Source organism: Hyperoodon ampullatus (genome assembly GCF_949752795.1).
Source record: "Hyperoodon ampullatus genome assembly, chromosome: 7".
NCBI lineage: Eukaryota > Metazoa > Chordata > Mammalia > Artiodactyla > Ziphiidae > Hyperoodon > Hyperoodon ampullatus.
This window is the reverse complement of record NC_136920.1, coordinates 76399710-76688067: the sequence shown is the minus strand read 5'-3', so window position 1 is coordinate 76688067 and position 288358 is coordinate 76399710. Positions and strand designations below refer to the sequence as shown.

Below are 288358 nucleotides of genomic sequence, written 5' to 3'. Positions count from 1 at the left end.
GTATAGGGTGACATTATTGCCTATTTGTAGTGTACTGGGTAATTGTGGTTCTATTTGGGACTTGTGGAGAGTTGTGTGTTAAATGAGTTTGTGTGTGTATTCAAGGGGCATGGCCACTTGGAGGAATATTTGCTGAGGCTGTGCATTTGTAATTTTCAGTAGGAGCCTCTTAGGCTTATGTATTTTGGGAAGTGAGTATATGTGTATCTGATAGAGAGGTGGGGTTCTATGTTTCTACAGGGAAGATGGACAATTGCATTTGTATGTATTAGAAATATGTGATACGGGTATTTGTTAGTACTTGCATATGTGTGAGCTGGCTCCTGATAGCTAGGGATAATTTGATATATGGAAGTTGTTTCATAAATGGTTTGCTGGAGATATTTCCATGTATCTTACTTGTGTATTCTAATCCGTGTGCGTGTCCATCATCAGGTGCATGCATTATCAAAGTTTGTTCATAAGGTATGGAGTTGTTAGGAGTATCCAAAGTGTATTTCTTTGGAGAACGCTAGGGTGTTTATACATGTGTTTGGAAGGAGTAAGAGGTGGTCTGTCTATATATTCAGGGTGAGGGTAGAAATATATATACATACACACACACACATATACAGTTTGTATGTTGGAGTAGTGGTGGGGAGCTTGTATTCTGGAGAGGTAGCATAATGTATAGTGTTTGGGAGGGGATCCATATGTTCAGGGGTTAGGAATATTTGCATGTGTGTGTCCATAGGTGTGTGAGAATTGTGTATGTATATTAGTAAGACTGCACAGGTTGTCGGTGTTTTTCTGTTTTGAGTGTGTCTGAGCATTTGGGGTGTATACTCATGAGTAGTTTGTGGATGTGTGTATTTGTGATTTGTGAGTGTAGCAGGAGGCTTCGAGTCCTCTATGTGTCTATTTCAAAATGTAATGCCTGAAGAATTTAGTGGTGTTGCTTGTATGTGTGTTCTCAGTATTAGTGAGGTGGACTTATATGTACAGTTGACCTTTGAACAACATGGGTTTGAACCACACGGGTCCACTTATAGTGGATTTATTTTTCAGTAAATACTACAGGACTACTACAGGATCCATGGATGCAGAGCCACTGCATGGAGGGTTGGCGCCCTAACCCCCAAGTTGTTCAAGGGTCAGCTGTATTTGATAAGTATAGATTATTTGTGTCTGTGTGTGTTTTTGAGTTCCTGGGGCTTCTGGGGTATGTATTCTGTGGGATGTGAGAGTTTAGTTTGTGTGTTTGGAAACCAGTAGACTGTGTAGGCTATGTGTGTGTGCAGGAATCCTGCAGTATATGTATTTTAGGGCTGTGGGATTGCATATGGGTCTTTTTTGGGGTTGCACATGAGACAGTTGTGTACTTGGTGACCCTGTGTGTTTAGGTACTCAGTGTGTACATCTGGATGGCATATTCGTTGCACATGTTTGTTTTCACGCCCATGTTGTGTGTGTATATATAGTTGTGAGAGTGGAATGTGAATATTCAGGGTGAGTAAGGTTTCATCTGTAAAAATTTAGGTAGTAAGAGGTGGTCTGTTTGTGTATTTATTCAGGGTGACGGTGTGTGTTCAGGATATATATATATATATATACATATATATATATATATATGTACAAACACAAATGTATATGTGGTATCCTTTTGGTTATATATCTGTGGTGGGAGTTGAGAGTTCTACTTGGGGTGTAAGTGGATTCTGTGCACATATTCACAGGAAAAGTTATGGGATGTGCTGGAACTGGTTCATACTGTCTTGGGAGAGTCAATGGTGCATATCTCTTCCCAGCTGTGTGTTTAGTGATGTCAGGTGGGTAGCTTGAAATTGTTCATGCTGGGAATATTTATACCATGTAGATACCATAAGTGAAGTCTTTCCCGCCTTTCTCGGAGAGCTTTTTATCAAGCACTTACCAGCGTACCACTGATGTGCGTGTTTGGATTGTGTATGTATGAAGCAAGAATATTTGGGCATCGGTGGGTACGTATGGGACACTCATGTGAATTGTGAGTGGGGCATCTGGGGCTATGGGCCCTTGTATATGTGCATTGACCCTGGTAATTGTGAATCATTGCATTGCTCCTATCAGGTTGGTCTGTTCTTTAGGGCCAGAGAATCCCCATAAATGTTGTTGATTCCCAGTAGAAATCATGCAGATGGATACAGGGGTGTCTGTACCTTAGGCAGGTGGACACTCCTTCAGCATTTGTGTGGTCCTAGCATCTGGGTCCCTAGAAGGGGGCGCCTGGTGGACAGATGGCCATGCAGAGCAGAACCTCACAGGTGTGTTGTTGGCATGACAGGCAGCAATCAGAAAGTCATGGGGCTTCCTGGATAGGAGGTCAAATGACCAAGGGCTCTCCCAGGAAAACCCCCTGAGAATCAGTTGGACAACTACAGGCGTTCCTGGCTCTTCTGTGGCACAGCTGATGTGCAAGGACACCCTCCACATGGGGTCCAGAGCCATGTGTCCCTGAGCCCAACTGCCCCAGGGTGGTGGGAACTGTTGCATATCAGGCTGGTCAACTGTATCACTAGGTCTCAACCAACCTGTCTCTTGGAAACCTAAGTCCTCACGGATAGGCAGGACCTCTAGGGATCACTGAGCTGACAAGGACAGAGGTAAGGAGGCTTTGTCACTGAGGGAGAGTTGGGGACTGAGACCTGGAGAGCCTGGGGAGTCCCACTCTGAGGAGATACGGCTCTGATGTTCCCAAACCCTTTAGACATGTTCTCTGTTCTTTTCTGAAGGCTCAAGATGCTTCTAGCAGTGGGAAGGTTATCTCAGTTTCATGTTTCTCTGATAGGATGAACTGACCCTTTTATTCACTCTTCCACATCGAGCTGCAAACCCATCAGAGGGAACCATGTGATCATTGTAGCCACCAGCTGACCCCACAGCCACCTTGTGCCTCCCTTGGACCCACCCAAGCATTTCTGAGCCTTCTTTATGGTGAGTCTTGTGGCCTTTTCTCCCTCATTGTGACTCCTCCTGCCAATAAAACATGCTGTGAATGTTAACAAAAGGAAACCTGCACTAGAATTGGAGTCTGGAAGGCCCGTAGAGGGAGCTCTCATGTCGTGCCACTCATCATCAATTACCCCAACAGGAAGAGGTCATTTACTGACCCCAAAGAGGAAGTGCAACCACTTTACTACCCCAGCTGGAGGAGGGAAGACTTCCTTCCTGGCCAGCAACAAGAAATAGAAAATAGAAATAGCTAATAGAAAATTCTGCAGTTTAGCCAATGAGACGCCGTTGTCACCTGAAGTTTTACTTTCCTCCAGTGAACTTTCATTTTTTCCCTTGATGATGACTTTCTTTCCTTGTCCCACCCTCCTTACTATACAAGTCTTCTGGGACTTCCCTGGTGGTCCAGCAGCCAAGACTCCGCGCTTCCAATGCACGGGGCATGGGTTTGATCCCTGGTCGGGGAACTAAGATTTCCACATGCCATGTGGCCTGGCCAAAAAAAAAGAAAGCCTTCCATGTTGTGTAACCCGTTGGAGTATCTCCCTTTCTATCAGATGAGATGCTGCCTGATTCATGAATCGTTTAATAAGGCCAATTTATTCAAAATTCAAAGTAAATCTTCCAATTTACTCCGTTAAATTTTGTTTTTTAATACATTGGGGGCATGCAGAGGTGGCCACTAACAGTTTAATATGTATCCCTCCAGAAATGTTCTGTATAAAAATATGTATGTGCACTTTTCTAAAATCCACTCTTATGACTGCTACTGCTAACAAGATGATTTTATGATTAAATGCTTATCTTTTTTAAAAGAAAAAGGTAAATATATTGGTGGCAGTGATGGGATCTGAAGCAAATTTCTGATAACATTTGGGACAAGGAGAAACAGATGTGGTGCCCACAACTCCTTGGAGTTCACTGTCTTTCTTGCCATTCCTGAAGGTTGTTGGTAAGCTCCTCTTGGTTTGAGCTCCATTCTCTTTGCGTTTGTGCTCCCAATCTAATTGGCTTTCCTTTACAGGGCAGGTCAGTTTGGCTGGTAGAGGATTCTCCTTGAGGCCAAACCCCTAGCCTTTCAGATGGAAATTCCCAGGACACAGTAACATCTCTTGGTTATTGCCAGTATATTTTTGAGTGGTAAACCATAGCCCCTAATTTTGTTCCCTGGATTCCACACTGGGCACTGCTGACAGTGTAGTCTGCACTTGCCCATCTGTTTGGAATCAGCCCCCAGTTTCCATGCTTGGAGCTGTTGGTGGTGGCTATAGTTCTCCATTTTGTTTGGAATCAGTCTGCAGTCCCCATTCCTTGGGATTTGCCATTTGGATCTTTTTCCTCAGTCCAAGGATCCCTGGGAATCGGTGGTGGTGCATACCAGGCCTTCTTTTGTCCAGGACATAGTAACATCTCTTTGTTACTGCTGATATATTAAGGCGCAGGTTTTTTGTGTGTTCTTTTGGGTTGACAAAGGCTAGCTAAGGAAATGAGATCCTTTATCGCCAAAGAGTTGAGAATGCCAGCTTCTGGCACACCTGCTTATTTTATATTTAAGAACTATGGTCCTGGAGGTTGTAGATATTTAGAAAGATGGAAAAATTATACTAATATTGGTCTAGAATTACAGTGGTCATTGTGGGGCATGTTCCAGTTAGACAAGATTGTACATTTAAGGAAAACACTAGAGAGCAAGGGTTCACAGATTGCACAGGGAGAATGAGATGCCTGCTTTACTTGGTATGTAAAAGTTTACAGACGGTTTCAAGATTCCAAAATAGCTTTGTTTAGAGACTTAGAACAAAAAGCTAGTGAAAAATGAAAGAGACAAAAGGTACCTGAAACAAAAGACCATAGGACGGATGTGACTGCAGACTTAACTCCTACTGTCCCCACCTTTCCTTTTTCACCTGAGTACTCTTGTTTTACTCATTTTCTGTCTGAAATACTTTTCTATTCCAAAAAGAATATTTAACAATTGCCATTTAAAGTAAAACTACCTGAGGTTGCAGGTGAGCCCCCTCAGGTGTCCTTTACCCCTTGGTCAAAGACTAAACTGAGAGCTGGAGTCAAAGAATTCTCTAAACCTTGGAGGAACCCCCAACATTTTTTAAAGAATTTAGAGTCACTGTCAGGGCGTATGTCCCCAAACTGCTAGATCTTTATCCACTTGTACACATGTTGGTAGGACTGCGGGAAGCCCCAGAATGGATGTGGGAAGCAAAATGACATAATCCCTAGGATGATATTCAAGATCCTCAACCTAAAAAGGCTTGCAGAATAACAACTAACCTTTTATAAGCTATTCCTAAAATCTTCCCTGCTCACACTTGGTCTATTATTAATTGGCCTAATAATGATTGCTGTATTATTCACTCGTACAAACAAAAGAGGGGTGAATCTGTGGAAGACTTTAGAGCCAGTTTGGAAGCTCTCTTTTTACAGCAGTTGGTGTTCCAAGGAATAAAAAGGCCACTCAGCCTGCTTTAACTGCCCTCTTTGTAAGTGGATTATCTTCTGAGACTAGTGGATTGATAAAAGGGCAGAAAAGAGGGTGGGAGGCTATAGGCCTGACTGAACTCGTGACTATAGCTGAGCATTTTGAAAGGACCTTGGAGCAAGATCACAAACAGAAATCCACCAAGCTCATAGCCTTACAGTTACAACAGCTCTAAGGCAAGGGACACAAAATGACACCTGGGCCTCCCCCATTACAACCTCCTAGGGGTCCATGATCAATTTGATGACCCAAAGTTGATGTTTCATTTGTAATCAGTGAGGACACTGGAAAAAGAGGTGTCCTCAAAGGTCCTATGCAAACTCTTCACAAATGCTCTCATATCTGTCTCAAAGGGAGGGCCCCCCATGACCCTCTCCCCTAGTTGGCAGAACTCCAGAGGTTCTCTGGTCAACTATTAGCAGCAATGACCTTAAACAGCCCGGAGGAAAATATAATGAAAAGCGGCCAAAGTTTAGTTGATACTGGAGCTATGCTTTCTACTTTAAACCCCACTCTCATATTTTACTTTGAAATCTACATTAAACTCTAACCCTAACTGTAAACATAATTACCTAACCCTTTAACACCCTACCCCTAGCCCTAACCAGAGCTGTGCTTTCTACTCTAAATCCCACCCTCAAAGAACAACAGGTCCCTCTGAGTAAAGAGGATGTTTCCATAGTGGGAGTACCTAATACAGTTCAGAGAGAATTTTTATCTCAACCAAGAGTCCTTTCTGCTATGCAGTATAGCCCCAGTTAATCTATTCAGTAGAGATCTCTTTTCTAACTTAAAAGGGCCAGTACATTTTGCCTCCAGTGGAGATCTCACCTTAAAATTTCCTGATGAACGTGAACGTGATCAGTTATGTTCCTTATAATCTGTCCTGGACATAAAAGCGGAAGTTCAACAAAAGTTCCCTAATTGGATGGAGATGCCTGCAAATTTGGGGGCTACTTCTGACAGTGTTAACATGAGAAGAATAAAAAAATGCAAACCTATAAAGATTCAGATAGATGTAGCTAAACCTCTCCCTAGGTTTCCTCAACAGCTATTAAAGCCTGCGGTCATACAAGGTCCCATAGCTATTGTAGAAGACTTAATTGCCCAGGAGGTAATCATTCCTGTACTCGTCCCTGCAGCATGCCAATCTTGCCTGGTTGGAAACCTGGCAGGATGGCGATTTGTCCAGCACTTGGGAGCTGTTAATAAAAATAGTTTTCCCCTGTTTTCCTGTTGTTCCAAACCTAGCCACCCTTGTGTCACAAGCTTCAACTGACTTGAAATGGTTTACAGTTGGAGACCTTTGTTCACCTTTCTTCAGCATCCCGGAGACCCAACAGCCAATATCTACATGCCTTTACTTGGAACAATCAACAATATACCTGCACTTTTATGCCTCAAGGGTTCACTGGGACTCCTTCTTTTTTCCTCCCAAGTACTTCACCAAGATTTAAGTACCCTCTAGTTCCCTGGGAAATCAGCCTTTTTACCATATGGAGATAACCTCCTGCTGTACTCAGCTACTGTAAAGATTCCATAAGGCATTCATAAAAGATTCCATTTATTTGCTGCAACAGTTAGCTGAAAAAGAACACAAAGGAAAAATTACAATTATCTGTGGACGCTGTTCATTACCTAGGACGTAATCTAAGCACTGAAGGAATTCAGCTATCTCCAGAGAGAATTAGGCTGATACAGGAACTTCCTAGACTCACAACTAAGTGCTAGCATTGTGGATTTCTAGGTTTAGCTGGTTATTGCAAGCTCTAGGTTCCACATTTTTCTGTTTCCTCTTCCACTCTATGAACTTATTAAAGATTTAGTTCCTGAATCCTTTGCTTGGGAAGATAAACATGAGCAGGTTTTTATAAGGCTAAAACAAGCACTGCAAGAGCTGCCTGCCTTAGGGTTACCCAATGATCAGGTTGATCCGGAAACTTTTTTTTTTTTTGCGGTACGCGGGCCTCTCACTGTTGTGGCCTCTCCCGTTGCGGAGCACAGGCTCCGGACACGCAGGCTCAGTGGCCATGGCTCACGGGCCCAGCCGCTCTGCGGCATGTGGGATCTTCCGGGACCGGGGCACGAACCCGTGTCCCCTGCATCGGCAGGTGAACTGTCAACCACTGCGCCACCAGGGAAGCCTGATCCGGATACTTTAAGGTGAGATCTCCACTGGAGGCAAAGTATATTAGCCCTTTTAAGTTCGAAAAGAGATCTCTACTTAATAGATTAACTTTAGGTTATTCAAAACCTTTTACTTTATTTGTGCATGAAAGGCATAATCAGGCCGCGCAGAACTGTGTGAGCATGGTAGTAAACATAGGCCTATTGCCTGTTATAGCATACAACTTGATTCAGTTGCTTTTACCTGTCTCAGTTGTCTTAAGGTTATAGCCACAACTGCAAATTTAGTGGAAGCCTTGGCAGATTTGACTCTAGAAAATGAAGTTTATTTGCAAACTCCACACCTTGTCCACAGTCTTCTTAACGCTGAATTGACAACATTTCTCTGCAAGTATCACTAGATTAACTTCCTGTGAAATCCTGCTTTCACCACCTAATCTTTAAACGTTACAACGTTCTCAATCCTGCTACACTACTACCTCTGTCTCACAAAGGTGAGGGCCATGACTGCAAGGTAACAGTGTCCCATGGGAATTCCCTGGTAGTCCATTGGTTAGGACTCCGAGCTTCCACTGCAAGGAGCGCGGGTTGGATCTCTGGTCGAGGAACTAAGATCCCACCAGCCACATGGCGTGGCCCAAAACAAAAACAAAACAAACAAACAGAAAACAGTGTCCCATTTTGTGACACCGTGTCCTGAGTAAAGACGTTACCAAGTCCAAGGTTGCTCTGCTTGCCGCACGACAGGCCATAAATCGGAGATGAGGTGTTGAGGCAAGGAATATGACTTTATTCAGAAAGCCAGCAGACCGAGAAGATGGCAGAGTAAAGTCTCAAAATAACCATCTTATCGGGGTTTGGGTGCCAGTTTCTTTTATAATACAGAGATGGGGAGGAGATGAGGAGGTAAAGTAAGAAGGCCATAAGTTTTGCGAATAGCCCCTGGAATGGCCAGTCTCGGGGAAGAGATGTGTTAATTTCTTCTTAATTGTAGCCATCCACAGGTGGAAGGAGTCCATATGTTTCCCTGAACAAAGGCACTTTGGTTTAACATTCAGACAGAGGGACAGGGTTCCCCGAGGCAGGCCATTATGTACAGGTACAGACAGTATCCTTTCAGTGAACAAAAGCAGCAGAAGGCAAAGGTTAAAGTAAAAGGGACAGATCCCATGTGTAGTCCGATTTGGCTCTTCCCTGTTACAATTCCCTACTGTCAATGTCCATTCCACAGTCTTGTGGATAAAAGGGGGTGACGGCCCTTCTAATTGCTTCATCACATGGATCTTTCCGGGAGTGTCCACCATTGGTGCCAGTGTTCCAAACGTTGGGTTTTTGTTTTTTTTGTTCCTCTCTGGAAAGTGTCTCCTTTACACCTGTAGCCTTAAAAAAATATTCTCAGCCTAAAAGTTGAGAGTTACGATCTCTTTGATGGGAATTTTGAGGGCTTCAAGCCTGGGAGGCAGCATCTCAAGTTAAGGAATTTAGCACTTTTCTATGTATGGGAAGATGCAAGAGTCTGGGCTCACTGAAATCATTCATTTGATATGTACCTCAGCTATCCGGGGCCTGTATCCTATATTCTCATATCCTGAGTTTCGTCAGGGCTCACCGGCTCACGTTGGGGGGCTGCAGTCGCTAATGACTGATGTGTCAGGAAATATTCCATTTCTCAGATCCTCTCCTCTTGGTCAGGATTTTGACCAATATTTGGGAGACGTTTCAGGATCAAATTTTGTCCCATGGCGCTGGGAGGCTCATCCCAGGTCAGGAGAGAATTCTTGATATGCCACTTCAGGTGCTAGTTTTTGGATTAGGCCCTATTGATAATTAAAGATCTTCTGGATCCTCTATCTAATTATGATCCAGGAGACATTTTCCCTTGTTGCTTCCTCCTGTACCTAGAATCACACTATTACAATTATTTCATGTTATAAATGTGGTCTATTTCCTCAAGATGTTTAGCCATTGAAGTATTGTTGGAGGCCTGGTTACATACTGGGTACTGTAAGAGACACCAATCTTATAAAGTAGACAGGATATAAGTAATGCTGCTAGTAACGTTAACAAAGACACAGTACAGCAGGGAGACACAAAGAGCAAACAATCTGGAAGCAAAGAACAATGATCAGTATAACTATTTGTAATCCAATTGCAATAGCGAGCGACCAGAGGTACCATAACTGATTTAGTGAGCCATCCGCTGTTTCAGTGTACCAGCAGTGCGTACTTAGACATGCATGGCTTAATCTTTGAGACAAGCATATGCTACTGGCAGGATCACCCAGGTAGAGAGAAAAAGATAAATGTTTCAATTCTGCTTACAAGGGTATAATTTAACAAATGACTGTAAATCATAATTAGTTTAAGGGGAGCGTTTTGCTTACACCTGGAAAACACAGATTTAAAACAGTAATTTTTCAGATAGAAACCATAAAAATTATAACCATAATTATAACCAAAATTATAACCATAATTATAACCCTTTTACCCAGGCATGTGCAACTAATCGTTTTTGTTAACAGCTTTATGAAGCCATCAGGTTTCCCATTAGAATTCTTCAAGTTCTTACCCAGTTCACCTTTATGGTTTGAAAATCAGAAACTTGTATTTATCCAAAGGTCCTTTCTATAAATCTTCTTGAAGAGGAAGCATTTCTCCAAAGGCATCAGAGTGAAACCATGACTGTGTACAATGGTGAAAGACTTAAGAAGGCACGTTTAAATCTGATTACAGTGCAATTGAGAAAGTAACGTGGTTACTGCGGTGACATGCAACACTTTCAGATAATAAAGAGAATTCTGACTGGTAGCATTTTACCAGGACATACCAAATTTTAGGAACTCCATATAATCTGTAGAATACCTGTGTCATTTGGCATACAATAGAACCTAAGAAGATTTATTGCTTATTTGACAACACTTCCCGTGTCATTCAACCTAATTAGTTAATATCTCTCTTTGGGGTGTTTCAGGGGCCCTTTGAAGCACCCCAAAGTTAGCTCGAGGTCAAAGGAACTTCATTATAATTTGATTTGGGAAGTTTTGTCAAAAAAATAAGAAAAGGGTTTAAAACAGATAGGATCCCATGTCACTGTGAAACAATAGTTATTCACTTAGCCAAAGTAACAATAAAAGATTTCAAAGGCAAGTACAGAACAGATCTCTTAAAAGGTAGAGAAACTTAAAATCTGGTATCAAAGGCAGTCCAAAATCTTAAGAAACCTTGTCTTCTTAACAGAAAAGCGAAATTCAAGTTGTGCACCAGCTTACTTTTAAAATGTATTTACTCAATTAAACTTATTTTAAACTTAGTCCTGACCACGTACAGAACTCTTTTTTTCAGGGTCCACTTTCCATAAACCTTCTGTCACTTACTTTAGCACAATTCTGACTTTCAAGTGGTCAAATATCTGGAGAGATTAATTTTAGATAGACCTTCCTAAAAGATAAGTATTTTAAAAAGTTCACCTAAAGCTCTTACCTCATTTGCATTTTCTTTCCTTAAAAGTTTCTTCACATCAAGTTATTTCCTTGCTGACAAATTTGCAACAGATATAACAAGATTTTATTTAACTTATATTAAACCTAGGCACAATAAAAGTATTATACTTAATGTTGATGACTCTAACAGCATGTCTATATTAATTAGATCAACAAACGAATGTTAATACCAGGTCTTAATTAATACTGAATATTTCCCAGTTCACATGAACCTGAAGCTCATTTAGCTCAGTTTCTCTTGTATTTAGAATAGTTTGGTGTGTAAGTGCTTACTTTTCTTTAAGCCAATTAAATAGAGCTCATCCACAAATCAACCTCAGCAATGTTATCCAAAGACAAAGACACATACAAGGACACAAACATACAGAGACGTCATGGTTGTCATTTCAGAATTTCAGCACTGAGTCAGGTACAGCCATGTGAAGCCCATCAGTTTACAAAAAGAGGTTGGATTCAAATTAGGTTTCTGGCAGATGGAACAAATCAAACTCGCTTGTCTAGATGGCTGAATTTTTACAGAAAAGACACTTAGGTCTTTTATTTATCCTTAATAAGTCAGTTTCTAAATTACTTTACCCTCTTTCAAAAAGGTGCATTTTAAAAAGATGGCAGAGATGAGAGTTCCTGAGAAGACCAGAAAGGACATTTGCATCTCAAAGATACAGGCAAGTTTTTCCTAGGATGACTTTGTTTCCCCTTTGTTTAATATTTACAAGCCTCTTAAGATAAACAGGGAGGGTTTGGGGAGTGGTATCTATTGGAGAGTCAATCAACTCGTTCCCCACTGTCCAAGTTCCCTGGGGCTCCTGTGGGGAAATTAGAATCGGACGCCTCAAGTCCAAGGGAGTCCCCTGGCCTCTTATAGGATGTCCGCACAAGGGAACTTGCCCTGCTGTGGATGTGGCTCCCAGTCCAAATTGGGTGGCTTGTGGAGTCTTAGATGGTGATACTAAATCAGGCTCCTGTCCTCTGGGGGTTAACACAGAAACTTCTATTTGATCCCCGTGGGTAGGGGAAACAGGAGGTGGGGAATATGATGGCGGCATGGGGAGAGGGTGGGCAGGTGGAACAACTGCCGGTGCAGCTTGCTGTTTTGCAAAACACTTCTAACTGCGAGATCCTATAAAAATTGAGTGAGCCATTTAGGGGCTACCGCCCTTCTGATCCTATATTTTGGGTCCACACCCTATTACAATAGTATACATGTCTTTCTTAGTCATAGGCTCAGGGCTATGTTACACCCATTTATCTACTATAGGCCCCACCCAAAGGGCTCTCCTTCAGGGTTGATGGAGTATTTCCCATTTTGTACACCCAAACGCAAAAGACGCAAACAAATTCTGGCATCAGTGCACACAAAACCAAGACCAAAACCAACGAACCAGTTCCCAAATCGGTTCTGAGGGGGTGTAGTGGTGTAGAGAGCAGCCGTCTGGTGCAGAAGCCCACAGGCAGCTAGGAGGAGCTGTGTTAGTCCAAAGGCTCCGGGACACGTAGTCCATTCTCAGCCCAGAAGGAGCAGCCAGGGGGAACCAGTGGGAGGGCTTGACTAATTGAGCTTTGTGCCCGCTAGAAAGCTTATTGTTTAGCTCTTCGCCAGTAAACTATGGAGGGTTTGTACGTGGCTGCATAAATGGGTCTAAGAATGATGGACAAGTGTGGTATTCGTTGCCTCCAAAGTGTGGAGAGACCTAAGTAAGATGTGTTGGGCTTGCTATAGTGTGTTGGGGGGCTGAATAGTTAACAGCTGACGTTTAGCTGCAAAAGGAATTTCCTGGCTTTTAGAGGATCAGTTAATGCCCAGAAATTTAATAGTTGTGGACAGCCCTTGAATTTTATGTGGGGCAATAAATAGCCCACCTGTATGTTATAGATGGGTCACCAACCATGTTAGGGCCTTGTGCACCAGTCTCCTGAGGGGCTGTGGATTAGAACATCAGTATAGTGCCAGATGGTGCAAGGGGACACCAGGTCTTGCCAGCGACTGTGGGCAATAGCTGGGCTGTTAAGATAGCCAGTAGGCAGACAGGTTAAAACATACTGGGTGCCTTCTGAAGTAAAAGTAGACTGCAGCTGGGACTCCTTAATAACTGGTACTGAATAGAACATAATAGCTAGATTGTCACAGCAAAGTAATTCCCTGGAGCCCTTTGGATATCCTTAATGAACTGGACAATGTTGGAAATGGGAGCCTTAATAGTGGGGATCAGCATTTATATTTCAGTACTTGATTATAAGTCACCACTCATTAATAGCAGGCTTTATTAATAGCAGCCAAATGGGGAAATTGAAAAGGAGAAATGGTGTGTTTAATGACTTCTTCTTTTCATAAATTCTGAATTATGGGCTGCAATCCCACAGCCCCCTGTCATACATGTTATTGGGGGATATTTACTGTCTTAGGTGGCAGTCTTATGGGCTCCCAGTTTCAGCTTCCACCAGGAAGGCCAGGAATTTGGGTTTGTTCCAAATGGCGTTGCAGTACATCAAGGCATCCATAGCTGTAACGGGAAAGGGTAGGGCCAAAGGGGCTACCACCACTAAAAGATTTTTAATAAAGATTGTTTCAATAGTGACATTCAATGGAAGTTGAATGCTTTCTACTCCCCTGACTACTATGCCTTGTAATCTAAAGTGTGGCCCTTGCTTATAATTGGAGCGGTTCCCAGGAGGCACTGTAATTTGAGCTCCCGTTGTCAATGAGAGCCATAAGAAAATTTGTTTATGTGTGTCCCAAGGAAAATTAGAGAAGTATATGGGCAAGTGTCCCAGAGGAGGGCCACACTCCAGGGATCTGCCAGGTCCCTAAGGCAGAGGCGTTGGCAGAGGTCAGGGTACAGGATTCGGAGAGGTGACAGCTACCCATCACTCCAGTCTCCTGAAGAGTCTGCAGCACCTGAGCAAAAATTTCTAACTTGTGCTTGGGCGGTCTCAAGTTGACATCATTAGGGACCCCCGATCTCCAGAGCTGCCAATACAGGGAGGACTGTTAGTCATCTCATGAAGGATGGAGCTGTGTGATGGCACCACCCCTTGGTGGAGATCAGTAAGGGTCCCAGAAGTCCCTATATCCCTTAAGGGTCCTCTGCTGGGTTCCTGGCCAATGGGGCAGCAGGGCCCATGTGCCTTTACTGGCAAGCGAGATTTGGGGCTTCCGAAAACTTATCTTTTTCGTATCCAGCTACAACATGGATGCAGTCCCACGCCTGTTGGACTGTATCTGACGTTTCTTTGAATCGTAACAGCGTGGCTTTATAATTAGGGGGAGCACCCTTCTCCCCCTTCCCTTGGACAAATGTTTTCTAGAAAAATTTGCCTTTCAATCATGGTATAGTTACATGTCTCTGTTTCTTGTTCATGCTGGTCATCTGATGTTTTGGTGCAATGGATGGTGACAGGGAACACCTGGAATGGAGTTTCCTCTTCCTGACTCATATGCTGCCACTTCCTGTTTCGGGTGTCCCAGTCAGCCTGGGTGGGGTCAAGGGATGATTTGCAACAGCAGCAAGAAATGCAGCAACATAGGAGGCACTTACCTCAGCGGCATTTGCCCGTTCAGGGTACCATGATGCCCCTGGTACAGCTGCCTCTATCATCGGTTAGGGCTGTGTGGGGAACTCTTGGATGTATGTTTAGGGTATAGGATGGTTTGGGGTAATAGTAAAGCTGTGTAGAGACTGTTTATGTGTGATCTGGGGAGAGATGAGGGGCATGAGTGCCTTTGTGAGTGTACGGTTGGTGTAGCATGGTGTGGCTGGGTGGTGGGCTGCTTCTGGGTGTTTTGAGGCTATGTGTGCAGGCATTTGAGAAGAGGTAGGGGTATGCATTTTGATGCTTTGTGTGTTGGATCTGTGTGTATTCAGAGTGCAGGGGTTATACACATGCTCATCCTGTAGGGTAAGAGTTCAGGGAGTGTATTTTTGATGTGGAGGAATTTGCAGAGATTGGGGTTGTCAGTGTAAATTGGGGCTGCTAGCTGTGTGTGTATAATCAGGGGATGTGACAGAGGCTGTTTATAGTATCTCAAGAGGGACATGGGTGTATGTATCGGGGGTGTGAGGTCATGATGTGTTCTGGGGGGAGTATTTAGGAGAAGGTTGGAAACATTGTGTCTCTCTGATGGTATTTTGTGTTTGTCTCAGCTTCTGAGGCATTGTACATATGTGGATGTTGACAGCTGTTTGCAGACTCTATGTGTTCTATTTGGATTTGGGGAGTTGTGTCTTCTATTAAGAAGTATGTGAGTTTGGTTTGAATATATTTGGCTATTGTTGAAGGGTTTGTGTGTTTGCATTGAGGGGTTATATGGGGTTGGGTGTATTTTTGTGGGGTATGAGGATTTAGGTGTTTGATTATCAGGGGCCGTTGGGGTGTGTTTTTGTATTCAGGGCTGTGGCTGTGATTTTATTGGGGTTTGTAGTGCATGTATATTGGAGCAGGAGGGTTCTGGGCACACAGTCAGGCATCTGCTTATAAGTAGGGAGTTTGTGTGTTTGAGGATGTTTGGAGCTCTGTGGGGCTCTGTGATGGTGGCACAGGTGACTGTGGGCAGGTGGAGTGTGTGTTGGGCTGGAAGGGAAACTCGAGGGCCTGTTGGGGACTGTGAGGCACCCATGTGAACTCCCACGTGGACTGACCTTTGTTCCTTCTGATCTTCTATGGCTTGTCCGCATCCTGATCTTCTGTGGCAGCTACTCCCCTGGAATGGTCAGCGATACTCTGCTCATTCTTAGCCAGATGAGTCAGGAAATGTCACTTCCTCTGGCAGCTGGATGTGCCTCTTGCAAGTGAGTGGTCCTGGAGTCCAGGGTGCAGGACTGGTGGACAGATGCAGAGTGAAGCTGATTCCCCCATGAGCCCTCTCCTCAGTGAGGTGGCCAGGAGGTCAGGGCTGTATCTCCAGAAGGTCAGACATGGCCAGTCCTCTCTAGAATGTTCTGGAGAGGCCAACTCGTTGAACGCACCCTGCCAGGAGATAAACAGACCCTGAGGACAATTCTTAAGGGAGAAGTCTATACCTACCCATCTTCCACTTTCTCCTTTGGATGGCCTCTACCACAAGGTAAAAGCTAAGCCCCCTCACACGGCCTTTCTTGGCCTGGTCTTACTGAGCGGCCAGTCTCTCCCCACATCCTGGCTCACTATGGGCCCTCTGGTGATACCAGCAAGAGGGCTCCCTGCATGTCAGTTCTCACCTCCTTCCCTTGGCCCATGCTGCCCTTGCTGTTTGTCCTGCTCTTACTCTCCCAAGGCTGTTAAGTCACCCTGTCCAGGTGGGAAGGATCCACTGAAAATGCACATTTGAGTAATTACTGCATCACCTGAGTCTCTAGCATGTGCCAGGCACTATGACGCTTGCCAAATCCATAAAAACCCCACAAAGCGGATATGCTATTAGTTGAACTTTGCAGGTGATGAAGCTGAGGTTCAGAGGTGAGCAACCATGACCAAGTACCCTGTATGTACCAGAATATCAATCAGACTGGTCAACGTATCCAATAAAGCCAAACGTTAGTCTGATCAGTACGCTTAGATGCAAGGCTGTAAAGGCGCAAAATATGTCCCAGCATGAGAAAGAACAGTGCCAAGTACCCCAGCAAAGAAGCAGTGTTCATATCTTGCTTTCTTAATCGAAATAACTGCACATCAACCCACAATTTCCTACTCTGTTAATAGGAGAAAAATACCAATGTGCGTTGTCCTGTAAAACTACCTTAAAAAAATATATATGATCCCGAGTGCTTTAGTAATGACCCGAAATCATCATCATGAAGTTGGGATACTTCTTAAAACACTGCAAGTCTTACACACTGGCATATAGAATCTGTAAAGTCAGTTCTTTGGGTAATGATGGTAGATAGAAGTGGCCCAGAAGGACAGAAGACAGAAAATAGAGCAGAAATTATTTGTCCAGAGGTGACAATGGGTCATAGCCAAGGTTCAAGCATTACGAGGGAGGTGGTGAAAATAGTAATGGACATAGAGTGTAATAAGTCAAGGATATCTAATGTAGTTTCTAATGAATGTTTGTGAAAGACATATAACTAAAAAGATAATAGGCTGGGAGGTGAAATAATACAAAACATTTGATATATTTTTTACAAGGATAAAAGAAGATAGAAATGAACATTAAAGAAGTAGGTCTTTAGAAATAGAAATAGAATATAGAAAAACTATAAGATGGTTAATAACCTCACAACATGATGAGGCAACTTAGATCTAGTTTGTTTAAATACATTGGTGGACTATATTTACAGTAGTTTTACATTTAAAGAGAAGTTTTGAGCAGAGGATTGAGTTCCCATACACCCCCTCACATCTATTCCCCAAACCACACTCTCCCCTATTATTAACGTCTTGCATTACTGTGGGGCATGTTTTTACAATTGATGAGCCAATGTTCATACATTATTATTAACTAATATCCATAGTTTACATTACAGTTTACTCTGTTGTATATCCTATGGGTTTTGACGAATGTATGACAAGCATTGACCATTACAGTATCATACAGAATAGGTTAAGTGCCCTCCGTTTTCCAGGATGTCATATAGCTGAAATCATACAGCATGTATCCATTTCAGTTTGGCATCTTTCATTTAGCAATATGCGTTTAGGGTTCCTCCATGTCTCTTCCATTTAGTACTCTTATAGCTCAAGCTGCCATAACATAATACTATAGGCTTAGTGACTTTAACAACTCACAGTTCTAGAGGCTTGGAAGTCTAAGATCACGGTGCTGGCCAATTCAGTGCCTGGTGAGGGCTCTCTTGCTGGCTTGCAGACAACTGTCTTTTCACTGTGTCCTCACATGTTGGAGAGAGACAGAAAAAATTCTCTGGTTTCTTCTTATAGGGGCACTAATAGAGCCTAATCCTCATGACATCATTTAATCTAATTACCTGCCAAAGGCCCCATCTCCAAATACCATCACTTTCTTAGAGCTTGAATATATGAATTTTGGGGGAACAGAATTCAGTTGACAGTCTCATTCTTCTAACAGTATAAAATATGACTAATAAAGAAAGCTCATCATTAAATTATCTCTTTTCTAGCAATACATAGATATTTACGTGCTGTTTTAAACCATTTATATTTTTTATTTTTACATCTTTATTGGAATATAATTGCTTTACAATGGTGTGTTAGTTTCTGATTTATAACAAAGCGAATCAGTCATACATATACATATGTTCCCATATCTCTTCCCTCTTGCGTCTCCCACCCTCCCACCCTCCCTATCCCACCCCTCTAGGTGGTCACAGAGCACCGAGCTAATCTCTCTGTGCCACGTGGCTGCTTCCCACTAGCTATGTATTTTACGTTTGGTAGTGTATATATGTCCATGCCACTTTCTCACTTTGTCACAGCTTCCCCTTCCCCATATCCTCAAGTCCATTCTCGAGTAGGTCTGTGTCTTTTTTTTTTTGCGGTACGCGGGACTCTCACTGTTGTGGCCTCTCCCGTTGCGGAGCACAGGCTCCGGACGCGCAGGCTCAGCTGCCATGGCTCACGGGCCCAGCCGCTCCGCGGCATGTGGGATCTTCCTAGACCGGGGCACGAACCCGTGTCCCCTGCATCGGCAGGCAGACTCTCAACCACTGCGCCACCAGGGAAGCCCCAGGTCTGTGTCTTTATTCCTTTCTTACCCCTAGGTTCTTCATCACATTTTTTTTCTTAAATTCCATATATATGTGTTAGCATATGGTATTTGTCTTTCTCTTTCTGACTTACTTCACTCTGTATGACAGACTCTAGGTCCATCCACCTCACTACAAATAACTCAATTTCATTTCTTTTTATGGCTGAGTAATATTCCATTGTATATATGTGCCACATCTTCTTTATCCATTCATCTGATGATGGACACTTAGGTTGTTTCCATCTCCGGGCTATTGTAAGTAGAGCTGCAATGAACATTTTGGTACATGTCTCTTTTTGAATTATGGTTTTCTCAGGGTATATACCCAGTAGTGGGATTGCTGGGTCATATGGTAGTTCTATTTTTAGTTTTTTAAGGAACCTCCATATTGTACTCCATAGTGGCTGTACCAATTCATATTCCCACTAGCAGTGCAAGAGTGTTCCCTTTTCTCCACACCCTCTCCAGCATTTATTGTTTCTAGATTTCTTGACGATGGCCATTCTGACTGGTGTGAGATGATATCTCATTGTAGTTTTGAGTTGCATTTCTCTAATGATTAATGATGTTGAGCATTCTTTCATGTGTTTGTTGGCAGTCTGTATATCTTCTTTGGAGAAATGTCTATTTAGGTCTTCTGCCCATTTTTGGATTGGGTTGTTTGTTTTTTTGTTATTGAACTGCATGAGCTGCTTATAAATTTTGGAGATTAATCCTTTGTCCGTTGCTTCATTTGCAAATATTTTCTCCCATTCTGTGGGATGTCTTTTGGTCTTGTTTATGGTTTCCTTTGCTGTGCAAAAGCTTTGAAGTTTCATTAGGTCCCATTTGTTTATCTTTGTTTTTAGTTCCATTTCTCTAGGAGGTGGGTCCAAAAGGATCTTGCTGTGATTTATGTCATAGAGTGTTCTGCCTGTGTTTTCCTCTAAGAGTTTGATAGTTTCTGGCCTTACATTTAGATCTTTAATCCATTTTGAGCTTATTATTGTGTATGGTGTTAGGGAGTGATCAAATCTCATGCTTTTACATGTCCCTGTCCAGTTTTCCCAGCACCACTTATTGAAGAGGCTGTCCTTTCTCCACTGTACATTCCTGCCTCCTTTATCAAAGATAAGGTGACCATATGTGCGTAGGTTTATCTCTGGGCTTTCTATCCTGTTCCATTGATCTATATTTCTGTTTTTGTGCCAGTACCATACTGTCTTGATTACTGTAGCTTTGTAGTATAGTCTGAAGTCAGGGAGCCTGATTCCTCCAGCTCCGTTTTACGTTCTCAAGATTGCTTTGGCTATTCGGGGTCTTTTGTGTTTCCATACAAATTGTGATATTTGTTGCTCTAGTTCTGTGGAAAATGCCAGTGGTAGTTTGATAGGGATTGCATTGAATCTGTAGATTGCTTTGGGTAGTAGAGTCATTTTCACAATGTTGATTCTTGCCATCCAAGAACATGGTATATCTCTCCATCTATTTGTATCATCTTTAATTTCTTTCATCAGTGTCTTATAATTTTCTGCATACAGGTCTTTTGTCTCCTTAGGTAGGTTTATTCCTAGAAATTTTATTCTTTTTGTTGCAGTGGTAAATGGGAGTGTTTTCTTGATTTCACTTTCAGATTTTTCATCATTAGTATATAGGAATGCCAGAGATTTCTGTGCATTAATTTTGTATCCTGCTACTTTACCAAATTCATTGATTAGCTCTAGTAGTTTTCTGGTAGCATCTTTAGGATTCTCTATGTATAGTATCATGTCATCTGCAAACAGTGACAGCTTTACTTCCTCTTTTCCAATTTGGATTCCTTTTATTTCCTTTTCTTCCCTGATTACTGTGGCTAAAACTTTCAAAGCTATGTTGAATAAGATTGGTGAGAGTGGGCAACCTTGTTTTGTTCCTGATTTTATTGGAAATGCTTTCAGTTTTTCACCATTGAGGACGATGTTGGCTGTGGGTTTGTCATATATGGCCTTTATTATGTTGAGGAAAGTTCCCTCTATGCCTACTTTCTGCAGGTTTTTTATCATAAATGGTTGTTGAATTTTGTCAAAAGCTTTCTCTGCATCTATTGAGATGATCATATGGTTTTTCTCCTTCCATTTGTTAATAGTTGGTGTATCACGTTGATTGATTTGCGTATATTGAAGAACGCTTGCATTCCTGGAATAAACCCCACTTGATCATGGTGTATGATAGTTTTAATGTGCTGTTGGATTCTGTTTGCTTGTATTTTGTTGAGGATTTTTGCATCTATGTTCATCAGTGATATTGGCCTGTAGTTTTCTTTCTTTGTGACATCCTTGTCTGGTTTTGTTATCAGGGTGATGGTGGCCTTGTAGAATGAGTTTGGGAGTGTTCCTCCTTCTGCTATATTTTGGAAGAGTTTGAGAAGGATAGGTGTTACTTCTTCTCTAAATGTTTGATAGAATTCACCTGTGAAGCCATCTGGTCCTGGGTTTTTGTTTGTTGGAAGATTTTTAATCACAGTTTCAATTTCAGTACTTGTGATTGGTCTGTTCATATTTTCTATTTCTTCCTGATTCAGTCTTGGCAGGTTGTGCATTTCTAAGAATTTGTCCATTTCTTCCAGGTTGTCCATTTTATTGGCATAGAGTTGCTTGTAGTAATCTCTCCTGATCTTTTGTATTTCTGCAGTGTCAGTGGTTACTTTTCCTTTTTCATTTCTAATTCTATTGATTTGAGTCTTCTCCCTTTTTTTCTTGATGAGTCTGGCTAATGGTTTATCAATTTTGTTTATCTTCTCAAAGAACCAGCTTTTAGTTTTATTGATCTTTGCTATCGTTTCCTTCATTTCTTTTTCATTTATTTCTGATCTGATGTTTATGATTTCTTTCCTTCTGCTAACTTTGGGGTTTTCTTTGTTGTTGTTCTTGTTCTTTCTCTAATTGCTTTAGGTGCAAGTTTAGGTTGTTTATTTGACATGTTTCCTGTTTCTTAAGGTAGGATTGTATTGCTATAAACTTCCCTCTTAGAACTGCTTTTGCTGCCTCTCCTAGGTGTTGGGTTGTGGTGTCTCCATTGTCATTTGTTTCTAGGTATTTTTTGATTTCCTCTTTGATTTCTTCAGTGATCACTTCGTTATTAAGTAGTGTATTGTTTAGCCTCCATGTGTTTGTATTTTTTACAGATCTTTTCCTGTAATTGATATCTAGTCTCATAGTGTTGTGGTCAGAAAAGATACTTGATACAATTTCAATTTTTTAAAGTTTACCAAGGCTTGATTTGTGACCCAAGATATGATCTATCCTGGAGAATGTTCCATGAGCACTTGAGAAAAATGTGTATTCTGTTGTTTTTGGATGGAATGTCCTATAAATATCAGTTAAGTCCATCTTGTTTAATGTATCATTTAAAGCTTGTGTTTCCTTATTTATTTTCATTTTGGATGATCTGTCCATTGGTGAAAGTGGGGTGTTAAAGTTCCCTACTATGAATGTGCTACTGTCGATTTCCCCTTTTATCGCTGTTAGTATTTGCCTTATGTATTGAGGTGCTCCTATGTTGGGTGCCTAAATATTTACAATTGTTATATCTTCTTCTTGGATCGATCCCTTGATCATTAGGTAGTGTCCTTCTTTGTGTCTTCTAATAGTCTTTACTTTAAAGTCTATTTTGACTGACATGAGAACTGCTACTCCAGCTTTCTTTTGGTTTCCATTTGCATGGAATATCTTTTTCCATCCCCTTACTTTCAGTCTGTATGTGTCTCTAGGTCTGAAGTGGGTCTCTTGTAGACATCATATATATGGGTCTTGTTTTTGTATCCATTCAGCCAATCTGTGTCTTTTGGTGGGAGCATTTAGTCCATTTACATTTAAGGTAATTATCGATATGTGTGTTCCTATGCCCATTTTCTTAATTGTTTTGGGTTCGTTATTGTAGTTCTTTTCCTTCTCTTGTGTTTCTTGCCTAGAGAAATTCCTTTAGCATTTGTTGTAAAGCTGGTTTGGTGGTGCTGAACCCTCTCAGCTTTTGCTTGTCTGTAAAGGTTTTAATTTCTCCATCAAATCTGAATGAGCTCCTTGCTGGGTAGAGTAATCTTGGTTGTAGGTTTTTCTCCTTCATCATTTTAAATATGTCCTGCCAGTCCCCTGTTGCTTGCAGAGTTTCTGCTGAAAGATCAGCTGTTAACGTTATGGGGATTCCCTTGTGTGTTATTTGTTGTTTTTCCCTTGCTGCTTTTAATATGTTTTCTTTGTATTTAATTTTTGACAGTTTGATTAATATGTGTCTTGACGTGTTTCTCCTTAGATTTTTCCTGTATGGGACGCTCTGTGCTTCCTGGACTTGATTAACTATTTCCTTTCCCATATTAGGGAAGTTTTCAACTATAATCTCTTCAAATATTTTCTCAGTCCCTTTCTTTTTCTCTGCTTCTTCTGGAACCCCTATAATTTGAATGTTGGTGCGTTTAATGTTGTCCCAGGGGTCTCTGAGACTGTCCTCAGTTCTTTTCATTCTTTTTTCTTTCTTCTGCTCTGCAGTAGTTATTTCCACTATTTTATCTTCCAGGTCACTTATCTGTTCTTCTGCCTCAGTTCTTCTGCTATTGATCCAATCTAGAGTATTTTTAATTTCACTTATTGTGTTGTTCAAAAAGAGGAAAAGAGGAGAAAATCATAAATCTTGCTCTCAAAGTCCACCTCCTCAAGTTGGGATGATTCCTTGTCTCTTCATGTATTCCACAGATGCAGGGTACAAGTTGATTGTGGAGCTTTAATCCGCTGCTTCTGAGGCTGCTGGTAGGGATTTTCCTTTCTCTTCTTTGTTCGCACAGCTCCCGGGGCTCAGCTTTGGATTTGGCCCCGCCTCTGCACGTAGGTCGCCGGAGGGCGTCTGTTCTTTGCTCAGACAGGACGGGGTTAAAGGAACAGCTGCTTCGGGGACTCTGACTCACTCAGGCCTGGGGGAGGGAGGGGTACGGAGTGCGGGGCGAGCCTGCGGCGGCCGAGGCCGGCGTGATGTTGCAGCAGCCCGAGGTGTGCCGTGCACTCTCCCGGGGAAGCCGTCCCTGGATCCCGGGACCCCGGCAGTGGCGGGCTGCACAGGCTCCCCGGAAAGGGGGCATGGACAGTGACCTGCGCTCGCACACAGGCCTCTTGGCGGTGGCAGCAGCAGCCCCAGCATCCCACGCCCGCCTCTGGGGTCCGCGCTTTTAGCCGCGGCTCGCGCCCGTCTCTGGAGCTCCTTTAAGCAGCACTCTTAATCCCCTCTCCTCGTGCACCAGGAAACAAAGAGGGAAGAAAAAGTCTCTTGCCTCTTCGGCAGGTCCAGACTTTTTCCCGGACTCCCTCCCAGCCAGCCGTGGTGCACTAACCCCTTCAGGCTGTGTTCAGGCCGCCAACCCCAGTCCTCTCCCTGTGCTCCCGACAGAAACCCGAAACCCGAGCCTCAGCTCACAGCCCCGCCCGCGCCGGTGGCCGAGCAGACAAGCCTCCCAGGCTGGTGAGTGCCGGTCGGCACCCATCCTCTGTGCGGGAATCTCTCCGCTTTGCCCTCCGCACCCCTGTTGCTGTGCTCTCCTCCGCTACTCCCAAGCTTTCCCCCTCCGCCACCCACAGTCTCTGCCCTCGAAGGGGCTTCCTAGTGTGTGGAAACCTTTCCTCCTTCACGGCTCCCTCCCACTGGTGCAGGTCCCGTCCCTATCCTTTTGTCTCTGTTTATTCTTTTTTCTTTTGCCCTACCCAGAGTGCGTGGGGAGTTTCTTGCCTTTTGGGGGGTCTGAGGTCTTCTGCCAGCGTTCAGTATGTGTTCTGTAGGAGTTGTTCCACGTGTAGATGAATTTCTGGTGTATCTGTGGGGAAGAAGGTGATCTCCGCGTCTTACTCTTCCGCCATCTTCCCCCAGGCCCCTAAGGAGTTTTATTAGCAACTAATCAAGATGTTTTTTCACCTGGCTCCCGATTAGCTGTTGGTATACTAAGAGTGAATCAGAGTTAGCGTAGTTTCTGATTTCTTTTACATTGTCAGTGTGGATGATCCTATTTTTACTGCTGGGAGTGGTGGTGGTGGGGAGTGAGGGAATGTTCCTTTCCTGCTCCTGATGTTTCAGTCCTGTCAAGAGAGCTCGTAGGGTCCTATCAGCGCTGCTTCTTTACTGACTCTGCCCCAGGGTGATCAAGTGACTTATATAGAAGGCTTGAAAAGAATTAAGTGAGCATGCTTGCCTTGACTAATTCTGTTCTCTCCCTTGAGAGTGTGAGTGAGTGTCTTCTGTTTCTCTCATTCTGTGTATTACTAGTTAGTAAATCTGCCCAATTCTGCGGTTCAGTTATGTGATCATTTCATTCAAACTGGATTCTCAAGCCAGGCTTATCAACAGTAACAGGAATATTCGGCCCTCCATCTTTTCTCTTTTATCTTATTTCCTAATTTATTCCAAACCAAATGGAATTAAGGCATTGTACTTGCTGAAAGGTAATTAGAAGTCCCTGACACTTGGTGCATTACCTGGGAACACTGAGAAATAAAAAGAAAGGAGCAGACATTTTGGAGAGGAAAATGTCCATGTGGAAAATCTTTTGTTACTGCCAAGGAAGGTAGTCTACTGCCTTGGTCTTTAATGTATGGTGGGATGTTGAGACCTTTGACTGTTTGAAAATATTTAGGTTTGTGCAGTAAAGTGCTGAAGCTTAGAAAACGTTTAATGCATGCTGTATAAATGTGCCGTGCTTGCTGGGAGACTAATAAACTTGGAGGCTGAACACAATAGAAATTTACTATCTCACAGTTGTAGAGGCCAGAAGTGTGCTGTCAAGGTGTCAGCAAGGCTGCTCTCCTTACTGATGCTCTAGGGAAGATTCTATCCCTTGCCTCTTTCAGCTTCTGGTGGTTGCCAGCTTCCTTGGCTTGAGGGCATGTCACTCAGTTTTGGTCTGTGTCTTCACATCACCCCCTTTCTGTGTCTGTATCTTCTCTTTTGTGTGTCTCAAATATCCCTCTGCCCTTCTTGTATATTAAGGACAATTGTCATTGTATTTAGGACCCATCCAGCTAATATAGGATGGAAATCCCATCTCAAGATCTTTAATGATATTTGCAAAACCTTTTTTTTTCAAATGAGGTAACAGTCAAGGATTAGGACATGGATATATCCTTTTGGGGGCCACCATCCAACCCACTATACCAGCCATAAGATACTTTGATTTTGGCTGATGGCTGCAGCTTACGGTGTGGGAGAGTGGCTGTTTCTTTCGAGCCACTTAAGTAAAGGTCTGATATAAAGAAAAGGGGCATTAGGGAGTTGCAGGTGACTGAGCAATACCTGGAGCGGAATGAATAAGGCACCTGGAGGGTCTTTAGTATACAGAGACCTTTACCTGGCACTTGACTTGAGAGTGTGCAGGAGTTTACAGGGCAGGAAAGTCTCAGGCAGCCGTCCACCTTGCCTTACTCTTCAGGTACAGTTTTTCCCAAGCAGGCTTGACTGAGACAAAGACTCAATTATAAGGAAAACATGTTTTATAGAACTTGTCGGCATTGACACATATGGTCTACCGTAGGCTCAAGTGACGCCCTTTACATGTGGACCCAAGCTGACACTGGATTTGTCAATTATATTGGAGAAAGAAATGTTGTCCTAAAGGCAGCCGCCTTTGGTCTATGTAGTTCCATAGCAGGAGGCAGTGAAAATGGCCATGGCGGCATAGGACTGTCAAATCTACGCCTCAGACCTGGAGGTGTAATGTCACTCGACAGAACCCATAAACAGTTCAGTACTGCAGTGTAAACAACAAGGTCATCAAAGAGGAAGGATAACTCAAGAGTCCATGTGTGACAGATGCTCAGGGCTGTGCACTGCCCATGGCAAATTCATAGTGACAAATCAATGTCAAGCTAAAAGTTTCCTCCTGGTTCAAAGTTCGCAGGTCAGAAATTTCAGTTAAATGGCATAGACTAATGGACATTCTAGTGAGGCTAAAACCAAAGAGACTTTCTCTTTCTCTCAAATGCCATTGAGTTTCTGCTATGTTCTTTGGTCAAAGTCTTTACTGGATTCCAGGAACAAAAATGTGCCTAGTTTCACTCTTCTAAGAGTGGGGGATTGGCTTGCTTTTGAGATTGTTTTTAAATTTTGGGGATAGTGCTGTAAAATCAAATTGTATCTTAGTAACTCTTTAGACTCTTTAAAAGCATGGTTCATGAGAGGGTTGATAAACTGATAAAACAGCCAAGGCCCTGAGAGACACACACCCGTGTCAGTGACAGAAGTCCAAGCTACAGATACTGAAGGAGCCCTCAGTCCCATTCAGGCAATGAAAGCCCTGTCACTGAGAATGAACCAAATGTACATTTGGGAGGATTGTTTATGGACATTTAGGACTTTGGATTTTTAACCCACAGTAACAAGGAAACTTGATTTCAAAATTGGGATTTAATACTTTGGAACCTTAATTCATAAGAGCGTGTAATGTGTGCCCTTTTAATTTGTCTGTGAAGAATTTGATACTGGCAAAGGTGTACTTACAAATTTGCAACATTTCTATGATTTCTGAATTGTATTACTGGATGCTTTTATGTATTTAATCTTAGTTTGTCATTTGACCTCATCAAACGTCTATGGTTAGCTATGTTGTGGATGGCTGGTAGAACAAAAAGTTGTTTCTGATCATTGGATATGAGTAGCCTTGGAGTTCATTTGAATTAATGCAGTTTGTCACCCATATCAGAGACTTCTGGGATGAAACTCTAAGGCACCCACCAGCAGTTCCTGGAGGCCACTCAAACGAGTAGCCCCATAAAAGTGTGAGCAGGACTGTCCTGATAAAGGTCTATTCTTTTTCCTGAAGGGAGAGCCATAGTCCATTAATTATAGGCTTAAAAGCATCGTTGAGTGGGTTAAGAGATTGAAAACACCAGGGGAGCATTAGTGACAGTTTCCCTTCTCATTCCTACGGGTACCAGCATGTGAAGGGAATTTGATTAGTATAACTTTTAACCTCCCTGCTCTTATGTTCACTGACACTGGCTAGGTGAGGTGACCTACCTGACGGGCAAAGTTGGGAAGAATAACTGGCCATGCTTTGCTAAGCTCTTCTTTCCTTCATCTTGGGAGTGAGTCTGGTGATAGAGAGACAGAAGTTCTCTGCTCCACTGTGGACATGCCCCTCTCACCTGGGTTTGCCTGGAACCAACTTGCTGCAACAAAGTGGGTAAGTGTGGATAATTCTAGAATTCAGTTGACAGACTCACTTGGCTATGTCATGAAGCCCCATTTTCCAACATGGGCTCTAACAGTAACAAGTGACATAAGGTGTGGGCTCCAGTGCAAAATGAAAATATAGTGCCTCTTGTTCAAACTGCAAAGAAAAAGTCTTGTTGAAAGTATTTGCACTGGGGTGCATAGTGTTTTCCCCAAATTCATGTTCACCTGGAACCTGTGAATGTGCCCAAGTAAATTCTTTTTTCAGATAGAATCGAGATAAGATGACATCATACTAGATTAGGATGAGTCTTAAATGGGTTCTGTGGGTTGTTCTCTCTTCTCTTTTTCATACATGTCATCTTTTTCAGCAGACTGTTTGGCTAATGTTGGGAAGTAACACGAGTAAGAAAGGATATGATAAGATTCCTTGGACATTCTTGTTTCTTAAAAAACAACGCTTTCTTTCTGTGTTAGAAGTAAGTTCAGATTCAAATGGAAAGCATGGCCTCCGCATCTGTTAACACCTTCACTTAGTCTTGGATGTGACCAGTAGCACAGAATTCTGGTGGAACACAGTAAGACTCCAAATGGGTACCAAATAAGCATGTCATGGAAAGCACACCATAAGCAGGGTGAAAACTAGATGCGAATGGGGCAGCAGGAATGGTGGCAGACACACATATTGCACACGTCTCCTCTACTCATGCGTATATTTTATTGTCCCATAAACTTTACTTACAGAACGTAAGTTCAAAGATAAAATCATTAAGAATATTAAGACAGCAATATCAGAGCATGAAACCAAGCAAGTGTGGGGCCCTTCTGAGCATGGTTCATCTGGGACTTGATAAACTGGTAAAACAGCCAAGGCTGTGAGATACCCACACCATGTCAGTGACAGGAGTCCAAGCTACAGATATTGAAGGGGCCCTCAATACCACTCAGGCACTGAAAGCCCTGTCACTGAGAATGAACCAAAATATAAATTTAGGAGGATAATTTATGGACACTTAGGACTTTGGATTTTTAACCCACAATAACAAGAAAACTTCATTTCAAAAGAAAGTGTGAGGTCTTCAAGTTTGCTTTCATTATTGAGGGTCCTTTGTGGTTACATATCAATTTTGGAGTGGTTTCTTCTATTTCTGCAAAAACGGGATTTTGATAGGCATTGCATTAAATCTGTAGATAGCTTTGTGTAACATGGACATTTTAACAATAGTTCATGAACAAGGGATGTCTTTCCATTTATTTATGTCTTCCTTAATTTCTTTCAATACTGCTGTAGTTTTCAGTGTACAAGTGTTTCATGTCTTTGGTTAAGCTTATTGCTAAGTATTTTATCCTTTTAGATGGTATTGTAAATGGAATTGTTCTCCTAATTTCTTTTTCAGATTGTTCATTGTTAATGTACAGAAATGCAAGTGATGTGTGTATGTTGATTTCATATTCTGCAAACAAACTTTGCTAAGTTTATTCTAATACATTTTTTGTTCTAATAATTTTTTTGTGAAATATTTAGCACTTTCTCCATCTTTTTCAATAGTTTCCCTTTCAGCCTAAATGTATCCTTAAATCTAGGGGACATTTTGATCTCCATCTTAGGCTTTCATCTTATTTCTCAACTTATTCAGTCTTAGTTATTTAGTGTTCTCCTTACTGTTTGCCACTTTGGAGAATCCAACAAAATGTTCTACTACATTAGAGACGTCTTTTCTCTTCCGCCTCTGAACCTGAATATCACTTATTACCTACTTCATTCTCTTAGCACTTAGCATTCGAAGTTTAACGGGTGATCTTTCTTAAAGGAGGCCAATATGCTCACCGAATTCAAGACCTCTGGTGAGTTGTGTCAAGTGTATAGGAATCATATTAACTTGTTGGCTGTTAGCACCCCTGGAAACATTTCTAAAGTGGCCTTTGACATTGATATTCAGGTATATTGAGCACCACATTAAAGAGTTTAACAGAATAAGAGTAGGCTGGTCTTTCCTAAAGCAGAGTTTATTCAAGGGTGACCTTTTAGTAACCTGCATCAGGCTCATCCGCATTGAGTCATTGAGTGCCCTCAACCCCCCTAAACTGTAAACTTTTTTTTTTTTTTTTTTTTTTTTGGTGGTACGCGGGCCTCTCACTGTTGTGGCCTCTCCTGTTGCGGAGCACAGGCTCCAGACACACAGCACAGGCTCCAGACATGCAGGCTCAGCGGCCATGGCTCGCGGGCCCAGCTGCTCCACGGCATGTGGGATCCTCCCGGACCGGGGCACAAACCCGTGTCCCCTGCATCAGCAGGCAGACTCTCAACCACCGTGCCACCAGGGAAGCCCCTGTAAACTTCTTATACACAAGAATTATGTTTTATAGCTCTTGTTCCCCTTCCCTATACCTAAACATACCTGGAATAGAAGGTGCCTCTACGAACAGGTGTTGCTTTAGTTTAAACTACATTAAGTACATGTATATGTTCATTTCCCTCTGGGAAAGGAGGCTACTTTCCACAGGATTCAAATATCAAGCCTTTAAACTTCCTTGAACCCATAGATATATAAATAGTTGCATAACTATCCTCCCTCTATACAACTCTAAGATGATCATATCAAAGTATGGTCATTAATTGTTTTTAATTGCAAACAGATAATAAGCAAAGTGTAAGGAATTTCTTCCACCAAAGTAAAGGCCAAAGTTCAAAAAGTCAAATTAATATGGGATTTGTTACTATTCTAAATAGTAAAGAACACTGACAAGAAATAGCACAGTGCTGGTTGCTATTATCATCTTTTCATTTTCCATTACTGTTGTTTAAATTATCTTCATGGGATTTCACTGAAATTATCAAGGTTTTTTAATAGTCAATAAAAAGCAAAATGCCTTGAAATGCCAATACAAAGAAAAATGAGTCAGAACATGAAAAAATGTTTTAGACAAGTTGACGACATATATTCTTTGCTCATTTCTCTTTTTGAGACAACTTCCATCTTATTCACACCCACATGTACAATACACTGAATAAAATACAACCCCATCACTCGATGGTGATAAAAAAAGGAAAGATAAGCCGGTTCCAGAAAATCCCTCTATTCCTAGTATCTTGTTGCATCTGGCAAAAAAGAGCATTTTGAAATATTCTCTAAAGTTTTGTATTTTATTTTATAATAGTTTACTTATTTATCTCAATGTAAATATTAAAAACGCATGAGAAATATGTTAACATTCGGCATTTGACTATTCTTATCTATTTCCTTAATGTTTCCTTTGCCTCCTATGATGATCTTTTGGGATAGACAGCACATACCACTCTCATACTCCCCAGACTCTACAGCCCCATACACATGCAAAATAGCTTGTGTGGGGATGTGTTAACATACACTTGGTTGAGGCAGGAAGGCTGTAGAGTACATCGTTTTTACACCTCAACATTTTAAGAGTTTTTGGAAAGTAACCCTAGTTTGAGTGCAAGTTCCATCGATTTATCAAATGCATTTCAGGTATACCTAGGTATGTCCAGTCAAATGGTAAGGCTATATTACTGGGAGACTATTTACATGAGCAAGTGAAAAGAAATCAGTGAAAGAATATATTATAACCAAGAGTCAGATATAATAGGTCAATCAAATAGAATGCAGATCCCAGGAACATATCCACACATATAAGGACAATTGATTTTTCAACAGAGGTGCAAAGCCAATTTTGAGGAGAAAGGATAGTCTTCTTGACAAATGGTGCTGGAAGCATGTAGTACATGGATATAGTGCCTAGGTAGCCATATGCAAAAGTATGACCTTTGATCCCTACTTCGCACCATATAAAGAATTAACTAAATGTAGATCAGAACATAAATCTCTAAAACTTGGACAAAATCTTTTTGACCTTGGGTTAAGCAAAGATTTCCTAGAGATGACACCAAAAACAAGATCCATAAAAGAAAAAAAGTAATAAATTGGGTTTCATCTTTGGAAGCCATTATTAATAAAAAGAAAAGCCACAGGTTGGAAGAAAATATTTACAAATTATATACCTGAAAAGACTTGTGTCTCTAACACATATAGAACTCTCAAAACTCAGTAATTAGAAAAAAAAATTTAAATTAACCATATGGGTAAGAATATTTAAAAAGAGATCCTGCCAAGGAGGTGTACGGATGCAAATAAGCACATGAAGTTGCTCAATGTAATCCATTATTAGCTATATGGAAATGAAAGCCCCAGGAGATACCACTACACACCTATTGAATGGCTAAAATTAGAAAAGTCCAACCACACCAAGTATTGGTGAGGCAGTGTAGGAACTGTAAGTCTTTTACACTGCTAGTGGGAAGGAAAATAGTACAGTCACTTCAGTCAACAGTTTGGCTGTTTCTTTATAAGTTGAACGTACACCTACCGTATGATCCAGCCTTTCTGCACCTGGATATTTATGCAAGAAAAATGAAAGCATATGTTCATACAAAGACTTGTACATGGATCATCATAGCATCTTTATTTTTATTTATTTATTTTTTTACTTGTATCAACTCAAAGCTTTATTTTTAAAAGCCCCCTCCAGTTTCCTTCCTGGAGTAAAATAAGTAATTAAGCCTGAACTAGTTGGAATAGCAGATGTTTATTTCATTATTAATACTTGTGCAATCGTTTGGGGTTGATAGAAACAGTTCTTTTTTTTTTTTATTATTAGTTTCTGCTTTATAACAAAGTGAATCAGTCATACATATATATCTGTTCCCACATCCCTTCCCTCATGCATCTCCCTCCCTCCCATCCTCCCCATCCCACCCCTCCAGGCGGTCACAAAGCACCGAGCTGATCTCCCTGTGTTCTGCGGCTGCTTCCCTCTATCTATCTACCTTACGTTTGGTAGTGTATATATGTCCATGCCTCTCTTTCGCTTTCTCACAGCTTACCCTTCCCCCTCCCCATATCCTCAAGTCCATTCTCAAGTAGGTCTGTGTCTTTATTCCTGTTTTACCCCTAGGTTCTTCATGACATTTTTTTTTTAATTCCATATATATGTGTTAGCATACGGTATTTGTCTTTCTCTTTCTGACTTACTTCACTCTGTATGACAGACTCTAGGTCTATCCACCTCATTACAAATAGCTCAGTTTCGTTTCTTTTTATGGCTGAGTAATATTCCATTGTATATATGTGCCACATCTTCTTTATCCATTCATCCGATGATGGACACTTAGGTTGTTTCCAATTCCGGGCTATTGTGATTAGAGCTGCAATGAACATTTTGGTACATGTCTCTTTTTGAATTATGGTTTTCTCAGGGTATATGCCCAGTAGTGGGATTGCTGGGTCATATGGTAGTTCTATTTTTAGTTTTTTAAGGAACCTCCATACTGTTCTCCATAGTGGCTGTACCAATTCACATTCCCACCAGCAGTGCAAGAGTGTTCCCTTTTCTCCACACCCTCTCCAGCATTTATTGTTTCTAGATTTCTTGATGATGGCCATTCTGACTGGTGTGAGATGATATCTCATTGTAGTTTTGATTTGCATTTCTCTAATGATTAATGATGTTGAGCATTCTTTCATGTGTTTGTTGGCAGTCTGTATATCTTCTTTGGAGAAATGCCTATTTAAGTCTTCTGCCCATTTTTGGATTGGGTTGTTTGTTTTTTTGCTATTGAGCTGCATGAGCTGTTTATAAATTTTGGAGATTAATCCTTTGTCAGTTGCTTCATTTGCAAATATTTTCTCCCATTCTGTGGGTTGTCTTTTGGTCTTGTTTATGGTTTCCTTTGCTGTGCAAAAGCTTTGAAGTTTCATTAGGTCCCATTTGTTTATCTTTGTTTTTAGTTCCATTTCTCTAGGAGGTGGGTCCAAAAGGATCTTGCTGTGATTTATGTCATAGAGTGTTCTACCTATGTTTTCCTCTAAGAGTTTGATAGTTTCTGGCCTTACGTTTAGGTCTTTAATCCATTTTGAGCTTATTTTTGTGTATGGTGTTAGGGAATGATCTAGTCTCAAACTTTTACATGTCCCTGTCCAGTTTTCCCAGCACCACTTATTGAAGAGGCTGTCCTTTCTCCACTGTACATTCCTGCCTCCTTTATCAAAGATAAGTTGGCCATATGTGCGTGGGTTTATCTCTGGGCTTTCTATCCTGATCCACTGATCTTTCTATTTTTATGCCAGTACCATACTGTCTTAATTACTGTAGCTTTGTAGTATAGTCTGAAGTCAGGGAGCCTGATTCCTCCAGCTCCGTTTTTCGTTCTCAAGATTGCTTTGGCTATTCGGGGTCTTTTGTTTTTCCAAACAAATTTTGAAATTTTTTGTTCTAGTTCTGTGAAAAATGCCAGTGGTAGTTTGATAGGGATTGCATTGAACCTGTAGATTGCTTTGGGTAGTAGAGTCATTTTCACAATATTGATTCTTCCAATCCAGGAGCATGGTATATCTCTCCATCTATTTGTATCATCTTTAATTTCTTTCATCAGCGTCTTATAATTTTCTGCATACAGGTCTTTTGTCTCCTTAGGTAGGTTTATTCCTAGATATTTTATTCTTTTTGTTGCAATGGTAAATGGGAGTGTTTTCTTGATTTCATTTTCAGATTTTTCATCATTAGTGTACAGGAATGCCAGAGATTTCTGTACATTAATTTTGTATCCTGCTACTTTACCAAATTCATTGATCAGCTCTAGTAGTTTTCTGGTAGCATCTTTAGGATTCTCTATGTATAGTATCATGTCATCTGCAAACAGTGACAGCTTTACTTCTTCTTTTCCAATTTGGATTCCTTTTATTTCCTTTTCTTCTCTGATTGCTGTGGCTAAAACTTCCAAAACTATGTTGAATAAGAGTGGTGAGAGTGGGCAGCCTTGTCTTGTTCCTGATCTTAGTGGAAATGGTTTCAGTTTTTCACCATTGAGGACAATGTTGGCTGTGTGTTTGGCATATATGGCCTTTATTATGTTGAGGAAAGTTCCCTCTATGCCTACTTTCTGCAGAGTTTTTATCATAAATGGGTGTTGAATTTTGTCGAAAGCTTTCTCTGCATCTATTGAGATGATCATATGGTTTTTCTCCTTCAACTTGTTAATATGGTGTATCACATTGATTGATTTGCGTATATTGAAGAATGCTTGCATTCCTGGAATAAACCCCACTTGATCATGGTGTATGATCCTTTTAATGTGCTGTTGGATTCTGTTTGCTAGTATTTTGTTGAGGATTTTTGCATCTATGTTCATCAGTGATATTGGCCTGTAGTTTTCTTTCTTTGTGACATCCTTGTCTGGTTTTGGTATCAAGGTGATGGTGGCCTCGTAGAATGAGTTTGGGAGTGTTCCTTCCTCTGATATTGTTTGGAAGAGTTTGAGAAGGATGGGTGTTAGCTCTTCTCTAAATGTTTGATAGAATTCGCCTGTGAAGCCATCTGGTCCTGGGCTTTTGTTTGATGGAAGATTTTTAATCACAGTTTCAATTTCAGTGCTTGTGATTGGTCTATTCATATTTTCTATTTCTTCCTGAGTCAGTCTTGGTAGGTTGTGCATTTCTAAGAATTTGTCCATTTCTTCCAGGTTGTCCATTTTACTGGCATAGAGTTGCTTATAGTAATCTCTCATGATCTTTTGTATTTCTGCAGTGTCAGTTGTTACTTCTCGTTTTTTATTTCTAATTCTATTGATTTGAGTCTTCTCCCTTCTTTTCTTGATGAGTCTGGCTAATGGTTTGTCAATTTTGTTTATCTTCTCAAAGAACCAGCTTTTAGTTTGGTTGATCTTTGCTATCGTTTTCTTCATTTCTTTTTCATTTATTTCTGATCTGATCTTTATGATTTCTTTCCTTCTGCTAACTTTGGGGTTTTTTTGTTCTTCTTTCTCTAATTGCTTTAGGTGCAGGGTCAGGTTGTTTACTCGAAATGTTTCCTGTTTCTTAAGGTGGGATTGTATTGCTATCAACTTCCCCCTTAGAACTGCTTTTGCTGCGTCCCATAGGTTTTGGGTCGTCGTGTCTCCATTGTCATTTGTTTCTAGGTATTTTTTAATTTCCTCTTTGATTTCTTCAGTGATCACTTCGTTATTGAGTAGTGTATTGTTTAGCCTCCATGTGTTTGTATTTTTTACAGATCTTTTCCTGTAATTGATGTCTAGTCTCATAGCATTGTGGTCGGAAAAGATACTTGATACAATTTCAATTTTCTTAAATTTACCAAGGCTTGATTTGTGACCCAAGATATGATCTATCCTGGAGAATGTTCCATGAGCACTTGAGAAAAATGTGTATTCTGTTGTTTTTGGATGGAATGTCCTATAAATATCAACTAAGTCCATCTTGTTTAATGTATCATTTAAAGCTTGTGTTTCCTTATTTATTTTCATTTTGGATGATCTGTCCATTGGTGAAAGTGGGGTGTTAAAGTCCCCTACTATGATTGTGTTACTGTCGATTTCCCCTTTTATGGCTGTTAGTATTTGCCTTATGTATTGAGGTGAGCATCTTTATTTTTAATAGACAGAATTGAAACAACCTCGAGCACCCATCAACAAGAGAATGAATAAATATACTGTGGTATACCCATACAGTGAAACACTATTCAGCAAAACAAAGTGATAAACTATTGACGCCCACCAAAATATGAATTACTCTCAAAATAATTACATTGAGTGAAAGAAGCCAGATAAAAGAGTCCTCAGTGTGTGAATCCCTTTATATAAATTTCTAGAAAAATGCAAACACGTCTATAATGAAAGAAAGCATATCAGTGCTCACTTGGGGATGTGGAGGGCTGGAATGTGAGGGGAAAAAAGGGGCTTTATGAATGAGGCATAAACACTTGCAAGTGATGGATATGTTCCTTTTCTTGATTGTGTTGGCAGTTCCATGGGTATATGCATATTTCAGAATTTAAATTGTGTTTTTAAGTATGTGCAGTGTACTGTGTCCGTTCTATTTAACAGAGCCATTAAAAAAAGGCTAAGAACAGACGTTTGTCTCAACGAATAAATGTAACAAAGAACAGAAAAGTCAACTACAGTATGATCTCTGTCAGTTGAATTTTCCTGTAGTTTATTTCCTCAAAAAATATATCCCAGTTCTTAAAAGAGATGGGACTCTTAATAAATGGTTAAAAAAACCCAGCAAAGCCATCAGCAGGGTGAGCTCTGGCTACTTTTCAATTGTGAGACACTAGGTGCACGGTGCAGACATGCTAGGATGTTTGTTCTTCCTGCCCAATATTTTAGAGAGGATATGAAACACCCCCGTTAAATGCCTGCAAGTGATGCCCAGAGTGGAGTTTGGAGAATGATGGCTGTGATCTTTAATATGGTTGTGCCTTTGTAAAGAATCTCACTCAGAATTTCCAGGGTAATTTTGGAGTCAATTTTTTTTTGTTTTTTGGATGATATATATGTAACTCACCTGAAGAATATACCCACGTAGACTTGAAGTTAGGGACCAGCTGGTGTAAATCTGTGTGGTTATCTCCTGACCTAACCTTTTAGCTTCTTTTTGTTCTTTGATTGTAGTTAAGCTTCATCTTGCCTCAGGGACTTTGTATTCGCTATTCCCATGTTTTGGAAATATTATTTCCAGAAAAATTTTCCATAACTGATTCCTTTCTATTCTTTGGCACTCATCTCTTAAAGATATTTTTTCCTTGATTGTCCTACTAGCCTAACTCAGTCCCAATTTAACAGATTACCTTACTTCTTTCACAGAATAATAATCAAACCAAATATTATCTTTGGTGTCTCTTTGTATTTAGATGAACTTCTTCCCAAAGAACTCAAGCCCCACAGTGACAGAGGTTGTTACCTTTCTTATCCCTTATTCTGGGTCTTAGAACTGTGTCTGGCATGTAGTAATCACTCGAGGTCTGTTGACTGTGTAAAGAATATGTGAGTAGATGAACAGATTTGGAGTTACTTGAGGTCGCTCTTAATGATGGCTGGTGTTGGTGATTAAATTAAAGTTGTAGGTTTTAGAGTTGGAAGTGATCTTGCTGAGTCTCACAGTTACGGCAAAACTCTCCCTACTGTAGCATCCCTGACAGATGATCAAGTCTGAGCTTGAATAACTGTATATGAAAGACCCTAACCAGGGCACCCTCCTAGCTCTGCCAGGTCAGATAGAATTTTGGACTATCTCTTTCTCTCTCTTGTAGACAGCCACTGTCATTTGGTAAGCCATAAGCCTTCCTTTGCTTTGACTGTGGTTAGTGTGTTTGCTGGATTTCTAAAATATATTTTTAGTGTTTACTTGTTTAGATTGAAAAGATTGGGCTATATTTTTTAAAGTTTATCCCTCCATTTTGGAAGGCCTTTTAAGTTGTGATATTGCATGCAAGAGAGCTAACGGAATTCTGGACTGCATATTTTCATTTTTACCTTTTTTTTTTTTTTCTCAGACTTTGAACTAACAATGGCTAAGAATGAGAGGCACTCAGACCCAAATATTTTTTCCCTTGTCAAGCACAGAGAATATGGGAAAGAATGAAATTGGGAAATTGTTTTGCTCCTCTTCCTTTCCTCCTTTTTGGTCAGTTACCTTAGTCGTTCACCTCACTTTGTATTTCTAGCCTGGCTTCAGAAGACCTGAATTTGATGAACTACACACTGTTGGAGTAGTAGATTGCTAGAAGGAATGGCGGCTTCACAGAATTATTTTCAAGAAGGATGGTGCAGCCAATTTCCTCACTTCCATTTTGAAAGGAGTTCCCTATTCCTAAGAAAATGGACCTATGTCCGACTGACACAGAAGATGGAGATTTATCCCAGTGCATGTATATATGTATATCTATTAAATTTATGTATATATATATAATGCCTAATGGAAACATCTCAGATGTTCTCTTTGGTATTTTTCTTTAATTTTACTTATAAAATTGTGACCATTTTTTAACTCAAAAGAGGAGAACCTTAAAAATTAATTAAGAAGACATCCTCAGTAGTCTAAGGTTCAGAGTGACTTGGCAGAGAAAATTGCTGAATGGTTAGATAATAGTGCTGGTATGCTTGGCTATTGTAACACTTTACATTTGAGTTTCTCTTCCTTGAAATTACAAGAACTATATGACTCAAGACAAAGATTGATAATTAGGAATATTCTGCTTGCTTTATTTTATTTATTTATTTATTTTGTTGTTGCGGTACGCGGGCCTCTCACTGCTGCGGCCTCTCCCGTTGCGGAGCACAGGCTCCGGACTCGCAGGCCCAGCGGCCATGGCCCACGGGCCCAGCCGCTCCACGGCATGTGGGATCCTCCCGGACCGGGACATGAACCCGTGTCCCCTGCATCGGCAGGCGGACTCCCAACCACTGTGCCACCAGGGAAGCCCCTCTGCTTGCTTTTTATATAGCCTATTGAAGAACATTTTAATTATTTGGAGGTCATAGGAAGGAACCTTCATGATCTAAGTTTTGAACAAGTAGTGTTGCAACACAAAGCTATGACTTAAAAAGGAAATTTGAAATGACCTATTTCTTCTGGCATCTCAATCCAGATATCTGTCAGTAAAATGAGTCACTTTTCAGTCAAATGGGTGGTCAGCAATATAAGTTTTTATTGGGAAGCTGAAAGACACCATTGCCAAGCAGAGCACCTGCAGTGTTCACATCTATATTTGAGCATCTTTCGTTTTCCCAAGGGGTGCAAGTGAAGAGAAGGAAGGCAGAGAAATGCACTTGAATAAAGCTTTTCAAGATGGATAGAACAGAGAGCATTCCCAGAGGCAGGTCAAGTTCAACCCAAGAAAAACTTTCTCAGTGCTTTCACAACTAGGTAAAATACAAGACCAGCAGTAACTCAGCTCTCAAATGAGTGCTGAAATCCAGCAGAAGGTTGTTAATATTGATACGGTTAACATACATCAAATAGGATTACTGAATTTTCTGAATCCAACTGAACTCCCAGGATTGTTTGGTTTCAAAGGCTGTTGGGCTCAAGACGCGTTTGGTTTTAAATAATCCTTCCTAAAATGTTCAGCTTTCAGTCTAATATGATTGAAACCCAGCTTGAGTGTGTCTTATAATACACTGGACTGGAAAGACTATGGGCATTGAATTATTCAAAACATGGCAGGCGAAGGAGTGATATGTGGGGAGGATGTGATCATAGAAATGAGTGAGACTTGATATGTCTTGTTATCTCATTTGATTTACCTGTTAGAACTCTTCCAAATATTAGAGGAAAGAAATCAATATCAATTTTCACCTGTCACGTTCCACACTTCAATGATTAATGAATGTCAAATTTGACCACAGTTTTCTGTACCACCTGCTCTGAAATAATATTTCTGGGCCTTTATTAAAAAGGTAAAATTTTCATTGAATTTCCAAATATGATTCTGCAGTGGCTAATTCAGCTTGTTTTATTAGTAAGCAAGTTCTGATGAGTAATACTAATTTAATAAGCCTGCATGTGAGGTTAAAGTGTAAACTATTCCTGCCGAAGGTGATGAGATATGACTGTGATGTGGTGGTAGGGCACTCACCTTCCTGAACGAACCCTGCGAGCACACAGGTCTTGGGAGAAACCAGTACTGCATATAGTAGCAAATCTGAAATCATTTTGCATGTCTCCTGTAGCAGTGGAATGCACACACATACAAACATGATCATGGGTGAAAAAACACACATGCGCACCTTAGAGGCTTACATTAATTTCTGAATATAGTTCTCCGGAAAGAAAAAGCTTTACTGATGATTTGTATTTTTATAGTTTATTGTTTTATCCATACTAAAACACTTCATGAAATCACTTCCTGTTTTGTTGTCCATGGAATCCTTTCCATTTTGAGATGCTAAATATAAATCGAAATAATGATTATAGTCCTTGGCCATGAAAGACTAAGTTACAGAGAACCCGGTGACTGGAGGTCAGAGCTGCCACGGAATTATTCTCTGCTCCAGAGACCATCAGAATATCACTGTGTACCCACTTAAGGATAGAATGCTGCTATTGAGAAACGAGCTCTCTTTTATTTCTACTAAAAGGAGAGAACAGTAGGGGACCTTGGCTGCGCGAGTGTATGAGACTTTCTCTGTTTTGGACAATAAGCCAAAAACAATACATGAAATAGCCTCACGCCTTTTGTCTTTTGTACCCAGCTCCTTCCTGTATTGCTCCTGATCAATTACACTTACATCAACAAGAGTTGCTTGAACATTTTGACAGTTATGTTCCCCATACCCTGAAGCATTTTTAAAGGGTTACTGAGACAAAGCTATTTCAAAAATAGTCCCTCCAAATTTTTTCAGGGTGGCATCAATGAAAGTAACTTAGAGGAAAAAAACTTGAGTTCCTGGCCTACCACTCTAAGGCCAGGCAAGCATAAATCTTCAGAGCAAAACCTAAGTTTGCTCCCAGTTGAGAATTTGGTTTCCACGGTCTTATATAAAAAGTATATGGAGACTTTAATTCCCTATCAGCCCTTTCCAAAGAGTGAATACAGTTCATCATTCGTAAGAGATGATGAAAGTTACAATTTTGTTGAATAGGTGGAATATATATTACATATAATATACATATTTATTTTTAATATATATAATATATATATAAAGTTACTATTCAGAGTCCTAAAACGTGGATTTTTCTTACTTACCAAGAATGAACAGTAACTTGATCTCTAAACAATAAAGCACCTGGTCATAACAGAATCATAACAAAATTTGATATCAGAATGAATTCACTGTTCAGGTGTAGAGGGAATAGCTTCAGTTTTCCTCTTTCGTGCACCCTATTATTGCATCCTGGACAGAGGGGATTTTCTTGATTTTAATCTAAAGGGGAAATGGTCACTTTTGTTGAGATGGAAATTGACCACCTCAGTAGGCAGAGGCACTGTTTTTATTTGGCTGACTTCATGTTTCTAGTGATAATTCAAGGTGTAATAGGGTTTTCTCAGCCACTCCAAAATCTGAAAATGATAAGCATCTCACCAGAGTTTCAGGATGGCCCATTACCTATTCTGTGGAAAGGATATTCAAAATACCATGCTTCATCAATGTCTTCTTTGACTTATTAATGAATGGACAACTACTGAGTTAAGACAGTGTCTTATCCTTGCTTCAAAAAAATAAAAACAGAAAACCCCCACAAACACAAAAAAACTGTTAACAATGAAAACTTATTATGCCAGGCCTTAGTATGGCCTGAATTGGAAATTTAGTTTCAGAGGCTTCTGTGAATATACCAAGGAACGAGGACCTAGGTGTATCTTATTCCCACAGGCCGCCAATAAATATTTGCTTAATGGACAAAAAATTAATATATAGTATAGGAGAGGACCTGACAGATGCTTAACATTATTGAGTGATCGCAATGCCCAAACTCATCTGTGATCAAACACTATGAAAGTATCCTCCTAAGGATAAACTTATTACAAATAAGAAGTGAAAATTCAATTATGCAGATACTTTCAGTGTCAGCTCTGATATGCAAAAAGCATGGAAGTTGTCACTGTATCTTGTCCTTACAAGATAATGCTATACAAAATGAAAATCAGTGACTTTTCTCAGACGTGATTAATAAAACATGTAACTATGAAAGAATTTTCAAACGGTAATTATGTATGTGTATATATGTGTCTCTGAAAAATCTGTGTCAAAGAAAACTGAGGCTATCAGTATAAACTTCTTTAACTTCTATCTCTTCTTACCTTTATTTCCTCCCAAACTTACCAGTATCCATCCAGCTCGAAGGATACAAGTGATTTTTATATACTGTGCAAGGTTTTTTTTCTTATTCATATGTCCATGTTTCCCCAATTCTCTAAATTATTATCTACATCTTCAGGATCTCCTTTATTGGTTCCTTCATTTCAACATATAAAATATAAGTCCTTCTCATTCTAAAAAATTCTTTTTTGCTAATTATTTTCTCTTTTCATCCAAACTCCTTGAGAGTAGCCTATTCCCACTGTCCTCACTAGCCCCGCCTGGCCCCGACAGGCAGCCCTACACCCTCAGTTTATTGCCATCTGGCTTTTTGTCCACCACTTCACTGAACTGCTCTAAGGTCACTGGGGACCTAACTGCCCAAATCCAATGGACACTCACATTCTCTGAAGGATGACACTGTCATCTACTTCCTCCTTCTTGAAACTCTATCACCTCTCTCCTTCCCAGAATTCTTCCTCTGCTTATTACTTAAACGTTGTCAGTACTCACAATTCTCTGAAATCTCATCCATTTTCATGATTTTAATGACTGCTGATATGTGCTGATGACATTCAAATTTTTATCTTTCCATGTCTTCACGTGCATGTCCAGTTATCTACCAGTTTGTCTTCTGAATTCTACAGGTGCTTTAAAATTCTACATGTCCAGAACTAAAGTCTTTTCCCCACTTCAGTTCTTTATCCCCTATTTCCAAACTCAATGATACCACCACCCAACCTTAGTCACACAGATGGGGGTTCAGCCTCCGCCTCCTACTTCTTCCTTACTTCCTAAGGTCAAGTCTTGCTGGTAATCTCCTAAATACAATTAGAACTTATTTCCTCCCTTCATCTATACCTTATTTCAGACCCCTTTCTTCTTGCTATTACCTGGTCTAGAAGTTACGAAATTGCTGTTTGGTGGAACCACTTGTTAGACATTCTATTAGAAAAGGACTCTAGGGTCAAATAGCTTTGAGGATGGCTGTGTACCATACGCCTGCTGTGACGATCCAGAATGAACATTAGCCTACAGCAGCCCCGAGAAGCTGTACCGTAAAGGAACCTGGTTAACTTTACTTAAGCCAGGTTCTCCCTTCTGCCGGCCTATAAACCTTTCAGTAGGGACAGGAGAGGAGGTGGCAGCGTGAAAATCCCACTTGAAAATATAAAGCACTGTTCCTCAGAAGAGTGGGGCATAATTATCTCCAGGCTTCTTCAGATTCCTCATCCATACTGACGTCAGTGGTCTAAAATGCCACCTGAACTTGTCCTTTCCATTCTTAGCTATTTTCTGAGGAAACCAGCTCCACGCACATGGATGGTTAAGACCTGCTCTCCTCCTCCTCGCTGCCTCCTTTAGGGGCACTTGCCGCTGCCTGGGGACACTGCACTGATCCTCCAGAGCTTGTGCCTGTGGCTCTGTGACACACCCCTCGCACACTCATGGCTCTGGACTTCCGTTGTCCACTCTGCCTTGAGTATCCTTGCCTTTCACCGGCTGACTCACCAGTTTCTCACGAGTCCTTTAAGACTTAGCTTAGGGACTGCCTCTTTTGATGACTTTTCTTTGCCTCACGGCTCCCCCTCTTCTTCCACAAACACTGACTAAACGCCCTGAATATGCCCGTCACAGCATGTCACGTGCAGGATGAGACATCTGCTGTGCGTCTTCCCCTCTCACTCCACTGCTAAAGGGCCAACACTACATCTTGCTCGTTGTTTCACTCCTCTAACACTCAACCCATGACTAAGGAACTAACTAGTACTGTAGTAGCCCTCTTAGTAACAATCAGGCAGGACCTTCTACAAGAAATCTGACACTCCAGCTTTTCTCTGATCTCACCTTTCACTCTGATTGAACTAAAGACTTATCTGTACATGTTTTACCAGGGAGACATCATTTAATCCAGAGATGTGTCATCACATACTCTTACATACTCTGCCATTTAAAAATTCTGCTCACGATGGGGGAAGGAGACAGGTGTGCTTTCTGACAGCCCCACTGTTTTTGCACTTCTAGTGGTCACTGGCTTCTCTCTCAGTGCCTTCCTTAAACCCTTCTTCTCTTAACAAGGAAACAGGATAACAAAGTAATTAAGAGCCTGGTTACAGCCTATGTGTGAACAGAAACATAACCAAGGACATAGAGAATAGACTGGGGGTTGCCAAGGAGGAGGGGGTGGGAGAGGGTTGGATTGGGAGTTTGGGATTAGCAGATGCAAAGTGGTGTATATACAGGATGGATAAACAAAAAGGTCCTACATGGGACTTCCCTGGTGGCGCAGTGGTTAAGAATACGCCTGCCAATGCAGGGGACATGGGTTCAAGCCCTGGTCCGGGAAGATCCCACATGCCAGAGAGCAACTAAGCCGGATGTCACAACTACTGAAGTCCACGCACCTAGAGCCCGTGCTCTGCAACAAGAGAAGCCACCACAATGAGAAGCATGTGCACCTCAACTAGAGGAAGCCGGCGTGCAGCAACAAAGGCCAAACACAGCCAAAAATACATACATACATACATACATACATTTATTTTAAGAAAGTGCATGTATTTAAAAAAAACCCAAAAAGGTCCTACTGTAGAGCACAGGGAACTATATTCTATATCCTGTGATAAACCGTAATGGAAAAGAATATGAAAAAGAATGTACATAAATGTGTAACTGAGTCACTTTCCTGTACAGCAGTAATTAACACAACACTGTAATTCAAGTGTATGTCAATAAAAAATAAAATTAAAAAAAATTGCCAGAAAAATAGTCACGTAAGGGGAACTTCCCTGGTGGTCCAGTGGTTAAGACTTTGCCTTCCAATGGAGGGGGTGAGGGTTCAATCCCTGTTCGGGGAGCTAAGATCCCACATGCCTTGAGGCCAAAACACCAAAATATAAAACAGAAGCAATACTGTAACAAATGCAATAAACACTTTAAAAATGGTTGACAGCAGAAAAAATCTTTAAAGAAAAAATTCACATAAATCAGAAACAAATGAAAGATAATAAAGTCCATACATTAAAAAAAAAAAAAGAGCATGGGTTCGGGTCACACTGCAACTTCCCACTTACTTATAGCTGTGCAATTCTGGGCAACTCACATAATGTCTCCTCAGACTGTTCATCTATAAAATGGGGATGGTAAGAGTTCCCTACCTCAGAGCGTTGCTGTAATCCATAAACACGGTTAAGTGCCTTGGTAAATGTTTGAGGCTCTCTGGTTATTATGAATTAAAATATGTCAATGGCTTCTGGCCGTGTGATTCATATAATAGTTTGATGTTTAACCAAATGGTAAAACTATTCCATTTATTATTCCCATCTCTTTTTAACCCTTAGCCTGCTTTGTTGTTTATGTTTTCTCCCACCACAGAGTGCTAGTTCCAGGAGAGTAAAGGCTTTATTTTGTTCACTGCTGAAAGCAACAGCACCCAGAAAAGTACTGTACATATGAAGCCCTCAGTAAACACTAGCTGAATGAATGGTGCAAAGTGTTACAAGGAAAAGTACACCAAAAACTTTCATTATAATAAAAAAGTATAGATAAAAAAATCTTTCTCTAATGGCTTCCAGTCAAGTGACTGAAAACACCATATGCTATAATAAAAACATAAGTAATTTATTAAAATTTGAAGGCAAAAACATAATTTTAAAAGATTTAGACCTATGTTAGGCATGATAGAGTATGGATGCTTTCTTGAAATTCACAATCAGATCCAAGAGTATCATTTTCAGACTGTTCTAGTAGACTGAGTTTACTTTTAGTTGTCTTTGATGAAACAGTCACTATTCTACTCTCTTTCTTAACAGAAATGTGTTTTTTCGAAGATTCACTTTTAATTGGTTTATTAACCAAAGATTTATTTTGCCCAATTCCTTTGCTTTTCTGCTTTACAGGTGAGTCAGAGCAGGAATGCAGGTCCTTCCCAGGTTGTTTCTTAGCAGAGTAGTTTTTGGTCTATTCACCTGCTTTGCTCATTTTCTCTGAAGAAGACCTGCTATTTCTAGATAATTCCTCTTCTTTTCTTTGACTTCCAGTTCCAGAAATGACGTCTGCTGAAGGAGAACATGTTCTAGCAATGAAATATTCAAAAGACTCCTGCCGCTGCTCTGTGACTGGGACCCCGAGGTTGTCTTTGGAAGTTTCTAAGGCCTCCTGAGTAGACGCTGGGACACGGAAGGAGTCGAGAGGCAAAGGAATCCTAGCATCACCTGTAATTTTCGGAAAGTGGAGGGGAAGACAAAAGACAAGACAAAAATTCAGTGATGAACAAAGCCAACCATTAAAAAGTAGAGTTCAAAACTTCAATGTTACTCTGTAATCTTATTATTAACACAGTCAATTGATTAATCAGAAGATTTCAGAGCCAGTTTTTTTTGTAATTATATCTTGCCAAGTGATTCTCAGCTTAACCTAGCTATAACCAAGGCTATGTCCGCTACGTTTTCAGACTTTGGTGATTGGGGTAGTTATTACCCATTTCCTTTCCCTCACTAAAAATAAAACCCTATTCTGTAAGATAATTAATTTCTTTTCTATCCTCCAGGCACATGTAAACCGTATATAGTTTGTGACCAGACTGTGTTCTCAAGCTGTCAGTTCCCAAGGCCACTCTGAGATTGGCTGATGGGGGCTCCAAGTAAGGCTAGAGGAAAAGCTGACAGGTTTTCCCCTCCCATTCCCATAACCAGGTGATTCACTCTAATATGTTACCTATTAGCTATGTCTGGATTACTTATTTTAAAAATTATATCAGTATGTGTACCTTCATTAGTGTTCCTTCATTGTAAGCTGACTGCATACAAATAGAAACCTAGATAAAAGATGAACAGAATAGACATTTATACAATTTAAAATCTGGAATATTTTCTCTAATGTCTTCTTTCTTCATCAAGGATAGTTTGCTTTAACTCATAAATTTTCTAAAGAACTTCCAGTCTCCTTATTTACAAAAGTACAGTATCATGAAATGGGCACACATTTACTAATCTCAGATTTGGAAAGGACTCCAGAGTCTTCTAGCTCCCGAGCATGTGAACTATTAGAGACTGATCATTATTGTTTTCTCCCTGACTTGGTCATTTCCTTTTTGCTAATCACTCTTAGAAACATTAAGTGCTGTTCTGTCCATTTACTTGGCTATTTTGCATTTGTTATGGGGCACCCTGTTTTGATTCTGATTTTCCTTCTTCAAGTGCCTTTTCTTCTTTAGGTGGACTACTAACAGTAGAATTCATCTGGGGACGACCTAGTAAATGAAAATCTGACTGATCTATACCAGCCATTGTGGCCAACTGCCCAAGCCTAGACGAGAGGAGGAAAGGAGAAAAGACAAAGGTTATTATAATCACAGAAGAGCAGTTTAGATTTCCCCAGACATACAATCATGAAATACTACTAAAATCTTTTTTTTTTTTTTTTGGGGGGGGTACGCGGGCCTCTCACTCCTGTGGCCTCTCCCGTTGCGGAGCACAGGCTCTGGATGCGCAGGCTCAGCGGCCATGGCTCACGGGCCCAGCCGCTCCTCGCCATGCGGGATCCTCCCAGACCAGGGCACGAACCCGTAGCCCCTGCATCGGCAGGCGGACTCTCAACCACCCCGCCACCAGGGAAGCCCTACTTCTAAAATCTTAAAAGCCAACATCCTACTCCAGACTACAAGCCTCTCTCTCCCCCAAATCCTCAGCCCTTTCCAGATTCATCCTCTAGGAGACATCCCACTGTCTCACTAGCAGCTTCAATATGTACCATGAACCCTGTCCACTGCCTGTCACACCTCCATTCCCACACTTCTTTGTTTTTTCTTGACCTTTTTTTTTTTTTATTAGTTTCTGCTTTATAACAAAAGTGAATCAGTCATACATATACATCTGTTCCCACATCCCTTCCCTCATGCATCTCCCTCCCTCCCACCCTCCCCATCCCACCCCTCCAGGCGGTCACAAAGCACCGAGCTGATCTCCCTGTCCCACACTTCTTTACCATCTTTCCTCCAGTTTCCAAGAATGTGTTTGTTCCTTCCTTCCCAACACCAACACCAATTCATTCACTGACAAAACACCACTCCATCAACTATCAATCTCCACTTCCCTCTTTCAGCAAAATTGCTCCCGGTTGAGAACCACTGACCTATATCTCCCCTGCAGATTAATAATCATTTTTATGTCTAAGGCAAAGATAACTTTAATTCAAACTTATCAAACAAGCAAAAGAAGTGAAAGATAGGAAAATTCTTATGCATTCCCGAATATTTTCAATGAAAACTGCCTTTAATTTAGTCTTTACAAAACAACTATACCTACTAATTACTCTGTCTACAGGTTACTCTTTTATAATGGGCTCCCCACTCTACCAAAGCAGGCTTCCCTATTTGCATTTCTTAAAAAATTTAATTCCTCATTTTAAAACGTCAACGATATTACCTATAATTACACTAAATTTGGCTAAATATGGCCACGTAAGTGATGAATATTGCTCCAGTTCCTCAGCAAACTACCATTAGAGTCGCAAAGAGAAGAATGCCATGAAGAGAAATGAACTAACCCAGCATCTTTAAGGAGAACCAGGAAAGCATGGAACTTCTGAAAAGAATTCTCAGTGCTGCCCAAAACACCTTCATCATCCAGGATCATGCTTGTCAATGAGTGGGCATGAAGGGCTTCAGACAAAGAGAAAGTTGTGTTTCTTAACTGGGCATTTTCATGTTCCAGCTATACAAGAAGACTGAAAACGTCTGACATGATTTTTTCTCATTGTCATCAAAAGTAGTCTTGCCTTGGGCTTCCCTGGTGGCGCAGTGGTTGCGAGTCCGCCTGCCGATGCAGGGGACACGGGTTCGTGCCCCAGTCCGGGAAGATCCCACATGCTGCGTAGCGGCTGGGCCCGTGAGCCATGGCTGCTGAGCCTGTGCGTCCGGAGCCTGTGCTCCGCAACGGGAGAGGCCACAACAGTGAGAGGTTCACATACCGCACAAAAAACCCAAAAAAACAAAAAACAAAAAGTAGTCTTGCCTAGTTTCAAGGAACAAAACTAAAACACTCAAAATGTAATTAATTTATAATTAGTGTAACCCTCCGCCAGTAAAGACAGAGACCATATCACATAATAACCAAAACCCACAGGCACCCAACAAAGTTTCCTATATAACACTTAGGTGGTATATAAATAAACCGAAGTTACCGTTTTATTAATGATCTTTCACAAAAGATCACATTTCTAACTGGTTCAATTCATAATGGAGCCTCATTCCACATTAGAAAATGACCTGCTTTAAGTTTCCCTTAAATTAGAAAGTGAATTATAGAATCTGATTTGAACAAAACATATTACAACTCTGCTGAATGTTAAGAATTAACTTTAGTGAGTAAAATATCTAATGCTTACGTTTAAAAGTCCTAAATCATACCCAACCCAATTTATTAAATGTACGATCACCAATATTTTCTTTGGCTTCTTGAACATATTCACCCCCGTGCACTCTTCCCCTTCTGCTCGTCATCTACACACTTAAAACCCCCTGTAAGCTCAACTCTCGTATTTCTCAGAAAGGCCGTTAATGTTCATGATGCCCCTTTTGCCTTACATGAGCAGGTGCTCAACATTTATTGAATGAGTGTCTGCCAATCCAATGGATGCACTTTCAAAAATTCCTCCCTACACTCATCCTGTGATAAATTATATTTAGATAGAACTTTTTAGATTATGCCCTGCTTTCATGCACATTACCTAATGTAATTCTCATAGTATATATTTTTATCTTTCATTGCATTCTTAGAAGTTTTCCAATACCTTAAATTTATTTAAATGATTCACTTTCCTAATTCATTGCCAGGAGAGTCTCATCATGTCTTTTATGTTACTCTATATACAATACATGCACAGAAAGTGCCTTCTTGAATCAAAGAATCATGAACAGGAAATAAGCTAATGTCATATAAAAGCACACACACACATACACAAAACCAGATTTTCACATCTTTAAAAACATGCTTTCTGGAATATAGATCATATCATCACTAAATACCAGTAAATGCAAAAGTCCATATGATACAACCAATTTGCAACATATTACAGTTTTAAAGCTTACAAAATATGTGTATATGGCTTAAAATCAAATCAAAATAAAACCAAAACACTCTCAAAAGCAGATGAAACGTGTTTACCTCACTGACTCGTCTATCAGCCTTCAGTCTTATTACTCTTTCCTCCTTTAACTGCTTTAGGCACTCCTCCAGGGTTTCCTAAACAAACAGAGTCAATATTATAAGTAATTCATAGTATAATATCCAAAAGCCTTTCCAGCTATTGGTCTCATCAGGACTTAGGGGCAGAGCCAGAAGTGAACTCAGATTTTAGTCTGCTACTGGTCATAGCATACCATGCCAGTGAAATGAATGATCAAAATCTATCAAATTTGCAAAGATTTATTTAAATTCCACCCTTTCCAACATAAATTTGTGGCAGCCCACCATAAAAGGCATATGCACACATAACATAGTAAGTCAGAAATAAGAAGTTACGACCAAGAAAGAAAAATTCTATTTTTATTTGTGGGTCTCTTTATAGCAGGAAGTCCTATTAACGAACCTGCTTAGCATACCTGAATTGCATAATTGCAGATTCAAAAGCATGTTTTAAAAAAGTAATCACTTTTAAAGCAATTTACAGTCAAGCACTGTTCCTGGAGTTCCCTGGGTATTAAATAATTGAATCATCAAAACCCTAAGAGGGGGCTTCCCTACTGGCACAGTGGTTAAGAATCCGCCTGCCAGTGCAGGGGACACGGGTTCGAGCCCTAGTCCAGGAAGAACCCACATGCCACAGAGCAAGTAAGCCTGTGCGTCACGACTACTGAGCCTACGCTCTAGAACCCACGTGCCACAACTACTGAAGCCTGCGCGCCTAGAGCCTGTGCTCCGCAATAAGAGAAGCCACCGCACCGCAACAAAGAGTAGCCCCCCGCTCGACGCAACTGGAGAAAGCTGGCGAGCAGCAATGAAGACCCAATGCAGCCAAAAATAAAATTATAAAACAAAATCCCTACGAGGAAAGAACGATCACTAACTCCATGTCATTTTACAGATGAGGGAAACAGAGGCAGAGAAGTAGAGTAAGTAGAGCAGCACAGCCAAGGTCACACCACTAAGTAGCAGAGCCACACTGTGGACTCAGGAAGCTGGCTGCCATTCCTGCTCACGGAGGCGGTAGTCTTCCCTTCACCAAGGTCACTGAAATAAAATGAACACTGATAAACTATCTCAGGAGTTTTAGGAACTAAGACGCTTCGGTCCTTGAAGTGGGGACACTGCTTGCAATAGGCAGAATTCTGACAGAGCCCCCAAGACTACCACTTACTGAAGTACACAAACCTTCCACTTATCCAATCAAACTCTAAATGTAGGTGCTGTAGTGAAGGGATTTTGCACATGGAATTAAGGTTCAAAATCAGTTGATCTTTTAAGATAGGGAGATTATTTTAGGTGGATGTGGCCTACTCAGGCACCCCATGAAAAGGACCTGAACTCTTCCTGAATTGAAGTACAAAAGGGACAAGAGGGAGACTCTCCATTGCTGGCTCTGAAGAAGTCCAATGCTGCGGCAGGGAAGGCAAGCGAGAGGCCTCTAGGAGCTGTAACTCTCCCCTGACTGACAGCCAGCAAGGAAATGGGGACCTCTGTCCTGCAACTGCAGAATCTGAATTATGCCAACAAGCCGGAAGAAGCCTGTAGGCATTCTTTCCCAGAGCCTCTGGACGCTAACACAGCCAGACTGACATCTTGATTTCAGCTCTGTGGCCCACACAAACTATGGTGAACATCCAACGTTTGGGGCTCAATATCTTACACTTAAATTTCACGTGCTTTAACACTCTCAGGAGGGAACCCACATGTGCCCGTGTGTATCTGAGCAGGAAGCCCAGTCACGCTGTGCCTGGAATTCTGACCTACAGAACTCTGAGCTAGTCAAATAGGTATTGTTTTCAGTCAGTAAGAGTGTAGTAAAAGAATTAATACTCTACTCAACCTCCAGGTTCGTGAACAAAATAAATGATTGTCATTGCTTTAGGCCACTGTTTTGGGGTGGTTTCTTATGCAGTGATAAACAATCGTAATACCTATACTTATGAAAACAGTAAGGTATATTTATACATGTTAACTGCTTTGAACAATCACTTAAAGAATGAGGAACTCTATTACCTGCCATCATTGGGAGAGGAGCTGGTATCACTTTCTGGACAGTAGCTTTTGGTACCTAACAACGATCCTACATCAGGAGTTTACCCTAAGGAAATCAAAGATGTGGGCAAAGATTTATCTACCAACATGATGTCATAAGATTGTTGATAACCAAACCCTAGAAGAAAGCTAAGAGCCTCCGAATTGGGACTGGTGTAAATAAAAACAGCTCATCGTCTGAAGGAATGAGCTATGAAGCCACTAAGAATGATAAGAGGTCTCAACCAGAGTTAATGAATGGGCTTCAGGAGTGCTACATTCAAAATGTATCTGTGCGTTTTTCCTGGGAGATGATGCATAAGCTTAATCAAATTCTCTGATGTAGAAGAGTAGTTAGTGACATGGCAAAATATTTCGGATACTTTTTTAAGACAAAAGAGCAGATAAGGTGTGTGTACATGCAGAGGTGGCTTTTATTTCCTTCAAGAAGTTGTTCATTGTTTTCAAACATTTGCTCAATGAACATATATTTTTATATTCAGAACATGTTTAAAAAATTGAGAGTCTAAGAACTTCAAATTCTTTAATGTTTCATTACTAAAGCCAGTCAAGTTTTCAATGGGGAAAAAGGGAAAAAAATTGCAGAATTCCTCTACTTTTAATATAATGGTTTAATCAATCTTCTAAAACTGATTTCAAAGAAATTCTAAACAAATAAACAAAAAAACAAAAAACCCTCAGCACGGTCAGAGGAAAGTAGACTAAAATTCCTGACTGGTTCTAAATAGCACATCAAAGTGCAATTACATGCAACAGTTTCTCCCTCTAATGGAGGGAGTTAGAACACAGTGTTCAATTTTTGTGAAAAAGTGTACCCTCCTCCTACAAAGTATTCAGAATTCATGTCCCTTACATGGAAATATGGAACCAAAAAAGTTAGAAAGTAAACTTGCTTGATATTCTATTACTTAAGTAAGACTAATGATAAGGCTTTGGAATAATTTTCCTTCCTGCCATCTGCTCTCCCTTCCTCCCTTCTGTACACCGGCTAGGGTGATTTTTCTGGAACAAAGCTCCCATCATATTGGATATCAAATTTTATGTTCAACTTTTCTCCATTTAACATTGAAATCAATCATTTCTCATATAATCAGGGGATTCATAACCTTGATTTTTTTGTGTGGGCTACAAAATATTCCACTGAGTGGGTTTACTGGTTAACCATTTTACACATTTAAATTCTTTCCAACTTTTCAATATTATCAGACAAAATAACCGTTTTTATGCATGAAGGCTTTTTTCCATATTGAGAATAACATTCTTACAATAAATCCATAAAAATGAGTTTGAGATCAAAGCAAATGAACATTTTTAAGGCTCTGAGGTACCTATCTCCAGACTTCTTTCCAAAAGATTTCTGAGATTTTACACTGCCATCAGCGATGTATCACTTGGTATATAACCTCTACTATAACTGTTGGCTTACTTCCTCACTTAGAGTGCAAGTTATTTGAAGATAGGGGGTGTATTTTATTAAGTGTTTATCCCCAGCACCTGTGCCTAGCACAACGTAGACGGTCAATAAATAATTGCTTAATAAGGAAAATCCCTGCCACACACGTACATATAAGATGTACGTGTGTGAAAGGCAGACTGTGTGTTTTTCTCTAACTGGATAGATGAAAACTTGTCATCTTCTTTAATGTGCAATTTTTTTGCTTATAATTAGTAATTAAATTTCTCTTTTAGATTATATTGTAAATATTCAGATTCTCTGAGGCAAATGGGCCTGGCACTACCCATTAGCTACATAACCTTGGACAAGTTCTATAACTCTAGGCCTCAACTTCCTCATCTATAAAATGGAGATAAGCTCCCATATTACAGAGCTCTTGTGAGAATTACATGAGTTAAAATTAGAAGAGTGCTTGGTACATAGAATATGTGCAATTAATGCTGAATGAATGAACATGCGAATGCAAACAGTAGTGAAGGGCTTAAAATGAAACGGTCTCATCCCACTCCCACATCCAGCACTCAAGAAGCGACCGATTCTTTACGCAGTTTTTAATTGTAAAATACGATATGTGTACTGAGAAGTGCACAGAACAAAACTGTCAATGTGACAAATAAAAAGAGAATACTTACATAAGCACTACTCGAATCTGTCAGCATCGCAAAAACCCCCCATATCCTTTTCTCATCACAAGCTCCTTCCCTCTTCCCGGTTAAACACCAACCTCACTTCTTGACAGTCATTTCCTTTAACCTGCATGCACCCCTAACAAAAGAGTTTAGTTGTGTCAACATCTAACTTTATGTACAGGATCATAGTATATGAAGTCCTTTCTCTCTTATTTCTTTCTCTCAACGTTGGTTTAAAAAATTCATCCACATTGCTGCCTGTAGCTCTAGTTCATTCAATTTTATTGCTGGATAGTTTTCCCACTGTACAAATACACATCATTTATTTAATTTTTGACTCTTAATGGACATTTGGTTTGTTTTCAGTTTGTGCTAATGCAAATCATGGACAGGAATCCTGCTGTACCCATTATTCTGGTGCATTTACATAGGGCAGGGGTGAGGGCTGCTGGCTCACAGGCTATTTATATACCTTCAGTTGATGGAGAGGGCTAAATGCTTTCCAAAGTAGTTGTGTCGGTTTATACTCCAGTATAAACAGGGTAGAAAATTCCCACAGTACTTCAGGTCTACAATACCTGATACTACCAGACTTTTTATTTATGTATTTGTCAATCTGATTGACATGTAGTTTCCTTGGTTTTGACTCACTTTTCACTTATTACTTAATGAAGTCGTACACTTTTCTGTGTTTACTGGCTGTATGGATTTCCTTTTTTATGAGGTTTACGTCAAATATTGTTATTTTTTATTATTTTATTATTATTATTTACTTTTGTCTGTATTGGGTCTTCGTTGCTGCGTGCAGGTTTTCTCTAGTTGCGGCGAGCGGGGGCTACTCTTCATTGCGGTGGCTTCTCTTGTTATGAAGCACAGGATCTAGGCGCGCAGGCTTCAGTAGTTGTGGCACATGGGCTCAGTAGTTGTGGCTCACGGGCTCTAGAGCACAGGCTCCGTAGTTCTGGTGCACGGGCTTCGCTGCTCCGTGGCATGTGGGATCTTCCCGGACCAGGGCTCGAACCCGTGTCCCCTGCCTTGGGAGGCACTTTCTTAACCACTGCGCCATCAGGGAGGTCCAACTATTGTTATTTTGAATTCTTCTCCATGTCCAAGTAATACTCTTCCATGACTATTTTCTCACAAATTGGAGGCGTTATCTGTTCACTTTCTAACTTACTAATAAGTAAGGGTTTAGTTCCTCTACACTCTTTCCTATGTCCACACTGCTCAGTAAAGTTATGTCATCATGAGTTATTCCACTGCTCATGATCTCTTTGACTTGTAGTGATATACTTAAAAACCTACATTGTTGATCAACTAGAAACTCTCTCAACGTCACGCTTTGTAAAATGAGGACATTCATACCATCTTCCCTTTTTTCTACCTCCTGTCTACCTTCCAAACCTAGCTGTTACGTTGTCAAAGTTGAAATTTATATTCTGTTCTATGTGCAGTTAAGTCTTCTGTTATTTGAGAGTCAGTACGGAGTAAGGTTTAAGAGAACAGGCAGAGAGCCTAAACTCAGAGCCTCGATCCATCCTTAAATTAGGTACAGCCTGGGCAAGTTCCTTCCCTGTCTTAGCTTCCTGTTCTCAAAAGTGGGAATGATATTAGCACCAACCTCATAAGGCTACTCAGAGGATTAAATGAGTTAATATATGCAAAAACACTTAGAGCCTAATATATACTAAGTACATACTAGTACACAATACATTTCAGTACATACCAAGTTAATACTAGTACATACTAAGTATAGTTTACTTTAGTTATTTGTGATTACATGCACGTTGACAATAAAAGCTGCAAACCAAGACAGTATTGCCATTATTACAATGAAATTAATACTGCCCACTGCAGATGTACTGTGTCTCTGTGTATAGACTACACCTCGTTCCATACTGTGCCAGTGTCACTGCCCTTGTGCAGGGTGACCACATACCCCAAGCCGCCTTGGGCTGTTCCAGTTTATACCTGTTGTCCTGATGTTACAGCATTAGAGTGCCTCCTTACACTATTGAAGTGTAAGGAGTTTGGACAAGTTCTGGTTTGGACAACAAATTAGATAGGTGGTCATTACCCCTGTGTGTCACTGAAAAGGGGGACATCTATAGTGTCAAGTTGAAGTGGATTCTTCCCTTCCTCACCAATACTAGGTTAAAAATCAACCATAGTTTAGTGTGCTTCAGGTTTATGTCCATATAGCCTTTTCTCCTCTGGAGTTCAAGTTCCTTCTCCTCTTCCTCTCCCTCCTCCCTTCCAACAGTGCCTAACACCTAGTAAGTACAATATGCCTCAAGGTGTTTCTAAGCTCTCAATCACACAATCAATAGAAGCCTCTCCACTCTAGACTAGCTGCAGTCTGCACTGAATCCCCTATTACCTTCCTTCTTGGTTTATTGCCTCATTTGGCTGGATTATGTCTATAAATAGCTTAAGGTGTAGCACAGGAGGTCAATTTTTCAAATTTCTTTGGGTACAAAATACCTTCTTCAGCCTCCACGTATGACTGATAGTTTGGCTGGATACAAACCCCTAGGGTGAAAATTATGTGCCTGAAAAACTTTGGAGGTATCTCTCTAATGCCTTCCAGGATCCATGGTGCTCATGACAAGTATGATAAAGTCAGATTTTAACCTTTTTTTTTAGGTGACCAGTATTTTTCTCTCTGGAATGGATGTATCCTCTCAGTATTTTATTCTATTTTAATTTATTTTCTCAGTATTTTAAAGTTTCACAATGAAGGGTGCCTAGGTATGAGTCTATTCTTGCTCATCTTGCATAACTATTTTCAATCTGAGGCCTGATGTCTACTTTCAGCTGTGGGGAATTTTGTTGCCCTTTGACAGCTTCCCTCCATTTTTTTTCTGGGTCTGGACTTTCTAATAGTAACATGTGGGATCTCCCAGATGCAGCCTCTCTAACATATTTCTATCACATTTTCCATTGTGTCTTTCTTTTTTATATACTGAGAAATTTTTTAAATTCCTACTGAATTTATTTCAGCAACCATATTTGCATTTCCAGGAGACCCCTCTTGCTTTCTGACCATTCTCCTTTTCATTAATACCCTAGTCTTATTTTATAGTTGCTAGCTCTTTTTCAACCTCTCTCAGGATACTAATTAGGGTTTTTTCTTAAATTATTCTGTTCCCTAAATTGTCCCTGGTCCTACTAGGATATGTTTGCACTCTTTCCCCCTCTCTCATGTTGTAAGCTTTACTCAACTAACAGGCAAATGACAGTTATTTTCTATTTAAGAATGAGCGCAGAAAGCTCCATGAAGTCAAAGATTGATTGGCTTCTTATGCAGGAAGAAGCGGGCAGTAACTGTAATAGGATCTCCCCCAAACACAGTTTTCTAGGGTGTAAAAACTCACACTAGCTGCCCCAGTTCTCGCCAGTTTCACTGTTTTCAAAATGAAATCAGCTTATTTCAGGAGCGTGAGGGCGGGGCTGGGAGTCCACTCCTCCAAACACAACCCTTCAATGAGCTCCCCTATTTGTCACACTTTTAACTAACTCCACCCTCTCTCCTACATGCGCACCTGAGCATGGGGCTACTTTTTCAGGTGGGGTCAGAATCCTCCTCAGTTGCACGTGGTCCCTGTGCATATTCTAGGTGATGCTTTTCCTCTGTTCTACCGCTTCAGTTTCACACTCTTCCACTTGTCTTCTGTCTTTCCAAACTATGTTGAAATCTCTTGATTATTGTGGGCATATGTACTTAAACACGTTGATACCATCATTGTAGTGTCTTGTCAAAACAGAGAAGAGCTAAAAGGATTCTCAGTGCATTCTGAATCTGCTATTCTGTGGTCCCAGTGTTTAAACTTCTTGGACTTCCCCAGTGTCTATTACTGCTTTTACAAATACAATCTCGTGGTCTATTCGTGAAGGAAATGAATACACCACATCTAAAATAACAAGGAATGCGGGTTAGATGCTCTAGGGTCTTGTCATACTCTGCCATTTACTAATAAACCACTTACGTTCTACAAATTGTAGGTGCTCGTTTATAAAACGAAAGGGAGTAACTCTACTTGAACTATAGATTTCTCCTACTCTAACATTTCATAATTTTCTAAGTTCTTTTCTTAAAATTTCTCTATATTATCATTAATTTTAATTAAAAAATAAAAATCTAACTTTCTCTTTTGAAAATCAAAGAGTAATTCCCGTAGTCCTACAATAATGGGATAATTAGTTCTGAAACCTGTCAAGTGTCATGTTTCATATGAAGAGAAAGTCATATTAAATAATTTTAAAAAATTAAACATGGACTTTGTAGCACAAAGACAAGGTCCCCCCCAAATGGTGTTCCTTTATTTACTAGAAATGTTCAGCTCTGCATTAAAGTTGAAATAAAATAAATATATTAATTTTGAGGTGCAAAAATTTCTTATAAAAATCAATTTTTCTTTTCTGTCCATACAAACAAAAGTATGGAATGACATTAGAGGTCAGGTTTATTTGGTAATAGAATGTAGCTTCTTGATATTTTTGATTTTAGGAAAGGAGAATATCAACATCAAAACTTGTTTCAACTTTACTTTTATTTAAAATGAGGCCATATTTTCCTCTTATAAAAAGAGAGTTCAACTAGAACTGTCAATTTTCTCATCTGTAAAACAAGATCACTGAATCAGCTCACTGTATTCATTCAGAACTCAATTTCCTTATCTTATGATCACTAAGGTTCTCCCTAAATCTAATATACTAAGGTTCTAAGCAAAGGAAAATATATTACTAACGACATGTTTTGATTTTAGTTTCTTAGAGTTCAAATGTCCACCATTCACCTTGGTCTAAGCTTAAGGAACCATTCAAGGGGATACAATGCAGATGGGAGGAGAAAACAGAACCCTCACACAAGCTGTGCTGTGTTGCAATCAGCCTTCCGTTTGAAAAATAATCTTCTCTATAGCTTTAAAGTGATAACTTTGTACCTGCAATGCTTCTTGTTTCAAACGGATTTTCTCTGGCTCTTCCTGAACACGTTCTGAGGAATCATCGACCTCTTCGATTTCTGAGGAGGAAGGACTCTCTACTGTCACAGTCACAGGAAATTCTGATGGACCTGAGTGTCACAAGAAGAAGATAGGAAACCACAGAGTTGTTAAACTAAAGTGCAAAAAAAGAAGACAAGATTGTATAAAAGACAACACAAGCCAGATACCAAATATCCAAATATTAGAGGACACTTAACAAAAGTGATCTGAGATATCATTATTTATAAATGTCTCTCACTGCTCTTTAGTGTAAAATAGGCAATGACTAAGTAAAAGTACAGTAACTTATTTTTGCTATGTTACTGTACAGACCTCTGTTGTACGTGGTTAGGATTAGTAATGGGAATTGCCCATATTATTTTATTAAGTTTCTTTCACAGAAGCCAAGTGAAGATCCAAGGTAAACATTTTTTCTCAGATCAACTTTATACTGCAAATGAAAAATTTATTCTTCACCATCAGACAAAAACAGTCTGGAAGAAAATGTAGTTTTTCAGAGGAAAATACATCAGTAAAGGGACTGATGAATAATCAGAAAGTCAACATATCTAAGCTGTGAATAATAGACATTAGAATTTAAAAAAATAAATCACATACACATACACAACTAAAACTGACCCATCAAAAATTTCATCTTCTCACCACCCTTAAGCCAAAACTAGGGCAACAATTCTCCCAGCAAGCTTCACTGCCACTGCAATGTTGTTCAATAGGACATTTCCAAACATTTAAAAACTGACCTGGCCACAACCCCATAAAAGTCTACAGATCATAAAGAACTGTGCTGGGATTATATAACCACGCAGAAGACAAGTCACTAGGACATCATTTTGACAACAAGCAGCAAACCCTGCAGCATAGGAAAACCCTAACAGGAGAACGAGGTGCACACCCCTCTCTCTGGGAATGCAAGGCCAGGATTGACACCCAAGATGCTCTTCTCTCAACCTCAGCAGTGGTGCCTTTCACAGAGCAACTATGCAGTCTCCCAAGACCACTGGGAAGGAGAATCTGATACTGACAGTATTAGCTTGCCATGAGGCCATAAGCGAGGGAATGTGTGTGGCCTTGGTGAGAGAGCAGAGGTTTGGGAGATGTTGCTTTATATTGGCTTTCAGATCAGGAATTTGTACATATAGCCCGCAAACAACGTTTCTTGAAAACGTGAACATTCTTGAGTATGACAGCTCCATGTGAGGGGTCAGAAATGGCAGTCAAGTTCGTTTCACTGGGTAACAGCTGATTTGCGGACTGGAAAACAGGCTTCCTTGTTTACAGACATCACCACAAGGCTGCCCGTTGTGTGCCAAATCCACACAACTACACAGTTGCATTGGGAGAGCGACCAAACATGTTTTATATGGATTTATTTCAGAGAGGGAAATGCTTCTTGTAAGGCTCTGTCAGTTTAAAAAGCAAGAAGAATGACCATCCACCTTTCCCAATTCAAGCCCTATATATCATAAATATGATAGCTACACACCACCGATTACATACATCACGAGCTTTGATGAATGGAAAGCCCCTAAAAAGATATCAACAAAACGAAGTTAGATCTTCATGTAAATACATCACCAGTTAAACCCAGTTAATACAACTATTTAGTAGTATGAACAGTATCCATACAGAATTGTGTATAAAAATAAATAAGCTCAAAACAAGGACTTGGAGGGCTCTGCTACGGAGAAAACACAACAGAATTCAGCCTACTGGCTTGGTAATAACTCTCTGAACTGCTGAGAGGCCCCTTCAGCTCCTATGTTCAGGATGGTTGAGATTTCAGTCTCTCTTCTTTAAATGGTGATATTAATCGTTCTCTAATTTACCCCCCTGTGTGACGAGGATGGACCTGCGATTAAGTGTCTCAGGAAGAAGATAGGAAACCACAGAGCTGTGAAACTCAAGTGCAAACACTGGGGATTCAACACTATAGTTTATGCAACAGCAATTCACATCACCATTTGCAAAAAAGTAGTCGGTTGTCCAGTGGGGATTAGAAACATCCATTTAACATGAGCAACTGAACAGATATTTTACACAGTAACTACTTCAAGTACTATTTAAAATCAATTCTCTTTGTTTTCTTAAGCAATTGTTAATCCCCAATTTCCTGATTACTACCAAGTAAGTCACCTGAAGATCATCTAGAGCCATCTATTTCATTTAGCAAGCCTAAAGCTATAATTCAACCATTTTATTTACTGTTCTGTGACAAAAATTACTATGAACAGCTATCCCCTGGATAAGAAATCAGGTAATGCTAGTTTGACTCACTAAATCTGATTTACTGAGTTAATAAGCCAGTTGATTTAGAATAGGTCTAATGCATATTTTTCATCCATTCTGCATTAAACTATTTCCCATGCCTAAAATGTCTTTTTTCCCATTCGTACGTATCCAAATTCCTACTTCTGTGCTGTAGGGCTTCACTCAACTACACCTGCCTTTAATCAAACTTTTCTCACATGCACAATTGGTGATCATTTTAGTCTCCTCAAGACTCCCACGGAGTTACCTCTGTTGTGACACTTGAGAAACAACTTGAAACTCCCAATTACTTTTAATTGTTCTTCCTTAGAGGGCTCATTAGGCAGAAGCCATGTGTGAGTTACCTTTTTTCCTCTACACAAAGCACCAGAGGCCACCCACATAATACAAGTTCCAAAATAAAGAACTCTAAATGACTGAAAAAGACAGGGAATGCAAACAGGTTACCTGTTGCTTTTTGCACTTTCTGCAGGACACAATGGCCGGAAACCAGACACTCCAGGTGGTAGCGGTTCAGGAGGGTAACATTCTTTACCAGCAGAGTGTTTCCTTCCATTACTTACAGGCTTCTTTGCGGCCAAGACTACGTTTGACAAAGCATGAAAAGAAGGAATCAAGATGCACCAAAGGTCTACACAGCAACTGTCACACGTGCACACGTCGAAAGGAATCAAAAAGGCACTTGACAATGATGCCAAGCCCATTAAAAAGAGGATCGGTTTTGTACAAAGGTTTTACATAAGCCAGCATTTTTAAAAAATATAAGTTCTCTACGGTAACAAGTTATTTTAACTAAAACAAAAGTATTGAGATGTGCAGAAATGCAAAAATAAAGTTTAAAAAAAAATCCCAAAGTATGATACATTTTATGTATCATGCAGAAACACTCAAGTTTCCTGAATCTTAGAACACCTTTGGCATTTCTGAATCTCAAGGACACAGAAACACAGATACACCCATGACTTCTGCCAGACAGAATCTTCAGAAGTAGACCAAAAGTTAAATTTCAGATGAATTTTTCTATGTAAAAACAATACAAGTTCTAAGGCTGCAAGTTGCTGGGGGGTAGGTGGGTCAATTTCACCCTCCTATAAGCCTGTCAACCTTCACTGCTCCTTTGATTTCATATAGAAAACACACAAAAAAACAAACGAAACCCACTGGATGAAAGAGTGAAATGTGGAGACTCACACTATATTTCAGTAGTAAAGAGGCAAGTATCTTTATATGAAACACTTGGTTGCAGAAACTAGACCTACGTGTTAATATTTTACTTAGAACAAGCCATATATTAAAATTCACATTTAAATATTTAATTTGAATTTACTGAAAACAAACATCATAGGTTAAAATGGTTATACTTATCCTTCAAAGCTACTATATTTTATGTTATTTTATTTATTTTAATAGATCCTGATTGGAGTATAATTGCTTCACAATTCTGTGTTAGTTTCTGTTACACAACAAAGCGAATCAGCCACATGCATACACATGTCCCCATATCCCACCCTCTTGAGCCTCCCTCCCACCCTCCCTATCCCACCCCTCTAGGTCATCGCAAAGCACCAAGCTGATCTCCCTGTGCTATGCTGCTGCTTTCTACTATATTTTAGCAGCATTAGGATGCCGGGTAAAATGGAGTGTATGCGGTAATACAGGACAAGTATTTCATAGAGTGTAGCTTATTGATAATCACCACACGATCCTCTGTGATTTACATCCCTCTTAAAAATATATAGGAGCTCAGTTCATTTTGTGCTATTTTATTGTGTTTTTTAACTTAATTGCCATCAAAAGAATGTTTGTATGCATATGGTTTGTATGTGTATACCCTTCCTTTACTTTCAGAAACTAATGCAAATACATTTGTATTAAAATTTTTTTAAATTGCACTTTTCTTGTTAGGAGATTAAAAAATTTCTAATAAAAGTTCCCATCTTTTATTAGGCATACATAAGTACAATATAAATGTGGCACAATTCACACCATTATTTCACCCCTATACTCACCTGGATCTAGGTATATAACCAGATACTGATTTCGCTTACCTCTATGTCTCCAAATAACTGAGGCAAATACAAAAAAAAAGCCCAAGAAATAAAATTACTCTTAAAAGAGTTCAATGAGCTTGTATACTTCAGTTACATTTCCACTTTGTTTAATCATGCTAACTAAAAAAAAATGTTTAACTGTTCTCATTCCATGATGCCCTATTATTCTGTACTAATTTTACAGAATTCCTAATATGTTTTACATATACATGTTTTATTTATATATCTTTCCATTTCTAATATCATAGCAAAAGTCAATGTAGCTATTTTAAAAATGCTTTACATATGATATAAATTTTTAATAATAATATCTAATTAGTGTGATATCACAAATCTTAACTTCTTTGAATGTACTATTTGATTATTAAAATATCACTCTCTGGAAATAACAATTGGCAGACGATCATAAGCTTTTTTTTGACTTCATAAACACTCTTAACAACTTATTTAATACACTATTGTCCAAGCAAGTTGATGAATAGAGAATCAAAAACATACAACTTTAAGTAGAAAAAAAAAAGCTGTATTTATGAAGATGTTTACAATAGTTTATTTGAGGTTATTTCCAATTTTTCACCAATTTAAAAAATTGACCTACTCAATGAAACCTTGTGAATGCAATGTTAAAAAGTATAACTATGAATCACAGAATTTAAATTTAGTATGAAAAGAATGGCAAATTATATCGAAGCTATGTGGAATTATGTTTATAGACAGCAGGAAGAGAAAATTAAAATGTAAATATTGCTTGATAGGATAATGGGATTAGAGGTGGTCTTTTAACTTTTTCATTTTTATGCTAATACAATACCTTTATAAAACCCAAAAATCTTCAAACAACACATTTTTTAAAAATTGTGGTAAATGACATAAAACAGAAAATTTATAATTTTAACCATTTTAAAGTGGACCGTTCAGTGATATGAAGTCAACAAATTTTTAAAACTTTCAGAGGGCCCCTGAATAAAAGATGTGTTGTCCACTGGTGATTTTAATGTATCTGGTATATAACTAAAGTCATCACAAAACTCTTTCTGGGAAATTGGCAGATCATAAACATAAAAAATTTATTTTGCTTTTTATTAAACCTTATTGTTTTGCTGTTTCAAAATTCAAATTTACTCACAAGAAAGAGTCAGTTTCATATTAGATTTGGTTTCACAAATGCTGCTCCTGCTATTCATTCTTATCACCAAAAAAAAAAAAAGACTATTTGTGGCTAACGATAATATGTTACAGAAAATAAAAAGTTAAAAGGTTTTCAGTCTGCATATTTGGGAACCTAAATTAAAGCATCACACAACATTTTCAAAAACAGAAAAGCCATTTGATTTGACTAAAATCTTAGTTTTAAGATGGCAGAAAGTACCTTGATAATTTTCTTTTAAGAAAGAAAGAAAACCAAGCCATTAAAGAGAAATTCTTCCAAGAGAACTGAAACATGTTATATACCTCTGACTTGGCACTCCTTCCATCTGGAGAACTTTTTTGGTAACTGTTTTCATCACAGAATGATCTAAAGTAAAATGAATTGAAATTACAGTAATTATTTTCCAATGAGTGGCTATTTCCATTTAAAACCAAAAGCCAACTAATTATTGCTTTTCCCATACATTTAAATATGAAATCTACATTATATAATTATACACTTATTTCCCCCTTTGTGTATTCTAATTTCTTCCTCAGAAACCTAAGATGCCATCTTGCAGACTGCCCACAGTGGCTACTATTTTGGCAGCAGCAAAGGTCAACTTTAAACATTTTTGCATCTAAAGTGGCTTTGGATACCTTTGGATACAAAGTACAGTCTGAGCACCGTCCAGACGCTTCGATACCTAAACAGCATCTAAGATATCAAACCAGGGCATCCAAGATAACAAACCAAGTCCTGATATTCCCTCAAAAGCTGCTCCTCCCATCAGCCCCCTTCTTCTAAGTGATACTACCCAGTTGCACACATAATCATCAATGACTTCTCTCCTTGGTACTATTTCCTTCATACCTCACATCTATCTGCAGGTCTTGATAGCTACACCCTCAAAACACAACCTGAATTCAACCACTTTTCACTTGCTGCAAACTTCCAACCTAACCTAGGCCATAAACATCTCTTATTTGGAGCACTGTGATAGCCTCCTAACTGGTCTCCCTGTTCCTCTTCTTTTTTTTTTTTTTTTGCGGTACACGGGCCTCTCACTGTTGTGGCCTCTCCCGTTGCGGAGCACAGGCTCCGGACGCGCAGGCTCAGCGGCCATGGCTCACGGGCCCAGTCGCTCCGCGGCATGTGGGATCTTCCCGGACCGGGGCACGAACCCGCGTCCCCTGCATCGGCAGGCGGATTCTCAACCACTGCGCCACCAGGGAAGCCCCCTGTTCCTCTTCTTGATCCTCCCAAGTCCCTTCTCTATACCAGGTCACCTTATTCAGATACGATTTGGATCATGCCTTGTTCCAGTTCAAACCCCTCTACTCATTTAGAATAATCCACATCTTTACTCTGGCCTTCAGGACTTTACAAGAGCAGACCCCTGGCTAGCTCCTTGACCTCATGTCATACCACACTCTTCTTCACTCGGTACTCTGCCCAGATTGGCCTCCTTGCTTTTCCTTAAATACTCCACCCACCTACATGCCTACATACTCATTGCCTCCTTGTCCTGGAATGTGCTTACTCCACATCTTCCATGGCTTGCTCCTCTCTTCATTCAGGTCTCCGTTCAAATGCCACTTCTCCACTGAAGCTGTCCCCTAACAAACCTATCCAATGGAGTCCTACCTGCTCTCCCTCACTCTCCTTACATTAAGATAGTTTTGCACTTCCTACTCTCTAAAATTATATTACTTATCTGTTTACTCATTTCTATCTGATCTCCTTCACTAGAATGTAAGCTCCATGAGGGCAAGACTTTTGTCTGTCTGGTTCACTGCCTTATCCCTAGTCCCTAAACCCGTATCTGGCACACAGAAGATGATTACAAAATTACTTGTGAATCTGACAAATGAATAAAGTACTCCTGGCAAGAATTCAGAGGTTGCACAGGAAAGAAATAATGCTCTTGGTGGAAGCAGGCTTAGTATCTAGGTTCACCTCTATTCAGAGTAGAGATAAGAAAAATTTACAAGTATAATTCACTTTAATTAGTACATTAGCTGCTAAAAACATAAGGGAAGTGCAACACTAGAAAAGTACAGTTGAAGCTTGAACAACATGGGTTTGAACCTCGCGGGTCCACTGACACACGCATAGTTTTCAATACATATGTACTATCGTCCTACATGATCCAAGGTTGGTTGAATCCACAGATGTGGAACCACTGACTGTAAACTTATACCCAGATCTTCAACTGTGTAGGGGTCGACACCCCTAAGCCCACGTTGTTCAAGGGCCAACTGGATATGATGAGGAAAGTTAAACACATTAAGTTTTAAAAAACTGTCAATACCTGAACAAATTCTTTTTGTTTTGCTATGTGTTTATCAATTTAAAAAAAGTGACCACATACCAACAAGCAGATTTTTTCTTATATCCAGAACGAGGAGAGTTCTGTTGGTTTCAAGGGCCTTTAGTAAAGCCTTTGCTCCTTCACTGGTGAGGCCGCACTGCTGCAGGTCAAGTGCTTTCGATGAAAGACAAAAGGTCACTTGCTAACTCTACAGATTTAACATATAGACAACTCTCATTTTCTCACGTGTGGAAGAGTCCTGCACAAGACAAGTCATGGCAGGTTTGTAATTTGGGGTATGGAAAAAAACAAAAACATATACGCACACACATAATGCATAATCCAATTTAAAAACCTCTTCTTGGATGTGCAATGATAACCCTGGCTTTAGTACCAATAAATCATACAACATATTTTACAATTACAGAACTGGAGAATAACTGTATATTACCTATGAGCAAAAAGCATCACAAAATGAATCTCAGTTCATAATTAGCAAGGGTGGCAGGGGCATGTAAACCTCACAAGCAAAACCTGGTGGAGCTCAGAAATGCACTGCATTCTTTTGATCATGATCTTCAGCTCCAAATCACACTTGAAACTAGTTCAAAGGGGAAAACAAAATAGAAGAAATGTAATAACTGTTAGTTTTAGAGGAAAAAAAGACAAGTCTAAGAGGATACAAATAATAAAAACTTTCAACAATGTGTGAATAGAGAATACATACTAAAAACCTATCATGAAAGTATGATGGTCAAGAACCCTCGCAGTAAAAGGTCAGACAAAAACCAGAAAAACGGATCATGAATTCTAGTAGTTCTGGGGCTGAACAACCTACTCACTTAAACCAAAGGGATCATCACTAAAGCACAGGTATTAAAAAATATTACATGAAAGGAAACTATCATGAGTCTTTTGTTTAAGTGTTGTGTGGACCATCACATTAAAATAACTGGAGTCTTTCAACACCCCCATGACACACAGAAATAGCAAGTCAGACATACGGATCTGACAGGATATGATACAACCCTTACAAACTCTCACTACAGAAGAATGGACACAGGGTATAATTAACCGAATAGCCAAATTAATACAAACAGCCAGTAAACCGCACCAGTCAATCAAATGAATACAAAATAAAACAAAATGTGGTTATTCTCCTATCAGATCAAGCCAAGATTCTGTAAGAAAAGCCTTTAAATAATGTCTATACCCTTTGGATCCAACAACTCTCTTTCTAAGAATTTAACCAAAAGAAATAGTCAGAGATATAGGTAAGGATATATATCAGAGTACTATTTGTAACTGAAAAACTGGACAAAGCTTATATACAAGAATGGATAAGCTATGTGCACTGTGGCATATTCATATAATGGAATACTGAACAATCACAAAAAATGATGTAGGAGATGCAAATTTACTGACTTGCTAAAATGCTCATACTAAATTAATTGAAAAAAGTTATAAAATTTGGAGTAATCCCACTTGCATAGAAAATGGAGAGGTACTCATTTTTGTAGTTTTACATTTTTTTACAAGTGCTACAGGCCAGTGTTTGTGAGAGGCAGGCTTCACGTCTACTGTTGGGGTGGACTACAAATTGGCATAGCCTTTCTGGGTGGCAATTTGGCCATGTGTATCAAATGTCTTAAAAATATGTCACACTTAGTCATTCCACTTGTAGTACCTTATTCTACAGAAGTAATCCCGATGGACACAGAGATGTATATACAACGTATTCACATTGTTTCTGACAGGGAAAAGCAAACTGTCTAAATAGAATTGCAACGAATTGATTAAACTATGGGACATCAATACGACGCAATACTACATGATACATCATTAAGTGAAAAAAGCAGGAATGTGAAATAGCAAGTATACTACAATTCTATTTTTGTAATCCCTAAGTGTACATATATATTTGTAGAAAAAAAAAGACTGAAAGTATATACACCAAAATGAACAGTGATTATATCTGGGTATTAAAATTATAGGTAATTGTTCTCTTGTTACTCTGTATTTTCTATAAAGGATATATGCAACTCTTAGAGAAAGTTTAAAAGCAAAATAAAAGCTATCAGTAAAATGAGGCTTTAAAAAATCCTATCACAATAGTATCATGCCAAAAGCTAAGCATATTAAAAATTCAATATTTTCAATTTTAGAATTTACCTCTAAGCCATAAATCCTCACTAAGAGATTCTGCCAAAGCACTTGCACCCAGGTCACCAATGAGCGTGTTGCAGTTCAGAGTGATGCGCCTCAAACCAGCCATGCAGTCAAGATCACGTCTCCTGGAATGAAGACTCTCAGCCCAGGTTTCTTCATGCCTTCTGGTAGTCTGATACTTCAAAGATTTAATGGGATGAAATTAAGATGCTTGAATAAGGAAACAGGGTGTGCCTGAGTATGGCTTATTCTGTCAGAGATTTACACACACACACAGATCAAGCATATATGCCAGGAGCATCAACCTGAGAAATTCAAGTCACTTCTGGTTTACGAGTCCAGTGACCCAGATTCTGCTCGGTCAGTGATTAGATTCTAGCCACTGGATTTCCTGTTTCTGAACACTTACGTAAAGTCGGACAACTCAATTACAGTCTATGAATTATTTTCCTTATCTTCTAAGTCAGGGAATTGGTTCTAAATTCTATCTTTGCTGAGGCCCTATATTTCATCATCCTGTCCTCCAATGGCCTGCAAACACCTGACTGGGCAAACCATAAGAAAACTTTTTAATATGCATCTTATTTATTAACAAATTATATACACAAAGTTCCATACATATAATTTATGTACATGATAAACTACACAGATTTTTTAAAATAATACAAAGGTAAAAATGTTCTAATATTTTCTTTTCCTAACTCCTAAGGCATTAGTTTATTTTACTTATTTTTTATAAAGAGTCATTTATTTATTTGTTTGTTTGTTTGTTTGTTTGGCTGTGCCGGGTCTTTAGTTGCAGCATGCCGGATCTTTTAGTTGTGGCATGTGGGCTCTTAGTTATGGCAGGCACGTGGGATCTAGTTCCTTGAGCAGGGATCGAACCCAAGCCCCCTACATTGGGAGCACATAGTGTTAACTGCTGGACCGCCAGGGAAGTCTCAAGCATTATTTAAAAGACTATATTTACAAAATGTCTCTCACATGCTACCTAGGGTGTGCACACCAGCTTTAGAGGCCTGGACTCTGCAGAGCCAGTTTGATGTGCCTTGGGAAAATAATGGTTTGACATTTAAGCAAAAGTACTGTCTTGAAGACATTCAATTCTTTATATTCATAAAGTAAATTTTGGTAACAGGGAACACTGACTGTAAATGAAAAAAGTCTTATTACATTCCTGAAAAAGTAAAAGACTCAAAGTACCTTTGTTACTCTAAAAGGAAAATCATTAGTGTCATTTTTCTATTAACAATAACTTATTAAAGCTCCAAGCAGAAACAACAGCAATCACTTACACAGTGCTTAGTATGTGCCAGGCACTATTTATACAAATAAGTGCATTTAAACCTCATAATGAGGCATAGAGGTTAAGTGATTTGCCCATGGTCACTAGCTATGAAGTGGGAGAAAGGGAATTTGAACCTAGGCCATTTGGCTTCCGCACCCAAGTTCCTGACTGTTTTCTACCTCAGGGGTCAATGGACTTGCCCTGTATAGGCTCAAAGAAGTTTTCACTTTTTAAAATCTAAATTTAAACATTTCCAGATTTGTGGGCTATACAGTTCCTGTTGCAACTACTCTGCCCCACTGGTGTAGGGTGAAAGGAGCCATAACTACCATGTAAACAATGGGTGTGACTATGTTCCAGAAAAACTTCCTTTACAAAGCCAGGCGACAGGCTGGATCTGGCCCACCAGCCAGAGTTTACCTATCCCTGATCTGCACCATCAAACTATTAAAAAGCCTTCATGTCAAATTATTAACTAACTTTAGGCCTAAATACAGTCATTATAACCACTGTAAAGTTGTTAAGGCATTATTTTAAAAACTGTATTTACAAATTGCTGATGTACTGACTTTTATTAGTTTAAAAACTACAACAGCTAATAAACACTTGATTCATTTAAGTCTTGAAGACTAGAATGGCATAGTTTCTTCACAGTATTACAATAAAAGTTTTCAGTAAAAAAACATACATAAAAGTATTATTAGGTATTATATATTAAATCTCTTATTTCTAAAATTAAGTGGACTATCTTTACTAAATGGTAGAATCCCAAACTGAAAACTGGTCATATTCTTTCAGCAAAATGAAAGCTGCGCTCACATGTATCAAAAGACAAAAATTAGGGCTTCCCTGGTGGCGCAGTGGTTGAGAGTCCGCCTGACAATGCAGGGGACATGGGTTCGTGCCCCGGTCCAGGAAGATCCCACATGCCGCGGAGCGGCTGGGCCCGTGAGCCATGGCCGCTGAGCCTGCGCGTCCAGAGCCTGTGCTCCGCAACGGGAGAGGCCACAACAGTACCACACACACACAAAAAAAAGACAAAAATTAACTGCCTTCTGTATCAGTATATTAATGTGTTTCAATCACATATGTTTTCATGAAAGTTTAAACATAAAATCACCTTTAAGATCTAGGCCATGTGATGTGCTCCATGCCATGTCAGAATACACCCCGTGACGTTTACTTAACTTGTCTTAAGTGTGATAGAATTCTTTATACCTTGACAAATAACTAAAAGGAAAAAAAAAAACCCCACACGCAATAAGATGAAGAGCCTATACATTTGTCAATCTTGACTTATTTGCTTTTCTTGAGTCAGTTGGAGGTTTATAGCCACATTCTCAAAATCATTAACTACAATCTTCCCAAACAGGTAATTGACGAACAGATGCATTCTAAAACTTGTCAGTAGCAAAGTGCTATTCCAGTTTACAGCAACAGTTTAATTCTATTTAGATACTAAAACTGAATACACTGAATACTGCAAACTTTATTCCCAACCACTCAGCAAAGTACTACATACCTTTTCAGATATAGGGAAAAAAAGAAAAAAAAGAAAAAGCATACGATTCTTCCTATTTTCATTTCCAAAGATACATCCCAATCTTAATGATCAATCAGCGAGTTAAACGTCAACTATAAACCCAGCATACTGCTGCTATGCAGTGTACTAGAGCAATAGAAGAGAGAGGACCTCAAACCCTCTGTTCCCTCAAATTCAAAGGCAGGCTTCCTGACCCCTCCAGACCACTACTGGACACAGGGAAGGCACACTAATCTTTCAGGACCCCAACCAACAGTCACCTGCTTTGTGATTACTTCCATGACACACCCTCACCAACACCACTGAGTTTGCTGCTCCTACGGGACGTTACATGTATTTACTATTTTAACACATACCACAGTGCATCATAATTATGATTGCAGATAGATGTTCTAACAATTGAAAGAGAATGATGACTTTTTTGCTCTTTACATCTTGCTATTTCCCGTCCCATAATATTTCTTGAAGCGAAACCATAAAATATAGACAAACACAAAAAACAGAAAATATACAAAACGTGTGCTTTGCACCTTAACTCAAACTTAAGTAAAATTAGTTCTGACAGTATCCAGCATGACAAACTTCCATGGTACAAATGAGAATGGACCAAGGTTTGAGCAGGTACAGGAGACAATCCAGGCATGAACAACACCAAGGAAAGGTAGACAGGAAGTAACATGGTGTGTAGGAAATCACGAGACCAGTCTGATGGGAAGAGACTTAAACAAGACTGAAACTCACTTTCTAAACCTCCATCTCCAATTGGACAATTCGCAGGACACAGGTGCACCAAAGTGGCCAATTTATTCAATCCCTTTAATATGGAGGAAGAGTTTAAAATTTTACTGGTTTAATTTGCCCCAAAAGCAACTCTCAACAGTTATGGCCTCTGTCGTCGGAGCTTTGTATGAAATTAAGTCAAAGTGTGGCGCTCCTTTGCCTTTTTTTTTTTCTCCTTAAAAAAGAAAAGAAACAATTGTTCCGAGTAAAAACAAACATATTCCAAAGCATGTGTACATTGAAAAGTAAAGAAACTTTATTAACAACTTCATAAAAACTGACTTAAAATTTTAAAAAGAAAAAAACATGTTTTGAAGTCCTTCCGACTGGAGTCGTGTCTCATAGTGTCCTTTCTTTACAGAAAGTCGTATTATGACACATATGTACAAGGATTAACACCATGACACACTGTACACGGCGGGCCCCGGCGAGCTCACCAGTCGTCGTCTGAGTCCAGGTCTCTGGGGAGGATCCACTCCACGGATGAGCCCAGCAGAGTCTGAAGCTCGTTTGTGAACTCCACCAGATCTAAGAGCTCCTTACTTTCTGGATTAAAGGACTCCAGGTCTTTGGGGCAAGAGAATAAGAGACTTGCTGACACTTGCCGGCAGAACTCGGCCTCCGCGATGGTGACAATTTCCACATTTGGGAAATTGCAGCGGAATATGCAGGAGGACATTTGCAGTTTCTTGAGCAGGTCTGAGAGCAACAGCCAGTTACGAGGCCTACACCAGAGAAAGGACAGTGTGGTTTGAGTTTCCGGCAAAATTAGAGGCGCTCCCAACTATGAACTACCCGTCTCCTGGCGGTGAAAGGGCCTGCTACTTCCACTTTGATTACCCCACCCCCACCCCACTTCTCACTGTCCTTAGAAGATCTACTTCTTCTTCTTCTTTTTTTTAAATTTTATTTATTTATTTATTTTTGGCTGCGCTGGGCCTGTTGCTGCGCACGGGCTTTCTCTAGTTGTGGCTCGCGGGCTCTAGAGCGCAGGCTCAGTAGCTGTGGCGCACGGGCTTAGTTGCTCCGTGGCATGTGGGATCTTCCTACACCAGGGCTCGAACCTGTGTCCCCTGAACTGGCAGGCGGATTCTTAACCACTGTGCCACCAGGGAAGCCCGGAAGATCTACTTCTAGCGGGGAAACTCTGGACTCATGTGCATGTGTTAAGAGACCACCTAGGGCGGATCAGCCAACTTAGACAAAAGCAGGAGCAGCGCCCCTGAACGAGCCTCGTTGCAGGCCACCCCAGTGCTGCCTTGGCTCTGGTCACAACTCAGGTCACCCCTCTCCAAGTAAGTGCACCCCGTTCTAGTCACTGGGGAAAACCAGTCTGTATGCCAACCCAAGGGAGATGGCAAACACCTCTTTGACCTCTCCTCTCCTCCGGCCCTCAAGGAGAGAGCATGAGAAACACTCGAGGTCACCTGGCTTTCCTTTCCTTTCCCACACCTCCAACCCCCCCCTCAATGCTGCCGGGAGTGAGGCTTTTTCGAGAAGGGAGGTGGTACAATCCTTCCTGATACCCTGCCACGCTTTATGATCTCTATCCCGAATAGAATGTCACCACAAAGGCAGACACGTTCCCAGCCTCAGAGTCCAAGGAGGATGCTACTCCTTAAGCACCAGGGTCAACACACAGCAGAGCAAGGTCTCCTGATGTGTTCACTCCGAAGGGTTGGTCATGGGGCACAGTGGCCCGACCGTGGGGACAAGACTCGATCTAAGCAAATCTGAAGACACATAAGATCCCAGGTGCCACATACGGCTTTCTCTAATCTTATACGAGAAGAGGGTACACATCAGTATCGTCCCGTGGACCTCAGGCGCCTTGGAAGGCCCCTATGGTAGCCGTTTGGGGAGGATCCCTTCCCCAAGAGTTTAGTGACTGAAACTGTGCAATTGCAGTCGCTGACTCCCGTGTCCTTTGGGCTCTAGGGGTGTGTTCCAATGAGGGCAGTTGGCTGGGGAGCCCTTGGGGCCAAAAGCCCACCATGGCACGGGCAGGCGGCAGGCATCCTGGTGGGGGGCGAGAGTGCGTGAGAAGGGCTTGGAGATGCAGACAGTGTTGTCTAAGGCTCTGCTGCACCAGTGGCCTGGCCATGGGCAAGTTACCCTTGAACTTCTCCAAGCTTCCACAGGGCTGCTGAGAGGACGCATTCGGATAGCGATGAAAGCCCTCAGCCCAGGGGCCGACGTGACCAATACAGAGGTGTCACGGCTGCTAACATCTTAGATGACACATTGCCAAGCACAGACCATTCTCACTTGATGGGTCTGTTCAGTCGGTGGCAGTGGACGATAACACAAGTTTAGATAAAAGTATGGATGACCAACACTTAAAGAGATCTTAAATCAGCCGGAGAACATTCCCCAGCTTAGAGAAGCAGGGACACCCAGGTCAGCTACATCCTCGCGCCCCTTGTTAAGACCCCAAATCAGAACCTGGGCCTCAGATGCTCTTGTCTGTACATTAAGTAGAGTTAAAGAGAAGCTCTCTCCCTCCATCCTCGAGGAACGACACAAAATGCCTCCAATAACCCCACCCTCTATTTTGCCTCACTCCACCCTCTCAGGGCAGAATCAGTCTAAAATTTTCATATTTACTCAAGTTAATGACAGGAACCTGATACACCACCGGCTGCAACCTCCACATTTCAAGAATCAAATAAAACGTTCACCCCACCCCCCCCGAAGATGTTCTGTGTCAACACTGTGCATTAGAATCACTGTTATTAACCTTATTTCTTTGGCTTGTTAAAATATTAATATGAACCACTCCCAGTAAGCAGAGCAGGAATTTATTCAATGTTTTATTACCTTAAGAAAGTTTTCAGACACATCGAAAGCATTTGCCACCAGAAAACACGTTACACTGTTTATACTGGGTAAGTCGTGCCCAGCAGAGAGCCGTCAGGTTCTGAGAGCTGGGAGTAGGCAGAACGTGCACGTGGCCCAACACATGGTCTGCTGGGTAAGGGGGGATGGGATGGGGTCAGAACAGGCCTCCTTGTGACATCTCTCAGGTAACTCATCTGTTAAACCTAAAACGGGGGTCATTCTAGCCGCCCATAAGTGCGAGATGGGTTCTGTAAAACCTTTTATGCCCTTTGGAGGACACGCCAATCAAAGGTGACCACTCGGGCTTCCCTGGTGGCGCAGTGGTTGCGAGTCCGCCTTCCGATGCAGGGGACGCAGGTTCGTGCCCTGGTCTGGGAAGATCCCACATGCCGCGGAGCGGCTGGGCCCGTGAGCCATGGCCGCTGAGCCTGCGCGTCCGGAGCCTGTGCTCCGCAACGGGAGAGGCCACAGCAGTGAGAAGCCCGCGTACCGCAAAAAAAAAAAGAAGGTGACCACTCACTTGGGAGCGAACTAGAATGTTCCATTTGCTTACCACGTGAACCCAATGGGGCATGCTGGTAAACCTGGCCATCGGTGCCCTGTTACTTCAGGTCACTGCAGCAGCTCCCTTCCAAAACAAGAGGAGGAAGAGAAAAGGCACGCCCACGAATGCGTTTCTCCGTTTACATCCCAACCTGCCAGAAAGCCCACAATCCTCTGGGCTCCCAGGCCACCTGCCCCGAGTCCTGGTATCCAGGATACCGCATGAAGCTGCTGCTCTTTTAGCAGGCCCTCACTAGCCAGACTTGAGTGGACGGCTGCAAGCTAATGAGTTGTGTGCCCCAGCCAGGGAGAGGCCCTGTCACGTGGCTCCGGGATCAGTTCTGAACGCCACCAACTGCTGTGCACACATCAATTTACTCAACCCAGGGTTTATTTGCTGTGACAATCATGGCCTTCACCTGGAAACCTTCATCACTACTAGGGCAGATTCAAGGGTACCTAGAAATGAAAGGCCGTCCAAGCTGGTGGGTAAGTCAACTCTCTTCTCCTGGAAGATGGCAGCAAAGGCAGCAGTAGCCCCAAGGCCAGGTCAGACTTTTTGCCACGGGCTGTCCTAACTCAACCACGTTGATCCCACTATTTACACAGTGCTTCTCATTTCCCCAGATGAGGACGTCTTCTGTCACCCACAGGAACCCAGGAGATAGCAGGAAAGGAAGGTAGTACTATCCTCATTCCACACTTGGAAACTGAGGCCCAGAGGTATTAAACCCCAAGTTCAATTAACATGAAGTACTAGACCTATAACTCAGGTCTTTGGTACCTGGTCAGCTGGGAAGATTCAAAAGGCCCAAGAGGGCCCCAGTTAGAGGGATGCAATCCAGCTGTGACGAGCATCCCACAGGCCTTCTCTGTTGGGGGTCAAGTGGGCTAACTACACTCTCCTAGCTAGGAGGGTGATGGCCTCTAAATGGATGGCAACCGTCGCCACCAACACTTTCTCTAACTGAAAGGTGAAGAGGCGGGGCGAGTCTGTCGACGCAACACATTCCTTGGTTTCTTTTCTCCGCTAGAAATAAACGGGAGTGTCTGAAGGGCAGCCCAGCCATTCCCAAGCAAAGTCAAACTGCTTTTGTCGGACAGCTCTCTGTTCAGCGGCTATAAGCCGAATGCCATTACCCGCAAAATGTAACCATAAAGGCCATAAGCCCGCCGTTGTTAGTTAATTAAATGCCTCATTAACTTTTTAAAAAACATGACTTATTCAATTCATAGAAAATTTAACCATCACCGCTAAAGGCACAAGCATGTGGTTGCACACTGGCGTTTTAGCCTAAGAAATAGAAGCCTTTTTCCAAGGAGGGAAAGGATTGAGGTCTTTGGCCACGCAAGTGATCTATTTAACGCGGATCTGAAGCCAGAGTTCGTTTCTAAACTTCCAGAACCAGATTGTCATGACATAAAGCTCAGACAGCCTTTATACTGCACATGGTATCTTTCTTTGGCTAAGCAGAAGAAAATAACCAAGAATGCTGAAGACAAAACTTCAGGAAAACCCTCCCAAACCACACCCTTATCTGGTTAAGCAAACTGTCCTTCAATTTTAAAAGGTTTAAGCTGCCACATCTCCCAACTGGGCCCCATCATCCCAACATTTAAAATTCTGCCCAGAGAAATCCCAGAAAGTTGGATTCAAAGTTGAAAGCGTTCATCTACTTGTCACAATGTTCAGCATCAACACTGGTGATCTGTGGAATCTACATATTGAAATTTACATTTGAAGAAAAAAACAAATCCGACCGTAAACATTCCCAAGGCTTCCTGTGCAATCAAAGGCCAGGTAGCCTAAAAAAGTATGGATCAAGTGCCCCTTGGTCCAGGCCTCAGAGCCACCAAACCAAAATGGAAACTGTCTTAGAGGACCAACGAGGGTCTTTTGACGTCTCTGGTCCCAAAGGGAGGCTGCTGGAAATGATGCCAAGTTCACAGGTGGGGCTCGGAGCCCCGCCCTCCACGGCGGGTGCAGCAGCACCCCGTCCCCCATCTCCAGCATTTGCTGGAAGCGGGAGTCTACTTTCTCAACCCTAACCCAAAAGTTGGGGTTAGGGGTCTCCCCACCACCTCCAGCGTTTGCTGGAAGCAAGGAGACTATCTTCTCAACCACGGGGGGTCTAGCTCAACACTATGTGCAACATCTGCTCTGTCCTCCTAGGCGCCCGCTCTCAGCTCTTGGGAAACCAACTGGGTGCTCCTTGGACTTCACCTGCAAGTAACTGCGCTAACTCCCAGAAAGTGCTCTCTAGCTAATGGAGAGGTCTCCAAGAGACGTGTAGATATAAACAACAGCACATTCAACCCACAACAACAACAAAAAAAACACCCCCAAACTAAGCATAGCCCTAGTGCTTCCAACTTCCCACCCACAGTCATGCCTTAGGGCCAAGGCAGGCACACTTCCAAGGGCTCACGGCACTATGGACCGGGGTGGGGGGACACGACAGGAGACGGGGGACAGGGGCACAGAGCTGGCTGAGGGTGTGGGCGCCAGGGCTCCGGGCCAGCCTGGGTCCTGCCACCCCAGTGCTCAGCCACACCTCCACGCTCAGCCTGCTGAACCGCGTTTTACTGTCACCATTCAACTCCCAGAGGGCTGATGCCAGCACAGAAAAATGCCTTTGCCCTGTGGGCTATTACATCACAATTGCTACTGACAAGTATGGTGGGGGAACTGCACAGGGCATGGAGAGTCATCTGTCTCACAGAGGTTTTGAACTGTAAAAAGGGCAATTCCAGTGTGAGCCAGTCTTGCTGAGGAGCGTGGTGGGCTGTGGAGCACTGCTGGATCGCTACCTGTACAGGTATCAGCTAACCCCTCTGAGGCTCAGTTTCCTCATCCGAGAGTGGGCTAGTACTCGTTACTCCCAAGTGAAGATGTTAAAAGGGTGAAAGGAGTTACCACAGATCACACGGGCTTAGGCAGATATCAGCTATCTTTCGATGTTGCTCTAGCAATAGAGGCTATCACTGTCATCAGCCGTGCTGGCTTGGGATACAGCAGTGTGGACAGGGAGTTTTGGGCAAGGCTCAAGCCCTGCTCCCCGCCCATCAGCCCTCGGCTCCCATGCCCTCTCAGAAAGAGACTGCTCAGGTCTGCCCCACTCCCACCCCTACTCTGCACAGACACTTCCCACCCGCTACCCCACAGGGGCATCACTCTGCCCCAAACAGCACAACTTATTAGAGCTAATAACTACTCTCCTTCTTGCTATTCAGAATCCAACAGGGCTCAATAAAATTCCCCTGGTCGCCAAGCCCTGGGTTAGGTCAGATTTTATATCAGAGATAAGTGAGCCGGACTGGCCAAAGCAGCCTACCTGCCTGAACGGGAACGGAACATCAGAGAGGCCTGCCTTTCTTTTCACACCACGACTGAACAAGCCACCAAAGAGCCCGCAGTGTGAGCGGGACCAACGCAAACACCCTGCTGGAACACCCAGCCCAGCCCTCCACGTGGAGGGGGCTGGGCTCTGAGACCCAACCCCATCCCCAGCCAGTGTGTCCCCCACCCAAGGAGCAGCAGCCGGCAGATCCTGATCCGGGGCACCCACAAGGATGCTCACCTCGTAGCCAAGCCGGGAGGCCTGCTGTAGGAGGGTCTCGCCCGCGTTCTTATTGACAATAAGTCTCCGCGCTTCCGGTGGCATCGGGCGGGACTGGGTGGTCTCTGGAGGGGAGCTTGAGCATGTCCGCTGCGAGGCCTGGGAAGATGGTAACAATTGCTGCAAACGGTCCAAGGGCTTCTGGTCCTGCTTGGCCGGCGAAAGATCATAGTCGTAACTGGGCTCAGGCCGCTCCTGAGTGGAGGAAAGCACTTTTCCTCCTCTCTGTCTGAGGGAGGCGGGGCACGAGGAAGGGGTTGCATTTTTACTAGCTGGAAACTTCACCACCACCCAGGAGACAGGTCCCCTAGGAAGGGGCAGTGACGTTTTGGGGGGAGGGGTTCAGGAAAAGGAAAGCTTTGTCCCCAGAAGCAGAGAAGTAGGCAGGCGGGATGTGCCTGCACAGGCCCGGGGGGCGGGGGAGAGCCAGGGGCAAGAGGTACCTTGCCATCCGCATTGTCCACGTAGGAGTCCCCTGGCAGCGGCAAGCCCCGCCTGGGCTCCTGAGGGATCAAATGCTTGGTTTTGCACGGTCGCTTCCCGGATGGTTTCTCGCTGTTGTCGGTGTATTTCTGCGGCAGGGGCGAAGGCTGCGGATCCATTTCTTCGTCCATGCACAGCACATCTGTCAGGGGGAGAAGAAGCGGGCGTTACACAGTTGTAGCCGGTGAGGAAAGAAAAGCCCATTGTTAGCACTGATCGTTGGAGCAGCTTCAGTTTTTAAAGATATACCAATTATGTTTTCAAAGCACTAATATTTTAATTATCCCACATTCAACCGGCAAATAGGCTAACCCACGAAACGCCAAATGGCAAGTCGCTTCAAAGGGCCGCAAGAGAGGGCAGAAGCCAGCCCTTCGTGCGCTCCCGTCCCCACCCGTGGGGGGCCTGGGTGCTCGGGACAGGGCGACTGGGGACAGACAGCCTGAGGCTGGAATGAGGGCACTGACAAGCGCCCGGGGTCACCCAAGACTTCCCTTGCTGCCCAGCCACGGGCTGGGTGATGAGGAGCAGCCCAGGAAGTCGAGCTCCCGCCTCACTGTCCATTCCATAAGGAAGTGTGCAGGCTGAAAGGACCTCATGAAGAAAACTCCCCGCTCGCCACATGCTACTCTTGTCAACTTGGATGGCGCTCAGGTCCCCTCCAGGGCCGTTTCCCACAGAGGGCGGGTGATCCACCCTCCAGGAGCGCCCCCCGCCCCGTGCGGACCTTGTTCATTGTCACTGCATTTAAGGGACTCCTCCAACCAGCTTCTGTTGCTTTTGGCCTCTGCCCTTTTCCTGCCAGGTTTCTCTTCGGAGATGCTATTGCCCTGGGGGGTGACCGCACGCTGAACCGCCTGGGTCACTTCCTTCCTGCCCTGCCGGCCAGGTTTGCTCTCTGCTCCCGCCGTTCTCTAAGGTGCAGCAAGCGGCGCTGCTTTCTGGGATGGAGCCCTGTTAATTCAATGAACACCTCAGGTTGGTCAGCTCACTATAATGTGGCTCTTCTAAGCGGTTAGAGGAACTGTTTGTCATTTCCCTCTCAGGCCAGTCAGCTAACGGAGAAATAACTACAAATTAATGAAGAAGCCCCCCGGGGCGGGGAACGAACTGTCTTACACATCACTAACAGGGGTGGGGGAGGGGAGGGGTGTGGTCACTGTGTTGGCTGGAACTTGTCACCAAGTCTCGGGAGGGGGCCTATTTGCCTTTGGCCACCTTTGGGCTCCAGCCCCGGCACCTGGCTTTGGGGGGGTGGGGGGTGGGATGGGGGTGGGGGGTGGGGAGGTGTGAGTGGCTCCCCCCAGGGCTCCAGGGTGGGACTGGAACTTTCCACTGCTCCGCTCCAGGACTTCCGTAGGGTGCCCTGCGGGCCCGAAGCGAAACCGAGCTCACCTTTGGAGACCCGTCTCCGCTTGGCTTTCAGCAGAGAGTCCTCCGGGAGCACAGTGGTCTCAGTGTGGTTCCTATCGCCAGAGACCTTGCGCTTTCTGTTCAGCCGGAGGGTGGGGCTGCGTGACGCGTCCGGGGCCGCCTGGTCGGCGGGGGACTCTCTGGGGGGCTCCGTGTCCATGTCCTCAGGAAGATCACTGTCTTCTGGGGCTTCGAAGGGGTCAGGTTTGCTTCCATCATAACACTCCCCTAGGGGAGGGGAGACAACCCGGAAAGGAGGGAACAAAGGTCACCAGGAACAGGCAGGACCCCCATGCCCAAGGCAATCTGCTACCAACAGACCACCCCCCTTTGGAGACCAGGGGCCTCACACGCTGGAAGCACAAAACCCTCAGAAAGACGTCCCAAAGGAAGGACAGCTGAACACAACCAGCAAAGAAAGCAGAAAATGAGGCGTGTAGCCCACTCACAATCCATCCTTCAAGGGTCAAGGTGAGGCATCTACACCATCCCTCTACAGGCATGTGAGATAACTGCCTAACTGCTTAACTCTCCAAGGTGGCTTACTTTTAAAGGGGGGGTGAGTGACCTCACAGTAAGATCCAACCAATCAGGGCGGAGCTACAAATGACTATGGAAACAGCTGCTAGTAAACAAAAAAAGGCTGATGTCATCAAGAGACCAAGTAGCCCCCAACTGCCATCTACACAGACATGGCACCAATGTTCACTTGGGTCAGCAGGGGCGAGGGTGAAGAACAAGGGTAGGGAAAGAATGGTGGGAGGCTGGGAAGCTGGAGAGACCAAGGCAAGAGGAGCCTGGCAAAGGGAAAGGAAAGGCTTCCTGGTGCACACACAAGGGTCAAGGGCAATTTCAAAGAACTCAACCAGATTGCTACAAGTCCGTCTGTCCTCTTTCCACACCCGTGGGGGGAAAAGCATTTCACTGCCATCGAGGGGCTGCTCCTATTTCCTGTCTAGGAAGAAGGCCCTCAGTGACACCAGTCACCCACCTGGCACGTCTCCACGCCTTCCTTCCCAGGCAACAAGCATCTAAGGACATTTCAAAGACAAGACTCCAACCCCCTTCATGGGGGTGGGGTGGGGGGGCGGCGGGCAGGGCTGAACTGCTCACACCCCAGCTCCGCCTGTGTCGCTCCTGCCCCCTCTGCTCAATCTAGCATCCACTTGGGGCTTTTCCTCCAATCACCCCAGCCTAACATCACTCCTCACTTTTGCTCTAGCCAAAGAAACAGTTCAACTGCTTTGCTAGTCACATTGTTTCTAACACACAAATAATTCCATAATGATCACTGTGCTGTTAAAGAGTTCCCCGAAGATGACCCTGTGTCCATCACTGGCCGGGGGTGGGGGTGGGTGTATGAGTTTGGTATTTCATTAACACCTGAGCTAAGCTCCCACAGCCCGTTTTTCTAGATGAAATAATGGACACACCCCTCACATGCTGCTCGCATTCCTCCTCCTCTCCCTAGACCACTTCAAGTATCACTCCCGCTTCTGCCCAGCCGGCTGGTCCCCTGATCAGCCTCTCTTGGGGGCATTCCCAGCATTTAATGGCAGTCAGTTGTGGGGATGAACCTCACCCTGGCCTGGGCTAGCCTGACCTGTATTCTCAATGGTGGAACACACTTAGCTTTTCTCCAAGGGTATCCCAAGGTGGGACAGATCCCCATCTACTCTTGCCGGAATGGTGGAATCACCCCAACCGCGAGGGTCTCCCCAAACTCCTGGCCTGTGCTTACGGGTGATGCAGCCCAGGCTACCGCAGGCCCGGTGAAGACGGCGTGCTGCAACTCTCACTCCGGCTGCTCTGTGACCCTCTTAAACACTCGGGCAGGAATGGTGCCGCTTTACAACTCGGCCCCCTTCACTTGTAAAGTGGGAATGTTACTGCTAGCCTCCCTCCAGGGTGGGCTTCATAATCACAGGCCGGGCTCAGCACAGAGAAAGGCTGGAAAAATCCCTTTAACCAAAAGATGCCGAGACTTTCAGACCAGCCTGAATCTCAGGCCTGAAATGTAGGAAATTTTAAGAGGTGAGCCCTGCTGGTTACACCATTGGACTTCTCTGGTCCAATCTGGTCCAATCAGCCTTCCCTAAAAGCTCCGTGGGAGGGGATCCGTGGAGGAATGGAAGGGCTACCTTAAGAACCCCCATGTCCAATTTGAAAGTTTCTTTTTCCAAACTAGGTCCATCCACCCTTCCCCCAACCCCGGAGCCTTTTAGGGCAAAGATCTCAATTCCCCTCAGCTAAGGCCCCCCAAGACCTTACGCTAGTGTGACCTTACCCAGGCCAGTAATAACCCTGAAGGACACCCACCCCGACTGCCCAAGATACCCATGGCCACCAGCTATGGGGTGGAGGCTGCGTGTCACTTGGAGCTTCTCAAAGACTGTTCTAACCACGACCCACAGGAGGATTACCCTTGAGGGCAAAGGAGATGGGGAGATAAATAGATACACAGGGATCCTAACCATCAGGCTTTGCCATCATTGCTACTTTTGGCCCTTCTAAAAGTGGGAAGCCATGTGCCCTTGGTCACCCAGTCTAAGCAAGATGTGAACGTGGTCCCTGCAGCATGGTCCTATGACTCACAGCACATATATCCCAAATTCATTATGGTTGTACCATAGCATCACCTCACAGAAGCATCACCACAGCAACATTTACAAGTCACTGTGGCAACAAAGCACCCTCACCACTGTTGAGCCATGCCCAGTGAGGCCTAAACAAGGTGAGAGGGTTCTGAGTCGCTGGAAGGCTCCCCAGGATTAAAATCCCCTTCTCTGTAGCTTAACTATAATAGCACCTCCAGTCAGCGCTAACCTTGTTAAAAGTTACACCCGCTACACAAGGAGTGCAGGGGATCTCTGTTCCAAAGTAGTTTACAAACGTGCAGGTGCTCAGCTGGAAGAGAAGTTCCCTGAGCAAAGAAGTTTCATGAAGCCCCTCGACTGAGGCTTCCTCCAGCTCCTGGCCAGGCACTGCCACTGAGCAGGTCCTAGGCCTGTCCCAGCCAAGTGGTTGGCAAGGGAGATGGTTACTCCAAGTTTGAGAAGGAAGGGACCAATGCCTCCTTGCCCCACCCCATCTTCAAATGCCACTGAGGGTTCCTAGTGATGAACTTCCAAGTCTGAGGAAACTCCAAACTCATTTGGTGAACTTCCAAAATAAAAATTTCACTCAGCCACCCATGTGATCATAAAGAATAAATGAGTATCTCGGCCACTGTGTTTTCAAGTTAATTCCTTTTTTTAAACAAGCCCCTAGCAACAAGATGCACCCGCACCAGGACAACCAGGGCCGCGCAAACAGCACCCACCACCTTAGAAGCTCCTGGGCCCTCCATGGGTAGGGGCTGCCTCAGAAGGGGGAAGGCATCTTGAAGGCGTCCTGGACCCTCTCTGTGACCCCTGCCCGCCCCAAATCCCCGCCCCAGCTCCCATGTGCTCACAGCTCGGCTCTCGGCCACACCGACACCCATGAGAAGGACCTGAGCCCATATCAGCTCAAGACATCATGGCCCAAGAACAAGAAGGCCCATTCATATCCAGCTGAATGGAATGAACACCTGCTGTGCCTTGGATGTGGAGGCCGCAGTAAGAACAGTGGCCCCTTCAGGTCACCTTTCCTGACCAGCTATTTACAAACCCCACGTCTCTACAAGACAGAGGGTGGATGGGGAACCCACCTCCGTTGCCCCAATCTTTCAAACGGAGCCCCTCACCTTCCCCAACCCTTCTCCTGCCCTCCCATGGTGGCGATTCATGGCTCACTGGGCCATGTCCCGGGTGCTCCAGGAAGAGACCCGTCGGTCGGTCTGAGATGGGAGGCAGGCAGTGGGGGGAGGGGGCTTTCGGAATCATCTGGGGCTCAGGCCCTGCTCCCCATCAGCCACACCGAGTTCTCGTCTCCACGCTCAGCAGGAAAGACTGGGAAGGACGCACACAAACGTCTCTGGGAAGAAGGGCGGGTGAGGCCACTGAGACGTGAAGGGCAGCGGCCACCCTGGGTTTGGCCACGTTGCTGGAGAAAAGGGCGAGAAGACTCGAGGCCGGTTAACTGCCCGCTCCCTTCCTCCAGCCTCCCTCACCGTCCACCCACAACAGGCAGATCCCCTCCTCAGAAAAGTGCGTCCCCGTGAACTTGGCCTTGCCCACTTTTATCACATCTCTCTGAGAAACTTCCCCAGGAGCTGAGTTATGAGGCCACTCAGGAGGGTAAGGGCTGCGTGTCCGCTGTGAGCACAGGCAAGGAGGGAGGCCTTCTTGCTGCTTCACTCCAGGGTGGCCTGGACCCTCCGTTTTGCATTCCAATCCCGAGGGGGAGGAGCTCGGAATCGTCTACTCCAGGCACCTCAAGAGCCCCATCCCTCGGGTAAGGCCGCCGCTGACTAGCCCCAGAAATCCCCTTCTACGGGAGCCACGTAGGACACACCGGTCCCGGTGTGGCTTACCCAGAACCCTGGCCACAGGCCTTTGTCTGACCCCAAAGATGAGCTGGGGGAGGGCAGTGCTCCAAGCAGCAGAGAGAAGCACACGCTGTTGCTGACCACAATTTTCCCGAACTGCATCAGGCACCCACGACCTAAGCGTGCGGGCGAACGCCGACCCTACGACTGGGTCCAAGGGCCTGGGCCTCCCAAACGTGCCCACCACCCCCGACTGTCCCGTCTCAGGAGGATTTCACGCCCACCCTGTCCTCGACGTTCACCTAGGTGCCCTCACTCACCATCACCGGTGAGGTTTCTGGGGTCCGGAGCAGGCTGCAGGCCACAAGCACGCACACTGAAGAAAGCGGGAGAAAGACCTCCACTTGCTGCCAACACATCTCATTAGCCCAGGAAGTCTCGAGGGCAAAGCCCGAAGTCAACCCCAGTGGGGGAGCAGCTGATGGGACCGCAGAGTGTGACTCGAGGCAAACACTAGCTTTCTCTCCAATTTGGCCTCCAAAACATAATACACCCCGTCTGGTAGGAAGAACGCCCTCGTTTATCCCACGCCCTTGGAGCGTGCTGTCAACTCCTAATGACTGCAAACAAGCCTGCCACAGAAAATAATTATGCTCATCTTTCTGGTGCCTTCATCAGCCCTCATCTCATTTGAACGAAACCTCTGCCTTTGGAGGGAGAATCCGAGTACTCTCCACTCCCTCCCACAGGAGACTGTCACTCTGGAGGGTCTGGCTCTGGCTGCAAGTGTCATTCCCCTGCTACCAAAAACCCGTATCCGTACCTGCTACAAAACAGAACACATACCTGCTACGCTGGAGGTCTTGCACTGCCATTCCTCTGCTCTACTGTATCAGACTATTACTAACTACAGGACTAGCATTTCTCCGGAAAAAGGAGATGCGTGCCAGGAAACAACATTTCATAGGTGCTTCACTCCTGGATGCCGCAACGCTCAAAAGGACAACCAGCCTTGCAATCCACAGCTGGGAAGGGTGGCCAGAGCAGCCCGTTCTCCGAACAGCCAGCACCCAGACGCTGGGCCGTCGGAAGCGTATTGTTTCCTCTCACCTCCCTCGGCACTGGGAGCGGAACCGCCCCGTTCCCACCGACGTGGTACCACACGCGAGCCGCCTGGGTTCACTTACATCTCTCACTGTCCTTCTGGTCGGCAATGGCCTCCTCCAGGGCGACCGACTTTGGCTTTTTGTCCTGACTTCCTTTCAGCCTTTCCCAGTCAGCGGGGCTGAATTTGCGCACCTCGGAGTCTTTGGTCGTGGGGTGGCCACCTTCTCGCTCTTTCATCTCCAACTCTGAGAAGCACATCACTGCACGCTACAAAGAGAACGGAGATGGAAAAAAGACACACCTTACCACCAAAGCTATTTCACTGCCCTTACCTTAAAGGAAAGTATCTTCAAAGAAAAGTTTGCCCAAAACCAACCACAATTTATGATACAACTGAGGTATTTTAAAATTGAACGATAAAAACGTAAGAGTGTCTATGTGTAACTAGTCACACACTCTTTATTCGTAAAGCCATATGTATGTAGAGATATATGTGGTGTGTATGTATAGCCATACATACACTGTGGCATAGTGACAGACATTCTCTTTCGAAGGTAAATAAAACAAAACAAAAACACAACGCAAAGAAAGCGAAACAAAAACACAACAGAAAAGAAAACAAATGCACAATGAATAAAGACGACCATGGCCCACAAACTTCCCTTTGTATATTTGGAAATGAAATTTAACTCAAAAGGTTTATGGAAGATTCTAGCAATAAAAATGTGAAGAACTGACCTCACAGTAAGCAGCGGGTAGACATAAAATACTGTCCTCTTGTAATCCTTCCATCTATGTAATTAAAATGGGCACTCAATGGATCATTTAGATAACTTCATCCATTTTTATAAGCATAAACCAATTTTTTTCTTAACACTGCAAAACAATTTGGCTTTATTTGTCTTTTAATTAAAAGTAAAATATCTTAAGGAAATTCCTATACAACATCTATCATTCACTAGCAAGTTAAATACATACTCTATCCCTTTAAGCAAGGTTTGTGTTTTTGTTTTGTTTGTTTGTTTGTTTTTTGGGTGGAAAAAAAAAATTGCACGAATCTCACAGACATGCGGCCGCTACACACCTCCACCAAGTATCACGTAAGGCATTCTAAGCAGCGCTTTTAGGTGTATTTGTTAACGTACAGTAACGGCAGAGAAATCAAAGCGATTGATAGGTAAATGTCATGCAGTCTTTTAGACATCCTTCGCAATAATTAAAACTTCCGTTATCAGCATTCGAGTGGAGTTCGCTTAAAATCTACAGAATAACTTAAAGTATCCACTTACGTCCCCTTACTGGACACATTTCAAACATTTAAATTATCCTAAGCTTCATTAACCAAATCAGCCCGGTGTCCTGCCCTATCATACCCCCGGCCCCCTCCTCTTCACACATTAAAAAAACCTGACAACTGGTCAGGCTCCTGAAATTCGGGTTGCGGGGGGCTCACCTGCAATGCCCGCTGCTCCCGGCCGAGCTGACTGGAGTCTGCGTACAGTCCGGTAGCGACACACTTGAACCGGTCACCCACGTAACCAGCGGAGTTTGCGATTCTCTTTGCCAGCTTAGATGGCTTCGGGTTCAGAACTTTGCCATCGGTTGATCCTGCCTCGTCAGCTCCGTCTTTGGTGTAGGTGGGGGTGACGTCCACACTCGGTGGGGCACTGCCCACGCAAAATGGTTTGGGATCCTCTTGGGTTTTCCCGAAAGTGACCGCAGAGCCGTCGCTCCCCAGGGTCGGCTCCAGGAATGGAGTCGAGACCGGCGTCGCCAGGTTCTCCTTGTTGGTTACCGCTGGAACATTCTCCTTGCTTAAGCCGGAAACTGGCTGGCCCGGAGCCTGTTTGAAAGTATAGGCTTCGTGGAAGTCACTCATGCGCCCCAACTCCTCTCTCAGGGCAATGAAATCCCGGTGTGGCTGTAGGGCCACATTTTACTTTTTTATTTTTAATATATGTTCACATGTTTCCATAAAGGATCCAAGGTGGCCCATAACGTAAGGACACACAATATTAGCTTTAAAAAAACATGAAAAAAAAAAAAAAGGGAAATCATGATCCTGGAAATGGGTTGCATCCTTTTAAGTGGTGAGAATAACAGAATGAGTGAGCCAAAGATTTGGGAAAGGATCTCACATTTCCAAATGTCCAAATCTTAAAATTGCACCAAGTGGGAATGTAGCTGTGGCAATATTAACCTGAGAGAGCTCTATGATCGTTGTCTTTACTCATCACTTGGTTGCAAGGTTATAAATGACAGGGTAAGTGAAGGAGGGCAAGTAGACAGATAAGAGTCATTTCCTGACTCTCAAAAGAAGGGGCATCACCTAGGGAAGGGTACTCCAAAATCCTACAGGAATCATCTGGATACACTAAATTTTCTAGGTGGCAAAAGTATCTCATTTGACCCTAGTAGCCAGATGGAACTTAGAAATCTGTAGTGAAAAGCTACTCAACTGAATGCAAGTCATATGACTAGGAGCATGTCAGTGAACAGTTCAAGTGAAGATGCTGTGGAAGAGCACTTCACCTTGTGTCTGAGCGTCCTCAGAATGTGCAATGGGAGACGCAGGACCTGCTCTGTCTCACAGTGACCCTCCAACCTCTAAACTCATCTTTCCCGGGAAGCTGAATTCAAAAAGTCAATTTAAAAAAAAGATAGGGCTTCCCTGGTGGCGCAGTGGTTGAGAGTCCGCCTGCCGATGCAGGGGACACGGGTTCGTGCCCCGGTCCGGGAAGATCCCACATTCCGCGGAGCGGCTGGGCCCGTGAGCCATGGCCGCCGAGCCTGCGCGTCCGGAGCCTGTGCTCCGCCATGGGAGAGGCCACAACAGTGAGAGGCCCGCGTACCACAAAAAATAAATAAATAGATAAATAAATTTAAAAAAGATAAAAGTCTCTAGTAGAGAAATTTTATCAGAGCCTAGTATTAAGAGCTGTAGAGCCACAAGTTTCCCATGATACAGCCTTAGCAGAGGCTGTTAAGGCAGTGACAGAAAATTTGTACCGTGGGAAATAGCAGAAGAGTTTGCCTACAATTCACGAAAATGATCCCTGCACTTGGCCTGAAGGAAATCAGCAAAATTTGTAACAGCTTGTGTATTTGTATGCGGGACTGAGAATGAATTTAATTTTTTAATTTCTCTGAATTATCACATAAGATTCAGAAGATGCTCTCTCTGCCTAGAAGCCACCCCACTGGGATAACTATGCCTACGGAGTTCCTTTGCCTATGACTCCTACTTGCTAACAGACTGGCAGCCTGGCCCCAGGGCCTGGTCGCTGCTCCCAGTGCAATGGTGGATATGGTGTCAACGCTTGCAAAATCAAAGCCCCTTACATCCTCTCCATGCCTCTGTCCCACCCCCCACCCCACTCACCATTGATGTTCAGGAAGGGGAAGGTGACCTGGATGGGAACGTGGTGCTGTGACTGGTCCAGCTCATCTTCCTCATCTTCTTCATCCACATCATTATCTTTCTCATCCCAAGGAGCAGATCCAGTGGATCCTACCTGAGAAACACACACACACACACACAAAGGTCAAAAGTGAGGCGCTCACGTTGCACTGTCATCCCTGCAGCTGACCCACTGTTCAAGCTAGGCACTGCCAGCACACAGGTTCCTTGGGTTCAGTGTGCACCCTCAATGCCAAAGAGTGGGAACCAAGGGTGTTCACCCCACTCCCAGCTCCTCCTACGGAGCCCCAGTGCAAGCTCTCATCCCCTCCCCTATCCAGGAGCTGCAGACCCTACTCCCTTCTCCTAGAAATCTTTTAATTCCTACTCTAAACCCCTTGCTACACATTCGCATCCCTTCTAAGGACCCAAGGAGCACAGCTTCTCTCCTTTATAAGCTTACTGTGAAGACAGACCCTTCCCTCATGGCAGAGCCTCACTAGATTCACTGGAGGTCAAGTCTAAATTATCTGGCTCTTAGTCGGAACTGGCTAAACATTGAGTAAATATAGGGATCAGGTGGTATTCTCCTAGGAAAAATACCATACAAATTAAATGATCACTTACCCATCATTTATAAAGAGAACTTAACAGCCTTCATAATGTCACGTCAATTGATTCTTAGAACAGCCTTTGAAATACGCAGGAAAGATGAGAACCCAGATTTTATAGTGGAAGAAGCTGAGGCTCAAAACGTTGAATGACTTGATTCAATGTCCCACAAGTAGTGAAATGGAAAGACCGAGGTTTATAACTCAGACCTTCTAAGTTTTAAGCCCTCCTTCTTCTAAACTACCTGGCCTCTCTTCTCAGTGTTGAGTCCCAAGAGAAGTTATTTTTTATAGAACTCAATACCCCCTCTTCTTTCTAATGCTTTACTGTTCCACTGGGTGGGCAGGAAGACAGTGCTGAGTTTATATCTTTTGTTCTCTGGGTTCTTTCTAGGGACAGCATTTCTTGCTTTATTTACCAGTCTTCAACTTTGTAAGCGAGGCGACTTTCAAGTCGACTATCGCTTTAAGGGTCCGGCCCGGAACCTGGCACACTGTCCACCTTCTCCCCAGCAGCTGGGGCCTCACCTGGGTTAATGATAGAGCCCTGGGGCTGGGGGATGTCACACACTTGATATATCTTCACTGGGTTCATGGGCACCTCCTTGGTGCCGTCGTACATCAGGTTGAATTCCCTGCTCTTGTTGAGCGCACAGCGGAGCTGGGCCTTCCATTTAGCTGCGTCGGGGTCGTCCACCCCCTCCTGGTACTTCCCCTGTCTCCACAGCCCAGGCCTGAGGGATAGGAAACTGCAGTGAGTGCCTGCTTGTTGCCCAGAAACACTGGAAAGTGTGCCCGCCCTCCCTCATACAGACACAGATACACACAGCCCTGCCTGACCGCCCCATCACCCCAACTCCAATTTACAGAGACTGCAGCAGAAAACACCACGCTGGGGACCAGGCAAGGCAGGGCCTGAGACAAATTAAGCCAAATGCAAATACAGTATTTTAAAAAGAGGAGCCTCATCTCAAGTGCTTGTGCCAGCATCATCTATCAAGACTACAATGGCCTTAATGAAGGGTTGAAAATAAAGAAAAATCTGGAACAAGTATACACCAAAATACTAATGGTAGCTTTTGGATAGCAAGATTTCAGGTAATTTTGTTTTGTTTTGCTTGCCTTATTTGTTTTTCACATGAATTGCTTATATAATAAGAAGAGAAAGGGAGGTGGCGTATGATATGAAGAATTTAGGCTTGCTGTTCCCTCTCCCTTCAGTCTTTAATCTGATGCACAAATAACTGTTGAAACCAAGTACCTTTAGGAGTAGCAGCCCATAGGAGGGCAGGAAGCACGCTCTGGGGGTTCAGCTTGCCTCAGTGCGAGGCTGAGGGCCTCAAGTCCTAATAAACTCACACCACCTGCCTTTCCCTGCTTCCTCAAACTCCCACATTGGGAACATTTTGCTGGGGACACCAGTGGCTGGTGGCCTGGGCCAAGACCAGTGTGGCCCCGCCTCTCTGGTTTTCAATTTCCAGGTCTAAAAGGCATTTATGTGTCTGTTCACGGGATATCAGCCCTCCCCCACTGTTAACGTATCTCAGATGTCTACACTTTCTTCAGGGCTGTGACGTACGTGCTGGTGCAGAAAAGGGGGCTGTCTTTTGCAGAGGACTCAAGATCAAGAGAACGAGATGGACCGGCCAGACCGCTCCCACTTGATGTTAGGAAGATAAGGTGGCCATGTAGTTAGAATTCTGCAGGGGAACATAGCCTATATAGTCTATAGGTTTGCGGATCCACAACTTTTATTTTTTCAGTAATGCCAACCAAGCTCATAAGAGACTGACATAGAATCCAGAATGCCAGTCTACTCGTTTTCAATGGGAGATAAAGCTGGTCAGTGACCAGCATGGTTAAGTCCAATAACCTGGACATAACCATGTATGATCTCAACCAGTAACTCCTGTATCTGGTTTCTAATGACAATTCCAAGAACATAAGACCCACTCAACATTTAAATCCAAATTTTCAGATGACTCCAAAGCTAAGTGGAAATGATTTGATATTGAACTCTAAATTTGCATTATCTAGACTATCTCTTACCCAGTTGGGTAACCCAGAATCGACAGTAAAAGGCTCCTGCTTTCCCAAAAATCACAGGGCATAAAAATGAAAAGCACTGGAAAGGCAAGACCCCCAGTGAATTTGCAAAGCTGCTCTTGTGTCTTTTTCTTTTTGACCTTGAAGCCAGGAGAAATTCTAAAAATACAAATGTATTCATTTTTAAAACTTGACTTTACTGAATATTGTTCAGATCCCCAAGCCTACAAAAATAATTTTATTTTTTTAAAAATGCTCCCTGCCCCAAAGGAGTTTACAATCCCTTAAAGGAGACAGATGAGTCAATAGATCAGAAATACAGATACTATGTGAACACCAGTAAAACTGCCTAATCCATAAAGAGTCGGGGGTAGGTATGGTTGGCCAAGTTTATCAGAATTTATGATTCTAGGGCTGAATCTTGAACATGGGTAGAAGTTAACCAGGTGAGAAGCGTGGGTCACGATACTCTAAGCAGAAGCTTTATGGGCAAAGGCAGAGGCTGAAAAGCACAGTGCTTAGGGGACCTACAAGCAGTTCAGCTTGCGTGGAGGCAGCATGAGATGAAAGTCTGGGCTTGTAAGTAGGAACCATGCCAAGGAGTTTGGACCTGATTCTTAGAACACTGAGAACCACTGAGAGATTTAAGCAGGTTGTGATGTGATCAGATTTAAGTTTTAGAAAGAACCCTCTAGCTGCAGGACTGAAAAGGGTTTGAAGGGAGGCAAGGCATGAAGATAATACATAGTCTCTATATAATCCATATAATAGTGTTACTAGGGTCTGAACTAAGGAGGTGGCAGTAGGGATAGACGATACAGGTAATGAATGAGCTGTTAAAGACGCTGACTTGACAAAGCTTGATGATGAACTGATTCCTTGAAGAAGGTGAGAGAGAAATCAAGGATGATTCCCTGGTTTAGGGTTTGGGAGACTGGGTGGGTGGTGATGCTGGCCACTGAGATAGGAGCAGGTTTAGAAGGATGATTCCCCTTTGGAAATGTCGGATTTCAAATGCCTGTGGAAGGCCTAGGGGAGAATGCCCAGCATGCCCAGGGCACTTTTTTATCCCCACTCACCTCTCACATCACCTGAGGGACTCTCCCTGCCTGCCTCCAGCCTGGAAGAAGGTCCACCAGATTACTGACATCTCTGCCCTGTGGACAAGGACCAATTTCTTTTCATGTCTGTATCCCTGCTCAGGCTTTAGCACACAGTAGGTCAATGTGTATGTGTTGAATTGCCTCAAATTTACAGAAATACACTTCTTGGGGAATGAATAAGTTGCTATTACAGATGGAAGACCAGAAAAACAGCTATGAGCAGAAGGCCAAGGAGACACTGCAGAAAGTGCTGGAGGAGAAAATGCGTGCAGAACAGCAACTGCAGAGCAAACAGGTGTGGGGATGCTCCATAATCCTTGGGGCTGGGAACCCTGGGGCAGTCTGGGTGGCAAGGGAGCCAGCTGCACAACTCCCTGGAACCCCCAAGGCACCACCCTCTCCTCTGATCTCCCTCAGCGGTCCCTGGCCCTGGCCGAGCACAAGTGTGAAGAGTGGAAGAGCCAGTACGAGAGCCACCCCCAGCATGCAACTGTCCCCTACCCTGCCAGCCCAGTAATCATGAATGCCGTCTTCCTTCTCTTTTTTACAATGTGGTACATATGGATTTTTTTAAAATGAGATTTAACCAGCTTTTAAACCTTTCTTCTTTCTAACAATATCAGTACTCTCTGACTCTCCAAATGCGCCTTTTAAAGTTGATTTAATTTATGGAAAAATCACCCTTCATACTTTCCCTTTCTTTTTTAAACCTCCCCATGGTGGTGTAATGTAGTAGAAGGAGATTTGGCCTCGGAGTTTGGACACCAGGGTTCTAGCTGCAGTAACCCACAGTTACACACGTTATATTATTAAAGAAAAAAGTAACTTACAGAAATGTATGAGGCCATTATGCACATACACACAAATATATATTCACTCATATATCCATAAAAAAGTAGTCTGGAAGGTTCTATAAAATGTTAAAGGTGTTCATCCCAGGGTGGAGGAGATATACGTTAACTATATTACCCTCTTAAATTTTTACAGTAAATATATATTACTTTTATAATTTAAAAAGCCAAACTTTTCATTTTTAAAAACCTAAAACATGAAAGAAAACTGGAAAACCAACAAAATTAAAACAATCCCTAAGTCTGAGGCAACGAGTTTTTTATCCGAGTACAAGTGATGAATGAAAATACTAAGAATGGTGTGTGACACCTTAAAGTATAGAAAAAAATACAGTAAGGCAAGTAGGCATTAAGATAATAGAATATAAAAAGTTACCCAGATATATTCAGACAACGGACTACTATTCCAGTAATAAAAAGAAATGAATTACTAATATGAGCTACATGGATGAGTCACAACAACATGAGGAGCCAAAGAAGCCACGTGCAAAAGGGTACTTATTGTATGCTTCCATTCATATGAATTTCTAGGATAGGAGACACTAATACATAGTGAAAGAAAGCATGTCAGTGGTTGCCTGATGCCAGGCCTGGGAAACTGACTGTAAAAGGACAAGAAGGAACTTTTTGCAGGTATCGGAAGTGTTCTGTATCTTGACTTTGGCGATGACAATATAGATATACACATTTGTCAAAACTTATCAAATTACATGCTTAAAATGTGTACACCTTGTTGAATGTAATTCATACTTCAATAAAGTTGATTTTAAAGTTAAATTAAAAAGTCACCTATGGGGACTTCCCTGGTGGCACAGTGGTTAAGAATTCGCCTGCTAATGCAGGGGACGTGGTTTCAAGCCCTAGTCTGGGAAGATCCCACATGCCGCCGAGCAACTAAGCCCGTGCGCCACAACTACAGAGCCTGTGCTCTAGAGCCCGTGAGCCACAACTACTGAGCCCGTGTGCCACAACTACCGAAGCCCACGTGCCTAGAGCCCATGCTCCACAACAAGAGAAGCCACCACAGTGAGAAGCCGGCGCACTGCAACAAAGACACGATGCAGCCAAAAATAAATAAATTAATAATAATTTTTTAAAAAATGGTCCCCTAGATGTCTGAGTGAGACAGAGTTCCTTTACGCTTTCAATCCCAGCTCTTCTCTGAAGCCCCCCCTCATTCACCCTGGCAGCATGTGACCACTTTGCATCTCTTTAACACCTTATATTTATCGGCTCCATTCAGATTTGATGCTTGAAAAGTTTTGTATATTTTATGTCTATCTTCCATTAAACTTGGTTCCTCTAAGGCAGGAACAATAATCTCTTTCATAAATTGAGACCATTACAAAAACAGAATTATGTTCCCTTTCCTCCCAATCAGGGGAATTTGAAGTACGATTGATGAAATCCTGGAAATCATAAGCAAAAATGTCATTTCTGCATTTTTATGGCCAGAGGGTCCTGTGTTTTCATCAGATTCTTGAAGATATCACAGAGCCCAACAATGTTAAGAATCGCTGCTTTGAATCCATGTGCTTTCACCCAGCTCTGTGGTACGAGGCACCCTGCCCCTGGGGCAATCTGTCTGTGGTCCCTGCAAAGATGATAAACCCACATCAAAGACACTTACTCTTCTGCATGTCAGTAGACTCTACTGCCATCTCTTCCTCCACAATGATGTCACTATCGCCATCTTCAAGATTCATTTCTGTCTCATCTATAACACTGTCTTCTTCCTCTTCCTCCTCCTCATCTTCCTTGGAGACATCCTTTAATGTGGCAAGTAGTCTGTTGTAACCAGAAACTTGTTCTGGTTCACTCTATGCTTCACTTTCAGAACTTGAAGTATCTATAAACTCTCTGACTGAAAGGAAAGTGGGGATTTTAAAAACAAAAATTATACTGTTCTTATTGCTACCCCACGACTACCATCAAGCCCACAGTGGAACCAAGTTCAGACTTTTCTAAATAAAAACTAGCTTTTCTGCAAATATGCAATCCTATCTATTCAACCAAACCTAGCACCAAATTTGTTTAAAACAGCGAATCTAGCTATGATTCTAGAAGCGCTTCCTCTTCTTTGAACTGCTAATGTTCCACATGGGAAGACAGCAAACTAAACACATGGAGCTTTAGGCTATAAGGCGATCTAACCTATGTGTCAGACATTTGGCACCTTTAAAGGAGCAATAGGAAAACTTACAACAAAAAAGTGTACTTTATTTCTGAGTCTGTGGTAATGAAATAAGACCTTTGATGATTTTGCACTCTATTTTATGTTAAGCAAACATGACATTCCCTCTTAGGATTCACCAAGAGCCCTCTGGTAAGCCTCCTTAACAGGTTCTAACAGGCTAATCTCTCAGGACAGTTTCATACTCTATTAGTTATCACAATGGCATTTTAACAGACATTTGCACTTAAAACTAAGCAATATTACTAAAATATAGCTTACATCTAAAATCAAAGAGGGTGGAAATGTAGCCAAACTTTATTACCATATATAACCTTAAAAGTAACAGTCCAGAATCTACTATCATAAAGGAGGTATAAAGCATTACCAGTTGACAAGCCTGTGGTTTTGCTTCCTTTCTGGAAACCCTGAGAAGAAACAGGCAATGTTAAACTTTAACTACTAGTATGTAGCAATTAGGAAAAGTCTAATGATACAACTTTAAATGAACATGGCAGACTATACCGTTATAAATACATTATATCTATTGTCAAGTAAAAACTCCATATGCATTTGGACAGGTTTTGGAAGGATATGCCAAATAGATAATAAGAGACGAATGAAAAAGTCTAACAAGACCACATGACAAATACTACAGTCACACAGTAACAGGCTCTCATCCAAAAGATGGGAAATTTTGGCAAATAAAAGCCCTCGGGGTTCACCTTTTCTAGCAAATTTCTTAAGTAGACTATCCCTCTAACTGTTGATAAAGCAGCCCAAAGGGGTGGGATGAGCACTAAGATCATAACTGAGAGTCTGGACACTTATAGAGGAACCCACAACTACCCAAACATTAGTTTCCTCATGGTCATTGAATAGATAGGTGATGTCGAGGGTCCCAAGCAATTCTTTTTTTATTTCTTTTAACTTATTTAATTTATTTATTTTTGCCTGCTATGGGTCTTCGTTGCTGCGCCCGGGCTTTCTCTAGTTGCGGCGAGAGGTGGCTTCTCTTGTTGCGGAGCAGGGGCTCTAGGCTCGCGGGCATCAGTAGTTGCACCACCCTGGCTCAGTAGTTGTGGCTCGCGGGCTCGAGAGTGCAGGCTCAATAGTTGTGGCGCACGGGCTTACTTGCACCGCGGCATGTGGGATCTTCCCGGACCAGGGCTCGAACCCCTGTCCCCTCCGTTGGCAGGCGGATTCTTAACCACTGCGCCACCAGGGAAGCCCCCAAGCAATTCTTTAAAAACATATAAAATGAACACAAGCTTATAAAATCTCTGCCCAGTCGCCACACAGGAGGCGTGCCGTCTAGCATAAAACTACAGGCTCAACAAAGGCTAGGAAGATCGGCGAAGAACCCCATCTCAGGTGGGAAGCCGCCAGGATCCCTGGGCGAGCTAGGCCGGCGCCGGGGCAGCGTGGGACGCGGCGGGAGCCGCCCTGTCACTACCCCCGGGGCACCGGCGGACCAAACGCGGGGACACGCGGGCTCCCACCGGGAAAGGACGCCGGCAGCGCCGGTCCCAGCCTTGCCTCTCCATACCTGTCATAGAAGGGATGCTCCTCGCCGAAATCCCTTAGATGCTTCTTCTGCTTTTTAGTTAGGGAGTTGAGCAGCTGGCTCCGGCTCCGGCTCCGGCTCCGGCTCCGGCTCCCGCGTTTGCCCATGGGGAAGACGTCAAGTCAGCCAACCTCCAAGAATCGCGTTTTTCACCTGGAAGTCGTCTCGTCAACCCACTCACGCGGGATTGCCAACGGCGCTTTACGGCGGAAGCAGGGTGCCATAAAGCAGACCCGCTTTACGTCGCGCTTGTACGACAGGCGTTAGAACTTCCTGTTTCCCATTCCGCCCCCTAGCGAGGCTCTTTGGAAGCACGTGCACGCATGCGCAGCTTTTCTCTGAGCCCCGTAAGGAAGGCAGGCAGGGAGGCTTCGGGCTTCCCCAGGTGGGTAAATGGGTGGGTGTACTTTGTGCGTCTGTTTTGGCTGTGAGAATCAGCCTGCATAAACGTGTAGTAACTGAGATGGTTGAATGCAGTGCCTTTCTATTACGCCATAATACAAATACCAACTAACATTTAAGGCTGCCGGTGCATCTCATTTCATCCTCACAACAGTACACAAATAGGCCTTGTTAATAAGCCTGATACTGGAGATGAGAAAGCTGATGCTTACAAAAGGTTACATACACACTAGCAAGAGAGGAGATGGAAACCTAATTCTCTCTGATGCGACCACAGGCTTTTCCCACTAGGATCTGCCACATGCGTGTGCTATGTGAAGAATGAGGACGCAAGGCTGAGATTCCCGCCCTTACCCTACCCCCTCATTTTCTGAAAGTATTGCAAGGGCCCTTGGTAACACATCTGTTCTGGCATTTTTCATGTTATAAAAGCAAAAACACATCCAGAGAGGTAAAGTGACTTTCCTAAATCACCCGGAGAGTCGATGTTAGAGAAAGCAGTAAAAATAAAGTGTCTCAAAACTGAATTGGGGCAAATTGGGATGGAAAACTTTTAAAGGGTAAGTCACTTTTCTATATCTGGATCGTGGTGGTGGTTACACCTGGTATACAATTACCAAAATTAATCAAACTGTACCTTTAAAATTGGTACATTTTAATGCAAGTAAATAATAACCTCAATAAATAAAGAGGGAAAAAACAGCGCACCTGGACTTAATACTCTAGAGACAGGCAGAGTGTGCAGGGATACTTAAAAACCACAGGATAGTGCTTCCCTGGTGGCGCAGTGGTTGGGAGTCTGCCTGCCGATGCAGGGGACACGGGTTCGTGCCCCAGGTCTGGGAAGATCCCACATGCCGCGGAGCGGCTAAGCCCGTGAGCCTGCGCGTCCGGAGCCTGGGCTCCGCAACGGGAGAGGCCACGACAGTGAGAGGCCCGCGTACCGCAAAAAAAAAACAAAACAAAAACCACAGGATAAACACAGAGACACTTTGTTTCTAATAGTAACTTACAATGTCAATCATAAACCACAGAATTCACCTGAATATTTAAGGTAAAATAGGAGCCATCAAAGATAGTGTTCACTGCCTCTGCTATTAGAGGAGCGTCTGTGAGAGAATTGGACCTTTCTCCAATACCATGTCACACCTATAGAAGTCGCACTACAACTATTCAAATCCTAGTTTTGTCCTTCTGGGGACCATCTACTCCTAATTAGATTCTGGGAGCTTAGGGTGGGGAGGGAGGCAAGGGGAGGGAGGATCAAGAAAATATGCAAACAGCAGGTGGTGCCAGCAGACGGCCCAGCCAAGGAACCCAGAAACAAACACACATCTGACTTCTGTCTCATTGCCACATAAAAAGTACAGTCACTTACGTAAACAAAAGGCTGCTTGCAAATCTCATCATACATACTAAGGCACTAACCACAGTATAACCTGGCTATGACAATAAAGTCATACAATGGTTTTTCTCCTCCCACCCTATTCCAAGTGCCCCAGCTTCCCTCCCCAGAGGCAACCAGTTTCTTGGTGTTCTTCCAGAGATCTGCTATAAAAAGCTATACTCTTGAGCACTTGATGTGACTCTTTACTCTCTCCTGCTTTCCATGTCATTGTAGTCCTATGGACAGGTCTAGACTGTTCCCAGGTTCAGACACAACTGTGCCCTAGCTCCACCCAAGTGCTCTCATCATTGGCTCACTAAGCCCGCTTCTGAAAATATTTATATTAGCCTTTGACAACATAAAAGGGGATGCTTTGTGAAATTTTAACCTGAGGGTTCGCAATTTAAACATATTTTTCATGCCTCCACTGAAAGTTCTCTTAGTAAAACCCACACAAAGAAGATGCATGTGCCAACTAGTGAAGGCCCTGGGAAAATTGTAATAAAGGCAAAATTTGTTCTTCCCTTTCTTCTTCTCACGCTCAGCCCTTCCTTTTCCCTCCTGCAGGGTTTTCTTTGCCCTTTGCCCTCAGGGACTCAGTATTTTCAGGGGTAAAAACAATCCAGGAAATAATCTTTTATACTAGTTTGTAAAGAGAGGCTGATGAATTAATGTTACTTGGGTATTTTCAATTCGGGGAGACTCCCTAGGATAACGATCTCAAGGGGTGGGAGGGGGTGGCTGTCCCTTAAGACAAGATGGTCAGAATATTCAGAGAAGTGTTAGTTTCTCTTTATTAAAAACTTTTTCTTTGGAAAATTTCAAGTATATACAAAAGTAGACAAAACAGTATAATACACTCCCATGTTCCCATCCCTCGGCTTCAATGCAAGGTATGCCCACCCACTACCCCTAACTCCCGCCCCTGTATTATTTTTGAAGCAAATCCCAGACATTGTATTATTTTATCTGTAAATATTTATTTCTAAATATCTAAAAGATAAGGGTTCTTTAACATAGCTACAATGGCACTATTTCACCTAAAAAAAAGATGATAATAATTATTTAATATCATCATGTAACCAGTCAGTATTCAGATTTCTGCTTGTCTCATAAATGTCGTCTTTTTTTTTTTTTTACACTGTTAGTTGAACATGTTCTGCTGTTCTCTGTGTTTCTCGCGAATACATTGTGGGATTTAGAACTTTGATCAGACTTCATTATAACTGATATTTTATACTTCCATCAGGAGGCGTATACCGTCTGGTTGCCTTTCATTTTGTGATGTTACCAGTCATTGGTAGTCAATGTCTAAATTCGTTAATTCATTAGAGGTCACATTCTAATTCTATCATGAGGTGATATTCTAATTCTATCATTTCTTCTTCACTTACTTGCTGGACTATTTCTATGAAAGCAAGCTTTTCCTTCCCCTAAATTTTGCTTACCCAGTGGTACTGTTTGTATAGGAAAAGCAGAAGAAATGCTTGATTCTCTCCTTTCATTTACTAATTTTCAACACAAGGAGTCAATTCACTGGATCTTCTAATGTTGACCAATCAAGTTTTTTTTTTAATTTTCAGTATCATTATGAACTCATGGAATTATACAAATTGATGTGTTTTAGTCCCTTGCAAATATTACGGTGTACATGATTGGAAAGAGCTTATTTGACATATAGTGATGTATTTGAAAAGACAAACTATGTCCTAATACAAACCACAGAAAGTAAACAGGAGTCTATCTGAGATTCTCAACAGAGCAGGAATGGGAAGGTGGGGAAGGAGCACAATTTGAGGATACAGATCAGATGCTGGGGAAGTTTGAGTTTTGAAATTTATGTGATAATATAAGTGGTAACAAGGGCACATGTGTTCAAGATATGTTGACAGGGAGCCATAAATAATCCAAAGGTATGACTCTCTAATTATGAAAGCTCCGACACCTCAGCTACTGATTTGGGAAGATTCTGGGGAAGGTGTGTGTGCACCCACACATCTGTCTCCTCCTAGATGCCTCAAATCAGACAGTCTCCTCCACCACATGTATGCATACATGTCTGTATTCACCCCAAAGCCATCCAGCCTCTTCCTGAGAGTGCTGGCAGAAATCCATAAATGAATCTATCTCACTTTCCAACCCAGACAATGAAACAGACTTTGGCTTGGGACTTTAGGAGAATTCTCCACTAACGTGTTCAGAATTACTTGTTTCTGACTCTCTTCTTATCCTTGGACCAAGCTGAGCACTGGTAAGTGTTCTCAGAGAAGCAGCTTTCTTTATTCCAAACTTGGATCTGTATAAGAGGAGGAGGAGGAAAAAGAAGGCTCAGTAACTCCATTGGAAGTACGCTGCCCACCTGGGGCCCTCCCTCCAAACTTCTTCCCTTCAGCACCAATCTAACAGTCCACTTCCATCTCCCCTGGCAAAGAAAGTTGTCCCTGGACCTGCAGATAAAAGAGCCAAACAAGAAGTTACAAGTACCATGAATGTGAGGGTTCATAGTCCTGTTTTCAAATATGTTTCCCTGTTGGGACAGAGCAGGGTCCTGATTTTGACTTTGGTCAGCACCAAACTACCTATCCTTTGATTATCTATGGCTATGATATGAGATCGTGGATATGAAAGCTCTCTGAAATTGGACAAGTGCTGTGTGGATGGGAGGGCTTCTCACTGCTATTATCGGCATTTTGTTTCCTCCTGTAAATCATTCTCTCCAGGCCTCAGTCAAGTCCTTGAGGGCAGCAAGGCACAGGCCAGACAGGAACTCCTGTAAGTCAGGAGCTCCTGGCACAGGGCTAGGGTCAGGGTGATCTCCACGAGCAATGGAGAATGTGTTGACTTCAGAAAAATGAGTTATCTGGGGGCACAGGATCACTGGGGGTCAGTGAGACAAAAAACTGGACTTCTGTTCAGTAAGACTGATTGACCAAATGTGTTTTATCGTGTCTCCCTCCCCAGGCCATTCCAGTAAAATGACAGTGAAGGAATAAAAAAAAAAAGATTTTAACCCACAAGGGTAAAAGAGGACAAAAGCACAGGCGGGGAGATAAGATGGATGAAAGATTTCAACAGTAAATATTAGGAGGTGAAATATTATGTTAACAAAAATAAGGAGTGGGGAGGGCTGATATTTTGATTAGAAAGCTTTCAGTACTATTTAATTTTTAAAGCAGATATATATAAAATTTAAGAAAAATATTATTATAAGTATTTTTTTTAAAAAGAAAGAAGCAAGAGCACCTGGGACTCAGGAGAGACCTGGGTGTCAGATCTTTCTTTGGTACTTGGTGACAGCAGAGCTTGTCACCGTCTCTGTCTGAGCCTGAGCCCTTTTATCTGAAGGAGCTGAACAAATCCCACAATCACCTTCTAGTTCTAACAATTCCTAGTTCTACAAGTAACTTATAGAGGCAGCGCTGACGTCCTCAGAAAAACAACCTGTGCTTTGGAATTAGTCAAAAGTTGTCTCAGATTTCCCCTCTTTCAATTCCTAGCTGTGTGAGCTGGCTGGGCCTCAGTTTACTCAACTCATGCATGAGGATACTGCCTATTTCTCAGGACTGACAGAAGGATTAAATGAAATAAGTAAAGCAACAAATAAGTAAAGCAGCAATGAGACACAAGCATCATTCCTTCATTCATCCTTCAGTAAATATTTATTCAGCGCCTCTTATATGCCAGACAAAATCCCTGCCCTTGTGAAACTTACTGCCTCCTACTGTTTTCTTTTATTCCTACTGAAGCCCTCTGTTTAAACCTTCCCATGTGTATCCTTCTACTATTGTGGCCCCATCCTATCCCCTACCCTAATCTATCCTAAGCCCCTTTGTGAGCTCTGATCGGTTTACTCTTCTGGTCAAAAACATTCTGTGATTTCCCAATGTTTATTGAATCAAGAAACTTGATTCACTCATCCAACAAATGTTTATTGCATGTCTACGATGGGTCAGGCTCTGTTCTAGGTGCTGGGGATACAGCAGTGAGCATGAGAAACAGATAAAAACTTCTGCTCTTATAGTGCTTATATTCTAGTGGGGGAGATAGACAATAACCAAGATAAACAAGTATGATAAGTAAAGCATGTTAGTTGGTGATAAGTTCTAAGAGCAATAAGGCAACAGGTCAGGAAGTGGAGGGGGCGAGGGAGAAGTAAAATTTTAGATAGACTAACCAGCAAGAAGAAGACATCCAAGTAAAGATCTAAGAAAATGAAGGAGGGAACCCTGGGGATAGCAGAGGGAATATGGGTCCAGAAAGAGAGGCTGGCAAGTGCAAAGGCCCTGAGGTAAGAGCACACTTTAAAGGATGAGCAGGGAGGTCAGAATGAGGCCCAGTGTCTGGCAGAGTGAGGAGAGAGGGGAGACGGTTGGGATGTGAGATCTGAGATCTAATAGCTGCAGCTTTTACTCTGATAGAGATAGGGGGCCACTAGGGGTTTTGAGCAGAAAAGTGACGTGGGGTGACTTGTTTTGCAGGATCACTCTGGCTGCTGTGTTTAAAATAAAGAGAAAGGAGAAAATGGCCAAGCAGGGAGATGAGTTGGAAGGCCCCTTGCTGGCCCTCTTCTGTTTGTCCAATCACATCTCTTACTATTCTGCTACCTACCCTGTAGCCCTAACAGACTCTTCTTCCCTGAACACACTTTGCAGCGGCTGACCTATCATCCTTGATGAAGTGGCCTCCACTTCGAATAATAATAACAACTGGAATAATAGCTGCTACTTATCCAGCATCAATAATTCCATTCAATTTTTTAAAAAGTATTGTCTAATTTCACTTACAGACATTATTTCATTTAATGTTTATATTTTGTCCCCACTTATTGGGAAAGCTGAGGCTTTTTACAAGTTGCCACCAATTGGAAGGTCCCTGGGCCCAACCATAAGATAAAGAACACTTGATTCCCTTTTGGTCTCAAGTGGACCATTTGCATCTTTATGGGTCTCCAGACCATGTGACCCTCTGGGCATTTCCTCACAGGAAGCCTGCACAAAGGGAGAGGGAGGTGTTTAGGATGATCCTTAAATGTCAATATTAATTATCTGGATAGAAAAACAGAAACAAAGGACATTTTAGGCAAAGAAAATAGCACTGCACAGGTTCAGAGGTACCACATGGGAGGGTCAGGAAACTGCAGTTTACTGGTGTGTAGCATTTATAGGGATGCATTAGGCAGGAAACAGATCTGGAAGGCCTTGAATGGAATGTCGTATCAAAGAGCTAGGCTTTCTCCTATTTACAGTGAGGGAACATTGAAGGGTTTTAGGTAAACAAACAAGTAAACAAAAATATTGTTTAAGCTTTAACAAGGTAAGAGTGTCCGGGAATGTTGAGGACTGTGTCTGCTTGGAAAGCATGCATTCCTTGTGAAGGAAGCAGCCAGAGTTCTGGCTGATGGTTGCTGTACAGAAAGACAGGCCCAGTTTTGCCACTGGGAAATCTAGATTTTTATATAAAATCTTCCAATTTTTTATATGTTTGCAACAAGTTTTTTAAAAATTTTGATTACGTATAAAATTTTAATTGTATATAAAACCCCGCATAGGAGCTGCCCTCTGGGGGCTTCTGCCTGGAGTATAAGTAAGCTCCAGGAGGACAGGGACTTTGTCTTACTTCCACTGTGTTCTCAGTGCTTGCCACAGAGCCTGGCACACAGCAGGTGTTCATACATGTTTGCTAAATGTATATGTATGTGTTAGTTATTAGTATTCGTATTGTACGCTTGAGGAAACTGAGGCTCATGGAGGACAATAGATGACACGGGAAGTGGCCACACTCAGGTTCAAGTTCAAATCTCTGAACTTAGGGCTTCCCTGGTGGCGCAGTGGTTGAGAGTCCGCCTGCCGATGCAGGGGACACAGGTTTGTGCCCCGGTCCGGGAAGATCCCACATGCCGCGGAGCGCCTAGGCCCGTGAGCCATGGCCGCTGAGCCTGCGCGTCTGGAGCCTGTGCTCCGCAACGGGAGAAGCCACAACAGTGAGAGGCCCGCGTACCGCAAAAAAAAAAAAAAAAAAAAAAAAAAAAAATCTCTGAACTTGGAAATAGACAAAATGTCTTGCAAGAAAGATGGATTAAGGTAGACTAAGAGTAGAAGAGTAGAAACAGCTCTTCGTCAGACCCTTACACCACCCCCTATCCCCTATCCAGGATGTGGGGACAGCTCAGATGTCCTGTTTGTGGCTCCACTTGATTTTAACCCCCCTGGGAAACTTCTGATGCCGTTCTCTGAGACTGTTTTCCCTCTCTTATCTCATTCAGACCTAGGAGTCAGAGATGAGGCAGCCCACTCACCACCTGTCCCTCCCCAGCACAGTGACATCTGTAAAACGGTGAGTTGCTAGCAGTAGCAGTTTCTTCTGGGTCTTTCAAATCCAAACAAGGACCCACCAGATCTTGCTGTCCAGGATCCTGGATGACTAAATCCCTAGGGGTACCAGGTAGCTACAAGGCTTTTTCTGATCTAGTTCACTCTTTTACAAACATTATTAGCAGAGCTGCTCATGGCTGCTGCATACATAGAAATGAAAGGAGGTGGGCTGTACAGCAGAAACTAACACAACATTGTGAAGCAACTATACTCCAATAAAAATTAATTTTACAAAAAGAAAGAAAGGAAAGGAGGTGGGAAAACAATAGAGCCAGTGAAGGGGGATTTGGGGAAATAGAATATCAGTGTTTGAGGCTTCTAAAATCAGAGTCAGGATTTCTGCTAAGATCTACTCAGTTGCCATAAAATCAATCCTTCCTTCCTTTCCCTCTTTCTTCCTCTCTTCCTCCCTTCATCAAATCAGACAATAGTTTAGTCAGTCAAGAAACATTTGTTGTTCAGTGTTCAACAGACTCCCATAATTGGCAGGGAATGATTTGAATGATGCCCATGAACTGTGTCACATTTTATTCATATATTCATACACTTTCAATTTATTCAGAAAGGATAAGGAGAGAAGGAAACACTAGCATGTTTTGCCAACTATTACAATTCACAGGGGAAAGCTGTTGTTCCTCTCCACAATTCTGAGAGTAATTTACCAATTTCTGGACTCTTTCCGGAATCTTGTATTTGAAGGCACAGTCACGGCTCAGTGCACTGCTTTCTGTGCCAGAACCCCATGCACTGCATTGCTGGCCAGTCAGTTCATCTTGCACACATTCATTTTCCTTAAATGGATTTATTTTCAAGTCCATCGGGGGATTTTTCTTAAATTTCATCTTTAAAAGAGTCTTATCCAAGGTAAATGGATAAATTACCAGCTGGTAAATGGTGAGTAGGAAGCTGGCCAGGCCCCATCTGCCTGCCCCTGTGTCCTTTGCATTAGGTCATGGAGGGGAACCCAAGCTTTGGAATGTTAATCTTGCCCACGGGCCTGAAGTAATATCCCAGGATGTGAATGTGCATGACCATCTGTCTGTCCTGGGGGCGTGAAGAAGGCAAGATGCTCTGTCCTTGACCCTGACTGACGGAACCCAGGGGCTGGATCTGGAGGTTTAGGGGCCGGGGAACCTCTAAGTGCTTCAATGTCTGGAGGCCCCAAGAGTTTCGCTGTTTCAGAGCCGGCATGGCCAACTCCCAGTTGCTATTCTGCGCTGTGGCAAGTGCCAGATTGTCTTCCCTTCCTGCCCAGCCTGGGAAACCGGAGGCGTTTCTACCTCAGGCCCAGACCCGTCCTGGTGGCCTGGATTCCACCGCCTAGGCAGAAAGCTCATCTCAGCCCAGGGACCATTTCTCCCTGGGTTTTGTCACAGAGGAATTTCTATTCCAGCAGTTCAGGGCGATGGGGGTGGGTGGGTGGCCACGGGCTTCTTCTCCCTTAAGCTACAGAGTGGTGGGGTGCATATCAGTGTGTAGAGAAGGAAAGAGGGGAGGGAAGGGAAGCTTGAGACATTCCATCCCTGAGGTTGTTTCATCCCCAAATCCAAGGCAAATAAGGGAGTTGGGAAGGCTGGACTGTCTGCCCAGCAGCCCAGTCCTGAGTCCCTGAAAGGAGGACTTTCTCACATTCCTACAGGAGGGTGGGATAGAGACTGGGTCTGGGCAGGTCTGGAGAGCACCTGTTCCCTGTGGCTTTGGGGGAACACGTCCCGACTCGCTGAGCTCTCAGGTAGGAGTCTCTGGGTAGGAAGTCCAGCCTCTGATTGCGCAGGGGCTGTGTGTGTGTGTGTGTGTGTGTGTGTGTGTGTGTGTGTGTGTGTGCAACAAATAATTGTTTAGTGCATCCGTGAACTTTTTGCTTATCTGAAATTCAAATTTAACTGAACTTATCTGGCAACTCCAATATAGGGGGCAGGACTTGGTTGAACTGGACTGAGGCTGACACTCCATCCCCCTGCCTCTCCAATTTCAGGGAGGCAAGGGCCAGTTTCTGGACACATAACCCTGCCTTGACCTGCTCCCCACTCTGAAGCAAGAGAATTCCTTGGGCATTGCCTGTCCCACACAGCTAGGGCCCCTACGACTTCAGACTTCAGTTCTGAAACTCCAGAGACTTTCATGTCAACCGGTAATGCTCCATCCTGGAGTCCCTTTGAAGATGAAAAGCTCTCCTGAGAACTGAAGTGCTCTGTTATTGTACTTAACATAATCAACAGCACTTTTGCTCATAGCCCTGTAGGAAACTGGGGGACTTTGCTTTTTGTAAGAAATACCTACCTCACTCTCCCAGGAGATGGCCAACCTCTTCTAATCCAATACGAGGGTAGATGTCCCTGCCAGCCCGTGTCTGCTCCCACCTACCCTGTCTTAGCCTTGTCTTTTTATTTGTTCAGATGGTTTTTCACTACAAGGCACCCGGCTCTCCAGGCACAGTAGCCACCCTCTCCTGGGAGATGTCTGTGCCTTCTTGATGAATGGTAAAGCCTGGAGTAAAGCCTTTTGGTAAATGGTCTACCCTAGCTCTGAACGGACAGAAGGGGTGCCAGCTGCTGCCATCTCACTTCTCAACCCAAATGCCCTGACCACTAGGAGCAAACTCTTCCTTAATGCCAGGAATCAGGTTGTTGCTATGTAGAGTGGCCATGTGGGAGGTATATAGCATTTCCTTCTGAAGGTAGCTGGTCATACAGTGGTAACCAGGGTAGCTAAAGGTCATGCCCAGGGGCCTTGTCCAGAGTCTGTTGTCTTAATTATTTATTTCTAGGAGTGCATCCTTCTGCTTTCCCCAAGGAGGTGATCAACTCTTGCACAGGAAGAGCCAGAGCATTCCATTCCCTAAAGGTGTAGCATAGAGGAGATACTCAGCATTACTAATTGGGTTGTGAAAAAATGATGTTTGTGATAGACCAAAGAAGCATGTCTGCCTCTCTCTGGATTCCCAGGGCTCGTAACAGCTCTCTGGGTTTCCTGGCATACCTACTGTATGATTTTTATCTGGCCTGTTACGTGATTGTAAAAACTTACAGAAGTGTTCTATGTTGTTACTACTGGCAGTGCAAGGCCTCTGCCCAAACTGGCTGAAGGGTCAAGAATTTTAGACAGTTGACTCTGATGACGGCTGGAGGTTATAAAATTTCCCTGTCACCCCAAATCTGTCTTCAACACCTTGGTATTGTCCTACCCTAGATTCTCTTAGGAAATCACAAGAAGGAAAATTAGAGTCCTGGACCTCAGTAGAATGCACTTTCAGATCTTTATAGCCTGTTCCTCCCCCCACATCACACACACACACACACACACACACACACACACACTCATCTGCGAGTGGCAGAGTCAACTCCTCCCCACCTTCCTATTTCATTCAGTTTAATTTAATAGGAACTTATGCTTAGACAGCAAATGATGCTCAACAACAATAATGGCTCACATTGAGCTTTGTAGATCTAGTCTCTTTGAGATTCAGAGTCACCAGAACATGTCAGATGAACTAGAGGGGTCCTGACAAGGCTCAATGACAGACAGTTGTGACAAGGCCACTGAAATGACCTTCACCGTAAGACAGTAGTGACCTAGGGCCTGGAGCCCATCATAGGGGTGAGTTGGCTCTGGGAACGGCATGAGCCTGATGCTGAAACCTCCTTCCAACCCACCTGCCTTGACACTATGGGTGTGCCAAGGGAAATGGCCATGCACTCATCAAGTGAAGAACTCGGACCCTAAAGAGCTATACCACTGGGAGCTAGCGGCACGCCTGAGACTGAGTATAACAAATTGGGGGGAGTTGGGGAGGGCACAGGGAGGGCTGGGGAGAATGTCTGCTCTTGCCCCCTGGAGCACAGCCAGGCTTCAGCAGTGACTGCTGATGAATGTAACCAGGACTGACCCTTTGGACTGGGTCAACATCATTGAGAGACTTGGCCAAACCAGAAGGAAGACTGAACTCCTTGCTAATCTACTCATGGAGAAACTTGGTGTCTTAGTCCATTTGGGCTGCTATAACAAAGTACCATAGACTGGGTGGCTTATAAACAACAGATATTTATTTCTCACAGTTATGGAGGCTGGGAATTCCAAGATTTGGTGCCTGGTGAAGACCAACTTCTAAGTTCTTAGAAGGCCATCTTCTTGCTGTGTCCTCCCATGGTGGAAGAGACGAGGTTGCTCTCTGGAGTCCTTTTCATAAGGGCACTAATCCCATTCATGAGGGCTCCACCCTCATGACCGAATCACTTGCCAGAGGCCCCAGCTCCTGCTACTATCACATTGGGGGTTAGGATTTCGACATATGAATTTGGCAATGGGGCGTGGGGACACAAATATTCAGTCCATTGTACTCAGTGTCGTTGGGATTCCAACTTTAAAAGAGACTTGGTCTCTTTAGTTAAAGGCTGAAGTACAGGGACAACTTTGAAGAGCAGTTATTCTTCAAATAATATATACCCTTCGAGGGAAATAAACCTTAACTATCTTTTCTAAGAGAAAAAGCTAGTGTTTTCTTCATTTTTGAATCAGGGCTACACAACTGTCTAATTTTCTTTTCTTTTAATGAGTCTTCATGGTCTTTTTGTTTTGGGAAGAACAAACACTGGTTCCTGGGTATATTCCTGGCTGGTTGAAGAGAATGTCCTCCTTGGATCCCAGCTGACAGTGCTCAACACTTACCCATGCTGCCCTCATCTCTTTTCCTGCCTTGTCCCAGATACATTCACTGTCATCCATCTCAGCCATCAAAGAGACTACAGTACAGTTACTTTAGGATTGGAGGACACAATGATCCAAACATTCATCTGGCTCCAAAATCCCCTCTTCAGGCAGAGCTGGAGGAGTTCTAAGTCTGCAGAATGAAGGTAGTCCGCCTTCAACACTGACTTACAAGCAGCTTTGCAATCTGCCTTTGTGGAATTTTCAGTGCAAGAATTTATGGTAACCTCATGAAGGACATCTTTAGCTGCAAACTTTATTTCTAAAATTTTTAGTTCTAGTCAGAATAAATGCACAGAGAGGAAAACAAGGAGAAATAAAAACCACAAGAAGATGCTAGAAATCTTCTTCATGAGAAATGTATGGTTGTTCAGTATGGGAAAGGCTGACATTCTTGGGGCTTCACTATCTGAATAAGAAAAGCTGCCCCCAAAATGGAAGGTAAATCAGCGCCCAAGGAAAAAGATTAAGATCACTGAAGCCTCCCACACCAGATGTAACAGGCTGGGCAGTTAAGCCTGTGATGGGAGAACCACACCAGGGAGTGATTTGCTAACAGTCAAAAGTGGGAGAACATAGCAGCTGCTGTCAATTTGAGCTAAGAGGCAATTATAGATTCACTTTCATTCAAGATGGTAATTCTTAACTTCATTTTTTTAAATGTAGGACCGTAGTCTATATCCTGAGGATTCTTTCCCCCACTTCTTTTCTCCTAAAGAAAAGCATTCTCATAAACTGTCATGTAGGCTAACTGGTGGTGCTCAGAAAAGTCATGAATTTTATGGGCAAAATGGCATGTAAAAGGTGAATGAGAAAAAAAAAAAACCATCACATTTAAGTCAGGCCATCGCAGGCTGGATTAATCACTCCACCTCTGTTCTCTCGGTGCATGGCTCTTACTTTCATTCAAGAATTTATCATGTTGTGATGTCATGGACAGTCATCGGCTTCTAGGACTCCTCCTTCCCTCAGGACTCTGAGCTCCCTGAGGCCAGGGCCTCTGTTTTATTCTTTCTCATAAACTCCCTTGCCACTCAATATATGCCCAGTGTACAGTAATGCGCAATCAGTGATTACTGAACAAATACCCTCCAGGTCCTATACTAGTTCCAGTGGCATATATGAAGTGTAAACTCATTTTGTACTTACTGTGATGGAGATTTGAATCCAGATCCAACTGAGTCCAATACCCTCAGTCTTAAGCCCTTTGTAAACCTGCCTTTCCTGAGACGGATTGATCAGTAAATGGGAGAAGATATCAGCTTTCCTGCTCCCCAAATGGCTTCTCCTTCTCCATCACCTTGCTGGTTCTTCCTCATCACCCCCCAGCCCCTGAAATTTACAAGCCCCCAGGGTTCAGTTCTCAGGCTCCTTCTCTGTATTTACACCTCGTGATCTCATGCAGTCTCATTCATATGCTGACCACTCCCATTTGGGCATCCTGGACTCTCCCCTGAATCCCAGATGTGCATGCATATTTGACTACCTCCAGGACCTCTTCACTTAGATGTCTAATAGAAACCTCAAATTTAATGTGTGATTTGAATGATCTTGACATTATTTTTTTTGATATACCAAAGTAATAAATGCTGTTTATGACTTCTTTAAGTTTACATAGTGCTCCAACATATTAATACCCTCTGAGCTTCAAAAAACCAAATACATTTACAGTAGTATTATCAGTCATCAAAATGACAGGGAAGGAAACTTTACCTGGTGAGAATGCACAGATGTTCTCATTAAGGCAGCATTGACCCAGACGATCATTTAGTAACTGTCAAGATGGATAAAAGGGTCTCTGAGCCACAGGAACGGAGGGAGAACAGAAGCAGTTAACAGCGATGGGGAGCAGGGCCCATTAGCTTGGCCCCTATGATCCCCTCATGTTGTATCCACGCCCCACACAGGAACTAGCATGGATGGCGTGGATTTCACAAAGTGAATTCACTCCAGTCTCAACTGAGAATAATTCTATCAGGAGAGACTTGAAATACTAGTTTCAAGAAATGTTGAGAAGTGGGAGGAAGCCTTTGGTAAACACATGAAAAAGGGCTTCCCTGGTGGCGCAGTGGTTGAGAGTCCGCCTGCCGATGCAGGGGATGCGGGCTCGTGCCCCAGTCCGGGAAGATCCCACGTGCCGCGAAGCGGCTGGGCCCGCGAGCCATGGCCGCTGAGCCTGCGCTCCCGGAGCCTGTGCTCCGCAACGGGAGAGGCCACAACAGTGAGAGGCCCGCGTACCGCAAAAAAAAAAAAAAAAACCTGGGTTGATGGATAAAGACGTGAAAGGAAGGGACTGTCATGTTCAACCTCGGTGCCGTGAATCAAAACAACAGTTTATAAACTGCCTAAAGAGGCACACGCCAATTGTGTTGCCACTGTGGGAGGTGGAAGGAACTTCCGGTTCTTGCCTACCTGCCAGAGCCCTCGTGGAATGTCCCCCCAGCGCACGCCACCCCGACCCACGTGCCCTCTGCCCCTCCCCCACCGCAGAACCGTTCAGCCCGCATTTTCCTGTTTACTTTCAAACGTGTCCCTCGTTGACTTGGATCCCGAGCATTTGCTCAAGCAGGTCGCTCTCTGGCTCCTGGTCTTGACTTTTCTCATTGAGGCTACCAGGCAGCAGTAGTCCGTGCCCAAGCCTGCAGGATGGCTTCAATAGGAGGTAAGCCTATAGGCTGGGGGTGTGTTCTCAGAGACCCTGCCATCCTCACATCCTTCAGGTTCACACGTTACACTTAACTGTGGGCACCTAGTTGGACTGAAGGAGAGGGAGAAGAGAGCACTGGACGCACAAGGACATTTCACCTGGGGAGACTGGGGAGCCTGAAGAAACCTGAGACTGCCCTGGGGAGGAGGGGTCGTTGGAGGTGGATCAAGAGGAATTGCCCTGGCTATGGAGAAAGGATGGCAGCAGACAGTCTGATTCTTTCTAGAAGGGAGACAAGCCACTTTGAAACGTGTGTGTAAGGATGTGTGTGATGTCCTGGTGGTGACACAGGGAGGGTCATGAGGAAAGCCTAGAGCTGTAGTGTGTTCCTGAGGCACCTGAAGCTTGCCTCACCATATCTTTCAAAGGGATTTGAACAGGAGCATACTGTATCTCAGGGGGCCGTGGGGAGAGATGGTCTTGGGGAGAAAACTATTCAATGGGGCTGTGTGTGGCCACACCTGCAGTGAAGTGTCCTCTCCGAGAGCTAGGCAGGGGGTTACTCTAACTGCCGCAGCCCACACCTCGTCCACTCCTCCCAGCCCAGAGCTCACTTGTCAGTTCAGGTAACTGTTGCCTTGGATTCAACAGGGGATGGGCAACCGTTACGTGTAACTTCAGCCAAGAGAGGGCTCACGTTCCTGAGTTGCTCTGAATTGTTCTTCCTTTTGTGGAATGGCAGTACTTCAGACCTACTTCATCTTGTCCAGTATCTCATGCTGGACCCTCAGGCTGCCTTGAGAGGAAGAGTTTGTTCCTATTTCATGTCACTCCTTCATGGACAGGGAACAGATGTGGAGTGGGGTTGTTTCGGGTGGAATGTCTATGAAGGCTGCTTCCTCTTTTAAAGGGGGAAGGAGTGTAGCCCAGGATCAGGAAGATGATCTTCTGTGTTACTATTAAACGTCCTATGACATCTGTTCTGGTTAGTTAGGAGCACCGTGGGGTGTACCTTGTTCTCCTGAACGGGGATGTGTTTCAGACAACTTGATCGCCATGGCATCTGGCTTATGCCTGCATCTCAGATTGTCTCTCCGTTATTGGGAGCTGGAAGGGGAAGGACCACAGGCAGTCTATACTCCCACGACCAATGTAACATGACAATTCCCTGGCCCTTGTTTAATCCTCTGCAGCCATCACTGGCTGTGAAATGACAGAATCTAAGGGACACGCGCCTACTTCTCAGACCACGCCAAGCCCCTAGGAACAGAACTCCTGACTGATGACAGTGACTCTGGGCACTGGGGAAGGGGTGGCAGGACCTGGCCCATGTTACGTATCTGCTGTGGGTTGTTCTGAGATGCAGGTGCTTTCTGGGCCAGTGTCATGGGTTTGTATCAGGATTCCATTAGAGATATTTTCCAGCATTTTGTTTTGTTTTGGGAGGCTAGGAAAGAAAGAGGGGATTTATACTGAGCATCAGGAAAAGGAGGACTGAGGAGGAGGTGGGGCCCTAATATTTTACACAGTGCCTGTCCACAAAGGGCCTTTGGGGGCCTAGAACTTACCTTGCAGAAGGCCCCTGCTAGTACGCCGGATGAGGGGCATTTCTCACAGAGCGGATATCCACACAGCTCCAGGTCTTGGGAGACAGCCTGTGAGGCTTAGGTGCCAGGGTGTGCCTTAGGGAGGCTCTCCAAGTGAGTGCTTGCTGAGGCAACTTCTTCTCGGCAGGCAGGGGTCAGGGAGCCTGGTGGATGGGCGTGGGGTCACCAGTGGAATAATTCTCAACTGGAGGTCAGGGCATGAAAATCACTTGAAGACATTTGCACGCTGCAGTTTCCCTTGTCCAAGAGTCTCTCATCTGTGGAGATTTACACTCTGATGCCACAGAAAGCCTCAGTCCCACTTGCCCATTCTCCTCCTCCATTCACTCCTTTCCTTTGCCTCAACAGCATCTGCAGTGCTGGGAACGGATGTCACCATGAACCCCGGTGCCTCCTTGTCTACTTTCATGGAAGTGTCCTTTCCTCCACCCATTCCTGGCGCCCAGCACTGGCCACCCTGGGAGCAGCACCTGCCACCTCTCATCACCCCCGCATTCCCTCCTGGCAGCAGCCTGCTGCTGCCAGCTTTCCCCAGGATGCCTTTGGTGGCTAATGGTGGCTGTGGCCCCAGTGCCCCTGCGGCTTGCAACTTCACTGTACAAGTCAGGTCACAAGGGAGGCCAGTGCAGGCCCCCCAGACTCAGACCTTTATCGTTCCTCAGGGCCCCCTCAACTGGAGCGCTCCAGGGGCCCTCAGCGGGAGTGCTGCATGTCCTGCACCCATATTCTTAGCAACCCCTGCGATGGAGACCATTGTGACTGCTCCAGCTGTTGGAGTTACTCAGGCTGGCAAGGGAGGCTGGACCCCAGGCTTTCCTCCTCAAGCTCCACCACCAGCTGCCCAGATGGCCCCTAACATTCGCCCAGTGAACTCTGGGCCATGGCCACATGGCACTTCCAGGGAGGGCAGCCTGGACACCAACCAGCCCTAGGCCTCGCAGGAGGACTGCTCTAACCACCAGAGCGTGTACAGTAACTTCCGACGGTGGCAGCGCCTCAAGCCACTGGCCCGGAGACACCTTCCCCAGAGTCCTGATGCAGAAGCTCTTTCCTGCTTTCTCATGTGAGTGAACGCTCAGGGGGTCATGAGCTTATCGGAGCTCTTAGATAAAGAGGAATTGGGGATGGACTCGCAGGTTAGGTTTCTAGGGATACTGGAAGCAAGGTGTGAGGGCGATCTCCACGCCACGAGAAGGCACACTGTCGGTCATACGGGCGAGCCTGCCAGTCCATGACATCATGACTGAAATGTGCCTTATCTCAACTGACCCCATCCCCCTGTGAGTCTAGCCAGCTTGCTCTTCCACGATTCTCCTGGTAATATGGCCTGAAGACTTGCAGTCAGAGAGGGTCGTGGTGTAAGTTGAGGAGCCAAGGAGTGGATGCCACACTCTCCTGTGCTGCCGTCTCCTTTCATACAGCACTTGAGTGTACATGGCCGGGGGAGGTCACTTCGGAGAAGGGAGAGCAGCACAGGGCCCAGGAGAGTGCTTCATGCACGCCTCGACTTTGTTGATGTGGAGAATTCCACTAGGAACAGGGTGATGGTAGAGCTCTCCTAAGGGCATGGGCTCTCTCCCACTAGAGTTGTGAGCCTGGCAGGCATTTCCCATCCTAAACCTCCGGTCCCTCGTAAAAAGGGGCCAATCACACTTCATTCAGAGGACCGTGCAGAAGACTCCTTGGGCTAATCTATGAAGTGTCAGCAGATTGCCTGGCACATGCCACGCCTCATTGATGATGGTGATTTTTATTATGAAAAGGCAGCCTTGAAGAGGAAAAGAGCTCCCCAAGGCACAGTGTCCCAGCTCTAGCCTGGGACTGGATGGTCATCCTCGAGTGAGTGTGAGGTGGTGACAGAAGTAGCCGGGAAGGCTTGTCTCTGCTCTCCCAGACACCTGCCTCTCACTCTCCTGTTGCTCAGTCATGCTGTATTGAGTGATGTGTGGTCCACATTGGTGGGTGGGGTCAGGCAGGTGGGGGCTGGGCTGGGCACAGAGACTGACCCCGAGTGCTTACAGCCCAGCGCTCCGATCCCTGGCCCGCCTGAAGCCCACCATGACACTGGAGGAGGGACTGTGCAGGGCCGTGCAGGAATGGCAGCACATTAGCAACTCTGACCGGATGATCTACTACGAGATGGCGCAAAAGTGAGTCAGCGTCCTGGGCCCAGGGACTGCGTGGAGGGTGAGGCGAGCGGGTGAGGGCAGGGTTTGGCCGTGGGGGTGCTCATCAGAGAGGACAAAGGAGAAGGGCTGTCGCTCGGAACTGGGGGCCCGCAGCCCAGAGGCCCTACAGTCCTCCAGAAACCCCTCCCTCACCTTGAGAGTTTGGGTCTTCTGTCCTTCCTCCACCAGGAGCTCTGCCCTCCCCTGAGTTTGACCTACCCTTGTCCTCACAGGAAGGTCTCAGGACGGGGCAGGGTGACGCTGTGAGTCCAGTAGGGGTCCAACTCCGGCCTTATGGGCTGGGCCGGGGAAAGAGCTCCACTCGCCAGCCTGCTGCTTCCTTAGTGGTGGCTGGCTGGCGGCCACTGACATAGATTTGGGACCCCCCCTCCTCACGAAAAGTGGCCTGAGTGGGTACCCTGGCATCCCTGAAGAGGCTGGGGAAGCCAGCTGTCATCAGCCCAAGGGTCTCTGGCCCTTCCAGTGTTTGCTCCACGGTAATCCCCTTGGTTTAAGAAACAAAACCAAACAAACAAGCACCTCTCAGAGGAAAGGAAGGCCTGTCCTCTAAGCTCAGCATCCACATCGTCCAGCCTCTCCTGAGCCCTGTCTCCAGGTCTACGTTCCAGAACTCTCAGTCCCAACCCAGGGTCCTGGATTTGGGCAAGGACCCCTGTGGCGAACACATGCCTGTTCCAGCCTCTGGCTGTCAGCCCTTCATGTGGCTCTGGATGGGGGGCATGAGCAGGGTGCCCCCTGGGTCAGCCACGTGTCCCGTTGACCTGGTTCAATGCAGCGACCTGGGTCTATGCTGTTGAATGCTCTCCAGTGCTGGTGAGTCAGGAAGGGTCCCAGATCTTGTATCAGTTCCAGGAGCAGCTCTCTGCTGTGGACAGCACCTCACAGAGCCTTGACAGCCCCAAGGCACATCCTCTCCCAATCCCTCATTCTTGGCTGCCTTTGTTGGGCTCCAGAACCCAGGCCATTTTCTCAGGGTGGCCTGTGCCTCCGTCACACCCCAGGTTCATGGAATTTGAGGCAGAGGAGGAGATGCAGATTCAGCAGTTGCAGTGGATGCAGTGCGCACAGGGCCTGCCTCCTCCAGCTCCACCGAAGCTGGATCCTCGGGGGCCCCCAGCCCCGAAAGTGGGCCTTCAGCCAGCCACCCAGGTTCCCACCGGAGTTGAACGCACAGGTAACAGGGGCCCAGGGTTGGCCACTATTCCCATGTGGATCATCTTCCTTCATAACAGGGACATTGGTCTTTCAAGCAAAACAGCCACCGAGGCGGGGGGTGGGGGGGTGGGGTCTCAGATGCCCTTTGTCACTACGGGGTATTGACTTGGTCAATCTTGTAACTTCTCTCACACCTCCCTGTCAAAGGACTGCACACAAAGTCTGCCTAAGAAGTGGGCTTGATGGGGACACCCCTGGAAAACTGGAGGTTCCCCACTTCCTTACACGTGACTCTCTTAGATGCCCCCTTACCTCCCCCCTCCAACTGTGCATGAAGCTTCAGGTGGTCCTGACCCCCCCACAACCACATCCATGTCCCCCAACAATGCCCTCACCAGCGTGCGCCCGGTGGTCAGGAGGTGGACCGGGAGCCCCTCACCTTCCTTCCCTTCCTCCTGCTCTGCCTCAGCCTGTGCTCCCAGGATGTCCGGCCCCAGGGCCCAGCCCTCCCGCCCGAAGCCACACAGGTCCCAACGACCCCCGGAGCCCAAGGCACCCGAGGAGATTCCACCTGAGGCTGTGAGGGAGTATATGGACATCATGGAGGCGCTGGTGGGGCCCGTCCACTCAGCCACAGGCGACTCAGATGCAGAACGGGGAGAGGACGGACATGAGCTGCAGCAGGAAGAGGACGGCACCTACTCGGACCCGGATCTCTTAAGCTACACTGACAAGCTGTGTTCCCAGGAGGACTTTGTCACCAAAGTAGGCTAGGCCTGGAGACTGGGGTCTGCAAGATGCCAGGGCATGGAACTCTCAGCACCCAAGATCTGTGTTCTGCTCAGGCTGTTGGGACTTAAGCTCAGCTCCTTGTTCCTGAGCCTGGTGTTAGGGGAGGTTTACGCAGATGTTTGTGTGTATATGTTTGTGTCTACTGTGTGTATGCCTTTGTGTCTGTGTCTGTGCCTCTGTATATGTGCTCTTTTGTGTGTGACTGTGTATGTGCATGTTTGCATGTGTGCGTGTGTGCGTGCGCTGACCATCCCCGCCTTGTGGAGGAGAGTGGGGTGGGTCTCTGCTTTTCACTTTCCCTCCTGGCCTTCTTGTCTCACAGGCCACTCCTGGCCAAGGATGCTCACTCACAGCCTCTTCTTTCTGTTCTAGGTGGAGGCAGTCATTCACCCTGGATGCCTGGCAGATTTGCTTTCCCCAGACCCACAGCTGGATCTCTTGGCCCTAGAGAAGGAGCTGGAGCAGGAGGAAGGGCTCACCCCCGAAGAAGTGAGTCAGGGGAGGGAGAGGGACACTCAGGGAGCCAGGGGACCCCACGGGAGGGCGGCCCCAGGTGATCCAGGGGACAGGGGAACCCAGATGACCCAGGGGAGCCAGAGGAGGGAGGGATCCCCGGTAGAACAGGGGACACAAGGGACACCCAGGAAGACCAGGGCACGGAGGGACCCCAGTGAACAGGGGAGAGGTAGGGCCCCAGAACAGGAGGGCCACAGAGCGCTGTCCATCCCTCCCCTGCCTGGGACGCCTGGCATGGGGAAGGGCCCGTTCTGGGGTGGGTGCAGTGCAGGGTGAAAGGAAGGAGAGGACGGGGAGCCGGGAGGGGAGGGAAGGTCACAAAGCTGGGAATCAGTTGCAGGAGGATGGCAGGACTGCCACAGTGTCTGAATTTGGATTCGAGTCCTGGGGTCGCCCGTCCCCTCCTCCCCGCCCAGGGCCATTGTCCCACTGCCCAGTGCTCCTCCCCTCACACGTGTGTGTGGAGCCGTCACTGTCCTCCTCTCTCCTACCAGCTGGTGCAGAAACGACTCCTGGCCTTGAAAGAGGACGACGGTGTGCGGGCAGACCCGAGTCACAGGGCACCCGGAATGGCCCCGAGTCACAGGGCACCCGGAATGGCCTCAAGTCCTTCTGAGTCCGACGCCGGCCAAGGTGCCCAGAGGCATGACCAAGACCCCCATCTAGGGGTCAGTGATGAAGCCTGCCCACCAGAGATTGATTCTGAGGCTCTTCGTAGGCTCATCCAAACAGACACTGCCCTGTGCAGGCCCAAAGTCTTTGTTCCCTCTGGAGGACGTCAGGAGTTCTCTATATTCCGGCCCGTACGGCTCTCCCCTCCCCAGGGTCAAAGGCGCACTGGCCCTCTACTGAGATCCAGGGATGCGTCTGTTCTCAGAAAGGCCTCTCCTCTTCGGGAGGCCCGAGTGCCCAGGGACGGGTCCAGTGAGAACGAGGAGGTGCTCCAAAGCGTCTTCATCGTAGACTCTCAGCATATACTGGTGCCTTTCGGGATGTCCCTCAGTCCTGCGCATGTCTCAGCCCTGGCTTCCTCTGGAGGTTGGGGGGCCCAGAGTGCTCCCCAGTCCCCCTCCTCTCAGAGAAGAGGCCTCAGCCCAGCTCCACCAGCCGCTCCCAAGTCGAGGAAGCGGGCTCTGTGTGGACGCCCAGCCGCTGCTGAGAAGCTGCCCATCCCCGGGGCCGGCCTCGGCGTCTCTGGGAGGCCAGCCTTGGCTCTGGGGCTGGCTCGCCCCTCACAGCTGAGAAAGAGAAAGCGTGACCCGTTTGACACAAAGAAGCGTGGGAAGAGGAGGAAGAAGCACTGCAGCCAGTAGGGAACAGCTGGGCCGGCCCTCCAGGGTGAGGCCCCAGGGCAGCCCCCTGGGGAGCCTAGGGGCTCCTCCTCCTCCCAGTGCTGATCCTGGATGATGTGGGGGGAAGGGAGGGGGCAGGACCACCAGGGCGGGGAGGGGGAGCGGGATTGTGGGGGGTTAGGGAGGTGGGGGAGGTGGGTGTGGCCAGGTGTGGGTGGGAGCAGGACCTTTGGAGTGATGTATGTAAATTGTGAACAAAGATCGTTTTCGTGGGAAATGCTCTCAGGCCACTGTCATCTTGTTGGTGTTGAGCTGCTCCACAGAGAGCGATCCTGAGAGGAAGGAAGGATGAGGGAGGTCGCAGGAGCTCTGGGTCTACAGGTGGCCACACCTTTCCTCCACATAGACAAGGACTCCTCAGGCTGCCCCTGGGAACGCACAGCTCTCACTTTCCCCAGGGACCCCCTCATCAGCCCCTTCTCTAACGCCTGCTTGGCTAGGGGCCTTCCGGGGCATCTGTACCATCTTCTGCATCCCTGAACCTTCTGGGGAGGCAGAGCTGCTTTTGTGCCTTTCAGCCCTCTGGACACTCACCAGTTTCTAGGATGGAGCCTGGAGACAGCCCTTGTCATTATGGAGCTTCTCTCTGCTTTCCTCATGTGGCCAGACGACGGCGCTGGGATGACCCTCCGCTCATCCAGGGTTTCCTGTGTGGGTGGCCTGACCAGAGACGAAGTCTTGGCCATGGGGACAGGACTGTCTGCCTCATTGTAGCGGGAGCATCCTCTAGTCCCACTGGGATTATTGCAATGTGGAGAGTGGTGGAGGCAGCTACCTCTTAATCCCAATGAGGATGCAACAAGGGGAATGGGTGTGGGGAAATTCATGGGGCACCCGTTAAAGGTGTGTATAAGGGAAATGACAGTTGGGCCCCTTTGTGGAACTTGTGGGATTTCTGTGCAGCAGCATCTCGTTCAACTGAGGGAGGAGGACCCATCTGGCTGTGGCTGTGGGGACTGGCGTTAGGGGCCTACGGGTCTGCAAAGACACCCCAGAACTACTGTCCCTTCCCTTTCCACCCATGCCTGGACATGTGTGTGTATTGGTATCAACACTGGTTTGTATCCCCATAGAAAACAGATCCTCCTAACAAACTATGACCACGTTTCACAACAACAGCTTGCTCACAGGGGCAGCAGGGTGTGGGAGAGGTGTCTGTGGCCCCAGATCTGAGTGGGAGCTGGGATCCATGCTGAGGAGTGTGGAGGCCTCAGTCACCGTCCTGTGGGTGCCGGCAGAGACTTCGAATCATCAGAGCAGGGGAAATGACCCCCTCATTAGAGTGAGATGAGCAAACAATGAGGGGAAGGGAGTAGACCCCTGCTGTCTCCCAGAAGTGCCTCCCCTCCCAGTCTGCTTAGCCTCTGGCACAGCCTGTGCTGGCCCACCTCTGAAGCCCCTTCCTCCTAAAGCACTGAGATGCTCTGATCTTTTATGGACCTGCCCTGGGCCTCACCCCCCCTTCCCTGCTGGCCAAAGGCTCTTCTCCTGCTTCTGACTTCTGATTCCTTCCCCAGGACCCAGGCAGGTGTTAGGACAACAGAGATTCCCTGAACATGACCCCTACACCACCAGCATGCAAAACTGGGGCCGCAGGCTTCCACAGGTGGCATGACTCTCTGCTGGACCCTGCAAAGAGCTTGGAGAAGAAAGGGGCTCATGTCTCTCCACCTCCACAGAATCTGTACGTCAGCCTCACAGGTCCCCCTCTGTCCAGGTGGGCAGCACATATGTGCTCCCAGCCCTCCTTGACCCTTTGTGAAAGAAAGTTTTTGCAGCTTAGTAGTCTGATATTAGTCAAGGTGTCTCAGGGCTTGTTCCTTTGGAAGCCCTACAGGAGAATCTGTTTCCTTTCCCTTTCTGTCTTCTAGAGGCTGCCTGCATTCCTTGGAATTAGTCCCTTCTTCCATCTTCAAAGTGCATCACTTTAATCTCTGCTTCCCTCATCCCATGGTCTCTCCAACTCTCACTCTTCCTGTGTCCCTCCTATACAGCTCTTTGTGTTTATATATAGCCCACTCAGAAAATTTAGGATAATCTCTTCATCTCAACATTTTTTACTTAGTCACAGCTGCAAAGTCCATTTTTCCATACAAGGTAACGTTCACATATTGTCATAGGAGGGGTTAAACACGGACGTTTTTGGGGAACCAGAATTTACCCTACTAGAAGAAATCCACAAGAATACCTACTGTCAGAATCCACATGAGTAACAGACTATGACCAAGTGGAATTTATTCCAGGGATGCAAGCCTTCTTCAATGGTAAAAAATCATCAATGTAATCTACCATATTGAGTCTAAAGAAGAAACACATACTGTCACACCAATTAATACAGAACAGGCATTTAACGAAATTCAACACCCATTCATATTAAAAATGCTCAGAAAACTAGGAATAGAAGGTCACTACCTCAACCTAATAAAGAACATCTACAAAAAACCTACTTCTAACACCACATGAAATGGTGAAAGAATGAATGCTTTTCCCTGAGTTCAAAAACAAGGTTAGAATGTCCACTCTTATCTTAGTTTTCAACTTAGTACTTTAGATTCTAGTTAGTGTAGTACAGCAAGAAAAGGAAAAAAGAGGCATACATATTAGAAAAGAAGAAATATAACTGTCATCATTTACAGATGACATAATTGTCTACATAGAAAATTCCAAGGAATGTATAAGTAGACTCATAATAAATTATAATAACTTGCTTTAGCAGGATCTCAGAATATAAAATCAATACATAAACATTAATACACAACATTGATCATATTTCCATATACTAGTAACAAACTGAACGATTGAAAACCAAAATTTAAAACATATTAAATAGGTTCCAGTTCAAGATGGCAACATAGGAAGATCCTGAACCCACCTCCTCCCACAAACACACCAAATCTACAGCTACATATGGAAAAATTTCCTCTGAAGAAAACTAAAAGATGGTGGAGCAACCCCTTCACATCAGGAAAACCAGAGGGAAACCACATCAAAACAGGTAGGAAAGGCTGAGACACAATTTTGCCATAAACCCCATCCTTGGTGTGGAGACACACAATTAGGAAGGAACTCAAAACCTGGAGCTTCTTCCTGAGAGGTGAAGGGTATGGACCCCACATTGGGCACTCCAAATCTTAAGGCTGGCACCTGAGAGATAGACCCTCAAAACATCTGACTTTGAAGACCAACAAGGCACATCCCATGAGACCCACAGGGCTGTGGTGAACTGAGGAACAGCTCTTAAAGGGCCTGTGCACAGACTCACCTGTCCCAGGGCCAAGTGTAGAAGCAGCCCTTTGAAAAGCACTCTGACTTTTTGTGAAAGAGACTCACTTCCCAATTTTAAAGCATTCATCTGAGGAACAGGGGCCTGCTGGAATACTCCCCAGGGACAGAGGCTGGCAGGTGCCATTTTCCTGCTCTCTCTCTGCCTTGATAAAACTGAAAGGTGCCATCTTTTTTCCCCTTTTTCCTTTCCTGCAGGTGACAACTTTGTGCTCCAGCCAGCTGGCTCCTTCTTCCCTGCTCTTCCTCTGTCTTGCTATATATATATATATATTTTCTTCTTCTTTTTCTTTTTTCTTTTCCCTCTTTCCCTTTATTCAAATGGTGTCATCTTTGCACTCTTCCCACCGTCTCACTCAGCCAGTAAGCATCATCTTCACACTTTCCTTCTGATGTGCTCCAGAGAGCCAGAATCTCCAAGACAGGAGATCCCATTTTTGTGGCCTCCACTCAGGGGATGCTCCTTGATCACCTGGCTCTGGAGGCCAGGAGGGATTTCTTTTCTGGGTCCCATGGGACTGTAACAATTGGAGAGACAGTTCTTGGCAGGATACCACCACCAGGATGTACCACTACACATCAGACTGAGACACAGCCCCAGCCTTTACATGAAAAAGGCCTATTTGCTAGTAGGGACAAGACTTAAGAGCAGGCTTCAGGTTCAGCACACATCTAGAGGCTACGGATGTGCTCTCGGGGAAGGTAGGCTGGGGGTGCCATCTCTCCACCCTCACTCTGCCTTACTACAGTTCACTGGTATCTCCCAGAATGGAGCTTGTACACTTATCTGAAGCACTGTTTTCTTGTGACTGCTCCCCAGGGAACACCTTCAGATTGCTTGCTTCTGGGGCGCAGCAGGGCTTACACTTGCAATCTCACAAGACTAAATATATTTGCATTCTTTAAAAGCTGTTACCAAGTTTTCTGGCTTCCTATCAACCTGAATCTAGGTGCTGCCTGAGATCCTCCACTTTGGGTTGCTCATTTGTCTTGGCACACCCTCAACTGCTGGGATGCTGTGCCAGGTCTATTAAAAATAAACTGCTTAGACAATCACAAAGGTTTGAGAGGAACCAAGAGTAGACAGGGTTAAATGACAAGGTTCATCTGTCTGTCACACAGCTCTTCAAGACTGGGAGATGTGGCTATTTCACTTAATGCATAGAAACCAACACAGAGAGTCAAGCAAAATGAAGAAAGAGAGGACTATACTCCAAAAAAAGAACAAAATAAAACCTCAGGAAAAAATCTTAATGAAATGAACATAAGTAATTTACTTGATAAAGAGTTCAAAGTTATGGTCATAAAAATGCTCACTGAACTCACAAGGAAAATGGATGAAAACAGTGAGAACTTCAACGAAGAAATAGAAGATATAAGAAAGTTCCAAATAGAAGTCACAGAACTGGAGAATGCAATAACTGAACTTAGAAATACAGTAGATGAAGCACAAGAAAGAATAGGTGAACTCAAAGACAGGTCAGAGGAACTCATCCAATCAGAGAATAAGGAAGAAAAAAGAATGAAAATAATGAATATAGCTTAAGGGATTTATGGCACATCAAATGGAATAACATTCACCTTATAGGAACTCCAGAAGGAGAAGACAAAAGCGGGCAGAAAACATTTGTAGAAATAATATCTGAAAACTTTTCCTAACCTGGGGAAACAAACAGACATCCAGATACAGGAAGCCCAGAGAGCTCCAAAGCAGATCAACCTAAAGAGATCCATACCAAGAAATATTAAAATTAAAATGGCAACGTTAAAGATAACAAGGGAATCTTAAAATCACCAAGAGAAATACAACTTGTTATATACAACTTGTTATACAACTTGTTATATAACTACATCAACCTAAAAAGCTTCTACACAGAAAAATAAACAATCAACAAAATGAAAGGGCAAGCTACAGAATGGGAGAAAATATTTGCAAATCATGTGCGTGATAAGGTGTTAATATCCAAAATATATAAGGAACTCATACAATGGCTATATATCTATATATCTATATATAGATATATAGATATAGATAGATATAGATTTTCAAACAATTCAATTAAAACTTGGGCAGAAGAACTGAATAAAAAATTTTCCAATGAAGACATCCAGATCACCAACAGGTTCATGAAAAGATGCTCTACATCACTAATCACCAGGGAAATGCAAATCAAAACTACGAGATATCACCTCAAAGAGACTAAGAGGTAACAAATGTTGACAAGGATGCAGAAAAGGAAACCCTTGTGCACTGTTGGTGGGAATGTAAATTGGTACAGCCGCTATGGTAAACAATATGGAGTCTCCTCAAAAAATTAAAAAGAAAACTACCATACATTAGCAATCCTGCTTTGGGTATATAGATATCCAAAGAAAATGAAATCACTATTTCAAAGAGATATCTGCATTCGCACGTTCATTGCAGCATTATTCACAATTGCCGAGAGATGGAAACAACCAAAGTGTCCATACATGGATAAATGGATATAGAAGATATGGTATGTACATAGATGGAATATTATTCAGACATGAAAAAGAAGAAAATCCTGCCACTTGCAACAACATTTATGGATCCTTGGGGCATTATGATGAGTGAAATAAGTCAGAGAGAGAAAAATAAATACTGTATGATATAACTAAATTGTTGACTCTAACACAGCCAAACCCAGAGAAACAGAGAATAGAATGGTTGTTGCCAGGGGTTGGGGTTGGGGGAAATGGGGAGATGTTGACCAAAGGGTAAAATATCCAGTTAGCACATGAATTTCTGGGAATCTAATCTACAGCATGGTGATTGCAGTTAACAGAACTGTATTATATACTTTAAAGTTGCTAAGAGAGTAGATCTTAAATGTTCTCACCAAAAAAAAAAAAAAAAAATGGTATTTATGCGAGGTAACGGAGTTGTGTTAACTAGCTCCGCTGTGGTAATCATTTCACAACATGTAACATACCAACAGGTTGTACACCTTAAACTTACACAATGCTATATGTCAATTACATCTAAATAAATTTAGAAAAAATACAGAAAACAGACTGTTGCACAACATTCAAGCAAAAATACTAGTTTTGGACTGCTTTTTCTTGAATTTAGTCATTGTTCCTTCTTGAATCTGTTTTGTATCACATGACAGCAGACTCATACAGGCAGCTTACTTCTGATCAGGCGCAGCCAAAAAGAAGCAACTGATGGTATATGGGAGTTTAGGGATAAGCTACGAGATTTCTCCCTTCCTTCCTCTACTTTGTGAAGATTCTCCAGCAGCAAATGTGTAACTTCCACGGCTCCAACTCCAATGAGACAAAACTGGTATGGTCTGACATTGATGATCATTTAACCTGGCCCTGGACTCCTTTACAACCCTCTCCTTAACTTTGCCTTTCCAGCATAGGGGTACAAGTAAATTCCTGTTCCTACTAATCACTCCATTATCTAGGTGGCCCTTCTTTACTTCTCAGAAGTTTCATCACTGGTGTTCTTAATACCCTGTATTAAATTTATTTGCAAAGACTTGAAACAATTTCTATTTTATTTGTTATGGGCAAATACAGTATAACAGAATTTCCAAATATTAAAAAAATTAGAAGACACATGAAATCTCAAAATGGGGAAATGTTAGCCATGTTTAGGAAGAAAATGTACTAATATTATTGGAGGAGAGAATTCAGGAATTGGAATATAACACTAATGAGTTTGGAAGGTATAAGACTGTGGAGAAGTTTGAATGGTGGGCTTCATGCCACAGGAAATAGGGAGTGATTCAAAGTTCTATAAAGATTGTGCTCACTCCAGCAGCACATATACAAAGTTTCATAAGATTAATCTGAAAGTGGTAGGCAGTTTGGAGTAAGTGATGGAGTGATGTCAAAGAAAAATTGCACCAGATGGTTAAACAGGCAAGGAGTACTTTACTCAAGATGATTCTGTAATAGGGGAGAGAGACTGAACTCCGTTCTGCTGAAACAAAAGGCATGGAAGTTTTTAGATGCCAGGATGAGCTGTAGGAAAAATAGTAGAGGATGCTGGGGAAGAGGTTGGTCAATATAATTAGACCATCTCTGTTTGCTTTGGCTCTTATCAAAGTTAGGCTCCTATACTCCCCACAGAGACTGGGAACTAGGGGCAATACCTTTCTTGAAGGTTATATTTTCAAAGAGCTGACTCCCAGATCCTTGAGAAAGACATTTCTGGGTTGGAAAATTATCAAGTGACTAGGAGAAAATTTACATCTCAAAGGGGCAGAGAAAGAATTTATAATTTCAAGTTTCTTAAAGTAAATGTTTTCAGAAAAGGGAGGTTAGAGGCCTATGGTAAAGAAAAATCCTGTCTGAAGTTTAGCCAAACTGAGGGAAACATTAAGGCCATCTTGATCAGTAGTTAAAATTAGCATTACCTTCAGGAAGGTTATTTTATAAAGAAAAGCAATGCTTTAGAAACTTTCTCAGAAGAATCAAAAGTAACTGTCTGCTAGTTAGATACAGGTCAGGAATAATGAGAAAGGGCAGTTACAAGGTAAACTCAACTAATGTTCTCTGCGTTGTAGCTTTAATAAAGATGAAATAAGTAGAAAAAATATAATCCATTGGTACACGGTGACAGCCAGTTGGATGGATTGCCCAATTAGAAATACTTCTTTATTTTCTAGTCATTATCAGTCAAGGATTAACAAACCGACTTTTATTAGATATACTTCTGTCTAGGGATTGAGAAATATCAATTAATTAAACTTAATCACTACTTTATTTCTGTGAGATTTTAAAAAATATACTTTGGGGAAAAGTAATGGAAGAGTGATATAGCACTGAAACATTGAAGTGAATGACATAATAAGATCCTATCTTTCTCAATTTAAGGAGAAAAAAAGGGAGGGCAAAAGAAATGGGCAGAAAGTAAGTTTACCTACCAATCATTGTGTCAAGTGTTTTCATATATTTATCTAATTTAATACTCACAAAACAATGAGACATAAGGAAGATATTTATCCCATTCCATAGATGAAACTCTGTTTACAAAGTAATATATCAACCATTTGTAGAGCTGATCCTTGAATTTAAGGCCTTACGTCTGTTGAAATGCAAGAGCCAAACCCTGCTAATACAAGGTGCTTAGAATAGGTAGACTTCAGTGAGCAGGAAAATTAGAGCATGCGTGAACTGATGACAAGTTTTGCTGATCTAGTAGCTTTGTGAGATTTGTCTAGATTCAAAGGCCCTTGCTCTACTAAACCATCAAATTAGAGGTGGTCTCCTTCTTAAACAACCAATATGTGCAGAGCTATTCAGATTTTGGGTCATGGTATTGTTTCAAGGATTAACTATTATCACTGGCTTTTCAAATTTTAACTTTAGAAAGTCCTTGCTTTTGTTGGAAGCAATGTTAAATTTGGATGCAGTTGTTTGCAGGGATGAAACTTGGTCGCCCTCTGGAGGCTATTCTCAGGTCCGACTAGCATACCTTAATTTTGAGAAAGAAGTCAGGTCTTAACAATTTAACAACTCATTTTAAATGTGTGGAAATTATGTATATACATTATACTTTTTTAGAAGTTACAAAACATTGAGTTCAAAATGCTCAAAATATTTTAAAATGCTGAATTAAACGTTTTATGGCATAGCATGTTTTGAATTCCTGTTCTCCCTTTGGAAATGGAGACGGTCATCATTCTCCTTTTATCATGCAATATCTATAGTGGGACTAAAACCGTTATTTTTCCTCCCCTATTATAGAAACACATGGGCAATTAGTTCTATAAATTGAATGATAAAACATATGACACAATACTATACACTCAATTACTACCAAGATCTTTCATTTTAAGTTTTAAAAAACAATCTCTAAATTTCCAATTAAAAAAATTTTTTTTCTTTCTCTCAGAGATAAAACATCAGAGCTTACAAGAACCCTTAAAAACAGAATGGCTCAAAGGATAAAAATGTTTTGCTCCCTAGTTCATTCTTGTTCAGTTTTCTTGTAGAAGGTGTATTATACCAGTTAGTGTAAGTTACACAAGCAAAGTTCTTGCCATACATTGGTGACAGCTTTTCTACATAAAGTAAGCAGTTAAGGGGCTTCCCTGGTGGCGCAGTGGTTAAGAATCCACCTGCCAATGCAGGGGACACGGGTTCCAGCCCTGGTTCCCGAAGATCCCACATGCCGCGGAGCAACTAAGCCCGTGCGCTGCAACTACTGAGCCTGCGCTCTAGAGTCCGTGTGCCACAACTACTGAAGCCCGCGCACCTAGAGCCCATGCTCCGCAACGAGAAGCCACCGTGATGAGAAGCCCGCACACTGCAACAAAGAGTAGCCCCCACTCTCCGCAACTAGAGAAAGCTCGCGTGCAGCAACGAAGACCCAACACAGAGCCAAAAATAATAAATAAATAAAATTTTTTAAAAAAGTAAGCAGTTATGAGCTGCTATAAACCTACTGTTTCTTTACTTGATTTAAATGAATTTAATTCTTTAAATAACTGAGCAGGTAGAGAATTTAGACTCAGCCATTATTAGAGGTACCTTATACAACCAAAGTGGTATAAAAACCCTGTAACATGAAAGTGTTGTGGAGGTCCTTCTGGTCTTCTGAGACCGGGACACCTGTACCTTTATGTCCCATTTATAAATGTTCCTCTATAATGTTTGGGATGCTGAAATATTTGATGAGATAGATACCTCATGCCTATTACATGCCTTCCCTATATCTCTCTCAACTACATCCCTCTAATGAGTTGGTGCAGCTCCAAGGCTCTATCCAGTAACAAGGTAGTGTCAGGCAGTGCTTGTTGTACTCACTGGCTTTTAATCCTCCAACTGCCTTGTAATCTCCTCCTTCACACCTTGATGCTTAGAAATGGCATATTTCCTGAGGAAGAGGTTTCTAGGGAGTCCTGTATACTTGCCTGAAATGGGGACAGGAGGATGGAGGAACAGAAGGGAAGATATAGGGAAGATGAACGGATTTTTTTTAATATAAATTTTTCTGCCATAAAAACTATAGGTACCAAGCAAAGCAATCAGGGAAATTTATATTCATGCATTAATTTACCACTTACAACGATGAGTAGATAGAGAACATTACATAGATTAAGGAAGTATCTAGGAGGTAAAATGGATAAGGTTGATAATGGATAGGATATAGTGGCTGATGCGAGAGGCTGAACTCAAGGATTATTGTTAGGTGCCTGGTTTATACAACTGGGTGAATGGTGTCACTACACACTAAGACAAATGAAAATGAAGGAGGAGAGATTCGGCAGTTTAGGGAGACCATGAGTATTTAGCTTTATGTATATTTTAAATGAACAGATTTAGATGTTAATTAGGCAACTGGATTTACAGAATTCAGATTAGAGGTCTCAGGTACAAAAAATGTCCAAACTTTATGGAGTTCATAACTGAAGCTGTGTGTTTCTGTGAAATCATATTATGAGTTCTAGAGTGAGAGGACATAATGGCTTAAAACTGAATTTTGAAGAATTTCAACATTTAATGTCTGAGGAAAAGGATACGTACCTGCAAAGAAGATAGAGAATGAACTGCCGCAGAGATTAGAAGAAAACCAGAGGAGTTTTGGGGTCAAGGAAAATCAAGTCTCAAAGACAGAAGCAAATCCTACTTGCGGGTCAAGTAACTAGGAGATAAAATTTTCACATCGCATCCATGGATTTGGAAATAACTTATGAAGTACCTTTTTATTGGAGTAATAAAAGATGGATTCGATTGGGAGTGGGTTGAAGCATGAGAAGGAAGTCATAAAGTGAAGATATCAAATATAGATAAACATTTTTAAACAGCTTTATGGAGGTACAACTGATGCACAAAAAATGGCACATGTTTAATGTATACTATTTGATGAGTTTGGACATATGCATAAACCCATGAGACAATTAACACAATCAAGGTAATAGACATATCTGTCCCCTCCAAAAGCTTCCTTGTGTCCCATTTTTTCTGTGTGTGGTAAGAACACTTAACATGAAATTGACCCTCTTAACTAATTTTAAGTGCTTAACACTATTCTTAACTACAGACACTACTTGTACAGCAGATTTCTCGAATTTATTCATCTTGTATAACTGAAAATTCATACCTGTTGAACAACAGCTCCCCATTTCTCCCTTTCCCCAGCCCCATGGCAACCAACCAACATTCTATTCTCTGCTTCCATGAAGTCTGATTATTTTAGATACCTCATATAAATGGAATTAGGCAGTATTTGTCCTTCTGTGACTGGCTTATTTACTTAGCGTATTGTCCTCCAGGTTCATCCCTGTTGCCACAATGGTAGAACCTCCTTCTTCTTTTAAAGTTGAAAATATTCCATTGTAAATATATACTACATGTTTTGAACCATTCATCTGTCGATGGACATTTTGGGAAAAGCTTCTTGACATTGATCTTGGCAATGATTTATTGGCTATGACACCAAAAGCACAGACCACAGAAGCAAAAATAGACAAGTAGAACTACATCAAAATAAAAAGCTCCTGCACAGCAAAGGAAACAACCAACAGAATGGAAAGGTAACCAATGGAATGGGAGAAAATATTTGCAAATCATGTATCTGGTAAGGGGTAAATCTCCAAAATTTATAAGGAATTCCCACAACTAAGTAGCAAATAAACCAAATAACTCGATCAAGAAATGGGCAAAGAACTTGAATATACATTTTCCAAAGAACACATATGAACGGCCAAAATGTATATGAAAAGGTACTCAGCATCGCTAATCATCAGGGCAATGCAAATCAAAATCACGAAGAGATATCACCTCACACCTGTTAGGATGCTTAGTTTCAAAAATACAAAGGTAACAAGTACTGGAGAGAATATGGAGAAATTGGATCTCTTTTTTTTTTTTTTTTTTTTTTTTTTTTTTTTTTGCTGTAGGTGGGCCTCTCACTGTTGTGGCCTCTCCCCTTGCAGAGCACAGGCTCCGGACGCGCAGGCTCAGTGGCCATGGCTCACGGGCCCAGCCGCTCTGCGGCATGTGGCATCTTCCCAGACCGGGGCACGAACCCGTGTCCCCTGCATCGGCAGGCGGACTCTCAACCACTGCGCCACCAGGGAAGCCCGATATTGGATCTCTTGTACACTGTTGGTGGGAATACAAAATGGTATATAGTCACTATGGAAAACAGTATGGAGGCTTCTCAAAAAATTAAAAATAGAACTATCATATGATTTAGCAATCCCACTTCTGAATGGATATATGTATATATATATGTATATATGTATGTGTGTGTGTGTATATATATATATGTATAAGAGAACTGAAATCAGGATCTCAAAATGATTGCACTCTCATGTTCATTTAAGCATTATTCACAATTGCCAAGATATAGAAAAACATTTTCAAGAATTATTTTAAAAACTGTGCCTTTGAAGAAGAGATAGTGTGGTAATTAGTAACAGAAGTCAGGTGGAGAAAGGTGAGCTTGGTTTTGCTTTTCTTTTTTGCTTTACTCTTCTTTATTATTTTTCCCAATTTGGAAGATTTTAGAATGTTGAAAAAAGATAGTGGAAAAGATCCAGATTAGAGAAGGTATTGAACAAAATAAGGATCCTTAGAGAGTGCAAGGTGATGCAATCCAAATCAGGAGTAAGGGAATTGGGTTTAGTAGGAATAGAGCTTCTGTTCTGTTAAATTACCAAAGGAGATAAAGATGGCAGCAGATGTAGTAACTCTATTATGTTAATTAACAGGAAAGTTCTCCTAATGTTTTTTCTTTTCTTTTCTGTGAATTAAAAGAGATTATCTCCTGATATTATAGCAAATGGTGGGGACATGCCATTTAAGAATAGTGCAATAGCTGAATCACTTTGTTATACAGCAGAAACTAACACAACATTGTAATGCAATTATACTCCAATAAAGATTAAAAAAAAAAGAATAGTGCAGAAAGAGAGAACAAAGTGTAAAGAGTGGGAAATGATGGGTCCAGATTAATGTAGCAGAATTAAAGGGCAATATTAAAGGACCTTTTAGGTTAGTGATCGTGAATTTATAAAGGAAACAATCTAAACTATTATACACTTTACTTGGGAAGACTTTGAAAGCTGGAGATCAAGAAAAGAGAAAGCAATGGTTTGGGTTGATCCAGCATAATTAAAAGACACTGGAACAGGGCTAGGGACGAACACACTATTAGATAATGGACATTGGAATGTAAGAGAGTAAGGAGAGATACAGAGGCAGTATCAGGAGAAAGCAAGGGAGTAAACAGACTTGCGTCAAAGTACTATCATAGTGGTGGGGTATTTGAACAAGTGAACTGGAATGTGAGAAGTTATTGTAAAGGGATGGCATATTTGTGTGAATAATTTTTAAAGACTATTTCTCTTTTTCCAGCTCTGATTTTTATTTTAGAGGACTGACTCCTGAAAACTCGGTTTCCCAGGATTCACTGACAACTAGCTTCCAATTAATTTTGAGTAAAGGAAGGACTGGTGAGAGTTTGGAGGAAGGGGATAGGGGAGAACCCAGAATGCCCTCTTTCTTTGAGTTGTACATACAACTGAGGCTTCGTCTCCCTCATGCGTCCAATTCCTGCTCAAGGGCTTCTCCCTCCATGTTCCCAGCACCCACCAGCAGTCTCTACATTCATTCCAGTTCTGCTTAGGGGATTCAGTCTTTCCAAACTCTAGGTTGCCTTCCTATTTCATTTGACTCCAGCTTTTATAACTTTTGAAACAAGCTCCTTTTATTAAAATCTACTTTCTAAACTTCCTGAAGCAGATTTCCTGTCCTGCATGAGTAATCCCAGGAAAAAGATGCTCAAGATGGGACTCTGGAATAAGGTTTTGAGCTTGAATGTAATAGTGACTCCATTGCCAATGCAAAGACAAGTGCTTCTTCCGAGTAGTGGAAGCAATAAATAAATTACCAGCAATATTTGCTTTGAACATATTGCCAGTTGAAGACAATACTTTTACATCTCAAGCGGCAGCTGATTTTGTCTATTACAGCAGTAATACCTACAAGCACCATGGGGACCATTAGCTGCTTCTTATAGCACCAGAGAGCTTACAAAATGAAAATGTTTACACTTAATGTTAAAAGGTGTTAGGTGTTTAAACTCTCAGATCGAGGCATGGGAAGACACAGAGAGCCACACTGAGGGCCTTAAAATTTTCTCATGTCTTAGAGCCACACAGCAGACATGGCTGAGGATCAAGTTTCAAATCTAAAAGTGTGGGTTGCAGAATTAAAATGCAAGTTCAACGTACATCTGTGCTAAGCCTCACAGATTAATATCAGGACATTGATCAGGAAGAGTTGGGTATTAAGATAAGGATATATTGAGTATTTAGGATAAGTGCAGGTAGGCAGACTCAGATTCATATGAAAATTTTTAACCCAAATCTTCCTGTGGTTTCCTCGCCAAAGGAAGCCACCCTTCTTCCTCCCCATTTGAGGAAACTAACTTTCCCTTACTTAACATATCTCTAAAGACCTCATCTAAATAGGTTAGTTTTCAAGGAAATTTCTACTTTTCTCAAGACCCACCCACATCAGCACTTATTGCATCCTAATAACTACAGTCAGATTCTACCAGGCCCCAGTAGGCAAGTATAATGTCCACCCTGGTAGGAGTTAGCATATACATCAAAAGAAATGCTATATCCTGCTAACGTGTATCAGCAGAAACCTGTAGAATGTGTGTGTGGCATATGTTTTTTTGGGGTTTTTTTGTTTGTTTTTTTGCGGTACGCGGGCCTCTCACTGTTGTGGCCTCTCCCGTTGTGGAGCACAGGCTCCGGACGTGCAGGCTCAGTGGCCATGGCTCACGGGCCGAGCCGCTCCGCGGCATGTGGAATCCTCCTGGACCGGGGCACGAACCCGTGTCCCCTGCATTGGCAGGTGGACTCTCAACCACTGTGCCACCAGGGAAGCCCTGGCATATGTTTTATAAGTGCTAGACTGAGAAAGATGGAATATAAAGTTGGAAGGGGTTGAATTTATTATAAAGAACATACCTGAGATTCAAAGTATTAGCTCTAGCTGATGGAATTGGCTCTAATCGTTGGCCTGTTTGGCTGACTGAAACATAGATTCAATAATCAGCAACATTCAAAGAGGGCAAGATGCCATAATTTATCTGACAGAATGTAGACAAAGGAATCCATGTACTTAAAATGAGAATGTTGGAGTGGATTAATTATGTAAAACCCACTCAACTATCCCACAGTTATGCCCCCACAGAGGTCATCGATAACATTCTTCTTCAAGACGTTAAGACATTCTTTGATGAGACAAATACAAGCATCCTTGAAAACCTCTGTGGCATCTGTCTTCTGTGGGCTAAAGATGACAATGCGGGATAGCACCAATGAAATGGCCCCCGTGCTTTTAACAGGAATATGGGGTTACAGAGTAGCAGAGGTTAAGTGGTAGCATTTAATATGAGAAACAAGGTGAGTGCAATTATCATAAAGGTCAGCAGGGCAGAGTGGCAGTATTTTGACCCAAAGTGACTTCCAGCAGTAACAGATTAATCACATTTACACTGGGAATTACATTGATGAGCAGGCTTGAACTGTATAAATGAAAATAAAATTCAAGCACAATGAGCCGAAACCTGCATTGATTTTCCAGGAATGAAAATTACAGCCTCGCCCAGACCTAAACCAGAGATCAGGTGGCTACAATAGCTTCAGGAACTTTGCTGCAACACTGTCAAAAGTATAGAGTGTGATTTTTTTTTTTCTCCAGGTCTACCTCAAAGGGGTTTACAGTTTTCCAGGGGGAATGTTTAGAAAGAAAAGTGGAAAACTCAGAATTTTTCAGAGATTATTAAGATAAATTTACACACCTGAGGTTCCAAAACATCACTGTGGTCTTCAGGTCATAATAGGGCTTATGGAAGCCATGTGATAATTGAAATTTTGACACAAGTTCACCTCACTAGAAATCCTGTGCAGTGACCTACACTATATTTCCCCATATCTGAATGTATTTTTGGAGTACACATACTTGGAAAATGACAGAACTCTCAACCAAGGTAAGTGCTATTAAGAACGGCTACTGCCTGACATCCATTAGGCTAGCTATTATTAAAAACAATAATAAATAACAAGTATTGGCATGGATGTGTAGAAATCTGAACCCTTCTCCATTGCAGTTCCTCAAAAAATTAAACAGAATTACCATACGATCTAGCTATTCTACTTCAGAGTATATATCCAAAGGAATTAAAAGCAGGGACTTGAACAGATGTTTGTAATTTCATGTTCTTAGCAGCATTATTCACAATAGCCAAAAGATGGAAACAACCTAAATGTCCATCAACAGAGGAATGGATAAACAAAATGTATATATACATACAATGGAATATTAATGACCCTTCAAAGGTAAAATATTCTGACACACACTGCTATACGGATGAACTTTGAAGACATTATGCTAAATGAAATAAGCCAGAACCGAAAACACAAATACTGTGATTCCAGTCATATGAGGTACTAGAGTAGTCAAATTTATATAGACAGATAATAGAATGGTGATTGCCAGGGTCTGGGTGCAGTGATGAATGGAGAGGTGTTGTTTAATGGGTACAGAGTTCCAGTTTGGGAAGATGAAAAAAGTCCTGGAGATGAATGGTAATGATGGTTGCACAACAACGTGAATGTACTTAATGCCACTAAATGGTACACCTAAACATGGTTAAGGTGGTAACTTTTATGTCATGCATATTTGGCCACAACTGGAAAAAAATACATAGGAAAGGCCAAGTGGAAGCTCCTGGAACTGTCCCTACATGAAAACAATACCAAAAAATAGCAATAGCACATATCTGGGGAATTTGCAGAGACTAAAATAACCATGCAGATGGGAATCTCCATCACCTGCCCCATTTAAATAATCTGTTTGGCCTGTAAAAAAGGCAAATAAGTCATGGACAATGATTGTTGATTATCATAAGATAATGAGGTACTAATTCTAATCAAAGCTGCTGGATTTTATGGGCCTTTTTTTCCTGGAACAAATCAAAACATCTCTAACTCCCGATATACAGCTATTGATCTGGTGAATAGTTGTCTCCACATCAAACAGCAAAGATAATGGAGCAGTTCACTTCTATCTGACAGAGACAGAAGTACACTCAAACTTTGTCTTACTTGAGTGCTATGCCAAGTCTCCCGATGTCTATAATATTATAGTCCATAGGGAGATTAGTCATCTGGATATCACAAAAGCATTATGATAGTCCATTGTATTGATGAGTTTATGGTGATTGGACATGAGGAAAAGTAGGGGGTACTCAAGTTGTGTCAGTAAGATACATAGATGTCAAAGAGTTGGAAATAAACTCCATGAAAATTTAGGATGTCAAATATATCACAGCCTAAGTATGATAATGCACACAAACAGAAACCAACCTCCAGAAAGCACTGAAGATCATGCTGATTTGTTTTAAAGATGGAGGCAGCACACAGCTAGGATTCCGAAAGATTTGTTACACACTCCCTTTCCTAAATCCCATTCCTGCTAGTGACTGCTCTCTCCTTTTACCTCTTCTCTCCTGTCCTCACCCTTCCTTTATTGTTCCCTATCCTTCTTACCCCTCTGCCCTCTTTCATTCTTCCTCATAGAGAATAGCCGGGGCTATTATTTGTATTCTTTACATTCTTTATATATCTCTCCCGTCCACCCCCCACCTCAACAAAGGCCTTGTACCAATTAAGAAAGTAAACATTTCAAGTCTTTAGAGTATTGAGAGGAGAAAGGTTATGGGGAAATAGCAAATCCTGACAATTTAAATATTCTCTATGTATCACATAAGTATATTTATCGTAAATAAATTCATACATGCAATAATAGTACAAATAGAAAATATTCACAAGCTACCAGACTGCCAAATTCTGCATGAGATACAAAATCACATACCTATACTATCTGCTTTTCAATTTATAATTAAAACCACGTTACCTCAGAATTTTAAAAATAGCATTTTGATAATTATAAAAAAAATTTATAACTACATTAAAATTTTAAATTTCTGCACTTTTAAAGACACCATTAGAAAATGAAAGGGCAAGCCACAGATTAGAGAAAATATTCATGAGATATAGATATATACATAACATAGACTGGCATCCAGGATATGTAAGATGATCTTACAACTCAATAGTGAAGTAGTATTTGGGGGAAATACTACTTCAGAATTATAAGAAACAAATATTTGTGTTTAAGCCACCCAGCCTATAGTATTTTTTATTGAGATATAGTTGAAATATAACATTATGTAAGTGCAAGGTGTACACTTGTTGGTTTGATACATTTGTATATTGCAGTATGATTACCACCAGTAGCATTAGCTAACACCTCTATCATGTCACACAATTATCATTTCTTTTTTTGTGGTGAGAATAATTATGATCTAGTCTCTTAGCAACTTTGAAGTTTATAGTACAGTATTGTTGACTGTAATCACTATGTTGTGCATTAAATCTCCAGGGCTTATTTATCTATCAATACCAGTTGCAAGTTTATATCATTTGACCAACATTTTTCCAATTTCCCCACCCCAAGCCCCTGGAAACCACCATTCTACTCTTTGCTTTTATGACTTTGGCTTTTTTAGATTCCATATATAAGTGATATAAGACAGAAAAAGACAGTCTATGGTATTTTTGTCATAGCAGACCAAACAAAGGAGTATTTGGGAGATGCCATATCATGTAAGCTTTTTAGTCAATGGTGAGAAATATTGATTTTGTTCAATTACAATAGGAGAGTGCAATGCAGAGTTGGGTTTGGAGGCTTAAACATGGGAGAAAAATGATCTAATTTAATTTTTAAAGATTATCTATGGGGGGAGGGCTTCCCTGGTAGCACAGTGGTTGAGAGTCCACCTGCCGATGCAGGGGACACGGGTTCGTGTCCCGGTCCGGGAAGATCCCACATGCCGTGGAGCGGCTGGGCCCGTGAGCCATGGCTGCTGAGCCTGCGCGTCCGGAGCCTGCGCTCCGCAACGGGAGAGGCCACAGCAGTGAGAGGCCCGTGTACCACAAAAAAAAAAAAAAAAAAAAAAAAGATTGTCTATGGGGAGTTTCCTATAGACAAATAAACAAGGATTCAAGAAGAAACTTTAGAAGGCCCTTTTTAAGAGTCCAGGTAACTGACAGCAGATTAAGGTGGTAAAAATAGAAAAATATTAACTAGCAATTAACTGAGAAATAGATTTTCAGGAACTAACCCCCACACATTTAGATAATTCATCTGAAATATGCTATTTGAAAATATAGCTTCTTAGGATGCATCATATCTCTGAAGGAAACGCTAAAATGCCAATGGATTGATAGTCCAAGCAATGAAGATTTACTGAGTGTGTGTGTGTGTGTGTGTGTGTGTGTGTGTTCCTCAACTGTCCTAGGTTCAAGGAAAGGCAAATAGAAATAAAACCTTCATGTTGGAATACTGTCCCACAGTGAGTAAAGGTATCATGTACTTTTAAAATTGTATCTATTTAAACAAAGCCTAATATAATGGGAAAAATAAACTAGACCTGGAATCAAAAGACCTGAGTTTGAATCGCAGCGTGATTAATTACCAGAATATTAAGTTCGGGCAAGTTGTCCACATTTGATCAATCTCAGGTTCCTTATTTACAAAATGGTAGGCTGGATGGAGTGATCACTAGGCTCCCTTCTTGCATGAGATTTTGTTATTCTACAACACCATATTGGTATTCTCATTAAAGTGAATTTCAAGTGTTTGGTCAAGAAGAGGCTCATTTACTTCTTTTTTTTTTTTTTTTTTTGCGTTATGTGGGCCTCTCACTGTTGTGGCCTCTCCCGTTGCGGAGCACAGGCTCCGGACGCACAGGCCCAGCGGCCATGGCTCACGGGCCCAGCCGCTCCGCGGCACGTGGGATCTTCCCAGACCGGGGCACGAACCCGTGTCCCCTGCATCGGCAGGCGGACTCTCAACCACTGCGCCACCAGGGAAGCCCTCATTTACTTCTTTTATTTCAAATTTAATAATAATGTAAGCCCTCATCCCATCAGGCAAAGAAGAAACTCTACCATTTGTCATCATTCAAGAATCCATTTCTTTCGTTAGGTCACATGAACATTCTAGAGGCTTAAAATAACCCTAGAAAGTGTGGTAGAGGCTCTGTATTTGGGCCTTAAACAAAAGATACATCTTGTTGAACTTTCATGGTGGCTTTAAATCTGCTGACTCTACTGCTTCACTGATAAACTGGAATAACAGGAAAACTGGTGGCTGAACCCATATTACTTGCATGAAGTGCATAACCCCTGTTTCTAAAATCTTTCTGTATCTCTGGAGACATGCCCTATTTTCACATCGCCATAGTGAATGTTTAAGTTTTCTGCTACATGAAGATATGTCCCTCTCTCCAGCCTCGGGGACATCTATCCCTCTTCCTTTGGAGTCTCAATGGCTCTCCTCTGTTTCCTCTCTCTCTCTCTCACCTAACATTATTCTTTCAAAGTATTTGTGCTTTTCAAAGAACAAAGGAAAATCGGTCAATTCCAGGAAACACCAGCTTTTCACCCTAACACAAATCTCCCCTGAAGTAATTAACAGCAAATGTTGACTACCATCTTGAAGTGGTGGTAATAGAGTTATTGGGGAAAACAAACACAAATTAAAGCTTCAATAAATTATACTGCCATAACTACAAAGAATTAGCTCTTCAAGAAAACAGATTTATATATCGACAAAATCCTTGTTTTGGAGCCTCCTCACCAAATAGCCTTAGTCTTTAGGGGAACAATCAATGATCTGAAATCTATCCCTCACCAAGCATACTTTGAAAAGTTCATTCTACTATACAGCTCATTAGATCGAACTTGCAATAAATCTTAACAGACTCAGAGAAGAAAATGTTTAAAGTGGTAAATTTTTCAAAACTTCACGTGGAGCCTGACGGTATTTCCAAAGATCTGATTCCTGCATTTCGCTTCAGATCATCCCCAATCATTAGAGAGATCTCCATCCAAAAGGTATGTGAATCTCCTATGTTCATGCTGCCATATCTGACTACATATATATTCTTATTTAACACACACAAAAACTCATGCACACACTGTCTCTCGCTCTCTCTCTCTCACATACACACACAAACACACACACACCCATCCCTTCAGTTCATATATTTGTAAACCTACATACTCTTTTTGTAACTGCAATTTATTTTTTAAATTCACATTGTTATTATGATCCACCCATGTTAATACACACAAAAACATTTCATTCAATTTACCTATTGTATAATATTACTTTTGAGAACAAACCATAATTTATCAATTACCTTTAAGAAGGGAATTTAGGTAACATCCACCTTATTATAAACAGCACTACATTAAGATTCCAATGCACATAGCTTCTAATGTAGATAAATAAGAATTTCCTTAATGATAGAGAGGCTGACCTTTCTTTTATAAGTTTCGTGGCCACCCAGATTTATTCTTTTGTGTTTTTATTTGTCCATTTGTCTATACTGCTGTGGAAATGTTTCAATATGAATGTCATATAATCTGTTCAGCTTTTCTTCATACTTTGTGATTCTTTAAATGTTGTCTTTAAGAAACCTTTCCCTAACCTGATTTCATAAAGCTATATCCATATTTTGCTCTTAAAGTATTCATGTTTTTTCTTTCATATTTAATTTTTGATTTGAACTGGAATTTATTTTCTCATTTCTTTAAGATAGGGGTCTAATCCTTCGTCCATATGAATTTCCAATAATCTCAACACCATTTATTAAAAGGTTCATCCTTTCTCCACAAATCTGTAATGTTACCACATTAGTCTTTTTTTTAATCTATCTATGTTCCTGGGCTCTATATTCTGTTCAATTTTGTTTGTCTATACCTTTGCTGTGCCAGTACCACACTGTTTTAATTAATATGACCTTAAATGTTTATATCAGGTAGCATAGGTTGCCCTTTCTTCATGTTTCTTAATGTTTTCATATCTTCTTCAAATTTTTTTGGCTACTTTCAACTCCCTACTTATACGTAATGGTCACCTTGGCTAAGACACGGTAACCAGACATTTGGTCAAACATTATTCATGATATTTGTGTGAAGAATTTTTTTAGATGAGATTAACATTTCACCCAATCAGTTGAAAGTCTTAATAGAAAAAAGACTGACGTCCCCTCAAAAAGAGGGAATTCTGCCAGCAGACTGCCTTTGGACTCACACTGCAATATCAGCTCTTCCCTGCGTCTCCAGCCTGTTGCCCTGCCCTGCAGATTTTTTGCACATACACATCTCCTATTGGCTCTGCTTCTGTTTCTCTGGAGAACTCTGCCTAATACACTTCTCTCCCATATAAACTTTAGATTTAGCTTGTCATGGCTTATGAAAATATCTTTTGCAATTTTCATTGTAATGGCAATGCATACACAAGTTAGTGGCATGGTCAATTATAAGATATTGATTCATTTTTACAAAGAATATTATAAAGTGTTCCATTTAATTTTTTACATCCTTTAAGAAAGCATCATTTTCTCCATGAATATTTGACTCACGTTATTATATTTATTCTCAAATACCTGCTATTTATTATTTTATTGTGAATGGTATTTTTACTTAATAGTAAAAGTATTAATGGAATAGTATTTACTAATAGTAGTACATTTTCTTACTGGTTGTTGCTAATATTTTAAAATCTTTTTGGTTTTTGTACGTCAGTCTTGTATCCAGCAAGTTCAGAGATTACAGATTTTCTTGTATTTTGTATGCAGACATTTTCCACCTCTTTTTTTGTTTTCAAATATATTTTCCACTGGCTTTTGCTTCTGTACATATAAGTTAATCCTGTGTTAATATTTTATTTGGAATAGCTTTATTGATCTCTATAAATGGATGTGTTGTATATTTTATTTATTTATTTATTTTAGTTTGGCTATTGTATATTGAAAAAGTGAGTATACCCTCTTGTTTCACTCTCTGAAAAATTTTATATAAGATAAAAGTTAATTTGATCCCTGAAGGATTTGCAAAGCACTTTTAAAATGTCTGGTCCTGCTGTTTTTGTTTGCTGATTTCTAGACATTTGACCAGACTATCCTATTCATGTAAAAGTTGTTAGTATACTATGTTTCTCTATTTCCTCTTAAGACAATTTTGCTCATTTTATTTTTTAATTCAAGTTTTTATAAATTTTCATATTAATGGCATAATACTCTTTACTTTATTCCTATAATTAGTAAAACTCCAAATATATGTAAGTAAAACCCCTATTCTTTCATAGTTTTGTTTGTGCCTTCCTCTTCTATGAACATAAACAAATACCATTCTTTATATTTTCAAAGAAACAAAATTGAAGTTTACTGATCCTCTCTATTGTCTATTTAGATCCCATTTTTTACTGACATATAATTCACATACCATAGAATTCACCTATTTATATATTTCAGTGATTTTGAGTATATTCACATATAAGTGCAACCATCATTACAGTCAATTTTGAACATTTTTATCACTTCAAAAAACAAATCTAATATTCTTTAGGCATCACCTCCCTATATTCCCACCCTACTTCCCACAAGCTCTAAGCAACCACTTATCTATCTTCTGTCTCTGTAGATTTCACTATTCTGGACATTTCATAGAAAGAGAATCATACAATATAAGGTCTTTTGTGACTGACATTTTTACTTAGCATAATATTTTGAAGGTTCATCTATATGATAGCATGCATCAGTATTTCATTCCTTTTTATAGCGAAGTAATATTTCATTGTATGGACATACCAATTCTGTTCATCCATTTATCAGTTGATGGACATTTTGGCCGTTTCCACTTGTTTGCTACTATGAAAAATGTTGCTATAAACATTCTTGTTTAATTGGTGTGAACATATGTTTTCATTTCTCTTGGGTATACATCTAGGAGTAGAATTGCTGGGTCATATGGTAATTTCATGTTTAATTGTTGGAGGAACTGCTTAGATGGTTTTCAATTGAGTGACGCCATTTTACTGTCCTACCACTATTGTTTTAAATAGTGTGAAGTGTGAGTCCTCCTACAAGTTGGAGATTATTGATACCCTCTATAGTTTGTTTTCTGCTTGTCCTACTTGTTTTATTAATTATCTCTTCTTCTATGGCACAATCTATTTAATTCTTATGTTGCAAACTTAACTAATTAATTTCTAATAAGTTTCCTTTCAAATATGTGTGTGTGTGTGTGTGTGTGTGAGACACAGATTACAAGTATTGATTTACAGGTTCCCAGCAAGGTTTTTTATAAAAATATTTATAAAAATAAAAATATTTTTATAAATATTTAGTAAATTCTGACAGAAACTGTCATTAAATAATAAAATAGAGCTTATAGTTTCAAACTTAATAGAGTAAAAGTAGACTGCTATAAATATTTCACAATTCCAGAAGAAAAAGAAAAATATGAAAGAATTTAGACAAGTAGGAAAAAAAGGAAGATTTAAACCAAATCAGTAACTACATTTAATGCAAATGGATTGGCTGCTCCAAATGAAAAGAAAATAAGTGTCAGATTGTATAAAATTACATGTAACTATGTGCTATCTTCAAGAGACATACCCAAAGAAAGTGGAAGAAGTAAATAATAAATGCAAGAGCAGAAATTAATGACATAGAAAATAAACAATACAAATTCAAAAGCTAACACTTGGCTCTTTGAAAATACTAATAAAAATGGCTATCTACTTGAGAGTCTTCTCAAGACCAAAAAAGAAAAAAAATGATAGAAAGGACAAGAAACCAATATCAGAAAGGTAAAAGGGTCATATATCACATACATGTTACAGACTTTACAAAGGAAAAAATGAACAAAGTGTTTTCAAATAAATTTTAAATTTTATAAAAATCACAGTCCCCTAGAAAAATATAATATCAAAATAGATTCAAACAGAAATAGAAATTTATACATACATTTATACATTACAGACACTGAATCAGCACTCACTACTCTCACCATGAAGAAAGCTGAAATCCAAGATTTTTCTCTAGTGTGTTCTAAAGAAAGGAAGAATTCCAGTAGTACACAAACTCTTTGAGAATAGAAAGAGGGAACACTATTCAACTACTTTTTAATATTTTCTTCATTTCAAGACAGGAAAGGACAGTATAAGAAAGGATAATTAGAGGTGACCTTACCCAGGAAAACAGATGATAAATATAAGCAAACTGAGTCCAACATAAAAAGCTAATTTCATGACAGACAACCAAAATTATTTTACATAACAAAATTAATTAATAAAATTAAAATACAAAAAATTAAATCCAAAGTTTCTTATAATTTCAGCAGTCGTATGATTTTACAAAAACCCGCAGCTAATCTTATCAAAGTAGAAACAGAAACTTTCTTAAATGAAAATTAGCTATCTACCATAGAGTAACATTATAGATACAGGTGAGATGATTAAAGATTTAAAGATCAGGAAGAAGACAAGGATGCCCCCTGTCACCACTCTATTCAGTATTGTACTTGAGAGTTTAGCCAGTGGAGAAAGTCAAGAAAAAGAACTAAAATGTCTAAGGATTAGAAAAGAAAACACACAACTTGTTCTATTTATATATGATATTGCTGTGTACAGAGAAAATACAAAATAATGTACAGGAAATTGCTAGGATTTGTAAGAGAGTTTCATAAGATTTCTAGATAAAAATCAATAAAAATAAATTGTATTTTTATATAATAGCATCAAACAGAAAGTAATATTAAAAAGAAAGAAATCCTTTTAGATAGCACCAAAAAGCTGAAGTAGCAATAAATCCAATAAGATACACAAAGCCTTTACAGACAACATTATAATAGTTTTTCAAAGACCTTGAAGAAATCAGAAATGAATAGAGATATTTTTTGTGTTTATAAGTTGGATATCTTAATAGTGAAAAGATGTTAAGTCTCTAAAAATTAAGTTATAGGGTAAGCAAAATCTAAGTGAAAATGCCAGATTTTGTTTTGGACCTGAAAAACTTCTTTAAAAATTTATACAGATTACAAAAGCCCACCACACACTTGAAGAATAATATAAATGTGGGAAAACTTGTTCTACTGAATATTTAGTGTTCTTATAAAGCTCTAGTAACAAAGAGGGTGCAGTTTTGATATAGAGACAAACAAATGAACCAAAAGAAGACTTAACAGAGACACAGAAAAACAAACCAAGACATATATTACTAAAACAAAATCATATATATATATATATATATGTACACACACACACACACACATATGGCACCTCTGTATAACAGAGGTATCACAGCACCTCAACAAAGACATAACAAACTTTTCGATTAAAAAATGCTGAGCACTAGGGTATCCATAAAGAAAAAATAATTCAAATTGTATCATATTGTAAACAAAATTATTTCCAGATGGATTAATGACCTACATGTGAAATGGTACCAAATATATTTTAAAAGACAATATAGGAGGCTATCTTTAAGCCACAAAGTAGAAAGATGGAAAAAAGTATAAGCTTTAAAGGAAAAGATTGATGTATTTACCCACATTAAATTAAGAAATATTTTCCAACAAAAGAAAACACAAAGATTGTTAAAAGAGAGGTCATGCCACAGAGTCTGAAAAGATCATTGCAACATATAAAACCAATAGAGAGACTACTATTCAAAATATGAAAAGAACTTAAAAAGAATAAAGCTGGAGGTATCTCACGCCCTGACTTCAGACTATAGTACAAACCTACAGTAATCAAAACAGTACGGTACTGACACCAAAACAGACATATGGAACAGAATAGAGAGACCAGAAATAAACCTATACACTTATAGCCAATTAATCTAAGACAAAGGAGGCAAGAATGTTCAACAGGAAAAAGGTCTCTTCAATAAGTGGTGCTGGGAAAACTGGACAGCTACTTGTGAAACAATTAAATTAGAACACTTTCTCACATCATAAACAAAAATAAATTCAAAATGGATTAAAGACCTAAATACAAGATCAGAAACCATAAAACTCCTTGAAGAAAACATAGGCAAAGTATGACATAAATAATAGCAATATTGTTTTGGATCTGTCTCCTAAGACAAAGGAAACCAAAGCAAAAATAAACAAATGGGACCTAAATAAACTTTAAAGCTTTTGCACTGAAAAGGAAACCATTGACAAAATGAAAAGACAACCTACTAAATGGCAGAAAATATTTGCAAATGATATGACCTATAAGGGTTAATATCTAACATATATAAACAGCTCATAAAACTCAATATAAAAAAAAACAATTAAAAATGGGCAGAAGACCTGAATAGACATGTTTCCAAAGAATACATACAGGTGGCCAATAGGCACGTGAAAAGATGCACATCACTAATCAACAAAGAAATGCAAATCAAAACCACAATGAGATATCACTTCATACCTGTCACAATGGCTGTCATCAAAAAGACTACAAATAACAAATGTTGGCAAGGATGTGGAGAAAAGGGAACCCTAGTACACTGTTGGTAGGAATATGAATTGGTGCAGCCACTATGGAAAACAGTATGAAGGTTTCTCAAAAACTAAAATTACAACTACCATAGGATCCAGCAATTCCACTCCTGGGTATATATCCAAAGAAAACAAAAATACTAATCCAAAAAGATGAATGCACCCAATGTTCACAGCAGCATTATGTACATTATTTACAATAGCCAAGATATGGAAGAAACCTAAGTACCTGCTAACAGCCAAATGAATAAATAACATGTGGTATGATACACACACACACACACACACACACACACACGCACACAGAGAAATATTACTCAGCCATGAAAAAGAAAGAAATCCTGCCATTTGCAACAACATGGATGGACATGGAGGGTATCATGCTTAGTGAAATAAGAGAAAGATAAATACTGTATGTTATCATTTATATGTGGAATCTAAAAAATAAAATGAACGTATATAACAAAACTGAAATAGACTCACAGTTATAGAGAACAGACTAGTGGTTACCAGTGGGGAAAGAGAAGGAGGAAGGGGCAAGATAGGGGTAGGGGATAAAGAGTTATAAAATGTGTAAAATAAATTAGCTACAAAGATATATTTACAGTTCAGGAAATATGGCCAATATTTTATAATAACTTTACATAGAGTACAATCTATAAAAATATTGAATCACTATGTTCTACACCTGAAAGTAATATAATATTGTAAATCAACTATACTTCAATTTAAAAAACGAGATAAACTCTTAAAAGAATAAAAAGGCAAATAACCCAATAGAAAAATAGGCCAAAAATTCAATAGACCTTCAAAAAACAGCAAATCCCAAAAGCCAATAACTATATTTAAAATTGTAAAATATTTATATTTTCACTAGTAATCATGAAAACTAAAATTCACACCATAATGAGGTACCACTACACACAGATTAGATAGGAAATATTAAAATAAGTGATAACAACTAATGTCAAGGAATTTAAATATGAATCACCACCACTGTTGGAAGTGTAAGTTGATGTGACCACTTGTCATTATCTTGTGGTTTAAGGACATATTTTCTCTGTGACTCAGCATCTCATTCCTGAAACTTCCCTGTAACCCAGTAGTTCACTCCCTAGAGAAATGTGTTCTCCTGTGTACTAGGATACATACATAAACATGTATCTTGTTCAGCATTGTTCATGACAGCCATAAATAGAAAACAACACAAATATCTATCAACAGTATTATAGGAATGTGCACATAAGTAATAAATCTACAAAGAAAAACAATGAATGGGATAACATAAAAGTTAGGTAAGTGGTTATTGTTTGTGCTATGGGAGGGTTTTGTGATGATGCAAGGCATGGAGGGGATTCTTGGTTGTTGCCAATGTTCCATTTCTTGACCCGTGTGATTGTAACAATTGTTATTGCTTCATAGTTTTCATTAAATGTACATAGAGTCTATACATTTTCCATCTAAACTCACAAAGAAAAACAGCTATTGTGCTTACTACCTAGGGAGTTAAGTACACAGGAATGATGCTACAGATGAATACTTATGTCTCCACAGTGATGCTTGCTGGCCACAAAAGCTAAAGCACCAGGATAACTGCCTTTCCTTATTTTCAAATTCCAAGTCTCACATAAATGCACTGAGTTTGTGGAATTTCTTTTACATAAAGATCCCAAGCTGAAAGAGGGTCTGGGATTTTTTTTTTTTCTTAACTTCTAACCTCTGCCTTAGGAAGGTATACTAGAAAATGCAGTAGCCCCTTATCCTCAGGGTATACGTTCCAAGACTCCAGTGGTTGCATGAAACAGCAGATAGCACCGAATCCTATATATACTGTGTTTTTTTCCTATACTTACATACCTATGATAAAATTTATAAGATAGGCACAGTAAGAGGTTAACAATAACTAATAATAAAATGTAAAAATTATAGCAATATACTATAATAAAAGTTATGTGAATGTGGTCCCTTCCTCTCTCAAAATATCTTATTGTAGAAATTTAATGCCTTTTCCATCTTAACTAAGCACTTATCATGCACTGTGGCCATAACTTTTGCAATTTGAGGTGTGACCGCAAAACTAGCATGAATTTATTTTTCCTTCTTCACAATTTCACATACAGAAGATTCATTCTTACCATAGATCTTAGCAACCTCAGCATATGATTTTTTCTTTCCTTATTAAACCAAGAACTTTCACCTTTTCACCTAAAGAAAGTAGTTTACAGCTTCTCTTTGGCATATCCAAATTGCCAGCATCACTCCTCTTTTGCTTTGGGGCCATTATTAAGTAAAATAAGGGTGACTTGGACACAAGCACTGTGATACTGAGAGTCAGTTCTATAACCAAGATGGCTACTAAGTGACTAAGGGGTGAGATACGCCAGACAAAGGGATGGTCCATACCCCGGTGGGTGGATGGATGATACAAGATTTCATCACGCTACTCAGAAATTTATAATTGTTTATTTCTGGAAGTTTCTATTTAATATTTTTGGACTTCGGTTGACCGTGGGTAACTGAAACAGTAGAAAATGAAACCTCGAATAAAGGGAAATGACTATAGATCAAATAGATGCTGAATGCCAATCCACTTATTGCACTCTAGGAGTAATCTTGGATGAATCAATTATAATACCATCTGAACTCTCCAAATATCTTTAGTTCTTTCAGATTGGTAAGAAGTGGTCTTGTTAATGACATAGTAATTCTTTTTCCCCTTGTCAATAAACAACATGGTGCACATATTCACTGAAGTGTGTCAAAACTCACACCTGTTAAATGACATTTTCAAATTAACTTCCTTAAGGTGATCTTGCCCTTAGAGAAGTAACTTTTCTTGCTTTCTCAGAGTCCTTAACTCCAAGAATCAAGTTTATTATTTAACTATACCTACACTTCCAAATACTCTCACCAATAGCCACTGTCCCCAAAGAGTTTAGACTCTAGTGTTCCCCTGAAGCATTTTTTCAAAGGAAAAAAAAATCTCCCTAGAAAAAAGTATTTATATTCTCTTTAGGTTTAGTCTTCCTATGGGTATCAAATAATATTCACTCCTTCCTTAAATCTAACACAGACCAAAAAATTCCTGAATCTATACCATGCCAACTTCTGAATTCTGAATTTGGGATATAGTAAATTAATGATTAATAGCTTCTTCTTCAACTTCCTTTAGTACAAACACACACACATCCTAATTTTCTTAGTCTTTTAAAATACCATCACAATTGAATAAGATTACTAACTTCGATACTACGATATCATAATATAGGATTTCCTACTATGGTACCATAAAACATTGATCTCTGATGGCTCAATCACACTGAAAAGCTACAAACTCTACAAACTCTAGGGTTCTACAGCTGTAGTTCTCCTTTTGCACTGCTTATTGAGAGGAAAAATTTGTATTCATACCTTATAACTTCTCTTTAAACTTGCCTTCCATACTTAGGTTACTTAAGATTTTGTATATTCAAATCTGTCCATAAATTGGAGTCAAATATTACTGTGATATTTGATTAGGTGCTAAAATCAGTGGAAAATATTGTTTAAGGGAGTAAAGTCAAAATTACCCTTGAAAATCTCTTAAATCAATCATAATATACACTGTCCACTAAATAATTTATATCAGTTCCTCTAAAGCTTATTTAATCAATTTCCCTTACCCATCCTCTCAATTAATTATTCAATGAATTATCTGAGAATGGCAGAGAATCATGAATTCCTAAATAATGCATTCTTCTTCTCACGTACTTACTGGCTGTCTTCTCACTAGTTTCAAGCCCTGTTTCAAATGTAGCTGGAGCCAAATACTGTATCAACTGCATTGCCCCCATCAATATTGCCATATCATTCAGGGACTTTTCCTCTGCCTTCATAAACAATCCAATTTCCCTTCTATCATCCATTTTGGATGATGCAGATACACAAATGACCTTCCCCAGACTTCTTCCCTCTCTTCATAGCCTGATAACAGCTTGTGAATTTTTCCTATGGGAAACTAATAAACTCACAAGAAAGTATTAACCTAGGCATTCATGTTAAACCATGCATTCTCAAACTTGACACTCGGCCAGTGCTTCCAGGCCAAGATTACTACTTTTCTCAAGTTACTCCCCTGCTGAAAGAGTATTCATTTCATCAATTTACAAAAGCTGTGAGCACTCCCCTTCCTCAGCAACAATCTGGTAGTTTAGATAAACGGTGGAGTATTTCTTGGCTAATTTCTATGGTAGTCTGAGATGGAGGCACAGCCATATGTTATGTCACAGTACAGTAATCTCAGACAAGCCCACAAGTATATAAATCCTTATTTATGTAGACTTGAATATCTGGAAGAGCATGAAAGTGGGTGTGTTACTAGAAGAAAAGCCTACTTTACAATACAAAACACATAGAGAACAGTGGAGAGCACGGATAGTGTTTTCCTCTTTTCCATTTAAAGTCTATACAGGTTTCAGCTTAAAGCTGCATCTCTGTAGGTTCTCCCTAACTTTTCTCCTCTTCACCATGACCTTGGTTTTTTCAGCTTTCTTCTTACTCTGCAAGGCTTGATTAGCAGTCAACAGGCTCCTTTCATCTTCTCAGCAAGATACGCTGTGGGAGAGGTCAGGTACCTTGAAGGTCCTACGGAAATATGTTTTAATCTTTCAGTTAAACATCTACAATCAAAATTTCTCTTGCAAATGTTGATAGCCTTTATTTGGTGTTATGATAATAGAAACTTTCTTTTCTCATCTAAGCTAAGGCTCTCTTCTAGGAGGGGGAAATGACCAAAAAAAGGGAGGGGGGACTTGGAGAAAACAAATCTTGTCTTACTGCATAACACTGAAGACAGAGAACAGAATTATATGGCACTTTTTCTTGAGGAGATGATGACATTGCACTGTGGTATTCTTTTTTTCTTCTTTAATTAATTAATTTTTATTTATTTTTGGCTGCGTAGGGTCTTCATTGCTGCGCGTGGGCTTTCTCTAGTGGCGGCGAGTGGGGGTTACTCTTCATTGCGGTGTCTTCGCTTGTTGTGGAGCACAGGCTCTAGATACGTGGGCTTCAGTAGTTGTGCCATGCAGGCTCAGTAGTTATGGCACACTGGCTTAGTTGCTCTGGGCATGTGGGATCTTCCTGGACCAGGGCTCGAACCCATGTCCCCTGCCTTGGCAGGTGGATTCTTAACCACTGCGCCACCACAGAAGTTCTGCACTGTGGTATTCTAATGAGAGAAGTGGAATTTTTTTTAATTGTTTTGCATAGAGGGAATTTACCACCATAGTGGTGATATCTGACTTCTCTTGTGTCTTAACTTCTGAGACCTAAAGCCATTCAGCAGTGTTTTCTTGGTAGCTCTTGAAATACCAGACTGTAGTAGAAGAAATTACAGACCTTTGTCCAATGTCTAAAGCCAGTTTATTAACCAGAAGCACAATTTAAGGACTCTGTGCTTCAAATAAATCAAATCCTTATAGTCTCTAATTTATACATAATCTTTCAGTTCCATTATTTTTCATTTCCAAAGATAATTTTTTTTAAATCCACTAGGCTATATTTTCTACCTAAACTATGTTCCGTTAAAATAAAAGTATGGGGGCTGCTAAATGGGCCAAGATCCTCTCTTGTTCTATCATGTACATCATTAAAAATAATTTAGAAAGCAATGCCATGTTTATTATCAGATTATGTGTCTGTTATAAAAGATACATTGGAAAACCAGGTTAATCATATGTGGTTTGATTGAGAAATTCAATCTTGATGAAGTAAAAAAATTTAAATGTTTAATTTTTTTCAGTAACTGCTACAAGGGAAATTTAATGCTTTTGCAGTCTAGACCATAAATTACATCTAATTTTAAAGAATTCATTTAAGTAAATATATGGACATTTCATGTACCACTATTATTATGTTATTATTTTTATTGGGGGGATACTTGTTCAAAGCAACAACTCCAAATAGCCAAAAAGCTTCCCACATGCTCTTCTCTAAATTCCTGTTTTGTTTAATTATAACCCTGAGTTTAGAATTAAAAAGAAAAAGGGGAAAAGAGGGAGACCCTCCTCTGACTACAAGCACAATTAGCTGCCCATTAGCAGTTATGATCCTGGTCTTCTGCCTCTGATATCAGTGGCCTCTAATAACATGGGATGGGTTCACTCTGTGGCTTCAGCATGGGAAGAGTTTATGGTTCATCCTCATTCTTGCCTCTTTTACAACGGAAGAAACCCCCAAAGTGGAAGCCATGTCTTACTTTTGTCACTTCCAGCAATAACCCCCTCCAACTTATTCTCTGGGCTACTGTTCGACCACACTGAGTTCTCTTTTAAGCTCTCTGAGAGTGACAGTGAACTAACTGGAGGACTGGTATTTTCATCATCTCTTACCCAGAAACACTGTTTCTTCTACCAGGTCTGACTGGTAGAACAAATTAAACAAATTTTCAAACAACAAAATTTCAAACACACAAAACCTATCAAATGATTTGTTTGCTATGTTTTGATCTCAATAACTGTAGCTTTCATCTCTAGAAGTTAAATTTGGTTCTTTTTTATATCTTCTATATTTCGACATAACTTTTTTTAACATGTGTGGTACAATTATAAAAGCTATTTTGACTTCCTTATCTTCTCATTCTAACATCTGTGCCAGTTTTGGGTCACTCTCAAGTGATTATTCTTATTATAGTTCATCTTTCCCTGACCCTTTGTATGCCGGTAATCTTTGGTTGGATGCCATAACTTATTAATTTTGCCTTGTAGTAGTGATGAATATTTTTGTATTTCTATAAATATTATTGAGTTTTGCTCTGGAACATAGTCAAGTTACTTGGAAAGGTTTTCACCTTTTTGTGTCTTGCCTTGAAGATTTGTTCTGCTCTCAAAAACTTCATTAGTTAAATGTTTTATATCTATTGTTTAGATGATGAAAATGAAATTCCTAGAGAAAATGTAAAAGCCATGTACCTGGCTGTGGTAAGATCTCAAAAATTATCATTGAATAATTTGAATTCATACCCCTCTGATTCTAAAAACACCATGCTGTCACTCTTCACAACGTTCCTCTGTTTTTAATTAACTCACTTACTAGCTACAAGAAAAGTCCCTCAAAAGTTTCTGAAATATAAAATTTAAATACTGTGCTAAAAAATATATATAATAATTTTCGTACCACGGGCTCTAACAATTTACTCATCTAATTCAGGCTTTTCACTTAACAGTAATTACATATGGTTATAATATGTGAGAATGTGCAACGAGAAGTTATGTTGGAAAAATATCTGTTCTTACATTTCATATTATAAAAATGTTTTCACTGTACAGGAAAAGCCAGACATATTCTAAAATATTTATTTGCAGTAATGTCTTGGATATATATTTTCCTTTAATAATTAATAAAACTAAGAACTGACAATAACATTGATTGAGAAGGAGTATAATTTTGAGGTTCCTGCCTCAGAGACGATGTTAATCTTCATGTTCACATTTCATGTAGTTTAGTTCAGAAAAAAGTTTTCATTTTCCTCTTTGTAACTAAAAGAATCCTCATTCTGCATTCAGAACAGTAACAGTAAAAAACAAAGGCCTACTTTATATAAAGTCAGAATTTATAAACACACACCCATATATACATATGTGTGTGTGTGTGTGTGTGTATATATATGTGTGTGTATATATATATATATATATATATATATATATATATAAATTCCTTATTCTTGTTTCCAAAATATTATTGTAAAGAAAATTATGACTTATGTGGTATTTATTCATGAATAAACTCTAATGGAGAGTTCTACTCTTTGTTTTTGTCCAGTGTATGAACCCATATATAAGTTATGGAAATCCACATCTTATGAGGAAGAATCTGTCTCTCGTTATTGAGATTGAAAATGCCAGCTACTTAATCTCTGAGTAACCTTTAAAGCCATAGGCTAGCATATGACCTTAGCTCTCTCTGACAATCAGTTATATCCATTCTGGAGACTGGACTAGAAGCTACTGACAAGAAGAAAAGACTGCTCAGAATATATTCTGGAAGTGGAAAGCACACACAGTTTTCAGTAAACAGAACAAATGTATCAGTGATTCATATTACTGTATTTAGCATCCCCTATCATTGATATTTGTAGTTCTAGCTGAAGTGTCTCTGCCCAGTGACTCTTGCACTAGGTTGTTCCCTGGACCAATTCTACAGCATGATTCCTAGGCATAAGTTTAAACTTCCAAACACCAATCCTGGTTCTTGAATCTTTTTTTAGAGATTCCATAAACTGTCCAATATCTTTTTAGTAGTTTATTTTCTACTTAATTAACCCAGAGTAAGTCATCTATTGCTCTAACATAAAAATTGATACCAGGAGAGATCAGAGACAACAGATCATTGAGAATATAGGGGAAATTGCCATCACTTATCTAGCCTGGTTGGCACTGAAGACAGTAAATCCCTAGTTGGCAATAAGAAACAAATTGAGAAAAATTAACCTTAGAGTCTCCTGGAACTTAAAGCCTACTAGTGACCTGACTAGGGAAAATCAAGTAGTAACTCACATGTAAAAGGATGAAGGTCCTGGGACTTCCCTGGTGGTGCAGTGGTTAGGAATCCACCTGACACTGCAAGGCACACGGGTTCGAGCCCTGGTCCGGGAAGCAACTAAGCCCACGAGCCACAACTACTGAGCCTGTGTGCCACAACTACTGAAGCCTATGAGCCTAGAGCCTGTGCTCTGCAACAAGAGAAGCCACCGCAATGAGAAGCCTGCACACTGCAATGAAGAGTAGCCCTCACTCGCCACAACTAGAGAAAGCCCGTGCACAGCAACGAAGACCCCATGGAGCCAAAAATAAATAAATAAATTTATCTTTTAAAAAGGTATGGAGGCCCTGAATATTCCAAATCTGTAGGGTGTCATGGTTACTTCTAAGGGCACTGGGAGAGCATCCTTTCCCAACTGTGTATTCTTAGCTCCCTCATCAAAGATCAGTTGGCTGTATATGCATATGTTTATTTCTAGTCTATTCTGTTCCATTCGTCTGTCTTTTTGCCAGTACCATGCTGGTTTGAGTACTGTAGGTTTGTAATATATTTTTTGAAATCAGAAACTCTTATGCCTCCAACTTTGTTCTTTCTCAGAACTGACAAATGGTGTTGGTGAAATTGGATATCCACATGCAAAAGAATGAAACTGGACTCTTGTATCATACACAAAAATCAACTCTAAATGGATTAAAGACTTAAACATAAGATCTGAAACTGTAAAACTCCTAGAAGAAAACATAGGGGAAAAGATCCTTGACACTAATTTTGGCAATGATGTCCTATCTATATGACACCAAAAGCACAGGCAACAAAGCAAAAATGGGCAAGTAGAACTACATCAAACTAAAAACCTTCTGAAAAGCAAAGGAAACAATCAACAAAATGAAAAGGCAGCCTATGGAAGAGAAGAAAATACTTGCAAACCCTGTATCAGATAAGGGGTTAATATTCAAAATTTAGAAGAAACTCCTATGACTTAATAGCAAAAAAAACCCCCAAATAACCCAATTTAAAAATGGGCAATGGGCTTGAACAGACATTTTTCCAAAGAAGATATATAAATGGTCAACAGATATATGAAAAGGTGCTCGACATCACTAACCATCAGGAAAATGTAAATCAAAACCACAATGAGGGAATTCCCTGGTGGCCCAGTGGTTAAGACTCTGTGCTTTCACTGCTGAGGGTGCAGGTTCAATCCCTGGTCAAGGAACTAAGATCCCACATGCCGCACAGCACAGACCAAAACAACCCCCAAAAAACAACAAAAGAAAACACACAATGAGATATCATCCTGAACCTGTTAGGATGGCTATTATAAAAATAAATAAAGTAAAGTATCGGTAAGGATGTGGAGAAATTGGAACTACTGGGTACTGTTGGTAAGAATGTAAAATGGTACAGTTGCTATGAAATAGTATGGAGGGTCTTGAAAACCTTAAAAATAGAATTATCACGTGACCCAGCAATGCCACTTCTGTGTAGATAGTCTAAAGATTTGAAATCAAGATCTAAAAGATATTTCTGCACTACCATGCTCACTGCAGCATTATTCATGATAGCCAAGATATGGACAAAATGTAAATATCCATTGATGGATGAATACATTTTTAAAATGTGATATATACATACAACAGAATATTGTCCAGCCTTAAAAAAGAAGGAAAATCTGCCATGTGCAGTAACATAGATATATGTGAAATATGCCAGTCACAGAAGAACAAATACTGCATGATTCCACTTATATGAGATATCTAAAATAGTCAAACTCGTAGAAACAAAGAATGGAATGAGAGTTGCCAGGAGCTGTATTATACACTTAAAAATGTGAGAGTAGATCACATATTGTTTTCTTACCACAATAAAATTTCTTTTCATAAATTAATAAAATAAATTAAAAATAAAGACAACAGGATAAACCAATGTAATAAGAATGTAATATTCCAGTCTTAAATTCCCAGCTCAAGATAATGCCAAAATATCATTAACTTTCTGTGAATGTGGTAAAAGTCTTACTTCTTGCATCCACAGGTTGAGATAGAATAACACTAAACATTTAATTCTGATGACTGCTTTATTATGAGAGTTTAATTGGCATCTTGGAATGGGGCACTGACTGAAAAAGAACTGGACTTCTTTGTAGTGGGATGAGGATATAATGGTAGATTCCAATAAAGAAAGGACTCTCCAACCCTCACTTGCCATCTTTCTAAAGAGAAGTCAATTGTACGATATATAGTAACAATATTTTCACCATGATTGGAGTCATGTAATGACTTAGCCAAGAAGAGTTACCTAGAAAATGGAAGTCAATTTTTCCCATCCCAACCTCTTTAGCCTTCACTGTATTGATTCTCGGTACTTGCAATACCACTATTCTCCACTAGTCAGGGTGGAGACATGAAGATGAAATGATAAATGGCAGTTTGACTTAAGTCTGCCTCCCAGTAGGACTAGTAGGATGCCCCAAATGTCCATAAATATTTCATTAGTTTCTTAGTATATCATTAAAGTAGTACACTCAGTCACAAGCAGAATCACCATCTTGGCTGCATGTCTCAGGGAATAATATTTTTATTAGGAAGAGCCCAATAAAAGCCCCAAGAGCTTCCTCTATTTATTATAATAATATGTCAAAAGCATGATTAAATCCCTAAGAGAATCACAGTGATTAGTTTCACTACTGAAGATTTTACAAATTCAGGGTTGGTGATTTCTATCATATTCCCTTTTAAAATTTCTATGTGTCTAGTGTAGAAGTCAGAGTATTCAGGAGTAAAACAGAAGACTGTTATAAATTTGATCAGCTAGAGACAGCAAATTGAGACCGTTGTTCTATATGTGGTCTCTTCACTAGAACAAATCAATAAGGTTCTAAGGAACCTGCTTTGCTTTCTAAGTAATCGATAGCTATTGGTTAGGCACATGCTTTTATTCCTTTACTCTAAAAAGCTGAGAACATCAGAACAATTTGCTTGCAAATCACAAGGCAGCAGTATTAATTTCACTGTATTGTCTCAACTTTTTCATTCTATATCACAGCTTAGCTCATAGGGACCTTGACCTTCTGGCATCACACTTATCCTCTATTTTACTGACATCATGTTCAGAGAACCTACAGATCAGTAAAGAGACTATCCAAAGTGTCTTGGCAAGACCCATGTCTGCCTGAAAGTCATAGATAAATTGCATGAACCTTGTCCATTCCCTATGTTTTAGGAATCTCCCTCTTTATGAGGCAAATCCACCTTTCACCATAGAAGCTAAACATCTCAAGTACTTGTTTTCTCAGCCTCCTTTGAAACTAGGGCATTAGCACAAAAACGGAATTCTATCAGTTGGATGCATATGCCCCAGATTTGCAATTAAAAGCTGCCAGTGAGTGAGTGGAAAACAGCAATTGTAGAATCGATTCTGGTCACACAAAAGAACCCTAGTGGAAGCAATATCCTCTTTCCAGCAGCATCTAACGTTCTGTGTTTGTGGGCTCAGCATTACAACCTGCAGAGTAATCAAGTAATCCAGCAGTAGTGGCAATCTCATCTTCACCACATCAGACCATGAAATAAGTTTAGACATTTCTCCTGGCTGAGAGTTTAGACCCACGGTTCTCTGACTCTCCAAACCATTCTGTGAGCTACTCTATATCATTGTAATAAATTCATTTTCTTAAAGTTATCTAAGTCATATCATGTTGCTTAAAACCAAGAGTTCTGCCGATACACCCAATTAGCATTAGTAAGCATCTTCAATTGGCCTTATCAGACCCTAAAGGAAACTAGATAAATAGGATACAAACTCTGTTAGCATATGCTTCTGGGGGAAACTGTGATGGTGTTAGAGTACACACATATATAATAAACCATGGGAGTATACCTAAAATTTTGCTTTTCTTATGCTAATTGTGATTTCTACTTTGTGGATTATTTAAGTAAAATGTTTAATTCCTGAACAATTGGATCTATTTTTAAATAATTTTGGTTACTGATTTCTAATTCAACATCTCAATGGTCAGAAAGCATATTTTATTGTATTTCAGTCTTTGAAATATGTTGAGACTTGCTTTATGTACAACCATATAATTAATTTTGTAATATAGTCTATATATACTTGTTAAAAGTGTGATTTCCATCATTGTTGCGTAGAGAGTTTTATATATTTCAAATTGATTAAGTTTGGTATTTGTATTAAAAATCTTCCATGGACTTTTGGCTGGTTGTTCTACCTACTACTGAGAGAGTTGTGTTAAAATCTCCCACGAAGGGCTTCCCTGGTGGCGCAGCGGTTGAGAGTCCGCCTGCCGATGCAGGGGACGCGGGTTCGTGCCCTGGTCCGGGAAGATCCCACATGCCACGGAGCGGCTGGGCCCGTGAGCCATGGCCGCTGAGCCTGCACGTCCGGAGCCTGTGCTCCACAATGGGAGAGGCCACAACAGTGAGAGGCCCGCGTACCGCAAAAAAAAAAAAAAAAAAAAAAAAATCTCCCACGATGATTGTGGATTTACATATTTATTCTTCCTTTCCTGTCAAGTTTTGCTGTATGAATTTTTAAAAACATTATTGTTTGTATGAAATCTTAGATTTATTACATTGTTTTAGAGAATTGATCTTTTAATCATTATGGTATTTGAAACAAATTCTACAGGTAAGCCATTTGAATAAGATAATTTAACAAGGTTGCTGAATCCAAGGTCAGTATTTTTAAAAATCAATTGTATTTGTACAGACCAACAACAAATAGGATATTCAGAAAACGATGCTCTTGATGGTAATATCTAAAAAGTGAAACACATAAAAATAAATCTAATGAGAGATACGAAGACTTCTATATGCAAAATTATGAAGCAGTACTGAGAAAAATTAAAGAATACCTAAATAAAGGGATATACCATGTTCATGGACTGAGGGACTCAACTTATTATTAGAGAAATCAATACTCCACATATTAATCTCAGTTTCAACATAGTCAAGTCCCATTAATTTGGGGTTTTTTATTTTTGTTTTTGACTGTTATATTTGTTGCATATTTGTTTGTCTGTTTGGTTTTTATTTCTTTGGGGAGATTAACAATGGTTTTAAAATCACTGGGAACTGTGTCCTCCTGCAATTTAAAACTGCTACTCTCTTCCTCATTGATGCTTAAAATTTCATATTTAGATATACATTCTATAACTTTACCTTTCTTTGCCCCTCTTAAATCTCACTCCTCACACTTCCCTGGGAGAGGCAGCACCTTAAGACTTGTAAGCCATTTACATTTCAGTACAAGTTTGATACAAGTTTCCTAGAAGAAGTTTTGCTAGGAGAAGGAGAGAACAGAGGTAAGAGGCACCAAAAAGGGCAAGGAAAAAAGAAAATGAGTTCAATAAAGACAACCACAGATTGCAGAAAGACCAGCCTTTTGCTATTTCTCAATCCTTCTTAGAACAGCTCTGTTGATTGACATTCAGAAAAACAGATGACTGCAGTATTTCTGCTTATTGATTTACTTTATATTCCAGTATAAGCCACTACCAATCAAGCAGTCATCATCTGCTTAATCCAAAGTTTTACTTTACAATTGTTTTTTATGTTGCTTTTTAAGCTGATATGACATCTGGATTCTAAAACATGACATTCTGTTCTCTTTTGGATACAGGAAAAAATATTTTGATGTTTGAGACTGTATGATTAATTTTCCAAATGGTGGAAAGAGTATTGGATTGAGAACAGAGATTTTAATACTTCTTAATATTTAATATGCAATCATCTATCTTTGGTAAATTCCTTAGCTAAGCAGGCTCATATTTTTCTCATTTGTAAAATGAAGGGACTAAAATATCTCATGAACCTGTTCTCAACCCCTTTAAGAGTACGTGACTCTTAGTAAGATGTTCATTGGATCACTCAGCAAATTCTTTCTAAGAATAAGACAGTATAATTTTAGATGTCACCTTTTAATAACATCAATTAATTTTTTCTCAAAAATTTCCAGTTAAGCAGTAGAGATAAATATCTTTTAGATATGGGGATATCAATAAAGGCTGAAGTTTTACTAAGCTTACAGAGTTGAAAGTAAAAGGATAAGTATTGTTAATATCAATATTATCATTTAGAAAATGCTTTTTACATCTTTTAGGTTTAGTTCAGAAACAAATAATGTTTTAAGTCATCTCCAAATGCTCAAAGGGCAAATAATTTATTCTATATATGACAATTATAATAACACAACACTTTGATTCCTTAAGTATGATTTGTAATTCAAACTTACCCCTCATTTATTATAAAAAAAAGTTTATTCCTTTGATCTAAATTTACTAAAATAGATATAAATTGTCTGTGTTACATAATATTTTCAAATGTAACTTCCTTGTCTTACAATACCCTCACTTGAGACAGGCAATATAACAGATGTATTATTAAAATGCCTGCTCTTTCTACAATCTAATGGTTTTCAACATGACTTAGTCAATCAGTAAATACTTACATCAAAAGTTACTGAGACCAGGGACTTCTCTGGTGGTCCAGTGGGTAAGACCCTGTGCTCCCAATGCAGGGGGCCCGGGTTTGATCCCTGGTCAGGGAACTAGATCCCGCATGCATGCTGCAACTAAGAGTCCACATTCTGCAACTAAGATTCCGCATGCCACAACTAAGAAGTCTGCATGCCACAACTAAGACCCAGTGCAGCCAAAAAAATAAATATTAAAAAAAAAGAAAAAAAGTTACTGAGACCAGTGGTTTTTAAATTGTAGTTCTTGGAGTTTGGGGATTTTGTCAAGGACATTTATGAGTTTATGGAAGAGTGGAGGGTACAAATAATCAAAGCCACACTTATTTTGTATTTCATAAAGTTATTGGGATTACATGTAAAATTTTGTTTGAAAGATGGGATATGTTCTATTAAACATCTGGATGTCACTGACTGTACAGACGCTTTTCAAATGTAGAGGTTAATAATAATAATAATAATAATAATGCACACTGAGCATTCATTAAATACCAGGCACTGTTTGAGTGCTTAAGAGGCACTAACTTATTTCATCCTAACATCAATCCAGTGATCATTATCTCAATTTTAAAGACGTAGAAATCAAGGCACAGAAAAATTAAATATCTGTCCCAGTTAGTAAATGAAAGAACAATAATCAAACTCAGGCCGTTTAACTCCAGTATGTTCACTCTTACCCACAACATTAATTCACTTTCTTAGGACCTCCTTGGAATAGAAAAATGGACAATCTTAAAAGTCAGAAAAAAAGAGACAAAATAGACTCAATGAAGTTTCTGATCAGAAAAGCAGCAATACAAAAGTGGTATTAAAAAATATTCATCTGCTAATTAATGTAAAATAAATAATAGGAGAACTAACTTTGGGTATTTGGGCTCATTCATTTATTAATGAATATTAATTGAGCTAGTTATCATCCTTTGTGATTAGGCTACATTAATGAACAAAGCATAAAGAAAATTCTGCCCCCTTGGACTTTCTAATGGATCCAGAGACTAGTTACCTTGGCCCAAAGACCTGGCCTAGGAGGATAGCAAGGAGCCTACAGAGTGTTAGTTGAAAAAACAGTCAAATTTTTTTCTATCTAAAGGCTATGGCAGAGATAGAAGAATGAGAAAATCAGAAAGCGGGACTAGGTTTGGAGAGAAAAATGATTTTGAATAGCTATCTTTCAAGGAATAGCAAGACATCCATTTATGAATATTTAGAAGGCAATTAGCAAGACAAAGTTGGGGCTTTAGTGAGAGTACATTACATGGATACCATAGCCATTTCCCACTGAGGTAATAGCCAATCCAATGGTAGGTTTTAGCTGGAAACATAAAATTGAATAAATAGTCTGATAAAGGAGAACCAGAACACAAAATACAGAAGTATGGTGAATTCCCAAAATAATGGAATGGGAAAAATCAAAAAGAAGCACTCAAAGTAACAAACTGATTTGCTAAATATGTAAAAAGAGTAACAGGTAGTACATAGTCAACACAATTACAGCAAAAAGATAAGAGTCATCTGTGAGGAGCAAAAAATCAAAAGCAATTGAGATTTTAAGGTAAATGAGACAGAAGAAAAACCTTTGAATTTGGAAATTATAAAGCCATTACTGATGTGGAAAATGAAATCTTGGTGCAATGTGGAATGAAAGCAGGGTGAAAAGAGAACATAAAGAGTTCGTATATGTCATTTGTTTTGCACATATAGTACAAGGAAGGGGAGGAGTAGACCATTAGGAAGAAGGGCATGCTTCATTTTGGTGGTAACTGCATCAAGAACACTACAGGATTTTGAAACCACAAATTAGCTGATGATTAGAGAAAACTTTACTTAGCTTTGGAAAAGCTGTGCTTCAAATAGCTTACAGACAGCCCAACTAATTCCTTAGTCTTTCCACTACTATATGCTACTTCCAATAGAGTAATACAAACCTGTCACTTGTTTTTAATAATGCTTGCTCATTTCCCCAGCAGTTTTCTCTTAATCTACTATCTTTGACTTCCTTGCCTTAGCTTACAGTAACATTTTAATACAGGGACTGTAACAATAATGCTGGACTCATTTATAATTCTATCTCTTCAAACACACTTTCTTACATGAAATGTTCTTAGGATTCATTAAAAAGAAAGTAAAGTGACAAATAAGAAAACCCTCTTTTAAAAAGATTTTTTAAAAAACCTTTGCTCTGAAAGGCAGATATGAATCACTGACAGCACACATTTGGATATTAGCTAGGTGTAATAAAGTTCTCACACTCTTTCACTCAAGCTTTGTTTCAGTCCAACTGTGCCCTCTACAGTATTATCAAGTGAATGAAGGTGACTTTAGCTTGAAAGGAATCTGATAAGTCTCTGATACTCAGTCCACACTTTTCAGACAGGAAAGCAATATTTGATTCTTTATAAAAATTTCCGACCTATTTAATTTGGGGGAACTCTCTAAGATAAAAGGTAATTAAATTTAACAAGTGGATACATTTGCTTGGCTGTGTGATGACCACTGGAAAAGAAAATAAAGTTTTATATAGTCTAATTGTGTCCTTTGATACTGAAAACTATTATTAGTGACAATGTGGAATTTTACCTGAGCCCTCGAATCCTGGAAAACAGCAAAAGTTAAGATATCCCTCTGCCCTTTGTGTTGTGGAAAACAGCTTATTCCTAAGAACCACCCTTCCACAGATGCCTCCTCTTGTTTACCTATGGCAATGCCAGACAAAGATATTCCAAATTGCCATTTTTTTGTCTCATAAATTATCATCTGAAGTGTTTATTCCTACTAATCAATTGGAACAAACTGCTTATTAATCAAACTGTAAAGTTTCACTCCTTCCTCCAGGCTCCAGAACTCGGACTCACTGTCAGATTGAGTCAACATATAATCTCTCCTAAGAACAGGCTGACCTCAGGGTAAAATATTCTCTGATCTACCATCCACTCAAGCTACTCTTTTATCCCATTTTCCCACACCCTACCCTTAATACCCTTGTTACTTCCTCTCAAGAGAAGAAAAACCCCTTTTGATTAACCACTGAGAGGCTTGCAGATCTTAGGGTCACAGCATTCTTCCTAATGCAATAGTTCTCCTCCCCCAATTGCAATAGGCCCCTCCTCGCACTTACCCTTTTGAGTAAAGTTTCTCCTTACTATGCTGCTATTGTTTGGGTTTTTTTAGTTGACATTGGCAACTGATAGAAGAAGTAAATATTGCTGCATGTGGATATATGTGATAATGGGGGATTGAAAACTCTAAAATTTTTAATTGATTTTTATTGGAGTATAGTTCTTTTACAATGTTGTGTTAGTTTCTTGCTGTACAGCAAAGTGAATCAGTCATACATATACATATATCTGCTCTTTTTTAGATTTCCTTCCCATTTAGGTCACCACAGAGCACTGAGTAGAGTTCCCTGTGATATACAGTAGGTTCTCATTAGTCACCTATTTTATACATAGTAGTTATATATGTCAGTCCCAATCTCCCAATTCATCCCACCCACCTCTTCCCCCCTTGGTAACCATAAGGTTGTTCTCTACATCTGTGACTCTATTTCTGCTTTGCAAATAAGTTCATCTCTACCATTTTTCTAGATTCCACACATAAATGGTACTATACAATATTTGATTTTCTCTGTCTGACTTACTTCACTCTGTATGACAATCTCTAGCTCCAACCACATCTCTGCAAATGGCACTATTTCATTCCTTTTTATGGCTGAGTAATATTCCATTGTATATATGTACCACATCTTCTTTATCCATTCTTCTGTTGATGGACATTTAGGTTCCTTCCACGTGCTGGCTATTATAAACACTGCTGCAGTGAACACTGGGGTACATTCATCCTTTCGAATTATGGTTTTCTCTGGATATATGCCCAGGAGTGGGATTGCTAGGTCAAATGGTAGCTCTATCTTTAGTTTTTTAAGGAACCTCCATACTGTTCTCCATAGTGGCTGTACCAATTTACAGTTCCACCAACAGTGTTGGAGGTTACCCTTTTCTCCACACCCTCTCCAGCATTTATTGTCTGTAGATTTTTTGATGATGGCCATTCTGACTGGTATGAGGTGATACCTCACTGTCATTTTGATTTGCATTTCTCTCATGATTAGTGATGTTGAGCATCTTTTCATGTATTTGTTGGCCACCTGTATGTCTTCTTTGGAGAAATGTCTATTTAGGTCTTCCACCCATTTTTTGATTGGGTTGTTTGTCTTTTTGATATTGAGCTGAATGAGCTGTTTGTATATTTTGGAGATTAATCCCTTGTCAGTTGCTTTGTTTGCAAATATTTTCTCCCATTCTGAGGGTTGTCTTTTCATTTTGTTTATGGTTTCCTTTGCTGTGCAAAAGCTTCTAAGTTTCATTAGGTCCCATTTATTTATTTCTGTTTTTATTTTCATTACTCTAGGCGGTGGGTCGAAAAAGATCTTGCTGTGGAAAACTGTAAATATTAAATGATTTGGTTCATTCAGTGAATTATGAGTGTTAATGAATACATTAAACAGTCCACAAAGAGAAAGTCCTTTAAGCATCTGCTGTGTGCTAGGGTTTCCTCTACTAGGCCACAATTAGAAAAATCTGTTTGCTCAAAAAACACATAGGTCAGTACAGAAGACTAACAAAACCATCATGAGATGCATTGATAGAAATGTACACAAAGTGCTATGTTTACATTTGATAAAGTCATTTACTATGAGTGCCTAGGGTCTATGGCAGGAAAATGATGTGACCAGAAAAGTTTTAGAGTAAAGGTGATATCTGAGAAGACCATCAAAGAATAAACACGACTCTGTCAGATGAACAAACTGTGAAGAATCTGTATTTGGCATTGGGAACAAAGTGATCACAAAAAGCCCAAGTAATACCATGGTTCCTCTGGAGAGCAAAAGTAGTTGGAACTGACTCAACTGTAGCTCACATATGTAAGACAACTGAAGGGGAGCTGGAAAGATGAGCAGATACAAAGCAGCACAGCCTTTTACAACTATGAAAGTTGGAGACTGCACAACTCCAGTGGGTACCATTCATAATAATATCAATGTGAATGACACAGGCTGGAGTTGTGTACAGCCCTGAGCAAGACCTCTGAGCAGGTACCAAATTAGTATTTTTATGCCAAGTGGATAAGTTAGGATGCTTTTGGTAGCAAAAAAATGGAAACCCAATCTGTCTGTCTTCAACTTTAAGAGGATTTTGGAAAGAACATCAGGGCTCATCTAACAGAGGAGGACCCTATGGGGCCTTCCTAGGATAGACCCCTCCCCCATATCCTCTACTTTAGCTCCTCTCTGAAGTACATAGATAACAGTATTTGATGCACATTTCCTGCTTTACAGATGCTAAAACTCCCACTAAATGGAAGGTTAACTACTTAATGACCATGAGCACATAGCCCCCAGGCCTACTGGAGCCGAAGAATTGATGACGTTAACCCCTGTGTCACTGTCCTGAAACCTCACCATCAACCAAACAGAGAACTGTGCACAAGCTAATCACATACCCTGGGACTCCCCTCCCTCACCTTGCCTTTAAAAACACTTTGCTGAAACCCATCAGGAAAATGAGGTTTTTTGAGTACTAGCTGTCCCGGACTCTTTGTATGGTGCCTTACAATAAAACACGGCACTTTATTTCACCACAACCCAGTGTCAGTAGATTGGGTTTATTGCACGTGGGTAAGTGGACCCAAGTCTGCTTCAGTGACACTCACAATACTGCTATGGGGCTTTTGCACAGCAATGGAAACCATAAGCAAGACGAAAAGACAACCCTCAGAATGGGAGAAAATATGTGCAAATGAAGCAAGTGACAAAGGATTAATCTCTAAAATTTGCAAGCAGCTCACACAGCTCAATATCAAAAAAACAAACAAACCAATCCAAAAATGGGCGTAAGGCCTAAATAGACATTTCTCCATAGAAGACATACAGATTGCCAACAAACACATGAAACGATGCTCAGCATCACTAATCATTAGAGAAATGCAAATCAAAACTACAATGAGGTATCACCTCACACTGGTCAGAATGGTCATCATAAAAAAATCTACAGACAATAAATGCTGGAGAGGGTGTGGAGAAAAGGGAACCCTCCTACACTGTTGGTGGGACTGTAAATTGGTATAGCCACTATGGAGAACAGTATGGAGGTTCCTTAAAAAACTAAAAAAGAGAACTACCATACGACCCAGCAATCTCACTACTGGGCATAAACACTGAGAAACCCATAATTCAAAAAGAGTCATGGACCACAATGTTCATTGCAGCTGCATTTACAATAGCCAGGACATGGAAGCAACCTAAATATCCATCAACAGATGAATGGATAAAGAAGGTGTGGCACATATATACAATGGAATATTACTCAGCCATAGAAAGAAACAAAATTGAGTTATTTGTAGTGAGGTGGATGGACCTAGGGTCTGTCATACAGAGTGAAGTAAGTCAGAAAGAGAAAAACAAATACTGTATGCTAACACATATATATGGAATCTAAAAAAAAAAAGAAAGGTTCCGATAAACCAAGGAGCAGGACAGGAATAAACACACAGATGTAGAGAATGGACTTGAGGACACAAGGAAGGGGGAAGGTTAGGCTGGGACGATGTGAGAGAGTAGCATGGACATATATACACTACCAAATACAGAATAATAGAGAGCTAGTGGGAAGCAGCCGCATAGCACAGGGAGATCAGCTCGGTGTTTTGTGACCACCTGGAGAGGTGGGATAGGGAGGGTCGGAGGGAGACGCAAGAGGGAGGGGATATGGGGATATATGTATACATATAGCTGATTCACTCTGTTATACAGCAGAAACTAACACACCATTGTAAAGCAATTATATTCCAAAAAAGATATTTAAAAAAAAGAAAAAGAAAATAATGGAGGGTTTGTAAAGAAAAGGGAAAAGCCAAAAAGTGCTGGATATAATTGAGGATTTCTGCATTAGGAATTCTGCAGCACTGTGAACTACAAGAAAATTGAGTAGGGGGATGAAGATTTAGGAATGTTCAACTTTTTATGAATTTAATTCCTTTTTTCACCTTTTTTTTATGAGTAATGGTTAAAATTTGGATTCCTTTATAAATTACTTTTGGGTGATTAACTGTGTTTTTTAAAATGCATCTCTGTACAAAGACTCTCTCAAATTTATTATGGTGGCCTAAATAAATTAATACATCTTGAAGGTCTTAGTGGTAAATCACCATGTTTAATTCCAAGAGAATTTAAAAGGTAAAGAAAAAGTAGTTTCAAAAATATTTTCAACAAGTTGACATTTATGAAAATTTTTGAAAGATGAGCAGCCATGGGCATACCAGCTTATTTTAGCTGATGAACTAATGAATATAGACTTCACACATTTTCAAAGTATTGAACTGCCTTTCCTTCTATAGCAATCCGCAACATATACCAGGTTAAAAAAACCCAATAATCTTAAATCATGATTTCTTCCCTAAAATCCCCTTTCTACTCATTTATAAATCCTCAATATTAATTTTTTCCTATCATATTTCTCAGCCTTGATTATTTCACATATTTGATGTACAAATGTATTGAATACTTACAATATGTACAAGATACTTTTTTTTTAAAGCTACATGTTAGCTGACTCTTTTGTGCTTGGCACTGGAAGATACGCTGTTGGAAGATTCAGCCCCTGCCCTCAATTTTCTCACAGGTTAAAGAAGATTCAGACAAGTAAATCCACAATTCAACACTCTACTATAAAAGGTATGAGAAAGGGTTGCCCAGAGGGTTTTGATTGTAAAGAGCAAGAGAAACTATCTTTTCCTGGGTATGGGAGGATTCCTAGAGGAGATGTTACCTGAGAAAAGGAAGATGCAAAGAAATTGCCAGGTGAGTAAGGGATATTTTTTAGCTTTTATTTCTATTCAATTCTCACAAAAAAAGAAAAATTCAAAAAAATAAATGAAGGTATGTGACTCTCAGAGCTCCTTAGGCTCTTTGGTATCTATATTTGTAGCTGGAGATACATGTGCCACAATTATGTTCTAAGTTAAGGGAGTCTGCGTGTGTCATGCATCAAGCATGTAGCACAAGCTCATGTTAATAAAAATAGCCATTCAGGCATAATCAAGGTAGAAGAGCAACAACTCACTACATATTCACCAATACCTTTCCTCTAGTCTCCTCTCCTGTGTTCCTTTCACCCACCCAAATGTTTTGGTGTGTAAACTTTCCTCTCAAGACAATGGAGTCCACAGCATGGCCATCACAAGTTTGAGTGTTGAACAATAGGTGAGATCCCTAGTGAATAATTACACCCAGTTGGAGAAGACTAAACAGTGCTTGGAGCCAGGTGAGAGAAATAGCGTTTGGCTTATCTGCTCTGAAATAATATCTGAAAGACTCAATCCATAAAGTTTCCATATGGTTGAAAGCAAGTTGAAGAGTGAACACTGGGTCTTAACATTTTGTGTGTGTGTGTGTGTGTGTGTGTGTGTGTGTGTGTGTGTGTGTGTGTGTATGTTTTGATTCATCGAATGTTAGGGAGAAACATTTTATGACAGAAAGAGCACTGGCCCCAGAGGCATGGGTTTAAAGTTCTGTATCTGTCACTCTCTTGACAGGAGGCTTTTTTAAAAGCTCATTTAATGACTCAGTTAATGCTTTTTTACATATGAAAAAGAATGAGCCTTTTTCAAACTTAAAAGTTTGATGATTTCATGGTCACTTTTAGTCGCAGCTTTTTAAGATTCCCCATCTAAATAAACTCTTAGGCTCCATGACGTGTGCCCAACCTAGACATGCCGAAGGGGCTCTGAAATCCTGGCCTGCTTTCAGCCAACTTTATGCATTTATATCAGCTGATTTGTTACTTGATAAAAACGTTCAGGATAATGCAGTCACTTTTTTCAATGTTGTAGAAAAGACCACTTCAGAAACAGATTACAACAGCCATGATAATGGACCGGAGTCCTGAGGCATTGAGCTGAGAATTCCATCTCCCCCTGCATGAGAGAGGCAGGTTGTTACCCTCTACAGAATCTAAGTTGGGGATTTGCTCCCTAACCCCCTAACTCTGGCTAACAGCTTCCCATCAGCCTACCATCTGTGAATGAATCTGGACCTGCAGATTTATAGTCTCAGTTGGTACCGTGTCTTAGGATGTGGAGGACAGCTTGCTTATTATTCCCTAATGTTGCTTCTTCTCAATCTTAAGAGCTAACTCAAGATTTAGTGAATCATCTATACACACGTTACATGAGCTACTCAGATTCCCTCCCACATCGTGTCTTCCAGACTGAGGAGTTCTTCCAACTGCCTATTCTCAAACCCCCAACCTCAGCCACACCTTCAGCTGAGGAGCTGCTTCCTCAGCTGCAATGGAAGGGGGAGGCTTCTGGAAGCCTTCCAGTGCCAAACGATGCAGGGGACACGGGTTCGTGCCCCGGACCGGGAGGATCCCACATGCCGCGGATCGGCTGAGCCCTTGAGCCATGGCTGCTGAGCCTGCACGTCCGGAGCCTGAGCTCCGAAGCAGGAGAGGAGACAACAGTGAGAGGCACGCGCACAGCAAAAAAAAAAAAAAAAAAAAAAAACCACAGGAAAGAATTGGGGCAGGAAGACGGGCAGTGGACATGAACAGGCCCTTCATATAAAAACAGAAAGACACCAGTCTGAAAAGACCACAGAATGAAGGACTCCAACTACGTGACATTCTCGAAAGGGCAAAAATACACGGACAGTAACAAGACCAGCAGCTGTCAGGGGCTTGGGGGCACTGGTAGGATGTTCTGGTAGGGCACTGGTAGGGAAGGTGGCCCCCAGGGGTGTTTCGGGCAGTGAAATGGTTCTGGGTGGCACTGCAGTGGTGGCTGCAGGTCATCACACCTGTCCAAACCTGAACAGTAGGACACAGAGAGTGAGCCTTAATATAAACTACAGACTCCAGGGGAGAATTAGGTGTCAATGCCGATCCATCACTGAGATGACGCGCCACACAGGCCAGAGATGTTACCAAGGGAGGGAACTCAGAGGGACGGGTATAGGAAAGTGCTGTCTGCTCGATTCTGATTCTCCTATAACCCTAAAACGGCTCTAAAGAAGGTCTACCAATTAAAAAGAAGAAACAGCTTCTAAGCACGTGAAAATACTCTCAACCTCATTCACGATTCAGAAAAACCCCAAGGGAACGTCCATACTGCTTACCGGGGCCTAGGATGAGCGGGAACACGCCGCGGCCTCGCCCCTTCCTGTCGGGCATCGCGCTGGAGCCCGGAGTCCCCCTGACTTGACCCACTGCACCCCACCCCGCGTTTCATGCCGTCCACAGTCTCTACACATGACATCTTTTGATCAGATGACTCACTGTCCCAATTACAAGGTTTCAGTTTCTCCACAGGATGAAACCAAAACCAGCACAGAGGGGAGGCTCTTCAGGAAACCTCAGGGTCTGCCTGCCTTCATGTCCCGCTCTTCCTGACGGGAGGCCCACATCCTAAGGAGGGAGGTCCTTACCAGCACCTCAGGAGCCTCATCCAGTCCACCTCACGCTGCTCTGAGAGCCTCGCCAACCTCTGCAGCTACCCAAGTCCTGGTCACTTCAGGGCCGTCCCCCTTCCCCGAGTCACTGAGCCACGTGCTCTGACAATGCATTTAAAACCAGGCTCGCGGACTTCCCTGGTGGCACACTGGTTAAGAATCCGCCTGCCAATGGTGGGCACACGGGTTCGAACACTGGTCCGGGAAGATGCCACATGCTGCGGAGCAACTAAGCCCGTGCACCACAACTACTGAGCCTGCGCTCTAGAGCCTGCGTGCCACAACTACTGAGCCCACGACCCGCAACTACTGAGGCCCGCATGCCTAGAAGCTGTGATCCACAATAAGAGAAGCCACCGCAATGAGAAGCCCGCGCACTGCCACGAAGAGTAGCCCCCGCTCGCCGCAACTAGAGAACAAAGCCCGTGTGCAGCAACAGAGACCCAACGCAGCTGAAACTGAATAAGTTAAATAGTAAACAAATAAAAAATTAAAATGAATGAATAAATAAATAAATAAAAGCAGGCTCTGCTTTGTCAGCACTCTGGAGTTCCCTACGTATCGACGGGCAGGATTCCCGTCCTCTCCTGTAATTATGTCTGTGAAGTGCCTTTCCCGAGGAGCACAGAAGCTCCTGGAAGCAGAGAATTGCTTCGTAAGATCACATGCAGAAACTGAAGACATTTGATGCTTATGTCAAAGATAAAAGACTCAACACTAGATGGTGTGAAGGGTCCTCGAGGCCAAGAGCCAGGCAAGCAGGACACTTCCTCTGGGGACCCTTCCATCAGCAGAGAAGAAAATGTCCATGGCCAGAACTGGCACTCAATTCGCTTTGAGCTGAGCAGCACCCGTGTAATTACATAGGCTCCCAAAAGAGTAATTACTCCCACATTTAAGAAAGGAGATGGCTTTTCAGGCAGAGAAGGCAAGTACAGTCTTCCCAGCTGGATGCACTGTGTGTGCTGATGGTCACGATGGAGCTGGGCCCCAGAGCTCTGCTCTCCCCTCAAACTCCCAACCTCACCCTCACCCTCAGCTGAGGAGCTGCTTCCCTGAGAACAGAGAAGCCATCGGAGGGCTTCCCCACCTGCAACCCAGCTCTGCCATCCCCTCCCCACTCCAGGACCATGGGCAGCAGCTCTCCCCACTGGATCATTCCCACTGTTATTTCTCCCATCACAACACAACACAACACAACATCCTCCCCGGACCTCAGCTCCTACCCCAGCTACTGTCCAGTTTCTATTTTCCCCGTCACAGCAAAATGTCTTGAAAAAGTTGGGACCAGAACAAACCCAGTTCTCCCACTCCTCTCTCCTAAGCCTCTCCCATCAGGATTTTACCCCACAGATCCATCCAAACGCATCATCGGCGAGTTACGACCTCCCCCCAGTGCTGGGCTCGATGATTAATGGCTCCGCGGAACGGCAACCTCGTTTGTCCAGTCACCCAGGGAACCTCTAAAGTGCTTCCCACATGCAGACAAAATGCTGTGATTAATATTTTAGGAGAAATACTCAGCGTGGAGAATACACTTGAGCTGCTGGACGAAAGAGGTAGCGGCACAGAAAAAAAGTTTCTGTAAGTACAGAAGTGAACAGATAAGCTGTTTTAATGGTAGCAAGTATGGGATGAAGGAGAACAAATAAAAACCATTTAGAATACGACATTAACAAGCCTCACACTACAACGTGGTAACAGAGGATGGAGAAGGACTTTAGAATGAACTCATTTTTCTGGGCTGGTGACAGGCTGGATGATGCAACGATGAGCCGCCAGGGACAACAGGACAAGGCAAGGGGCAGGGGAGCTGTAAATAATCATTTCTGGATCTACTGGATCTAGTAATCCGAGGTGCCCTTTGGACAAACTCCATAGAGATGCTGGCAAGTGGCTGGACAGAGGCATCTATCTGGTCCAGGTGGGAGAACTGACAGAGTTGGAGGTGAAAAGCACCAGAGGGTGAGATCAGACGGGTTGAAGAGTCATGAACCAAGGGTGAAAAGACAACACACAAAGAGGGCGGAAGAAAGAATCAGTCAGGAAGACAGCAAGGAGAGATCTGTCACAGAAACCAACAGAGCAGACTCTGCAGATGGCAAGGCGACAGTGGTCTGAGGTGACGACTGGCAAATCTCCACTGCTTTGTATGCTGGATGCCAGGTCACCTCAACCGGATCAGGTTCCGTGGAGGGGCAGAACCAAGACCGCAGGCTGCACGATACAATTCAGCTGGGAAACAAGAATCTTTGCCAGAGACCTCACTGCATGGGGTGTAACGCGACCCTCTGAGATTGTAAGAGACAAAGAGCGAAATTTACTGGAAGGGTGACAAGGCTGTTCTTCCAGATGATCCTCATTGCATCCCTCGACTGAGCACTGAAAACAATGTACCTATGTGACAACGGTGTTCTACTGAACAGACAAGTTATATGCACTGAGTGCTCCCTGGACAGCACGCTCTCGGCTTACAGGAAGCACAAGGAAGGCACCAATGTCAACACTTAGGGGCTGTCTCTCAGGAAGGCTCGCGGCCTACAGCGGGATCCTCAAGGAAACCTTTTAACGCCCGAGAACAAAAGTGCTTCGGCAGGACCATGTAAGTCGAGCAAGGGATGGTGTTTTGCCACAAATGTCAAGAACACGAGGCTTGTACTGTGGCTCTAAGAGGATCCTGGGATCTACACGTAGAACTTGCCAGAAACACTTGGTGCTGACCTGCTCCTCTACGCTTTGTCTAACCACATCTTTTACCTACTCCTACTTTCCCATTTTAACTTTTGAACTATTCGCCTCCCAAGGTGTTATCACAAAAGAACAGCAGCAGGTAAATACGTAAACAGCAAAACTCACCAGAGGCTGATTCATTTTCCGCTGCTCTTGGAACAACGTGCAGGACTGTGACAGTGGAGGCGGACCTGGAGAAGGAAAACGCAGGCAGTGAAGCTACGACTGAAGCGGCTCGGGGTGCACGAGCACCCGCCCCGCGCTCCACAAGAGACACCTGTGGGAGACCCATCCTTTCACCTTCAGAAGGGCCTGTGAGAATAAGGAGGGAGCAACCACCCTCAGGTCTGTGACTCCCACGTGACTGTGGTACCTGAGGGGATACTCTCTTTTTCCGTAGCGAGTGTACATTGAATCCTATTAAAATAAACCTCCGTCATTAAATATGAAATTTAAAAACGCTTATAGTTTACCTCTTCTCAGTCTGTTAACAACTTAGATCAGAAAATCCACAGGATACCCAGAATAAAGGGACACACTCAGGTGCGTTTCAGTCTTGCAATGATTTGTACAAACTTTACAAACTTAAGTGCAACGCTCAAAAACATCTTTTATTAAAACTGACTTTAAGTGGACAGAACACCTGCCCTAGGAGTTTGGAGTCCTGTGAACGACCCCACGTGCACACCCGGTGAGGATCTAGGACAAGTCATCTCCCTTCTCAGGCCCAATCGCTTCCTTCCTCAACCGAGGCAGCAGGACAGAAGCCCTGCAGACTCATCCTGCACCAATTACACTGTGCGATTCCACAGGGCACAACCCAGGGGGGCAGCGGACGCTTACATTAGACAACCAAGGTGCTGACGCGCCTTGAGACACACGTGCGAGATGCCGAGACGGCGACAGGAGGGGGAGGACTAGGAGGAGGTGCAGGATCGGGGTTGGATGGAGGGGAAGACGCGGCACGTCCCGGCCGAGCCTGTGGACCCTACTCCCCCAGGACACCCAGAGCTCACAAGTCCCAGGGGAGCCCCATCCGGAGCAGCCAGCCCTGTCCTCCAGCCCGGCCCCTCCACCTCCGGGAAGCGGTCAAACCCTCCAGGTGGCTCTACCGCGGGGCCCGGGGCGGACTACCCCAAGCCCTGCTCTTCAAGGGCCGCAGGCTCCACAACCAACTACAGGCCTGCAGACGCAACACCTACCCCGTCGGGACTCGCTCACCGGCCCCGGGCTCCCGAGGCTCCGGTCCGGGGGCTGCTCCTCGGGCGCGCTCCTCTCTCGGGGTCCCTCCGCTCCGCCTCCCGAGACCACTGGGCCAGAGGAGCCGGCTCTAGGCCCACGTCCCTCCCGGGACCTCGCTTGGCCCCGCGCTGCAGATGCTCGGGCACTGCACCGCCGCCGGCCGCCCGGCCACTCCGGCCCAAACGCGGGCTCCGCGGCTCGAGCTCGGAGGTCACAGCTCCAGCCTCCGCCCGGCCCACGCGAACCCTCGCCCGCACAGCCCGCTCCCGCGGGCTTCCGGCCGGCCCGGACAGCGTACCGCCCCGCAGGCCCCGAAATGCTCGCCCGCCAAGAGGCCAAGACGGGGGAACGACGGCCAGCGACCACCTGGGCACGCACAGGAAGCGAGGGCGGGGCGGCGACGGTGCGCGTGCGCCAACACGCACAAATCATGAGGCGAACCTGCGCAGGCGGATGCCCGAAGTCCGCCTGCCAAAGCCCGCCAGGAGCGCGGGACAAGTACCCGGACTCCAGAAGACTCCCAGAAGTCTCCGTGCCGTCAAGATAGTGAGCGTATGAAATGTCTCCATCTCATCTGGCGCTCAAGTGCTGCTGTGCTGCGAGGGTGTGCCGCCTGGACCAGGGACTCCATTGCCCATTTGTCTTCACTCCTCTTAGGGATCAAGGAAAGGTGTGGCCTCAAGTGGGGGCTGTGTGATGGTCTCCAGGGTCCCTGGCCCTTTCCCGGCCCTGGGACATTTCGGGTTACATCTGAGATTCCCCCACCACCAGGAGAGGGGAAGGAGGGTATCATGTTCGCTTAACGGAAACGCTCCAACTTTCATTCAAATCCTAGAATACAATAAATGCCCAGCCATGACACAAACTAATATTGCCCACGAAGGAAAAGAAAATAGAAACTGTAGCTGTTTAGATTACACAACCAACGCATTAAAAACTGTACGAAAATCAGAACGTACACACAAACCGAAAACAGAAAACAGATACCTGGGATCTTACCTCTTAAAGAGGATACATACTGTTTATGTTAGGTAAAAATATCATTTTTCAAAAATGGAATCGGGGGCTTCCCTGGTGGCGCAGTGGTTGAGAATCTGCCTGCCAATGCAGGGGACACGGGTTCGAGCCCTGGTCTGGGAAGATCCCACATGCCGCAGAGTAACTGGGCCCGTGAGCCACAATTACTGAGCCTGCGCGTCTGGAGCCTGTGCTCCGCAACAAGAGAGGCCACGATGGTGAGAGGCCCGCGCACCGCGATGAAGAGTGGCCCCCCCTTGCCACAACTAGAGAAAGCCCTCGCACAGAAACGAAGACACAACACAGCCATAAAAAAATAAATAAAAATAAATTTAAAAAAAAAATGGAATCAGAAGGGTAATGATTTATCACTATTTATCACTGGGGGTGAAATAATATAACTGTGTTCTTGGCCAACTGTTCCTTAAAAGCTTCTAGGGGAAAAGTTAAAAATAAAATCTCCAGGGACTTCCCTGGTGGTCCAGTGGTGAAGACTCCTAGTTTCCACTGCAGGGGGCACGTGTTTGATTCCTGGTTGGGGAACTAAGATCCCGCATGCTGCGCAGCACAGTCTCATTAATTAATTAATTAACGAACACACAAAATAAAAATAAAAATAAAATCTCTCGCCAACCGAGAAAATCCTCTCCACAAATGTAGAGATAAAGAAAACGGTTTTACTGTTGAATAACCATTAAACCAGACTGTGCTGTGCACCCACAGGTGAACCACTAATGTTTGTGCAAATGAAATCAACCTCACCTTTTTTTTTTAGAGCTCAGCAGATAAAATCTGTTGCATACAGGTTCTCAAGATAAACGGGAACTTGCCTCATGGGAATAGACTTGACACCACCATAAAAATGGCATACATTCTTTCAGAGTACATCCTAAATTCACCTGGTCATCTCGGTGGTTGTCCATGCTAGTTAATACCCTTTATCCAAAGGAGAAAGACAACTTCTCCTATCTCTAGGACAAGCACGTACTTATAGCTCAGAGGAAAGTGCCTAACACCTAGCCTAAACTCCCCTGGTGACAGAGAGATAAAGAAGATAGCTCTCAGGTCCTTAACAGAAACATTCCTGGGTTGTAATGCTGGCAAGAGACTGATTTAGCTTTTAAAAAGATTTAGATACTTACGAAAGGGACAGAGGAAGTATTTATATTACAAGCGTCTTGAGGAAATCCTCTAAAAACGGAAATAAGAAGTGATGATTCATGCAAATGAATAAGCACCTAACCCATTCCTGATTTCCCCAGCTGAACTGCCACATTAAATGAATCCTGCACAAAATGTGTGCTTCTCCAAAACTGCTCTTGGAAGTGGCTGCTTAGAGCCACGAATGGTCTTTTCCAGTTCTTGCTGCTGCTGACTGTGGCCTCTGCCTGAATTCTCACCAATGAAATGCTGCTTGTGTGGGAATGACAGCGACCACACCTCCTCTGAGCCTGAGTCTGGCAAACCTCCAGGGCGCATTTCTCGCATTTTCCAAGTTCACCACGTAAGGACATCAGCTACACGGAGTACCTTGCTGGGAAGCGCCTTGGAAGGGCAGTGCGCCCATGAGCACGCCACCAGGCCTCCAGTTCTCACCTCACCCACGTGCACTGACCGTGTCTCAGCAGAAGACTGGGGTGGCCTGTGAACCCCAGCTGCTGTGCCCACCTCAACACCTCACTCTATCCCTTCAGCCCAGAGACATGCTGGGCTCCCCAGCCCCCTGCCCTGGACACTCTCTGGAAGTCTTTCTATTACAAGTTGTCTTGAGGAAATGCTCTAAAAAAGGGAATAATAAGTACGGAGTCATCCCAATGAACAGGATGTCCAGCAGTCAGCTGATGTCTCTCACGACTCACCCCTCTCTCCAAAAGGCGAAAAACTGTCATTTCATACATTTCCCCCTTTTTAAAGTTGTTGAAGCTAGGAGGGTAAACCTGGACCCTGCGATTTCACCTTGACCAGAAGCAGCAATGGCCACCTTTTAGTTTGCTTTCATTAAGATCTCTTCATATATATGGGTATTTACAATATAAAGCTTTCTCTTTTTGTATCTGCATTTCTATTAAATACAGATATTTTCCCTACTTTGTCACTTATCTATTTTTATTGAAGTAGACTTCGTTTACAATATTTCAGGTGTACAGCAAAGTGACTCAGTTACATGTATTTATGTAAGAATATATGTATTCTTTTTCAGGTTCTTTTTTCCATTATGGGTTATTACAAGATATTGAACATAGTTCCCTGGGCTATACAGTAGGTCCTTACTGTTTATCTATTTTACATATAAAAGTGTGTATCTGTCAATCCCTGTTCTTTAACTTTTTAACTTAATTTTTTACTCTCACATTCTGTTATACAGACACTTAAAAAGATATTTTGTGTTCAAATCTTTCACTTTCACTTCATACTTTTCATCAGCTTGGACACTGTACTTGAAGAAGCCTTTCCCATCCTGCATTTCCTAAGTAGTTGCCTGTGTTTTCTCCTGTTTATTTTGGGTCTCTTAACATACCAATTTTATCAAGATAACTGGCACCCATCTTCAGGATTTGTAAAATCATTTTCCTCTTAAAGTCTCTCAACCATTTTTTTCAACACTAACACATGTACCACAACCAGGAAACGCAATGTTTAAGAAGAAAACTCAAGTTTGTAATCTAACAGAAAAGGACAGGCTCTTCTTTGAAGCTCAGCGACACGTCTTAATTTAAAGGCAGGGGAGGGACTTCCCTGGTGTTCCAGTGGTAAAGAATCTGCCTTCTAATACAGGGTACGTGGGTTCAAAGCCTGGGAACACTGGTCCGGGAGCTAAGATCCCACACGCCACGGGGCAATTAAGCCCGCGTGCTGCAATTAGACACGATGCAGCCTAAGAGAGATAAATAATTTTTTACAAATAAAAATAAAAAAAATAAAGGCAGGGGAAGCAGGAAAGTGACCGTCTCACGTGAATTCCTTCTTATTCAAAATACAGGTCGTAGCAGTTTACTTGGGCTGCGTCACAAAATACGACACACTGGCGGGCTTAAGCAACACAAATGTACTGTCCGACATTTACGCAGGCTGCAAGTCTGAGATCAAGGTGTCAGCAGGGTTGGTCCCCTCTGAGGGCTGTACGGGAGGATGTGCTCCAGGCTTCCTGGTGGAGAGGGCGGTTTCCTCACAAGCACATGCACTATGTATGTACCAGGTAGGTGCCTGGGCTGAACTCCGATCCCAGGGCTGCTCATCCGCAGCAGCACTAGGCCGCTGGAGGGCTTGTCACGGACCCGTTGGCAGGAGGACTGCAGGCTGACACAGACGTCCGCTCAGCTGTGGACCCACGGCCCGGCCACAGCCCTGCCAGAGGCTGCCTGGTTGAAATCCAGGTCACGGTTCACCTCCCTCCTGCTTATTGCATTCAACGACGCCTTGAAGACCCCCTACTGCACCAGCCTGGGTGGCACATCCCACCCAGTCATTTCCAAATCAGAAGCATGTCAATTGAGAAGGTTAAAATTAGGCCCTGGCTCAGTGCTGTGGAATTAGAATCTGTGAGGCTGGGTCCAGGCATCTGTGTTGGAATATTTTCTCCACGTGACTCTCATGCCCAAAGGATTGTATTGACAAAGCACTTCTGCTTCACCCTACTGATATTTCTGCACTAGAGCTACAGCCGTTGTTATATTAAACTGCATCCACAGGAGGAAAAGAGAGGAGGAGAGGTGATAGTTTTGCTTATCTCCAAACACGCTGTTACTGAACCAAACTTGGGTCCACTCGCCTGCACGCACTAAAGCCAATCTACTGACACGGGTCACAGTGAAGGAAAGTGCCACGTTTATGGCAGGGCAACAAGCAAGGGGTCCAGGTACCTAGGGCTCAAAAGGCCCCCACTCCCCAGTGGCTTTCAGGGAAAGGTGTTTACAGGTGGGGTGAGGCTGTTGGTGGGAATGTACACTGGTGCTGCTGCTATGCAGAACAGTGTGGAGGTTCCTCAAAACACTAAAGCTAGAGCTACCGTAGGACCCAGCAATCCCACTCCTGGGCATATACCCAGAGAAAACCATAATTCAAGAAGACACATGCACCCCAATAGGTATAGCAGTATGATTTACAATAGCCAAGACATGGAAGCAACTTAAATGTCCATCGACAGAGGAATGCATAGGGAAGATGTGGTACATATGTGTGATGGAATACTACTCAGCCATAAAAAAGAATGAGATTATGCCATGTGCAGCAACATGGATGGACCTAGAGATTATCATACTAAGTGAAGGATGTCAGACAAAGACAAATACCATACGCTATCACTCCTATGTGGAATCTAAAACAGTGATACGAATGAACTTCTTAACAAAACAGAAACAGACTCACAGACATAGAAAAAAAACTTATGTTTACCAAAGGGAAAAGGTCGGGGAGAGGGATAGATCAGGAGGTTGGGGCTAACATATGCACACAACTATATATAAAACAGGAAATCAACAAGGACCTCCTGTAGAGCACAGGGATCTCTACTCAATATTCTGTATTAACCTAGGGAGTTCCCTGGTGGCCCAGAGGTTAGGATTCTGGTCTTTCACGGCCGTGGCCCGGGTTCAATCCCTGGTCAGGGAACTGAGATCCTACAAGCCACACAGCACCACGAAAAAAAAGCAAAACTCGGTAATAACCTAAATGGGAAAACAATCTGAAAAAGAATAGATATCTGTGTCCATATAACTGAATCACTTTGCTGTACACCGGAAACACACACAACACTGTACATCAACTATACTCCCAATATAAAATTTAAAAAATGTTTAAAGTGAATTACAAACGAGTGGGGTGAGGGAGAGGAGGTTGAGGGGTGTGTGGTCAGCTTGTGGACATTCTTCCGATTGGTTGGTGGTGAGGTAATCTGAGGTCAACATCATCAACCGGCTGGTTCCAGCTGGTCTGGGGTCTACGTGCTTGTGGGCAGCATGCAGTTACCTTCCTCCCCCCTGCTGGGGGCTTCAGTCTCTGCAAAACAGCTCCAAGGACGTGGCTCAGAACAGTATCTACAGCCCTTGAGGAGGAACTAAAGGTCCTTGACTTTGTTTAACGGCTACACTAGTATTATTTGGTCTTTTGGGACTCTTTTCCTTTCTTTTGGCACTTTCTCCCTTCTCTGATTAAATTGTTTGTTTCCAACTCACGGAAGGCTAGGAGGCTAAAATTTTCTAAAGATAAGAAGCAGGTAGAAGACATGGGGAGAATCCGTCCCAGGAAGGCCCCACAAGGTCCTGCTCACTTACAACATCACATTCAATCTGGGCTGTTTACGCCATTTTTGGACAACATACCAACACATCTTAAGATGGGTCCCACCCGACTGTAGCACATTTGCACAAGGTGCGGTGGGGTGGGATTATGCAAATCCAGATCTCAAGACTAGATAAAGCAATCAGGGTATTTCACAGTATACAAGAGAAATTTTCATGGGGACAGAATACCAACCTTCTAATATTTGAAAGCCTGTTAGCCAAGAGGGAGAGTGAACTTCTGTTTTGTTATACAAGGACCCAATCAGCTGCGATGGTTGAAAGCATGATGAACGCAAATCTGAATTCATTTGCCTCCTAACAATGCAACGTCTACATCAGAGGGACACAGGTCCTCAAGCAGCAGTGCTTTTCCCAGCAGTGCAGACCCTGAGGAGAGCCAGGCTGTGGCAGCTCTGGAGGACCTCAGACACTCTTTGCATGGCCTCTGAGACCTAGAACATCTCAGAAAGTCCACGAGTGCAAACCAAAGAGACACTCAGTCCCTGCACCTTGGATGAACTGATTTGACTCTACGTATGCATTGCTTGGGCTAATTAGAAATATGGAAGTGATCAGAAGACAGAATAAACCTCTGGGCACATCCTGAACAACAGAGATACTTCTCATCAAAGTCCAAACAATAATTCAAAAGCAAGATTCAGAGCCAAAATGTGGAAATAAACCAAGTGTTCACTGACAGATGAATGGATCAAGAAAATGTAGTGTGTATATTCACACAACAGATATTATTCACCCACAAACAGGAAGGAAAGTTTCTAATTGATACAAAGACCATTTGTGTATTTTTCAAAGATTGACATTTCTTTGTATGAACAGTGAAAATTTAACAATTCCACTTTTAAGAGGAAAGGTTAGTGTTTCTTTGTAGAAACAATTAAGTCTCAGCAGTAGAGGCATAAGCACACACGTGCACACAGAGTAAACAGAATAGCGCCCCGCTACCTCCCCGCAATCTGATCCCCCGATGAGCCCTGCTGATTCTCCCTCCAAATATAGAGAACCTGTTTACTTCTCTCCATCTTCTCAGACATCGTCTTCCTGGACTACCACGCCAAATTCCTAACCTTATCTGGGTCTCCCGACTTCCACTCTTACTGAATCCCCACCCCATCCATTTATGCAGCAGCCAAAATCAATTGTTCCCCTTTCAGTGCAAACTGGATCAGGACACCTCTCATTCACTGCTTTCCCACTGCACTTGGCAAACACCTGAACTTCTTCAGACCCACGGTTTTATTTCCTTCTCACTCACTGTGTACTGTCCACACTGGCTTTGGGGTCTAGGAAGGAAATTTTGACACAGGCTACCACACAGATGACACGCAAAGACATTAAGCTAAGTGGATAGGTCAGATACAAATGGACAAATGTTACATGATTCCACTTCTGTGAGGTCCCCAGACGGGTCAAATTCATAGAGACAGAAAGTGGAGTGGTGGGTGTCAGGGGCTGGGAGGGGGATGGGGAGTCAGTGTTTAATGGGGACAGAGTTTCACTTTGACAGGATGAAAACATTCTGGAGATGGATGGTCGGGATGGTTGCACAACAATGAGAATTCTTTTTTTTTTTCCTTAAGATTTTTGTTTTACTTATTTTCGGCTGCGTTGGGTCTTCGTTGCTGTGCGCAGGCTTTCTCTAGTCGTGGCGAGCGGGGGCTACTCTTCGGTGCGGTGTGCAGGCTTCTCATTGAGGTGGCTTCTCTTTGTGGCAGAGCATGGGCCCTAGGCTCATGGGCTCAGTAGTTGTGGCTCGCGGGCTGAGGAGTTATGGCTTGCAGGCTCAGTAGTTGTGGCGCACGGGCGTTAGGTGCTCCGCGGTATGTGGGATCTTCCCGGACCAGGGCTCGAACCTGTGTCCCCTGCATCGGCAGGCAGATTATTGACCACTGTGCCACCAGGGAAACCCAAGAAAAAAAACAAGACTCAGACCCCAAGGGGAGGAGTGGAAGTACGAGTTGGGAGGTTCAGAAGAAGCTTCCAGTGACACTGCATGACCCTGAGTTGGCTATTTTCTTCTCTGCATCTCGGCTACCATATACTTCCTACCCTCATAGAAAAATAACCTGTCTGGAATTGGAAATTTTTCCATTTAGTCTTTTTGTGCATGTGACATTTTTATTCAGAAAAATAATCTGTGTTGAACTGGAGTTTTTTCCATTTAGTATTTTGTACATGTGACATTTTTATTCAGGTAGTGAAATCTCTGGGTCAACAGTGATACCACATTCTCAAGATTTTGATAAGTAGACTAGAACTTCTTAACTGGAATCAAGGGGCAGGCTTTGGACAATCCATGGACTTTGTGACATCCAAAGGTGCCCTTTGTGTGTGTGTGTGTGTGTGTGTGCGTGTGTGTGTTTGTAGACACCCTTTGAAGGGTGCGTGAGCACCTGTAGTTTTCTATGATTTGAGCTTCTCCAAATGGCTCTTGGACTCAAAGGTGCCTGAGGGGAGTGGACGTGTACTCCCCCAGTACAGAATTCTGAACGCAGTGTCAGTACACATTCAGCCGAAGAGCTTTGCCAAATTGCGTGTTTTAACGTAACTTTTTAATCCAGTGAGTCGATGTACCTGGGATCTTTTTTTACATACTTATCTCACTCTTTATTTATTTTTTTTGGGGGGGGGTACGCGGGCCTCTCACGGTTGTGGCCTCTCCCGTTGCGGAGCACAGGCTCCGGACGCGCAGGCTCAGCGGCCATGGCTCATGGGCCCAGCCACTCCGCGGCATGTGGGATCTTCCCGAACCGGGGTACCAACCCGTGTCCCCTGCATCGGCAGGTGGACTCTCAACCACTGCACCACCACGGAAGCCATTACCTCACTCTTATAAGGCTGAAACGTTGCTGCTTCCCCTAAGTTTCCTTGTCCCTCTCCCCACTCTCCCACCAGGCCGTGGAAGAGGAATGGGAGGGAGAGGGAGAGTCCAGCAGGGAGAGGACAGTGCACCTGCTGGGAAGCGGTAAAGAGGGGTCCAGGGTGGGAGGGAGGGAGACACAAGAGGGAGGGGATATGGGAACACGTGTATATGTATAACTGATTCGCTTTGTTATAAAGCAGAAACTAATACGCCATTGTGAATCAATTGTACTCCAATAAACTTGTAAAAAAAATTAGAACTACCATATGACACAGCATTTTCATTCCTGGATATATATCGAAAAAAATAAAACCAAAAAACATTAATTTGAAAAGATATATGCACCCTAATGTTCATGGCAGCATTATTTACAATTGACAACATATGGAAGCAAGCTAAGTGTTTATTAAGAGATGAATGGGTAAGGAAGATGTGATATATATATATACAGTGGAATACTACTTAGCTAAAAAAGAATTGTTTTTGAATTGAAATTGTATCAAGTATCTTTTCCGACCACAATGCTATGAGACTAGACATCAATTACAGGAAAAGAGCTGTAAAAAAATACAAACACATGGAGGCTAAACAATACACTACTTAATAACGGAGTGATCACTGAAGAAATCAAAGAGGAAATTAAAAAATACCTAGAAACAAATGACAATGGAGACACGACGACCCAAAACCTATGGGATGCAGCAAAAGCAGTTCTAAGAGGGAAGTTTATAGCAATACAATCCCACCTTAAGAAACAGGAAACATCTCGAATAAATAACCTAATCTTGCACCTAAAGCAATTAGAGAAAGAAGAACAAAAACATCCCAAAGTTAGCAGAAGGGAAGAAATCATAAACATCAGATCAGAAATAAATGAAAAAGAAATGAAGGAAACGATAGCAAAGATCAATAAAACTACAAGCTGGTTCTTTGAGAAGATAAACAAAATTGATAAACCATTAGCCAGACTCATCAAGAAGAAAAGGGAGAAGACTCAAATCAATAGAATTAGAAATGAAAAAGGAGAAGTAACAACTGACACTGCAGAAATACAAAAGATCATGAGAGATTACTACAAGCAACTCTATGCCAATAAAATGGACAACCTGGAAGAAATGGACAAATTCTTAGAAATGCACAACCTGCCAAGACTGAATCAGGAAGAAATAGAAAATATGAACAGACCAATCACAAGCACTGAAATTGTAACTGTGATAAAAAATCTTCCAACAAACAAAAGCCCAGGACCAGATGGCTTCACAGGCGAATTCTATCAAGCATTTAGAGAAGAGCTAACACCTATCCTTCTCAAACTCTTCCAAAATATAGCAGAGGGAGGAACACTCCCAAACTCATTCTACGAGGCCACCATCACCTTGATACCAAAACCAGACAAGGATGTCACAAAGAAAGAAAACTACAGGCCAATATCACTGATGAACATAGATGCAAAAATGCTCAACAAAATACTAGCAAACAGAATCCAACAGCACATTAAAAGGATCATACACCATGATCAAGTGGGGTTTATTCCAGGAATGCAAGCATTCTTCAATATACGCAAATCAATCAACGTGATACACCATATTAACAAATGGAAGGAGAAAAACCATATGATCATCTCAATAGATGCAGAGAAAGCTTTCGACAAAATTCAACACCCATTTATGATAAAAACCCTGCAGAAAGTAGGCATAGAGGGAACTTTCCTCAACATAATAAAGGCCATATATGACAAACACACAGCCAGCATCGTCCTCAATGGTGAAAAACTGAAACCATTTCCACTAAGATCAGGAACAAGACAAGGTTGACCACTCTCACCACTCTTATTCAACATAGTTTTGGAAGTGTTAGCCACAGCAATCAGAGAAGAAAAGGAAATAAAAGGAATCCAAATCGGAAAAGAAGAAGTAAAGCTGTCACTGTTTGCAGATGACATGATACTATACATAGAGAATCCTAAAGATGCTACCAGAAAACTACTAGAGCTAATCAATGAATTTGGTAAAGTAGCAGGATACAAAATTAATGCACAGAAATCTCTGGCATTCCTATATACTAATGATGAAAAATCTGAAAGTGAAATCAAGGAAACACTCCCATTTACCATTGCAACAAAAAGAATAAAATATCTAGGAATAAACCTACCTAAGGAGACAAAAGACCTGTATGCAGAAAATTATAAGACACTGATGAAAGAAATTAAAGATGATACAAATAGATGGAGAGATGTACCATGTTCTTGGATTAGAAGAATCAACATTGTGAAAATGACTCTACCACCCAAAGCAATCTACAGATTCAATGCAATCCCTATCAAACTACCACTGGCATTTTTCACAGAACTAGAACAAAAAATTTCACAATTTGTATGGAAACACAAAAGACCCCGAATAGCCAAAGCAATCTTGAGAACGAAAAATGGAGCTGGAGGAATCAGGCTCCCTGACTTCAGACTATACTACAAAGCTACAGTAATCAAGACAGTATGGTACTGGCACAAAAACAGAAAGATAGATCAATGGAACAGGATAGAAAGCCCAGAGATAAACCCACGCACATATGGTCACCTTATCTTTGATAAAGGAGGCAGGAATGTACAGTGGAGAAAGGACAGTCTCTTCAACAAGTGGTGCTGGGAAAACTGGACAGGGACATGTAAAAGTATGAGATTCGATCACTCCCTAACACCATACACAAAAATAAGCTCAAAATGGATTAAAGACCTAAATGTAAGGCCAGACACTATCAAACTCTTAGAGGAAAGCACAGGCAGAACACTCTATGACATAAATCACAGCAAGATCCTTTTTGACCCACCTCCTAGAGAAATGGAAATAAAGACAAAAATAAACACATGGGACCTAATGAAACTTAAAAGCTTTTGCACAGCAAAGGAAACCATAAACAAGACCAAAAGACAACCCTCAGAATGGGAGAAAATATTTGCAAATGAAGCAACTGACAAAGGATTAATCTCCAAAATTTATAAGCAGCTCATGCAGCTCAAGAACAAAAAAACAAACAACCCAATCCAAAAATGGGCAGAAGACCTAAATAGACATTTCTCCACAGAAGATATACAGACTGCCAACAAACACATGAAAGGATGCTCAACATCTTTACTCATTAGAGAAATGCAAATCAAAACTACAATGAGATATCATCTCACACCAGTCAGAATGGCCATCATCAAAAAATCTAGAAACAATAAATGCTGGAGAGGGTGTGGAAAAAAGGGAACACTCTTGCACTGCTGGTGGGAATGTGAATTGGTACAGCCACTATGGAGAACGGTATGGAGGTTCCTTACAAAACTACAAACAGAACTACCATATGACCCAGCAATCCCACTACTGGGCATATACCCTGAGAAAACTATAATTCAAAAAGAGACATGTACCAAAATGTTCATAGCAGCCCTATATACAATAGCCTGGAGATGGAAACAACCTAAGTGTCCATCATCGGATGAATGGGTAAAGAAGATGTGGCACATATATACAATGGAATATTACTCAGCCATAAAAAGAAACGAAATTGAGTTATTTGTAATGAGGTGGATGGACCTAGAGCCTGTCATACAGAGTGAAGTAAGTCAGAAAGAGAAAGACAAATACTGTATGCTGACACATATATATGGAATTTAAGAAAAAAAATGTCATGAAGAACATAGGGGTAAGACAGGAATAAAGACACAGACCTACTAGAGAATGGACTTGAGGATATGGGGAGGGGGAAGGGTAAGCTGTGACAAAGTGAAAGAGCGGCATGGACATATATACACTACCAAACGTAAGGTAGATAGCTAGTGGGAAGCAGCCGCATAGCACAGGGAGATCAGCTCTGTGCTTTGTGACCGCCTGGAGGGGTGGGATAGGGAGGGTGGGAGGGAGACGCAAAAGGGAGGGGATATGGGAACATATGTATATGTATAACTGATTAAATTTGTTATAAAGCAAAAAAAAATAAAAAATAAAGATGAAGAAAAAAAAAAGAATAAAATTTTGCCATTTATGACAAAAAAAAAAAGAGGGGTCCGGATACCTTGAGGGGGGTTTTGGAGGACGGGCAAAGGTTGGGTCAGTGGCAGGAGATACCATTTACCCCTGATCTCTGGGACAAGTGCACGCATAGGTCTGACAGTTACTTGTGTTTTCCTTCAAACTGGTTTCCTTCAAACTCCGATGATGACATCAGAGGCTTCCGACCTTCCCGATTGGATGGACCAGACTCCTTGGTGCTTGGCAGCAGTAGTAGACAACAGAATCTCGCCAGAGCTTCTCTCCACTGACAGTTGCCCCGCAGCTTGGAGAAGGGATGACCACTTGTGTTTAGCCCAAGTCCAGAAGAAGAGTTGGGACAAAGCAGAGTCTAGGCTTCGAGGAAGGGAAGAGTCTGGGAGACATCATGGACAATCGTCAACTGACTTCCCAGGCTGAGGAGCTGAATTCCCAGTCCAGCTCTTCAGGGTACCCCCTGGAGTTGACTGTCTATGAAGAAAGCCCAGGACCATCAGGTGAGGGAGCTGGCATGAGAAGGAATTTCAGAGATTTGACCAGTAAGGAGGAAAGGGTACAGAGGTCGGGAAGGAGCACCTGCATAAGGTGCCTATGAAAGAAAGGAGACATTCAGAAAGCCAGGGATTGAGGGAGGAGAGCACAGGAGCTGGGGACACGGAACACCTGGGGAGCAAGAAACAGGGTTAGGAGATGAGATCCAAGGATGAGAGAAGAGGAGAGAGGAAACAAGGGGAGGGTTCTTTTTTTTTATTCCTGGTGGGAGAAATTATCTACCATGAGAAAGAGTTTCAAGGACGGGAAGCTGGACAAATGACAAAAAGAGTCAGGGGAGGGATAGGTAGATATGGACAGAGAAAGATGGAAAGATGACTTGGGGCAAGGTCAGCGGTCTGTGAGACTGGAAAGCACGGGGGTGCTTCGGGGGGGGAGGCGGAGTCGGGGTGGGGTTGGGTGGTCACCAGTGAAGACGAGAGCATCATACTGTAGTCTCTTCTCCTTCGTCAGCTCCCTGGGCTGGTTGCAGCCCCCCGCCTCAGCGCCCCGGCTGTAAGAGGAAGAGGTCAGTGGCGTTCAGAGCGGAGGTGGAGGGCAACACGGCCGCTGAGGCCCAGGACACCTGGGTCGTGGAGTCGCTGTGTGGGCTCAAGATGAAGCTGAAGCGACAGCGGGTGTCTTCAGTGCTTCCTGAGCACCACGAGGCTGACACCTGGGTCGTGGAGTCGCTGAGTGGGCTCAAGATGAAGCTGAAGCGACAGCGGGTGTCTTCAGTGCTGCCTGAGCACCACGAGGCCGACACCTGGGTCGTGAAGTCGTTCAGTGGGCTCAAGATGAAGCTGAAGCGACAGCGGGTGTCTTCAGTGCTGCCTGAGCACCACAAGGTCTTCAAGTAGATGCTTGGTAAGGACCCACCGCCCTGCCCAGCAATCCTATACTTGAAAAACAAACAAACCAAAACTTCCCATGACTACACTTTCCCAGTGGAAAAGAATTCCCTGCTACTTGGTGCGCTCTCCGTCCCTGGCGGACTGTCTACGGATAAAGGATACGGGGGACACATAAAAGATACAGGATGAGGTTAGACTTAGAAATGATACAAGACTAGGTTAGATTTAGAAATGATACAGGATTAGGTGCGCTTGGTTTCAACTGTACCCGAGACTCTAGCTCTTACTGGCCTTTTGAATCTTACTGGCATGTTCGGGGTGGGGGGAGGAGGGGCTGACAAGCCATCTTCACCCCCTGACATGACTGTCAATTGAGACACTGGCTGAGAGTATCTTGATGCCCTCTGCAGGTACGTGAATGCATGATGAAGGGGCATCACTCCCTGTCACTCGGCCCCCCCCAGAAGGGGAGTCACCCCCTTTCCTCCCACAGTGAATGGTCTTCCCTCCCCTCTTTCCGTCAGCTTCACCCTGGGCCACATCTTGGCATTTCCCCAGGGGGACGCGGTTCACCCTCTTGGCTCTGGAATGCTCCCACGACAGCCCTGTTCCCACTGGCAACATCTGCCCTTTTTTCACAGAGGATCCCGTCGTTAAGAAATTCCTCGCCTGGGACAAAAACCTGGAAGTATCTGACAAGGTAAGTCACCCACTGAGATGGATTCCTGCTCCAGCGCCTGTTCTAGGTGGGCGCGCTGGGTGCTTTCTACACCCACGTTTCCACTCCCCTCCTAACCTCATGCCTTGTCAACACTTCCCTCCAGGGGCCTCGAGGTCCCCTCTGGGATCTGAGCCCCAGGAGTGCCCCTTTGGTGGTTGCTGCCTAAGTCCCCTCTCCTCTCAGCTCCTGGGGACTCGCCTTGGCTCCGGTTCATCCAACACCGTCCTGTGCCCGCGGCCCTAAGTCCACGCCCTCAATCCCACAGCCTCCCATCCTTGGAGCGCCGCCAACTCTGACCTTCTGTCCTCTCCCCTTCCCCAAATAATCAGGCTCACCCCACACGGGGGTCTCTCCTCCAAGTGGCACCACCCATTCCTCATCCCCTGTTCCCTTCTCCCTCCCACTCTTTCTCCTCTTCCAGGATGTGACCTCTCTCCTACGTTTTTTCCCCTCTTTCCATCAGTATCTCCTGTCGATGGGGATAGCGTATGTCAGCCGGGCCGGGCTCTTCCCCTGGCAATTCCAGAGAATCCATTTCTTCATAGCTCTGTGAGTACCTTGCTCCATCCCCGCCATCAATATTCAACACCCTGGGAGGGCAGAGGGAGAGACGTGGGGCTCTGACCTTTCATCTATTTTTTTAAACCCCTTTGTACTGACTCTAGGTGTGAAAATGACAGGATTACGGTACCGTGGTTTCTTTTTCAAACCATGTTCTGTTTCTTATAGCATTCATTGTCAAAACAAACTACCCTAATGTCAATTAAAACACTGAAAGAAACAAAGCAAAACGCAAAACTTTCCTAAGAGGAGAGGAAGAAAGAACTGACACCATCCTGCCCCCGAGTAACAGACTTGAGACATTTCCGGTTCGAATTCTCCGGTCTCGGGTCTTCCCACATCAGCACCAAGTGTGATTATCTTCCGTTTCTGCGTTCCCACGACAAATGCCACAATCGGGGCCCGTATCACATAGCGCGGATTTGGTGTCAAATGCTCCCCACTGATGTTTCTTCCAAGTCTCCCAAGTCAGTTGGCTCTATTTGCCTGAACATCCTTCCAAAACACAGGTCTGACCGCTTCACACAATTTCATTGGCTAATGACATGCCAAATCAAGGCCAGAGTTCTGCGTTGGGATTTAACCCTCTCTGCAATCTCCAGCACACCGTCCTGATACTTTATTCCTCTGTTTCACTGCTCCTTCCAAATACCCTGCCCTCTAAGTTTCTATTGAGCTTTCTGTCCAGGTATCTTTGCCATACATTTATCTGAAGAAAACGACCCTATCCTTAAAGTGGGTTCAAACACCAAAACCTTCACGATGCCCGATCTCCCTAACTTCTGCATCCCAGAGGCACTTTAGTTCAAATTGTATTATAATGTGATGCTTTGCATTATAGTCATTTCTTATCTCCCCCCTTCCCCTTCCCCGGTCCCACTAGACTAGACACCATGTGGAAGGCAGGTCTCGTCAAAATGTCGATGCATTCCCAAAACACTCAGCACAATTCTTTTCATTGGGCAAATGTTTGTTATTGTGAGACTTCCAGGTAATCAGTATTGCATTTGGCCATGAGATAAAATGTTCATTCATTCATTCATTCATTCATCTAACAAACCTTATAAAGTATACCCTACATGCTGGGGAATATGAGGTGGTGGGAACAGAGATTCACAAAAGGCTGTTGAATTCATGCATCAATATGAACCAAGCCCTAAATGTGTCAGTTGCTAGGAGAGGGATGAATGCAGAAACAGATCAGATCAGCTCCTGCCCTCAGGAACTGTACATGTACCTACAACATAGGAAGAGAGGTGTGTGCACATAAAACAAGTTGAAGGGAACGGGGGGTTTGGATCGTGTCCTCATCATCAAGGTGTGAGAGGCACCCTTCCGAAGGTCCTGCCTGGCAGTGGCTCCTTGATGACTGGGCGGCTCCCGGTGACGCTGGGCAGGGCTGGGTGGGTCGTGTGAGGATGCTCAGCCTGCCTCTTTTCTGGGAAGCTGATCTCAAGTGGAGGCCCTTCCTGTCCTGATGACAGCGACCTGATGTCTTTCCCCAGCTATGTGGCCAGCGACATGGAAGAGAACAACCAGGCCCCCAAGCAGGCCATCGTTTCGTTCCTCTATGGAAAGAACAGCTCCCAGCATGCCTTGTTCCACAAACTGCGTTCCCAGTTCATCCGTTCCATGGGCTGGAAGGCACGGGTCACTTGGGAAGAGTGCGAGCAGGTGGGTGGGCTGTGGCGGTCTCAGGGAGGGGGAGGGACGGAGAGGAGGTGGGGATCATGGGGGACTCGGTTTGGGACTTGGGGACAGACGAGAAAGAACCGGAGGCGGGGCAACAGGAGGCAGCGGCATCCTCATTGCCAGGGGCTGTTTGTCTTTCCAGATCCAGGCTTTTGATCCAGAGCTCTGGGTGTGGGGAAGAGATCGCGCCCTCTTGCCCCAGAGGCCCCAGGACCACGCAGGCCTGAGGTCATCGGCCTGCGCAAAGGTAGGTCTGCGTGCGCAAAGGTGCGGGTGGAATGACGTGTTGTCTACTGAGGAAATCGGAGGAATCCCACTGCTGGACCCGCATCACCTCTCACGCTGTGAAGGGGGCCAGCCAGGCACACAGCCACATGCTGACTCTGCGCCAGCCACGGACTGACAGCCACACACAGACACCAGCACCGCGGGGCCCGTGGGCACCAGACCTCGGGGAAACCAGTTTGTCCCAGACGCATGGGTCTCACTGAAGTTATTTCACCCAAAGCAATTGGGTCCAAATAACAGCTTTGACGAGATGGTGATTGTTTTCCATATACTGTGTTTCCAGTTTCTCTTTTTCATTCATTTTTGGCCTGACATCCCTCAGGGTTATGGGTTCTAGCATTTATCTACAACAAAGTAAATGTCTACAAACAGGATATTAGATAGAACAGCCCACACGTTCAATAAGAAAAGATGAACTATGACTAGCTTTATATTCATCCAAATTTACTTTCAAATTGCCTATGGCCAGATCACCTGTGACTCTTTATTCCCCCTGACTCACCACTTCTGGACCAATGATTCCTCTAGTACAATTCACCTTTTCCCCCTCACGTTTATGGTCAAGGGGGTTTATCACAACGACTGAAGGTTAAGGAATGCCATCTTCAGCATGGCTTATTACAATTGACACATTAGAGTTCTAGATGTGGGCAGAGGATTGAGCAAACATTTGGTTTAAACCTTGCAAACTAGCTGTCTTAGTCCATTCAACCTGCCCTACTACAGACCGCGTTGCTTAGAAACAACACAGCACGGTCTCTTTTACAAGGGCAATAATCTCATTCATGAGGGCTCTACCCCATGACCTAATAACCTCCCAAAGACCCCACCTCCTAATACCAGCACCTTAGGGGTTAAGATTTTAAGATTTCAACATAAGAATTTTGGGGGACACAAACATTCAGCACATAACACTAACCAAGTTTAGGGCTGAGTATTATTTAAACATTAGGATCCAGGGACTTCCCTGTTGGCACAGTGGTTAAGAAACCGCCTGCCAATGCAGGGCACACAGGTTTGAGCGCTGGTCCGGGAAGACCCCACATGCCGCGGAGCAACTAAGCCCGTGCGCCACAACTACTGCGCCTGCGCTCTAGAGCCCACGAGCCACAACTACTGAGCCTGCATTCTAGAGCCCGCAAGTCGCAACTACTCAGCCTGTGCGCCTAGAGCCCGTGCTCCGCAACAAGAGAAGCCGTCAGGAGAAGCAACGGAGAGTAGTCCTCGCTCACCACAACTAGAGAAAGCGCACAAACAGCAACAGAGACCCAATGCAGCCAAAAATAAAAGAAAGAAAATAAGTAAATAAATGAAAACTTAATAATAACATAGACATTAGGATGCAGGGTTAGGGTTAGGGATCCGGCCTCAGGTCTCCTGGTCCACGATGTTGACTTGTCAGTGATGTCTGTAGTGTGCTTCCAAGTTCAGAATTTAAGTGGTGCCAAAGGACCAAGGTGAGTTAAGACTAAAGCAGCATTCTCCAAATGCCAGCTCCCTGAGCAGAATCCCCTGGAGTCTGGGCTATAAAGCAGATTACTGGGCCTGACCTTGGGTGTATTCAGTAGTTTTTGGAGTCAGGGTCACCAAAGTCCAAGAATCGCACTTGAAAACAATGAATGGTTCAGGACTGGGGTTCAGAATGGAGAATTTGAGATAAAACTCCAATCATAAATGAGTCTCAATTCTGGTTAGAATTGACTAAGAATGTGAAAACCTTTATATCTGGACAGTTGCCACTTTGAAATCTGACATCCTTGCTCCTTCTCTTACTTCCAGATCACAGAGCCCAGGAGAGATGAGGATGTTCAACAAGAGGTCAATCCAGACACTGACGACAGCCGTGAAGAAGGAAGGGAGAAGCCTCTTGTGCAGATCATCGAGAAGAAGCCAGCATCTTCTAGAATGAGCGGAGGCGACTTTTCGTGTTATACTCCTAGGAGCGGGGCGTGCTTCTAGGAGTCTGTGGCAGGACAATAAGAAAACAGGGTTTATTCAGATTCCACCCTTTTGGAAGGCACCACCTCAATTTTCAGATCATTTCATTTCCATCTCCCCTGAGACGAACATTGGAGGTCCCATTTTTTATACACTTGTTTGCCCCAGTCTAGAAGCATTTGAAGGTGGAGTGTAGCGGCTCAGAATAGGAGGGAATAACATTAAAATATATAATTAGAAAAATATATATATATATATAATTACAGCCACAGGGTCATGACTCATGACTTAAGTTTCACTGGCTTATTTTGAAAATGTCACCTATAAAATTATTGTATTTTTATATTTATATATTTATTTTAAATAGTTTTGAAATAGTCTTCATTTTGAAACATCTTATTACTACAAACTTTTGTGATGAGAACTGTAGCTGTTGTATATTTACACATATATACAATTTTACTCACATTTTCAAGAGAGATTGTTGATTTTATCTATTACATAATATTTCCATTCTACTTATAGCATAGTGGGTATTTCCTCTCAATTCTTGTAAGCATAAATTTGTATTTTTTTAGTTCTCATTATTGAATTGTGGGAATTCAGTCGTAATTTTTTAACTTGCCTCAGCATGTTGGTATGTTATTTTAGATTGTTCAAGAGTACTGTGCGATGCAGCTTTTGGAGAACTACAATAAAGATGAAAGTCTTCTCACAGTCAGGATGTGTGTGGTCATTACCAGTCGGCTTCGCCTCTTTGCTGTCCAACGAGGTGTTGCTTAATGGTGTTGTGATTATCCAACCACATTTCTTAACTCTGAAAAATAGTCCTCAATTATTTTTCATGTAGAGAAAACTACAGAAGATGAGGCAGGTCTTGCATCATTCAGGACTCCAATACTGAGAGACAACTCTTGGGTAAAAGGAAAGATAGCTTTATTGAGGAAGCCGGCAGTCCAGAAGAGAGGTGGACTCATGTCCCGAAGAACCAACTCTCCCCTCCTGAAGTTTTGCTTGAGGACTATACAGGGAAAAGAGAAAGGGGCTACATGTTGAAGAGAGGGTTACAGGGTGCGTGATCAGCTCACGGTCATTCTTCTGATTGGCCAGTGGTGAGGTAACGGGGACTCAACATCATCAGCCTTCTGGTTCCAACTGGTCTGGGGTCTACGTGCTTGTGGGCAACATGCAGTTAACTTCTTCCACCTGCTGGGGGTTTCAGTCTCTGCCAAACAGCTCCAAGGACGTGGCTCAGAATATTACCCAATAGCCCTTGAGGAGGAACTAAAGGTCCTTGACTTTGTTTAACAGCCAAGAGATGATTATTTTGTCTTGGCTGTTTTTTCGGCCTCGCCACGCAGCTTGCAGGATCTTAGTTCCCTGATCAGGGATCGAAAACAGGCCTCTAGCAGTGGAAGCGCAGAATCCTAACCGCTGAAGTGCCAGGGAGTTCCTGACAGTAGACTTTAAAAAAAAAAAAACCAGACCAAAAGGAACACAGTTTTAAGGAAGCTTAACTTTCTCAGAAATGCAGAAATTTTGTTGTGCATTTACTTTCTTTCTTTTTTTCCCCCAATACATTCATTTATATATTTATTTATTTTTGTCTGCGTTGGGTCTTCGTTGTTGCACGTGGGCTTTCTCTAGTTGCAGTGGAGCGGGGGCGACTCTTCATTGCGGTGCGTCGGCGTCTCCATGCGGTGGCTTCTCTTGTTCCGGAGCATGGGATCTAGGCACGTCGATTCCAGTAGTTGTGGCTCACGGGCTCTAGAGGTTTTTTATGTCTTGCAAGTATTCATCAAATGTTTATTGCTTGAATGAATGACAAATAATTTCTTCCAACAATCTTCAAACTGCTTAACACTATGACAATATTTAGCGTTTCAAATTTCACATGACCTTAGTCTTTCCGTGCTCTAGTTTCTAAAAGCACGTGGGATCTTCCCGGACCAGGGCTTGAACCAGTGTGCCCTGCACTGGCGGGCGGATTCTTAACCAAGGAGCCACCAGGGAAGTCCCTGTGCATTTATTTTCAAAAAAATAATAAGGCCGGATGAATTCAGAACTAGGTGCAGAAACCTCTTCCAGTGAGATACAGAATCTCTGCTGTTTAGGCAGATTTAGAGAACAACTTTTCCAACCACTTATTAAAGAGACCAATACTCCATGAAAAAAATTTATCATTTGTACAGAGAGAAAACCAAACTCCAGCTTTGCATCAATATAATATTTGCTACTAAGAGAACCATAAGCTCTTTTTTGAAAATCTCTGGAATAAACATCAAAACTGAGCTGCCTTCGGCTCAGACAAATAAAATTCCCTTTCTACCCGTCTCCTACAACTTTCTATACTCATTCAGGTTGTGTCCTTCACTATCCTCTTTCTGGTGCTGGAACAATCAGTCATTTTACTTTAGGACCAAACTATTTTTGTTCCTGTTAATAAACAAAACTACATCGCATTATCTTGCATACAAAGTTGTACCTCTCGGTTGCTGGAACCAAGCAGGACCATGCACGGCCCTTCCATGTCCCCTGCCTCTTGTTTGTAAAATAGCTGCAGTCTCCCAGGCCTCCCCTGAGTCACCAAAGAACAGGTTCAAGCAGTTACTGATTAGGACAACAGCAGTCACAGAATCTTTACTTCCTCCCGAAGGACATAAGTAACAGTGTCAGACACACACTCCTAACTTGTTTTGCAGATACTAAAACCACTACAAGAGGAGAAAGCTAACTGTATGATGACCAGACTGGAGCTATGACACAAGCTGCTCCATCTTGAGCAGACCTGAACCAATGGCTTACACAATTCCAGGAACTGGCCTCAAGGAAATGGGAACAAACCAACACTGGAATTGAAGATTAACTGTGCCTGAAACAATCAACATGACACTGACCACACCGCTGCATGACCAATTTCAAGATGATGGTCAGAGCTGACTGTGCTACTCTGCATGGAGCCCCCACCGGCACAGCCCAGAGACTTCCCGTCTTTTCCCTATCAACCCCTTTTCCCTCTCATTGGCAACTGGGAGATGGTATTGGGGACACTAGCCCACCATCTTCCCAGGTTGCCAGCTTCCTGAATAAAGCATCTTTCTTCTTCCACCAACCCTTGTCTCTGGAACACTGACTTCTGAGCGATGAGCAGCTGAACCTGAGTTCTGTTCCAGCCGATAACATCACTATGGGTCAAGTCTCATTCATACTATATTAATACTAACTTTGAACCAAAGTTACTTCCATTTCACAAAGAAAACTAGGAGTGAATGATTGACAACTGCCCATCACACATCAGCATTTCAGGCTAGCAGAGCTCATGAACACACATAACACAACTTTACACAGCCACAAACATCCCTTACACAACTTATTCAAGTGGCAGAGACAAACACATTCATTAACACACCCACAGACAGAGCCTCTAGGTAACAAGTAAACATATGCAGCAAGAGCATATAACTTGAGATTATGCTTAGTAATCAATGCCTCAGGTTTCTGTCTTGCTTAGAAATGACCTCGGTATCCAATGATTAGCCAGTAAGTAACACAATTTAGTAGCAGTTCAAGGGTTTACGGAAACTGAAGATCTTGGAATTTATCGACAAGCTAACACAGTAGAAAACATAGTTACTGTTGAAAGAAAGTTTGTCAGAATAAAAACTAAATGTGGTTAAACACAAACTTACATTTTTCATAACCTTAAACATTAAGTAGAAGTAATATGAGCTTACTTGATGGGCACACCTATATGAATTTAGGAAGAACACACCCAAGCAGAATTGTTTTAAATGTATGCCTAATACTGATAAATAAGATACGAATAACTTTTTATGAAACCAAAAATATTAAACTAGCTTCATGTGTCAAAGATTTACCTAAATTATGTAAACTTGAAGTCTTTAAATTTCTGAGTTGATTTTTTTTTTTGGCTGCACCGAGGGGCTTGCTGGATCTTAGGTTCCTGACCAGGGACTGGACCTGGACCCTGGCAGTGAAAGCACCGAGTCCTAACCACTGGACCGCTGGGGAATTCCCTGACTTGATTTCAATAAGAATATTTTTCTAGCACATTTAAAGTATTAGAAGTTCTAATTCCTTTCTCTCTGAGAATTTTAGGGATATATAATTTTTATAAGCACATTTGTATCTTTGTAAGCCAATCAGGACAGAAACCCTTTAATTTAACAGACTCTACAATCTACTTTAATACATCCAGAAGTAGGAAAACATTACATACTCGCACTGTCAGAGGTAAAGACCTTTTTGAATTACAGACACACAGACATACAGAGAAATGGAACTTTTACCTGCAGTTTTAAGTCTTAGACTTGGGTCAGGAATAAACAGTCACCAGTCTAGATATTAAAGAGCCGTTCTCATCCCATTGGGCAAGAGATTCTTAATTGATTTGAGCTTGTCAAAGTAGACAAATAGACAAACAGAAAAGACTAAGAAAAGACTAACAAACTAGATCCTCTGTTACCTCTCACCTAACTGAGATTAGTTCTGTAGAAACTTAATCCCTTTAGAGACCATCAAGTCTTCCAACGACAGAGCCAAACTCAGAATCACTGCTGCAACAAATGGGGAACCACTTAGCTGGAATCTGAAAACAAAGGAGAAACACAAAAGTAATAGAAGGGGAAACTAAAGAAACAGAAAGTGAGCCAAGTTCAAAGGCTGCTTGGGTTCACCCCTGGGAGAGGAGACAAGATGTACCTGGGCTTCACTGCCTCATGAAATACACCACTTGTTGCTGGGCTTTTACAGCTTTATTTACGTAGAACTGATATACAAAATCTAGCCCATGTTTGATGTATATAACTTGATGAGTTTGGACATATGCACACACCTGTGATACCATCACCACCATCACGGTAATATACTCATCACTTCCAAAAGATTCCTTCTATCCCTCTGTGTGTGTGTATGTGTGTTAGAAAGACGTAACACGGCACCAGGTACATGAAAAGGTGCTCAACGTCACTAATCATCTGGGAAATGCAAATCAAAATCATCAGGAGATACTACCTCACATCTGTTAGAATGCCTACAATTTTTTATTTTTTTTTAAAGATAAGAGCTGTCAAGGTGGTAGAGAAATCGTAACCCTTGCATATTGTACGCAGGAATGTAACATTGTGCAGGCACTGTGGAAAACAGTATGGAGTTTTCTCAAAATCTTTTAAATAAAATTTCCATATGATCCAGCAATCCCACTTCTGGGAATACAGGCCCAGCTCAGAGACACTGCAGCTTCAGTTCCAGAACACTGCAATGAAGCCAATACCGCCATAAAGCGAGTCACATGAAATTTCTGGTGTACCCGTGCATGAAAAGCTTCTGTTTACACTATACTGTAGTCTGTTAAGTGTGCGACAGCCTTGTGTCTAAACAAACAATGTACATACCTTTATTGAAATATACTTTGGGGAAGAGAAATATAGATAAATGGAACAGGATCGAAAGCCCAGAGATAAGCCCACGCACATATGGTCACCTTATCTTTGATGAAGGAGGCAAGAATATACAATGGAGAAAAGACAGCCTCTTCAATAAGTGGCGCTGGGAAAACTGGACAGCTACCTGTAAAAGAATGAAATGAGAACACTACCTAACACCATAACACAAAAATAAACTCAAAATGGATTGAAGACCTAAAGGTAAGGCCAGACACTGTCTAACTCATAGAGGAAAACACAGGCAGAACACTCTATGACATAAATCACAGCAAGATCCTTTTGGACCCACCTCCTAGAGAAATGGAAATAAAAACAAAAATAAACAAATGGGACCTATTCAAACTTCAAAGCTTTTCCACAGGAAAGGAAACCATAAACAAGACAAAAAAACAACTCTCAGAGTGGGAGAAAATAGTTGTAAATGAAGCAACTGACAAAGGGTTAATCTCCAAAATATACAAGCGGCTCACGCAGCTCAATATCAAAAAAACAAACAACTCAATCCAAAAGTGGACACAAGACCTAAATGGACATTTCTCCAAAGAAGATATAAGATTGCCAACAAACACATGAAAGGATGCTCAACGACACTAACCATTAGAGAAAGGCAAATCACAACTACGGTGAGGTATCAGCTCACACCACTCAGCATGGCCATCACCAAAAAATCTACAAACAATAAATGCTGGAGAGGGTGTGGAGAAAAGGGAACCCTCCCCCTGCACTGTTGGTGGGAATGTACATTGATACAGCCACTACGGAGAACAGTATGGAGGTTCCTTAAAAAACTGAAAATAGGGCTTCCCTGGTGGTGCAGTGTTTAACAATCCTCCTCCCAATGCATGGGACATGGGTTCGAGCCCTGGTCCGGGAAGATCCCACATGCCGCAGGGCAACTAAGCCCGTGTGCCACAACTACTGAGTCTGCACTCTAGAGCCCGCGAGACACACCCACTGAGCCCGCATGCCACAACTACTGAAGCCCGCATGCCTAGAGCCCGCGCTCCACAACGAGAGAAGCCACCGCAATGAGAAGCCCGCGCACCACAACACTGAAGCACCTGCTCGCTGCAATTAGAGAAAGCCCGCGTACAGCAACAAAGACCCAACACAGCCAAAAATAATGAATAGATAAAAATACATAAATTTATACCAAAAAAACCCAACTAACAATAGAACTACCATATGATCCAGCAATGCCACTCCTGGGCATATACGCTGAGAAGTCCATAATTCAAAAAGAGACACGTACCACAATGTTCACTGCAGCACTATTTACAATAGCCAGGACATGGAAGCAACTTAAGCGTCCACTGACAGATGAATGGATAAAGAAGATGGGGCACATATATACCATGGAATTTGACTGAGCCATAAAAACAAACGGAATTGAACTATTTGTAGTGAGGTGGATGGACCTAGAGTCTGTGAAACAGAGTGAAGTAACTCAGAAAGAGATAAACAAATACCGTATGCTAACACATATTTATGGAATCCAAAGGAAAAAAAGTGGTTCTAATGAACCTAGTGGCAGGACAGGGATAAAGATGCAGACGTAGAGGATGCACTTGAGGACACGGGGAGGGGGAAGGGTAAGCTGGGACGAAGCGAGATGGAAACCAAAGGAAAAAAAAAGTGGTTCTGATGAACCTAGTGGCAGGACAGGAATAAAGACGCAGACATAGAGAATTCACTTGAGGACACGGGGAGGGGGAAGGGTAAGCTGGGACGAAGAGAGACAGTGGCATGGACACATATACACTACCAAATGTAAAACCGATAGCTAGTGGGAAGCAGCGGCATAGCACAGGGAGATCAGCTCAGTGCTTTGTGTCCACCTAGAGGGGTGGGAAAGGGAGGGTGGGAGGGAGACGCAAGATGGAGGGGATATGGGGATACAGGTATACATACAACTGATTCACTTTGTTATACAGCAGAAAGTAACACAACGCTGTAAAGCAATTCTACTCCAATAAAGATGTTAAAAAAAATACTTTAGGGACTTCCCTGGTGGTCCAGTGGTTAAGAATCCGCCTTCCTACAGGGGGCGCAGGTTTGATTCCCTGGTCGGGGAACTGAGATCCCACGTGATGTGGTGTGCAGCACAGCCGAAACAAAAAGAAAATTAAAAATACTTTACTGCTAAAAAATGCTAACCATCATCTGAGCCTTCGGCGAGTAGTAACCTTTTTGCTGATGGAGGGTTTGAAATAGTGTGAGAATTACTAAAATATGACACAAAGACAAGAAGTGAGCAACTACTGTTGGAAATACAGTGCCAACAGACTTGCTCAACAAAGAGTTGCCGCAAACCTTCAATTTGTGAAAAACACAAGATCCGGGAAGCACAATAATTATAATAGAATATAATGTAATAGAATATAATACAACATAATATAGCCTGTATATTCAAAGAAAAGGAAATCAATATCTAGAAGAGATACATGCACCTCTATAGTCATTACAGCATTATTCACCAGAGCCAAGATAGGGAAAAAATGCAAATTTTCATCCACAGAGAAATGGATAAAGAAAATGGGGTATATACATAGGATATTATTCAGACTTTCCTATTAGAAGGAAATCCTACCAGTTGTGACAACGGGGATATAAACAGAACACATTATGATAGGTGAAATAAGTCAGTCACAGAAGGACAAAACTGTGTGTTTCCACTTATATGAGGTGAGGTATCTAAAAGAGTCACCCACAAATTGTCAGGGGTGGGGGAGGAGAGAATGGGGAGTTGTTCAACGGGTATAAAGTTACAGTTACACAGGATGAATACGTTCTAGAGAACTGCTGTATGACTAAGCATCTCTAGTTAACGAGGCACACTATTGTTTTCGTTTGAATTAAAAAAGTTTAATTCAAGTGTAACTGACCTACAACACTATGTTAGTTCCAGGTGCATAATATCAGTATTTCTGTACATTAGAAAATGATCACCAAGATTAACTCTAGTTACGGTCTAGTTACCATCCGTCACCGTACAAAGTTATAATGCTATTGACTGTATTGCCCATGCTGTATAGTTCATTCCCATGACTCATTTATTTTCTAACTGCTTATCTGTTCCTCTTAATCTCCCTCACCTATTTCACTCATCCACCTACCCTCTTCTGGCAACCACCTGTTTGTTCTCTGTATCTATGAGTCTGTTTCTGTTTAGTGACATTAGTTCATTTGTTTTGTTTTTTAGAGTCCACATACAAATGAGATCATACGGTATTTGTCTTTCTCTGTCTGACATATTGCACTTAGCATAATACACTCTAGCTCCATCCACGTTGCCACAAAATGGCAAGATTTCATTTTTTTTTAATTTTTAAAAATTTATTTATTTTACTTTTGGCTGCATTGGGTTTTTGTTGCTGCATGCAGCCTCTTTTCTAGTTGCGGCGAGCGGGGATTTCTCTTCCTTGCGGTGCATGGGCTTCTAATTGCGGTGGCTTAGCTTGTTGCAGAGCATGGGCTCTAGGTGAGCGGGCTTCAGTAGCTGTGGTACGTGGGTTCAGTAGTTGTGGCTCACAGGCTCTAGAGCATGGCTCAATAGTTGTGGCACACGGGCTTAGCTGCTCCGTGGCATGTGGGATCTTCCCGGACCAGGGCTTGAACCCATTTCCCCTGCGCTGGCAGGCGGATTCTTAACCACTGCATCCACAGGGAAGCCCCTCATTCTTCTTCTTCTTTTCTTTTTTTCTGACTAATAGTCCATTGTGTGTGTGTGTACAGTTATATATATATACATATACATATATATATGTATATATATATACGTATACATATAAATATATATGTATATATGACACATCTTCTTTATCCATTCATCTATGGATGGACACTTAGGTTGCTGCTATACACTGGCTATTATAAATAATGCTCAATGAACAGAGGGGTGCATGTGTCTTTTTGAACTAGCATTTTTGTTTTCTTCCGAAAAAATACACAGAAGTGGAATTTCTGGATCTTATAATAGTTCTACTTTAAAAGTTTTGAGGAATGAGGTGCACTACTTTTGAAACGAAGTTTACCTGGTGATGTTAGGTGAATCCATCCAAGATCTCTGTGAAGACCTCCAAAACTGTTAAAACATAAGGGTAGGGACTTCCCTGGTGGTCCAGGGTTAAAGAATCTGCCTTACAATGCAGGGTACCTGGGTTCAATCCCTGGTCAGGACACTGAGACCCCACGTGCCACAGTGTAACTAAGGAATGGTGTGGAGGAGGTTAAGGAAAAGACCATGCCAAGCTCAGAGGCCGTTTCAGATGGCAACACACTCCTGACATTGACTGCAAATCAAAGTTCTTTATGTGGAACAGTCGAAGAGGCAGGATGGGTCCTGTTAGCAAGGTCCCCTGAGATGCCAGGTCACCTGACCCCCAGCTCCAGATGCAGAGATGTCCGGGACCCAGGCTTTGCTGGCCTGGGAAGGCTGAGGGTGCCCAGCTGCTGACAGGACACACGAGGTGGGGGGATGAGGGGCGCCGGGGGAAAGAGCTGGTTGCCGCCCAAGGCAGACGAGCGTCTGTGCAGAACTGCCTCGGCTCAGCCTCGAGAAGCCTGTCTCAGAAATCGACAGCAAGTCTTCCAGAAGCTCTGCACATACTCCATTCAGGTGTCACTGGTCACATTTGTGGCTGCCGGGATGAAGACTGGGGGCCCACTCGTTCACACACTGAAAGTTACCACCAAATGCAAGAGAGTGAGGGATCAGACCGTGAACTACTCTAATTTTAATGCCTAAGTAGAATCACGCGCACCTTATTCTACTTTCCGGTTTTGCATTTGTAATTTCACAAAATGTGTGATTTGTGGGGCTTTTCTAATTGCTTGTCATTTTGCCTGATGCGAAAAAAACAGCACAATAAGAAAATATTATAGTTTTCACTGGTAATGGGCATAAAGATATACGCACTGTTCCTGCTTGAAAAGAGCATTAATGTGAACGTTCCAGATGATTTTCTATTTGGTGATGGGTTAAGCGGCTTGACCACATTCACTTTTATGTAAAGGGAAGATGAGAAAATTGCACTCTTCTCGCACTTTAAACCTTAAGAAAATGGATTTCGGGAAACCTGGATAACAAATTAAGAAAGCAATCAGAACTGCAAATATTTAGGGGTTTTAGGTTAGTTTCAAAACACAAGGGAACAACCCATGATATATGTGTCTTAAAAGACCCCTTGGGGGGCTTCCCTGGTGGCGCAGTGGTTGGGAGTCCGCCTGCCGATGCGGGGGACACGGGTTCGTGCCCCGGTCCGCGGGGATCCCACATGCCGTGGAGCGGCTGGGCCCACATGCTGTGGAGAGGCTTGGCCCGTGGGCCATGGCCGCTGAGCCTGCGCGTCCGGGGCCTGTGCTCCGCAGCGGGAGAGGCCGCAGCAGTGAGAGGCCCGCATACCGCAAAAAAAAAAAAAAAAAAAAAAAAAAAAAAAAAAAAAAGACCCCTTGGTACAGTAAGATTCCACAGACAGCATTGTAATCACAGAACTCAGAACTGGTTACACATTTCCCACAAGCCACTTTCTCAGTGTTAGGTTAACAGTGTCGGCTCACTCCCCTGCTTGGGGGCAGAGAGGACCAGTCTCCTTTCCTTTCTGAGATTCCTTTCATGAGTGGCTAGAAAGCTTAAGCACTGGGATTTCATTAAAGAAAAGGAGTGTTCCTCAGAGGATTGTAAATGACACAACCCCAAGAGGACTTTAACAGCTGTGTCCCTGTGTCAGAGACCTCCCACGCATGGCTGGGGCCCAAATGACACAGAACAGTGGGGGCCCAAGGGCCGCAGTCCTAGGACACCGCTCCCCAACCAAAAGAGTCCTCTTGCTCCTCAGGGAAAAACAAAGGTGGTCTCAGACACACACAACTTCTGGAGCCAGGAAGTGAGGACCCCACCTGCCTGGCCTATCCCAGGAGAGTGGCTGATGCAGTGCCCAGAACCAGAAAGGGGAACTGAGACCCAACAGAAAGGGAACCACGAGACCGATGCATTCCTCCCCCCGCAAAGAAGCTGCACCCCAGTACTGACCAAGGAGGGTGCTCTTCAACTAGGAATCTTATCCACACAAATGGGCTGATTTTGAGAAGCTTTTGAAATGCATGGTATTCAACCTCTCAAAGTAAAAAAAAGTAATGAATTATATAGCAATGCTGGAAAATACAGGAAAATGACAATAAACCTTGGAAAACAATGTTTACTAACAGGACCCCAACTGGAAAAATTTAGAAACATTTAAGACGACTCTGAAAGCCAATAAGACAAGGAAAACAAAACAGAACAAAACAAAATAAAACAAGACAGTATTGGGGCAGGAAGACGGGCAGTGGACATGAACAGGCCCTTCATATAAAAACAGAAAGACACCAGTCTGAAAAGACCACAGAATGAAGGACTCCAACTACGTGACATTCTCGAAAGGGCAAAAATACACAGACAGTAACAAGACCAGCAGCTGTCAGGGGCTTGGGGGCACTGGTAGGATGTTCTGGTAGGGCACTGGTAGGGAAGGTGGCCCCCAGGGGTGTTTCGGGCAGTGAAATGGTTCTGGGTGGCACTGCAGTGGTGGCTGCAGGTCATCACACCTGTCCAAACCTGAACAGTAGGACACAGAGAGTGAGCCTTAATATAAACTACAGACTCCAGGGGAGAATTAGGTGTCAATGCCGATCCATCACTGAGATGACGCGCCACACAGGCCAGAGATGTTACCAAGGGAGGGAACCCAGAGGGACGGGTATAGGAAAGTGCTGTCTGCTCGATTCTGATTCTCCTATAACCCTAAAACGGCTCTAAAGACTGTCTACCAATTAAAAAGAAGAAACAGCTTCTAAGCACGTGAAAATACTCTCAACCTCATTCACGATTCAGAAAAACCCCAAGGGAACGTCCATACTGCTTACCGGGGCCTAGGATGAGCGGGAACACGCCGCGGCCTCGCCCCTTCCTGTCGGGCATCGCGCTGGAGCCCAGAGTCCCCCTGACTTGACCCACCGCACCCCACCCCGCGTTTCATGCCGTCCACAGTCTCTACACATGACATCTTTTGATCAGATGACTCACTGTCCCAATTACAAGGTTTCAGTTTCTGCACAGGGAGAAACCAAAACCAGCACAGAGGGGAGGCTCTTCAGTCAACCTCAGGGTCTGCCTGCCTTCACGTCCCACTCTTCCTGACGGGAGGCCCACATCCTAAGGAGGGAGGTCCTTACCAGCACCTCAGGAGCCTCATCCAGTCCACCTCACGCTGCTCTGAGAGCCTCGCCAACCTCTGCAGCTACCCAAGTCCTGGTCACTTCAGGGCCGTCCCCCTTCCCCGAGTCACTGAGCCACGTGCTCTGACAATGCATTTAAAACCAGGCTCGCGGACTTCCCTGGTGGCACACTGGTTAAGAATCTGCCTGCCAATGGTGGGCACACGGGTTGGAATCCTGGTCCAGGAAGATCCCACGTGCTGCGGAGCAACTAAGCTCGTGCGCCACAACTACTGAGCCTGCGCTCTAGAGCCTGCGCTCCACAACTACTGAGCCCGGGACCCGCAACTACTGAAGCCCGCATGCCTAGAAGCCATGCTCCGCAATAAGAGAAGCCACCTCAATGAGAAGCCCGCGCACCGCCACGAAGAGTAGCGCCCACTCGCCGCAACTAGAGAACAAAGCCCGTGCACAGCAACAGAGACCCAACGCAGCTGAAACTGAATAAGTTAAATAGTAAACAAATAAAAAATTTAAATGAATAAATAAATAAAAGCAGGCTCTGCTTTGTCAGCACTCTGGAGTTCCCTACGTATCGACGGGCAGGATTCCCGTCCTCTCCTGTAATTACGTCTGTGAAGTGCCTTTCCCGAGGAGAACAGAAGCTCCTGGAAGCAGGGAATTGCTTCTTAAGATCACATGCACAACCTGAAGACATTTGATGTTTATGTCAAAGAAAAAAGACAGAACACTAGATGGTGTGAAAGGTCCTCGAGGCCAAGAGCCAGGCAAGCAGGACACTTCCTCTGGGGACCCTTCCATCAGCAGAGCAGAAAATGTCAGTGGCCAGAACTGGCACTCAATTCCTTTTGAGCTGAGAAGCACCCATGTAATTACACAGGCTCCCCAAAGAGTAATCACTCCCACATTTAAGAAAGGAGATGGCTTTTCAGGCAGGGAAGGCAAGTACAGTCTTCCCAGCTGGATGCACTGTGTGTGCTGATGGTCACGATGGAGCTGGGCCCCAGAGCTCTGCTCTCCCCTCAAACCCCCAACCTCACCCTCACCCTCAGCTGAGGAGCTGCTTCCCTGAGAACAGAGAAGCCATCGGAGGGCTTCCCCACCTGCAACCCTGCTCAGCCATCCCCTCCCCACTCCAGGACCACGGGCAGCAGCTCTCCCCTCCCCCACACGCATCTACTGGATCATTCCCACTGTTATTTCTCCCATCACAACACAACACAACACAACACAACATCCTCCCCGGACCTCAGCTCCTACCCCAGCTACTGTCCAGTTTCTATTTTCCCCGTCACAGCAAAATGTCTTGAAAAAGTTGGGACCAGAACAAACCCAGTTCTCCCACTCTTCTCTCCTAAGCCTCTCCCAGCAGGATTTTACCCCACAGATCCATCCAAACGCATCATCAGCGAGGTACGACCTCCCCCCAGTGCTGGGCTCGATGGTTAATGGCTCCACGGAACGGCAACCTCGTTTGTCCAGTCACCCGGGAAACCTCTAAAGTGCTTCCCACATGCAGACAAAACGCTGTGATTAATATTTTAGGAGAAATACTCAGCGTGGAGAATACAATTGAGCTGCTGGAGGAAAGAGGTAGCGGCACAGAAAAAAAGTTTCTGTAACTACAAAAATGAACAGATAAGCTGTTTTAATGGTAGCAAGTATGGGATGAAGGAGAACAAATAAAAACCATTTAGAATACGACATTAACAAGCCTCACGCTGCAACGTGGTAACAGAGGATGGAGAAGGACTTTAGAATGAACTCATTTTTCTGGGCTGGTGACAGGCTGGATGATGCAACGATGAGCCGCCAGGGACAACGGGACAAGGCAAGGGGCAGGGGAGCTGTAAATAATCATTTCTGGATCTACAGGATCTAGTAATCCGAGGTGCCCTTTGGACAAACTCCATAGAGATGCTGGCAAGTGGCTGGACAGAGACATCTATCTGGTCCAGGTGGGAGAACTGACAGAGTTGGAGGTGAAAAGCACCAGAGGGTGAGATCAGACGGGTTGAAGAGTCATGAACCAAGGGTGAAAAGACAACACACAAAGAGGGCGGAAGAAAGAATCAGTCAGGAAGACAGCAAGGAGAGATCTGTCACAGAAACCAACAGAGCAGACTCTGCAGATGGCAAGGCGACAGTGGTCTGAGGTGACGACTGGCAAATCTCCACTGCTTTGTATGCTGGATGCCAGGTCACCTCAACCGGATCAGGTTCCGTGGAGGGGCAGAACCAAGACCGCAGGCTGCATGATACAATTCAGCTGGGAAACAAGAATCTTTGCCAGAGACCTCACTGCATGGTGTGTAACGCGACCCTCTGAGATTGTAAGAGACAAAGAGCGAAATTTACTGGAAGGGTGACAAGGCTGTTCTTCCAGATGATCCTCATTGCATCCCTCGACTGAGCACTGAAAACAATGTACCTATGTGACAACGGTGTTCTACTGAACAGACAAGTTATATGCACTGAGTGCTCCCTGGACAGCACGCTCTCGGCTTACAGGAAGCACAAGGAAGGCACCAATGTCAACACTTAGGGGCTGTCTCTCAGGAAGGCTCGCGGCCTACAGCGGGATCCTCAAGGAAACCTTTTAACGCCCAAGAACAAAAGTGCTTCGGCAGGACCATGTAAGTCGAGCAAGGGATGGTGTTTTGCCACAAATGTCAAGAACACGAGGCTTGTACTGTGGCTCTAAGAGGATCCTGGGATCTACACGTAGAACTTGCCAGAAACACTTGGTGCTGACCTGCTCCTCTACGCTTTGTCTAACCACATCTTTTACCTACTCCTACTTTCCCATTTTAACTTTTGAACTATTCGCCTCCCAAGGTGTTATCACAAAAGAACAGCAGCAGGTAAATACGTAAACAGCAAAACTCACCAGAGGCTGATTCATTTTCCGCTGCTCTTGGAACAACGTGCAGGACTGTGACAGTGGAGGCGGACCTGGAGAAGGAAAACGCAGGCAGTGAAGCTACGACTGAAGCGGCTCGGGGTGCACGAGCACCCGCCCCGCGCTCCACAAGAGACACCTGTGGGAGACCCATCCTTTCACCTTCAGAAGGGCCTGTGAGAATAAGGAGGGAGCAACCACCCTCAGGTCTGTGACTCCCACGTGACTGTGGTACCTGAGGGGATACTCTCTTTTTCCGTAGCGAGTGTACATTGAATCCTATTAAAATAAACCTCCGTCATTAAATATGAAATTTAAAAACGCTTATAGTTTACCTCTTCTCAGTCTGTTAACAACTTAGATCAGAAAATCCACAGGATACCCAGAATAAAGGGACACACTCAGGTGCGTTTCAGTCTTGCAATGATTTGTACAAACTTTACAAACTTAAGTGCGACGCTCAAAAACATCTTTTATTAAAACTGACTTTAAGTGGACAGAACACCTGCCCTAGGAGTTTGGAGTCCTGTGAGCGACCCCACGTGCACACCCGGTGAGGATCTAGGACAAGTCATCTCCCTTCTCAGGCCCAATCGCTTCCTTCCTCAACCGAGGCAGCAGGACAGAAGCCCTGCAGACTCATCCTGCACCAATTACACTGTGCGATTCCACAGGGCACAACCCAGGGGGGCAGCGGACGCTTACATTAGACAACCAAGGTGCTGACGCGCCTTGAGACACACGTGCGAGATGCCGAGACGGCGACAGGAGGGGGAGGACGAGGAGGAGGATCGGGGTTGGACGGAGGGGAGGACGCGGCATGTCCCGGCCGAGCCTGTGGACCCTGCTCCCCCAGGACACCCGGAGCTCACAAGTCCCAGGGGAGCCCCATCCGGAGCAGCCAGCCCTGTCCTCCAGCCCAGCCCCTCCACCTCCGGGAAGCGGTCAAACCCTCCCGGTGGCTCTACTGCGGGCCCTGGGGCGGGCAAAGCCAAGCCCCGCTCTCCAAGCCGCGGTCTCCCAAGCCCTGCTCTCCAAGGGCCGCAGGCTCCACAACCGCCTGCAGGCCTGCAGACGCAACACCTACCCCGTGGGGACTCACTCACCAGCCCCGGGCTCCCGAGCCTCCGATCCGGGGGCTGCTCCTCGGGCGCGCTCCTCTCTCGGGGTCTCTATTTTTAAAGTATTTATAAGTAACCCATTTTGTAGAAAACACCTATCTTTCATCGTAAGAATTATGACACTTTATACTTTCATTCCAGCCTAACTTTTATACTCTATTTTCTACCATTTGGCAACTTATACCCTATGCTGTAGTCAAAAAGAATCTCATTTACAGTCACTTAAATATATTGTGTTGGTTCCCAAGTCCAGGATGTTCCTTCTGCCTGGTATGCCCCTGACCTTCTCTCCACGTGGAACATTCCTACTGACGTTCAAAACCTAATTCCAAGACCCCCTCATTGTTGGCATTCTCTTTAATATCCCCTAGAAGGGTTACTGACTCCAAGTTCTGTTTTACAAATTTATATTTTTATGATCTATTTATTTAATAGCCTATCCCTATTCGATTGTAATGAGTTGTTCATGCATCTCTCACACTCTCTTTTGAGTTCCTCTGGCCTTTATTTTTTCTTTTATCTCTTACCCATAAGCACAGTGCTTGCCCCATAGTACGTGCTCAACGTGTTGGCTGAGTGAAAAAAGACACCTTTTAGCTCTAATCATTTGTGAAATTTCATGTAAAATGACATCAGATTACCCTTTGTTTCCTAACTTAATTTCTAGTACTATAGAATGTACACTCAGAACATCGTCAGTGGCCTACAGAAACAGTGTTCTCACTGGACTTCATGCATATAGTCAACCCCCTTATAACTTTCTCTGACATACAACTGCCAGACATGTTATTAAGAAAAAAAAAAAAAAAAGATGTACCAACCCCTCACCTATTAGAAAACTTCCAGAAGCTCTCCATTCCTTATGGTATCTTTTCTACTTGATTTTTCAAATACCTCTGTCTTACTTCATCTATTCAGAACTGCCTTTTCCACCTTTGGCTTTCATTTTCAATTTCATTCATATCATTATCTGCACTTACCCATAGAACCTAAGCATATTTCAGTTTCTTATGCAAGTTTCCTCACTAGAGGTCAAAGGGGCAAGGACTATTGTGATAAAATATTAAATAAATAGACGATAGGACTTTGTTCTATTGGTCTGGGAAAATTACTACCTGAAACAAAATAATTCTGGAAACTGAAAGGATCAGACCAGTCAACTTTGTTTACTTCAGACTCAAATCAATGTCTTGTCTTTACCTGAGCTCTGGTTACATTTAGAAAAAAGTACTGTAAATACAGTGAATGAGCAAGGCCACTATCTGAGACGTGTCTGGGTCCTTAGTACAGTAACTGGGGGAATGGTAAGCGTTGGTCAATGTTTGCTGATTGATGACTCAATAGATCTGGTTAAGCCTCACCATCAGAATTCCAGATTTTTTAACAAGCTTCTCAGTCTTTTCAACCCAAAGAAAAAACTAAAGAAAACTAGATGACAAGAATTTCAAATTGTAAAATATCCTGGCTGTCAAATTTAAATAGGGATATCCTGTGCAATGGAGAGGCTGGCTGGTGCCAATTTCACATTTTGTTCTCTAGTGTCCGGACGAAGCCTGCTCTGCCAGTGAGCTGACAGGTCGAGAGCACTCCAGCTTCCACAGACACCCGAGAACTTTCTATTTTTCATGGTGTTCCTGCCTTACCTAAGGGAAGGACTATATTCACAATGAAAAGAGTTATGATTAATCACCAATAGAGAGATTCTTCCACTTTCTGGGTGCCCACGTTGAAAGTCTGGTATAGTCAACACTCCCTCTAACATAGATCGTGTATTGAAATGAGAAAACTATCACCTAATATGGCCAGAGAGATGAAGGGACTTGGCCCAGCTGAGCCCAGGAGACACCTCTAATTCAAAACCTCAACCATTAACATAGTGATTGTGATCAAGGAGACTTACAGCACATAAGAGATTCAAAAAGCATATTAATCCACCTCCGGCAACACTGCCAGTTTAAAAGAATGATTAACCTTCTCTCCCACTTGATTCAACCTGGCTGTGTATTATACCACTCTAAATGCTAGCAGACTCTATGCTTATGGCTTCCATTAGGTAGCACTTAGTATACACGAAAACTTTCTTCAAGAAGTAATTACTTTTGGGGCTTCCCTGGTGGCGCAGTGGTTGAGAGTCCGCCTGCGGATGCAGGGGACACGGGTTCGTGCCCCGGTCTGGGAAGATCCCACATGCCGCGGAGTGGCTGGGCCCGTGAGCCATGGCTGCTGAGCCTGCGCGTCCAGAGCCTGTGCTTCGCAACGGGAGAGGCCACAACAGTGAGAGGTCCGCATACCGCAAAAAAAAAAAAAAAAGAAGTAATTAGTTTTGAAACCATAAACGTTTCAGCTGGGAAAAGAGAAAAAGAAAGGAGGTGCAAGTAAAGGGAACTAGGAAAAAATAAGAAAGTACCCTCAAATATAAACATGTTCATTCAAAAAATAATTTAAAGGGGATTTAAACGATACTAGGTGAGCATTTATTCTGTTTCTGCTTTAAATAAAGCATTCTGTTCTATTTTTTAGGTGTTGTACTTGTTTAGTATCTAATGTCTGTTAAAAACCTCTCGAAAGAGATGTATTCATTCTGGTATCCTAAGCACCTATCTGGATGAACAGCACAAGCAATGGGAAGTCATGGGGCATAATGGACCTTGCAAAGCCTCTGGAATCCATATCTTACTTATGGTCTTTGAGACTCAGGCTCCTCCTCTATGTAGTGTTCATAAAACTTAGTGGAGATAGAACACTAGGGACACAGAAGGTCAAAGCAGGTATTTACTACGACTTTTCAAATATCTTCCTTTAGGAAAACAAATATATTTTATTTGCAATGAGGCTTTCTTGTGAATTTTATTCTTCTAAAGAAAAATATTTTTAGTGAACAATTGATTCGTTTGCCTCCCTGTGCTACTTTATTGACAATACTCAGGTAGGGGTGGTTTTCTCTCAAGCAGTTACCTCCATGTGATTTGTATTTCAGACCTTCCTAAAAGCATGTTTTCCTGCTCTTTCTTTCCACCCCATCCCAGCTCGACTTAAAATATTGTGATCCTCTACTAAAATGCACAGAACCCTATAAGGAGAAGCAAAATGTTTGTCACTGCCAGCTCTGGTATGCATATATCAGAGAATAAATTATAACTGATGAAGACAGAAATGGGACCCATATCTGTCTGACTTCAGAAACCAGAAGTGTAGGGCTTCCCTGGTGGCGCAGTGGTTGAGAGTCCGCCTGCCGATGCAGGGGACACGGGTTCGTGCCCCGGTCCGGGAAGATCCCACATGCCGTGGAGCGGCAAGGCACGTGAGCCATGGCCGCTGAGCCTGCGCGTCCGGAGCCTGCGCTCCGCAACGGGAGAGGCCACAACAGTGAGAGGCCCGCATACAGTAAAAAAAAAAAAAAGAAACCAGAAGTGTAGCTACTACAAGCTGATGAATTGGAACTCAGATCAAGGCCTAGAGTGGAGAGGAGTCTTCTGATCAGAAGGGGAAAGTAAACAAAGGGCAGCGTTTAACTATTTAATAATACGTAAGAGAATGACTATGGTGTTTTTAATGAACAGGATATAATATTGAAATAAAACCCCCCAAAGTGACACAGAAACATAATGCAATCCTCTTAAGCTACAACCCTTCCTAAACCAAACCATACCATTCTCTTCACACAGCCTGGAAAGTCAAAAGAAAGGGGATACTGATCTGCATCACACTGGCATTAGAAGCAGATCTAGTTTTAATGAAGTTTCACTTCATGGACTGAAGTTTCCCCCCAAAAAGGGTAAGCTTTTTTCTCAAGAAACATCACTGTGTAATAATCAAGGGGCCAGGGATGGTGGTATTAATTGTTCTAAGTACAGGGATTTGTTTTGCAGAAAGAAGTACCAATCAGAAAGAGAACTGACCAATAATTACTCAACAAAACTGCTTCAGAAGTAGATTTCTAAATCTACTTTTAGATTAACTGATAGTTAGAAAAATCTGACTAAGTTTATTCATTTAGAGGAAATCTGTGCAAGCCTCTGAAACCAAGAGGTATTGTATCAAAAGAGATAAGGTCACTAGACACTTATGTAAGAGCTACTTCTTCCTCAATGGCCACCATATAGTCATTTCTGACTATTACATTACCAAGAAGTAACAATGCACCTTTAGGAAACTAGTATGAAAGAAAAACATAATAAAATTTTTTGCAGGTGACTCTTTGATCTCATAGGTGTGTGTTAATTTTCCAAAGTTGGGACTGGATCCCGCCTTTACAAAATGCTCCTTGAAATATCGCATTGAAAATCTTCTCTTTTACTCCTTATTGTAAACACTGTATATGTTTTTAAGAAGACCAATAAAAAATATGGACTATGGGGCTTCCCTGGTGGCGCAGTGGTTGAGAGTCCACCTGCCGATGCAGGGGACACGGGTTCATGCCCCAGTCCAGGAAGATCCCACATGCCACGGAGCGGCTGGGCCCGTGAGCCAGGGCCGCTGAGCCTGCGCGTGCGGAGCCTGTGCTCTGCAACAGGAAGTGCCACAGCAGTGACAGGCACGCGTACCGCAAAAAAAATATATATATATATATATATGTGTGTGTGTGTGTGTATATATATATATATATATACATATATATATGTGGACTATGAAATTATTTTTCCAGTAGTGAAATTATGGAGAATATGACTTGCATTTCTACTGTATTCCCGCAAAAAGAGGAAGTCCTTTTCCACAAAGACTGTCATCAATGTTAACTCTGGGAAAAAAGTATTTGTAGTTGTCTCATGCTTTGTGGTGAGAGACTCTCACTTTTCCCCGTCTCTATTGTGGGAAACAGGGCACACTTTGGGCTGAGAATTCATGCTGTGGTCGGAAAAGAAAGAAACGAAAAATACCCTCCTTAACACTGCTCTTTAACAAGTTCAGCAAATGGGCCTCAGGCATTCTAAACAGCAGCAATTAAAAAATAACTTTAGATTTCATACATTTCTTCCAGTAGGATGAAAAGCTGAGGTATGTTAACTTTAATTTTATGGTTTGGGTGAATACAGAGTTCGATTACTCCCTGTCAAAGCAGAAATCAGCCTTTTACAGGGAATAAGTGCTAATTAAGCAAAACAGAGTAAGCATGTTATATGAAGTATATTTGTTTCTTTCCTGTGCACTGTGGCTGCACAAGCTCTAACCACAGTTTCCGGAGGGACCATCAGTGCTCCCTAAGAATGCCAATGCAGTGTTCCGTCCAGTTAGTGGGGGGCAGAGACCAGTCAGAATGCTGATGCTTTCCACAAAGGAGATGGGGCTAGGGAGGCAAATGCAATCAGGGAGTATTACCTCTGTCTTGTGTGCCTGCTACAAAACAGTGTCCTCTCAAGACTACTCTATCCCTTCTTTGCTTTATACGTGTATGTGTAAGTTTGTGTAGGTAAGCTTTACAAGTCTCTCATAAGAGAAAACTAAAAATGCCCAGGAAAAAGACAAAACTGCTTCAACAGAGAAAGGTCTCCCTGTTCCAGTTGAAGAGGATATAGAGTTAATAACAGGAAATATCCATCCCCTGAAACTGTAGGAAACATGGATGCTTCCACAATTTACTCAAGGTCTCACTGACCAGGCTGTAATTTTAATTATTATTTCTTATGATTATGGTAGATAAAAAGTCTCAGTAGTATGCTAAAACTCTTTAACACTTGTTGACCTTTTTTCTTGATAGCTTTCCTCCTGCCAGGCTCCAGCCAACAGTAGCAGTAACAGATATCCAGATCTTAAGAGGATAGAAGTATAATGGTGCACTGAATATGGAAAGGAAGAACCAGTAATGGTTCCTATACATTCATAACGCGAATCAGCATCAAACTAAGGAAAAAAGCTTCCCCAAGAAGAAGTTGACAGCAAATAGTTTCGCCTCTTAATGCATTGAGGAAACAACTTTGAAGTTACCCGTAGCCACCACTTCTGAAGCGACCAGTAGCTTTGCAACTATTAGTTTACTTGTATTAGATTAATTTATATTAGAGTTTATTTAATGTAATTGCTCACAAATTTTAAACCATTTTGTAGAGTAGTGTTCTGTATCTGTTTAAATGAAATGCTTTCCTAAGCTCAAGATCAGTGTTTTTATGTTGTGTAAATTATGAAATTACTGTGGAATATCTGGTAAACTTGATAGGAAACCCCAGATGTCAGCACTTTGCTGGGCAAGATTTAAAGTGGCCCACACCATTAGCCCTCATCAGGAGCAGTAGCAGTGGGCTAAGTCATAAGGGCACGCCCATCCATTACATTCACCCAGGATACCGTGAGTGAGAATCAAAGGGCAGTGAGACAGAGACCTCTGTGCTCAGATTCCACTGCCAAGAAATGGCCTAAGTCAGCTCTTGTTGTTGAAGAAAATAACCCTTTAGGAATCAGACTGAATCCTATTTTAAGTTTTAGAGGAGGAAGGATACTATTTAAACATTGATGAAATGTGCCTCTCTTTTTTTATCAGCATAGAAATTTATTTGAATTCAAAAGAATATGGTTATATTTAGCATAGTGTAATAATTATCTAAAGCACGTATCATCGCCGGCTCTGAAACAGTTCTAAAGATGTCATTCTTTTGAAGTAAAAAATATGCAGTAAAAATGTACAAGGAAGCAAAAATATGAAAAAAACAGTTTGCTGAGTATGGGAAGTTGTTACAAGAGGGGCACACCAAGATAATTGTAAGAGTCCAAATTACATAACATGCAGCAAGGAGTTCTCTTGCTTTAACAACTCCTAGAAAATAAACCAGTAATCTCAATGCAAGAATATCACCACTGGGATAACAGGACAAATTTTCTGAGGCACACAGGTAGTAATTCACTATACTTCCCCTTTCTCTAATACCTTTTCTCACACCAATTTCTTTTCTTTCCTCGAGGATAGATTTTATCCTGTTGAAAACAATTTTAGTTTTATTTGTAAAGTGGAGTAAATAATATCCTGAGTGAAGTAGGCAGCGTTTTAGCTGAAGATGCTCAGGAATCAAACTTTTGAAAAAGGCCAATCAGCTAGCTAGCTAGCAGTTACCATCAGTGGCTTGCAGAAAAAAAAATTACAGATGATATGTTTGTTAAATAGATAAAAAGAATAAGCAGTTTAAAATGGGTGAAAAATCCCAGGATCTATTGTGACCTAGACCAGAGGTCCCTAACCTTTTTGGAACCAGGGACCGGTTTCCTGGAAGCAAATTTTTCCAGGGAGGGGAGGCGGGGTGTGTGGGGTTCAGGCGGTAATGTGAGCCATAGGGAGCGGCAGATGAAGCTTATAGCTGGCTTGCTTGCGACTCACCTCCTGCTGTGCAGACCAGTTCCTAAGAGGCTGTGGACTGGTACCCGTCCGAGGCCAAGGGGTTGGGGACCCCTGACCTAGACACTCAAAAGCAGACAGTTGACCTTTGACTAAGCCCATTTTCCTGTGGAGTGAGCCATAAGGGGCTCCAAGACACAGTTTGGTTTCAATGTTTCAGTGTTCACAGCCAGAGGGCAAACTCAGAATGTCTCCTCCTCTTGCAAAAACTGGACCACGAATGAGAAGTAGCCCTTCACGCACAACATCCCTGCAGATCTGATGGGCTTGACTGCCCAGAAGGATTGGGCTCTTCGTGCTGGTAGCAGAGCCTCATGCTAATCCCAGATCCTTAGCCATGAGTGTTGCTCCAAATCCGCCCTGATAGTAATTAGCCAGGTGAACTCCATCCATCACCCCAGGTACAGGATTGTAAGTGTCACTTGACCAACATCGTCCTAAGCTCGTATTTAGGATTTTAGCCAAGAGTATTGGGTCAAGCCCTAACCTGAGTCCCAGATTCATAGCTTCAGCAGTTCCAATCCTACTAATAGCTAACAGCAAGTGTTTGCAGATCTTCGAAGCCTGGCCAGTCCCAACAGCTCCACGATGCACCACATGGGAGCCCATGCACCACAGCAGCTCAACCCCTCCCATCCTAAATGTGAGGTTGCCAGACCGAGCCGTTCCCACACCACCAGAAACAGGGGCATCCGAGAAAACTGCTCCCATTTTCTCAACTTCTTTGGCCAATTCTCTCAAAACCACAGGATCAACAGTACTAGAATCTATTAATAGTCTTTCTTCACTTTTTTTTGATTCCATTTGCTCCAGTATAAGCTTCTAGCGCATTGATGCACTGTAATAATTCTGTCACCTTTTTCGGCTACATCCGCTGCAGAAGACACTACCGGGTTCACTTGCATCTAGCAGCTCTTTGCATGCATCAGGGAACACATCAGCAATAGTGAGTGGCTAGCCATGTTTCAAGAGCTCTTTTGCCATTGGATTCCCCACGTTGCCTACTCCAATGAATACAACTGGAGTCTTGGAAGCTACTGACCTAGAACACAGCGCTGCAAGGCTGGCCACCGATGGCTGCTGTGGACGACTCCCTGTACCAGAGGCAGGAGGTGGCTCCACGGAGACGGAAGGAGGCTGACACGTTGCCCGCGCCCCTCCTTCCCACGGTGACCTCCTCGACTCCCGGCTCACCCACTGGCTGCTATAGGGTGCATGGTGCGGAGGGCCGGCTCGGCTGTGGCGATTCTTAATACCTCTTTGGTACTAGGTTACACATACAATTTCACCTAGTGAGCGATTTAACAGAAGGAATTTTTTTCTACGGCATTTTTGTGGCACAGCAGATAGAAGTGAGGTCACTATTTCTTTGAAAAACTGAACTAAAAATTTATAGAAAGTCATGATTCATTCTACAAATATGCTGAGTCAAAGAAATGTGGAAATTGATGCGATGGAGGAAGAGCGCTAGACTTCCCTGATGCTCAACTGGGACCTTTCTTCTGGTGTCCGAACATGGTTGTGTAACTCCTTTAATCCCAGTGGATTTTCCAAAAATTCCAGAATCTTCAGATTTTGGTAGCCCCTGTTTACTGCCTTTGCCCCCCCATGCCAAACCCCCACCCCACCCCGCACACATTTATTTTTTGCCAGTTGTCCTCCGGGGGGCTTTTCTTTATATAGTTATTGCAGCAGTTTGTTAGACTACTGACCCCCAGTGAAAATGCCCCTCCCCCCGTTTTCTCACCCTGTGTAGTTTTGTTCCACCTTGACCTGGGTTTGGTCACATGACTTGCTTTGGCCCAATGGCATATCAAGAGCTGAAGCTTGGAGAGTACTCGTGCTTTAGGGCTTGTCCTCATGGAAACCTGACATGTTAGGAAGCCTGGCTAACCTAGTGGAGAATAGGCCCAGGCCACAGCCAGCATCAATGGCCAGACATGTGAAAGCAACCAGCCCCAGTCCAGCAACCAGATGATGGCAGCCTCAGTAGTCACCTCAGGTGAAAGCAAGATAGATCCACCCAGGGGATCCCAGCCCATTCTGCTGATTCACAAATTGTGAGGAGATAAAGTGCCTGCTGTTTTAAACCACCAAGCTTAGGAGTAGTTCATCACACAGGAAGAGATATAACTATCTTCACCGTTAGATTATCTTCCCATTTTATACCATGTTTCCCCTCAAACCACTGCTCCTTTATCCAAGATTCTAGAAAAGAAATAACAACTGATGAGGCTGACAGAGCCTTAACATTTTTTAAAAGCCTTATAAACTTTTAAAATAACTATGTTAATAAAATCAATATTTATTTGATCACAAAATTATTTTCTTCAGTTGCCTTAAGAAGTAATGCAGAATTGTACTAAGTTTATAAATCTGGAGGCTCTACAAATGTGTTATTCCTTGGATTCAAGTCCTAGTGTACTTTATGTGGGCATTCACGTTTGCAAAATGATTCCAGGAAATTTGCGATTTCATTTTACAACTTTGGCCTAAGGAGTCTTATGATATTTTACCTGAGAAAAATAATACATTAATTCCACTTTCAGCTATTAAACCCATGGCTTCCTGTATTTTCTAAATTCCCTATCAGTAAAGAAGACTACGTATAGCGTACAAGACTGTCATGATTAAGAGGAAGGTAGTACAGAAAGAACCTGTCAAATTAGGCATTGCCCAGTCATGTCAGTATACTAACGTGGGGAGCCACAGGCAGCTTGAAGCCTGGAAAAAAGACAGATACAATGTAATGATTATCCTAAGGATCCGGATAATGATTCCTATGATTTTCTTTTAAATATTAATGGCAGAGGATTCTGGGGAAATGATGGTGGCTACAGAGAAGATTTTTATCCCTGAATATGCCACCCCTCCCCTAAATACACAAGCCCCCACCCCCACAAAGAAGAAAGAAAAGCATCTAGAATAGCAAGATCAAAAACCCACAGACAACATCTACAACAAGGTGTCCACATTAACTGCAACATACAGCCAGGTAGGAACAAATCAACAACAGGAAAAAGACCTACATATGTGTATCCCAAGGTGTGTGGGAGGAAGACGAGGGAAGGACTCTCTCTCTCTTTCAGGAGAGCCAAAGGTTACTATGGTTCAAGAACTCACTGAGATTGAAAAACTCACTGAGAACAGCGACAGAAACCGGGAGTGAACGTTGCAGGCTCCACTTTGCAGCTGAGTGCAAGAACTCTGAAATGTTCTGAGGATGCCAAGTGTTCTGGGGTCTGTGAAACCTTGACACCTATCAAACCAAAGCACCATTCCAGAACAAATCCCCATACTCAACGAGGACAAGAAAGAGGAGCCCTGGGTAAACGGGCAGAGGAGGGCCGAGGAGGAAGATTTTAGAAATTTTAAGGTCATTTTTAAAAATTATGTTGTGAAGATAATAGAAGATAGTGAGCCCTGGAGTTCTGAAGCTAGAAATTATATTCTGATCTATGATTCCCTCCTAAAGTGGAAACTTATTTCATTTAAAAATGAGTGACAGAAGAGTATTCCACTCACATCCTGTAGAAAATCAGTGAGAAAAAGAAAGAAAAAAGAAGGGTGAAAAGAAAGTTCCAGCAAATCCTGAAAACGTGACAGAAAGACACGTCCACAGAACAAATGAAATTTATTGCCTGATATTGTGGAAAAAGTAAAAGAAATTTTAAAAGGAATAGAAACTGGCTTTAAGAAAAACATAAAAGAAATTAGAAAAAATCAGAAATGAAGTGATTGGAGAATAGCAAGATTTGAAAAGGTGAAAAAATTCAGTAAGTAATTTGTTTAAAAAAAATCATGTCTCGAGAGAAGGTTAAACTAGAAGGAACACAAGTTTGAATAAACACAGTGGATAATGCCTCCTTGGAGAAATAGCTGATTTCAAATCCAGCATAAGAAACGAACTAGATGTTCCTGTTACACCTTGTCGTACAAGAGAGCTGGGAAGACTTCAAAGACTACTGTGGTTGTGTGGAAAGGACTCAGGAGCCAACTTGAACAGGATCCGTGAACCTAAGAGGGGACAATCTCTGCATCGATATTTATAACAACCTCACTGAAAACAACAACAAAGAAAGAAAATACCTCATTAGTCATCTTCGGAAGCTACTTTGCAGTCAACCTTTCTCTCTCCTGTTTTTTCTTTTTTTGTAAAACTGGTAAATAAAATAAAAGAAACATTTATTCTTCCTTTCCTAATTAAACTGTAACTCAGGGCAACCAAGTAGTTGATGAAATAATCTTCTAGCTAGTAAATGAATAATAATCTAATTAGTAGAATATCACCATTTGGTACCCTTAATAAATTAATGGATCTAGACATTGATCATTAATGGCTGCAACGTCACAGTAAGACAGACACTTTATAGTTCCTTTTGGAATTCATCAATATTATCTATGAAGTAAACTTGACAAAAAATCACACCTGAATTATGTCAGTGCTCTAGATCTATCTACCAACTGACAGTAAATACATGGGCCAAAGGAGCATGATAAATATAGAAGCATAAAGGGGATGCAATCAGCATAATCCAGACAGTTGGGAACCCTACTGGATGAATGCTTTGAATTCAATGACAAATACTTGCAAGAAAAATGAGCAAATTGAGTTCTTTTTTTTTTTTTTTTTTTTTTTTTTTTCTGTATGCGGGCCTCTCACTGCTGTGGCCTCTCCCGTTGCGGAGCACAGGCTCCGGATGCGCAGTCTCAGCGGCCATGGCTCACGGGCCCAGCCTCTCCGCGGCATGTGGGATCCTCCCAGACCGGGGCACAAACCCATGTCCCCTGCATCGGCAGGCGGACTCCCAACCACTGCGCCACCAGGGAAGCCCAAATTGAGTTCTTTTAAACCTATACTTTAAAAGAAATTGTGTTTGGATCAGCAATCAAATAAATAATGGTTATTAAAATAAAAATACATTTATAGGACAACCAAGGAAACATGAACTGACTGGCTATTTGTTGATATTAAGGAATTATTATTATTTGCGGATGTGTGATAATGACATAGTTGAGCTTAAAAAGGGCAGTTCTTGCATTTTAGAAATATGTATACTGACGTTTTCACTGAGAAAAAGAAATCTGGGATTTGCTTTAAAATTGCTGGGGATTATGGTGGTAGTAGTAAGAGAGGGTATAGAGAAAATATATTGGCCTGAAATTGACATTTGATGAGAACAATTGATGAAAGTTTCTACTTCTTTCTTTTTACTTCTGTAGATGTTTGAAATTTTCCATACTAAAACATGTTTTATAAATGTAGATGGCTTGCAATTTGCTCTTCTGAGCTCTCAGAAGGCAAAAAGCCATTCTTAAATTAGGAGCTTTCTTCTCTAGCCAAGAATTCTAATGATAATTGTGTCCCAACTGGCCAGTGCACTCAGATTGCTCTGAGATCTGTTGGTGGAAAAAAAATCAGCACAAACAATAAAGAGGCTCTTTAGTCTTAGAAGAAAACAACAAAGAGTAAAGGCTGCTGCTAGGTCTAGGGCAATAGTGTAGCATCAGTATAAGGCAAAATATTAGTTTCTTCCAAAATCCACTTGTTACTACTGTGTATACTTTTGCAGCAAAATATCTTTTCTACATTGTCAGCATTAAAGTAAATTTACTATTTAGGTGGCATTTAAATTATCATATGCTCAAAGCCTAGAAAGAATCCCCTAGGCTGAAATGACATTAAATCTTATTTTGGCCGTTGTAGTGTATTCTCCAGTCCTACTTGCTTTGTCTATAACTGTCCTAAAAAGGTGTGAGGAGATCTGCCAATATTAATGCCAGGATTCAAAATGAGTTCTTTTCAGCTTGCTTCCTTCAGGATCTTCTGCCCTCAGACCCATGTATTTACTTAATGCCTCAGATTATTGTCTATGTCACATCTTTCCAACTAGAAGACAAGCTCCTTTAAGGGCAGTGACTAGTCTCATCAACATCGAATTTACTCCAACACTAGTGCTTTCAAAATGTGTGTTGCTTAGTATATGTCTGACCGTAAGAAGTTATAGAAACAATTCTACCCTAACTAAATAATAATGATACTACTACTACTATTTCTACTACTACTGCTAATAAAATGTATGAAATAGAGTATACATGGGAAAATAAAGATAACACTGGAAATCCCAGACTATAAAATGAATGATCCCAAAGCCACTGGCCAATCCATTGACTGTAAACAGTTACTTGTGAATTGGTCAACATTTAAATGCATAATTGAGAGAAGGGTTAAAACAAATTTTATTACCAAAAAACACAATTTTTATACCTACAATTTTTGAGCTCAACTAACCTGTAGTTTTCACAGAAATAGATGAGATTCAAAGTATTCATTCAGGTTCCTAAATGATCCATTCCCTATCTTTCCTTATGAAACAATCAGTTATAACTCTAATAATTTGTCAAGGATTCACCAATCTCTACTTCCTTTATTTTCCAAGGTTTGGTATCATTACAAAATCAAGTCCTTTGGCGGAATTTAATAGTTTCAAAATCCCTCATCAGTATTATTCACTGGGATAAAATAATATGAAAATTTAACAAACACTGACTATGTGCTGAGAAATGATCCTTCAGTGATTCACTCAAGGTGGAGACTAGCATTCAGGCTGCACCTGAGGTAGAATTTGAATTCCAAAGTGGACCTTTAAACCACAGCTCATCTTCTCTTTCTAAAACCATTAGAAATAAGCCTGTTGCCTGACCTTTGAGATTCTGCCAAGAGACCATATTTACATCTTTTGTCTCTTTTAACTTCCCTAGTCCCCTTCTCTACTTTCAGAATAGTGATTCCCAGATAAGTACAATGAGTTCAAACAGTGTGGTTAAAGGGGTAATTAGTCTGCTCTGCAGCCAAGTTACTCACAGAATAAATAAGTTGGCTTTCACAGTTGTTAGTTTCTTCCTGGGCTTTGTTTAGAGGGGTCTCAGCTCAAGCAAGCAGCCTGTCAGCAGCCTGAAATAACTCTGTGGAAATCTAATGGCATATATGTAAAATATGTCTATGAAACCTTTTATTCAATCTTAGGTGCATAATTTTACTACTTCTTTAGGCCTGGAAAAGGATATTCAGCTACAAAAGGACAGAAAAGAAAATGTGTATAATACCTCATGCCTGCCTCACACCCTAAAACCTTATTTTACCCCTGTTTCATCAGAAAATGATGTATGCTGTAAGAACATTTTTTTAATTATTTGATCAAATATTTAAGTGCACTAAGTCTCTGTATTTATTAAAGCAAATATAGTTACCTTTCTGTCCCTTTCTAAAAGAAAGCAAAAGATACAGTTCTTTTTTCTTAAGACTCAGGGTTTATGGATATTAATTATTACACTATATTGACGCCCAGACATGTTTATAGGAGGCTTTTGAGACATACAGAGCTATTTATTCCCATACCAAATGGCACTTCTTTTTCCTCTGCCTTCTGCTTGTATTTTTTCTGTTGCGATTATATCCTACTGAGGCTGCTACATGTCTTTGTTTGATTTGAGGTTCTGAAGCTAAGACTGTATACTCTCCTTTTTACAGAATAATAATGGGTTTTATGACTGTTTGCCTTCAGAAGCCTCCTTTTCCACTCATTCTCATTTCATATCTATGGTGAGGTGTCTAAAACAGATGAGTTAGTTCTGAACTGGTGATATATAAATCAATTATTATTTGATTCATATTCAAAGCAGCTCCTCCTAAAATAGTGGCCTTCCTGCCTGTGGGATGTAGTCTAACCTACTGCCTGGATCTACACCCACCAACATCTATATTTTGTCTATTGTTACCTTGGACACTTGTAGGAACTGAGTGAGTTTCTGTTTCTATAGTGTCCATTGACAGACAAATGAATAAAGAAAATATGGCACATATGTAGAATGGAATGTTATTCAGCCTTAAAAAATAAGGGAATCTTGCCATTTGCAACAACTTGGATGAACCTTGAGGGCATTATGCTAAGTGAAATACGTCAGAGAGAGAAAGACAAACACTGCATAATCTCACTTTTACGTGTAATCTAAAAACGCTGCTCTCACAGAAACCGAGTAGAATGCTGGCCGTCAAGGGAGGGCTGGGGAGTGGAGGAAATGGGGAGTTGTTGGTCAAAGGGTATAACCTTCCAGTTATAAGATGAATAAATCCTGGGAGTCTGATGTACAGCATGGTGACTATAGTTAACAACACTATTGCATACTCAAAAGTTTCTGAGATAGTAGATCTTACATGTTCTCATCACACACACACACACACAAAGGTAATTAATTGTGTAAGGTCATGGATGTGTTAACTAACCTTATTGTGGTAATCATTTTGCAATATATACATGTATCAAATTATGATGCTGTACACCTTAAACTTATACAGTGTTATATGTCAATTACATCTCAATAAAACTGGAAAGAAGAAAAAGATTCACATGGAGAAGGGTAAGGCTGGTAGAAAAAAGCCACCGCCTTGAGCAGTACCGAGGTGGGCGGAAAGCCATGGGGCTCTATTAGCACTGCTGGGGAGGCTCTGCTCCCACGTGTGGGGAGGGGGTAGGACAGCACAGCTGTGATCCTTATTGCAGACCCTAGGCAGCCTCAGGCAACTTTTCAAAGTTAGATGCTGAAAACCAATAAATGAAATTATAAGGAAGAATTACAGAAATGTCTTTATTCTACTTCTGGTCCTCTTGGCAACTTTTTCCATCTAAAAGCTGCGCCCTGCAGTTCTCAAAGCAGGAACATTAACATGGACCAGAAGTTTCCAAACTTTTCATCATCAACCCCTACACCAAAAGAAAAGTTGAAATTTTATGACCCCTAGTATATGAAGTATCTTGTGTGTTTTTAATATTTATCAAGAGAACATTTAACGGTTACCTACTATGTGCCAAGAGAAAATAAAAATAAGACACAGACTTTAAATGCAGACTTTGCTCCGGTATTATTCTTCCTTTTAACTTCAGTATAAGAACTATTGAGCTATTTCCTGTCCCAGTAAGGGGATAAGCAGACGATTACAGAATCCTGTGATCTCTTCCCAAGTTTGCAACTATAGGGTTGGTCCTAGAATTGCTCAATAACTTTGTATTTTGATTTAAGGGGAAACTAAAAGAACTTCCTGTCCCAAAGTAACTCTGCTTTGCGGAGACTGGAGGTGCCGTGCAACTGACTCAAGATACTGTTTATTTGTTTAAACAGTTAAATAAGTAGTTTCTATTTAACAAGTGAGCACAAATTTTCACAACAGTACCTACCCCATGACATAACTCAGACAAAAACTCTGAGGGAAAGGAAAACTATATGGGCAAAAAGTCCAGGTTCCATCCACTGTACGTGGGATATTGATAGGCTTGTAAAACTTACAGAGGTACCTGGGGGTACCCAGGAACCCTGGGTATTTAGTATACAGATCAGCAAAGGATGGTGGAAAATAAGACGACACCAGGTCAGGGGAGAAATTAAGCAGGTGAAGCTGGTCCTTTATATTCTTTTCCCTTCTGATACACCACTGCTCGTTCATGTCCAGAATATGTTCTGTATCCTCAGTAGACCTACACACACACACACACACACACACACACACAGACACGTGTGTAGCACACAAACATGCACACATGCATGCATGTACACATACATGGAGTCCCCAGTCTTCTCAGTTAAAATTCAGCTTGTAGTAACTAAAGAAAATTTATAATGCCCTATATTTTATAGATTTTAAAAATACTTGCACTTTAATAGAAAACTTTTAATGTCTGAAAATCCCTTCTGACGAAGGAAGTTATTTCTGATATTGGAGGTTGACAGTTTCACAGAGATAACTTCAGGAGCACAGAGACATGCCTGACCCTCTCCCCATGCACCATCTGGGGAGAATTCACCAACACAGAGGCTCAATCCCTCTGCTAAGTCAAAATCAAGTATACCAACATCATTATTTCACAGAGAATACCCTACCTCATGTTAGGCATTCATATGTATTTTATTTGTTGAAGAGAGGAAGAAGATATAAAGGAGGGAATCATCCGAAATTACAGAGTACACCATTTAAGTCAATATAGATATTTAAATTTAAGGTAAAATTCAATGATAATTTCAAATTATATGTGGAGTTTTATTTACTAAAGAATATTTTGCAAAGTTCAACTCCTATTTTAACTTATATTTTCAGAGAAGGTATTTGGTCCAAATGAAGAATACCTTCAATCATTGTTCTTTTATTGCAAGCAAAAAAGGATTTATACTTCTTTTCATGAAATATGGTTGTTTGACAACAGAAGGATAAATATTTTATATTTTTAGAAACAACAGTCAGGCTACTGATATTCTTAATTAGTTTTAATAAATATGAATGCTTCTTATCATCTACTCTTTAGCTTGTACCTGAGGAGTTGAATACCTCCGGGAAGATATGTGCTCCAGACCCGTAAATATGCAGTTCACAGAGCCCACCACCAGAGGGCAATAAAGAAGTCAAATCTTGAAACCATGGAGTGAAAATAGTGGGAGTTTAAATAAAAGCAACATTTCACAGTATGCTTTTCTGACCAACGTTATATCTAATAACTTAATGGATTGTATGTACATGGATTCTGAAAAGTCAGCAGCACACGTCACTGGTCAATTTCTATGATAAGGAGAACGTAATTGGAGTGTAGAAAAACAGTATACTTACATCTTAAAATTCCACCCCTACAGAATCTACTACTCACTACTGAAAAATGGTAAGAAGAATAGCTTTCTGTGTCTCAGTCACCAGTTAACATTTTCAAGAGTAGAATTTATCTTCCTATGATGCTCAAATACACAGGAAAAATGCATATCTAGGACAATGGAAAAACTCTATATGACATGTGAAAATAATTCTTCAAATGGAAAAAGTAAAAGATCTACAAGGAACAGTTTTATATGCATTAGTGTGGATATATACATAAAGAGGCTCTAAGAAACATAAAAATCACTTCCAGGAAGTAATTTTAGGTAGAAGAGAATTAACATGGATGAGGAAGAAAAGAGAGTTGGTTTTAAGATAGTTTCATTTACTTGTTTCTTTGTGTTTATTTATTTGTTTTATTTATTTGGTCTTTGGAATATAAGGAAACAGTGGCTTTCACATCCGTATCCCAGTTGAACAAAGGGACCGAGGTCTATACTGGAGCCCAGCCATTGTTTGACTATCTTGTAATAATACTGGTGAAATACAGCCAAATCATTTGAACTACAAGCATCCTCTCTGACAATAATCTTAAGACATCAACATTATAAATTAAAGAAAGGAAAGAGAGAATACTGTTTTCTTTAGAGAGAAAATACAGATTCTGGATCAAATCAATAATGTCAGCAAACCTCATGGCTGTAAAATATTCTGCTGCCTATCATTTAGATCATGCCTCTAGAAGAGGGAAACTGGGTGATAATTTCCCCAGATTTTATATTTAATTCAAATATTTTAGATAAGAGGCATCTCTAGTAAAACACTGTATCATTGATTTTTTCCAAAATGATAGCTCACAGGAGTTCCTCTTTCCTTCTCAAATACATATGGGGAAATGGAGGTGGGTGGGTTAGAGGAACTATCTAAATAGAGCATAGTCATCAACAGTTTGATTTTTTAAAATAGAAATTTCTATTTAAATTGTTTCCAGAGACAGAAACACACAGAGACAATTCCATGTGACAACAGTGGAAGAGACCAGAGTGATGCAGCTGCAAATCAAAAAATGCCAACACCAGTGATTGATGGCCACCACCAGAATCTGGTTAAGACAAAGAAGGATCCTCCCCTTGAGGTGTCAGAAAGAACATGGCCCTCTCAACACTCTGAGTTTGATCTTCTGGCCTCTAGAGCTGTGATAAAATAAATTTCTGTTCTTTTAAGCTAACAAGTTTGTGGTATCTTGTTATGGTAGCCCTAGAGATAACAGTATTTGATTCCTGAGATGGCAACTGTATTCTGACTATGTAATGACTATTCCAAGATGATCAACAGACACAAAGATAAAGAAAGGCAAAACTGAGACTAAGCCCAGTTCTTTTTATTCCCAGAATAATAAATGATTTTTTAATTAATTTAGATCTCTTTGTCTAACCCCTCTGCTTTTCAAAAGACTATGTGCGACCAATCAAGTATTAATATGTTATATTTTCATTTTAATTCATCTCAAATTATTTCTAATTCCCCTTATGAGTTCTTACTTGACCCATGAATTATTTAGGAATATATTGTATAATTTCCATTTGTGATTTTCAACAAATTTCTTTCTGTTAACGGTTTCTTATTGCATTCTGTTGTCATCTGAGAGCACTCTTTGTATTGTTTATATCCTTTAAAATGTACTGAAATTTGTTTTATGGCCTAGCATATAGTATATCCATGTGCATTTGAAAAGAATGTATATTCTGATGCTGTTGGGTGGAATGTTTTATAGATGGCTGTTAGGTCTAGTTGATTGATAATGTTGTGCAAGTTTTTTTATTTTCTTGTTGATCTTCGGTCTGTTCTGCTATTGAAAGAAAGGTATTAAAGTATCCAACTATTATTGTAGAACTGTCTGTTTCTCTTTTCCGTTGTGTCGATTTTGCTTCATTGTATTTTGAAGTTCTGTTGTTAGGTGCATATAAGTTTATAATTATTATACATTCTAGATGGTATAATCCTTTTATCATTTTAAAATATCTTTGTCTCTAGTAAAAATTTTCATCTTAAAATATATTTTTTTCTGATATTTTCTTAGCCACTCCAGTTTTTTTGTTGTTGTCTTGTTTTGTTTTGTTGTTACTGTTATGGTATATCTATTCCAACCCTTTTACACTTCACCTATATATTTTCTTGACTCTAAGTGGGTCACTTTCTTGTTGATGTCATATACATATATAACTGTATATTACATTCAAAAATTACATATATAATAACAAATTAGGGCAGACTTTGAACTGGACCTTTTATTTTTTTCGGTACGCGGGCCTCTCCCGTTGCAGAGCACAGGCTCCGGACACGCAGGCTCAGCGGCCATGGCTCACGGGTCTAGCCGCTCCACGGCATGTGGGATCTTCCCAAACCGGGGCACGAACCCGTGTCCTCTGCATCGGCAGGCGGACTCTCAACCACTGCGCCACCAGGGAAGCCCTGAACTTCACCTTTAAATGAGTATGATTTAGACAGTAGAGCTTCCCTACCAAATGCAAATAACTCACTTGAACTCTCTTTTTTGTAAAGGACAGACCAATTCTTCCAAGGGGAATTCTTGAACTCATTAAATATGTGATATTCATTATAATTAGTTGCATTTAACACCACAGAAAGGACTTGATCAAAGGCTATTTTACTCTTTTCTTCCTCACTGGATGATTAGCTAGGTTCATTTTTAAATGGAAGATATACTCTAGATATTTAAATGTAGGGCATCTCTTCCTTTCAAATCTCAGAAAGAAAGGTGTGCTTCAGTTTCCCTGCAGAAAGCTCTAGTATCTTACCCCCTTTTTTTTTTTTTTTTTTCTCATAATCTTTCCTTTATTCTGATATCTGTGTGTTTATAATCAATGAGCCTCTTTATCATTTTTGTCAGCCCAAAGAATAATTTTTCTCTTTCCAGGCCATTCAAAAATTGTACACTACAAAGTAAACGGAAAGAGCTTTATTGATAAAAATAAAACAGCTATGGCATTAGTTCTTAAAGAGTATAAAATGTTGATCCCTCATTCCAACAAAAAGTCTTGTTAACATTTAGGGTTCAATGAAAGGCAATAAACAAAAATGTTTTGGTGACTCATTTGACATCTTTACTAAAAGGTTTGAACTCATAATGGTGAATATCAGACAGAGTTGTGTTAGGCAATTAAAATTAAATTATATCTAGATGTATTTTAAATTACCATATTAACATTAGCAAGTAATCTTAGAACTCATCTTGAAAGTAAAAGGTACTTTTATACTTTATAATGAAAAAATCAATAAAATTTGCCTTTATGAAGAGAAAATGTAATTATAATACCAATTAATGTTAACTGGTCACTTTTTTATTGAAGTAGAGTTGACATACAATATTATGTTAGTTTCAAGTGTTCAACATAGTGATCCAACATCTAAATACATTTGAATTGGTCACCATGATAAGTCTAGTAACCATATATCACCATACAAAATTATTACAGTATTATTGACTATATTCCTTATGCAGTAGATTGCATCCCCAAGACATTTATTTTATAACTGGAAATTTGTACCACTTAATCCCCTTCACCTATTTCTCTCAGTCCCCATCCCCCTTCCCCTCTAGTAATCACCAGTTTGTTCTCTGTATCTACAAGTTTGTTTCTCTTTTGTTTTCTTTGTTTTAGTTTTTAGAGTTCACATATAAGTGAAATCATACAGTATTTGTTCTTCTCTGTCTGACTTATTTCACTTAGCACACCTAGTACTCTAGGTCAATCCATGTTGTTGCAAGTGAAGATATTTCATTCTTTTTTAGGACTAAGTAATATTTCATTATATATGTGTGTATATATACACCACATCTTCTTTATCCACTCATCTATTTATGAACACTAGTTTCTTCCATATCTTGGCTATTATAAGTAATGCTCCAATGAACAGAGGGGTGCATACATCCTTTCTTATTAGTGTTTTTGTTTTCTTTGGATAGATACTCAGAAGTTGAATTGTTGGATCATATGGTAATTCTATTTTTAACATTTGGGGGAACCTCTGTACTGTTTTCCATAGTGGCTGCACCAGTTTACATTCCCACTAACAGTGCACAAGGGTTCCCTTTTGGATGATGGCCATTCTGACAGGTGTAAGGTGATATCTCACTGTGGTTTTGATTTGCATTTCCCAGATGATTAGTGATATTGAGCATCTTTTCATGTGTCTTTTGGTCATTTGTATGTATTCCCAAAGCAATGTAACCCCTATCAAAATACCAATGGTATTTTTCACAGAATTAAAACAAATAATCCTAAAATTTGTATAGAATCATCCAAACAAACAAAAAACCTCCAATAACCAAAGCTATATTGAGAAAGGAAAACAAAGCTGGTGGTATGACATGCACTGATCTCAGACTATACTACAAAGCTATAGTAATCAAAACGTTATGGTATTAGCATAACAACAGACACATAGGTCAGTGGAATAGAATAGGGAGCCCAGAAATGAACCCACAGTTATGTGATCAATTAATCTACAACAAAGGAGGCAAGAACATACAATGAAATAAAGACAATAAATGGTGTTAGGAAAATTGGACAACTACTTGTAAAAGAGTGAACCTGAATTATTTCCTTATACCATACATAAAAATAAATTTAAAATGGACTAAAGACTCACATTTAAGACCTGAAACCATAAAACCCCTAGGAAAAATACATTGACATCGATCTTAGCAATATTTTTTGGGGGTCTATCTCCTCAGGCATGGCCAACAGAAGTAAAATTAAACAAGTGTCATTATATCAAACTGAAAAGCTTTTGCAGAGAGGAGAAAACCATCACAAAATGAAAAGGTAACTTACTGAATGAAAGATATTTTCAAATGATGTATCTGATAAGGAGTTAATATCCAAATTATCTAAAGAAATCATACAATTTAATATCAAAAACCCCCAGATATTCCAATTTAAAAATGGGCAGAGAACCTGAACTGGTCACTTTTTAAAGTGTTTGATACAGTACTTAGATGCATTCTTTTTTCATTAGCCTTGAATATCAATACTCTTAACATCTCCGTTTATAAATGAAGAAATTAAGGAATGGAGAGATAAATGACTGGTCTAAGGTACAAAGCTTATTACAAAAAAGATTATACTAAACCAGACCTCTGATTCAGATTCCTATACTTTAATCATTATGGCTTACTGCAGAAGATTAGAGACAGAATTTGACATTGAAAGCTTAGATTCCAGTTTTTAATGAGACTTCTTCACCATGCCTTTATGTCTAAGGGAAAAAATTCTGGTCTGTACTGCCATTAATGGTAATACTGCTTTAGAGAAATGTTCTGGAGGGAAAGGATATTATTCAAATTTATTTTTAAAGTTTTGTTTTTTTGGTTTGACTTTGTTTCTTAGTTTTCTCATGCTAGGATGGGAGGGCAAACAAAACCTAAACTAACAATACCAACTATACGTGTGTGTGTGTGTGAGTGTGCCTGTACTTATAAGTATGAAAATACAACTTACAAGAAAAGGCAAGGCCAGAATCTATAAGGCTAAGGATTTTGACTTTATCTTAGATGCAAGAGAAAGCAATTAAATGAAAAGATAGTTGTGTAGATACTAGGCTTTTCAAGTAGAGCAAAGGAGAAATGGTAGTGGCTAAGATGGTGGCAATGAAGATGAAGAGAAACATTATATATGTGATGAGAGAGAGAGAGAGAGAGAGAGAGATGAGATTCCAGAGGACCTAATGATGCAGTCTGTGCAGAAAGTGAACAAAAGGAAGGAACTGAGGATCATTCCCAGGTTTTTGCATGGAGTTACTTTTTGTGTGAATCATGGCACCATTCACTGAGGAAGAAAAGATTTGCAGGATGGAAAAGTTTGGAAGAAGGAATAATTGAAGTTTCATTTTAGACATCTTAGTTGTAGAGACGTCAAGCAGTGTTCCTCATATTTCTCCAATGAAAAGAATCACCTGGGGATCTTATTGCACATATAGATTATCACCTTTTCTGCTAGAACTTCTGGTTTGGTAGTCTGAGTTGAACACAAAGTACTAGATTTTCTCACACTGCAGAAGAAAAAAAAACACACTGAAGGAGGTGGGAAAGAGCTAACCTAAGTAACTTTGGAAAACAGTATTTTAATATACTGTAATTAACCATGCACAATATATACTGAAAAGCTAAAGACAAAAAGAAATGTACACAAATATTGAACTTGTTAGTAAATTTATTTTTCACACGTGTACAGGTTAATGATTTTTAAATATTTTATGTGTATTCCAGAATTGAGCAAATGAATAGGCTGCGAATAATGAGAATTAGGTTTCTAATTGTTAAAGAGTGGCAAATAAGGAAAGGGTAAGGGAGGCTAGAATAAACCCTGTGCTGTTGGATTGGAATCAAGGTATCAATTTGAATTCATATATCAATTTGAAGTTATATATATATATGTAGATAGACAGATGATAATGTGTGTGTGTGCACACGTGTGTGTATATACACACACACCCAGATAGATAATATGAAAATAGAGATACTTGTATATTTTTATGTATTCGTATATATATTTTTAGCTCTCTCTGCTGAAAACACGATGAGGTAGCTTGGATAGTGATAAATCCACCTCATACCAAGATTCTGGTTTCTGAATACCATTATTAATGCAAGGAACAAGAACTCCATGGAGAAATGACTGATTCAAGGCTGGGACAGAGGAAAGTAAAAGATGGGTCTGGAGCATTTTGTGGTGTCAGAAAGTAAGATATTACTCCAAAAATTGTATGGCCATATAGGAAAAATATAGGAGACAGCTGGAAGGAGTACCAGTGACCAAATATGGAACACTTTGAGAAACAAAACAATTAATGATAGTAATAAATTTTAACCCGTAGAATAAAATAATTATCCACAAGTTCACACTGATGTATGTATATATATGAACAAATAACCAGATAAATACATAAATGAAGGAGAAGAACAGCTCTTTCTTATACTCAAATTATAGTTAATAAATGTAGAGGGAATGATGGGAATAGAAAATGAACAATCATCAAACACCACAGTAATTGGTGGAGTCAAAAATTATTGAGGGATGCTAAAATTAGTATGGGAAAATTAAACAAGAAGCAGAATATTTGAACAATCTCAAATAATTACAAAGGGAAAAATAGTGATTTTGCAGCTATCATTATAACTAAGTCATCAAAGTTAGCATCCCCAGTAGTGAGACATACAGATTTGTTTGTACCTCTAATATGTACTGAAAATGGCATAATATCTCTCCTGAAGTGTTCTTGTCAAGAAATACATATCCTCAGTCTAACCATGAGAAAATATCAAACAAACCCTATTTGAGAAAAATTCTACAAAATGACTGGCTAAGATTTTCCATTAGTTCAAGGTCATAACAGACAAAAAAAGACTGAGGAATTATCCTAGATTAGAGAAGAATGGGGAGATATGACAAGCAAATGCAATAAGGGATCCTAGATTTGAATCTGGACCACAAGACAATAGGCAATATTTGAATACGAGTCTATAAATCATTAGTAGCATTGTGACAATGTAAACTTTCTGCTTTCAATAATTATACTCTAGTAATATAAAATGTTAACATTTGGGGAAGCTGAGTAAAGGGTATATGGGAACTCATACTGCTATGTTTGAAGTTTTTTGATAAATAAGGTTTGATAACACAGTTTTATAAAAACTTAGTTTGGACATTTCTGAACCTCTTTTTTGTTTCCTTATGGAAGAAAGTTGCTTGTTTAGGGATAATACTAAATCAATGCGGGTAAGATTTACACAGGACCAACCCTAACATTCATAGTGTGTGGCACAGGAAACAACTTTGAATGGCCATTTCAAGGAACAATATACTTAAGTGTATACAATGAGTAAAATGGATGAACTACACAAATTAATGAGTTGAAAAACCATAGAATCATAGAATTTTCTCACTGTAAAGGCTCTTACTTTCATAACTTTTCAGAACTTTTCCGTTCCTATGGGTAAATACCAAAGAGCAGGATTACTAGATCACTGTATGGTAAAAGTACGTTTATTTTGTAAGAAACTGCCAAGTATCCCGCTAGCCACAAATGAGAATTCCAATTGTTCTGCATCATCACCAACTTCGGTATTTCAGTTTGGGGATTTTAGCCATTTAAATAGGTGTGTAGTGGTATCTCATTATCGTTCTAATTCAAAATTCACTGATGACATGGAATGTGTAGCATCTTTTCATAGGCTTATTTGCCATGTGTCTATTTTCTTTGTTTAACCATAGTAGTTTTTTTTTTTTTTTTTAACCAAGGCCTGCTAACTCTTGTCCTCCTATGTCTATTTATGTTGTCTTTTTTCTTTCTTTCTTTTTTTGAACTTTTGATCATTTAGTCTTTTTCCTGGTTATGTCCAATTATTTTTTATACTAAAATTGGGCTTAACTTATTTTAGGAAACTATAAAGATACCTCCACATTCTGGATGTTGTTATCTTTCTCTTGAAAAGATTTACTGTGGCCCATGGCAGACAGTTACTATAGGGACTGGTAACCTTAGTCCATTCTCAGTTTGAGCTCATTCAAAGCCGTTTTTCAGTCTGTGTGAAGGTTGGTCTATTCCTGTCTTGTCCTTCCTCTACGGGTGTTGCCCTTTGGGATTACCATGTGAAAGTTTGGATTCTCCCTATTCCCAACTACCCTTGTATTTGTTAGGCTTTAAATGTAATGGTTCCCGCAGCCCTGTGAGACTAAAGATACACTTAACTTGTCATTCCATTAGTTGTTGCCTTTAGCTTGAGCTGTTGCCCATTGGCTTCTGTGGTTAGTCTTTTGAACTCCTTGGCTTTTCAGTTCGTAGGCTGTAAGATTTGAATCAGCAAATGCCCAAAGGAGAAAAGCTGCACCAAATGTCAAGCTTGTGTATGTGTTTCCCTTCTCTCCACAACTTGGCCCACGTCTTGGTGTCTCTCTAACATTCAGATGGCAGCGAACAGATGTTTTCTTACTTTATCCAGCTTTTCTAAAATTTCTTTAGACTTCACCTGATCTTATGTTATTATTGAACTATCATCTCAATTACCCCTAGGAAGAAAATTTACAATTTTATGTTTTATTTTTTTATTTTCTATATTACCTCAGTTTCTGTAGAGACCTTTTACCTCACTGTTCGGTCTAGTTCCTGTGTTAGCAGTAAGATGGAGATAAGGTGGAGGCTAAGAATACTGGGGGGAAATCACTGATGAATGATATGTCTCGTTCTTTTTGTTTTTCCTCTCCTTATTTATTACTCTGGCAGCCTACACCTGCCTTTCTTCATTTGACCCACTTGCCCAAATAAGAAACCCACTCTGGTAAAGACCTGACTTTACTCTCATAAATGTCTGCATGTTAGGATTAGCTAGATGATGAACACCATGCCAGAGTTCTTTGTGTAAGACTTTTGCAGACTTTTGTTAGCCCTTTAGTTTGCCTCTTGCAAACGCTGCTCTGATTGTTGAGGTTTTCTAAGATTCTGTAGGTCAAACCTCTCTACCTGCATACCAGATGAGCCCTTCTCTCTTTCCTGACTTCACTTGTGGGAGGTTAGCCCTCGGTTCTTCTTTTTCCCCATCCAATCATAATTGTTCATGAATTCCAAAAGGCCCTCAAAGTATCTGTCGTCCCTTTCTCTCTTCTCTTTTTTATCAACACTGTTAAATATTAACCATATATTTGCATACCTCTTTCTTACTTACAGTGGAATATTGGAAGGCTCGATCATTAAGTGTGAGCCCCACCAAACTAGGACTCATACAACACTCTCCTCCAGGCCAAAACTTTTGATATCCACTGGGTTTTTTTTAATACTATCTTATATGTATCTAAATTTGTAAGGATTTAGTTAATGCCTGAGTTATGTGACAATAAGAAATCAGTCAAATTAGCACTACAGAAGTGCAGCTTAGACCTAGGGACCAGAACCAAGGACCACAAAAACCTGTTAACCAATAAGTTTCACTTGTACTTCATGTTTAACAACTGCTGAGGGTGAATGGGAAGTGAGGGAAAAAGAGTTTAACTTCATATCACGGAAACTTGCACTAAAATGAAGAGGAAAATGACCCAGTTCCTGGTTCAAGTCTCTGTAATCTGCTTCAATAAATAATAACAGCACACAAGGAAAACAAACACTATATGATAGGAACAATGGATAATTAATTACCAGATCAGGGAGGACAGATTACACTTGCTATGGGATTTCATTAAAGAAGGATTCCAAAAAGTACTGGCTTCTTCTGAGAAGACTTCTCAGAACAGGTAGCATTTAAACTGAGTCTTGAACAAGTATATAGAGGGTAGGGAACAGGCCTTCCGGGCAGGGAACAGGCACAGTGTCAGGAATGGCACAAAGGGCTTATGGAATAGGGGACAAAACTGGCTGAACACAGGAGTGCTACGTGTTGGGGGATATGGGGGAAGGCTGGCTGAGGTTGGTTAAATGAAACATAATTAGACGGAAGAGAAAGTAGGTGCAAAGACACATGGAAGACTGTAGAAAGCCCCTGAAGATGGAGGTCAGCATAATAATATGAAGAACTCAGTGGTACTTTGACACTGTATGAATGTCTAGGTTTAAAAAAATCAGGAAAACACAATAAAAGAATAAACTACTGATATAATGATATGTAACCAGAGGCCAGATACCAAAGAATACACACTGTGTGTTTCCACGTATGTCATATATGGTGATAGAGGTCAGCTTAGGTGTTGCCCTGGGAGAGTATGGAACAGAAAGAAGTAACAGAGAACCGTGTAGGGTGTTAGAAATATTTTATAATATCTTGATCTGGTGTTGGATACATGGGTGCATAGAGATGTAAAAATTCAGTTATTAGCAATGCAGTTAACCTACTAGAGTTTTTTTAATATATGCATACATTAAAAAAAAACTCTAGGAGGTTAATTAGGCTGTCAGTTGTATGAAGTAAATTTTGGTCAAGGAATAGCCAAGGTAGTAATGCAGTAATAAGTTATAAATGTACTCACTGTGCTCTAGAATGTCACAATTGGAATACAAGAAATATGTGTAAGAAAAAAGACAAATATTCAATATTGATGGTTGGATGAGCTGAATAAGTTAGATCACTCTACTTTCAATTTAAGAACTTAGCCACTGTTTGGATACCTTTGAACAAAGAAAAAAAAGAAATACAATTTTTATTACGCATATGCTATGTATCAATCCCTGACTTATATTTTGACACATATAAACATGGGAAATATTGCACCTTGTAACTGAGACAATGAAGATGAGTGAGGTAGCTGGTTTTGACACTAGAGGCTGAGAAAACCATCAGCTCATAATTGTAAGAAGTCTGAAGTCGGAGGAAAAGAATCAAGAGGAAATAGTGGTAAGTGCCAGGAGCTTCTGGAAACTACATCAGAGATGAAGACTCCAGGATTGTTGAGCTTTCTAAGAGTCCCAATAACTCAGAAAAAAACAGAGGGCTTAAAACTGAATCCTGGGATATATGTATGCATATAGCTGATTCACTTTGTTACACAGCAGAAACTAACACAAAACTGTAAAGCAATTATACTCCAATAAAGGTGTAAAAAAAAAACCAAAAAAACTGACGCCTGCAAAGTAACAGTTGTTAGGACAAACAGTAAAGAATTTTAAGAAAAATAATCACATGCCTGTCCCAACAGAGAAATATCCTAAGCTCCATCTCACCATTTCTCCGATTGGCCTTTCACAAAATACAGTCCCATCAGCTGAATATAGGTTTGTCAAGTAACTGTGAGTAAGACTGAATTAAACAAAAATAAATCAATTCCTTCCTCCAAAACTTTTCAGAGTATATAATGAAACAAAGTGAAACTTGAATTTCATGTCGGGATGTAGAGTACAGCTCTTCCCAAATGCTTCTGTCTTGTAACTACATTAACATCATCTAAAACCAGTGTTCTGCAGGACAGAGATGGTGAAACGCTGCTCTCATCATGTAAGATATCAAGTCTTTCTGAAAATCCATTCTTCCTTCTGCCCTTTCTCCTGTTGTCCCTGTCACCTGGAATGTCTGTCCTAAGCTCCACCTGCCAAAACCCTACCCATTTTTAGGATCCAAGAGATAATAAAAGGCTTACATTACTGAAAGGCAGAGAAAGAAATCCCTTCCTAGGGATCTACATTTCCTTCCTAGGGAAAAGAAAAATTGTAAAGTATACCACAGTGACCTTAAGTCTGTGAATGTAACTATGTTGTGTTACTTTGAGCTCTGTAAAAGTCAATGTGCTACAATATACATGGATATGAATGTTTGATCTCTTACAAGTAGAACCTGCTGATAACTTTCATCATGAGCGAGGTTAATGATTAAGGGAGCCATTGTATTTGGCTCAGCCCTTATAACTAGGGAATATTAAAATTGGAAAGGTCCCTAGATATTAGCAAATCTATCCACCTCATATTCTAAGTAAGGAAACTGAGACCTTCATAGATTGGATACTTACATTAACAAAGGAAAAGGATATAAGATTGGCAGACCTACCTTTTAGATTAAGAATTTTGAGATTTTTATAGACTACTAGGACATTATGTCCACTGATATTGAGACAATGTGTTTCTTAGTCATCATTTCCTATTGCACTGACCAAGCGAGGTGGCAGTCAGTAGTTGTACAAAGGGAAAAAGAAAACTTTAGAAACTCCCAATTTATATACACAGGGAAATTCATCATTCATGTTATTTAAGCTAACTGGATGCAGTTTATCAGCTACATTGAGGAATGGTGAAGTGAAGTGTCTTTACAATTAACATGTTAGTTTGTGTCATGACCTCCCTGTTGTTCAAGTGAGTTAACGGTTAGCACTCAACTAGGCACTTAAGAGTCCATTATAAATCTGGACTAAACATTTATTTGTGGCATCTTTATTCTTCTTTGGTGCCCTTAGGCAGAATTAGCCCTCTTATGTTTTGATAAATTCAAGTATTAAACAGGGCTAAGGTTTCACAAGTTCTTTGGCCTAAACATGGGGGTAAGGGAGACCAATGAGCTGGAGTACTTCTAGATTTAAGAATGGTCAGATTGAGGAAGAAGAGTCTTATGCCAGAGGTGAAAGAAGACTGATTATAATTACCTATTTTTAAAAATTCCAACCATTTTCAATGTTCTAAAGTGATCAGGAAGTACATGGGTATGCTAGGAAGTAAGGGAGTCAAGCAAGAATATTCTCTAAGAGTTTGTGGATGGCAATGAAGAGGAAAGGAAGATAGAGACAATCCTGGAAAAGGTTTTGGTTGGCCATAATAATGAAGTCAGAAGGAGAAGAAGAAGAAGAAGAAGGACACATGCAATGGGAAAGAGAAAGCAAGAATAGAGAAGCAAAAGGGAGAGTAGAAAAATGAGACAAATTTGGAGAAGGAAATGAGGAAGAAAACTGGGTGAAAGAAGGAAGCACTGATGGTAGACCACCTGACACTCAAACATTAACACGATGCACATTTAAGATGTGTCATCAATGGCCATGGTCATTACCCTCAAATAGTTTACAGTATGTGTTTCAGAGACATTTATAAATTGAAAATGCCATTAAAATAAGTGCCAGGGTATAAGTATTCATGGAATTGTATGGGAGAATAAAAAGTCCCCCGTCAAAGAGCCTTCTGAGACATCGGAAAAAAAGGAAAAACCTAAAAAGCATAAGACTCTTCCTATTTTCATTTCCAATGATACATCCCAATCTTGATGATCAATCAGCGATTTAAATATCAACTATAAACACAGTATTTTATGAGCTGCTATGCAGTATACTATACTAGAGCAATAGAACAGAGAGGACCTCAAACCCTCTGTTCCCTCAAATTCAAAGGCAGGCTTCCTGACCTCTCCAGACCACTACTGGACACAGGGAACACACACTAATGTTTCAGGACCCCAACCAGCAGTCACCTGCTTAGTGATTACTTCCATGACACACCCTCACTAACACCACTGACTTTCCTGCTCCTACGGGACATGACATATATTTCCTATTTTAACACATACCACAGTGCATTATGATTGCAGGCAGACGTTCTAACAACTTAAAAGAGAATGATGACTTTTTTGCTCTTTACATCTTGTTATTTCCCTACTCATAATATTTCTTGAAGAGAAACCATAAAAATATAAACAAACACAAAAAACAGATAATATACAAAACGTGTGATTTGCACCTTAACACAAACTTAAGTAAAATTAGTTCTGACAGTATCCGGCATGACAAACTTCCATGGTACAAATGAGAATGGACCAAGGTTTGAGCAGGTACAGGAGACAATCCAGGCATGAACAACACCAAGGAAAGGTAGACAGGAAGTAACGTGGTGTGTAGGAAATCACGAGACCAGTCTGATGGGAAGAGACTTAAACAAGACTGAAACTCACTTTCTAAACCTCCATCTCCAATTGGACAATTCACAAGACACAGGTGCACCAAAGTGGCCAAATATTCAATCCCTTTAATGGGGAGGAACAGTTTAAAATTTTATTGCTTTAGTTTGCCCAAAAGCAACTATCAAATGTTGACAGGACACAATGAAGGCTTACCTTTGTTAACATAGTTAAGTCTCTCTCTCTCACAACTAGCCCACTTGGCTCCATGTTCCTTAGTGCACCCGATGCACTTACACAGCATTGATGAGCTTTACACAACTGGAAGGTCACATCTTTATTTCTTATTGCAGGAACACAACATCTGGAAACTTTATTTCTATCGGAAGCTAAAGCAAAATTATTGTAAAATGAGTCATTTAAACCATACATTTTATCACCGTTAAAAAGCATCTGCTCTGTGCTAAGGATTAGAAATGACTCCTGTCCTTAAAGCCTCATTAAGGAGGAAGATCTAGAAACTCAAAATTTCAATCACATGAGATAAAGAACCATAACCTTTAAGCACAGAAGTGCCTATGGAGGCCAAAAGTTATATCTAAGTGACGGCTTCATGATAACCCTGAAGTACAGTCTAGAAAGATGAGGCTATGCAGAGTTGGAGTAGGAGGTGCATTAACTGCACAGGGAGCACCTGTGCAAAGACACTCAAGCCTGACACCTGCTGGGCACTGTAAATACTGCAGGTGGGGATGACTAAAGACCAGGGGTCCAAGTGTGAGAAGAGACAGAAATGAAAATAGAGATGCTGGCCCAAGCAAGCCTGGGAGAGAGCATGGCTTGTATCCCACAGGTGATGAGGCCTGGGGCTACCACTGGCTGAGTAAGGGTGCCTCCGCTGATTAGAAAAAGGCGCCCTGCTGCTGAAGGACCAATTAGATAAAGGGAGTGATCACAAAAAGCTCCCCTTCCTCAGGGCCAAAGAGCTCCAGGAGGCTTGGCAAAGCACAGTTCAGACTACAGGCCTCTGTGCAGAGCACACGCTGGGCGGCTAGTATGCACTAACTCTGTGTGGGCAAGCCATTAGCAGCATTATTTTGGGTTTTTTGTGTGTGTGTGTGTGGTATGCGGGCCTCTCACTGTTGTGGCCTCTCCCGTTGCGGAGCACAGGCTCCGGACACGCAGGCCGAGCGGCCTAGCCGCTCTGCGGCATGTGGGATCTTCCCGGACCGGGGCACGAACCCGTGTCCGCTGTATCGGCAGGCGGACTCTCAACCACTGCGCCACCAGGGAAGCCCAGCAGCATTATTTTAAGCACATCTTTTTCTGTTAGAAGATCACTTAACCCGAGGAGGCAGATGAACTTAGAGGAACTGAACCCAGGGGCCGTGAAACCACCCAGGAGTTTCTGCCATAGTCTGGGCAAAATGTAATATGGATGAAGAAGCAAATTTAGGAGGAGGCCAAAATTTACAAGCTAGACCCACTGGATGAAAGTCATAAAGAAAGTTCAGTGAAGGAATTCTGAAGAGAATGGGCTCTGCATTTTTCTTACAATCAATGTAAAATATTAGGCAAAATTAAGTACAGTGGCTTTTAAGGTCCCTTCCAGCTCTAATTTCTTTTGATTTCTAACTTATTACTCTGGTTAAGTAAAGTCCCTTCAGAGGTACAGAACAGTTCTTATACCTGAATGGGACGCAAAGAATAATCTGACTTCTCTTCACCAGGGGATGAGTTGAACTGTCCTTGCAGAAGAGGTAACACATGGTGAGAACCCCAGATCCTAGAAAAGGGCCAGGCACACGATAAGTATTCAGCTTTTTGAAAACAAATGAACAATCATTTCCTCTCCTAGATCCTCACACCCTTTCTCTGCTGGCTGCTTTCCTTCAGCTTATAAACTTCCTCAATATACCCACTTAAAAAGCCCTCAGACCTATGATTCTTTGGATCTTCTTGTGGGTAACCTAAGTCTCTACCATGCCTTCAAACACCTGTCCTCCCAAAAAGCCCAGATCTGTACCTTGGGTCCAGACCCATCTACCAGGCCCCTCTAAAGCACTGAAGATGAAGTAAGATCCTCTCCCCACCCCCAATCCCTTCTCACTGTGCTCTGTATCTCTCAAAAAGATGCAGCTGTAAACTGTCACCCACGCTTGCTGCCCTCCCTTTTCTAACTGGTCACCAGGCCCCACCCATTCTCTCTCAGATCTGCAAAAGCCAGTCCAACCTTTTATAACTTAAGTGGGAACCTTAGATTACAATTCACCCTGCACCCAATCAAGTGCCTTGCACATGGAGGTCCGAGTAAGTCTCTAAACCAGAAGTCCATCTCACTGTTCTTTAGGGTTTCCCACAGCCTTCAGGATAAACATCTAAACTTCTGACAGGACAAACAAGGCCCCGCTCTGTTGGGCCCCACTAGGTTTCCAGTATCAACTCACATTTCTTTCCCAAACCCTGAGTTCCAGTCCTATACCTTAGTTTTGCCATATTTTCTTATATTTCTCAAACTTTGACACACACTGCTCCCTCCTGCCACCCCAGGAGCTTCTACATATCCTTAGAAAGGATGGCACCTCCTCCAAGAAGCCTACCCTGAACTTTCCCTTCCAAGATTCTGTGCTCTGCAAAGGGGAATGGTGGGGGGGGAGGGATACATTAGGAGTTTGGGATTAACATAGACACACGACTCTATATCAAATAGATCATCAACAAGGACCTACTGCATAGCACACGGAACGCTACTCCATAGCCTGGAACAAACTGTACGGGAAAAGAATCTGAAAAGGAATGGATATATGTATAACGGAATCACTTTACTGTACACCTGAAACTAACACAATATTGTAAATCAACTATCCTCCAATATAAAATAAAAATTAAATTAAAGAAAAAAGAGATTCTGTGCTCTATAGCACCAGAACTCACTTCTTCCAGAGCACTGACTACTGTGCTTGTGTTTACTTGCTGCCCAGTAGAAGGAAAGATTACCTAGGGCAGAAGCATCGTCTCCAGCAGCCCTTGGTTCTGACAACTCATTCAAGAGCCAGGCTACTTTACACACATAACCTGCTTAATTAATTCTAAGAACCCACAGAAAGAGTGGTTATTAATGTCATTTGACAAGTGTGGGGATTGTAGTGCAAAAGAAACCTGCCCAGGCCACAGACAGCATAAGCCCTGGAATTCAAACCCTAGGCTGCCTTCACACCAGTGCTCTTTCCACTATATGATACGACTACTGAAAAACAAATTTTTTTTTCCTGAGCCCTGTTTTAATGGAAAGGAAATGAAGCTGGGATATATCCATTTCCTAATCGCTTTGGTGTGTACCAGGCAAAGTCATTCAACAGACCAGGTAACATCTGTGCAACAATTAACGATGCTCCAAACTGTGCTAAGTGTTCTACTTTGTAGAGTCTAGAAGCATTAACACAGTGCATCCTTGTAACCGCCACAGAGACTGGGTCCTATTAAGCCCACGCTACAGATGAGAACACTGAGACCTTGAAGCCTTAAGGCACTCGGCCGGGGTCACCGAGCTGGCAGGAGTCCTAGGCCGCACGCCCCGTCTAGTGCACGCACACCCGGTCACTGGGCGCTGGTTCTAGTGCCCACCCTCCACCTTGCACCATTTAAAACCCCGCTTCTCAGCGCCCACACGAGGGGCCCTGGAAGTGGGAAGTACAAACCTGTCTCAACAAGCCGTGGCTGGAAGAAGCTCTGGATACAGATCAGGGGCAGCGGGTGCTCAGGAGCGGCGCCCAGTGCACCCCGCGGAGGCGGTCGGCCTGAAGTCCAGCAGGCCCTCCTGTAGGGAAGCGCGCACGGAGGGCAGAGGCACCGAGTCCTGCAGCGCGCACAGGTCCTCAGAGCGCGGAAAGATATCGGCCACGCTGTCCCGGCGCAGCTTCACCAAGTGATCATGGCCCGAGCGCAGCCTCGGGGACGCTGGCTGCGGACACGATGCCCACACCCGCCTGGGGGCCCCGGCTCGCCTTCCGGCCCCTCGGGCGCCCACCGCCCGGCGGCTGCGGCCCCGCAGCGTGCGCAGGACCGGCGTCGCAGCCAGAAGACATAGGGCCACGGGCCCCAGCTACGCCGACCCCCCCATGCCGCGCTCCGGAGTCCCCGCACGGCCTGGTGTTGGCGCACGCATCTACGCCCTCCACGCCGCGGGGCTGCCGTTTAAGTCAGCGGGCGGGACCGTGGGGGCGGGGCTCGCCGTGCGTCGCGTCCGCATGCAGCCCTGTCTCCCATGGTGACGCGGCCTGAAGAGTAGGGCCTTGAGCTCTGAGACTAAGGCAGCGCGAAACGTTGGAGGTGTGGAGACTTTGGGGTTTCCAAAAAGCGTTTGCTGACTCATCCAAACAAAAGTGAGACCTGGTTGTATCAACGCATTTGAAAAGTAAACTCCCGTAAGTGTCTGTGCTCCCCCCGCCCAGGAGAGAGCGTGTATTCCGTGAGGGACACACGAAAGGCTGAGTGAGCGTCTGCCTGTGGTCCCTTACCTGGTGCACGGGTGTGTGAATTTATGCGGAGAGCTCTTAATTTCTGTAGTTTCTGCTAACTTGACACGGTAGTTGGCAAATGGTGACGTGTTCCATGCATTCAGGACATGATCGTGGTTACTAATAATCACTTTGTTTTGTACTGAGAACTCCACAGAGAATTTACTACTGAATATCCACTTTACAGAAGAGAAACTGAGGCGTAGGAAGTGAAGTGACCGAGTAAGAGTAAGGACTCAGGCAATTGGTGTTAGTAAATGAACCCTGCAAGGAGGCCGTTAGCCTGCGGTGGCTCTAGTGATGCGGCCGCCTACGTAAAGCAACCAAAATCTAAGCCTGTCAACGCCTCAGGGTGACGCACACCGCTGAGGACAACCAGTCACAAACCACCAACTAGGCTTTAAAGCGATAGCAAGTCAGTCATTTCCTTGCTTTGCTTCTGCCCTTTGAAACTAAAAATCTCTGCAGCTCCTGTGGCTGGAGCGCTCCTCACCACTTCCGCTTTGGCGGTGCCTGAATTGAATCTATTTTTGCTCACGTAAAGTCTTCTTTTAAACATGCCTCAGTTTGTCTTTTAACATTGGCCGTAGAAGTTGGATTTGTGTCCAGTTTCTAGAACAGTGGTCGTCCTCTGGTGAGGCCTTAGGCGTTATGCATACAACTTTCCTCTTCTACCACCACCTTCTGGATGCCTCCACCCACTACCAGCTGCCGCGTATCATATCCCCTAGACGTGGTCAGCAATGGCTTTCACATGCAGCGTGCTCACATTATAACATCGCAGACACCCGTCCGTCCTCCAGCCAGCGTGTGAAGTGAAACATTACCATTCCTGTTGAAGAGCCTGCTGTGACCACTTTCCCAAGCACAGCCACTCCCCAGCTGACCCTGGATAACCACTCTTCTGAACTTGGTCTCCATCACTGCATGGATGTCTTTCTATTTAGGCTACATTTTTAAGTATTCTTAAACCTCATATAGTATTCTACTATGTTTTCTCTTCTTACTTGCTTTTTTTAGTGTTATCTTTGCTAGGTTCATCCATGCTGACACGTAAAGATCTGTCTAGTTCATGTACTTCCCTCACTATGTAGGATTCCCATGTAGGGAAATACAGTAATTTATATGTGCATTTTCCTGTTGATGGACATTTAAATTGTTTCCAATTTTCAGTATGATTTCTGTTTTAAAAATTTTTGTATACTTTTTAAAGGATACTTTACATTTACAGTTATTACAAAATATTGGCTATATTCCCTGTGTTGTACAATACATGTTTGAGCCTATCGTACACCCAGTAGTTTACATCTCTCACTTCCCCACCCCGTATTGCCCCCTCCTCCCCCTCCGCACTGGCAACCATTAGTTTGTTCTCTATATCTGTGACTCCCCTTCTTTTTGTTATATTTGGTAGATTGCTGTATTTTTTAGATTCCATATATAGGTGATATCCTACGGTGTTTGTTTTTGTTTGACTTATTTCACTTACCACAATGTCCTCCAAGTCCATCTATGTTGCCGCAAATGGCAACATTTCTTTCTTTTTAAAGGCTGAGTAGTATGCCATTGGTTATATGTACCGCATCTTCTTTATCCATTCATCAGTTGATGAGACTTAGGTTGCTTCCATATCTTGGTAATTGTAAATACTGATGCTCCGAATATTGGGGTGCATGTATCTTTTCAAACACATGTTTTTGAAAACACGTGTTTTTGTTCTTTTTGGATTTATACCCAGGAGTGGAGTTGTTAGGTCATATGGTAGTTCTATTTTTAGTTTTTGAGAACCCTCCATACTTTTGTCCACAGAGGCTGTACCAGTTTACATTCCTACCAACGGTGTACCAGGGTTCCGTTTTCTCTAAAAATTGTAAATTTTCTTCCTAGGGGGTAATTGAGATGATAGTTGAATAATAACATAAGATCAGGCAAAGTCTAAAGAAATTTTAGAAAAGCTGGATAGAGTAGGAAAACTTCTGTTCGCTGGCGTCTGAATGTTAGAGAGACACCAAGACATGTGGGCCAAGTTCTGGAGAGAAGGGAAACACAGACGCAAGCTTCACATTTGGTGCAGCTTTTCTCCTTGGGGCATTTGCTGATTCAAATGTTACAGCCTAGGAGCTGAAAAGCCAAAGAGTTCAAAAGACTCTAACGACAGAAGCCAAACGGCAAGAACCGTTTTCCATTGATAAACAGCATTTTAACTATGTAGAAGCAGAAAATGAAAAGAAAGAACTTTGCATCACATTTAATAAAACTTTAGGGAGATCTTTGTGGCATATTAGTGAACTTATTTGTGGAAATTTAGCCATGTACATTGTGTTGGAGAGGCACCAAGAGTTCAAGAATTCTCACAATTTGAGTACACAGTTGCCTTAAATGTAGACATGGTGGCATCCATTTACATAACAATGATTTGGAGGATGTTGTGTTAGTCAGCTCTTGCTGTGATAATGCTTTGGAACAAGTCACACCAAACTCAGTTACATAAACAAGAATTTATTTTTCTTGGACCTATGGGCTAGCTGCAGTGGCTCTCTTTTAGACCTCTAGATGGCTAGTTTTGCTCTGTGTTTTGGGTCAGTTTGAGGTCTGTCACACACCTCTTCGTCTGGAGCCCAACTGTGAGGCCTCAGCTCCCAGGCCCTGTCTTCTCAAAAAGTTCACTGAAACATAAGAGGTGAGCCCAACCGCACAAGCCCATTTAAGGCCTCTTCTGCTCATTTAAGGCCATCATGTCTGCTCATACTTCAGTGGCCAAAACATGTCACAGATCTAAGCTGTATTTAGAATATGTGTATTCCTTTAAAGTTGGGTGCTCTCACAGAAGAATATTGCATTTTGGACAGTGTTAGCTTAGCATTTCCATTGGCATTTGCAAACGTGATAAATGTCGTGTGCACTTTTTTATCTTTGAGAACTTTTTGAAATTGTGGGACAATTTCTATGGGAAAAGAGGAAGGTATATTTTAGAACTCAACTCTAGTTATAGCAGTGTTGGGAGAAGAATTAATGAGATAAGGTGAATACAAATGAAAGATTTGGGATTCACATATTCATAATTAACATTAGCATTCTTCAGAACATTCCTGGAGAATTGTGATGCTTGCTTTACGTGATTTTATCATAAATCATTATAATCTGACCAAGCCACTTCAGTAAAACATACATCATACAGTACATCGCATTTTAGTTTTTCCTACCACTGCACAACTTATCATCAGGCACGAAAGGCTACATATGGTATGGTTCCATTTATGCGAAATGTCCAGCAGTGGCACATCCATACACACGGCAAATATTATACATTAGTGGTTGCCAGGGGTTTGGAACAGAGGGAAATAGGGAATGAGTCCTTAAAATGGGTGTAGGTTTCCTCTTGGGGTGATGAAAATGTTTTGCAGCTGGACAGTGGTGATAGTTGCACAGCATTGTGACAGTACTAAATTCCACTGAATGGTACAGTGAATTGTAAAATGATCAAAATGGTGAATTTTGTGTTCTGTTCATTTTACTACAATAAAAAGGAGAAAGCATTAGGGAAAGACTTAGAGTTTGGGAAAGTAAGGTGAACTGGTCAAGAAAAAGACAGCTCTACTGTTCAGTTTTCTCTCAGCTCTCCCAGTGCATTAATCCTCAGCAAAAAGTAGCCTGAACTTGTAGATGATAGTCATTCAACACAGTGCAGGGAAAAGTAAATAAAATAAAAGCCAACTCTTCTTCTTTAGCACATCTATGAAAGGTTAACTTCCTGCTCAGCCACATGGACATTCATGAAGACGTTTCACTTTAGGTGTCCTCTACTTCAGTACTTTACTCACAGCTCATTCACACATGTAGGCAACAGCATTCCTTAATTTGATGGAATCTGCAGTGCTGGTTGTGATCAGTCTCATGAAAAGAAAGGGAAGGAGGAAAAAGCCTCCACATTGACTTGGTGGTCTTGACAAAATGGATGCAGAAGACAGCTTGAGTGTCAAACTGGAAACTTATTTTCCTTTTCCTTTTCTTTTTATCTTTCCTATCAGGTCTTCTGCCCACTTCCCACCACCTTCTTTCAAACAGGAGAGACACTAATTAGCTGCTTTTTTGTGTTTGTGCTAAAACAACTATTGTTTTGGGTTTCTTGTTGTTCGGTGAATGTTATTGTTTTTACTGCCAAATGAGCTTCGGTGGTTGATGTAGGGGGTCTCTTGGGAACTTAACTTTTTCCAGTTTAAGTGGGAAAGCTTTTTTGTTTGAATGGGCTTTTACTGGGTGCTTCAAGGTTTGCTCTTGGCTCTTTGATGGGGGACTGGATAACACTGTGTTTCCTTTGAGGTTCTGATAAATAAAGGATCCTATGTCCTCCTGAGCACTTTTTGTTGATTTTGCTGTGTGTCCTCTCTAATAGCCAGATGCAGATTCCAGGAAAATGACATATAAATGAATATAAGTAATCTAATATTTTTAGAATTTGCTTTGGCCATACTCCTGGTCTTATTCTACTTGTAGCAGATGGCTTTAAAGAGCATTAGCTATGTATATATTAAATATAATATAAATATACCAATATTAAATATTATATTGATATATAAATGTAATATACTAATATTTATATTAATGTATAAAAATTATGTATTATATTAATATATATTTTTGCCTAGCATATATTATATACAAAATATATGGGTAATGAAGTGTATTTATATGGTTAATATGTTCATAATATTAATATGATATATCCTGTAATATTGATTATAAAACAACTATATCATAATATATAAATTATAAATATATATTTATATATATTATAAATATATAATTATTATTATCTGATATAATACACTATGTTAATATATTCTATATAACACAATACATAATGTATTAGTATAAGACAATTATATTATGTAATATAAATATAATACATCTATAAAACTATATATATTTTAATTATACATTACACATACAAGTATGTATAGCTATTTATAATTTTATTTGCATAGGAATCTGTTCATCATAACAATTGATGTAAAAATATGCAATATTTTCAATCAAATGGGCCTTAACCTCACTATCTACACATAACTACTTTTATAATCGTGAACCCTGTCTAACTCATGCTTCCATATCTCTCAACCTGCTTTTCTACACATGCACATAGACGACACACATTTCTACACGATATATATGTATACTACCATTTTTCAGTTCAATGTATATAACTATATAATATATATAATTATATTCCTGTGTATGTATACAAATATAAATCAAAGGTATGTGTATAGGTAGGTATTTCATACGTTTATATAACTATATCATACAAATAATGTATGTGTATATAAATACATGACTATATACATACATACACAGAAATATACTTATTTAAACAAAAGGGACCTAAATAAACATAGTTCTCTAAGAATAAAACTAGTTATGTCTCACTGTTTCAATAACAGTGTATAGTTTTCTACTGTATGTGCGTCTATAATTGTTATGAACAATTCCCATCTGTTGAATGTTAAGTTGTTTTAATTTTTTTGCCATTATTAATGAAGCGCTAAAGAATACGGTGGGCAAGATTACTTGAAAAACTCTCCTAAAGGAAAAGGGTTAGGTATGCTAGGTTAAATGTACACAACTTATTTTTAAGTGCGTGGTTGATTTTTGAAGTATGCAGTAGAGATTTCCAGGACCCATGAAAGATGGGTGGTACATGTGTGAGAGTTATAGCTATATTAGGAGTGGATTGAAGATCTTGATAGCTTAGAACAGAAGCTGGAAATCCTGTTTTTATGGAGCCAAGTGGCAAATATTTTAGGCTTTGTAGACCAAAGAGGCAAAATTGAGGATATTATTTAGGTACTTAGGTAACCATTTAAAACGTTCCCAGTTAAAATGTGTAAATTATTCATAGCTCATAGGCCATAAAAATAGGCATCTGTCTGGATGCCTTAGTTTAATGACACACCTGACATAGAGACTTGTTTTTAAATGGCCATGACCACATGAGAGGCAGGAGGTAAGACTCCATCCCTACTAGATGGGAAGTTAGAACTAAACCTATCTATCCCTAGCTTCACCTTCAATGAAAGGGTGTGCCAGGAGAAAAAATATCTGCTGGCAAAGGGAGACTAAGACCAAATTCTCTTGGCCTCTGCTCTGGGTAGGAAACAGGTAGGAAATCTTGAGAATTCTGAACCCCAGATGTGTGTTCCCAGTGTTTGGGTTGCAAATTTATGTGCGGTCTTGCAAACAGAAGCTAAGAAATTACCTTAAAATGCTCCCAAATCGGTGGTATTCCAAACACAAAACTAAACCCTTTCTGGAGAGGTAGACCTTCAACACAGGCCTATAGCATTCCCACAGATAAAGTTTAGCTAAACATGAGCTCATGATCTAAATTTACACAATAATGAAGAAATCAGCTAGAAGTGAAGAGAATCAGCAAAAAGCAATCAATACCAGAATTAGATTCCCAAGGCCATCCATCAGATGTTGGAATAATCAGGTGCAAGGCAGAAAATATACATAAAACTAGAACTGAAACAAGGAACAAGGATGTTTTAAAAGACTGGGTAGGATCTTTAAAACATTTTTCAAGTACATGTCATTGATAAAGCTAAAAACTCGAAGGTCGTGTAATACAGCAGACTAATCATGGAGAAGAGTGAATTTATGCTGTTTTTAAAAATATGGCAGATCAGATTTTCTGCCTAATTATATAAGTAGATTTATCTTTAAAAAATACACATTATTTTAAAGACTTATTGGCTGTAAAATAAGTTAAGGGTATTTCAAAGGTCTTCTCTCCAAAGAAAAGTGAGAGGTAGCAAAACACAGAAAGTCGAGGGTAAAAAATGTCAATATATACATTGCGATAGGGTGAACTAAGCCTTAGGCTAGCAACAATGTGGACGAGCTGACCCTTAGATACTTACAACTAAGCTGGAATCTTCAAAAAGTTCAACTATTTATAACTAAAAAGATTTCTTAAAATTAATAATCCAGTGTTTTAATTGATATCAGAAGAGTAAAACAATAAACCCTGAGAACATAGAAAAATAGATAATAAATACATGAGCAGAACTTAATAAAACAGAAAAAAGTATAAAATTGAGGTGATTTAGTAAGTCAAAAGGATATTCTTTGAAAAGATTTAGAAAACACACTTTGATTAAGCAAAACAAAAACATAAGTAAATAGTATACAGAAAGAATCAGGACAATGTTATAGCAGAGAGTACAAACAGAGAATATATAAAATGTCAGTAAATTTGAACATTTCTGTAAAGTGGACAATTTCCTAGCTCCTAAAGTTTACCAAAACTGACACAAGAGGAAATCTATAGCTGGAGTTCTTTCACCAGTAAAGGAATGAAGTCAATAGTTTACAATCTTTCACCAAGAAAATACCAGACCCAGCCAGATCATTTGGGAGGTGAATTCTATCAAACTTCTATTCAACAGATAACATTAATATGAACAAAGAAAAACTTCTAGAGAAAGCGAAGGAAGAATGCTCCTTTATTCATCTTCTGAAGTCTATATAATCCTAATACTGAAAATAGATTAGGACTGTAAGGAAAAAGAAATTTACAGGTCAAATTTACTTGTAAATATAAAAGCAAAAATTTTAAACTATGATATTAGCTACCCAAGTTCACTAGAGTAACAAAAAGCATGAGCAAATTAGGTCATCCAATGAATGAAAAGGTAGTTTAAAGTCAAGAATATATATCAATAGATTGAAATTACCACATTTTATTTCTTTCATCTGTCTCTTTAAAAAATTGATAAGTACTTATATTGATCTCTCTTGTACTAGGCACTGTGCGAAGTCACTTACATATTTACTCCTTTAAACCTTCTATCATCCCTGCGGGAAAGTTCTATTTTGCTTCCATTTCGTAGCTGAGACTCTAACCCCCAGGAAAGTGAAGCAACATTTGTAAGTTTTTGTGGATGGTCAGTGATGGGACCAGTACAGGAACATCCAAAGTCTGTGCTTGGGAACAGTGCCACATGTTCACACTCACATTACAGATGAAAGGAAAGGAACCATGCACTTACCATATAGATTAAATCTCACATTACAGGTTAAAGGAAAGGAACCATGCACTTACATTATAGATTAATACCCCCATAACAGGTTAAAGGAAAAAGAAACATGTGCTTCTCTCAAAAGTTGTAAACAAAGCATATCCATTTCTTAATATATTTCCCAATTTCTTTTGCTTGTTTTCTGACCTTTGTAGTGCATTTTGCCATGAGGCAAATTTTAATTCTTATATAATTAAATGTATCCTTTTTTCTTTGTATCTTAGAAAGGTATTCCTCATGAATACTTTATTTCATGTCTCCCAGGTTTCTGATACTTTTACAGTTTCATTATTTTTTTAACTTTTAACTAGTTGCTGTATCTAGAATTTAGTAATGATAGCCATATTTTCCCACTTTTGTTGAATAATTTTTGCTACTGATCCAAAATGTGAATTTTATTTTAATCTCAATTCCCTTATGCTCTTGCATTTAATTTTAAGATGCTTCCTGTTCCACTGGTTGTTTTGTCTATCTAAAACAAAATGCTACCTTAATTATAATGTAATTATAATGTAATAAATGTAATTAGTAAACATAATACGAAATATAATAAATAGCATATATAAAATAACAAAATATAATTTACCATATAACAAGGTCCAAGGAGAGCCAAACTATACAATCACTTGAAATAGCCCCCAAAAGATAGTTTATAAAATTCAATATTCATTTGTAATTTAAAAGAAAGAGTAAAATAGGGATTGATGAATGCTTCCAACATAAGGAGAAATTATATGTCTAAAAGAGAAAGAGGTAAATGATAAACTTTAGTAACACTGGCAATAAACGCAGGACAAGATGAGGATGCCTGATATAATGTTAAAGAAAAAGTATTATGTAACATTGTTTTTGCAGCACTGATGAGTTCAGTGAAAAGAGAATCTCATAGAAATGAGTATCTCGTTCTTCTTAATGTCTGTACACTTGTCCATTGCATGAACATAACAGCTTATTTAGCCAATATGTTACTGATCTGCATCTGGATTTCTAGGTTTTCATGGAATTTTATTATGCACAATTGTTCCAAACACTAGGACTTCCTCTCATGTTTATACCTTTTGAAAGAAACAATATCTCCACAGATGATTTATCTGTGCTGGCTGCTAGCTGACTTTGGGTACTTCTCAGTTCTTCCCTTTACCTTCCTTGTCAATATGAAAATGGAAGGCAAGAAGGTCTCCTGTTTAGAGACTGTAAAGATAGATCCTGCTGATAAAGTCTTGGTGGTAAAGGCTAAAAGTATCAACACACAACAAACGTTTTTCCAGCTGTAACTCTGTGTGATTCCCTTGGCTTGATTCCGTAGAGGATGTAAGACAACACTGTAGAATCTGTGTCAAAGTGCTTCCAGTAGGATGGGCTAAGTCAAGTATGGTGGCATATGTAATTCAAGACAAAATATAATGTCTCCTTTTCTCTCCTAGCAAAATTTGGTGGAGTGAATGTAGAAGTCACTGTATGCTTTGAATTAAAGGAACACAATAAATCTTGTTTTGGAAGGTAAGTATTCTGGTCTCTTTGTGGAGATGAATTGGAAATTGTCTAGAAGAAGGAAAATGAGGTTAACCAAAGTTAAACTCATAAATAATTGAGCATTAATTAAATAACTGTGGTCTATGTTTGTCTTTGATCATAATTTCTCCCAATTTATAGACCTCTTTGCTACTTGATGAATCCTTGTCAAAGATGCACTTAACAATGATTATTACTTGTGTATTAGGTTTTGTCTGGGCCCAGAAGAAACTACCGTAAATTACCAGCTATGATTGTCACTTGATTTCCTCACAGAGAACAATCAGAACTCCTTGTCTTAAGTGGCTTGGAATGTGAAACTAGTTAGTCTCTTAGATATTGTTAGAGGACCCTACAGAGCCCATTGGTGAAAGTTTGGAAAACATTGGGCTTCTTAAAATTGATTCTTGTAGTGCTTTAGGAAAAATCACTGAAACAAAAGGATAACGGTGTTTCTGGTTCTGTTGTTAGCGTTCTCCATAGAAACATTGCTGAAGCTTCTGGACTCAATTTCCTTGCCCATGTGTGAATGTCACTGAAAATATCCAACTCCATTCTATCCCCATATAACTTCAGAAACTAAGCAAAATGAGGACTCAAAATTCATTTCAAATAATGAAATGAATATATAACGTAGAATGGAACTGGAAAAATACCTGGTTTAAATTCTGGAAAGTACCAACTATACAATTCTGGATAAGTTGCTTACTCTTGCTTAGTCTAATTTAATGCCCATCTCACAGGATGTTATGATGATTAATTTAATATCTTTGTATAACACACAGTGTTATGTAATTTCTTCTTGTTTTTCTTGAGTAAATTCATATCCTTAAGCAACTCAGTGTAAACAATAGTTACTTACTTGCTTAAATTACTCTTATCTTCTATTATCACCTGAACTGTGTCCTGCTCAAGTTAATATGTGGAAGTCTTAACCCCAATACCTTGTAATCTGACTGTATTTGGAGATAAGGCCCTTAAATAGGTAACTGAGGACAAATGAGGTCAAATGGGTGGGCTCTAATTCAATATGACTGGTGTCCTTATAAAAAGAAAATATTAGGACACAGACATGCACAGAGAGAAGACCATGTGAAAACAAAAGGAAAACATGGCATCTACAAACCAAGAAGAGATACCTCAGAAGAAATCAATCCTGTTGACACCTTATCTCAGATTTCTAGCCTCTACACCCGTGAGTGAGTAAATTTCTGTTGTTTAACCTCCTCAGTCTCTGGTACTTTGTCATGGCAGCTCTAGGAAACTAATACAACTTTTTATGGCCTCCTTGTCTCAGGTTGAAAGTTCAATATTTGGCATCACAGCTAAGAAACAAAACTATCATCTACATTCCTTGTTGTAGTCTTTCTTCCCCATTCTCATTGCTAGTAATTTTCATATTTGGGTCTGTTTTCTGTATCTTGTAAACAGAGCGTTATGCTCATTTCTAGTCTTACTGCTAATATACAATAAATGTGCAGATACCGAATAGATTTTGGAGAAGTGCAACATATAGTTGGTACATGTGTGATATGTGTGTATTCATATAATTTATACTTTTTCTCTATTTTCTTCCTTTGGTGTGAGCTAAGATTCTCTGCTTTTGTGACTAGCGCTCCTGAATACTAATCCCTGAATTTAATTCACCAAAAATTGTCCAAAATAATAATAATATGGGGAAAGAGAGAGTGATAGAGGGAGAAGAACAAACAATCAGGCAAGGGCAGTACTGTGAATTATTAGGGTCTTATTAATAAGATTATGTTAGTCTAGAGGAAATGACCGTAAGTACCATCAGTGAGCCCAGTTGGTCTTTACTGACTGCTAGACACATCCCTGAGTTCTGTTCTTAGTCTCCAACTGTATGATGACTACTGTCTGGAAGTATTATCTGAACAACTAAAGTCACTTAATGGAAAAGGAATATGTCTTTAGAGAAGCAACAGTAATTTTTCTATCTGATTAAAAAGCCATGTTGACTGTCTGGAAACCTCAGTCATATTTGTAAGCAGAAAAGCATTGGCTATTAAAAGTGGATGATGTAAAGAGATGAGCAGAAACTTTGGCGATAGGTATACCTGGATTTAATTCTCACTTCTACCACTTGGCAGCTGGATAGCCTTAGGCAAGTTTCATACCTCCCTGAAATTCACTTAATTCAGTCTGTAAAATGGCATAATAACTTATTATAACATCCTTTTAGGAATTTGAAATCAGTTATTGAAATAAAAGTATGCACTATATAGACAAGTATGGATTCCTCCATAGGTGTTTGACCTTTCATTTCTCCAGTATCCCACCCCCATGAAATAAAGAAAAATACTTTTTAAAATTTACGAATATTTCATTGTTCTAAAGTTAAAGCCATAAAAATAAAAATAATCAAATGGCCTACTATCATACCATTAGAAGAACAAAAAAATCGGTGTTCATGAGAGTTCCAAATTAGAATACAAGTTTTCATTAGGCACCTGTTTATGTATGCTATTCTGCTCTTTACAATAAATAATTAAATTTAAAAGACTTATTTCCTCACTTTTAAGACTTTATTAGTTTACAAATTACATATCGACCTATGCTAAAGTTTATACCGACCCGTGCTAATGAATTCAGTACAGAAAACAAAAAACACTGCACTGAAGCAAACTACATATATATATATATATTACTTAAACGCATTTATATCCTACCATGTCTCATAAAGCATTGTGGTAACTCACCGGAATACAGACAATCAAATATAACTGCAAAAGCACTGAATATAAACAGGGCCAAGGATACATAGACAGAAGATGAAGAAAAGATGAGGGAAATGTGAACAGGAGGAAGTGTAGTTAATCGAGTTGTATGTTTTGACCTTAATATTCTCTGTGTGGGGACTTCCCTGGTGGCACAGTGGTTGGGAATCCACCTGCCAGTGCAGGGGACATGGGTTCGAGCCCTGGTCCGGGAAGATCCCACATGCCGCGGAGCAACTAAGCCCGTGTGCCACAACAACTGAGCCTGTGCTCTAGGGCCCATGAGCCACAACTACTGAAGCCCATGTGACACAACTACTGAAGCCCCAGCGCCTAGAGCCCGTGCTCCACAAGAAGAGATGCCACAGCAATGAGGAGCCCACACACCACAATGAAGAGTAGCCCCCGCTCGCCCTAACTAGAGACAGCCTGTGTGCAGCAACAAAGACCCAACACAGCCAAAAATATATAATAGATTTATTTTTAAAAAAAGATTCTCTGTGGATAAAACAACATGTAAATAATTGGTTACAAAGCCACATTATTTGAAGGTGCCAGACTGCACATTAACAGTCTGACACAAAAGGACAGCACAGGAAAACTATTCAAAGGTAAAGATTTTGAAATCTTTGCAGTTTGATCCTTTTAGAGCAAGTATAATGAGCTCGACACACATTTCAACAGTCAACATTTTAATCACATGTTCAAAGTATGTCTCAGAGTCATTGGAAATAGCTGTTGTTTCTTTCCCTGATATCCAAAACTGATCTGTGATGTGTAAAACTCAGGAGGTATTGATATCCACTTTTTGGCATCTGAACAGGAAACAAAGTTGTTTTGCAGTGCTAATAAAGAATGAAGTAAATGAAAAAGGTTACAAAAGACAAAGTTCTGAGGGAATGTATTAACAAAACGAGTCAAACTAAATTCTGGTGAACTGGGGCCTACGATTTTACACACTCCATGGAAATACCCCAGCCTAAATACTGGCATAGGAGGAAGGGTACTGCGAAGCCCATCACAGTATAATCCTTTAAAATGTCCCTTTCAAGGTTGGCTCCACTCAACACTGAGTATAGGAAATCTTCCCATCAGGCAGAAACACTGGCTGCCCAATGATTGACCAAGAAATTAACACACTAATGAATAAATGATGCTAATTTATTTCTATCCCTGACAACGGAAAACAGCACACACTCTGTGTCAATGGTATGTCCTCTTTCCCACTTTTCTAAGTGGTAAATTATGTTTTTCCCTTCATTGCTTTATATCATGTGTGGCAGGCATGATGGGAAATGGCTATCAATGGTTCTGTTATTGATTTCTACCTTCATTTCACTGTGGCTAAACAAGATACTTTGTATGATTTCAATTTCTTAAAAATGTATTGGTACATGTATTGTGGCCTAACATATGATCTTTCCCGGAGAATGTTCCATGTGTACTTGAGAAAAATGTGTATTCTGCTGTTGTTGAGTGGAGTGATCTATATATGGCTGTTAGGTTTAATTGATTAAATGTGTCATTCAGTCCCCCTACCTCTCTACTGATCTTCTGTCTAGATGTGTTTTCCATTATTGAAAGCAAGGTATTGATCTCCACCTATTATTTTAGAACTATCTATTTCTTCTTTCAATTCTGTCAATGTTTGCTTCACATATTTGGGGGTTGCTTGGTACATATATGTTTATAGTTGTTATATCTTCTTGATAGATTGAACTTGTTACCAACATATAGTGGCCTCCTTTTCCTCTTGTGATAGTTTTTGATTTAAAGTTTATTTTGTGTGATAGTAACATAGCCATCCTAGATCTATCTTCCTTCCTTCCTTCCTTCCTTTCTTTTTCTGTCTCTCTTTCCTTCTTTTTTGTTACTATTTGCATGGGATATTTTATTCTATGCTTTAACTTTCAAGCAACTTGTGTCTTTTGAAATCAAGTGAGTTTTTTGCGGACAGCATATACTTGGATTATGGTTGTTTTTAAAGTCCATTCTGCCAATGTTTATCTTTTTATTGGAGAGCTTAATCCACTTACTTTTTCAAAACTTACTGATGAGGAAGAACTTAATTCTGTCTGTTTCCTGCTTGTTTTCTGTATGTCTTATGCATTTTTTGCCCCTCATTTACTCCATTACTGACTTCTGTGCTTAGCCGATTTTCTTGTGGTGAACTCTTGATTCCCTTTTCATTTCTTTTTGCATATAGTCTATTGATATTTTCTTTGTGGCTCTCAAGAAGATTACATTTACCATTCTAAAGTTAAAACAATACAATTTCAATTGAAACCAACTTCAGTAGCACACAGAAACTCTGTTCCTCTACAGTTCCATTCCTCCTCTTTACATTATTGTGCTCACAAATTACACCTTGATACTTTGTGAGCCCAATAACATGGATTTATGATTATTTTATGAATTTGTTTCTTCAATCATGTAAGAAATAAAAAGTAGAGTTACAAGCCAATAACACAATACTGGCTTTAGTATTTGCCCATGTATTTATCTTTACTGGAGATTTCTATTTTATACAGCTTCGAGTTGCTGTCTAGTGTCCTTTCATTTCAACCTGAAGGTTCAATTTAGCATTTCTCCTAGGGCAGTGGTAGGAAGTTGTCAAACAAACGCCCTCAGCCTTTGTTCATCTGGGAATGCGTTAATTTCTCCCTAAGTTTTGAAACCAGTTTGGGCAAATTTAGAATTCTTGGTGGACAGTTTTTTTCTTTCAGCACTTTAAATATGTCTGGCCTCTTGCTTCCGTGGTTTCATATAGGAAATTAGCTCTAATCGTTCTGAGGATCCCTGCTTTGTAACAAATTTCTTTTTTCTTTCTCCTTTGGGAGAAAAGATTCTTTCTGTGTCTTTTGGCTTCTGAGAGTTTGATTGTACTGTTTCTTGCTGTGGGGATCTTTGAGTTTCTCTCAGTCCTGAAATCAGCCAAAGATTTATAGCAACCAAACACATACTGAACCAGGGAAGAGGCAATTTGGAAATGGCAGGAAAGCTTTGTGGCATTTTTACTCGCCCTTGCCCCATCCACTGTTAGTGTAGTGATGGTCTTAAAGTGGTGGAGTCTTAATGCAGTGATAGTCTTAAAGTAGCAGCAGACCATTCCTAGTATGGGACCCTCCATCCTGCTTCAGGAGGGAGCAGAAGAGACCGTACTGTCAGATTATTATGTGTATCTGTTCTAACCTGTCTGGGAGCTACCTGAAGGACTGACACAAGATGCTTATCTCTGTCTTAGCTAACTTGGAACACAGTCTGGAAAAGCAGCGGTCATTGCTCAAAAAAAGTGCAAGGTGAACTAACAAAGCACAGATGGCTGGGGCAGAAGACTGTGCATTGAAATACAATAGACCACAGAAGATGCAGGAGCCAAAGTTGCGGGAGATTCTTTGGGAAATTAGAACCTACAAAAAGTACACATGTGTCCAGAGAAATTAAGAAAGCCACATGCATACTCAAGATAAGATGCATGTTCTGAAAACACCAGAGGAGTCTCTAAGCTTTGACCATGGGCTGAGCCCTGAACTCAGTGCAGGTCAGCGAAATGTTGAAGGAGTGATCCAGCAATCTGCACAATGGGCAGAGGTGTGTGGTTTTGAGTGTGCATGTGGATGTGCTTGTGTATATTTATTTTTGTTTGTTTTAGGTGCAGGAATTCAAGGAAATCTCTGTCAAAACATTAGCTAAACATGAACTAAAGGAACAGAGACTTCAGTGCGTACATACGATAAGGAAAACAGTCATTGCAAAAATAGTTTGGAAAGGTCCCTAAACAGACTACTACAGCCTTCAACAATCAAAAGCCCAGGAAACCCTGGGAAAGTGGGAGAATCTGATTTCCATAGATACCACATTATAATATTTGAAAGACAAGTTTTCAACCAAAAAAATCACAAGGTATACAAAGACATGGAAAAGTATGGTCCATTTAAGGAAACAAATTAATTGATGAAACCATCCCTAAGGAAGCCCAGACATTTCTCCATTGCATATTCTTGCCTCCTTTGTCATAGATTCATTGACCATAAGTGCATGGGTTTCTTTCTGGGCTCTCTATTCTGTTCCAGTGATCGATGTTTTTGTGCCAGTACCATACTGTTTTGATTACTGTAGGTTTGTAGCACAGTCTGAAGCCAGGGAGCATGATTCCTCCAGTTGTGTTCTTCTTTCTCAAGACTGTTTTAACTATTCAGGATCTTTTGTGTTTCCATACAAAGTTTAAAATTATTTGTTCTAGGTCTGTGGAAAATGCCCTTGATATGTTGATACAGACTGCATTGAGTCCGTAGATTTCCTTGGGTATGATGATCATTTTAACAATATAAATTCTTCCAATCCGTGACCATGGTATATCTTTCCAGCTGTTTGTGTCATCTTTAATTTCTTGTATCAGTGTCGTATACTTCCCTGGGTACAGGTCTTTCACCTCCTTAGGCAGATTTATTCTTATGTATTTTATTCTTTTTTATGCGATTGTAAATGGGATTCTTTCCTTAATTTCTCTTTCTGAGAGTTCACTGTTAGTGTATAGAAATATAGATTTCTATATATAAATTTTGTATCCTGCAAATTTACCAAGTTCATTTTTGAGCTCTAATAATTTTTTGATGGTGTCTTTCAGATTTTCTATGTATCATGCCATCTGCAAACAGTGACAGTTTTACTTTTTCCTTTCCATTTTGGAGTCCTTTTATTTATTTACTTTTCTTGTCTGATTGCTGTGGCTAGGACTTCCAAAACTACCTTCAATAAAAGTGGTGAGAGTGGGCATCCTTGTCTTGTTCCTGATCTTAGGGGAAATGCTTTCAGCTTTTCACGATTGAGTATGTTAGCTATGGGCTTGTCATATATGGCCTTTATTATGTTGAGGTATGTTCCCTCTATGCCCACTTTCTGGAGAGTTTTTGCCATGAATGGATATTGAATTTTTTTCAAAAGCTTTTTCTTCATCTATTGAGAAGATCATATGGTTTTTAGTCTTCAGTTTGTTACTGTGATGATAAGAGACCTAAGACAGCTACAGAGGCTAAGTGACCTTTCCCTCCCTGAATGGGTAGGAATCCTTGTACTGCCTTCTAATTGAGTTAGTATCTGAATAAAGAACTGCCAGGTGTCATTTAGTTCACAATACACTGCTGTGGCAATATAGAAATGAATTTGCCTAAATCATTTGGCTTTTCTAAATTATAATACATGAATATACTGAATGAATACTTCAACTTAAGGAAATGTTCTTAAAAATATATTAATGTAGGCACTTCAGCAGAGAATTGAAAACAAAACAAATAATTCAGGTAAAATTAAAGTACACTCAGTTGTATCCAGTTTCCTCTTGTAAATCTCTCTTTTTCATTTGAGTGGACAGTCACTGGAGAATATCTGTCTTGGGGCTAAGGAAATCTAAGCCTTCTTGGCCACACTGTATTCTCTTATGTCGTTTAATAAAGACACCAGTTGGGTTGCTGAAAAAATAGTGGGAAAAATCAATCCCTCACATCCAAAGGGCGGCTCTTGAAAATATGTGGATTGTTGTAGTCATTTTGCTCTTCTGGCCTCAGAAGTTCTAATCTTAACCTTAGCCCCTCATGCAGAGAGACTTTTTAAACCAATTCCCACATTACTCATTTTGTGACTGTTGAATAAGAGAAACCCAGCTCTTTTCCTGTGCTTTCAACCAGTTACCTTCTTCAAAAATTTGTTTGGATTGTTAGACCTTAATCTTGCCTGGCAAGGGACTTATGGGAAGGTTCTTATTGTTGGAAAGTTTGGTGCCAGTATCTGCAAAGAAAGAAGAAAGTAAAGAAGGAAAGGTGTGTTTATCAAACATCCCAATAGTGAAGGTGTGTGAAAGCAACTTTTGCAAAAGTTAATCTGTCAGAGTTTAGCCGTATTATTATATTTTATTTTATTCATTGAACATAAATAATTATCAGTGAATCCTTTCTAGATTTTCTAGTTTCCCAAAGTTCCCTGTATTTACATTCTAAGTTGAAAAATGGTATTTTAAGTCACTGTTCTCCACTTTATATTATTTATAATCACCCTCATGACCTCTTCCTTCAAAGAAACGTGATCCTGAGAAGTGTCCTTTGTTTGTCTTTGTGCAATAAGTGATGGCGATGCATCCTGGAGACCTGTGAGATGTTTAAATTGTGGCCTAATGAAACTAGGATGGAGAGTTCTGGAAAGATCTGGAAAGATGGCTGGTAGAGTGTGGCCAGATGTGGGAGAAGAGACACATACAGAGAGGGGGAGAGGAAATTTTCAGAGGGAGAAAATTAAACGAATAATTCAATAAGTTTTGTTGTGTGGTGTGGGATGCAAGCCTTTCCCTCCCCCTTTCCTTCACAATCTCTTTGTTAAAGACTGTGTTTTTCATTAGTTGTACTAAGATAGGATTTGCCGTTTTGTTTGGATACTGAGAATGGACCCATGGAAACAGTTACATTTGGGTTATCTCTGACTATCTTTAATGAAGAACATAAATATGGGCCACACTATCTATGCACATGCTATCACCGTGCCTTTTTTGTTCTCTGTTCATATATCTAAGTCCTCTTCTTTGAGGTCAATCTCAAATCTCATCTGAAATGTACATTTATTGATAGATTCAACCCATAATGAACTGTCCCTTCTTTGTCCTCCTTAGGCTCTGATTATTTATAAAAACTCATTTTTGAACTTAGAAACTGTCCAATATGATATATTAGTTATTTCATCAGCATCTGTTATATCCTCAAGACAGTTATAAACTTTTGTGGGGCTGGGATCATACATTCTGTAATTTTTCTCAGTACTTACACTTACTTTGATAGAAAGCACATTCATTCATCTAAACATCATGTATTGACTGTTAATTAAATGTCTCAACTCAGTAAATATTGTTTGAATGAATGCATGCATGAATGAGGGAGTATGCAATAGGTAGCCTAATGTACCGCCCGATGTGAAAAAACCAAAAACATAAACACAAAAGCAAGCCAAAAAGTGGCCCAGGACTTTCTGTAAAATATCCTGCTTTTGTTGGATGAGGCCATGAAAATCAAGATGCTCCTGAAAGGTCTTAAGAGCTGACCAAGAATAGTAAACAATTGAAATTCTCTCAGGCTTATTCAACCCTATCACTGGACACATTTATACCTCTCAGGAATGTTATTAAAAGAAGAGATTAATAAAGCTTTTAGAGATGAGTTGATAAATCCCTAAATATTTAAATCTTCATTTCCTCCTAGGTTTCTCTATTTTGGGTTTCAAAAGATTTCAAGAAACCACAGGATAATTAAAAACTTAGACATTATCTTTCTTACCTTCATGTTTTTTGATGGTAAACACATTTTATTTTCTCCATAGTGCTGCCCAATTTCCACCAGTACAGTTCCTAAGTGAATTTTGCTCTGGATGGTGGGATATATAAGATGTAAATGAATTGTTTGTATATGTTTTAGAATTCTTCAAAAGGGCCTGGCCTTGGAAATGCATTGAATATTACTTAAATAAGTAAAGTAACTTCCTCAGAATTATTATTCTATTCTGGTTAGGATACTCTCTGCCCTGGTTTGTTAAAATTTCCCTCTAGAGTGGTTTTAATTTTGTTTCTGGTAGGGTCCTAGGATTTATTGCCACACCCATCCTGCATCTGTTTTTCTTTGAATTACTCTCCTTGCAGTTTCTGATTCCTACAGGGCCTTCCAGGTTAGTGACAACCTGGCCATCACAACTCTGGGAAGGACAGGCCTACTTTTCAGAGGTGTTGATGTTTTCTGTACCTGAAGGTTTTCAAGAGATATCAGTCTTCCTCACCACCTCCCTTGGCCCTCTTAATGGACTAAGCATTTCCTCATGAAATTTCTGTAGGATATCTGTACTAACTTCTCAATATTGTTCCATCCTGAGTCTAAATTCCTGGCCTCAAGGTAATGTTAGATTTCTAGCTCCAGCCCCTATTTACATAAGGCCTATACTAAGGAACGGAACGCATAGACATCAGTCTGCTCTTATTTCTCTGGATTTAATTTCTCTGTTACTTTCTGAAACATGCAGGTGTTCCTTTCCTTCTTTTAATCTCAGCTATGTGCTTTTAACTTTTTCAAAATTGACCCAGAATTTACATGTGTCTCCAGTAAGAGTACATTAAATTGAGCTTAGTCTGCTCTTCTACTGGCATATTTGAGATCCAAATAATTTGCTACTTAACTGGATTCAGTTACCTGTATATTTCAGGCACCTAAAACTCACCATGTTCCAAATTTCCCCCTTTATTGTTAGCAATTTTCTTGGGAATCTGGATAACATTAGATGGAATAAAGTTAGTGAGTGGCCCAGGATTGCCTGAAATTTTGTTTGTCAGAGTGGCCAGGGAAGGTTAAGCAAAGAAGACAACCAAATGAAAAACAGAATCACATTATTATGGCTGAGACAAGATTCCATGCAGAGCTCTCTGTAGAACTGGGTTGGGTCATAACTTATGCCAGAGCTCTAGGTGGGGTTGACACCATCTCATGCCAAGCTCTCAGTTCTGGGCTGACGTCATCTCTGGTCCACTCTATGGAGTGGAAACTTTGGAGGAATGGCCAATGTGTTCTGCGGTGTAGGAAGAGGGAAATTGTGAACGTTCCTTTCTAAATTGTGGAGGAACTAACCACTGTAAATGTGCCTTGAACTATGGTGTTTAATTTGACCAGTCAGATCAATGACTTTCCCCTTGAATGAAATGCTGCTACGTATATGAGCGGAAAAACAAAACTGGTATAAGGAATAGATAGCTAGTGGGAAGCAGCCGCATAGCACAGGGAGATCAGCTCTGTGCTTTGTGACCACCTAGAGGGGTGAGATAGGGAGGATGGAAGGGAGGGAGATGCAAGAGGGAAGAGATATGGGGACATATGTATATGTATAACTGATTTACTTTGTTATAAAGCAGAAACTAACACACCATTGTAAAGCAACTATACTCCAATAAAGATGTTAAGAAAAAAACTAGTATAAGGAGATGGAGAGACTGGGAGTCTTATTTTCCCAGCAATTAACTTTTCCTCGACCACAACCTTCCCTTGAGTCTCCTAGACCTTGGGGATGATCGCAACCCCTTGGGTTGGGTGATGGCAACCCCATCTTCACTAGGACCTCTATAGTTAACTTTGATTTTTCCCACTCCGTCTATCCATCCCATGTGTGCAGTCAGACATTTGATCTTGGCCTTTTACTGACAAAATATCCTTGAATATAACCATTTCTTTTCACTCCCACTGCTACTGCTTTTGTCACTGCCTTAACTAGGGCTTTATCTTTAAGTCCTTTATATAAATATATAAATAAAATATACAAATAAATAAAATGTAATATTAATTCTGATGATTTTAAAGTCTTTTCTTGATAAAGACTTTTCCTGATAAAGATACACAATATCTTATATAAATATTTTTGTATTATCTGTTCCTTTCTTAGAATTTTAGTCATATGATTCTATCTCTTGGTATGTCTAGAACTTTTTGATTGAATGCTGACTATTTTATTTGGCTTTTTTAATTTTTCTCAGTGGAAATGTTGTTTTGCTTCAAAATATTTTACTCTACCTGGAAGTAGCAAATCTTCAAATTACAATTTTTTAAATGCTTTCAAATATCAATACTATAGGTGTCACAAAATCTAGAAAAATGACATTTGAAAATTAACTACTGCCAGATGTGTCTCTATAAAACTTTTTCCCCACTCTTGTAGCTATATATTCTTTAACTGCCTCCTCATATGACAGTTTATGTGTTTTAGAAATAAACTTTTAAGAAATAAACTTTGTAGTTTATAGACATAGATTTCTTTTAACATGGTTGATTAGAGTTTGCTTTTAGTTATTAATAGTTTAGAAAAGTTTATTTCAGCGTCACAATTTATTATGGATAATGTCACATTAATTTTCATTGTTAACTTTGAGAAAACCTCTATGGATTACTTCCTCATAAATATTTACTATTATAAATGCATTACTGATTTCAGTACTGCTATAGGATTGTGCATTACAGGAATTCTGATAAAATACTCATTCACACCATTCCATTACACACATTATTGATGGGGTATATTCTTTTATTTATTTATTTATTTATTTATTTGTGACTGTGTTGTGTCTTCGTTGCTGTGCGCAGGCTTTCTCTAGTTGCAGCGACTGGGGGATACTCTTTGTTGCGGTGTGCAGGCTTCTTATTGCAGTGGCTTCTCTTGTTGCAGAGCACGGGCTCTAGGCATGCAAGCTTCAGTAGTTGTGGCTCGCAGGCTCGGTAGTTGTGGCTCACGGGCTCTAGAGCTCAGGCTCCATCGTTGTGGCACACGGTCTCAGTTGCTCCACGGCATGTGGGATCTTCCCGGACCAGGGCTCAAACCCGTGTCCCCTGCATTGGCAGGTGGCTTCCTAACCACTGTGCCATCAGGGAAGCCCCTGGAGTATATTGGTTTTTCTTTTTTTTTTTTTTTGCGGTATGCTGGCCTCTCACTGTTGTGGCCTCTCCCCGTTGCAGGGCACAGGCTCCGGACATTCAGGATCAGTGGCCATGGCTCACGGGCCTAGCCGCTACGTGGCATTTGGGATCTTCCCGGACCGGGGCACGAACCCGTGTCCCCTGCATCGGCAGGCAGACTCTCAACCACTGCACCACCAGGGAAGCCCTGGAGTATATTCTTGACAGAAGGAAATTTCCGTTTTGCCTAAGCATTGAAGAAAACTGAATCTTTGACTTATCTTTCACATGCCTGATGATTGAAATAATTTTCCACAGAATAACTTCTGGTTTTATACTTTTCAGTTCTTTTTTTCTTTTTCAAATGCACATGCTTTGAGAGCTGTGAAGTGCAAGACATGGCTATATTGTAAGGTGGTTTTTGTCCTTACGCTTCTGTGTCTTGTGCTAGGTAAGTCAGTAGAGTAGTCAGTAAGAGTACTGGAAGTTATTCCTGTAATGGGATACTATATAGTCAATTACATATGGTGGTGTCTGAAAATCACATAATAGCCTCACTTAAAACATCTCCTTAGCCAGATTTCAAAAAAGCCTGTGACCAATCCAAATATGATCCAACATAGCGGACTATGATAGAAGGAAAATTGGCAAAGAAATAGCCACTGGTCTTACCTGATGGAAGTTAAAATATCTCACTTTTGACCATTTTGCAAAAACCTATAATTACATGAACTAATTTCTAGGGTTCTTCGTAGGACCTAAAAAGGAACCCATAGAGTTGTGGAACAACAATAGAAGCTACTGTGATGAGAAGCCCCGGCACCACAACAAAGAGTAGCCCCCGCTCACCTCAACTAGAGAAAGCCTGCACGCAGCACTGAAGACCCAATGCAGCCAAAATAAAAATAAATAAATAAAAATAAATAAATTTATCTTTTAAAAAGTAATACTCAGGTTTGAGTCATGAGAAATTTGATGAGGAGAAATTAGCTAATGTTTTCAGAACTTTTAAAATATCCAACTCAGTCTCTAAGATTTTAGCATCATATACAACATCGGTTACTTATTAGTGGTTTGGGAAGGCCAATTTAAAATTTTCTCATCTTACTGTATGGAAATTCATGGCCCTAATGTTTTCCACGTTGACTATATGAATGATGAAGAAAAGTCAATCATGTATTTCATTTCCAACTGGACAGAAAACAATATTTTAAAAAGTGTTTGGACTACTGACTTTTGATTTCTTCTAAGGCAAATGGATAGGTAATTTTTATTCCCTGATTAGGAGAAAAATGGTGGAAGAGGGCAGGGTTAAGAATTAAGATTTCAAGAGCATGAGAGGTAGATGGCCAACCAGAGTTCCTAAGGTTCGGTGCCTGTAACTGTTGCCGCCGCTTAAGCCTGCCAAAGCAGTGGTACGGCTGCTGCGCTCGTGTTTGCTACCTCTAGAAACATTCTTGCCAGTAGTGGCGGCAGCGGGACTCAATTACTCCCTTTTTTCACTCTCTCCAGAAGCTCCAGATGGCGTCTTCCGTGGGCAACGTGGCTGACAGCACAGAACCAACGAAACGTGTGCTTTCCTTCCAAGGGTTAGCTGAGTTGGCACATCGAGAATATCAGGCAGGAGATTTTGAGACAGCTGAGAGGCACTGCATGCAGCTCTGGAGACAAGAGCCAGGCAATACTGGTGTACTTTTATTACTTTCATCTCTACACTTCCAGTGTCGAAGGCTGGACAGATCTGCCCACTTTAGTACTCTGGCAATTAAACAGAACCCTCTTCTGGCAGAAGCCTATTCGAATTTGGGGAATGTGTACAAGGAAAGAGGGCAGTTGCAGGAAGCAACTGAGCATTACCGGCATGCATTGCGTCTCAAACCAGATTTCATCGATGGTTATATTAACCTGGCAGCCGCATTGGTAGCAGCAGGCAACATGGAAGGGGCAGTACAAGCTTACGTCTGTGCTCTTCAGTACAATCCTTATTTGTACTGTGTTCGCAGTGACCTGGGGAACCTGCTCAAAGCCCTGGGTGGCATAGAAGAAGCCAAGGCATGTTATTTGAAAGCAATTGAGACGCAACCGAACTTTGCAGTAGCTTGGAGCAATCTTGGCTGTGTTTTCAATGCACAAGGGGAGATTTGGCTTGCAGTTCATCACTTTGAAAAGGCTGTCACCCTTGACCCCAATTTTCTGGATGCTTATATCAATTTAGGAAATGTCTTCAATGAGGCACGGATTTTTGACAGAGCTGTGGCAGCTTACCTTCGTGCCCTAAGCTTGAGTCCAAACCATGCAGTGGTATATGGCAACCTGGCTTGTGTATACTATGAGCAAGGCCTGATGGATCTGGCAATAGACACCTACAGGCGAGCTATTGAATTGCAACCACATTTCCCTGATGCTTACTGCAACCTAGGAAACGCTCTCAAAGAGAAGGGCAGTGTTGCTGAAGCAGAAGATTGTTATCATACAGCTCTCCGGCTGTGTCCCACCCATGCAGACTCTCTGAATAACCTAGCCAATATCAAAGGAGAACAGGGAAACAGTGAAGAGGCAGTTCGCTTGTATCGTAAAGCATTAGAGCTCTGCCCAGACTTTGCTGATGCCCATTCAAATTTAGCAAGTGTATTGAAGCAGCAGGGAAAACTGCACGAAGCTCTGATGCATTATAAGGAGGCTATTCGAATCAGTCCTACCTTTGCTGATGCCTACTGCAATATGGGAAACACCCTACAGGAGATGCAGGATGTTCAGGGAGCCTTGCAGTGTTATACTCGTGCCGTTCAGATCAGCCCTGCATTTGCGGATGCCCACAGCAATCTGGCTTCCATTCACCACGATTCAGGGAATATTCCAGAAGCAATTGCTTCTTATCGCACTGTTCTGAAGCTTCAACCTGACTTTCCTGACGCTTATTGTAATTTGGCTCATTGCCTGCAGGTTGTCTGTGATTGGACAGACTATGATGAGCGAATGAAGAAGTTGGTCAGCATTGTGGCTGACCAGTTGGAGAAGAATAGGTTGCCTTCTGTGCAGCCTCATCATAGTATGCTCTATCCTCTTTCTCATGGCTTCAGGAAGGCTATTGCTGAGAGGCATGGGAACCTCTGCTTGGCTAATATAAGTGTCCTTCATAAACCACCGTATGAACATCCAAAAGACTTGAAGCTCAGTGATGGTCGACTGCGTGTAGGATACGTGAGTTCTGACTTTGGGAATCATCCTACTTCTCATCTTATGCAGTCTATTCCAGGCATGCACAATCCTGATAAATTTGAGATATTCTGTTATGCCCTGAGCCCACATGATGGCACAAACTTCCGAGCGAAGGTGATGGCAGAAGCCAATCATTTCATTGATCTTTCTCAGATTCCATGCAATGGGAAAGCAGCTGATCGCATCCATCAAGATGGTATACACATCCTTGTAAATCTGAATGGTTATACCAGGGGTGCTCGAAATGAACTCTTTGCTCTCAGGCCAGCTCCTATTCAGGCAATGTGGCTGGGGTACCCTGGGACTAGTGGCGCGCTTTGCATGGATTATATCATCACTGATCAGGAAACTTCACCTGCTGAAGTTGCTGAGCAGTATTCTGAGAAACTGGCTTATATGCCCCATACTTTCTTTATTGGTGATCATGCTAATATGTTCCCTCACCTGAAGAAAAAAGCCGTCATCGATTTTAAGTCCAATGGGCACATTTATGACAATCGGATTGTGCTGAATGGAATCGACCTCCAGGCATTTCTTGATAGTCTGTCAGATGTGCAAATAGTCAAGATGAAATGTCCTGATGGAGAAGACAACGCAGACAGCAGTAATACAACTCTTAATATGCCTGTCATTCCTATGAATACTGTTGCAGAAGCAGTTATTGAAATGATTAACAGAGGACAAATTCAGATTACAATTAATGGATTCAGCATTAGCAATGGGCTGGCAACTACCCTGATCAACAATAAGGCTGCCACTGGAGAGGAGGTTCCCCGTACCATTATTGTAACCACACGTTCTCAGTACGGGTTACCGGAAGATGCCATTGTGTACTGTAACTTTAATCAGTTATACAAACTTGACCCATCTACTTTGCAGATGTGGGCAAATATTCTGAAGCGTGTTCCCAATAGTGTACTGTGGCTGTTGCGTTTTCCAGCAGCAGGAGAAGCTAATATTCAACAGTACGCACAAAATATGGGCCTTCCCCCGAACCGTATCATTTTTTCCCCTGTTGCTCCTAAAGAGGAACATGTTCGGAGAGGCCAGCTGGCTGATGTCTGCTTGGACACTCCGCTCTGTAATGGACACACCACAGGGATGGACGTCCTTTGGGCAGGGACCCCCATGGTGACTATGCCAGGAGAGACTCTTGCTTCCCGAGTTGCAGCTTCCCAGCTCACTTGTTTAGGCTGTCTCGAGCTGATTGCTAAAAATAGACAAGAATATGAAGAGATAGCTGTGAAACTGGGAACTGATGTAGAATACCTGAAGAAAATTCGTGGCAAAGTCTGGAAGCAGAGAACATCTAGCCCTCTGTTCAACACCAAACAATACACGATGGAACTAGAGCGGCTCTATCTACAGATGTGGGAGCATTATGCAGCTGGCAACAAACCTGATCACATGATTAAGCCTGTTGAAGTCACTGAGTCGGCCTAAATAATGACTGTGTGCCCAGGAGAATTACCCCTGTAGCTGAGCCTCAACCTTCTGGGGGAAAGGGAACTACTTTTTCAATATCATGCTGCAGATGGGTGACACACAATGATAAGAAATAGCACAGCCAGACTTGCTTCCTGCATGATCATGACAGGGAGAGACACAAGAGATGGGAAACTGCTGTTCCACAAGGAGATTCTATCGAATTTTGCCGCAGCCAGGTGTCTGGAAGGTCTGGAAGGTAAGTCTGGAAGGTCTGATCTCCCTTGGTCTTCCAGGGGATGGATGGTTAGTGTGGAAGGGAGATAGAGATTGCCCAGCCGTTTTGTGATTATCATGGATGGATTGAGTCTTCTGAATTAATTTTTTTCTTTGTATTTTGGGTATTGGAGCTTTTAAAAATGTTTGGTTTCAGGTATTTTTATTCATGTGAAGTGTATATGATTCTCTTGAGATAAGGTGTTAAGCTGAAATATTCCTTGTTTTAGTTTCTGAACTCTACAGATAAATGGGGACTTTGCTGGTGTAGTCTTTTTCTAGGTTTTATAAACCGCTTGAGCCTGTATCAGTCATTCTAGTGTCTGACATAACGTTTGGAACTCTCAGTGCTTTGTTGGTTTGTAGATGATGGCTTCAATTCTTTTTCTGGTCCGTTTCCTTCTTCCCTTCCCCCCACTTTAAAAATTCTCCTGTAACTTGGCTAACAAAAAACCAAGTCTGATTCAAAACCTCCCAGAGTGTTTCTCTTAAACACATCATCTGGTGCCAAATGAAGATTCTTAGGAGTGCTTATTAATTATGAAGGGCACAGTTGTGGTACTGTCACTGATGATAATAATAATGGATTTTTGGCCTAGAGTTTTGTCCTATTTCACCAGTGTTTTACTGTTGACTGCCCCTCTATGCTGCTTCCAAAAGTGATAGTGTGTGATAAGATGTTTACTTTCATTTCTAAAGTTTGTTTTGTTTTAGGTGAGTCCTGTTCTTCCTTTTTCTTTCAGCAGAAATGAAATTCCAGGTAAGTATAAGTATTCAAATATTTGATCAGTAATTCACAGTTATCTCCAGTACATTAAATAACTTTCATGAAAAAACATGTTATAGGTAAAAAGCTCTGAAGGACCAGCTATGTATATGATAATTATGTTTCAGGCCTTCTAGGGTATTATATATAATAACTTGTCTTCTGGTCGTGGTCTTGAAGTCTTTATGGATTCAGCCTCAGTAGTAGCGAACTGCACTGCTACTTGGTTTGGAGTACAAATTAGACTTTAACCCTCCTGGAGGTTGAGTTTTTGGTATTAAAAACCATAGGAATGAAATTATTGTATTTCAACAAAGGATCGAGGGCTTGAGGCTTAAACAAGCCAACATATGTGTGGGAAGCAGTGAGCCTTGAGAGCACCTTCGGACATGCCAGGCATGCCGCTGCTGCTCGAAGGGACTGCTGCTCGAAGGGAACTACTTGTTCCCCTCCTTGTTCCATTCCATGGGAGATAAATCACCAGGGCCCAGAAATCAGAAAGAAAGTAAAATGACACAAGCAAAGCTGTCTGCCCCCTGCACATGCAGGTTATTTTGGATGATTCTGGGTTTATGGGTTTTCTCCCAGGGAAGTTAACCTTGAGCCGAGACAGTCATTAGATAATGTAAACCACCGTCTGGCAACCTTCCCTTTTCTCTTCTATATAATCTGCACCTGTAGCATAATAAAACTTATCTTGCAACCATCAGTTGTCTTGGTCCTTCTGACCCCATTCGTTGGTGCTACTTCAGTTCCTTACCCCGTCCCTTCTGACCCTGGGCGGTGAAATCCTCTTTCTCCGGCTGGTCCATGGCAAGTGGCGCCCGAACAGGGACCTGAAGCGTGAAGGCAATTAAAAGGAAAAGAAAGTGCAGGTAAGAGAACCCTTATGCAAAATATGTGTGGCCACGAGTAAAAGTGAAACTAATAGAGGCATAAGGCAACAGTCAGAAGTAAAAGAAGATGGGGCAAAAGGGCTCAAAGGAGCGTGAATTATTTGCTCAGGTTTTACTTTCCATGCTTATAGCTCGGGGTAATAAAGTTTCTACCTCACAGTTGACTGAATTTTGGCAGCATATCCATGATGTATCTCCCTGGTTTCCTGATGGCGGCTCTGTGACATAGAAATCTGGCAGAAAGTTGGAGAAGATTTAGAAAATTATTATGAGTCTCGAGGGCCTACTCATACTGCTGTTGTTACATTTAGTTTGTGGAATCTGATAAAAATATGTTTAGGTTCTTCTCATGATAGTGTTGATTTGAATGTAAAGTCAGAAAAACATAAGCCTCTGACAGAAGAAAAGACTGTATTATCGGCTACTGTGTCGCCACTTCCTAAACCAAAAGAGGTAAATAATTTAAATATTTCAGATGAAGAGGAACATTTTGACTTAACCTATGAGGCTTTTAAACATAAAAGAGAGAGAGAAAAAAAACATAAAAGAGAGAATCATCCTGAGGATGATTTTCTAATGGCTATGATAGATAAGTCAGTGAAAAAGCTGCAAATTAGTAAGGACTGTCTTCCTCAAAAATCTACATCTGTAAAAATGCTCAGTCTCTTGCAACGTGCTGTATAAGCAGCAATAAAACGAGGAGAGGATCCTATTTTCTGTTGTCCTCTCATAGAAAGACCTGATCCTAATCATCCTCAACAGGCTATTAGGGAGCATCAGGCTCTTCCTTTTAAAGTTTTGAAAGATTTAAAATCTGCTTGTGCTCAATATGAGCCCACTGCTCCTTTTACTACTGCTATGGTTGACACTATTGCAGGAGAAGCTCTTTCCCCCGCTGATTGGAAGTCTATTGCACGAGCTTGTTTAAATGGTGGAGATTATTTAATATGGAAGTTTGATTTTTATGAACGGGCTGCTGAACAAGCAGAAAAGAATGCTACCCATGATATTCCAGTGGGTTATCATATGCTGATTGGGGAAGGACCATATATTTCTTTACAAGATCAATTAACTTATACCTTTGTTGCTTATCCTCAAATAAATCATTTGGCATTACAAGCCTGGAGGAAATTACCTTCTACACACAAAACTGAGGATCTTTCAAAAATGAGACAGGGACCTGATGAACCATATGCTGATTTTGTAGATAGATTGTTACAGGCGGTGGGGAGACTCATTGTGGATGGACTCACTGGTACAATTGTAGTTAAGCAACTTGCTTTTGAAAACGCTAATAATGCATGTCAGGCTGCGATTCGACCTTGGAGAAAACGGGGAACACTGGAGGATTATATTCGCCTTTGTGCAGACATTGAGCCTGCTTATATACAGGGTGCTGCTATGGCTGCAGCATTAACAAAAGTGGGGTTTAAAAACAATCAAAAGAGAACAAAGACTAGTTTTCAATGCGGAAAGGCAGGTCATTTTGCTGGAGAATGTGGATCTTTTCATTGTAACCCTGCTCCTTCCTTCCCTACTCAAAAACCTCCAGATGGTCCGAAAATCCCTGGTTTATGCCCTAAATGCAATAGGGGAAAACGTTGGGCACGAGATTGTCGCTCAGTGGCCCACAGGACTGGGACACCACTGTCGGGAAACTCCTCCCGGGGCCTTCCCCGGCCCCAACAAATAATAGGGGCAACGTCTGTGTATCCTCCTCAAACTATCAATCAGACATTAACCAAAACCAAAAACATACAATATCTTCGCTCTCCAGAGCAACAGCAGGAAGCACAGGACTGGACCTCAGTACCTCCGCCCGATATGTATTAACTCCTGCAATGGGTCCTCAGGCCCTCTCTATGGGCATCTATGGACCTTTACCCAAGGGTTTGATTGGACTATTATTGGGAAGAAGTAGTGTCGCCGTGAAGGGTTTAACTATTATGCCAGGACTCATAGACTCTGAGTACGAAGGAGAAATAAAAATCATGGCACAAACTATTAAAAATATAATAACGATTTCTCCTGGTGATAAAATTGCACAATTGCTACTTTTGCCCTTTGTACCTCATGGACAAATTTTACAACATCAAAAGAGAGAAACAAAGGCTTTTGGATCCTCTAGTGCTGCCTACTGGATTCAGAAGATAGGGAAAGAACGTCAGAAATGCAATGAACCATTAATGGAAAGGTTTTTTCAGGTTTGTTAGACACTGGAGCTGATGTCTCTGTTATGACGCAGATGCACTGGCCTAAACATTGGCCCGTTAGTCCTATTATTACAAAACTTCAAGGAATAGGACAGAGTTCTTCTCCTATGCAAAGTAGTCAGTTATTATTATGGCAAGCTATTGAGGGCCATTCAGGATACTTCCAGCCTTATGTTTTGCCTGGGCTGCCTTTAAACCTCTTGGGCCAAGATATATTACAAGAAATGGGGGGCTTCCCTGGTGGCGCAGTGGTTGAGAGTCCGCCTGCCGATGCAGGGGACACGGGTTCATGCCCCGATCCGGGAAGATCCCACATGCCACGGAGCGGCTGGGCCCGTGAGCCATGGCCGCTGAGCCTGCCGTCCGGAGCCTGTGCTCCGCAACGGGAGAGGCCACAACAGTGAGAGGCCCACGTACTGAAAAAAAAAAAAAAGAAATGGGAGTATTACTTTATAGTCCAAATTCTCAAGTCTCTAATATGGTGTTGGATCAAGGATTTCTTCCCACAAAAGGGCTGGGAACAAATCAAAAAGGAACTGTCTATCCTATTGATGTGAAAATAAAAAGTGATAGACAAGGTTTGGGTTTTTCTTAGGGGCCTTGGATTCTCCTCCACTCACTGCTGATCCAATTACTTGGCTGAGTGATGACCCTGTATGGGTGGACCAATGGCCCCTCACAAAGGAGAAATTAGAAGCTGCAGAACAATTAGTACTGGAACAATTAGGGCATTTAGAAATTTCCAATAGTCCTTGGAATACTCCTATTTTTATTATCAAGAAAAAGTCTGGAAAATAGAGGTTATTACAGGGTCTAAGAGCTGTTAATAAAACTATGCTAATAATGGGAGCTCTTCAACTAGGCCTACCCTCTCCAACAGCCATACCACACAATTATTATCTTTTAGTTATAGATTTAAAGATTGTTTTTTCACTATTCCTTTGTTTCCTGAAGATAGAAAACATTTTGCTTTTAGCTTGCCTTCCTTAAATTTTAAGGAACCCATGAGGAGATTTCAATGGAAAGTATTGCCTCAGGGCATGGCAAATAGTCCTACATTATGCCAAATATATGTGGCTCAGGCCTTAACTCCTGTGAGAAAAAGGTTTCAAGCGTTATATCTCATACATTATATGGATGATATACTTTTAGCCACTGATAATATTTCTTGATTAGAGACTGCTTCTCAATTTTTACAACAATCCTTACAATCATTTGGCTTGGTCATTGCCTCAGAAAAAATTCAAAGACAATCTCCATTTTTCTATTTGGGAAAATATATTGATAACTCTACCATTAGGCCTCAAAAACTGCAAATTCGAGTTGATAATTTAAAAACATTAAATGATTTTCAAAAATTACTTGGAGATATTAATTGGCTAAGGCCTTCCTTAGAACTTACTACTGCTCAGTTAGAGCCTTTATTTGATATTCTTAAAGGTGACTCAGATCCTTCTACTTCTCGATCTATGACTCCAGAGGATTTCAAGCTTTCCAAATAGTTAATAGAGCTATCAGCTATTCACAATTAACTCGAATACATACTCGCCTGCCAATGTCTTTAGTTGTTTGTCCAACACCTCATGTGCCTACTGCCATCTTATGGCAAACTGTTGGAATTACTGAATGGATTCATATGAAAACTCCATCCTCTAAAGTTATTAACCCTTATTATGAACTTATTATTAAGTTAATAATGCAAGGTAGAACTAGATGCTTACAACTTATAGGTATAGAACCTTCTCAAATTATTATCCCTTATTCAGTTAGTCAACAAAATTGGCTTTTTCAACATAGTAATGAATGGGGTCTTGTTCTTGCAGGATTTTCAGGTACCTTGGAATGCCATTCGCCTGCTGATAAATTGATCCAATTCAGCAAACTTAACTCTTATATCTTTCCTTCTATAATTAGGCAACAGCCTATTCCTCATGTACCTTTGGTTTTTACAGACGGTTCTTCTTCAGGAGTGGCTACTGTAATCATTGACGACGGAACAAAACTCATTAAACAAACTTCCTTGACTTCAGCTCACCGTGTTGAACTGTATGCTGTCATTATGGCTTTTAAACATTTGCCTTCTATATCTTTTAATTTGTTTTCTGATAGTAAATATCTTATTAGCTTATTATTTCTTCTGGAGACTGCGACCAGAGGATATACTAATGACCCTGAATTATCATCGTCTTTTCGTTTGCTTCAACAGCTTATTCGTTCCCACGATGGTCCTGTTGCAGCTCTGCATATCCGTGCTCATTCTAACTTGTCTGGTCCATTGTCTAAAATGAAAGCGACTGCAGATGTTTCAACTCGATCTAAACGTGATCTTTATCCTGTGCATTTTCCTCCCAAAAATAAAGTTAAAGTTACTCTTCCTCCTCAATCTCTTTTCCCTAAAGCAGGACATATCCCAATTTACCGTCCTCCTCCTTTCCGTTCGTCATGCTGTCAAGAATGGCTAAGGTATTGCATTCATTATCTTCATACTGTTGATACTCATGGTCCATGTCCTGGACACCCTCATATTATGGTAAGTTATGATCAAACTGCTTCACAAGCAGCACAACAATCGCATGCTTTACACCATCAGTCGGCGGCTACATTACGCAAACAATTTTCCCTTCCTCGTGAAGCCGCCCGACAAATTGTTAAGCAGTGCCCACAGTGCTTACCTCACCTTCCTGTTCCACATTCTGGTGTTAATCCTCGTGGATTATTACCTAGTCATTTATGGCAAATGGATGTTACTCATATCCCGTCTTTTGGGAAATTACAGTTTGTTCATGTCACTATTGATACTTATTCTGGTTTCGTCTGTGCTACAGCACAGACCTGAGAAGCTACTAAACATGTTATCACTCATTTATTACACTGTTTTGCTTTCATGAACCTTCCCAAAATTATTAAAACAGATAATGGGCCCACTTACACTAGTGTTGCTTTTGCAACATTTTGTAATTCATTACAAATTACCAATATTACAGGCATTCCATATAACCCTCAAGGACAAGGTATTATACAACGTGCAAATAGATCTTTAAAGCTAACTATTGAAAAACTAAAAATGGGGGAATTATATAGAACAACACTACATAACCTTATAAATCATGCTCTGTGTATTTTAAATTTTCTCACTGTTGACAGGGGAAAGGTTGGTGGCTGAGCCAAGATTGGCCTTTCAATCTCTGGAGGTCCTCGGGAAAGATCCGCTAACCAGCACTTGGCGTGGTCCTGATCCTGTGTTGATTTGGGGACGTGGTCACGTGTGTATATTTCCCAGATCAGCTCCTGGACCTCTCTGGCTTCCTGAGCGCTTGCTTAGTCAAGCAAATAGATGGCTCGCCACAGCTCACAACTAGTTCAGAAGATGAAGAAGCTCTGCATCTCTCCCGAAAATTTGACAGTGTTGATTCAGAAAAAGAAGAAGAGGAGACCACTTGCCAGGACGACTCAAAGGAGTGATGTTCCAACTTGGGGACAAATTAAACAATTGGTTTCACGAGCTCAAGAGTTAGTGAAAAAACAGAATGATCCTGTTACACCTGTGAATTTATTTTTGGCTATGTTGGCAACCATTAACCTCTGTTAATGC

The 288358-nt window shown here is 41.7% G+C and overlaps 5 protein-coding genes, 1 long non-coding RNA gene and 3 pseudogenes across 12 annotated transcripts; 3 read left to right on the top strand and 6 right to left on the bottom strand.

Annotated features, from left to right (window-relative positions):
* Nucleotides 1–46100: 46100 nt before the first annotated feature.
* On the bottom strand, nt 46101–253742 carry LOC307055611 (centrosomal protein of 78 kDa-like; annotated as a pseudogene). Its single transcript has 17 exons — nt 253677–253742; nt 252365–252768; nt 248883–249055; nt 73339–73411; nt 72175–72284; nt 69770–69944; nt 67658–67771; nt 65607–65670; nt 64139–64169; nt 62551–62686; nt 61317–61360; nt 59773–59903; nt 50669–50746; nt 49050–49216; nt 47642–47810; nt 47272–47319; nt 46101–46733 (listed from the first exon to the last, which is right to left on the bottom strand). The product of its transcript is annotated as a centrosomal protein of 78 kDa-like (transcript).
* LOC307055859 (BCL-6 corepressor-like) lies at nt 73612–80956 on the bottom strand. Of its 2 annotated transcripts, none has more exons than XM_079708146.1 (3): nt 80825–80956; nt 80343–80480; nt 73612–74102 (listed from the first exon to the last, which is right to left on the bottom strand). In XM_079708146.1, exons 1-3 carry the CDS (start codon nt 80836–80838, stop codon nt 73811–73813), a joined length of 444 nt encoding a protein of 147 aa, XP_079564272.1. In that variant the 5' UTR covers nt 80839–80956; the 3' UTR covers nt 73612–73810. The 2 variants fall into 2 exon arrangements, with proteins under 2 accessions (XP_079564272.1, XP_079564271.1); XM_079708145.1 differs by having other exon boundaries at nt 80343–80528; nt 80825–80869.
* On the bottom strand, nt 81727–89674 carry LOC307055453 (BCL-6 corepressor-like; the record flags this gene model as incomplete). The annotated part of the gene is made up of 5 exons (XM_079707687.1): nt 81727–81818; nt 82260–82505; nt 87876–88062; nt 88534–88587; nt 89249–89674. 5 exons carry the CDS (start codon nt 89672–89674, stop codon nt 81727–81729), a joined length of 1005 nt encoding a protein of 334 aa, XP_079563813.1.
* On the bottom strand, nt 92088–99740 carry LOC307056533 (interferon regulatory factor 6-like). 3 transcript variants are annotated; one of them, XR_013811015.1, is made up of 2 exons: nt 97437–97663; nt 92088–92540 (listed from the first exon to the last, which is right to left on the bottom strand). XR_013811015.1 is itself a non-coding variant. In XM_079709349.1 (2 exons), the coding sequence occupies exons 1-2, from the start codon at nt 99651–99653 to the stop codon at nt 92273–92275; spliced, it is 393 nt and encodes a 130-aa protein (XP_079565475.1). In that variant the 5' UTR covers nt 99654–99740; the 3' UTR covers nt 92088–92272. The 3 variants fall into 3 exon arrangements, 1 of the variants encoding a protein (XP_079565475.1); XM_079709349.1 differs by lacking the exon at nt 97437–97663 and adding an exon at nt 99529–99740; XR_013811014.1 differs by lacking the exons at nt 92088–92540; nt 97437–97663 and adding exons at nt 98499–99222; nt 99529–99740.
* LOC307056578 (NUT family member 2G-like) lies at nt 108896–122629 on the top strand (annotated as a pseudogene). The gene is made up of 7 exons: nt 108896–109007; nt 117013–117727; nt 118686–118814; nt 119855–120027; nt 120478–120773; nt 121173–121289; nt 121811–122629. The product of its transcript is annotated as an NUT family member 2G-like (transcript).
* On the bottom strand, nt 124798–215244 carry LOC307055803. The gene is made up of 3 exons (XR_013810983.1): nt 215218–215244; nt 178745–178809; nt 124798–124967 (listed from the first exon to the last, which is right to left on the bottom strand). It is a non-coding gene; the product is annotated as an uncharacterized lncRNA (long non-coding RNA).
* On the top strand, nt 193451–199668 carry LOC307056577 (speedy protein E4-like; the record flags this gene model as incomplete). The annotated part of the gene is made up of 7 exons (XM_079709418.1): nt 193451–193559; nt 194068–194289; nt 195089–195147; nt 195632–195717; nt 197235–197403; nt 197564–197668; nt 199489–199668. The coding sequence occupies 7 exons, from the start codon at nt 193451–193453 to the stop codon at nt 199666–199668; spliced, it is 930 nt and encodes a 309-aa protein (XP_079565544.1).
* On the bottom strand, nt 223851–227769 carry LOC307056576 (3-hydroxyisobutyrate dehydrogenase, mitochondrial-like; annotated as a pseudogene). The gene is made up of 2 exons: nt 227758–227769; nt 223851–224872 (listed from the first exon to the last, which is right to left on the bottom strand). The product of its transcript is annotated as a 3-hydroxyisobutyrate dehydrogenase, mitochondrial-like (transcript).
* A 23750-nt stretch (nt 253743–277492) lies between the features above and the next one.
* On the top strand, nt 277493–280633 carry LOC307056136 (UDP-N-acetylglucosamine--peptide N-acetylglucosaminyltransferase 110 kDa subunit-like; the record flags this gene model as incomplete). The annotated part of the gene is made up of 1 exon (XM_079708666.1): nt 277493–280633. One exon carries the CDS (start codon nt 277493–277495, stop codon nt 280631–280633), a length of 3141 nt encoding a protein of 1046 aa, XP_079564792.1.
* Between the last annotated feature and the right edge of the window lie 7725 nt (nt 280634–288358).

What these genes read in the sequence shown, in the direction of transcription:
- LOC307056533 (XM_079709349.1), bottom strand. Translation starts at nt 99,653, where the DNA reads ATGGGCAAACGCGGGAGCCGGAGCCGGAGCCGGAGCCGGAGCCGGAGC. An exon ending in GAGCATCCCTTCTATGACAG is followed by an intron (nt 92,541 to 99,528) that starts GTATGGAGAGGC and finishes CCTATCCCTCAG; the next exon opens with GCCTGGGCTGTGGAGACAGG.
- LOC307055859 (XM_079708145.1), bottom strand. An exon ending in CCTCCCGGCTTGGCTACGAG is followed by an intron (nt 74,103 to 80,342) that starts GTGAGCATCCTT and finishes TCTCTGGTGTAG; the next exon opens with GCCTCGTAACTGGCTGTTGC.